The sequence below is a fragment of the Geotrypetes seraphini genome, chromosome 19 (assembly GCF_902459505.1).
Source record: "Geotrypetes seraphini chromosome 19, aGeoSer1.1, whole genome shotgun sequence".
In the NCBI taxonomy this organism is placed as follows: domain Eukaryota; kingdom Metazoa; phylum Chordata; class Amphibia; order Gymnophiona; family Dermophiidae; genus Geotrypetes; species Geotrypetes seraphini.
The window spans coordinates 26,223,816-26,512,173 of NC_047102.1; the positions used below are offsets into that span (position 1 = coordinate 26,223,816).

A 288,358-nucleotide genomic window follows, 5' to 3' on the forward strand; every position below is an offset into this window, starting at 1 on the left:
ATTTTTGTAAGTTTAATGCTTGTACTTCACTGTGTTTATTCAGTTTTTATCTTATCGTAAACTGCAAAGAAGTGAGAGGTATTGTGGTATGCAAATAAATTTTCATGTATAAACTACACTAACCCCCCTCCCCCCCTTTACAAAGCTTTTTTATCACTGGCCATGGTGGTTATAGCTCTGACTCTCATAGAATTCCTATGAGCATTGGAGCCAGAGATTTTAAAAAGGGGGCCTAAAAAAAAGTCACTGCCTACCTTGTATTTTTCAATAGAAGTGGTTGAATGTTCAGGTAATGACGAGGGCAAAAAAAAAATTGTCATTTTGCCTTAGGCCCTCTTTTACTAAGGTGCGCTAATCCTAATCGAATTAGCTTGCTAAACGTTAACGCGTGTATGTTAGTTTATGGACGCATTAGCATTTAGCATGTGCTAATTCGATTAGCGCACCTTAGTAAAAGAGAGGGTTAGTGTTTGAATATTCCAGCTCAAGCAACTGAATGCTCATCTCTGATCCCTTTCTAGTTTTCATTGCTTCTGTCTCTCTGCTATGCAGAGTCTGGTGTATGGGGGGGACAGTTCAATGTACATCTGCACATTTCTATATCTTAATCCCATATTTTGTATTTAATGACAGACTCTATGTGTTCTGCGTGCGTGACAGAAGGGAGGGATTCTGTTGGCATGTGATCTATAGCAGCCTGCCTTCATTTTCTTTGATCCATGGATGTTTCTGTGTAATATCTGCACCTATTGCAGAAGGACTGGTGAAGGAGAACCTGAATGATCACACTGACTTGTCTCCCTTTTATGAGGCTGGCCCAGCACCCAGGTACCGACACCCTAGTTTTTTTTTTTAGAAAAAGTACAGTTGGAACTCCGCCCAGAAGCCTTTAAAGTTCAGAAAGTATTCAATGCCAACATGTCTAGAAGTTCTAAGAGTCTTGACATTTTCTGTATAGCGTCTAGCTCTGTCCACCATGCTCATTATAGGGTTATGTGTCCCAGCATAGATACTGGTGCAGTAATTGAATCACTTTGTTGACCACAGGTTGTCACGTTGCCACTGGGATAAATATAGTGGGAGCTTGCACAGCAGTATGCCAGGCACGGAGGCAGGCTTCACCTTAAGAGTGAGTAAGAAATGAGTTTACAGTGAGTATGAAGTTTTCGTAGCGTCAACTTTTATTATGGTTATTAAAAAGAAAATTTGCCCTGGTGTACTTCTTGTCTCATTTTGTTGAGCAGGAAATAAGGATGCCACTTCTGGATCTGAGCTAAGTGCATTCCATTCTGTTACACCAATCTGAAATATCACAGACAGAGACTGAGGTTTTACAGTGGTTCAGTATAAGAAGCAAAATGTTTATCCTGGGTAGAAGCTAGTGGCTGCACAGGAGAAAGCATGTAAGTTCCCCGGAGGGATTCTGGGATCATTATTAAGCATATGATTAAAAGTCAGGCTGGAGTCAAAAACAGTGTATATAGTCTGATTTTTTTTAGAGATTTGGAGGTAAAGAATGGCACAGGGACTCATTTTCCTGTCCCTGCCCCATTCCTGCAAGTTCCATCCTCATCTTCACACGCCTCAAACACTTTAAAATCATAAGTGTTCGAAGCTTGTGCAGTTAAGGAAGAGCTTACAGGAATGGGACAGTAACAGTGACAAAACTCACAGGGATGGGGAAACTGAGTTCCTGCAAAGACGGACAAATTTGTCCCCATGTCATTCTCTATTTGGAGAGTCATCTTATATAATAAAAGGTTAGCGGCGCATGCGCTTTTAAAAAAGCGTGATTACTGCCGCTGTGGTGTGTGATCCGTGGCCGTGTTCCATTTTATAACCCGGCCAATGATCACTCTGGCCACTCCCCTCCTCCCACCCTCACTCACCCTGGAAGCCAGGCAAGCACTCTCCCTGCCCGCGTCTTCGGCAGGGAACACACCTCGGCACTCACTCACCGCTGCTGCGATCCCGTGCAACAGAGGGAACGTGCTACCAAGGCTGGAGAGTGGCCTGCGAGGTTCGCTAAAGCTGGCCACCATCGCAGGCTGCTCTTTACAGGAGGATCAGCAGCGTGAGAGGAGCCGCCGCCGGCACATTTAAAAACTTGAAACAAAAACCTTCGGCCGCAGCAGGCCAGCCCGCGGGAAGGGGGAGGGGGCCGAATGGAGCAGGCTAGATCGCATTAAGAGAAGGGAGGGGCCGAACGGAGCAGGACAGCTCACGGTAAGAGAAGGGAATTGCTTCACAGGGATCTGAAGGGGAAGGGAAATACCGCTGCTGCTTCTGCAAAGGAAAGTGGGGGAGGGAGGGGGGGAGGAGAGACAGAAAGAAATACAGACAGACAAAGGAGGCCAGGGAGAGAGACAGACAGAAATAAAGACAGACAGGGGACCAGAGAGACAGACAGACAAAGGGTGCCAGGGAGGCAAAGTGCGAGGTTATAAAATTTGCAGACGATACCAAACTGTGCGGCAGAGTTAGCTCCAGGGAGGAGTGTGAGGACCTGCAAAGGGACCTAGACAAGCTGGAAGACTGGGCAAACAAATGGCAAATGCGCTTTAACGTGGAAAAATGCAAGGTCATGCATATAGGGAAAAAGAACCCGTTGTTCAACTACAAATTGGGGGGGGCGGGCATTGTTGGGAGACAGCAGTCTTGAGAGAGACTTGGGTGTGCTGGTGGATGCATCACTGAAGCCATCTGCACAGTGCGCAGCAGCCTCGAAAAAAGCCAACAGGATGCTGGGCATCATAAAGAGGGGCATAACAACCAGGACGCGGGAAGTCATCATGCCATTGTATTGAGCGATGGTGCGTCCACATCTGGAATACTGCGTTCAATATTGGTCGCCGTATCTGAAGAAGGACATGGCAGTACTTGAGAGAGTCCAAAGGAGAGCAACGAAACTGGTAAGAGGGCTGGAACACTGTCCATACGCCGAGAGGTTGGATAGGCTGGGGCTCTTCTCTCTGGAAAAAAGGAGGCTCAGGGGAGATATGATAGAGACCTTCAAGATCATGAGGGGCATAGAGAGGGTGGATAGGGACAGATTCTTCAGGCTGAAGGGGACAACAGGTAAGAGGAGGCATTTGGAGAAACTGAAGGGAGATAGGTTCAAAACAAATGCAAGGAAGATTTTTTTCACCCAAAGGGTCGTGGACACTTGGAATGCGCTACCGGAAGAGGTGATCAGGCAGAGTACGGTACAAGGATTCAAACAGAAACTGGACGGATTCCTGAGGGATAAAGGGATCGTGGGATACTGAGAAAGCTAACCAGGTAATAAGTATAGAAACCCAACCAGGTCGTGCATGTGCAAGACCGGAGGGTTAGGACTTCGATGGGAAGATAGGACTCAATAGGAAACCAAGGTGGCAAGGGGGCCTCTTCTGGTGATTCAGACAGGTCGTGACCTGTTTGGGCCGCCGCGGGAGCGGACTGCTGGGCAGGATGGACCTATGGCACTGCTTATGTTCTTATGTTATGTTCTTAAGACAGACAGGGGACCAGAGAGACAGACAGACAGACAAAGGGTGCCAGGGAGAGAGAGAGAAAAATAGCAGGAGGGAGAGAGACAGAAAGAAAGGAAGACAGACAGGTATATATTCTAGCACCCGTTAATGTAACGGGCTTAAACACTAGTCTAATATAATAAAATGCTAAGCGCATATGCGCACTCCTACCTGCGTGTTGCCTGATCTGTATGTCCGTGGAGGAAGGAGTGCGCATGCGCGCCTACAACTGCCCCACACTGCTGGTGACTGTAATGCTTTCTCAATTTTACCGGACATCTCGGGGCCGAGCTGGAGGCTGCAGCAGCCCACCGCTCTGCAATTCCATGCGCCGCGAGGCCCAGCTCGCCGCCGCCCACCCAGGTCTCGCTCGCTGAGTGAGGGAGCCACGGCCCTGCCCGGAGCCTGGCCGCAGCCCGGGTCACAGTGCCACCCCGTGGCCGCCAGCGGGAGCACCACAGCTCCACACGCACACAGATCGACATGCTCCTAAACGCAACGGATGCACAGTGACATGCGCTCCCTAAGAGACACCAACATAGACCTCTCTATACAGTCAGTATGATTGCTACGTGGGGATCACATCCACCTTTCTAAAGCCCATTCATATAGGGAAGTAGGATGGGGGGAAATGCTGCTACACAGGGACATGGAGGGGGAGGGAATGCTGCTATGGCTGCTGCACAGAGAAGTGGGGGGGAAGAAAGACAGACAGCGGGAGGAAGGCAGACAGAAAGAAAAGAAGAAAGACACAGGGGCAGGGAGAGACACAGAAAGACAGACAGACAAAGGGGGCCAGGGAGAGAGACAGACAGAAACAAAGACAGCGGGAGGAAGAGAGAGACAGAAATAAAGAAAGACAGACATATATTCTAGCACACGTTAATGTAACGGGCTGAAATATTAGTTCTATATAACAAGGTAACTCCTAAAGACACTGGATATTGTATCTAATTTATATATTCAGTTTTCTATACCATTCTCCCAGGAGAGCTCCGAACAGTCTACATAAATTTGTTCAGGTACTCAAGTTTTTTTCCGTCTGTCCCAGTGAGCTCACAAAACAAGAAACCAGCAACCCAAAGCTTGCTAAATGGACTTGATGAACTTGAAATTTCCAGGTTTATTGATAGCACAAAATCAAAAGCATAAAACAATAAAAAGCAATAAAACACATACGGCTGGCAGCGATGTCAAATAGTCCCAGGTTTATTCCAGTCTGTAAGAGGAGTAATCATCTGTGTGCAGAGGATTTCACCTTGTTATATGTAATTGAAGCAGAAAGTCTATTCTGCAAACACATTATGGTAAATCAGCTGACAAAATGGTGTAGCAAATTGGTAACCTGGCAGGTATTTAGTTCAATTTTATTGATCTGGAAAAAACATAGAAACAGAAATATGATGGCAAATAAAGGCCAAATGGCCCATCTAAGTCTGCCAATCTGCAACATCCACTATCTCCTCCTCTCCCTATTAAGGCTAACATTTGCATCTCTTCTCCCTATTGGCTAAGGCTTTTACACCTGCATTGTGATGTCATAGAACGTTATGGTTATAGAAACATTGTAACATGATGGCAGATAAAGGCCAAATGGCCCATCTAGTCTGCCCATCTGCAGTAAACATTATCTCTTTCTCTCTCCGAGAGATCCCTCGTGCCTATCTCAGGCCCTCTTAAATTCAGACACAGTCTTGTCTCCACCACCTCTTCCATGCATCTACCACCCTTTCTGTAAAAAAAAGTATTTCCTCAGATTATGCCGGAGCCTACCACCTCTTAACTTCATCCTCTGCCCTCTTATTGCAGAGTTTCCTTTCAAATGTAGGTATTTAAACTTCTCTATCATATCTCCCCTCTCCCGCCTTTCCTCCAAAGTATACAGATTAAGATCTTTAAGTCTGTCCCCATACGCCTTATCACAAAGACCACACACCATTTTAGTAGCCTTCCTCTGGACCGACTCCATCCTTTTTATATCTTTCTGAAGGTGCGGCATCCAGAATTGTTCACAATATTCTAAATGAGATCTCACCAGAGTCTTATACAGAGGCATCAATACCTTTTTTCCTACTGGCCATAACTCTCCCTACGCAACCAAGAACCCTTCTAGCTTTTGCCGTCACCTTTTCAACCTGTTTGGCCACCTTTGTACAAATTAGAATCTTTTCTATTAAGGGGAAATTGGAAAGAATAAGTTGATCAATTGTAGTACTTTAATGATGTTTTGTTTGGGTTTATAATTTGTGTAAGTATGATATTTTGTACACCACTTAGATTAAAGCGGTTTATAATTTTTAAAAATAAATAATGTGCTGGAATGTTTGGAATCAAATACAATCTACCCTATTAGGGCAAACCATCTCAAAATTTTTGCCAAGAACGTAGTTTCAAACTTATGAGGCTGTTGAAACCTGCAGAGTTGGAGAGTTTCTAACACGAAATACGCCAAAGTCTAATCTCTCATTTGAGAACAAGTCAAGCTGTTCAGTTCAGTGATTTTGTTGCCGATGTCACGGGCCTCTGCTCACTGTCAGGCCAAATCTTGCAGACAACCAATTATGGCTGACTGCTTTATTTTGTTAAAAGAAAATAAGTCTTTTACTCCACTTAATTATGTTTTAATTGATCTCTCAGAAGTTCCACAGTTGGCTCCTTTCCAATCTAGCTTTGCTCTGCGCAGGAATCTCTCTTCCTGCAGCATTTTCACGGGTTTCTGCATTCGCAGCATATCGGTTGCATAACATTAATAATAAAAATCTTGACTCATCTACGCCACAAAAATATTAAGCAAGACACTAAGCTCTTGGAATTACTCCTTCCAATAAGGAGTAATTCCTGGTAGAGAATGACACGGGGACAGGTTTCTCCCTGTCACCGCTGGAACTCAATTTCCCCATCCCGTCCCCGTGAGTTTTGTCGCTTTCCCTGCCCCATTCCTGTAAGCTCTGCCTGAACTGCACAAAGCCTCGAACATTTATGATTTTAAAGTGTTTGAGGCTTGTGCAGATGAGGACGGAGCTTAGGCATTGGTGGAATGAGGCATTATGACATCACAATCTGAGCTCTAGAATGTTGCTACTTAGGATTCTAAAGGGTTTGAGGCTTGTGCAGATGAGGACGGAGCTCAGGCATTGGTGGAATGAGGCATTATGACATCACAATCTGAGCTCTAGAATGTTGCTACATATGATTATAAAGTGTTTAAGGCTTGTGCAGATGAGGACAGAGCTTGCAGGAATGGGACAGGGACAGAAAAAGAACTCATGGGGACAGGATGGGAAAATGAGTTCCCGTGGGGACGGGGAAAAATTTGTCCGCATGTCATTTCTCTAATTCCTGCCAAGATAAGTGAAACACTCAAACCATCTACACAACTAAGCTATACAACCCACTCAGTTCAGCACACTGCCAGCACATTTGACCCATCATGAAATGCCGTAGTGTGGAACACAATCACAACTTATTCACTACCCCCCCTTTTATAAAACTGTGAAAGTAGTTTTTAGCGCCAGTTGGTGTGCTAAATGCTGTGCACTGCTCCGACGCCCATAGAGTTCCTATGAGTGACGGAGAACGCACAGCATTCAGCATGCTGGCCAGCACTATAAACCGCTTTTGCGGTTTTGTAAAATGGGGGGTATATTAACTAAATAAGGACCCCTTTTATCAAGCTGCATTAGGGTTTGTTTTTTTGCAGGCTGCTGCAGTAAAAGCTCCGTTGCTAATAAGAATTCTATGAGCATTGGAGCTTTTACTGCAACGGCCAGCGACAAAAACCCCTACCATGGCTTAATAAAAGGGGGCCTAAAGAAACCTACTTACATCCCCAACAAGCCTATGTTGTTCGACTAGTACCTAAGTCACACATCACACTAGCATGTCCTAATTCAGACTGTAAACTCTTGGGACAGGAATATTATGGTTGAGTCTATCTGCAGCGATAGAATTAGTTTGTAGTTGGGTCTGTCTAGCAGGCTGCAAATAAGGTAATTATTAGCTGAAAATATTCCAAAGCATAATGGTGTCAACTCTATAAACAGGCACTTATATAAAGATGCAATAAAGAAGCATATCCAGTGCCATTTCTATAACTGCTTCAAGGCGTGTCTATCTCATTACAAAATAGTCATGCAAAGCCATTTTGTCGTGCCAAAACATAGGTACGACAGCTTATGCCAGGTGAATGGCAGGTATAAGCTGGCACATCTAAGTGTGCCCTGCAATGCGTGCATATGATACTAGTCTACTGGTGATTAGATTGCAACACTAATAATTGAGAAGCAACATCAGTGCCTGGTGGATGTCTACGGTCTGTGCCCTGAAAATGGCAAGGACAAATCGAGATCACGAGTGCCTATGTAGCATCACATCACACGTTTATCTTGTTGGGCAGACTGTGTGGACCATCCAGATCTTTAGCTGCCATCATCTAATGTTATGTTAATATGGTGTAGCAAACACCAGTGTGTATGCACGCAAAACCACAAAACCGTTATCCACACACTGGATATGAAACTCATCACAAGAGAAGAAATGGAGGGCTTCAGTCACAGCCTTAACTAACGTTGATATGGGTCAAATGTGGTGAAATCAGTTAGCTTAGCGGGGTTTAAAAACGGTTTGGATAATTTCCTAAAAGAGAAGTCTATAGGCCATTATTGAAATGACTTGGGGAAATCCACTGCTTATTCCTAGGATAAGCAGCATTAAATCTGTTTTGCTACTTGGGATCTAGCTAGGATCAGGGGTATCCAATGTCGGTCCTCGAGGGCCGCAATCCAGTCGGGTTTTCAGGATTTCCCCAATGAATATGCATTGAAAGCAGTGCATGCAAATAGATCTCATGCGGGAGCGGACCGCTGAGCAGGATGGACCTATGGTCTGCCTCAGCGGAGGCAACTTCTTATGTTCTTATATTCATTGGGGAAATCCTGAAAACCCGACTGGACTGCGGCCCTCGAGGACCGACATTGGACACCCCTGAGCTAGGTACTTGTGACCTGGCTTAGCCACTGTTGGAAACAGGATACTGGGCTTGATGGACCTTCAGTTTGTCCCAGTATGGCAATTCTTATGCTCTTATGTGAACCATGTATAGGAAAATCAAGCCATTGTGACATCACTGATGAGTTTGGCTCTTAGACACTGGTGAAATGAGGCATTATGACATCACAATATGAGCTCTGGAATGTTGCTGCTCTTTGGGTTTCTGCCAGGTACTTAGAACCTGGGTTGGCCACTGTTGGAAACAGGATACTGGCCTTGATGGACCTTCAGTCTGTTCCAGTATGGCAATTCTTAGGTTCCTTTATGGGGTCTAAGCCTAATTGTTAAGCCATCTCATTACTGAAACATCACCTCCTCAGTCCCCTTTCCTTCTATACAATATTTACTTACTATTTTGCCAACTTATAAAAAAGCACTTATCTGACTTAAGGCGCTTGCGCAGCTGAACTCTAGCTCAACGGGACTATCTGTTTCACATATGCTTCATCAGGAGCAGCTGTTATAATTGGCATAAATGAATCAATATTTTTATTATTAATGTTAATGCAACTGATACACTCTGAATGCAGAAACCTGTGGAGAGATTCCTGCGCAGAGCAAGGCTGGGTTGAAAAGGAGCTCGAGTGTGGCCTATCTAGAGTCAACTAGACATTCAGCATTTTTCTTCATGGCTCCATCATTCCAGAATTCACTGCCATCTTCTTTAAGAACAGAACTTGATTTCAAGAAATTTAAACCCAATTAAAAGCTTGGCTGTTCAAACAGGCCTTTTACCATGAGTAAGATTGAGGTCACTTTTGCGCATCTCTGAATTTATCCCTCTACCCTCCCCTGCCTTCCCTTTCTCCTCCCCCCCCCCATAAAAATTCTTAAGATTTATTTTATTTTGAGTGTGTTTCTTTCCTATTGAAATTATTGTAGCTCCTTTCTTAGTTTGTGCGTATGTTTTGCCCCTGTTTTACAAAGGTGTGTTAACCATTTTCGCACACACTAAATCTATGTATGCGATAACGCAACCATAGACTAACATGCATGCATTAGCGGTTAGCATGCGCTAAAATGCTTAGCACGCCTTTGTAAAAGGACCCCTTAGTGTTGAAAACCACTTTGACCTACCAGTTAGAAAAAGTGGTATAACAAGAATAATAATGTGTTATTTTTATAAGTTGAGAAAATAGTAAGCAAATATTTTATAGAAAGAAAGGGAACTGAAGATGTGAGGTTGCAACAGTGGGGTAGCTTAACAAACAAGCATAGCCTCCATTTGAGTCGTATCGACCTTAGTTAAAATTAACATCTGTATATGTTGTTGTTTGTTTGTTCTCTGTGTGCTATCCTATCTTTTATGGCGTTCCTTTTTATTTATTTTGTAATTTTATTGATGTAAACTGCTGAGAACTATGTTAAGATTTGACAGTATATCAAATTTTAATAAATATAGTTGAGAGTGTGACGTTGCTGAAGTCCTCTTTTTCCACCAATTAAATTGTAATGCGTTTTATACCCAGTGTGTGAATAATATTAATTATTCAAGAAATTGCTGAAGACAACTTTTTGGAGGCGTTCTCTTGCTTGAACTATGATTCTGATTGTAAAAGCTTCAGATGTGGTTTTGGATGCTGTTATGAGAGCATCTATAATATTAGTTGCAAATGCTTTACTGTAGAGTAAGTGGAGGCTGTTTTCTGATATTTGAGAACTTGGGAAACTGCCGAGGACAGCTACGTTAGTGGAGATATCCTCTTGATGGAATTGTAATTTTGACTGAAAATGTTTTAGATGTCATTTGCTTACTTATGTATGTGTTATTTCCATGCAGATATGTATGTTTTATGTAAACCGCTTAGAAATTTTTAAAATAAATAAATAATGTGTGTGTATATTGCTAAGCCAAATTCCCATGCTCCAGCCCATTTGCTGTTCCATGCCATGTGACTAACTCAGCAATTTTATAGAATAGCACCTAGCTCACAGTTGCGTAAAGATGTTGATGCCCCTATACAGGTCATTGATGAGGCCCCATCTGGAGTACTGTGTTCAGTTTCGGAGGCCATATCTGGCTAAGAATGTAAAAAGACTTGAAGCGGTCCAGAGAAATAGGACAAAAATGGCATGGGGCTTGTGCTAATAGACATACAAGAGAGTGGAAGACCTGAATATTGTGACAGGGAGTCCTGTCATGCTGGAGGAAACCCTGCAGTGCTCTAAAACTATCCCTAAACCTGCTCCTAGAAGCAGGCAGGTTGGGGAAACTACCCTGCAGAATTTATTCCCAGTGATAGGCAGCCCAAAAGTGACCTGATTATACTTGCCTAGTTCTAATGTAGGGAATGCTAAAGGCAAAGAACTACAAGTACCAGCATGCACCAGGCTGGTGATAGCAAACCCCACAAAGGGATTAGCTCCTACAATCAGCTCTGCTGGGGACAGGGCTAGTCAGCAGGGAAGCTATCCAGGCTCATTAGCAAAGCACCAAAGAACCACAGGTGTTTCTAGAGACAATCAGCCCAATGCTAGAGAAAAGGGTGTGGTCTCTCAGCCAGGGACGCAGCCACAAACTTACAGCATACGTGAATCCTTGAAGAGAAGCAGACCTGTGTAAGCCCGGATTCAGAGGGCAGAGACCGGCACTTCCTGAAGCAAGTAGGTAGAAAATTTCAGAACTGAAGCATCTAATCATTCTTCTAAAGGTACTGAATATGATGTGGAAATGGCAGAAGAAATGTTAGTAAATGATATTGAAATGGAGCCTGAGGAATTAGGCATGTTTGAAGGCATGGTCATAGAGAGAAGTTTGAGGGAAGTAAAAGCTGTTTCTGATAATGTGGTGTTGTCTCACAAATCAAAGGAACAGAAAAATTAAGAATTACTACTTCTGATTTAACTAAGAGTAACAAAAGTGTTAAGAATCCCATGCTCAGGGTGAGAAGGCTAATTACACCCTGAGAATTGCCCCAGTCAAACTGTTTGAAGTTGACAGATTTTTCTTGAACTGTAAAGTGAATAAGCATAGTGGGCTAATGGGCTGTTTAGCCACCAATGAGAGGTTTTGAATTGCACTATAGTACAAAGCCAGAAAATAAAGACATAACATTCACACTAAACACCTTTTTATTTGAAGCAGACGCCCCTCTACCCTCCATGCCTCATTCAACTGCTTGGCTGAGACTTGGATGACCCAGGTCAGGACTCTGGCTAATCCAGTGTAGGTCTAAGCCTAATTGTTAAGCCACCTCACTATTGAAACATCACATCCTCAGTCCCCTTTCCTTCTATACAATATTTATTTACTATTTTGCCAACTTATAAACGGGACTATCTGTTTCACATATGCTTCATCAGGAGCAGCTGTTATAATTGGCATAAATGAATCAATATTTTTATTATTAATGTTAATGCAACTGATACACTCTGAATGCAGAAACCTGTAAAGAGATTCCTGCGCAAATAAAGGCTAGGTTGAAAAGGAGCCCGAGTGTATACAATATGTATACTCTAGAGGAGGGACAAGGGAGATATGATACAGATGTTTACATACTTGAAAGATATTAATATAGAAACAAAATCTTTTCCAGAGAAAGGAACATGGTAAAAGTAGAGGGCATTAATTGAAGTTGTGGGGTGGCAGACTTAGGAATAATGTTAAGAAATTATTTTTCATGGAGGGTGGTAGATGCCTGGAATGCCCTCCAAAGGGAGGAGGTAGAGATGAAAACGGTGACGGAATTCAAAAAAAGTGTGAGACGAACACAGAGGATCTCTAATTAGAAAATGAATGGTATAAAACAAAGTAAGACTGGTGATTTGATTTAGGATGAGCTGGGGGAGGGCTTTGATAAAAGCATGGTTAGGATGGGCTGGATAGGCTGGAATGGGCTTCAATGGCAACTCCAGCAGTGGGAGAACGGTATAAGAAAACTGAATACATAAATAAAACATAGGTGTTAGTAAAGTGGGCCTTCAAAACCCTGGACAACATTACCAGTAGCTATGTTTCACAGTAACTACAATTCTATTAACAGTGCCTGTGTGTGACTGACACACGGCCAGTGCCGTATGTGTAGGCGTCGTTTCCAGAATCTGGCCCCTCACTGTAGTACAACCAATTCTTCAAAAGACAAAAGTTAGCTTTAAAGCTTGGCAAACACACTAGAAAAATTGCTAATCATCCTTCAAGAATCAACAACAGTGTAAGCATAAATGGAATTTGCTTATAGATTCTCGCTGCAAAATGGGGCTGGGCCGATAAATTTAGTTGAAACTAAACAATGGGGAGAAACAACTCGATTTCAAACCCACAGGAGTCCAAAGAGAATATCCAAACGTTGTGAGAATAATAGACTCCCCTGAACGGCAGTCTTTAAATGTGAATGACAATTACATCAAATGTTTAAACAAATATATATGCTCAGAAACCTGGAGACTGTACCCAGAGAATGCTTTCCATCCGAACATAGCATATTTAATAGTCGGAGAATAGCTAAGCTCTTGAACACGTTGCCAGAGGTTGTGGTAAAAGCAGATAGCGTAGCTTGTTTTAAGAAAGGTTTGGACAAATTCCTGGAGGAAAAGTCCATAGTCTGTTGTTAAGACAGGGGGGAAACAACTGCTTGCACTGGATTGGTAGCGTGGAATATTGCTAGTCTTTGGGTTTTGGCCAAGTACTAGTGACCTAGATTAGCCACTGTCAGAATGGGCTACTGAGCTTGGACTATTGGTCTGACACAGTAAGGCTATTTTTACGTACTTATTAAATATGCTATGATTGGATGGAGAGGCTGTATAGGGGGAGGATTCTCTAGGTAGTCTTCAGGTCTCTGAACATATATTTTTGTTTAAACATTTGATGTACCGTAATTGACATTCATGTTTAAAGACTGCTAGATATTTAGGGGAGTCTATTATTCTCACAATGTTTTGGATAAATTTAGTCGGACATAGCTATTTGATATTTTTCTGCAAAATGGAGATGTTCTTAAAATTATTCCTCACAATGGCTGACCCATGAACATTGTGATAAATTTTGGTTTTGGGGTAGTATGTGGTTTCCAGGTCCACTACAAATGCCAAGCTCAGAATGTACAAATGTTCTGGCATCTGCAGAGGAAAAAAATAAGATACAAGAGGAGGCAGAGATAAACCAGAAAGAGATTGTACCTGAATACAACTATCAAACTGGGAAGCTCATTCCCAAGGCTATAGGTCTATTCTCATGCTGTCTGCAGACTGAAAATATGTTTCACATTACTGGTTCTGTGACTCATTGCAGGCAACAAGAGTTATCTGATGAGCTGTTTGGTGAATTATGGTACGTGGGATATTTTTTATTTTTAAGGCATTGCTGTTTATTTAACAAATACTGGTATTCTTTTGCCACCTAGAGGATGCGATAGGCCATAGAAAATAATTTGGGAATTCTGCTCGGCATCAGATAAGATTCCAAGAAATGAAAATGATGGAACACGGAATATTAATTCAGAGGGACAGGGAATATTTAGATCATTGTTTGAAATGTCTGTCAATATCTTTAAAAATTACCATTCTTTTAAAGTCCTTATACCAAAGTAAGCTAACAAATTTAGCGCACAATAACAATTAGCATGCTCTAAGCCCAAAGTACCTACGGCCTGGCTGCCCAGAGCAGGCCTGCTCTTACTGTCAGAAGCTAAGCAGGGTCAGGCCTGGCTAGTACCTGGATGGGAGATAACCTGGGAATACCAGGTGTTGTAGGCTGGGCAGCAGCAACACAGTGGAGCCAGACACTGCATGGGAGAAGGCAATGGCAAACCACTCCTGTACTCTGCCCTGAAACAGCACAAGTTGGATTCCTCACTGTGCACGTTGCCATGAGTCAGCAGCATAATCCAGCCCATGTTTTACGGCATGCTAGGGTGACCAGATTTTACTTTAGTAAAACCCAGACCCTAGACCTGCCCAGTTTCACCCATTCCCGCCCCATTAGACCCTCCACTCCAGCCACACATGCACATATGCCTGAGGTGATTTCGAGGAAGCTTTTTGAAACCCGGACAAAGTGCAAGGTTTTAAAAAGCCATCTGGACCCCTGGCCATGTCCTCTAAAAGGTGAACGTGTCTAGGGAAATCCAGATGTCTGGACAATTACTGTGAACGGCAAACAAAACGTAATGCGAATGAGTGCAAAATGATACATAAAGGAAAAAATAACCCTACATCCACATTGCTGGGTTCCATAATAAGAGGTACCACCCAGGAAAAGGAAAACACTTCAAAATTATCAGCTCCCCATTAGGGGATGCTGGCTTCGAGTGGGGCTTTGAATTCTGGGACAGTTATGGATGGAATACAGTGTGGTCCCTTTTGACACTCCAGGAGGAATGTAGCCTCTCCACCTGGGACTCATTATACCTAGATTCATACCTTTTTGAATAAGGCAGTTTAAGGTTTGAGCCTTGGTGAGACAACCATAGAACTGGCAGTGCGGACTGCAGGGGGTAGGGGAGGTATATCTCATTTGTGTAAAGCTTTATTGCTCCATGAGGCCCTGCTGGACAATATGGACTGTTCCTCTCAAAAGGCATAGGTTCTCATTTATAAGCAGTTTTTCAAATTATCAATTCCCTCCTCCCTTGTGGAAAATAGTTATAAAATGTGTTACCTGTGGCACTATAACTCCCCTTAAAATTAAGAAGTTTTATGGCCTTGGCCTCTGCTGGTGCAGCCAAAGGGGAGACTTCTCATGTTTGGTGGTCGTATCTCGTCATTAAGCCCCATTAGCGGATGGTGGGCCAACTTGTGGTTCATATAATCTGCAAACATTACCCTTTCTTGATGGATTGTTGCCTGCTCAATGCCAGGATATACCAGTGCAGATGTTTGAAATGAAGTAGTATAGATGGATTCTTGGTCAAATCTAGAATAGGAGATATATTTTGTTAGGTAAGAATGTGCACAATTGCTCGTCATGCACAAAGGAAACAAACAAAAAAAAAAAACCCCAAACAAACCGGTTTTAGAACCCAGCCTTCTCCTTTTCTCCTCCTTCACCAATCCCCAAAAAAGACCATGGGGAAAGGAGAGATTCTGGTTTTGAAATTTGTTTCACAGCATTCTGGGAATTGGCTACTTTACCAAGAGCAAGGTTCTTCAGTGCGAGGAGCGATCCATGTGGCCTTATCTTCGGCTCGGTGCCCTCTTCCTCAGTTCCACAGTGCCCAAAGCCGCGGGCAGAGGCTCCTATGCGCGTCCCACGCCTGAACTGGAAGCAAACGTCGGAGGGAAGGCTTCCGGTCAAGGCACGGGATGTGCGAGGAGCCGCTGCCCGCAGCTTTGGGCACTGAGGAAGAGTGAGCCGGCCTGCCAGAAGTTAAGGCACAGCATGGAGGGAGGGAGACAACAAAGGTAGGGGGAATTATTTTAATTTTGAATTTAATGATTGATTTACATCTGCTGTCTGTTCAGGAAGAAATGCATTAGTTTCTTTTCCTCTGGGGTTGCATTGCATGCAGAGTCTTGAATCTTAGTGGTTCGTTTGTATATATTACTACTTTTAGTTTTTGGTCCTGTATTTGCCTAGAGGTTATCTGTGTTGTGGTAGGAATGAATGTTGAGAAGCATATTGTGTGCTCTGTGTAGTTTAATTTTGTGGTTAACCATTGTGTTGTTAATAAGATTTATATTGTATACATACTGTATACGAAAAATGGAAAAAATAGTGTTACAATTATAGGGCGGGGTCTGGTGCGGAGATTGGGTGGAGATGAGTAGGGTCTGGCCCACGACTTAGTCCAGTGTTCTTCAACTACTGGTCCACAAAATAATTTTTTTAATTTCCACTGGTCCATAGGTGTCAAAAGGTTGAAGAACACTACCTTAGACCAGGCATTCTCAGGACACGCCAGCCAGTCATTTTCAGGATATTTACAATGATTATGCATGAGACAAATATGCATGCACTGCCTCTATAATATGCAAATATTATCTCGTACATAGTCATTCTGAATATCCTGAAAGCCCGACTGGCTAGGTGTGCCCTGAGGATTTGGTTGTGAATCACTGCCTTAAACTGACACCTGTTACCAATTCAAGGATTTTATGCCGGACAGCTCAGCTGTAGATTCATTAACAGCATCCAAGGTGTTATGATACTGAATAAAAATGAGTTCCTAAAATAGCTGCAGTAAAAACATTTGAAAGTGTAATATCTGTGGCTCAGCTACCTTGTTGAAAGCACACACTCATCAATGCATGCTTTGTCTATTCACTACAGTGCTGTGCTCATGACATTAAGAGACTCAATAGATAAAACAAGGCAATTCAGAGTGAGACTGGACATCCTGTTCTCCTCTGCTTTGACAGCATTCAACTCCCAGCTGTTATGATTCTGAGAGCTTGAGTGTGGCATAGAGAATAACACAGAGACAAACTTTTTTCCGTCCCTCGGGAACACAGTTTCCCGTCATATCCCTGCGAGTTCTTTTCCTGTTCCTGCCCCATTCCTGCAAGCTCCGTCCTCATCTGCACAAGCCTGAAACCCTTTAAAATCCTAAGTAGCAACATTCTAGAGCTCAGACTGTGATGTCATAATGCCTCATTCCACCAATGCCTAAGCTGCGTCCTCATCTGCACAAGCCTCAAACTCTTTAAAATCCTAAGTAGCAACATTCTAGAGCTCAGACTGATGTCATAATGCCTCATTCCACCAATGCCTAAGCTGCGTCCTCATCTGCACAAGCCTCAAACTCTTTAAAATCCTAAGTAGCAACATTCTAGAGCTCAGACTGTGATGTCATAATGCCTCATTCCACCAATGCCTAAGCTGCGTCCTCATCTGCACAAGCCTCAAACTCTTTAAAATCCTAAGTAGCAACATTCTAGAGCTCAGACTGTGATGTCATAATGCCTCATTCCACCAATGCCTAAGCTCCGTCCTCATCTGCACAAGCCTCAAATTCTTTAAAATCCTAAGTAGCAACTTTCTAGAGCTCAGACTGTGATGTCATAATGCCTCATTCCACCAATGCCTAAGCTCCGTCCTCATCTGTACAAGCCTCAAACACTTTAAAATCATAAGTGTTCGAGGCTTGTGCAGTTCAGGCAGAGCTTACAGGAATGGGGCAGGGACAGCAACAAAACTCATGGGGACGACAGGGACAAATTTGTCCCCATGTCGTTCTCTAGTGTGGCATCAAAGTCACCCCAAACTTCCAAAAAGTCAGTATCTGTCAAAATAACTAATCCCATTATGAAACTGCACTCATGGTGTTTAGATTAATGAGGCGCTCTTCAAGCCACACCCAACCATGCAATACACGGACTGGCTTTCACAATTAAGTTCCCATCATTGCAAAGATAAAGCAAGCACAGTGGCCATGCTGGCCTTGACCTCTCAGACAATACGGTTAATGAGGGAAACTTACACAAAGTACCTGCCAGCTTGCAGGAGAAAGTGTCTATTGAAGCTTTCTCTGCAACTGTTAGCATTGAGAATACAAGTACAACTATCCTCTCTGTAATACATCCTTAATTAAGCATCAACAAAAAAAAAAGCTAATTGCATACTCAATTCAAATATTTCATCATTTATTATATTAATCATTAAATTATTTTATTAAATATTCCTTTTATATATATATATATATATATATATATATAGCTACATAAACTATACACATCACAAACACAGAGCCTCCCCAGTTCATTCACCCAATTAAAATGTTCTATTTAAAAATTTCATTAAATGTTCACCCATACAACCAGGTCTAGCAGCGGTCAGCAAAAATATGCTTAGACTTTAGTTCTTTGTTGTATATACTCAAAAAGCACTTAATTTTCATATATCCAGTTGATCTCACAATGGCAGTTAATGTCCAATTCATTCATATAGATCAAGCTCGACACGATTCCATGTTTTGCCTGTAGGTATCTTCAGGAGCTAGATCTGGTCACGGCTCTGCTTCATTCAACATACTTGTTTTTCTTTATATATAAAGCAGCTTACATGGTTGGAACATCCAAACCAGGATCAAGTAACCAGCTTCAAACTGAAGGTTAAGTTCCTCCAGTGAATTCTGTTGAATGTCTATCAGAAAAGAAAGCTGAAAGACTCTTCATGATTTAATAAACTAGTTCGGTGTGCTTTGTACCAGGCAGAAGTGTGAAGATAAGTGCACAGATTTATCCTTAGTGTAAAATCTAATATATGGTGGCACCTTTTGAAAGTACCACCTTAGTCACAGACCCCTTACGATAAGCTTATGGAAGATACCCTCTATCATTCTTTCCTTTGTTGGTGTCTGGTTAGGGTGAAGAGTAAGAAATTACAGCAGAAACAACAGGAGGAGAAAACTGTGCGGTGGGAGTGTGTTGTGCAGTGGTTAGAACTACAGCCCCAGCACCCTGGGGTTATGGGTTCAAATCCCGCACTACTCCTTGTGACCCTGGGCAAGTCACTTAATCCCCCAGTACCCCAGGTACATTAGATAATGTATTTACAGAAGAAGGAAGACTCATGAAATCACCAGACAAAAAGGTAGAATGATTTTATTTTCAATTTAGTGATCAAAATGTGTACGTTTCGAGAATTTATATCTGCTGTCTATATTTTGGACTATTTCCCCCCTTTTTACTAAACCGTGATAGTGGTTTTTAGCGCAGGGAGCCTATGAGCGTCGGGAGCTGCGAGGGGCATTCAATGCAGCTCCCTGTGCTAAAAACCACCATCGCAGTTTAGTAAAAGGGGAAGGGGGTATATTTGTTTATTTTTGTATAGTTGTTACTGTGACATTGCATATTATAAAGTCATCTTCCTTGACCTCTGGGGGGAAACCCCCCCCCCCCCCGAATACAAATGATAATTAACATTTTCTCTGCGTATAGTGTGTTTTTTAAAATTTTAGTGTTGGTAGATTATTTTGACTTGGTCATTTTAAAAGTAGCTTGCAAGCCAAAAAAGCATGGGCTTAAGTGTAAGCGTGCGCTTAAGTGTAAGTGGGCTAAAATAATTTTTAAATAAAATAAAACTAAAGCCCTGTGTGTCAGATGCCGCCCTTGGAGCAAGTTTTCCCAGTGCTCCATGTTTTTCTTGTGTTAAGATCAGATCCAGTCTGCAAAAGCAAATTTTTGCTTTTATGTATGTATTTGTCCATGTATTTCTTATTTATTTAGGCTTTCTCCTTTAGGTTCAGATTTCAGCCAACAGACTGTACGCAGTCCAGTCTCAAGCTCAATTCTCCTTCTCTTTCCATTGCTCCCTGCTGAGTTTTTCCACTACTTGCCTCCTCCTTATCCCCCCTATTCATTCCTGTCCTGGGAAAGTGGTAACAGTTCTAGAAATAAGGGCAGAGTGTGACAGGGTTGGGAATAGCTAGTGCCGCTGGAGCCTGGGAGTTCTGACCCTGCCAAAAGTGCATTGCACTTTGTTGCTTTTGAGTCCTACTAGCACAGCTCAGTCCATGCTTGCACCTGCCATGGAAGGAGATGCCCCCCGCTCTTGGGGAAGAAGAGCTGCGGGGATATGTTTTGCCTTGGTGCTGCACTGGAAGTGTGTGCCAATACTTTCTGCTCTAGGAGATGCAGAAGCAGGGTGTGTCTATGCAGGTGCACCCCACTCGAAAGCTGTAAAGGGGGGAGGAGGTTGGTTCTCTCTGTAGTCAGATGCAACACCAGGTGTCTCAGGACAAGGGGTTGGGGTGGAGGTGAGGAAGATAGGGTAGGCATGAGGAAGAAGAGTGTTAGAGGTCAAGGAGTTTATTGTGGGTGCTAAGTGAAAGGTGTGCTCTACTCCAATCTCATAGGGGAGAACGGACTAAAGCAGGGGGGATAAATTGCCTCACCCCTCCTTGCACAGCATGTGAAATCGTGGCAAAAGCCTCTCCTTGATCTGAAATCATCTCTGGCTCCTGTACCAGGGGCAACAGTGCAGATAGAAGCCCTACTAGGGGCAGCGGAGAGAAATCCTGGCGCAGGCACCGCAGCCAAACAAAAGCAATGGGCAATGCGTTTGAGCTGCCTTTCAGCACTTGTCATCCCCGAGCAGAGAATCAGATTTCGTGAGAGGTGGAGGATAGAAAACCATCAATCAGACCAATTATAACTGGGAGGGGGAGGGGATGAAATGCCCCTGAACAAATGCATCCACTGTTAAATGCAAAACAAACAAAAAAATCTTCTATTGTTTCAGGGGGTAAAATTGGTTTTTTTTTTTAACAAAAGAAAATAACAGCTTCTCTTAATTAGATTCATTTTTTTATGTCTAGCTGGGGGCCGTGAGAGTCTTTCTTCTCTGCAGCGCGTTCTCTCCACAGTCGCCGTCGTCTGCCGCTTAAGATAGATTCCCCGAGCCTGGCCCGCCCTCTGCTTGACGCAGCGCCCTCGGCAGCTGCCTGAGTCCTCAGCCCCGCCGCGGAGCACGGGATGGCCATGTTGTCCAGGAAAGGGGTCGTCCTCCCCGAGGACTACGTGCTGAGCCCGCGCCTGGCCGAGGACCCGTCGGAGCCCCGCTACCGCGCCCGCGCCCGGCGGGCGCGCTTCGTGGCCAAGAACGGCGCGTGCAACGTGGCCCACAAGAACATCCGCGAGCAGGGCCGCTTCCTGCTCGACGTCTTCACCACCCTGGTGGACCTCAAGTGGCCCTACGCGCTGCTCATCTTCACCATGTCCTTCCTCTGCACCTGGCTGCTCTTCGCCCTCGTCTGGTGGCTGCTGGCCTTCGCCCACGGCGACCTGCACGGGCCCGAGGAGGCGCCGGCGCCCTGCGTGACCAGCGTGCGCTCCTTCGCCTCGGCCTTCCTCTTCTCCATCGAGGTGCAGGTGACCATCGGCTTCGGGGGCCGCATGATCACCGACGAGTGCCCCGCCGCCATCCTGACGCTCATCGTGCAGAACATCGCCGGCCTCCTCATCAACGCCATCATGCTGGGCTGCATCTTCATGAAGACGGCGCAGGCGCACCACCGCGCCGAGACGCTCATCTTCAGCAAGCACGCGGTGGTGGCGCCGCGCGACGGCCGCCTCTGCTTCATGTTCCGCGTGGGCGACCTGCGCAAGAGCATGATCATCGGCGCCGCCGTCCACCTGCAGGTGGTGCGCAAGTCGTGCAGCCCCGAGGGCGAGGTCATCCCCCTGCACCAGATCGACCTCCGCGTGGACAACCCGCTGGGCCGCGACGGCATCTTCCTGGTCACCCCGCTCGTCATCTGCCACACCATCGACCGCAGCAGCCCCCTCTACGACCTGTCCCGGCACGACCTGACGCACCACCAAGACCTGGAGGTCATCGTCATCCTGGAAGGGGTGGTGGAGACCACCGGCATCACCACGCAGGCCAGGACGTCCTACCTGGCCGACGAGATCCTGTGGGGACACCGCTTCGTGCCCATCGTCGCCGAGGAGGACGGCAAGTACTCGGTGGACTACTCGAAATTCGGCAACACCGTCAGGGTCCCGACCCCCTCCCGCACGGCCAGGCAGCTGGAGGAAAGCCGGAGCTGCCTGAGCCCCGCCCCCTGCCCCTCCAGAAGCACCATCCGCAAAAGGGCCCCGTCGAAGAAGGCCAGGCCCAAATTCACCCTCTTTACAGAGCCCTCGTGACACGCAAGGTATGTCCTATACTGCACATGGGCATAAGAATAGCCTTACTGGGTCAGACCAATGGGCCAAAACCCAGGGAGTAGCAGGGCAAGCAATGGCTTTCTCAATAATGGACTTTTCCTCCAGGAACTTGTCCAAACCTTTAAGAAGAATTACTAGCTGAAGGCTGCTTCCCCTTTCTACCTGTGTCCAGGATCTCTCTGGCCTGGCCAGCATGATGCAGTCATTCATTAACTGGACTTTCTTTTCCACGGCAGGGGTATTGTTTGTCTTACTCGGCCGTGTCTGCCCAGCCTTTTTACTTGATAGTTCTCGAAATTAGTTTTTGAAGCCTGAAGGGAGGGAGGGATGTTTTCAATAACTAGCCCCAAGGCGAGTAAAGGATCATGAAGCCTCGGGGGCAAAATGTTTGCAGAAGGCAAAGCCATTTTCTATGGAATGGTTGGGGGGGGGGGGGGGGAAGTGTACTGGAAATGTATGTCTGAACTGTGAAGGTGTTTTTTTTTTAACAATTTGTTTTTGTGGGGTGGTTTTTTTTTTTTTGTGGGGTTTTTGTTGTTTTTTTGTTTTTTTTTTACAATTTTCAAATAAAATTGTTCAATGACAATCTTTCAGATTTTTCTTTCAAAAATATGAGATCCTTAAAAAGGGAAACTGCTACCGTAGTAGTGCTAGATTTCTGTATAACCACATAAATATATTATTACTAGTGTTTAAGCCTATTACATTAACGGGTGCTAGAATATATGCCTGTCTGTCTTTATTTATGTGTCTCTTCTTGCTCCTGTCTCATTCTTTCTTTCTGTCTCTCTCCCTCCTGCTATTTCTCTCTCTCTCTCTCCCTGGTACCCTTTGTCTGTGAGTCTTTCTTTCTGTCTGTCTCTCTCCCTGGCCTCCTTTGTCTATCTGTATTTCTTTCTGTCTCTCTCCCCCCCCCCCCAACTTTCCTTTGCAGAAGCAGCAGCGGTATTTCCCTTCCCCTCCAGGTCCCCTTGCTGCCACAAATGCAGGACTCTACTTTTTGGCGATCGTGGTGGCTAATCCTCCTCTTCAGAGCAGCCTGCGATGGTGGCCGGCTTTAGCGAATCTCGCAGGCTGCTCTCCAACTCGGTAACACGTTCCCTCTGACGCGATCCCGTACGTCAGAGGGAACGTGCTACCGAGGTTGGAGAGCGGCCTGCGAGGTTCGCTAAAGCCAGCCACCATCGCAGGCTGCTCTGAAGAGGAGGATCAGCAGCAGCAGCGGCGAGTGAGGGCAGGAGGTGTGTTCCCTGCCGAGGACGCTGGGCAGGGAGAGAGCTTGCCTGGCTTCCATGGTGAGTGAGGACGGGAGGAGGGGAGTGGCCAGAATGTTCCCTGCCGCCGGGTTGGCGGCCACAGATCACACACCACAGCGGCAGGGAACACGAAATCCTAAGTGCGCATGTGCGCTTAGGCTTTTATTTATATTATTATTTCAGATATAGATGAGCCCTATATCGGCATAATGCTCAGATATAATTACCATGTATGTTGTAGAGAGAAGTAAATTTAAAAAATATATATTCTTCCCATCGGTACTTACTACTTTAACATATGTTTCTCACCTAGTTATATGTTTAACAAAAGCTAACTAGTGCCATATCAAGTGAGATCAATGACCAGGCAGTCTAGTATCCTGTCTCCAACAAATAGCCAATCCAAGACCCTTGGAAATCGTACCAGATCCCGAATATGAAACAAAAGGCATCCCAATAAATCATGTTTAATTGACCTGTTCTCTAGAAACTCCTCCAAACTTTTTTTTTTTTTTTAAATTACAACTGTTATTGGCTAAGGGCAATCATGATTTCAACAGGAGTCTTTAAAGGAGGTAATAATCCACTAGTATACTAATCATTCTTAAACTGTTTAAAAGTGTTGATTTTGCTACTGATCACAAAGAATGTCCAATGTTGCTTTTACACATGCATATGAACCTTTCCTATCTTCCTTTCTAATGGAAATCATTGATGTGGCTAAGTTAAGTAGCAAGGTGGTAACACCGTTTTCAGCGATTTGTTTGGAAGGTAAATTAGTTGCAGTGATGTGCCTGCTGGGGCACTGCTCTTAGAAGTCTCATCTTGGTGGAATGAGGCATTATGACCTCACAATACAAGGGGGCTGCAGAAAAGTTCTCAGTCCAACCAAGAAGAGAATGATGCGGAGCCATGAAACCTACATGTTGTTCCACGGTTCATAGACAACAACGCGGAAGACAAAAGGTGCGCGCCGACAACTGAGCGCAAGATGGAGGTGTGCGCCGAAGAAAATTACTGTTTTTAGGGGCTCCGACGGGGGGTTTTGTTGGGGAGCACCCCCAGTTTACTTAATACAAATCACGCGGGGGTTTGGGGGGTTGTAACCCCCCACATTTTACTGTAAACTTAACTTTTTCCCTAAAAACAGGGAAAAAGTGAAGTTTTCAGTAAAATGTGGGGGGTTACAACCTCCCAAACCCCTCACAACGCGGCGCGATCTCTATTAAGTAAAGTGGGGGGGTTCCCCCCCACACTCCCCCATCGGAGCCCAAAAAACAGTAATTTTCTTCAGTGCGCGCCTCCGCGCTGCGCTCAATTGTCTGCTCGCGCCTTTGTCTGGGCGCGATTTTGACTTGACACCGGATACTCATGACTCACCTTCCTCTCCTGATGGGCTTCTTAGCTTGTCACCAAACTGAGGATTCTGTTAGCCGATAATGCATATGAACACGGTCCCAGAACTCTTAAAAGTGAAAGCCCACGTTTTGATCATCCATCCCAGGACTCTATGGATGACATCACCCACATATGAGAATTTTTGCCTTTCAAGGAACTATACTTTCCTGCTGTAACGATTAGCTATAATTCATAAAATACCAAGTCAGCTGACTTAAAATGCATTGGGGGGTGCTGAGAACTAAAGAGTTGCATGGGGACAGAAATTTCACCCATCTTCAATGGAATCTAACCCATACTTGATAAGAACATAAGCAATGCCTCTGCTGGGTCAGACCCGAGGTCCATCGTGCCCAGCAGTCCGCTCACGCGGCGGCCCAACAGGTCCAGGACGTGTGCAGTAGCCCTCTATCTATACCCCTCTATCCCGTTTTCCAGCAGGAAATTGTCCAATCCTTTCTTGAACTCCAGTACTGTACTCTGTCCTATTACGTCCTCTGGAAGCGCATTCCAGGTGTCCACCACATGCTGGGTAAAGAAAAACTTCCTAGCATTCGTTTTAAATCTGTCTCCTTCCAACTTATCCGAATGCCCTCTTGTTCTTTTATGGTTTGAAAGTTTGAAAAATCTGTCCCTCTCTACTCTCTCTATGCCCTTCATGATCTTGTAGGTCCTTCATATCTCCTCTGAGTCTCCGCTTTTCCAGGGAGAAGAGCCCCAATCTCTCCAATCTTTCAGTGTATGAAAGGTTTTCCATGCCCTTAATCATTCGTGTCGCTCTCCTCTGGACCCTCTCAAGTATTGCCATATCCTTCTTAAGGTACAGTGACCAATACTGAACACAGTACTCCAGGTGTGGGAGCACCATTGCCCGATATAACGGCAGAATGACTTCTCTCGTTCTGGTCGTAATACCCTTCTTAATAATACCCAACATTCTGTTTGCCTTCTTCGCGGCTGCTGCACATTGTGCTGTTGACTTCATTGTTGTGTCCACCAGTACACCCAAATCTCTTTCAAGGTTACTTCCCTCTAATACTAATCCCCCCATTTGGTAGCTGAACATTGGGTTCTTTCTCCCTATATGCATGACCTTGCATTTCCCTACATTGAAGTCCATCTGCTATTTATTCGGCCACTCCTCCAGTTTGTTTAGGTCCCTTTGTAGGTCCTCACACTCTTCCGCATTTCTAACCCTTCTACAGAGTTTAGTGTCATCCGCAAATTTGATAACTTCACACTTCGTCCCCGTTTCCAGGTCATTTATAAATACATTGAACAGCAGCGGTCCGAGTACAGACCCCTGCGGAACTCCGCTCGTGACTTTCCTCCAGCCCGAGTAGTGACCCTTCACTCCAACCCTCTGTCTTCTGCCTGCCAACCAGTGTTTGACCCATCTGTGCACGTCCCCTTCCACCCTGTGGTTCCACAGCTTCCTAAGTAGCCGCTCATGGGGTACCTTGTCAAAGGCCTTTTTGAAGTCGAGGTAAATGATGTCTACTGGTTCCCCTTTGTCCAACTGACTGTTTACCCCCTCAAAGAAGTGTAGTAAGTTTGTTTGGCACGATCTTCCCTTGCAGAAGCCTCGTTTTCATCAGCCCATTTTTTCCATTCCCACCAATCCCCACAATAAATTTCCTCTATCCCCATCCATACTCGCATAAGAATAGCCTTATTAGGTCATATAAAATGGTCCATCTAGTCCAGTAGCCTGTCCTCACAGTAGCCAATCCAGGTCACTAGCAAAACCCCCAAAAGTATCAACATTCTATGCTACCAACCCCAGTAGCCCATCCTCCCGTGGCCAATCCAGGTTACAAGTGCCTGGCAAAAACCTAAATAGTAGCAACATTCCATGCTACCGATAAAATGGCACAGGGACAAATTTGTCCCCGTTCCCGCAGGAACTCAATTTCCCTGTCCCGTCCCATTGATGTCCTTGCCCCATTCCTGTAAGCTTTGCCTTAACCACACAGGCCTTGAACACTTATGATTTTAAAATGTTTGAGGCTTGTGCAGATGAGGGCAAAGCTTGCAGGAATGGGGCAGGGACAGGAAAAAAACTTGCTGGGAAAGAACGGGAAAATGAGTTCCCAAGGGGACAGAGAAACATTTGTCCCCGTGTCATTCTCTACTACCAATCCAGGGCAAGCAGTGGCTTCCTCCATGTCTGTCTCAATAACCAACTATGGACTTTTCCTGTATGATTATTTACTTGCTCACAGCCCTTGGTTTGCTCCCAACCTCCTGTGGTTTTTGGGGGGATGATATTCACTATTCAACCAATGAGTATTCCAAGACTCAGTCTGGTGTTCCAGCTGCCTCTATGGACATTCCAGACCTCTTTCTGGTTCTTCAGCTGCTTCTCTCCATACATTCCAAACCTTATTCTGATGTTCCAATTGCCTCTCTTAGTGCATTCCAAGCCTCATTCTGGAGTCACCAGAGATTTTGGCTATATTCCCACAGAAATCCCATGGCAACTTCTTTCATTCCTGTGGAACATCTTCCAAACCTGTGGAATTCACACAACCCCCATTCCTGTGCAGCTCTCTACTGAGGCCAACACTGATGACAACCATTCCTTAAGTCAGAGGTGTCCAACCTTTTGGCTTCCCTGGGCTGCATTGGCCGAAAAAAAAATTCTGGGGCCACGCAAACTCTGCAGCAAGACAGAGGAGGGAGCCGGCAAGATGGTAAACACCCGGGGGCAGCAGAGGAAAACACTGCATCGCCCTCGACCGGGACCGCACAAAATACTTCAAGGGGCCACAGGTTGGACACCCCTGCCTTAAGTCATTTGGACAGGAATTAAAGCAGAAGATATTGTCTAAAGCAGTGGTTCTCAACCAAGTTCTCAGGGCACACCCATCCAGTCAGGTTTTCAGGATATCCACTATGGATATGCATGAGAGAGATCTGCATATTGAATGCAAATTTCTCATGTATATTCATTGTGCATATCTTGAAAACCCGATTGGCTGGATGTGTCTAGAGAACTGAGTTGATGACTACTGGACTAAAGCAATTTCAAAGCTTTTTCTAGGTTCTAGTGGACAGGATAACAAATGGTCACATGTGCAGTGCTGCAGTTGACTCAGCGACACTTGAGAAAGACAAGACACAAAATCTCAGCCCTAGGAGGAAGCGGTGCTATTAAAAGATATGAAGGCATTTCTGAGTGTTCAAAGGCAGCATCGTGTTTAATATGCCATTAGGAACACTGCAATAAATGCTGATCATTGCTTACTGAACCGCTTTTAAAATAGCACCTGAAATCACCCTAGGAAGGCTTCACAAAAACCAGACGTGGTAAGGAGAAAACCAAGAACATTTTAAATAAATGTTAAAAACAAATATGCCCGTGCACTTGGAAATGCGCCAAAATAGGCCCCAAAAGAAGGTTAACATGATTTTCTTGGAGGAGGGCCCTACTGCACGTTGTTCTTCGATGGTGCAATCTTGCAACGGAGCGTCCACGTGTCTGACCTAGTGGCCGCCACACAACTAAGGGCCTTGTGCTGCAGTGTGTGTGCACAAACTATCTCAACAGGCAACGCATGACTATATATGTTGCATTTCACTAGCGCTGTTCTGGTTATCGCGTAATTTAACAATTGCCTTTAATTTTTGATTCACCCTTGTATATAGCTTAAAATCTGGCAGGTAAAGACTACACTTCTCCCTCCGGATTCGTGGGGGATAGGGGCAGAGCCAGATCGCGAATATCTTCTGGTCCGGCTCTGACCCACCCCCGCCTCCCTCCCGCCCTCCCCCCCCCCCCCCCAGCATCCCGGCCTTACCTGGTGGTCAAACTGTGTGGCATCCCCTGTGTCTCAGCATCAGACTATGGACTTTTCCAACCCTTTTTTTAAACCCAGCTACACTAATCGCTGTTATGTCCTCTGGCAATGATTTCCAGAGCATTAATGAGTGAAAAAATATTTTCTCCTATTTGTTTTAAAAGTATATCTATGTAATTTCATTGAGTGTTCCCTGGTCTTTGTACTTTTTGAAAGGGTGAAAAATCAATTCATTTTTACCCATACCCCTCAGACGTCTCTATTCCAAAAGCAGAAAGATGTCTTTTATCTTTCTACCATATAAAGGTTCTGTTCAATTAGGGATTTGATGAAACATATAATTTGACCAGAAGTGTCTAAATGTTTGTACACAACTGTATCTGTTATGCACAATACTAAATATGGTGTGTAGTTTTATGGTCAAACAGAAAAGGCAAGGGAGGTGTCTTTTCAACCAATGATACCTTCCCCTGCCTTTTCTGTTTGACTGTCTGTAATCCAAGGCGATGTGTTCTTCTGTCTGCCTGTTGGTGTAGTTTTGTGGGCCTGCACTCTCTCCTCTACTCAATATCCAGCTGCAGAAACTTGACACATCCGATACAGTTCCATATTCCTCCAATTCCCCAAACTTTCATACTCCCAGCCTAAGCCATTTCTGAGTAATTAGAGGGAATAAGAATGGGAAAAAGAAGGGACATCACCATCCACAGACATCCACTCAATTTTGTAAGTCTCTGATAGAACTAAGGCTGCAAGTCCACCTGCTGTTCTCTTCACGGTATGATGCCATAAGGTTATGCTTTAGAAAGATATCCATCAAAATCTCATGGTCATAGATTATTTTGAATGGAAACAGCACCCAAAATGTACTTCTTGATACACAAGCATCTGATCACTCTCAACTGCCATTACACTGAGGAAATAGTCTGTTCCAAGTCGAATTCTGCAAATTTTCTCCCCAGGCTCCATTGTTAAATGTGGCACAACAAAAAATTCCTCTTGACAAGTCATGAACACGGTTCATAGACAACCCCGCGAAAGACAAAGGCGCGCGCTGACAACTGAGCGCAAGATGAAGGCGCGCGCCGAAGAAAATTACAGTTTTTAGGTGATCCGACGGGGGGTTTTGTTGGGGAGCCCCCCCCCCCAGTTTACTTAATAGAGATCGCGCCGGCGTTATGGGGGGTTTGGGGGGGTTGTAACCGTCCACATTTTACTGTAAACTTAACTTTTTCCCTAAAAACAGGGAAAAAGTGAAGTTTTCAGTAAAATGTGGGGAGTTACAACCCCCCAAACCCCCACCACGCCCCCACAATGCGGCGCGATCTCTTAAGTAAAGTGGGGGGGGTTCCCCCCACATGCCCCCCTGTCGGAGCCCTAAAAACAGTAATTTTCTGCAGCGCGCACTCCCGCGCTGCGCTCAATTGTCTGGGCGCGCCTTTGTCCCAGCGCGCTTTTGACCTGACACCCATGAATACGCCTGTTATATTTTCGGCTTGTGAGCTTCTCCGACTCAGCTGCATTTTACTGTGTATTTCCGTGCCTGTACAGTTTTGGTTCGGTGATGGTAAATCTCGCATGAATACTGAATGTCCTCTTTCACCGAAGGCTTAACGACAAGTTCAGTGGTCATACTGTACAAGCCATTTTCCTCAAGCACCAAATTCTTTGTGAAGTCACCGGATCTACTACAGTCGTACCATCCTCTGCTCCACAGCACTTTGATATTTCCAGGGGAAAATCCCCTCGCGGTACAGGACAGTGTGATCTCTCCAAGCCTTGGAACATCTTTGCTCACTGTTATCTTGGATATTTCTGGGCTCACGGCTACAAAAGAGTAGAAGTGAAAAAGAACATACTGTGAACCAGGTCATGTCACTTATCACATTTTTGAGCAAATAACCTAAAAATATATATCTTGGGGTATTTCACTAAATACAATAGCAGCTATTACAATAATTGTATCAGCTATTTGATAATCAATTGTTTCTTTTAATTATTCTAGTTATATAAATGCTGTAATCATTTTATATTCATGAAGATTATAAATAGAACACAATTTCATAAATATCAATTATAAATAGTATTTCATTGGTGAATCTAGCTTCCTTAACTATCATACGGTTTGCTAAAATGAATAAAGACAGAAGGACTGAGTACTGTATGCTGATATGACCACTTACCAAGAAGATCGTAAATACCTGATTACGAGTAAAACTCCCCTGATGGACTCAATCCAATTATTATAATTGAACTTTGAACTGGAAGTTATCATGAATAATTGTTTGATATGCCTACAGCCCTACTTCTTACAGATATATGCTGTTTTTATGGATGATGAATGATGTGTGAATGTGGTGAATGGTGCATATGATAGTTAAGGAAGCTAGGTTCACAATGAAGTACTATTTATAATTGATATTTATGAAAATGTGTGTTCTATTTATAATCCTTATGAATATAAAATGATTACAGTATTTATATAACTGGAATAATTAAAAGAAACGATTGATTTATTATCAAATAACTGATACAATTATTGTAGTATTATCACATTTTTGAAGATATGAAGACATTGTTTTTGAGCGTTTTCTTTAATTTATACTATATATATATATATATATATATATATATATATATATATATAACCTTGGTTTGTGAGTAACCCGGTTTTCGAGTGTTTTGCAAGACGAGCAAAACATTCTTGCAAAACTTGTCTCGCAAACTGAGTGTTGACTCGATTTGCGAGCACCCCCCCCCTCCCGAGAACCGGCATCGTTCTCCCCCCACTCGCAGAGCCCCCCTGCTCGAACCAGCACGGCCCCCCCTCACGCAAACGGGCATTCCCTGAACAACTTGAACTTACCCACCTCCACCCCGCCTGGCACCGGCACGCAGCCCACAGGACGTGCTGGTGCCGCTTGAAGATCTTCCTGCCTCTGCCGGGCCTTGAGCGTACATCTGCGCATGCTCAAGGCCTTCTAATTCTAGATATATATATATATATATATATATATATATATATATATAAAGAGAGAGACTGCGCCGGGAGCCAAACACACTCACTATGCCACTGATTGAACTACTATGAGGGAACGGATAGTTATTGTTTCCTGAGAAAATGGAAAATAAATGTTTTGATAATGATTGTATTTACACAGCTGAAAGAGATATGTTATATTAGTTCTGGCTCCATTAGTCTATAATATCCTCTAAAATAAAACCCCTTTGACACGGCGTGATCCCTGCCACCGTGATTTCCGCTCCCGTGCCGTGTTCCATATGCGGCATGCAGCGGCTTGCGGCGCATGCGGCGGTGAGAACAACAGCAGGAGTGTGTCTTTCCAGGTGCTGTGAGGTGTCCGGCTGCTACTGTTGTACAGGAAGTGGAGGGGGAGAGGGAAAAGGGGCTGCTTTGGGGGGGGGGGGGAGGGGTGTGCTGGGGGCAGGCAGCAATCTTGGTTTGCTCGGGAGGCCAGAGAGAGATAGGCAGGAGGCCAGGGAGAGAGACAGACAGACAGAGAGACAGAAAGAAAGACAGACACATCTATTCTAGCACCTGTTAATGTAATGGGCTTAAAGACTAGTTCATCGATTTAAAATATGTTTCAAAGTGAAGACACAGCTAGAGATAGAGAAGCGGTTCATTTTGAGGGCATAGCTAGGAGAGTATTCTTCTACTAGTGGGAGATGGGGATCATTGCACATAGGATAGAGAATCTCTTTACTGAGACTGGAGTCAGGCTGCAGGTTGGGAATTTTCCTATGCTATTCAATCTCTTCATTTTGTGGAAGCACCGTTATATTTGCTCTGTAAGCACCCCCAAGCCGGGGGCATGTATTTCTCCGTGGACAGCAGGATACAACAGCCACACACATGGGTGACGGCACCGAATCGGCCCTTGTCAAAGAACTCGGATTGACCTTAAAAGGTTTCTGAGCATGTGCACTAGTCTCCCGCTCTAACGTATCCATTCTAATCGGAGAATCCCTTCAGTTATTTTTCAAACGCCACAGCAATCGGAAGCTGAAACGCCCTTGTCTTATTATTTTTCTTTCATTATTTTGTTCAGAAACAGAGAGAGCTGCTGACTGCAGCTTGAGGAGCTCCGGCGTCTCTGGCGATAAGTTACAGGTGTGCAACATCATCTTTACCTACTACACGTTCATGATCCTTTATCTGAAATGCTCAAGACCAGAGACTTTGGGGTTTTTGGCATAAGGTGTTGTCAGTGACCACTGTGATGTAAGAAGAGCAATTGAACTAAAGAGGGCTTTGCGGCCAGGTTCGACTTTTAAGGGCTGCCGCGGGAGCCGACCGCTGGGCACAGTGGCCCACTGGTCTGACCCAGCAGCGGCAATTCTTATGTTCTTATGATGCTAAAAGTGAGCTTTTTTGTACATATTAGTTATACCTTCAAAAAACTTGTGGAGCACACAATCCGGAAGTGAGGCAAGACGCCCATAGGTTCTTGGTGATCAGCGTCTTGGGCTACCCCATACAGGGAGTGCCTTTTTGTGAAGCAGCGTTTAAGAAGTAAACAGTGCCGATAAACTGCACCGTTCCTGAAGAAGCTCTGTCATTTTTAATGAGAGCGAAACGGAGATCTTCCGTCGTCCAGTTGTCCAGTTCTCAGCAGGCCGGGTTAAGAATCAACACCCGAGCTAAGTATTTGAATAATTTTAAATGCAATAGCATAACAACTTAGATTTATTGATGAAATAAATTAAATTAAATCGCATAATAAGAGCTTAAAGGACTGATGATAGCTCACATGATAAGACTTGTTCAATCGGCATATAATTGTGAGCACTTGAGATCCGAATAATCTCTTAATTCAACTGTTTGGTTGGTATATAGTTTATGTCTGTACTCACGCTATAGCCTATATATACCTTGAGGATTTCAGCATATTAAGTTATACACCAACGTTGCCAAAAAATTGGAGTTTTGGAACTTTTCCATTTTTACAACCTGTATTTTTTATCATATCACAAGACTAAATGAGCCTGAAACTGTTTCTGAACTAGCATTGCATTTAAACAAATAAGATCAATCAAATTCTCCAAGTAGACCAGGGGTGTCAAAGTCCCTCCTCGAGGGCCACAATCCAGTCTGGTTTTCAGGATGTCTGCAATAAATATGCATGAGATCTATTAGCATAAAATGAAAGCAGTGCATGCAAATAGATCTCATACATATTCATTGGGGAAATCCTGAAAACCCGACTGAATTGTGGCCCTCAAGAAGGGATTTTGACACTTCTGAAGTAGACTAATCGTATATCGGAAATGTACAGTCAATTGAATCACAGAAAACAAATGGTAAGGCTCTCTTGTCATTTAAGGGTCTGATACTCTACAAGTGTGGCAGCTCTAGGCAATTCCGGTCCTCGAGAGTCACAGGCAGGTCAGGTTTTCAGGATATCCAGAAAACCTGAATATGTATGAAATGGATTTGCATGCACTGCCTCCTTGAGATGCAAATCTCCCCATGCATATTTATTGTGGATATCCTGAAAACCTGACCTGCCTATGGCTCTCGAGGACTGGAATTGCCTACCCCTACTCTAGAGAGATGCACTTGTATGATTCCTACTGAATATAGAAAAATGATGGGTACTGAAAGAAAACTATTACACAAGTAGAAGTACCTGGTAGAGGCAACATTATTCGATGCTGGAAGGTCTGTTTTGTACAATTATTATGCACTTTAAAAATGATTTCTTTCTCAAAGTTTCTTGCTGTCACCATGATATGTAAGACACTTTCTATTTTGTATCCAAATGATGTATGGAAGGGACCACTATTTCGGACTCCCTTGGTTAATTCTTCTCCATGTTGCACCCACGAAACTGCAAATTCCTTGCTGTCAAAGCCCTCAGCTGAGCATTTCAGAGCTAATGGCTGCCCATAAACTGGTTGTGGTGGATCCAGGCTAAAGGGTGAAAAACTGGGAAGTCCTGAAAGACAAAACAACCCCTCAAAAATCATTGATAAAGACTTTACACAGTAATCAATCTTACAGGCGAAAGCACAAATTTCAGCTCTACAAGGGGGTGCTGAAATGTTCTTGGCACAATCAAGAAGGGAATGACACGGAGCCATGAAACTTAAAAGTTATTCCACATATTCCCCCCCTAAGTTCAACACACTTGGCACATCGTGTCTGAAGTTTCTGTAACCCGTCCAAAAAATACTCTGATGGTGTCTCTCCTCCTCTCCATGCCTCTTCTTTTTTCAGCAACCCCAACTGACGGCTCGGGGCCCTTTCTGGAGGGCATTCGCGCATGTGTGGGCATCACACATGCATGTGTAACATCATTGCAGCAATGGCTGCACACTTCCAGGTGCCCTCAAGCCGCGGCCACCAGTTTAGTGTGCTGCGGCTCGTAAAGTTTGCGAGACACTGATCTAAACGGTATCCCATATTAATAATTTCACCCCTAATTGTTGCTTTTTTGTTAATGGTAATGTACCTAACCTATAGGTACTGTGATAGCTCAAAAAATATCAGAGGCCCCCCACAATTAGGCAGCACCAGGTGATTCAGGAATTTAAACTGAAAAATAAAGTGCTACATGATCATTTTTAGAGAATATATTACAAAATAAGAACATAAGACTGGCCTTACTGGGTCAGACCAATGGTCCATCAAACCCATTAGCCCGTTCTCATGGTGGCCAATCCAGGTCACTAGTACCTGGCCAAAACCCAAGGAGTAGCAACATTCCATGCTACCAATCCAGGGCAAGCAGTGACTTCCCCCATGTCTTTCTCAATAACAGTCTATGGACTTTTCCTCCAGGAACTTGTCCAAACCTTTCTTAAAACCAGCTATGCTATCCGCTCTAACCAAAACCTCTGGCAATGCATTCCAGAGCTTAACTATTCTCCGAGTGAAAAAAAATGTCTTCCTATTGGTTTTAAAAGTATTACCCTGCAACTTAATTGAGTGTCCCTTAGTCTTTGTAATTTTTGACAGAGTGAAAATCGATCCACTTATACTCGTTCTACTCCATATAGGGGTTCTTTTACTGAAGATTAACGCATGTTATCTCAAGCAAAACCCATAAGTTTTGCAGCCAAAACAGTGAAGTCATTTCAAGCTGGACTTCAGTCTTGACTGTTTTGTTTTTATTTTTCACTTTCTTTTTAGTTTATGATATTTTATTTTTAAATCTCATTCATTGTTTTGCCACTTGGTTTTTGTTTCCTATTTTATTATTTAAATTTCCCAAGAATTCTATAGTTTCAACGGTTCTCCCCTCTGCTTCTATTTCCTATCTCCCCTCTTTTTTTCAACCTTTCAAAGCCCTTTAGATCATTGTAGTCTTATTAGAATGTTTATTTTCTTATTTTTCTCATCTATCTCTATTTTATTTCTTCATTACTCTACTAATTATCATTTTTTCCAGGTACTTTAGTTAGATTGTGAGCCTTCGGGACAGTAAGGGAATTTCTAAGTACCTATTTTACTTATAATTTTAATAGAAACATAGAAAGATGACGGCAGAAAAGGGCCACAGCCCATCAAGTCTGCCCACTCTATTGACCCACCCCATTGAGTCTGAGTGCTAGTGACCTAGTTCCTTAACTTGACCCTCGTAGGGATCCCACGTGGATGTCCCATTTATTTTTCTGTAAACCGCTTAGAATCCTAACGGAGTAACGGTATATAAGAAATAAATTACATTACATTACATTACATAAGTATAAAATGGTCCTATGGCAGATAACATGCACTAATCTTTAATAAAAGACCCCATAGGCAGTTATAATTTTTAAGACAAATATTTATACATTAAAATAGAACTTACAGATAAAACAGAATGATGTGCACAAATTTTTTTACCTGGAAACTTCAGTATAAATGTCTTTGCAATAGGCTTTGTAGATATAGTTGAATGATAAACTTCTATTCTAAATTCAGTGTAGTGATCATCTCTAGTGGGTTTAATTGTCACACTGGAAGTCATAGAGAAAGCACGACGCTCGGACCTTTCTTCATCGCAAACGTGCTCTTTATCTATCCGGGTAAGGCCTCTGTACCACTCCACTTGGATCTGTCTTGGGAAATACTTTTCCACTGCACACGACAAGGTCAGATCCTTTCCAACTTCAGGTACCAGAGAGCTGCACCAAATAGCGCCAACCTCTGGTGCTATTGCTGTTGTGAGAAATTCAAAAGATTTGAATGTTAAATCTGTACAGTGAACAGTTACTCATTTCCTGGCACTAAATAGTACTGCAGTAGGTTCTCTGTTAACCAGAACGCTGAAGCAACCAGAAAACAAAATCTAAGAAATACCTTTAAATGAAAATGAAATCAATTTCTGGCGGAAATTTAAGTGTAAACTTGGCACGCCACGCCTGAGTATGCCCATGTCTATCACATATCTGGTAGTTTGTCTGGAATAGTTTATGGTATGGCATAGAATGGGGTATAGTATATAGCCTATTTTTAATAACTCTCAAGCAACCAGAAACTACATTTATCCGGCATTCATCAATCCACAAGGGTGTCGGTTAACTGAGAGTCTTCTGTATAGCCAAAAAGGGATTCAGCACTTAGGCCCTGATTCTATAAAGTATGCCTAAAGTTAGGTGCCAATATCGGCACTTGGTTAATAGGTTTAATCGGTGCTGATACTGGCACTCAACACCTCATAATCAGCTTTAATTGGTCTTAATTGAAAGGTATGCACCTAACTCAAAAAATGCAATTCTATGAAAAGTAGGGGGGAAATTCTAAAAACCGGGGCTTAAACTTAGGTACCGTCAGGCACCCTACCGATGCTTAAATTAATTTGAAAATGCCATTAGAAAAGGCAAAAAACGGCGAGGTTGAGGTGCCTACTGGTTCCTAAATAAATTGGGCCTAAATAGGTGCTTTAGACTTCTGAACGCCAAAGTAGACTTGGCCAACGCCAGAAGTTGCATTAGGTAGCCTAAAGCGCCTACGTAGGTGTAATTCACACTAAGATAGGCACCAGAAACATAGGCCCGGAAAACCCTAACCTACATTTCTGGTGCCTGTCTTTGCTGGGGGATTGCGACAATAGTCTGCAACCTGCCATCAGCTGATCACGGCAAAGGAATCCCTGATCAGCTGAGCCGGCAAGACTCCCCTGCCAGCTCAGCTGATCGGGGATTCCCTTGCCGCAATCAGCTGAACCAGCAAGAGAACCCCAATTCCTCTCTCTCTTCCTCCCTCCCACGAGGCGACCAGTCCCCCTGTATCCCTTCAAGGATAGACCTCTCCACTGATAGCCCCACATCCCCCTTGTACTTTTGCTGAAACATTAGCAGGAGTGATGCCCACTCCCTCCTGCCTGAGGACATCCCTGATACCTCCCCACACCTAAAATTGGCAGGAGGGATGCCTACTATAGAATCACACCTACCAAGTCCTCCAAATTGTCCTCCTAATGCTCATCTCTTACACCATGTTATGTGTTCAACGAACTGATACCCTCCATTCCTAATGTCATACTGGCTTCCTTTTTCCTATGTGTTGATTCCCTTCTTAGTGTCCTCCAAATTTCCTGTCTTTCACTCTCTATTTTAGATGCTGAGTGAATGATACTCTACTTTCCCATCTATAAATTGGCGTTCTCCTCCAACTTTATTGAAACAGTTTTTAGATTATAAACCACTTAGACCTGTCGAGTATAGAAACAGTGGCATTTTTTACCAGTTGTAATTAAAGGTCTGCACGGGAATGGGGATCGCGGGAATCCCCCCCTAACCCACGGGACCCCCTCTGACCCATGGGACTCCCACGGGCACCCCCCTCTAGCCAACGGGACTCCCTCGGGGATGGAAGGCTTTGGAAGCAGGGTTCATCCATATAATATAATGGTCACGTTAGCCTTAGTAAAAGAAGGGGTTTATAAGTTAATTACCTGAACAGAAAACAAAAAAAGGGTTCCACCAAAGGAAAACAGCAGCGCAAACACAAAAACTGTGGAATTGATGATCCTGTCGGAAGTAATTGCTGCTTTTTATGGGGACGGGCAGGGATGGAGGGAATTCTTTGTGGGGACGGAGAGGATCCTGGCGGGGACAGGTGGGGATAGGTGGGATTTCTGTCCCCACGCAACTCTAGTTGTAATGCCCGAATTACATACTTTGGTAAACCAAAGTAAAGAACATTGCAGTAATCAAGGCAGAATCTAAGATAAAACCCAGGTATTTACATTCGTTGGACACCAGGATCACAGTATTATCAAGAACTAGCATTGAAAGAAATAAATCAAGTTGTTTTTCACAGCCTATACATAATACCTCAGTTTTATTCATGTTCAATTTCAGGTGATTTGACTCCATTCATTCCTTGATTACATTAAAGCAATCCTCAACCCATTTAAGAGCGTCCGAAACTGAACCACTTAGCATGTACTAACGATTAGCATGCGCTAAAAACTAAGACGCCAATAGGAATATAGCGGGAGTCTTTAACATTTAGCACGCGCTAAATCGGTTAACGTCCCCTGATAAATTCCCCCTTAAGTCACCCGGTCGCCTATAAACTACAATTCTTAAACATACAGGAAATGAATATAAATTATATTAAAAAAAACCCATTACCCAGCGATGGTAAAGTGTACTCCATTTGCATTGGCTGAGAGAGACTTTCATGGTCAACACGACATACAAATTTCTTGTTTTCATCCTCCAAAGTTGGTGTTAGTGAATATCGACTGCAGACCTCATACCTCATCTTGTCTTCGTAGTCATATGTGTTCCAAATTTTAGATTCAGGTAAAAAGTTTGTGGCTTTTAACCACTTGACAGTTATAGGTTGAGGATAAAAGGAATGGATGTTGCACATCAGCTCCAAGGGTTTTCCAAGTTCTGGATTCACAGTGTTGCAGGTGATCTCACCAATTATTGGACGAACTATTAAAACAAAATAATAAACTTTTTGAAATTTGGCTTTCTGACATAAAACAGCTCTTCTAGATGTTCAATTACATTCTAAAGCAGGGGTACCCATACTTTTTGGGCTTGCAAGCTACTTTTAAAATGACCAAGTCAATAAAATTAAAAAAAAAACCCCACAAAGCACACTGAAAGGCAGAGAAAATGTTACTTTATCATTCATATTCCGGGTTTTTTTTTTTCAAAGAGGTCAAGGCAGATGACTCTATGTAATGTCACCTCAGTAACAACCATACAAAAATAGACAAATATAGCCCCTCCCTTTTTACTAAACCGCGATAGCAGTTTTTAGCTCAGGGAGCTGCACTGAATGCCCCGTGCTGCTCTCGACACTCATAAGCTCCCTGCGCTAAAAAACGCTATTGCGGTTTAATAAAAGGGAGCCTTATTGCAAAATATAGACAGCAGATATAAATTCTCAAAACGGACACATTTTGATCACTAAATTGAAAATTAAATCATTTTGCCTATCTTTGTTGTCTGGTGATTTCATGAGTCTCTGGTTGCACTTTTTCTTTCTTTCTCCCTTTTCCCTTATTTCTTTCTGTCTCCCTGTTCCCCCTGTCTTTCTGTTTTCCTTTCTTTGGTCTCCCTGCCTGCCCCCTTTCTTTCTTTCTCCCTGCCCCATCCCCCAAGCCACTAGGTTTGCCGCCGCCATTGGGGAACAGGCCCCCAAGCTGTCCCTGTAGAAGTGTCGGACCGACCAGCATTCCTCTCCCTGACATCAATTCTGACATCGGAGAGGAAGTTCCGGGCCAGCCAGGCAGCAATTGGCTGCCCCAGAACGTCCTCTCCGACGTCAAAATTGACGTCTGGGAGAGGAATACTGGTCGGTCTGATGCTTCTGCAGGAAGAGCTTGGGGCGGCGGTGGGGGACTTCGGGGAGAAGAAGGCTGATCGGCCCGGTAGATCGGGACGGCAACACGAGTCTGTCACGGAGCCCAGGATGGGCTCCGCAATTGACTCACATTGCCTTCATGATCTACCGGTCGATCGCGATTGATGTATTGGGCACCCCTGTTCTAAAGTATGCAACCCATTATAACGTATAGAGGCTGAGTGCGGTGCTATGAACTATGGTGGTTTCAGCTCAAAGAAAAGGTTTTGTAACTAAAAATGTTGGTGCTTGTAACTAAGGAAGCATAGCCCCTGATAAAACTAGAAGTGAAACGGTTTTGGCGCAAAGATAAGTGCCTTTCCTTTTCAGCACTGTATGCACTTTATAATTTATGCAGAGCCTGTTGAAAATTAACAAAAAGATTTATTGCACATTTCATTTGCTAAGACCAATGATGAAAACACTACCCCAGTAAGGACACAAATAGAATTAAAAGTAGTGCTTGGGTGTTTGAGGTCTAGCAAGAAATCCACTTATTGTAGATTTGTCCTCATTATCTGGTATTTATATCAATTGGACATTTCTTTAAGTTTCCTTATTTAGTTGATCAGTGTTAAAAAAACCAACATATTTGTTTCATGAAGTATTTTATTAAAAAATCTAATGAATCCATTTTTAGGTTACATTCTCACACTTTAGATTTGTTGTATGCTATGGTTTGGATTTATGAACATTTAGTTTGTAACCTGCTTAGATGAGTTAAACTTATTTGCAATGGTGCATTTCTTTGTTAAAACAGTATTTCAGCACCATCAGATATTAGATATGACTGCACTAACATACCTAAATATAGATACACGAACTTAAAAATAAAATAACATTTTTAAATTGAATTTTGTTCATGGACCACCGTAAAACCTATTAAGGGAAAGAGATTGGGACTTGTATACCACCTTTTTGTAGTTTTTACAACCACGCTCAATATTCAGTGACACCCAGATAATGCACTAAAGCCAAAACTAATGTGTGGGCGGTTTGGGGGTAGAATCAGGGCATTGCCCTTTAAATACTCAGACTTAAAATTTCATAAATTATTTCTTAATATTATTCTCATTCTAAACGAAAATAAAAGTTAGGTGCCATCGACTTGGGTTCGAGTCCTAGTGACGATATCAAGTTTTCGTGGCAGGGTACAGTAGATTGCCGGGCCTTTCTTCCGCGCAGAATACATTTGAGAGTGCTTTCAACTCCTCTCACCTTGGGTTCTGCATCCCCTACCCTCTATATCATGTCTGTCCAAGTTAGATTGTAAGCTCTTCTGAGCAGGGACCGTCTATAAATGCCAAAATGTGCAGTGCTGCGTACGCCTTTCAGCACCATATAAGTGATAAGTAGTAGTAGCCGTTGTCGCATCAAATGCGATGCTCCGCCTCCAGCACTGCCCATCTGCTGCTGCCCAGATGGGTGGTCTGACATCGTTAGTCTGACATCTCCGCTGAAACCTGTCTCCCTTGGGAGGCCCTGCTGGTAGTGAAACTACCGACAGCATAGCTTTCAGCTTCACAGATGCTCACAAGCCCCAGTGGCATGACAAGTACTGGACAAATAAGCTGACTTGCATGAAATAAGCTGACATGCATGACTGGAGAAATAAGCTGCTTCAAATGCATGCATTTTTTATTTTTTTTTACCTTTAATGTTTAGTTGCACCTTAATTTCTAAGGGTTTCCTCAGGGCCATATGCATTACTTTACAGCAATATTGACAATTATCATCATCTTCAATGGTTGGCTTGAAAAGCAATTTGCTGTTCATGCTGTATGTGTCATCGGGAAATTCAATTTTATCCACACTGTGCTCGTATTTCATTTGCGCATTTTCAGCCACCTCTTCAGACGACGCTGTGGGTCGATGCAGCGTCACTATCTCCGTTACTTTGCCTTCCCTGCTTTTCTTGCACCAGGATACTGTGATTCCATGCGGCTTGAAAAAGTTTATTGGGCAAATCAGGGTCATTGGGACATTATGAAGCACAATTGGCGGTTTTATGATTTCAGACAGCTTGGGTGGAACTGGAAGGAAATTGGGAAAACCACTTAGAAAATGAGGAATACAATCTGATAGCAAGAAGTTAAAAAGCAAACCAGTACAAAAAATACTTATTGTAATGCACTCCATAAATACACAGTAGAGAATGGCACGGGAACAAATTTTTCTCTGTCCCGGCGGGAACTCATTTTCCCATCCTGGTGGGTTCTTTTCCTGTCCCTGCCCCTTTCCTGCAAGCTTTGGCCTCATCTGCACAAGCCTGAAACACTTTAAAATCTTAAGTGTCCGAGGCTTGTGCAGTTAAGGCAGAGCTTACAGGAAAGGGACAGGGACAAAACTTGTGGGAACGTGACAGGGAAATTGAGTTCCTGTGGGGACGGGGAAAAATTTGTCCCCCTGTCATTCTTTAATTCTCTAATTCAGCATGAAATTTTTCTGGATGGAGCGATTTCTACTGTGTGCATGAATACAATTTGGGAGCCTCGACCCTGAGGAAAGCGTCTGAAACATGGACATGTTGGTGGAGGCGCTCCCTGCTAAAAACTGAATATAGCTAAGTACAAATCTTTTATGATTCGTTATAGGACAAAAGAAAAAGAAAAACGTATAAATATAGTAAACAAGATACATTTGGATCCCATGAAGATCGGGTTCTATGGGTTATCACCCATTTGAACCTTTGGGTAATTCGATAATCTCAATAAATAAATAATACAGATGCTCAAATAGTTGAAAGGTATTAATATACAAACATTTTTCAAAGAAGAGAAAGCAGTAGAATTAAAGGACATCAGGAAATACTTTTTAATGGATAAGGTGGTGGATGCGTGGAATACCCTCTTGGGGGAAGTGGTGGGGATGAAAATACTGATCAAATTCAAAATCACCTAGGATAAACACAGAGGATCCCTATGTAGAAAGAGGTTGGAATCAGAGCAAAACTGATTGAGTTGGTCAAAAATATGTTCCAGGGATTAAATGAACAAGAGGCAGGCCTCTTCCGATGAAAAGGGTATTCCAGAATGAGGGGGTCACAGAGAAAAAGTGGAAGTGGGAAGACTCTGGTAATCTAAGGAAATATGTTTTCACAGAAGGGGTGGTGAAAATTAAAACTGCCAGAGTAAGAATACATGGGAGGAGAGCCAAGGATCTCTCAGAGGGGGAGAGTAATGCTTAGCAAGAGGTGATGATTCAAGTTTAATTTAAAATTTGATCAAACGCTTTTAAAAATTTCTAAGCAATGTACATTAAAAAAATAATGGGGAAACAAAGTTAAAAGTATGAACAGAGACAAACTTAAAACACAGGCACATGGAAACAAAGGAAAAGGAGATAGAACTGGTTTAAGAAAAGAGATACAAAAAAAGGTGTAAAACGAAAGGAAGGGGGAAAGATAAGAGCTACAGATCCTATGTATATAGGAATTAATGGTTAAATATCACTGGTGGTTAGATAAGCTGAAATTAATAGTTCTAAGTTTCAAACGCATCCTTATAAAGAAAAGGTTTTGAGGAACTCTTGAATCTATCTAATACAGATAAGTAGGAAGCGAGTTCCGTGATTGAAAATATTTTGTTACGTCTTGTGCTGACGATTTTTAAAGAGGGTACTGAAAGGAGGTTTTGATTGGATGATCATAAAGCTCTACTGGAGGTGTAAGGAGTTAAGTGTCTGTCCAGATAAGTAGAAAGATTTGTCTGGTGGATCTTGAAAGATAAAATGGCGATTTTATAAGAGATACGGTGAGAAATTGGCAGCCAATGTGCATTTTTCAGGAGCAGCATTACATAGTCCTATTTCTTGGAGTTTGTAATGATTTTAATTACAATATGATAGGCCTTTTGCTCCTTATCTACCAGCATACTATGTTTCTAACAAGTGATTATACACCCAACAATCTAGTTTTTATTTTACAAACTGGTAATAAATCAATAAATTTTAAGATTCTAAAATAATCCATTAGGGGTGAGCCACATAGAAATGCTAGGTTGGAAACCTAGCTCCCTCCTTCCATCTACCACAGCTAACATAACTCACAATTGGGGGGGGGGGACACAGACCTTGGAGTCTTATGTTCTACTACACTTTTAATAAAATGTAAATGAATGTGAACTTACCCCCCTCTATGCTGATAGTAATTCTTCTAACTATTGGTTTTGCACCCTTTTTGTACACTGTTTCACACGTAATTTCTGTGCTAAGCCCTTCTTCGATGTTGGGCTCAAATTCAAGCTCACTGGAGAGGCAGTATGTCCCATCTCTTGTCTTGGTTGCATCAGAGAGCGTTGCCTGCCAGTTGTGCCTGCCGCTAGACTGATGGCCTTCTTGGCTGTGCTTGCTCTTCCAAGGAAAGGCCTTCTCAATTTTCCTCCATCTCTTAATCACCTTCTCATTGTCATTCCTGTACCATGAGATCTGAATGGTAGGAGAGGTAAAGCCAGACACATCTATTTTCAGTCTAGCCCTCTCTTTATGTATAAAGCGGGACAGCGCCTTTATTTCAGAAACTTTAGGAGAGGCTGGAATAGAACAAATAAAAAATAGGCATTTTTTCACATTGTTCATCTCAATCCCATATATTAAAGAGAGAAATGATTGCTTTTGCCAATATAAAAGTCATTTACCTTCATGGAAGCCTCTGTAGCAGTTACAGAATATAACACCTAGTATGAGAAATATAAGACAACCGGCAACAATTCCAATGACACTGTATGTTGATATATCATCTTTCTTTCCTATGATTAAAACAAAGAATAATGAAATATAAAATCAGAAAGGGGGGAAAAAAAATCACCCTGCCATAAATCTCACAATGTAATAAAGTAAAGACACTCCCTAACATATGCACAAGTTTTAAATATGCATATAAACTTTTCATAAATTCACTCTTAAGAAATACATATGCTCAGAGAGCTGGAGACTATACCCGGAGAATACTCCCCATATACAGCTTCTCCATCCAGTCATCGCATATTTGTTAATTAAATAACTTGGGTTCTCTTGACTATTGTACACGTTCAAAACATTTCTGTGAAATACAGTTCAATTTTAAGGTTCTGATGTGATTTTTCACATTTCGTGCCCCTACATCAGGGAACCTCAGTGCTAAAAGGTAAAAACATTTAAAAAAAAAAAGGGGACAGGACAGGTCTCCGATACTTTTGAATAAATCTCACAACTGCAATTCCTCTTCTGCGAGGACTAATCCTTTGCTAAAGAATACCGTGAAGATCTATTTAAGATGCGATTATTCATCTGTAACTCAAGATGTTTGTAAAAAGTCTTGTTTGTTATATCCTGTGCATGTTATTATTGTAATGCCGCCTAGATATAGGCGGTTGACAAATTTTTTTTAATAAATAAATAATATCTGGTTGTCGAGGTGGTCAGGAATGAGACAAGGAGGTGAAGTCCAAAGGTCTTGCTGTACACCCAGAACTTAAGATTATTTTAAACAAATATTAAAATGTGCACTCAGGTTTGGCAGTGATATTCCAATTCCTCCACAGCTTTGTAACCACTGTAAATCTGTTTCAGTCAACTGCTGAATACTAACAATCAGGTGATTTATATAACACAGCACCCTACCTGGCTGAGAAGTTGCAAGAAGGTTGCAGACAGAATAATGAGCCCAAGAGCTGGATGGCCTGAGTTGGTCACCCATGGAGAATTAGCTTCGTAAAGAATGTGGGATGGGCGGTTGGGATAAGGGTGGCAAGAGGGGAAGCTTGGCTTCCCCCCCCAGTCAGCGTGAGTTGATTGGAGGGTGAAGGAGAAGCAGGGCATGATGGGAAGGGGGTATAAAGATCACTCACCTCCGATGCACAGGGTTCTTCCCTGTTCCTTGGAAGCAGCTTTCCCGCCCATCCATCCTTCCCTTTGCATTTTGGGTTGGGTAGGGAGGTGGTGCTTGGGGGCTGTCGCAGCTGTGGTAATCCCGAGCTACAAGGTTTTGGCTCATCAGAAGATGAGCAGTTATTGGGAAGCGAGCTCAGGTGAGTGGTTATGCTTTGGGTCGGGTGACCCTCATGGGGGCATGGAAGTCCATGCCTACCCCCTAGGCTCTAGCTGGCTTGGTGGGGCCAGGGGACTACAAGTCAGTATTTATTAAATTGTAAGGTTTTGTAGCTCGGGAAGTGAAGCAATTGTTCATTGCTTATTTATTTGTTTTCCCATTAAACAAGCTGTGGCCTGGTTTTTATCACCAATAAGTGTCCATGTGCTGTTTTTCCGTAATCACTATTGCTAAAGTTATTCAAAGCTTTGTTCATTAAGGATAGGAAGGGGCTTGGTAGTTACAGGGTATGGGAGTAATGGGGGAGAGTGGGGGTTTGTAGGGGCGCAACTCGGCCGTTCCAGATCCATATATTAATGGCACTCTTTGTTACTTTGTAGCTTTGCAATATGACATCTGATGTTGCTTATTGAGAAGCAGGTTATTTCATGAAGGGCAGGCCAGATGTTCTGTGACAGTATCTCTAGATAATTAATATATTCTGTAGGAGTGGAGAGGAATAGTCTAACAGCTAGAACAGGCAGGCTGGGAATTGGAAGCTCCAGGTTCTTTCCGACGTCAATTCTGATGTCGGAGAGGACGTTCTGGGCCAGCCAATCACTGCCTGGCTGGCCCAGAACGTCCTCTCTGACGTCAGAAAGAAGACTTTGTGTCGGCTTTAGCAGCAGCAGGGCGGTAAGATAGCAGTGGACCGGGGAAAGGAGGGAGTTTTTTTTTGGGGGGGTGCGCGGCAGGGAGGGAAGAAGGTAGGCAAGCAGGCTGGCTTTGGCCAGGGAGGTAGACAGGCAGGCAGGCTAGCTTCAGGGGTGGGACAAAGTATGGAAGGCAGTGAGAGGGACATAGGAAGGAGGCACTGGGGGCACTAAAGACAGTTCACGGGTATAAAAAGGTTGAAAAACACTGTTCTAGAGCACATCTGGATCTGGAATAAATTCTGCAAGGTCTGGCTTCATATTTGAGCAGACATCATAAAAATAAAAACTAGGCCAATCCAGATCCCGCTTTATTCAAATATTCATTAACCCCACTCCTTCCAGTCCAGGTTCTTCTCATAATCATTTCCTTGTGTTTCTTGTCATCCCATTAATACCTCTTGACGTCATCATGCTATCTGTTTACAATGTCACAAGAAGGTATAAATGCAATATAACATAACAAAACATAACATTGTACTTATAAACCGCATAACCGTAAGTTCAATGCGGTTAACAAAAAATTAAAAATAGCATAACCTAGGGATCGTTTAACTTAATTCATTAAGTATTTTGAAAAAAGATAGGTTTTCATATACCCCGCAAATTTCAGCTTGGAATCATTGAGGTTTACAAAAGAATTACCAGAAAGTTCAGTAGAAGTTACAGTAAGGATTTTAGGGCCCTACATGGTTAGATCACAAATTAATTACAGAGAGAAGAGGTATGGCTTTAGCATTTTCCTGAATTTGTAATAGGTGGGGAGTTGATGTAAACTTAAAGGTAGGGCATTCCAAACTTTCAGCCCCTGAAATTCGAAGGTGGACTCGAACAGTTTTTTTTTTTTTTTTTTTTTGTTGAACTTGTTGGAGACAGGAAGGCCAGTTTGAGGTTTTGTGTTCTTGAGTTAAATCATATCGATGACAGTCTGCTCTATCTGTTCAGCAATATCAAAGAGTACGGTCTACTTTAGAGCATTCTCTCTGACAAATTCAAGTCAAAGTTTGCATTTCTAAAGCATATTTTTTGGTGTGTGTGGGGGGGAGGGAGAGTAATAATTAAAAAAAAAAAAAAAAAAAAAAAAATATTTTTTTCTTACCTTTTACTGTGAAATTGGCATTTTCTATGTGGTCTGGAGAGAAAGACCTGTGTTTCACAACACACGCGTACTGGCTTCCGATGTCATCCTGCACTGTTTCTACAACGGCCTCAACTGAAATGTTATATCTACCATCAAGGTTCACAACAGGTCCCTGTTGGCAAACGTTTTCTGAGATTAATTCACTCCTTCCGTTTTTAACTTTGATCCAATGAAGTTGGATATCGGAACCATAATAACCATTTGCTCTGCACCACAAGCTTGTTTCCCTGCCAACTTCAACACTTTCAGGTGAGGATACAGTCACAAATGGTCGAGCTGGAAAAACAAGAAAAGTCTTCAAAAGTTATTTGAAGTCCCCACCAACATACCAAGACCTGCAACAAAAGCAGACCAGTGGCAAGAGAGGACTGAATACATCATAACAGAAATATGGTCTTCAGAAGAAAGCAGCTTTAGCGCAGAGAACATTGTATAGAGGAATTAGGTACAAGAAAACTTGTCTAGGAGAGCAGAGCTCCTCTGTAGAGAATGAAATGACACGGGGACAAATTTTGCCCCATCCCCGCGGGAACTCATTTTCCCATCCCAGTGAGTTCTTTTCCTGCCCCTGCCCCATTCCTGCAAGTTCTGTCCTCATCTGCACAAGCCTCAAACACTTTATAATCATACGTAGCAACATTCTAGAGCTCAGACTGTGATGTCATAATGCCTCATTCCACCAATGCCTAAGCTTTGTCCTCATCTGCACAAGCCTCAAACACTTTAAAATCATACGTGGCAACATTCTAGAGCTCAGATTGTGATGTCATAATGCCTCATTCCACCAATGCCTGAGCTCCGTCCTCATCTGCACAAGCCTCAAACCCTTTAAAATCCTAAGTAGCAACATTCTAGAGCTCAGATTGTGATGTCATAATGCCTCATTCCACCAATGCCTAAGCTCTGTCCTCATCTGCACAAGCCTCAAACCCTTTAAAATCCTAAGTAGCAACATTCTAGAGCTCAGATTGTGATGTCATAATGCCTCATTCCACCAATGCCTGAGCTCCGTCCTCATCTGCACAAGCCTCAAACAATTTAAAATCCTAAGTAGCAACATTCTAGATCTCAGATTGTGATGTCATAATGCCTCATCCCACCAATGCCTAAGCTCCGTCCTCATCTGCACAAGCCTCAAACACTTTATAATCATACGTAGCAACATTCTAGAGCTCAGATTGTGATGTCATAATGCCTCATTCCACCAATGCCTAAGCTCCGTCTTCATCTGCACAAGCCTCAAACACTTTAAAGTCATAAGTGTTTTGAAGTTTATGCTGTTAAGGCAGAGCTTACAGGAATGGGACAGGGAAAGGGACAGCGACAAAACTCGCGGGGACAGGATGGGGAAGTTGAGTTCCTGCAGGGATGGGGAAAATTTGTCCATATCATTCTCTACTCCTCTGGTCAAATATTTTACTGTCCCTATCCCGTTTTGAGCTGGCAGAAAGCTGCTGCACATAGCGCCATACATGAGGACAAGTGTCACAGGATGCTTTAATTTGGCTTCTTCAGGGGCTTTGAGCATGCGAGCAGCTCATGTCATGCAACAAATTCATTCAGCTCCATTTTTAAATGAAATTTGTTGCATAACAAGAGCTGCTCACACGCTCAAAGACCCCTTGAAGAAGCCAAAGTTTGGGCAAAACGGGTCCCGTCGGGCTGAGCTGTGAGTCACTTAAAAGATAAGTGAGGGTGTTTAACAGCACCATTTGACGTATTACTTATTACCTTTTCACATATGATTTAAAATTTTGGCACTAGAGCACAAGAAAATTACAGTGAGAGGTTTTGATCGATAAAAAAAAGCTTGATCTGCTAAAAAAACGATTGTTGTCATTGACATTAATCAGTGCAGGCATACTGAGATCTTTTTCCTCTCTTTATCAAGTTTCAAGTTTATTAGGATTTTTATATACCGCCTATCAAGGTTATCTAAGCGGTTTTTACAATCAGGTACTCAAGCATTTTTCCCTCTCTGTCCCGGTGGGCTCACAATCTTTCTAACGTACCTGGGGCTATGGAGGATTAAGTGACTTGCCCAGGGTCACAAGGAGCAGCGCGGGGTTTGAACCCACAACCCCAGGGTGCTGAGGCTGTAGATCTAACCACTGTGCCACACACTCCTCCGCAATCGATAACAAAAGTTGTGATTTGAAACCTAGAGTGTTGTTTTCAGGCTAAAAATGTTATAACTAAACAAAAATCTTCCCAACATATTATTCAGTTATATTCTCACCTGAAACTATTAGCGTAACACTCCCTGACGCTTTGTGATTTGGAGCTATAAGTACTTCACAGGTATAGGTTCCCTCATGCCGAACTGACACATTTTGCAGCTGTAGGGTCATGTTTTTCCTTAGGAGGTCCTCTTCAGACATGTTTGCATTGTCCCAGTGTTTATCAAAAATTCCTGCTTTATAAGAAATAATGTCAATGTCGCCAAACTTCCAACGTACTCCCAATTTTGTAGAACTCAATTTCGGACTATCACTGTAATCCAACAGCAGACACTCCACGGCTATGTTTTCAGAAAAAGTAATTTGCAAAGGACTTCCACTCATCTTCAGTTTTATGTCAGCATCTGCAGTGAGGTACAATATGTACATTTTAAACTTCAAAGTGTTGCACAAAAACCTGATAAAGCCACTTTAGGGATGAACTAAGATTTCTATTTATTCTTTCATACAGCTATTCGTTATCTATTTACTTAACTTTGCTAAAAAAAACTAATTACGGCCTGCAGAGGATTGCTGGTGATGTAGCGATTCTAGCAGGCTGCATGTTCCCTCTGCTGTGGTCCTTTCCAGACCAAAACAGGACATGATGTCAGAGGAGAGGCGGGACCACAGCAGAGGGAACGTGCAGCTGCGGCTGACGGCAACCTGCTAGAATTGCTATATCACCAGGGATCCTTTGTGTGACCAAGGGCCCAAGCCGCAAGCCCTGGAGGAAAAACCATAATAGGGGAGGGAGTTGGGGAGGAAAGCCCCCATTACCACCTATGGGGAGCAAGCAGCTACTATAAGGTGAAAAAATTATCCAATGTGCCAGGGTTAGCCACAACCCTCTCAAGGATCGAATCGTCAGGCACAACTTTAGATGGCCTGGAAATTCCCTATTCTGAGCCTGCAAAACATACAAAAGATGAAGAGGGGCACTATATGCATACTCCGTAGACAAGGGAGAGAAAATCTCAGTCTCCCCAAGCCAGTCTCCCAATTGTCTCAGGCAGCTCATATTGAACACCTTGATATCCGGTAGCCCCAAGACCCCTCTCCTCCAGCCCCCCCACCAATCATGGAAAACCGCATCCTTGCCTGCCTACCCCCCCCCCCAAAAAAAAACAAAAAAACGCCAGACGAAAGCATACAACTTAGCCACATATTCAGACAATAAATACAACGGAAGAGTCTGCAAAAAGTATAACCAAATTGGAACGACATATCAAGTATTTAATAAACATGAAACTTGATAGGGAAGGGAAAGTTGAGGCTGTTTGCCTGCCATCTCCCAAATTATGCTGTGCTAGGTGGACACTAGGCCTGATCTTTTTCCTCTGTCCTTTAGTGTGCGGTGTTCTCGCTAGTTGTGCTCCTCTTACCCATCCCTATTTACAGCCCAACATGGAGTAGAGCTAGAAGGGCAGGATCAACACATGCCTAGAGCCCAAGAAAGGCATAATAAAAAAACAAACATCTAAGCCCCCTTTTGGCCTGAGGCCCTAAACAATGAAAGTAGCAGCAGGGAAAATGTCCATTCTCAAAAAAAAAACCGTCCAAAATGAGTTTTTTTTTTAGATAGGTCTACCTCTACGTTCAGCAGTTTAATTGCCCGACCACCACTACGTCTAACCTTAGAATACATTATCAACCAAAAATTTCCCAAGTCCCAAACTCCCAAAACAAGACCTTTTAGGTGAAGGAGGTGCCAGTCCGCCTAAAAGCTGGATTCTGTAACCGGTGTCTGTCAAAAACAACACCGGTTACAGAATTCCCCCCCCCCACTAATCTCTCTTGCTGCGATCGAGATCCCCTCCCAGAACTGCTGCCTAAGGCAACTGGGCTAATTCTGGTTGGCCCAGGCACCTAATGCCTTTCCTATGGGCGAGACCTTAGGCGCCTGGGCCAATCAGGCCCTAGGCCCACCATTCGGAGGAGGGCGGGGCGGACGGGCTTGGGACTCAGTAAGTTGAGGGGGTGGTGGGGGGTCATGGGACAATTGGGGGTTCAGGGGGAGGCGGTTGTGGGGGGTACAGTGGCAAGGAGGGGTTGGGCTCCCTCCTGCCGGTATTGTCTCAGTAGGGGGAGTCATGGGGGGGGGTGCCTTCTGCCAGTATTGGGATTTGGAGAGGGGGGGTATATCGCGATAGGAGAGATTGGGCATCTCTCCTGCCATGATTGTTGCGGTGAGGGGTGGGTAGGTTGCTGGGGCTGCTGAGCTGATCACGGCAGCCACGATCGGCTCAGCGGCCCCTATTTGGAACTTATACCTGTTTTGACTTGGTTTAAGTCAAAATGCATAAGTTCCAACTGGGCAACCTTGTAAAGTTTTGGTTATACTTGCTGTATGACTAAGTCTATGTCGGCCCACCTCCTGCCCCTTCCCCTCCTCTAAAAATACTTTTCGCCCTAGGCGTTTAGAGGCAGGGTAAAGGCTTAAACTGTGTTTAGATACATCTAAAACCAGCTTTGATTATCGGTTGGCTTTTTGATCATCCAAGTACCGATTTAGGCCACTTTATGAACGTGTTGGTTTTTTGTTTTTTTTTAATGAACCACTAAATGTTTAAGGCAGGCCCTCTCAGATTTGCTAATTCAATAGCTCCCAAGGCAGATTTTTTTGCCCTGAAAAGTCAGATGCTAACAGAAAGAATGAGGATGGACCAAAACTACCATCACCACTGAAGAGGTATGTCTATTCTCTTTACTCCCTGTGCATTATCCTACAGTCCACAAAGCACTTCCTTCTCTGGCAGTTTTCCTCTAAAGCCAAAACCACCGAGGTGCAAGTTGTAGTTGTTTTAGGACGGGTTTATATTGCAAATGTGGCCCACCAAAGCGTTAATTTTACCCTGGAAGCTAGTGAGGAGGGGGTCCTGGCTGACTATACAACTTTTGCCCTGGGTTGATGATAGGTGTGCGTAGCAATGATTTTTCATCTGCTCTGTACTAGTTCAGGGGTCATCGGCAGCCAACACACTGCTACCAATTCTACAAAGCAGAAAGTGCAGGGAAGCTAGAAACGTCTTGTCGTGTAGCGCCCTGGCCATTTAACTGGTGACAACTGGTGAGTGATGGTCTTTTGCATTGCTGACATACTCTTCACATATGCAGACTCTGAATAAAATTCTGTTGCCTGCACATACACATGACACTTGGGGCTCCTTTTACTAAGGTGCGCTAGCGTTTTTAGCGCACGCACGAAATTACTGCATGCCTTGCGGTACGCCTCTAGAATAACGTCAGCTCAATGCTGGCGTTAAGGTCTAGCGCGCGTGACAATGTAGCGTGCGCTATTCCGTGCGTTAAGGCCCTAATGCACCTTAATAAAAGGAGCCCTTGGTTAGATCTTGAGACTCCTATGGATGCTTAGTGACATCAAGCAACTTTTTCCAAGATCTCCTGAATGACTTCCTGTCTCGAGACGTTTGAAATCCTGAACGCGCCCCCCCAAGTCCTGCGAGAAGAGAGTGGCCGGCGCTACACCGTGTCAAGCCGTCTTACTGCGCAAAGTTGCTGCTTCTATTAGGGCGCTTTACCTGTCGAGAAGGCCAAGAGTAGCAGCGCCACGAGCCCGAGCCCAGGAGCCTCGGTTTGGCTCATTGTCCTCGCAGAGGAGGGACGCTCGCGCCTCGCATCTGCCCGCGAGCTGCTGTGGGGGGGGTGCGCGTGCCACTCCCGGAGATGGTGAGGATGCTGGCTCTGTCCGCGTGCTCCGGCGTTGGTCGCTTCCGTTCAGTCAGCCGGGCGGCGTCTCGGCTTCAAGTCGTAAGTCTTTTGCTTTCGCTTTCCCAGATCGTAGGCGGTGACGGGCTCTTCCCCTTCCACTTCGTCCTATTGCTGATGCGCACTGAAGACATTAAGACAAGTCATTTGACGGGGTTTGGATAGCGTATTTCTTTGCTCGTTTTATTTCTGTGGAGGCTGGACTGAGAACGTTTCTAGACTGTTTCTTGGTTTGTTTGGCGTTTCATGTACTGTTTTTGCTGATTCTGGATGTCTGCAAAAATTTTCAGCTTTGGAACAACCCCCCCCCCCCCCCCCGGTGTTGTAAAGCGGGCTTAAATAGAGTTTTCCCCAACCCAGCATCCTTCTCTGCAGGAGAGACAGGAGGTGCCCAGAGACTTCCTCAGCACTAAGTTTTGGCTCTCACAGATCCCAGGAAGCTATCTGCAATAATCCTAAACATTACTAAGGTGTGAATTTGCTCATCCCTTTTCATATAATGCCCCCCAAAATTGATGCTGACTAGAAAGGCACTTAATGCAATTCTATAAAAGGTGCACACACCTAATAAAATCACACTAAGAGCCAGTGTGTCACATAACTTTTAGGTACATCCATTTAGCCCAAGGAAAACCAGGCCTCAATACCTGCACCTAACTTGTGCACAGATTGGGCGTATGCTATAACAGTGCACCTAACGTTTAAGAGTGCCCACAATCCACCCATGCTTTTACCCTGGCCCCCCTTTTCAGTTTTTCACATGAACTGGCATGCGGCACTTTATAGAATATGCCGGCCAAGTTGTGCAGTGGCAATTATTGTCATTTATGAAGCGTTAATTGCCAATATCGGTACCAGTTAGGCTTGTTAATTGTGCACACTGATTTGTGCACACAAGTCACCATATACAGAATTTGGGGGGGTGAATGGCCCATAATCATAAGGAATGTAAGTGGGATTTAAACCCTGTTTTTTTTCAGGTTCCGTCTGCTCTAGCTACTAAGCTGCTTATCCACTCCTGTACTGCCATCATTAATGTTGGTGACACATATGGTTGCCAGTTTTCCAGGTCCTGCAATGGTACACCTATAATAAGACAATGTTCTCTTTATGAGTGCATATGTGTTTGTAGTCCCTGAGGTCAGATGCTCCTAGGTTGGTGTGACCATGGATGACTTCTTATCTGTAGTATTGTGAATATTGGGAGAGGTCAGCTTTGTTAGGTCAAAATTATGTTTATGGAGAAAATAAACAGTATACTGTATATTTGTACATTTCTACTTTATAGCTCAAGAAATAACATCTAATCTAATTGTATTGCACTTATCCAGTACAGGTTCTAGGTGATTTACAAGTGAAGAGGCCCATACAGAAATATGCAGAATTATAGTTACTTACACATGCTAGGCATAGCTTACAAGTTTACATAAAATATCTGTAACACTGGATGATGTAATGGGTCAAATTGACAAATTGAACAATAGCAAATCGCCTGGAACGGATGGTATACATCCCAGAGTGCTGATAGAATTGAAAAATTAACTTGAAGAACTAATGTTAGTAATTTTTCTTTAAAATCCAGCATAGTATTAAAAGACTGAGGGTAGTCGATGTGATGCCAATTTTTAAAAAGGGTTTCTAGAGGTGATCCAGGAAATTATACACCGGTGAATCTGATGTCGGTGCTAGGCAAAATGGTAGAGACTATTATAAACAACAAAATGAGAGAAAGCCAACATGGATTTAGTCAAGGGAAACCTTGCCTCACCAATCTACTGCATTTCTTTGAAGGGGTGAATGAACATGTGAATAAAGGTGAGCTTGTTGATATTGTATATTTGGATTTTCAAAAGGCATTTGACAAAGTACCTCATGACAGACTTCTGAGGAAATTAGAAAGTCATGGGATAGGAGGTAATGTCCTTTTATAGTTTATAAATCTTTCATTTTGGCTAGGTCTTAATAATAATATTGTCATTTATAGCTAAAGAGACATATGATCAAGAAACTGTTTTATTTTACTTTTGTGAATATGATAAATAAACCGAGGGCCTCAAAATAGGACCTGGCGGGCTGCTGGCGGGCTGCATGTGGTCCCCAGGCTGCAAGTTTGAGACCACTGGTTTAAATGGTTAATATCTCAATGGAGAAGGGAAAATAGTGGGGGTTCACTAGGGGTCTGTGGTGTGAGGAAGGGTATAGAAGTCCTGTATAGTTCCTGGGGGATCGGAGCGCGTTTCTTGCTTTGTTTGGTCCTCTTGGAACCATGGGGGGCTCGTCCGATCTTCGGGAAATGCAGTTTAAGATATTACATAGGGAATATATTTCACGGAAGCATGGGGCTCGTATGGGCCTTTGGGAGGGGGATGTCTGCATCAGGTGTTGCCGTGCTGCTGGGACTTTGACCCATCATTTTTTGGAATGCCCGTCCACTGATTTGTGGCTGCAGGTTATCCCTTTTCTGGAGCGCATAGTGCACCGTCCTGTCCCACGTGATTATGGCATGCTCTTGTTGGGCGACTTGAGAGTTTTGGAGGAAGCTGGTTTTTCGACTCCTCAGCAGAAATTTCTTTATTTAGCCTTCCTTTTGGTGAAAAAGCTTCTCTTGCAATATTGGGTGTCTGATCAGGTGGCCTCTTTTAATCATTGGCTCCATCGGATGGCCCAGGTAGCACAATTTGAAATTCACCTTTCTGCACGGGGGGGACGCATTGATCAGCGCTGCTATGTGGGGCTATGGAAGATGGCTCTGTCGCTGTGTCCCGGGGATATGGGGGCACAGCTGGATACCCGTTCTTGATTCTACAATTCTTTCTCTTTCTTACTCTCTGTATCTCGTTCCTCCGTCTGGGGGGCCTGCTGGTGGATGTGTGGGGGAGTGTGTGGTTGTGGGGGAGTGTGTGGTTGTGGAGTGATTGTTGCGTTTTGTATGGAGTGTTGGAGGGGGGTGTGCGTTTGGTATGGCTGTGGGGTTGCTTCTGTTCTCCTTTCTTTGAATAATTTAAAATTTGCAGATTGTGACTGACTGGCTCAGAGCTTGGCCGTTTTTACTTTCTTTTTCTGAGTTTACCAGAAAGTGTATTGTTGGAATTTGTATTCCCTCTATTTGGACCTGGTGATATTGCACTGCTGGGTATCTGTGTCATCTGTGTTGCAACTGCTTCTAATAAACATTATTTCAAAAAAAAAAAAAAAAAAAGAACTGTATAGAAGAGACCAGGTGAAGACCCCTGAAATTTCCCCCATTTAAGCAGAAACAGGCCAATACGGATGGAGCCTAAAATGAATGCTGAAAAAGTAAAAATGGACTCTGACTAACAAACTCTAACAAACTCTCAGCTCTGAAAGACACTTCTGCTTTCTTGAAGCAAAAGTCGACCACAAAACACAGCTGGAAAGGAAGACACAGAAATTGATGTAAGAAATTCATCAAGAAACTGTGCTGTGTAGCGTAAGAACAAGGGATGTAAGGAAGTAAAAACTAACCACAGAGCTAAAAACCATTAGGCCAGGTGCTCGGAGGCGGGGATGGTATATTAACAGGACATTTAGGGGAAATCAGGGTAGAATTAAGAAATCATAAGGGGTGTGGTAACACAGTATCACTCATGTTAACCAATCAATAGATTAATAAATGAGATAATAAATATGATTAATCAATGAAAATGTGAAATGTAACATGCATCAAGGTGGGCCAGAGCTGTCAGAGTCCTATAAAAGAGGGCTCCCGGGACCAGAGCTTCAGAACTCTTTGGAAGTTCTCCATCAGTCTGGCCAGCCTGATGTATGCTCTATCACTCTGTATGCTGTCTGATTTGTTCCTGTAAGCTACCATTTGATTATTAAACTCATAATGTTTGAACCAGCATAAAGGGAGTTGAGTGGTCTGTCTGTGAAGGCCTAGGGTCTTCAGATGGGACCGCTTCTTTTTAACATATTTATCAATTATCTAGAAACGGGAATAACTAGTGAAATAATTCAATTTGCTGATGATACAAAGTTGTTAAATCACAAGATTGTGAAAAATTGCAAGAGGACCTTGTGAGACAGACTGCGTTCCTCGAGTGAGTACAGCTGCAACTTATTCAGCCGTTCCTCGTACGGGAGATCCTTGAGTCCCGATACCATCCGGGTGGCCATTCTCTGGACTGACTCCAGTCTCAGCACATCCTTAGGGTAATGCGGCCTCCAGAATTGCACACAGTATTCCAGGTGGGGCCACCCCATGGATCTATACAACGGCATAACGACTTCAGGCTTACGGCTGACGAAACTCCTGCGTATGCAACCTATGATTTGCCTTGCCTTGGATGAAGCTTGCTCCACTTGATTGGCAATCTTCATGTTCTCACTGACGATCACCCCTAAGTCTCGTTCTGCTTCAGTTCTTGTTAGGATCTCGCCATTAAGGGTGCAAGTCTTGCATGGATTTTGGCTGCCCAGGTGCATGACTTTGCATTTTTTGGCATTGAAGCTGAGTTGCCAGGACCTAGACCAGCGCTCCAGTAGGAGTAGGTCGTGCATCATGTTGTCGGACATTGAATTTATGTCTGTTGTGCTTTTGCCCACTACATTGCTTAGTTTGGCGTCATCTGCGAATAATGTTATTCTACCTCGCAGCCCTTCTGCCAAGTCTCTTATAAAGATGTTGAATAGGATCGGGCCCTGCGGCACTCCACTTCAAAGCAGGCAGCCAAGACAATAAATTTGTCACTCGCGCCCTCCCCCCCAGGGCCCTGACTTGGTACCGCAAGGGGAGGGAAGCCGACAGCCGAATCGTCTGGATAAAAAAAAGACCAAGAAACGCAGACTTGGCTGGCAGTAAGTAAAAGTTCCCTTCTCTCCTCAGTGGCGATATTCACGGCTTTCAATCAGTTCCAGTTAAAAAAAAAAACCAAAACCTACCTTAGTGACAGGAATAAAATACCAGAAACTTTTCTTGTTTACCTTGCAAAAAAACAAACAAAAACGAATTCCAGAGCTTAATTACACATTGTGCAAAGAAATATTTTCTCCGGTTTGTTTTAAATTTACCACTTAGTAGCTTCATTTCATGCCCTCTAGTCCTAGTATTTTTGGAAAGAGTAAACAAGTGATTCACATTTACCCTTTCCACTCCACGCAGTATTTTATAGACCTCTATCATATCACCCCTGAGCTGTCTCTTTAAGCAGAAGAGCCCTAGCTGTTTTAGCCTCTCCCTGAAGAGGTAATTGCGGAATCCACGTTCTAGGGTTTAAGGGTAAGTTAGATGTACACCTCCTTATGAGTGGCTTAAGGTGACATAGATAAGGGTAAGCTAGATGCGCATCTCTTATGAGAAGCTTAGAGTGATGTGGGGACTAATACTATGCCAGGGTACACCTGGCGGGGCTTCTGCATGTGTGGATCGCCGGACTTGATGGACCTAGGGTCTGTTCCGGAGATGGCACTTCTTATGTTCTTAACATTAGAACCCAGCATCACATAGCTATAAGTTCGGGTTCCTCTTTCCCACATGCATCACTTTGCACTTGCTTTCACTAAACGTCATCTGCCATTTTGATGCTTCACGGTCCTAAAACCCGCCACTGATATTACCGCCAGAGAGAAAAAGTTACTTAACTTTTGTGTCCTTTCTCGCCGTTGTGCTGTTCCTTTTTGGAATGTTCCCTTCACGTTTTACGAGTCCCATTTGAACATTTACAGTCGGACTGGTTACCCCCTGAGGCAGCAGAAATGTGAAACACTGGCCATTGTTGGCGTACCGATGGGTGGTTTAAGATGTTTGTTTATGTTTTATTAACATTTGTTATACCGCTTAAGCATATCACAGATCTAAGTGGTTTACAATACAACACAGATAAATTAGGAAAGGAACTCCATTAATGATAGGAAAGCTAGAGATAAGATAAGTCCGAGTTATTCCACTTTAACCGCATTGAATTTTCATTACACCGCACAGAGCTTTTTATTTTTACAGGGGAGGTTTTTTTTATGTCTATGAGGTTTTTTACCTAAATACCCTAAGTCACTTTTGTGATAGTGGGAGGGCTCTCTTCTGAGGCTTTTTTCCTCCCGTTTGGGTTTATTTCTGGCTTGTGCTGTAGCTGTGTTCCTTCATATTGCTTTGTCTATGTGAAAGTGTTATTCTATTTGTTCTGAAATACAAACATACGAGTATATGTTGCCACGTTGACACAGATGGCACCATTGGCATTTTAGATGGGCATTGTCGGCCCACATAATTACACATACATTCCTGCATACAATTTAGAAGACTGTCAGCAGGTCCTTTTCTGAAATCGTAGCAGATATTAGCGTGCCCCAATCCAGACATTTTGGTTCCAATTTGTATGTTCTTTGTAAAATTTTCTATAACATGTCATTGCACTATAACAGTGGTCTCAAACTCAAACCCTTTGCAGGGCCACATTTTGGATTTGTAGGTACTTGGAGGGCCTCAGAAAAAAATAGTTAATATCTTATTAAGGAAATGACAATTTTGCATGAGGTAAAACTCTTTATAGTTTATAAATCTTTCCTTTTGGCTAACAATAATATTGTAATTTATATGATCAAGAAACTGTTTTATTTTACTTTTGTGATTATGATAAACATAATGAGGGCCTCAAAATAGGACCTGGCGGGCTGCATGTGGCCCCCGGGCCACAAGTTTGAGACCACTGCACTATAACATCCATGCATGTCTATTCCTTGTTAGAATTTTCTAACAGTCCTTGAGAACCAGTCGGATTGTTTCAGCTGTAGTTGTGGAAAATCTCAATTTCATGCAGTGCAGGTGTGCTGCAAACTTTTTTTTTTTTTTTTGCTCCGACACACTAACAGAGCAAATGTGGCACACCCACAAACAAGCTCCACTGCACCCATCTCTACACGATGCCATGACGTTGATGTCCGCGCATGCCCGGAGGCCCTCAAGACATGGCGCCCAAGCTCAGGAAAAATGAGATGTGGTTCGTGTGGAGATGGAGAGAAGGAAAGTCACCGATGCTGAAAGTGACTCGATCCCTAGAGGCACAACTGGAATCTCGCCACGACGCACAGTTGCGATTCACCGATGTGCTTGCAAAACATATTATTTTCTTTCACTTTCAGTATGCCGACAAGATGGGAAGATCCTACTTAAGTTTCAGAACATAGCAGACTTCCATCTCCTGGCCTCCCCCGTCGGTAGTGATCTCACAACGGATATTGCACTCTCTGTCCTCTCCGTCAGTCTGAAAAGTTACATATGATACAAATCCATCCTTACAAGTCTTCTTCTCAATTTTGGCATTGTGAAGGGGATAGATGCCCTTGTACCATTTTAACTCGGTCTTATTAGGATCATAGTCCCGAAAGTTACACTTGAGAGTCACTTTTTCCCCAGCCTCTGGATTGGTAGTGAGGCACTGAATCTGGAGGCCTCCCATTTCCTCTGAGGAAAAATACAAATCATAGAGATTAGCTTATAGACATACTGCAGGGTGTTCTTATCCTTTTTTGGTTCCCGCACCCCCTTTTCTAAACCACATGTCCAATAGTGACTACTATACTGACAGCTACATATGTCATTGTTAGCTGCTAACTGCTAATATTTTGCCGAAATTACACAGTTATACTACTAAAGAAGTCACACTTAAAACTACAATGCTATTTATATCGTACATTGTTACCTGGGTAAATTCCTTTGAAAACTGTCCTATGTAATAGCTGCTTTCAGTTTGTCTAGAAAGTTTCAATAAATTGCCTCAGATTTCAAGACTCCTCTCCACACCTCATTTGACCTCTTTCCGTAATCCTTGGGATGTGGGCACCACTGGCTAAGACCCCCTGACACAGAGGGTAATGTTAGACAATATCCACATGGAAATGCTGGCATTTACATATGAATAAATCTTCACAGAGTAACATTCAGTGTTTCCACCAAAAATAAGCCCTACCCCCGAAAATAAGCCCTAGTTGCCGGCAGCAGTGCTTCCCCCCCCGCCCCCTCCCCCCTGCTGACCCTTCCATCTCTTCCCTGCCAACCACGAGACCAAAATACCTTGTAACCAACGCAACGTTGGCAACAATCTAGACAGTCTGCTTCGCAGCCTTCTCTTGCCTTGGTGCAGGTGTTGAGGTGCAGGTGTTGGTGTGCTTGTTGCTGATGACATCATCAGTGATGTGGCAGAGGAACGACCATGCGAGAGAAGGCCACTAAGCAGCCTGTCTAGATTGCTGCTGATGTTGAGTTTGTTACAAGGTATTTCAGTATTGAGATTGGCAGGGCAGAGATAGAAGGGTCAGCGGGGGGAGGGGGGGTGCAGGGATGGGAGGGATAGAAGCTGCAAGAGTTCTGCACACAAGGGTTGGGAGGGAGGGATAGAAAGATGCTACACAAGGGGATGATGAGAGGGGAGGAAAGATGTTGCACATGTGGGGGAAAGAAAGAAAATAGAAAGAATTGGGGTGGAGAGGAAGGGAGAGATGATCATTGTATATGAAAAAAAATAAGACCTACCCGAAAATAAGACCCAGTGCCTTTTTTGGGCCCAAAATTAATATAAGACAGTTTCTTATTTTAGGGGGAAATACGGTATGGTCCATCCAGTCTGCCCAACAAGATAAACTCATAGTAGATTTAAAGCAAACCAGAGAAAATATTTCATCACACAATGTGCAATTTAAACTCTGGCATTCGTTGCCAGAGAACGTGGTGAAATCAACAGGGTTAAAAAAAGGCCTGGATAATTTCTTGAAATGGCTTGCTACACCTCCAACTGAACAGGAGAGAGGTTTGAGACTGGTAGGGTTATGCTTGGAAGACATCAGATTGGTGGCTTGATAGTGTGTACGTAGGAAAGGGTAAGTATCGGGGAGGGGGGAATAATTGAAGCCAATCGGAGGGAAAAGGAAGAAAGTTCACCCTTACTGCTACTAATCTGAGCTCCCTACCACTTGCCCCCTCAAAACTAAGCAAGTAAATTATACCTATGGGAGAAAGCAAGAGATTTTTTGTAGGGGAGGGGCAATGAATGGTTTTATGAAAACAAGGTACTTACTGTCTATTGGGTGAATTTGAACAGATCTAGAATCTGTCTGCAGGTATAACTGAAGTTCATCAGTTTCGGAGTTTTGCTCTGGCACTGTAGTAGAGACACCTGTAATATTCAAAATCAGCACAATTAAGTTAAATAGTTAAGTTCTGTGCTTCCTGTACAGTCTACTTGTGTGTGTTTGGGGGAGGAGGGTGGAACATAAGGATCTTACTGGCCAGACTTTATGGTCGATATCCTGCAAACAGGATGGTTGGATAGGCTGGAGTGAGCCTGGACGGCAACTTCAGCATTTGGAACCTAGGTCAATACCAGGTGGACTTTACAGTCTATGGCCCAGAAATATCAAAGAATAGAGATGAGTTAATTTAATCATGTATTTGGAATGGGTATAACTAATGGGCAGACTGGATGGACCATTCAGGTCTTTATCTGTCGTCATTTACTATGTTACCTGGCAGAAACCCAAAGAGTAGTAACATTCTAGAGCTTAGTTTGTGATGTCATAATGTCTCATTCCACCAATGCCTAAGAGCCAACCTCAGCAGTGATGTCACAATGGCTTGATTAGATGGCAACTTCAGCAATTGGAACTTAGGTCAATACCAGGTGGACTTTACAGTCTATGATCCAGAAATATCAATGAAGAGACAAGTTAATTTAATCATGTATTTGGAATGGGTATAACTAATGGGCAGACTGGATGGACCGTTCAGGTCCAAATTTGCCTGCCTTTGTTTCAAATCCATTCTTGGTTTGGCCCCCCTATACCTGGTGGTCTCCCATTTTAAACTGGTTTGTTCCATCAGACCTACATGCAGAATACATATGTTGAGCCACCCTATTATAAAAACCTGCCGATATAAAAGATTTCTTGACAGAACTCTTGCTTTCCAAGCAAGTCAACAGAACGGCTGGCTAGGTAACATCATCAAGCACTCCTCATCCTACCTCAACTTCAGAAAACCAGTTAAAACCAACCTGTTTAACAGATTTGTAATCAAGAACTCCCTGTATTCCACTTACATGTACTAGATGCCCCTATAATGTAACTTACTCTGTCCCCCTTCCTCCCTACAAATATTCATGTATTCAAAGACTTCATTGTTTATTTTTTTGCTGAATGTCCTGCTCTTCTTATTGTACTACTTTGGCGGTATATAAAAATAAAATTATTATTATTATTATTATTAATCTGCCATCAATTTATGAACATTTGCTAATGGCTGAAAATATTACTGGTTCTTCCACCTCTATTGACTTTCATTCACCACAGTTCTGGTCCTTCCTTTCCAGTCCTGCCCCCTCTTGGTTTCCCAGTTTCAAACCGTTTCACATCTTGCACACTTTTGCTGAACAAAGCTCATTCCAAAGTTCAGATGCTCCTAATGTACCTCTTGCAGCCCAGGTTAATATTTTACTGCCTAAGGCTTCTTACTCTCTCCTTTAACTTTTTAGCATTGCTCAGCCACTGCTTCCATGATCCAGGTTCACCTTTCCACTCCTCCCATAGCTTTTCTTTAATTGCATATCTTTGCACATGTGCAATTACTGTTGTGAACTGCCTTGGTAAAACACCATACAAAACCCAAACGTCAGGCAGGCAAAAGAGGTGCATGTTCCCAAAAGAATAATTTCATTCATAGTAAATAAAACATCGAATGGCTCTTTCAGAATCAGAGAGGGTCAGATACACAGAGCTCTGGCAACCTGGTGAAAAATACCTGGTTCGGAGTGAGTTTCATTTTCCAGGTGATGCTCAGCACAAATAGCATGCAAATTATATGCATGCTATTTGTGCCGAGTACCGCAGTGAAAAGGGACTGGAACCGTGCCTGATGCCTGCGCACAAGAGCTGAGTGGTAGGCGCAGCTCTTGTGCGCTGACCCAGTACAGTGCAGGGCTGTGATCACCGGACTTTTTCTTTTTTTTTTTTTGGGGGGGACACAGCTGTTGTAGTGCTTTGTGTGTCCTGCGTAGATGAGCAGGACTCGGCTGTTAGGCGCAGGGACAAGCATGCACATAAAATACACACAAACAGCTCCAGACCTGCATAGAGTGCTTATTTTAATACTCAGTGGCTGCTACCATGATCGATTAGAAGCCCTCGAGAACCCTTTTGTACGGTGTCAGGTCAAAGGCGCGCGCAGACAATTGAGTGCAGCGCGGAGGCGCGCATCGAAGAAAATTACTGTTTTTAGGGGCTCTGACGGGGGGGGCGTGAGGGGGATCCCCCCACTTTACTTAATACAGATCACGCCGCGTTGTGGGGGGTTGTAACCCCCCACATTTTACTGAAAGCTTCACTTTTTCCCTGTTTTTCGGGAAAAAGTTAAGTTTCCAGTAAAATGTGGGGGGTTACAAACCCCTCACAACGCGGCGTGATCTGTATTAAGTAAAGTGGGGGGGGGCTCCCCAACAAAACCCCCCGTCGGAGCCCCTATAAATAGTAATTTTCTTCGGCGCGCGCCTCCGTCTTGCGCTCAGTTGTCGGTGCGCGCCTTTGTCTTTCGCGATTATGTCTATGAACTCTTTTGTACTTTGGAGGCTGAGCTACAACCAGTCTTACTTACACCGCAAGCTAATCAGCTTCGGGGCCCAGAGTGAGCAATGTACAGGACTTACATTTTACAGAATCAGATGCTGGACTGCTTGTTGGCGAGGTCAGGTTGACTTATTTTTATGGTTCCTCGTTTCTTCTATTAGAAGTGAACTTCCTGCATGTTTGTTCCTACATGTCTCTCTTTTGTGAGCGCTGCACTGAAGCATGACGGGGGGATGTATTCATTTCGGGCCCGATATTCAGCCGGTGCCGATCAGCATTTTGCTGACCGCTGCCGGTATTAAACTTGGAAATTCAATGCTGGGCCAAGTCCAAGCACCGGCATTGATCCAGCTTTATAAAGCTAGCTAACACATAGCCAGTTAAGTGAAATATTCAGCACTTAACCCACTATGGGGCATAAAGAAACAAATGCAAACGTGCCGACTGGAAAGATCGTGTGAGCGTTGTCCAATTAAAAGGTGCGCCAACTACAGCAAATTAGTGCACTTTTTATTTCGAGAACGTCCACACGATCTTTCCAATTGGCACCTTTGCATTTGTTTTTTGCAGCAATTTCAAGGCTTTAATCTGCCATTTTGATTATTGTCCCCTGAGGAGGGCATTTTTTAGTGCCAAAACCAGGATTCTTGTTGGGACTTGTATGAATGCAAAAAATTGGGGGTGGGACTGGTTTGGACATTTCACGTGCCCTTTTCTTTGTTTTTCTGCAAATCTTTAGAAGTTCAATTTTGACATTCAGAACCTTGGTCTTCCCTCCCAGTCTTTGAGGGCCACCAACAGATCAGGTTTTCTGGATCTCTCTAATGAATATAAATGAAAGAGATCGGCATATAATGGAGGTAATAGGCATGCAAATCTCTCTCATGCATATTCATTATGAGTATTTTGGAAGCCTGATCTATTGACTGGGATTGAACACCATTGCTTTTCAAACAGAAAAACAGTAGTGCCGTGTAGCGTAATTAGCATAAAGTGTGTGCGTTGAAAATGCTCACGTATTCTGCAACTGCAAAATATCTCACGGCATGTAAAAATATCTAAAAAAAATATACAAGCTGAATATCGAAAATAAAAACAAAAAACTCAAGCAAATATAGAACTGCTAATAACGAAAGGCAGAAAGGCAAGTTATTAACAGGGAGAAAAAGACCTCAGTGTTTCAAGGAAGCATCCAAGAAAAGCATCCATGGAAAAACACATCCTTGGGAATACTGAGATGTATTTTGAAGCGCGACTTGAAAACTGAATTGGTTTCTTCTACGGAGCAGTGGAGATCTTACCCAACTGCTTGTCGGGAGACGTATGGAAGATAAGTGCAAGTTTCTTTAAGCATGTTGCTATTTGCAGTTTAAACTGTGTATTTTGAACTGTGTTACTACAACTTTCTAATATTTATTCATGGAGTTTTTTGACCAAGGATGTGTTTTTCTATGTCCTAGTAGTTTCTTGGATGCTTCCTTGAAACACTGAGGTCTTTTTCTCCGTGTTAATAACTTGCCTTTCTGCCTTTCGTTATTAGCAGTTCTATTCTGAATATCTGCTTGAGTTTTTTTGTTTTTCATGTAAAAATATCTGCCCTTTTTCTGCTCCTAAGGCAGCGTCTCGCAAACTTTCTGGCCGGTGGCACATTAAATCTCTTTACTTTACAATCGCTGAGCTTTGGAATAATTTTCCTGTCCAGCTACGTAACTTGGGCTCCTTCCAATTATTTTGAAAACATCTGAAAACGTGGCTATTTTCAAAAATGTAAATTCTGCTGCTCTTTATAATCACTAATTCTTATTGTATTTTCCTTTCTCTAAAACTCTTGTAAACCGTGCCGAGCTCTATTTCTATAGAGAAGATGCGGTATATAAGGTTAACGTTTAGTTTAAATCCAGTGCCCCAACCGGAAGGCACATAGAAGTGCGCGGATGTCATCGCATTGACATCCACGCATGTGTGGCGGCCCATCTGGCCCTGACCTGCTTCGGTGGAGGGATCCGGGAGGTGCGGGGAGAGGAGGAGAGATGCCGGCTGACTTCCTACAGGACGTGCCTCTCGCCGCGTGGATGACTCTCCTCCTCGCCAGTGTGTCGCGGCACACCTGAAATCTCAGGAGGGACACAGTTTGCAATACACTGTCCTAAGGAATACCTCCTCACAATAAGGAATACCTCCTCACAATCTAGATAGTCCAATATCACTAGGTAAAACACTATGAAAATCGCCTTTTAAATAATTTGTAAGAATTAAGATTATACTTAGGCCGCTGATGTTCACTAACCTTGGAGTGTGAGTCTGCAGCTCTTCTCTGTAACATGATTGGTTGCCAAATGTATAATTCTGCATGTTATTACAGCATCTTGGTCTTTCCACTTGGGTATGAACTTAATTACGCTTTCAGCAAAACAGAGGCCATTCTCTCCAATCCGTGGTTCTGCAGTCGTTATCTCCATATTAACCGGTTGCTGTGATTTAAACCATTCCACTTGAATGTCCCCGGGTGCAAAATCAGCCATTTGAACTCTCAGAGTTTGTAACTTATTGACTTCCATGCAGAGAGGAATCTTTTCAATTTCAAAAACAGTAGGATACATAGCTAAGGAAAGAAAAGCAAACAGAGAGCAGAGTTGTTAAATTCTATTAATCAACATCATCTGTTCCGTGGAAAATTTCCTAACTGTCCACTTTAGAACAAAGATTGTAGGTGCTTCTTCCTGATGACTCTGCCCACGTTCGCTTAATTTTTAATTTGCATGAAAATAAGTTAGATAACACGCTTTCATGAGATCTTTATTTATACGGAAAATAATAAATAAACCTTTTACTCTTCTAATTAAAGGGTTGTGCTCAGAGACATGGAGGAAAAAGGGGAACGTGTTCCCCCAAAAAACCTCACCACCAAAGAACATTGTTTAACAGATAAGTTTTTGTTTGATTTTTTTGATGCTTTGCACAACAGTTCCTTATTGCTGCTTAAGGGTAAAACAATGATTGGGTGGTGAGGTTTTTGGGGGACCTAAAACTAGATACCCCAGCAGCATATAACGTAATCAGAAAAATTGTATAGAATACTGCTCATACTGGACAATACATATCAGTATTGGAAGCCCAACAGACTTGAAGGGCTCTGGCCTCAGAATCGGAGCCTACGCACAGCAGTGAAATCACAAACTGAGATGATCCGCGTAGTTATACAGCTCCTGCTCCAATCATTGGCCAGTAATCAAATTTTTTTTGAAAAATTTTTTTAAAGCAATTTAATAAAGCTTAAAACCCTTCCAACTTTAAAGGGATACTATACATATGTAGTAGCCAGGATTTGAAAAAATGTGAGACCAAAAGGACTTATCTCAAAACTTGACTTGTCTTTATAACATGTTCAGTCACCAGTGTCTATTTGCCGACGCGGCCACGTTTCGCGGGAATTTTTAACATCCGCTGCGTCAGGGCCACCAGGACATTCAAAATCACAGGCTCACTAGAAATCAAAAATAGAGTTAGAACATTCACACTTCCAAAACCCACAAAAACAAATAACAATAAACCAACACTCACATCAATTCACTCGGTCACAGATTTTCAAACCGTGTCAAGATGGCAGCAACAACAGTTTTATAGTGTACTCGTGACGTCATAACGTAACGCCACGCACCCACGTCACAATTCATTCAACAAAATATAATCTAATAAAAATGTTGCCATTCAAACGATCTATTAAGGCCCATTGGCCACAATGTACCCAGCCTATTAATCCAACGCTGTTCTCTTTGAGCAAGAAATCTTTAGGACTTTAGGAGATATCTTGCTCAAAGAGAACAGCGTTGGATTAATAGGCTGGGTACATTGTGGCCAATGGGCCTTAATAGATCGTTTGAATGGCAACATTTTTATTAGATTATATTTTGTTGAATGAATTGTGACGTGGGTGCGTGGCGTTACGTTATGACGTCACGAGTACGCTATAAAACTGTTGTTGCTGCCATCTTGACACGGTTTGAAAATCTGTGACCGAGTGAATTGATGCGAGTGTTGGTTTATTGTTATTTGTTTTTGTGGGTTTTGGAAGTGTGAATGTTCTAACTCTATTTTTGATTTCTAGTGAGCCTGTGATTTTGAATGTCCTGGTGGCCCTGACGCAGCGGATGTTAAAAATTCCCGCGAAACGTGGCCGCGTCAGCAAATAGAGACTGGTGACTGAACATGTTATAAAGACAAGTCAAGTTTTGAGATAAGTCCTTTTGGTCTCACATTTTTTCAAATCCTGGCTACTACATATGTATAGTATCCCTTTAAAGTTGGAAGGGTTTTAAGCTTTATTAAATTGCTTTAAAAAAATTTTTCAAAAAAAATGTGATTACTGGCCAATGATTGGAGCAGGAGCTATATAACTACGCGGATCATCTCAGTTTGTGATTTCACTGCTGTGCGTAGGCTCCGATTCTGAGGCCAGAGCCCTTCAAGTCTGTGAGGTTTTTGGGGGAATACGTTCACCTTTTTCCTCCATATCTCTGAGCACAACCCTTTAATTAGAAGAGTAAAAGGTTTATTTATTATTTTTTGTATAAATAACAAAGATGTCATGAAAGCATGTCATGTAATTTATTTTCATGTGATTTTTTTTTTCACGTTTTTCCTTTTTGATTATTTTTCCTCCATATTTCGTTTTTAATTTGGGCGGAACTGAACATGCAATGCCTTACCTTCGCAAATTACACTGGCTCCCAGTGGAAGCATGGATTATTTTTAAATTTGGTTGCTTGTGCTACAAAGTGTTGTGCATTTTTTTTTTTTTTTTACTCCTATACATTCAAGGTGTAATTTGGTCTTTTTTACATTTCCTTTGTCCAAAGGTTGTGTTTAGAAGACACGTCATGGGAAACTACTTTCTTATCAGGCCGCTAACTGGGAATCTGAGTTTCGCCCATTAATACTTCTCTGTTTCGTATTTGCATTTTAAAAGTTACTGAAGACTTATTTGTTTCAAATATTTATTGGGAAGTAATAATGATGGCTGGTTGATATGTTTTGTTATATTAATTACGATTTTGTAGCTCACTATCCCCCCTTTTACTAAACTAGCACAGGGAGCTGCGCTGCTCCAGACGCTCAGAGTTCCTATGAGCGTCGGGAGCAGCGCGGGGCATTCAGCGTGACTCCCTGTGCTAAAAACCGCTATCATGGTTTAGTAAAATGGGGGGAGAGGGTGTTGTGTTTGTGCAGCGTTTTTTATTTTGTTATTCGCATAGAACTGGAAGATTTTGCGGAATAAAAATAAAGTGTTATGTTTCAAAGTAAAAACGTGCTGTGAAAATTGTCATGGGTGCAAAATACCCACAGTCCATTCCTCCTGTCTGTTTTGCAAGTATAATTTTGCTTGAAATATGCATTAAAAATTATAACTTCCTCTCTGTGCGGCTACAAGTAGGTGTGTTGATCCACAACCACAACCCCTTCTAATTCTATAATATGGTACCTAAATTTTATGCACCAGTTGCACACTTAAATTTATAAAATACCAGCACTTACACAGATAACGTACATATGCACTGCTAGTGCTAGGTGCATGCTCGGTGCTATTCTATAAATGGTGCACACAACTTACTTAGCACATAAATGCAAGGTGAATGCTCACAGGGGCGGAGCATATAAGATATGCACTAAATTGCTGCATTTAAGTGCTTCCATTTACAACTGGCGTAAATGGCCACATGCAAATGTAGGCACATTGATGCCAATTTATGCCAACATTCTATTATGACGTCCAGATTCCATTCCAGAATCAGTGCTCAGCGCACTGTATCTAGGCAGCTAAATAGTGGTGCATAGTTACGAATTGCCCACAATGTATGCATTTTTAACAGCACTGGAAGATGGCAATTGTCAGACAACTAGACCTTGAAAATTGCCGCCTTGTTCTATGGTGTTATTTTGTAACACTTTTTGCATGTAGAGCTCATTGTGCACATAGAAAATGACTTATAAAAATGCTTTCTAGTGTTTACTGTGGTAAAGAGCCACCCTAATAGAGAGACAGGCCCTGTCAACCAGATCTCTTTTAAGAAAAAGGAAACTGCATTAGAGGACTCTGAGCAAATATGGCCACGAGGAGGGACTGCATCTCCCATGAATCCACAGGGCAAGGCCAAGGAAATTAGGTTGCTAGATGGAGCCATTAAGAGCAAAGGCTCCAAAAAGAGAGGAAGGATTTTTTTTTCTTGAGGAAGAGAGAGCAATGTTTGCTCTGAAGGTTTATTTCCATGAGAGGCATTTTAAGAGTCTGCAGCCCAAAGAGGGAGAACTTTGGCTGGGGCCTGAGGAGAAAAGTATGAAGAGTGAACGGCCAAAGGAAGCAACTGTTCTTGGGGAGCTGGAATACACAGGTGTGTAAAGTTTGTTTGCTCTGTAAATTATGTAAGAAATATGGCTCACTTTTTTCAGCAGTTATCTAACTACTTGGAGTAAATCTCTGAATTGCATCCCTATCAAACTTGGTTTAGGTGCAGTCATAAGCACTGAAACCATTCTGACTTCATTATTCAGCAAAACCTATCCAAAATTAGAAAGAGGAAATAATGCCTTACTGATTTCCCTTGACACAATTAACTATATGTTTTATTGGGGTTTCAATTACAGTTTAAAATTGGTTTGCATCTTTTATTCAAGGCCATTTTGCTGTAAACATATTTTTTTCACTAAAGATTCTTCATTCACCCTATCTAGTGGTGTCCCAAAAGGTTCAATTTTGTCACCACTTCTTTTTAATAGTTTCACAAGTCCTCTTGCTTCACTGACTGATTCAAAGTTTCAATATCAGCACATATTATGCCAACAATTTTTTAGTAATACAATGTCTGACCTCCCTGATCTTTCACTAATACAAGTATGTCTTGATGCTGTTGCAAGATGGCTTTCAAGAAACCATTTGGGCACAGATTTTCATAATGGCGCCAGTAACGACATTATTAACTGAGTTTCAAGGCACCTACCAGCGCCAGAATCATGCCTCCCTAGGCTGCCTAACACCACTGTGGGCATGGCTAATATTGGAAGTGGCGTTAGGTGGCCTAAAATGCCTACAGATGCACAATTCGCATCATATGTAGGCGCCAGGAAAACCCTGGCCTACATTTCTGGTGCCTACCTTTGCTGGTAGCACGAATCTGTACCCGGCGCCATCATGGGATTGGCACACGATGACGGCCGCTGGCAATGGCACTGTTTACAGAATCCGGGCCTTGGTGCTCAAAACAGCAAAATCTTCAACCTGCTAGATTATTGGTCAAAACTTTATTCCCCTGCTACAGTCTTCAGTCTCTCTGGATGTACTGGTTTCACTGGATGTACTGGTTTCACTGGTTGTACCGGGCCATGGTGCGCCCTCACCTGGAGTACTGCGTCCAGCACTGGTCGCCATACATGAAGAAGGACATGGTACTACTCGAAAGGGTCCAGAGAAGAGCGACTAAGATGGTTAAGGGGTTGGAGGAGCTGCCATACAGCGAAAGATTAGAGAAACTGGGCCTCTTCTCCCTCAAACAGAGGAGATTGAGAGGGGACATGATCGAAACAGTCAAGGTACTGAAGGGGATAGACTTAGTAGATAAAGACAGGTTGTTCACCCTCTCCAAGTTAGGGAGAACGAGAGGGCACTCTCTAAAATTGAAAGGGGATAGATTTCGTACAAACGTAAGGAAGTTCTTCACCCAGAGAGTGGTAGAAAGCTGGAACGCTCTTCCGGAGGCTGTTATAAGGAAAAACACCCTCCAGGGATTCAAGACAAAGTTAGACAAGTTCCTGCTGAACAAGAACAGGCACTGGTAGGGTTAGTCTTGGTTAGGGTGCTGGTCTATGACCAGAGGGCCGCCGCGTGAGCGGATTGCTGGACTTGATGGACCACTGGTCTGACCCAGCAGCGGCAATTCTTATGTTCTTATTTCAGTACCTAAAAAAATATGATTACTCTACCAGTATGGTTAATCTAATAGCCATAAATAACTGTGATGCTCTTGCATTTAACCGATCTTTTATTCATATGTTTGTTTTTCTGACCAAATCAAAAGCATAAATGATTTTTTCATAAAACAGACTAAAAAATTACTGACTTATGTAGAAATCAAAGACACCATGATCAGTGTTGTAGTAAAGGGGGGGGGGGTCCACCCGGGGTGCTGTCTTGTTGGGGGCACCAGTATAAGAACATAAGAATTGCCGCTGCTGGGTCAGACCAGTGGTCCATCGTGCCCAGCAGTCTGTTCCCAAAGACCAGCGCCCTAACTGAGACTAGCCCTACCTTGCATATGTTCTGGTTCAGCAGTAACTTGTCTAACTTTGTCTTGAGTCCCTGGAGGGTGTTTTCCCCTATAACAGCCTCCGGAAGAGCGTTCCAATTTTCCACCACTCTCTGGGTGAAGAAGAACTTCCTTACGTTTGTACGGAATTTATCCCTTTTTAACTTTAGAGAGTGCCCTCTCGTTCTGCCGCCTCTCCGCCCCCCTGTTCCTTCCCTTCCCCTGTACCTCTTTAACATCATCACATCATCACTTCCTGGACCCATGTCTAGGAAGTGATGTCAGAGGAAGAGCCAATGCTGGCGCGAGCAGCAGGTTGGGGTCGCTCCTTGCGCCAGGAACATTAAAGAAGCACGGGGGTGGAGGAGGGGCGCCATTGCTCCAGGTGCCTCTCACCCTCACTACACCAATGACCATGATCCAGGGTTTCTCAAAGTTCTCCACCTGTCCTGTGACCTCTTAGAGATGTATTTTGGCAGATGGTCAATCAAAGTATAAAATTCAACCAAACCAGTTAGGTCTTCATGATACTTTTGCATATGCCAGAGATTCAATTTTTGCACATTTGCTGTGGATATCCTTAAAACGCAACTGACTTGGGGATTTCCAGGACATCTGGGGGGAAAACTGTGTCATGAACATTGTAACAAGGTTGAATCTCTGTCTTAAGAAGAAACAAATGCATTTATCAAGATGATTCTTACCCACGAGACCTAGCGTTGCTTGTTTTATGATAGGCTGCTGCAGACGGGGGTGATTCACGTGAAAGCAGATGGTTCTATTAAAATCCAAAGCAGTTGGGACCAGTGTCAGAGCTGAACACAGACTAAACAGCCCTCTACTGTCCTTCTCTACATCTGTGGTTGTGACGCCATCTGTCATCTTCATATTATCTCTGTACCAGTCCACAGTGATATTTTCAGGATGGAATCCAGAAACGGCGCATTTGAGCGTGGAAAGTTTCCCGTACCCAGCAACTTCTGGCTCGCACACAATGTCCAAAACTACCGGGACACCTGTTCAGGACATGATATTCATCATCAGGCTTAAATAATGTATTTTTAAAAAAATTATATTCCGCTCTATCAACATTTCTAGATGGATTCCAACAAACATACATGATTTATAACAGATAAATACATTAAAACTGTAATTACTTAATAAAGTTCAAAACAATAAAAAAAAAAGAAGAAGAAAAATCTGGAAAATCGGCAGCACCTCCCTAAACAAAAACATTTTCAACAAAACCTTGAAACATTCAACATCACCAATCCCTCAGGTAATCGGTTCCATAACTGTGATTCACGCACGTAGAATACAGATTTCCTATATTCTTCACGCTGAATTTCACAAACAGATGGGACCACCAGGGCATTACTGTTCAAAGAACATAAGTGCCATGTTGGTCGATAAATACAAAGAGAGTCTAACAAAACTGGAGGTTTCTTGCCAGCCAATGTTTTAAAAACAAGTAGCATCAGTTTATAACAAATACAATACTCAATTGGCAACCAGTGCAAATCTTTAAAAACAGGAGTGATGTGTTCAAATCTAGAAGTTCCAGTAATTAACCTTGCCACAGAGTTCTGAGTAGACTGTAAATATCTCAAATATTTCTTAGGAACACCCATTAGCAAGCAATTACAATAGTCAAAATGTGGTAAAATCAGACTTTGAATAACCAAATGAAAATTAGAACAGGTTAACATTGACTTCAAAGGGCACAAAGGCGTCGGCTTAAAAAAATAATTTTTTAACAATACTGAAGATTTCTGTCACATGTTGGTTTACCTTTATCATTTAGCTCCTGGATCTCACAGCAAAACCACGATGCCTACAACAATTCTTAACTCTTTAATTGCAGGACACCCACAGTCGTTCTAGACTTCTATTCATTGATCATATGGTCTCAAAATCCTTAAATTTAATTATCATCTTGTAATTAAGGGTATAGAAGCTTTTTAAATTTATAAATAAACCAGTTTCTTGCCTATTTTCTGTTTTCCCATCCAAAACACGGTTTCCTATTACCAGTGGAATTCTAAGGAAACAATTAGACCTGAAATTAATTCACTTTTGGCAATCTTGGAGATATTTTTCTCAACCAAAAAAGGGTGACATTAAAATACATGTAAATGTTACCTTTTAGAAGGATCTGGAAGTTCTTTTGTATGGGTTGGAACATTGTCGCATAATGAAGGACCTCCACAACAATTTCTCTTCCATGGTCATTCATTGTGGGTACGAAGGTCATTGTGGTCTGACTGCTATGAAGACCACTCTTAGGATTTAGTGTGGGATTTTCTGTTTTTATCACACCTCTTTCTTTATTCCATTGCACTATACAATCTTCTGGATAATAGTCCTCTATTTGACATGTTAAGGTCACTGTTTTTCCTAATTCCAATATAGGAGAATCACTTGTGATCTCTGAAATTCTTGGGGACACCACTGTGTAAGAAATACAAATAGATATTAAAAAGCACATTCATTGTTAATATTTCCCCTGAGCCGTTAATATTTCCTAGAGCAGTGGTGTAGTAAGGGACCCCCACCCCGAGTGCTGTCTTGGTAGGGGTGCTGATCTCTCTGTTCCCCCCCCCCACTCCTTCCTGAACCCCTCTGCTGTGCGCACATGCTCCTTCCCTTCGCCCATACCTCTTTAATTTTCCTGGTGCAAGCAGCCTCACAAACTTGCTGCCCGTGTCAGTGTCGGCTCTCTCTGATATCACTTCCAGGTCCCACGCCTAGGAAGTGACATCAGAGGGAGAACCAACACTGACACGAGTAACAAGTTCTTGGTGCTGCTCACGCTGGGAAAATTAAAGAGATGCAGGGAAGGGAAGGAGCGTGTATGCGCGGTGGGGGGGGAGAGGTGCCACCACCCCAGGCACCACTCACCCTTGCTACCTCACTGGTTTAGAGTGCTTTCAAATCAAATTATTTTGGAAATAACCAGGTACAAAATCTAATTACTAAGCTCCAGGTACAAAATCTAATTCCATAATGCTCAAAGAGTTAGCTTGGTGGACTATGACTGTGGTAGAATACTCAAGTGTGGCTTGTGAAACATAGTTGCTTGCATTCCAAAACATCCTGTTTGTCTGACTTGTCTGTTTAGATTGTAAGACCTTTTGAGCAGGGACAGTCTTCTTTGTGACTCTGTACAGTGCTGTGTACTTCTGGTAGCGCTATAGAAATAATGCATAGTAGTAATAGTACTAGAAGTAGAAATACTCTAAAGGTGGCCGGAACGAGTATATCCATGTCACAAAGGGTAGACCAAGTCAGTTCTAGTTTTGCTCAATCGCAGCTATGGACTGCAGATCTGCTTTCCTTAAGAGAACTTGAGGCTATAAGTTCAGGAATGTCATACATATAGCCAATGGGACTCCGCCTTTTTGATAGCTACCAGGATTTGATTGACCCAGGGTAAGCGGTCTACATGCTTCAGTTGATATGCCTTGCTCAGAGCACAAGGCCTGGGAGATTCCAAAGTGGAGGCAAAAGGTGGTAGCTGAAAGGACAGTCTAGGGAAGGGCTAAGAAACGGGCAAGGAGATCTAGTAATGAGCAGTCAATTACCTAGGCAAAGAGTCTATGAGCATAAAGTAAAAAGTATCATGGTATCAAAGTTCTTTGGTGACAGCTGGTTTACACACCACTTCTTATTGATGCTCCTCTCCTTCCTTGATCTAGCTTCTTTCCTCCAGATGGAGGATCTTCTTCTCCCTCTCCCACTCAACCTGACTTAATTCTACCTCTTCAATGAAACAGACTGCAATTACAATGAAAACCAACAAGAGAAAGTGAACGTCATCGGAGAGAACACACAACCAGAGCTCAAGGCCAAGGCAAAAGGTAGTTATTCAAAGGACAATCTAGAAAAGGGCATAAAGGTCTAGCAAAAGCAGATAGCTGACACCTCTGCATAAGTCCATAGATGCAACAGAAATAAATCCAGAACTGACTTAGCACTGACGAGTCTCCTTCATATACTATAATTGCTCCATTTAGTTCCTAGAGACAGAGCCCCTCTGAGTTTCTGAAGTAATGATGATTGAAAGACAGGAAAACAGTTCAGTGTGATCTTACTAAGTGTCGTCATGTGCCATTCAACACATATGGGATCCGCTGAGCTCTCATGCTTGATCTGGCAGCTGATCGTCTTTCCTCGATCCATCCTACTTGGCACAAATGTGATCTTATTGATGCAGTAATAAAGGCCAGTTTGATTGGCAAGGCTCTCGGCATTTTCAGGTTTTTCAGACATCGATGTGCCATCTTTACACCAAAATATTTCAATTTTTTGAGGGAAGAAAGAGTGGATACGGCAAGATAATGTCACACTTTCATCTGCTTTTGGTGTATTTGGAAAAGAATCTATAGGTTCCAATATAGGCATAGCTAAGAAAAAAAACAGAAAACAAATTCATCTGATGTCTACTGTTAAAAAAGAATGATTCCTTTTATTATACACATTTAAAGGCAGCACTTCACAGAACTGAGACAATATACCCATAATCTGTATCCCAGCCTGCACATTGTCTGAGATATTAAAGCTGCCTTACTCTGACATCTGTAACCTACACTTGAACCTTCCCTGAAGTATCACACCTGTAACCTGCAACCCAACCTGGCTGTTCTCTGAGGTCTCATACCTGTAAACTCAAGAGACTTCCCCACTCTATCACACCTGTCAACTTCCTCTGATATCACACCTGTAACCTGTATATATTACTCAAGTAACCTGAATTCAAGCTTCCTCGTTCTGAGACAGTATGAAAGAATATGAAGAGAAACTTGCAAAAGAGGCAAAAACTCATAACAGTTTTTTATGTACATCAGAAGCAGAAAACCTGTGAGGGAATCTGTGGGACTGTTGGATGATCAAGGAGCAAAAGGGGGGCTCAGGGAGGATAAGGCCATAGCGTAAAGACTAAATGAATTATTTGCTTTGGTCTTTACGGAAGATGTAAGGGATCTACCTGAACCAGAAATGGTTTTCAAGGGTGATGATGCAGATGAATTGAAAGAAATCTCGGTGAATCTGGAAGATGTACTAAGCTAAATCGACAAGTTAAAAAGTGATAAATCGCCAGGACCCGGATGATATACATCCCAGGGTACTAAAAGAACCCAAACATTAAATTGCTGACCTGCTGTTAGTGATCTGTAACCTGTCGCTAAAATCGTCTGTAGTACCTGAAGATTGAAGGGTGGCCAATATTATACCAATTTTTAAAAAAGGGCTCCAGGGGAGATCCGGGAAATTACAGACCGGTAAGCCTCACTTCAGTGCTGGCAAAATGGTAGAAACAATTATAAAAAATAAAATTGTGGAACACGTAGACAAACATGATTTAATGAGATGGGTTCAGCCAAGGGAGATCTTGCCTCACCAATTTGCTTGACTTCTTTGAAGGTGTGAATAAACATGTGGATAAAGGTGAGCCGGTTGATATAGTGTATCTAAATTTTCAGAAAGCTTTTAATAAAGTTCCTCATGAGAGGCTCCTGGAAAATTAAAGTGTCATGGGATAGGTAGCAAAGTTCAGTTGTGGATTAGCAACTGGTTATCGGATAGAAAACAGAGGTTAGGGTTAAATGGTTATTTTCCTCAATGGAGGAGAGTAAACAGTGGAGTACTAGGACCGGTGCTATTTAACTTATTTATAAATGATCTGGAAATTGGAACGACGAGTGAGGTGATTAAATTGCAGATGACACTAAACTGTTCAAAGTTGTTAAAACGCATGCAGATTGTGAACAATTGCAGGCGGACCTTAGAAAATTGGAAGACTGGGCGTCCAAATGGCAGATGAAATTTAAGGTGGACAAATGCAAAGTGATGCACATTGGGAAGAATAACCTGAATCGCAGTTACTGGCTGCTAGGGTCCACCTTGGGGATTAGTGCCCAAGAAAAGGATCTGGGTATCATCATAGATGATACGATAAAACCTTCCGCCCAATGTGTGGCGGTGGCCAAAAAAAGCAAACGGGATGCTAGGAATTATTAAAAAAAAGGGATGGTTAACAAGACTAAGAATGTTATAATGCCCCTATATCGCTCCATGGTGCAACCTCATCTAGAGTATTGCGTTCAATTGTGGTCTCCTTATCTCAAGAAAGATATAGCAGCACTGGAAAAGGTTCAAAGAAGAGTGACCAAGATGGTAAAGGGGATGGAGTTCCTCTCGTATGAAGAAAGACTAAAATGGTTAGGGCTTTTCAGCTTAGAAAAGAGACGGCTGAGGGGAGATCTGATTTTTTTTTCTTTAAGATGTGATATGTGATTTTTTTTTTTTTTAAATGTATGTTTTTATTGTAACCCACGCAGAACTGGTGGAATCAGCAGATAATACATTTTTTAAATAAATAATGCTCGTTATGTGCTTCTATGCCTGCTCCATCTGACACACTACTTTAATCTATCTCCATGCCCCTTTCCTCTGAAATACTTTACCTGACACTTGCAGCCAAGTCTGCATTCTCGCCTTTGTTTTTGTCGCCTCATGAAAAACTTCCGCAATGAAGAGACTGTTCTGATGTTCTAGGGCGGTTGGTATGAACAACAGCATCGCTGAAACACAGTAAGACTTATCTTCCAGTTGAACTGCATCACTGATGCTGGGAGTGTACCCATGTACTTTCTCCACTTCGTCATGAGTGAGTGCCTCGTTCATGGACACAACAGCCACAAGTTCTTCCTCCTCTCCTTCAGGTTGCTTCTTGAACCAACGGATGCTTAGTGGCCTTGGTTTGAAGCAACTGATTGGGCACGTCAACATGCAAAACTCCTGATGAACGACGTGATGGGGTATCAGAATTTTAGACAGTCTTGGAGGAACTGTGAAAAATACAAGCATATGTCCATATTTTTACTTTGCATGCGGTGGAACTGCCACTGTGCATTGAACCATGGAGAATGAAACAATTAGAATTTTTAGTTCAGTTTCCTTCCAGTATACAGGATGCCCACAAAAACACTCCTTGATTTTAAATGGTTACAAAATCAAAACTTATTGGAATATGTTTATAAATAAGATGGCAGCAAAAACAAGTCCCAAAAAGCACGGTTAGCAGGACCTTACATAATCGCTTGCGCTTTCACCCTTGTAAGCTGCAATTGGTGCAGAAGTTACAACCTTCAGACAATGCAACACAACAAATGACCAAGTGTTCCTCAAGTGGCCCCCGAGATCACCGGACATTACTGTTAGTGACTTTTTCCTTTGGGGGTAAGTGAAAGACAGAGTGTACGTACCTCCACCACCCGCAACTATGGATGATCTGCAGGAACGCATCACTGAAGCTATAAACGTGATCACGCCAAATATGCTTCGGAGAGTCTGGTCCAAGCTCGATTATTGCATCAATGTTTGCCGAGTAACAGTTGGGGCGCACATTGAGTGTATGTAATCAACAGATAGCATATGAAACTTTGAGTTGATGAAACTGTAGTCTCAAAGGTAACATAATGTTCCAATAAATTTTGGTTTTGTAACCATTTAAAATCAAGGAGTGTTTCTGTGGGCACCCTGTGTTTCAGTGAAGCACAGTTTCTGTTTGGGGGAGTAAGTTTCCGATTACTGTAACCTCCGAACAGTGGAGGTTGTGGATACATCATTCTGTTATAAGAAAGCTTTTTTGTGAATTTAGGAGTATGATTACAAAAGCAGAGACAGTCAAGGGCTGTTCTGTAATGTCAATAAACATCTTGTCATGATCTATCCTAGTACTGTTATTTTAATCTCATGACCTCGTTTGAGAACAGATTGACAAATGTTAAGAATATTTTCTAAAGGTTTATCCAAATGCTTAGATGCTTATTATGGACCAGTTTGAAACCCCAGAATAAAATCCTCATGTGAATCTCTTGCAACACATCTGAAACTGGCTTCCAACAAGCTTCAAACCTATTCATCCTCTTTTGGAGACAATTAATTTTGTAGCTTGAAACTTGTTCTTCTTTTTTAATAATTACAAAGTGGAATGAAGGCTGCCCTGTAACTCTGAGTGTGTGTTACAATCTAAATCTGCAGAGTAGATCTTATTCCAAACCCCTACTGAATTGTATTGTAAATTGGCCTTGGTGTGCTCTCCGGGTGTTTCCGTCCTATCATGTTTTTAGTCTACATCTACTCCTTTAATTTACTTAATTTTTAAGAATATACGAATTGCCATACTGGGACAGACCACAGGTCCATCAAAGCCCAGTATCCTGTTTCCAACAGTGGCCAACCCAGGTCCCAAGTACATGGCAGAAACCCAAAGAGTAACAACATTCCAGAGCTGAGATTGTGATGTCATAATGCCTCATTCCACCAGTGCCTAAGAGCCAAACTCATCAGTGATGTCACAATGGCATGATTATCCTATATTTGGCTCACATAACTGCCATACTGGGACAGACCAAAGGTCTATCAAGCCCAGCATCTTGTTTCCAACAGTGGCCAACCCAGTACCTAGCTAGATCCCAAGTAGTAAAACAGATTTTATGCCTCTTATCCTAAGAATAAGTACGGTAGTGAATTTCTCCAAGCCATCTCAACAATGGCCTATGGACTTCTCTTTTAGGAAATGATCCAAGCCTTTTTTAAACCCTACCAAGCTGATTTCACCACACATTCTGGCAACGAATTCTAAAGTCCAACTACATTTTGGTGAAGAAATACCCTCTTTTGGATTAATTTGTGGTATATCAAGTAATAAATGGAAATGTTGGTCTTACCTCCTGCAACACTTAAGATTACATATTCTGTCGCAGAACAAGGAAGAGCTGAATGGTGAACCTTAATGGATAACTTTGCATCATCATGCCGATACATGTCAAGAATTGCAACAATATTGCAAGTGACGCTAAAGGTCTTGTCACTGTGTGATTGAATCTTTGGTGGCTCCACTCGGAAGTAAGAGTCCAGTTCAGACATGTCTCCTTCCCTGAGGCAAAGACGGGCCTGTTCCTCACAGTCTACATCCCGTAGCTTCACTTGGCTATTTATTTCCCTACTGTTCCAGGTTGAAATATACTTATGTCTGTTATCCTTTGTTTCCAAACAAAATTCCACTCTAATATTCTTTGGCTTAAATCCAGTAATTTGACAAGAGAAAACGGCATTTTCCAGGTGAATGAGCTTCTCAGGCATGGTAACAATTGTCACTGTTGGCGGAACTGCAAAGGAAAGGAAATATTAACCAATCGCATATGATGCAATTCTAATGAAAACAAGACCTGATGGTCTGGAAGCACCTATTTAGCATTTTATGTCGGGGTTAGGCAATTCCAGTCCTTGAGAGCCACAGGCAGGTCAGGTTTTCAGAATATCCACAATAAATATGCATGAGCTAGATTTGCATCACAAGGAGGCAGTGCATGCAAATCCATCTCGTATATATTCATTGTGGATATCCTGAAAACCTGACCTGCCTATAGCTCTTGATGACCAGAATTGCCTAGCCCTGTTCTATGTCACTAAATGAGACCTGGATTTGTTTGTTAGAGGGTAGGGGGGTATCCTGCTCTTCATGTCAGTCAAGTTAACTGTGCTGCAGAAGCAGTATCTTGCAGGGTGCCTCAGAATTGTGTGATATGTAGATGCAAATATATGCAGCCCTAGCAAGGGTGATGTGCAGAGTGAAACCTGACCGCTGAAGTAAGTTGTCACTTCTCTGATGTACTGGTAAGACACAGAGGCCCAGAGTCTAAAAACAGCACCTTAAGTTAAAAACACCATTTAAAAAAAGAAGAAAAAAAAGAATTTAAAAGAGAAAATGTAGGTCTTTATACCAGTGTCTATAAAATGGCACCTGAAGCGACTATGGAACTGCTGTACGAGGGCATCATAAAGTGATTCACCAAAAATGTGGGCCTTGAAAACCCTAGCATGCATTTCCGGTGCCTGCCTTTTCCGAAGCCACGATTTTATAGAATGTGCCGTCGCACGATTGATATGCAGTTGGCAGAAAATAAACCCTGGGGAGAGAGCCAGTCCAAGAGTGCCAGGCAATCTAGGCAAATCACCTTTCTGTATCCCTCCACTCTATCCTGTCAACCCTAACTTACTTGTGACTCCTCCTCACTCTTCCACTTCCTCTTTAGAGCTGATATCGCATATTTGTTCAAAGCATGTAGTCGTGGTGACATTACGTCCCGATACTTACATTGGACAAGATCAGTGTCGGGAAGTACAACCATGCAGTTTGAACACGTTTGCGATGCCAGCCTTACAGAGAAAGAATAGTAGTGAGGAGTCAAGGCAGAGGTTCCTGCTACATCTCCCAGCCAATTCAGTTCTCTCTGTGTCTGGGATACCTGTCCAGCTGATCTACCTGACAAGCTCTACTTGCTCTTTTGCTACCTCTCAAATTCTGATGAACTAGGTGACTCCCTAGTTCAGCTACTGGTAGAGCTCATCTCCACTGAGAAGCCATTCTCTGCATTCACCACCCTTTCCACATAGAAATATGTCCTCATATTACTCCTCAGTCTATCCTCTTTTACCTTTATCCTATACCCCTTCTTTCCACAGCCTCCTTTGCATTTATGCCACAAAGTTATTTAAATTTCTCTATCATACGAGGGGGGTGTTGAAACGTTCTCAGCCCACCCAAGAAGGGAATGGCAAAGGAGCCATGAAACTTACAAGTTATTCCACCTATTCACCCCTAAGTTCAACACACTTGGCACCTCATGTCTGAAGTTTCTGTAACCCTTCCAAAAAAAATATTCTGATGTCTGGTCACTGAAATACTGCTCCGCTGCTGTAATCACCTCCAAATCACTCAAAAATTGTCACCTTTTCATACTGTTTTTAAGCTTTAAAAATAGAAAATAGTCGGATGGACCAAGATCTAGTGAGTAGAGTGGATGGTCTATGCTCTGAAACCCCCAACTGCGTCAAAACACCCATCATTTTGCCAGCCTTGTGAGCAGGTGTATTGTCTTGCAAAAAGAGAACTCCTTTCCACGACTTCCCTGTCCTTGGTTTTTCAGTGCTTCCTTTAATTGGCACAGCAAGTTACAGTAGTATTCTGCATTAACTGATTGGCCCCTTGGAAGATAGTCAGACATTACAACACCTTCCTGATCCCAAAACACTGTGGCCATGACCTTTCCTGCTTGAACTTCCTTGGCCTTGGAGAACCTGAGTGCCCCATTGCATGGACTGTTTTCTCTCAGGATCATAGTGGTGTAACCATGTTTCATCAACAGTAACTAGTCGTTCCAAAATGTTGGCACCAGCTTGCTGAAAATGCTGCACAATCAACTTGGAAGTCTTGACATCATTTCTCGGCAGCATTCAGACATTTGGGCACCCACTTGGCTGCATACCCAACTGCTCGTGGATTATATGCCCAATGCGTTCCCTGGATATCTGTAGTGTCTCAGCAATTTTTTATTTTTTTAGCTGAATCCCATTTGAGGTCTCCTAGACCATGCTGCGTCTTCAGTCTTGAAATCCCCATGCTAAAAATGTGCACACCACTTCTTCACTGTGGACTATTATGGGCATTTGTCACTCAATGTTTGCAACATACATTCGATGATTTCCTTTGGAGTTTTCTTAGAGCTGCAGGAACAGGAACTTCAAGATAGCTCGGAGTTCCACATTTTTCATTGACATGGTTCAATCAATGATCTGAAACAATGTCAATTACAATTCTGCAAATTGGCACTTTGCAAAAAATAAACTAACACTCTTTTCAGCTACAGTGGCCAAATAACACTCAGAATTTAGGAAGCTGACTGGGCTGAGAACTTTCCAGCACCCCCTCGTTTCTCCATATACTTTATGATGAAATTCATGGAAGCTGGAAGATGGTGAAGATAAGGATGAAGTCTACATTCCAGAAAGCATTGAACCTATACAGGGGATCTCTGAGGGATCTGCCTCCTGTGCTTTCTATCTAATGACCAACTGTCCCGGGTACAAAATCAGTTTCTGTATATAAAATGCAAACAACTTTGATGGCTGGGATGGTTTACATGGGTTGGAGTGAGATTTGACTGCATCTTCAGTAGATGGAACCTAAGCACAGTACCAGGCAGAGCTTTGGGTTCTGGCCCAGAAATAGCTAAGAAGGAGGAAAGGGGTAAGGTTGTGCAGACTGGATGGACCATTCGGGTCTTTATCTGTTGTCATCTACTATGTTACTATGTAACCATAGAAAGGCAGCATATCAAATCCCATCTCCTTTCCATTTACAATGTCTTCCAAATACGTTCAGCAATAACATTTAACAAAACACTGAGAATAAAAATGGTGCGTCCTCACCTTTCCTAAAATATTTCACATAGATCAAGGAAGCCATGCCAAATAGAAATAAAGTGACCAGCAAACTTCCAAGGGCAGTGAAAATAATTCCATTCGGGAGTTTATTTTCTGTAACAGAAAGCATAAAACATGTAAAGCAGAATTGCAGAAAGTGGTCGCATGAGATGTAACATAACAACATAACTATTTTTCTATTCCGCGACAATCAGACGATTTCTAGGCGGCTTACACCGAAGAAGACAGCTGGACAATCAGTGAAGTACAAAATACAAATAGCAAAAGTACAACATATTTCTTAAGAATAGCCTGAGTAGAATTCATGTTATTAATATAACTTCTATTTAGGAAATTAATTTATCAAACAATACAGTCTTAATTTCTTTCCTGGCTCCACTGATGTAATTACCCAACCAGGACTGCTGCTTACTTGCTTGAAACATAAAAGTCCTATCCAAAAAAGACCTGTATCTAAAGCCAGTAATTTTTGGATAGGCAAATAAATTTCAATTTCTGGTTATCCTCTTAGTGCATGAAATGAGACAAAAGATAGGTAGGGGCTAATCCCCAAACCAACTTAAAGCAAATGCAAGAGAACTTAAATATTACTTGTGCTTCCACCAGCAACCAGTGCAGCAGTCTATATAGTAGGGACTAACATGATCACTTTTCTTCAGCCCAAATATCAAAAGGACAGCTGTGTTCTGTACTATTCTCAATTTTCTCAAAATTTTTTTTGGTACACCCAAATAAACAATATTCCAATATTCCAATCTAGATAGAACCAATGCCTGCACCAATAATCTAAAAGATAGAGAATCAAAAGTATTTTTTGAAGATCTTTAGTTTCCTTAGTGCAAAAAAGCACTTCTTCACCACTAAATTCGTATGTTCACCCATGGATAAATGAGTGTCTAATGTGACTCCTAATATTTTTATAGATTTGGAAATCGGGTAATTGTGACCATTCAAGTGAAGCGATGTTCTAGTTATTTTATCCTTTGGGCTTGCTAAGAAAACTTTTGTCTTTTCTGTATTTAATTTCAATTTAAAATTGATTGTCCATTGTTCTATCACACTCCTCCCCCCATCCTTTCCAGTTAAATCTCATAAAGTGCACAGATTGGTTTTTGTCTTCTCTTATGTCATCTACATTAGATGTGTGCACAGGAATGGGGACAATGAGAACCCCAAGGGAATCTGTGGCCATTAATACCACAGGGACAGATCAAAGTGAACAGGGATGGGAGCAGGTGGATTGAAAGTGGATGGGATAGCAGGGAATAGGGACCAGATTATGTCCCCAAGCATACATTGACTTTAAAACTTGAATCACTAACACCTCAGCTAAAAAAAACCCCTAGATATTTAACTAAATTATGCCTATTGTTTTGTGCTAAATTTTAACAAGTTATAGGACATATTTTATGTTTTGTTGAATGTACAAGATCTTTTAAGTGTGGGTTGGTTATGCGGATGGGAAAGGAAACTGGGGGAATGATGAGGGGAGGGGCTAAAAACCTTTATTATGGCAGGTATTGTGTGGAATGCCTCAGGGGTCTCCCTCCCCTCCCCCCCGCAATTAATGTTTATCTTATGGCATTGGAAGAAGTGTTCTTCAAATCAGCTGTTTTACTATTCACTTACACAGATATATTTTAGCTGTGTCATAGAAACATAGAAGATGACGGCAGATAAGGGCCATAGCCCATCAGGTCTGCCCACTCTACTGACCCACCCCCAAGTCTACTATCCTAGGGATCCCACTCCTGGTGGCAGGTTCCCTTGGCTTAACCCTCTAAGGGATCCCACATGGGCATCCCATTTGCTCTTAAATTCTTGCAAGCTGTTTGCCTCGATCACCTGCACTGGGAGCTCGTTCCAAGGATCAACCACTCTCTCGGTGAAAAAATATTTCCTGGTGTCGCCATGAAATTTCCCACCCCTGAGTTTGAACGGATGCCCTCTTGTGGCTGAGGGTCCTTTGAGAAAGAGAATCTCTTCTTCCATCTCGATACGGCTGGTAATATACTTAAACGTCTCGATTATGTCTCCTCTCTCCCTATGTTCCTCGAGTGTGTACAGCCGCAAATTTTTCAGCCTTTCCTCGTACGATAGATCCTTGAGCCCCGAGACCATCCTGGTGGCCATCCGTTACACCGACTCTACTCTCAGCACATCTTTTCGGTAGTGTGGCCTCCAGAATTGCACACAGTATTCCAAATGAGGTCTCACCATGGTTCTGTATAATGGCATTATGACTTCAGGCTTCCGGCTGACAAAACTCCTGCGGATGCAACCTAACAACTGTCTTGCCTTAGATGAAGTCTTCTCCACATGATCAGCAGTTTTCATGTCTGCGCTGATGAAGAAGTCTCGTTCTGTTGAAGTTCTAGCTAAGGTCTCACCATACAAGGTGTAAGTTCTGCATGGATTTCTGCTGCAGAGGTGCATGATCTTGCATTTCTTAGCATTGAAGCCCAACTGCCAGGCCGAGGACCAAAGCTCCAACAAATGTAGGTCCTGTGTCATACTATCGGGTGAATTGCCGTCTCTCACTATATTGCATAGTTTGGCATCGTCAGCGAATAACATTATCTTACCTTGAAGCCCCTGAGTTAGGTCCCCTATGAATATGTTGAAAAGGAGCGGGCCCAAGACTGAGCCCTGCGGTATTCCACTGGTCATCTCCGATGTTTTAGAGAGGGTACCATTAACTACCACCTTCTGAAGTCTGCCACTCAGCCAGTCATTGACCAATGTAGTTAGTGTTTCTCCCAGCCCCTTTGATTTCATCTTGCTCAACAGCCTGCGATGCGGGACACTATCAAAAGCTTTGCTGAAGTCTAGGTATATGACGTCCATGGATTCTCCCAAGTCTAGCTGTTTTGTTACCCAGTCAAAGAAGCTGATGAGATTGGATTGGCAGGACCTACTCTTGGTGAATCCGTGTTGACTTGGATCCCATAGATTCTCCTCATCCAAGATTGTGTCTAATTTACGTTTGATTAGTGTTTCCATGAGTTTGCATACTATTGATGTGAGACTCACCGGTCTGTAGTTTGCAGCCTCTGCCCTGCAACCCTTTCTGTGCAGTGGAACGACGTTAGCTGTTTTCCAGTCTATGGGGACTCTCCCTGAACTTAGGGAGAGATTGAAGAGTCCTGATAGCGGTTCTGCCAGGACTACAGAAGCTACAATGAACATTTAGGCCCGGATTCAGCAAATGGCGTCCTGATTGTAGGCAGCGGTAGGTGTCCTACTACTCTCTAACCAGCCAATCGGGATGCATGTTTTTGGGTTTGTTTTTTTAACTCCCAAGGCAGGCTGCCTGTCTTTGCTGAGGGATTCCTTGTCATCAGCTGATCGCGGCAAAGGAATCCCCGATTACCTGAGCTGGCAGGACTTCTTGAAGCCGCACTTCAGAGAGTCTTGCCAGCTCAGCTGATTGGGGAAAAATACCCCTGCTACAATCGGCTGTGGCAGAGGACCCCTACCCACCCTTAAAATCGGCAGGACGGATGACCACTCCCTCCTGCCTAACACCACCCGACACCCCTTCACTCGAAGTGGATTGGCAGGAGGGATGACCTCTCTCTCCTGCCGCCGGCCCCTTAGGATATCTAGTGACGCCTAAGTGGAGACACCCATCCAATGCCTAGGGACACCTAACAATGCCTATATTAAAAAGTATGCAAAGTAATCAACAAGCCACTGTGGTTCAGTCTGAAATGGATTTACAAACTGAATTCCCTGGCTCCCATAGGTTTAAATGAGGAGACTGAAGGGTTGTCTATCCTTTGAGAGTTGAATGATGTCATTTCCGGTTCAGCCTGAGTTGTGCCCTGCACCGGGAGTAGGATGATGTCAGACTCCCGATCATGTGCGAGTGGCCAGCTGTATTTAATGAGCAAACTTGCAAATCGCAGCCATGTTACAAGGCAACTGCAGCTCCCTCAATCCGGTAAACGCAGGGTTCCTGTGGTTCTATTTTTACTATTTTTACTTTTATTCCTAAGCATGAGTGAGGAAAGGCATTATCTATTGTAGTTTGTCTTATATTTATGAGAAAGTAAGGCATGATTTTATGTGTTTACAGTTTCCCTCGACCCTGAAGAAAGGTTTCTTTTTTGAAACATACATTTCGGGAGAGGTGAAGACAGCACAGGCTCACTATAAGCTAAGTGATGGTCTGTTATTGAAAAAAATGATAGGTTTTATATATATAAAAAAATATATCACTAAAAAAAATGGCACTTAGATAAACAGGAGAGTGATTCATTGAATTAATAAAGGTTGGACCGACGAAGCATTAAGCAACTGGTTATATACCCGATTGCTGCCTGAAGGTCCATACATATGATAGATGCACCCCCAAGGGTAGATGCATTCAGTACTTGCTTGTCCTTTAAGTTAGTTGTATTAGACAAACCAGGATAAGACTATGTTAAAAAGTAGGCATGGTTATGGGCAGAGAATAGGCATGGCTGACTTAGGCATCCAATGTAGGTGCCGCCAAATTAGGTGAGTTAAAAGCTGGCTTAATGGAGCAGCACCTATATCTAGTAAGCCTAGCGATGCCTAAGTCCGCTTAGTGCCACTAAGTGTGATTATATAAACAAAATTGGTTTTTTGATTGACAACTGGTGCCATTTATAGAATCTGGCCCTTAGGGCTTCCTTTTGCTTATCTGGGAACTGTAGTATAGAATCAACTTCCAATTTTGGTTAGGTGACTTAGTCATTATCTAAGGTTTCAAAAATCCCTTGAAACGTATCTTTTTAGCTCAATTACCAATATAATGGGGATGGGGACCAGATTGTCTCTGTGCATACTTCTAGTCTACAGATACATAGAGGAAAGCCTAAGAACGCAGCCTGAAGCTCCAGCTAGTATTCACGGTTAGCTCACATTTAAGAAATATAAGCCCAGAGTAGCCTCTGTTATAGGTATCCCATCTCACAAAGCAATATAAAGAATCCGTTATATCCTGGGAGAGGAGAATGGAATAGATTTGCTGTGGCAGAGTCCCTCATTCACTTACAGAGAGTTTCAATGAAAGCATCTAATTCAGTTCTGTCATTCCAGAGACTAAATTCTAAGCCTGTTTATCAGGACCAATGGAGTTAGAGCTTACTAGGGGTGGACTGATGCACAGGAGCACCTGGGGTAGAGGTGGGGAAGCTAGGGAGTATTATTGTGTACTGCAGGGACCTTAGAACAGGCCAGTTAAGGTAGCCAAACAGATTGAAAAGTTGAGGGCAAAAGCTAGAAGGATGCTAGGGTGCAAAGGAAGAGGTATGGCCAGTAGGAAAAAGGAAGCATTAATACCCTTGTATAAGATTCTGGTGAGACCTCGTTTAGAGTATTGTGTACAATTCTGGAGACCCCACCTTCAAAAAAATATTAAAAGGATGGAGTCTGTCCAAAGGAAGACTAATAAAATGGTGCGTGATCTTTGTCATAAGGCGTATGGGAACAGACTTAAAGATCTCAATAGCAGGAGAGGGGAGATATGATAGAGACGTTTAAATACCTACATGGCGTAAATGCGCATGAGTCTAGTCTCTTTCATTTGAAAGGAAGCTCTGGAATGAGAGGGCATAGGATGAAGTTAAGAGGTGAAAGGCTCCGGAGTAATCTAAGGAAATACTTTTTTACAGAAAGGATTGTAGATGAGTAGAACTGGTAGATGTGGTAGAGACAGACTGTATCTGGATTCAAGAAAGTATGGGATAGGCATGTGGGATCAGAGAGAGAAAGAGATAATGGTTATTGCGGATGGGCAGATCAGATGGGCCATTTGGCCTTTATCTGCCATCATGTTTCTATGTTTCTGTTATTTTATTTATTTATTTAGCCCGTCCTCCCAAAGGAGCCCAGAACGGGTTACAGGAGTACATTCATAGTATGGTAGGACAAATTTTAGTGAGACATACAGACTTTACAGCATTTACAGCATGGACAAAGGGGTTTAGCTTACAGCAATTTCAGTATCGACATAACATGCAGAAAAATAAAAATAACACATCCTGGAAAAATAAAACCACACAAAGCTTAACGACAAACAGCTGGTTTACCTTTAACATGCAGGGTTGTAATCTTAGAAATGCTACGGTTTCTGTGCTCCACAATGCAAGCATACTTTTTCTCATGGTCTTTAAGGTAAGGTTTTAGACGCAAGCGACTGGTTACATTAAAAGTCCCGTCAACATTGTCTGCCAAAGTCCCTGTGCAAATGCCCGAGGTTACTTCATCCTCTCTGTTGCCTAAGATCTCAAACCACCTCACTTGAATGTCACTAGGGTAGAACTGTTTAACTGAGCAATTGATGAACTTCTCAGTGCCGTTTTCAACAGTTAACTCTGGTGGAGACAGGTCAACCTTTGGATTTGCTGCAAGAAAAGGAGAAGTTTGTATGTTTTACTAGGATCTGCTCATACTCGTTTCAATGAGTACACATCTTAATTGAAAACAATATTATACACTTCTCCCTCCATATTCGTGGGGGTTAGGGGACGAGCCAGCCTGCGAATATGGAAAAATTAAGAATAACTTTTAGGGCCATCTCTGACCCACCCCCTCCTGCCTCCTGGACCTTTCCACACCTTACCTGGTCTCACGAGACTACAACGGGAACTCACGGTAGCCATTTTTGTTGATGACTCTGCACGGGGCAGGACAAAGGAAGATTGCTCCTGCCCCGCTTCACCACGAATAACCAAAGTTGCGAGTTCTAAATCCACAAATTTGGAGGGAGAAGTGTATAGCTAAACAAGATTTGCCCAAGAGGAGTCCATGCATCTCCTCTCCACCACAGGAAAGAAGAAAGTTTCCATCTGAAGACTTCTCCCTCGCTGACCATTTCATTCAAATTGGAAAAGAATGAACCTAGGTCATATGTCTTGGATGTCACCCAGTTCATTAACTCCCCCTTAGGGTTACCAGACGCCAAATTTACCTGGACACGTTCTCTTTTTAGGACTGTCCAGGCGTCTGAACAGCTTTTCAAAACCCGGCACTTTGAAAAGCTTTGAGCTTGGTGCCACGTTTGGAGGGCATCTGCGCATGCAACATGGTGATGTCGAGTGCAAGCGTGCATGCATGTCATGTCATGGCGTTACACCAGCTCTTGCTCGGAGGCCCTCCAAACGTGGCTCCGAACTCGAGAAGAGGTTTGGGGTGTGGAGCTGGGGTGGACTGGGGCATGACTTGGGCAGAATGGGCTGTGACTTGGGCAGAACAGGGCTTGGGGTGGCCCATGTGCCTAGATTTTACTGTTGTAAAATCTGGTAATCCTACTCCCCCTAAATAAGAGCATATTCATGATGTCCTGAGAATGTAGGGTCAAAGAAAAGAAAAGGGCTAGTGATTAACTAGTGCTAAGTGCAAATACTATACTGTAAGGTCATTTTATAACCAGATACCTACGGGGAAAGTGAAAAAAGTGGGTATCGCATACCTATTTTGTAAAATAGCTTCTTAGATTCATCCCTAGTAGCTCTGAGGCTGGTGTAAACTTGTACATGAATGTGGCAGTAAGAACTGGTGACTATGCATTTCTTTTATAAAATGCATGCAAAAATACTGATCCCACCCTAGCTCTGCTTATTCTCTGCCCCAAGGAGACCTGCATTAGTATTACCCACAAGTCCCTTAAAAACTTATTTCCAATATAAGTAAGGTTTCACCCTTAGTGGGAAAGGAGTGGTTCACTGGTAGAGCTGCAGGTTGTAAGATCAAATCCCACTGCTGCTCCTTGTGACCTTGGCCAAGTCACTTAATCCTCCAGTGTCCACCAGTTTGAACTTCGGTTTTGAAACACCAAAGCCACAAAAAGGCAGTATACAAGTCCCCTTTCTTATATCACACAGATTTGGGGATAGTGAGGAATCTTTAGCTATGGACAGCTAACCACAGAACTCAGCACTTACCAGACACTGTTAAATATAGCATCTCTTCTGCTCTGTCTGGTGTCACGACAACAACACACTTGTAATACCCTTGCTCGGCAATCTTGACCTGTGGAATGAGGAGGGAGGCGTTTCCCTTCTGCAGCTCTTCTTCTGATACTCTGGACCAATTCCTCCAGGGCCTGGGCACCTGCCCATTAAATGAATACAGATCTTCCTTTGTGCCATTCAGGGTAATGAACAGCCAATCAACCCCCACCTTCTGGAGGTCTAGTTCAGATGCACCATAATCTGTGATGTGGCATGGCAGAAGGACATCTTTACCCACCTGCGCCTCCACAGACGACACAGCCACTTTAAGACTTTCTGCAATAAAACCTGATGATCAGCTTCTTACCTCAGATTATGCAAATATTACCTTTTCCCTACAACAACTGGGTTACGATACCATAAACATTAAGGAATTATTCCCAGATATTCAAAGCCAGCCCATGTCCAGAGTTGAATATTTGGGTTTATGCGTCCATCTATCTCTTTTATGTGGTTAAGTTGGATATTCGGCACTTAAGTGCATAAGCAACAACACACAATATAGTGTTGACTTTTACATAGTCTAATTTAAGTACTAAACTTAAGACAGTTAAGTGCAGAATATTGACACTTAGGGGAGAATTAATGAAGGGCTGCTAATCAATTTAGGTCACGCTAATGATTAATCAAAATAGTATAAACAGTAAAAATGGTTAACCACACTGACAAGATCCTCAAAAGGTTAACCAACCAGGAGAAAAATTTTTTTAATTAATTAATTACATGAAGGAAAGAATCTCAGAATTGCCACTCCATGGATCATAATAATATTATCCAATTTAGGAATTGTGGCAGAAGTATATTTCATAGATCCAAAACCTTCATACTACCATTAGAGCTATACCTTAGCCTGATATAATAAAATCCTGAAGAAGCCACTTGTCAGCGACGAAACGGGTCCCCGTTAAGGGGCTTTAACGAATGCTTAATTCATGTCGCTAGATATGGACACAAGCTTAAAAAGATAAGTGCTTTTGTTCTTATAAGGCTCTAAGAATGCTTTTTGTATAAAGTTCTTTGCACTGATAAAACGAGATAAGAAAGAGATCTGTTTACAGCTATTTGCACAACTGAGTTCTCATATTTATTGTTTTCTATAATTGTTTAAAAAGAAAAATTCAAAAACAAAAATTCTTAGTAGTAAATTATATAAATATTTTTTGACTAAGTGTTATAATCACACATATTGATAGTATGAAGGTTTTGGATCTATGACAGATACTCCTGCCACAATTCCTAAAATGAATAATATTATTATGATCCATGGAGTGGCAATTCTGAGATTCTTTCCTTCATGTAATTAATTAATTAAAAAAAATTTTCTCACACTAATGATTAGCAAGCTCTAAATGCTAATTGTCCGAGATATTCTTATGGGCGTCCTATGGGGCAATGTCTGGTAAAGCAGTATAGCAGGGATATCAAAGTCCCTTCTTGAGGGCCGCAATCCAGTCGGGTTTTCAGGATTTCCCCAATGAATATGCATGAGATTGATTTGCATGTACTGCTTCTATTGTACGCAAATAGGCCACTTGCATATTCATTGTGAAAATCTTGAAACCCCAACTGGGCTGTGGCCCCCAAGGACCATGTTTGCCTGGCCCTGCTCTAACCTAAACAAATTAAGACAAACTTTCAAATAAAAATAGATTGCGTTACATTAGTTTATTTTATTCCACTAATACCTTGCGGTTCTAGGTGGATTACAAAATGAAGAGATTCTGGTCATTTCCAGAAGATTACAGGGATTATTGGTTGTAACATTTGGAGTCTGGTGATGGAGTGAGGATAATGGTTGTATAAGAGTAGAAGGATTCAATTCTTTCGGGAAATCAGCAGACAAAGAAAATCAAATACTTAAAATAATTGTGTTTTGAATAACTTTCTAAATGCTCCCCTATCACTGCATTTTTGGATTTGCCCTACAAGGGAATTCCACAATTTGTAGTAAAGCTGAAGCTGTGTGGGACTCGGACCACCAGCTCAGATAATGTCCTCACACCAGTTGTAAAGAGGGAGAGCAGAAGCTGATATTGAAGCCAGAACTGGCCCCAGCTGTGACCAACATCCATTTGGGTGTCCAGGAGATTTTAGCTGTTGTGTCTGGCTTTCTCACAAATATATATACACTTCCCTCTCCAAATCCACGGTTTCAGCATCCGCGGATTCGGTTATTCGCAATTTTAAACCAAAACAACCATTTTAATTTTTCGGGCTATTTTAAGCCCTGTAAGTCCCCCCTTAAGCCTTACCAGGTGGTCTAGCGGGTTTTTGGAGCAGGAGCGATCTCCCCATGCTCCTGCCCCGTGCAGATCGCTCACAGAAAATGGCTGCCTTGAGCTCCTGTAGTCTCTCGAGACTATGAGGGGAGCTCAAGGCAGCCATTTTCTATAAGCGATCTGTATGGGGCAGGAGCGTGGGAAGATCGCTCCTGCTCCAAAAACCCACTAGACCACCTGGTAAGGCTTAAGGGGGGGCTTACAGGGCTTAAAAGAAGCGGAGGTTAGGGGCAGAACTGGCCCGAATATTATTTGCGGGCCGGCTCTGCCGCTAACCCCCATGGATATGGAGGGAGAAGTGTAGATATATATTTTTTGCTGTAAATTTGAAGTTATTGGCAGGTAGCTTTTGCCCAGTTGCAACTTTTTCTCCTACCAGAGCAGTAACCATAAGATACAGGGTTAATTATTTTTGTTTCTTCTTAGACAGAATGTCTGCAGCAGTATTATTATTACGAGTAACTGGAATAATTTGCACATTTACAGCCAGGAGAGAGTAACCCTGTGGTTGTACTAGATCTGCATGACTGGACAGCTGATAGCTGTAATTAAGATACCGTTACAGAATATGACTTTTCCAGCATCTCAGCTGCTAACGTGAGTTTATAAAGTACATCCGCGTCTATGATGTCACAGGCGTTTTAGCATGGCAGTCTGAGGATATGGGAATGACAAAGGTTTCATTCATAATTGAACAACACTCACTGGCTGGACTCCTTCTACCATTTTTAATGGGTTTTTAAATACATAATTAGACTTGCATGTGCTAAGACAGTACTTGAATAAGGACCATTTGTCAGGTCAGTCTTATCAGTCTATGTTTGGTATCTGCAGCTAAAGTTATTAATGGCACAAATTCATACAGGACTCTGTGTTGTTTTTAATCATAAAGATTATTGATTTGAGACATACTGGAGGAGGAGGAGGAGTGTGTGGCGCGGTGGTTGAAGCTACAGCCTCAGCACCCTGGGGTTGTGGGTTCAAATCCCACACTGCTCCTTGTGACCCTGGGCAAGTCACTTAATCTTCCAGAGCCCCAGGTACGTTAGATAGATTGTGAGCCCACCGGGACAGACAGGGAAAATGCTTGAGTACCTGATTGTAGAACCGCTTAGATAACCTTGATAGGCGGTATATAAAATCCTAATAATAATACTGACCTCACAATACAATTAGATACGTATGAGAGCATGACAACTGTTTGAATCTCAAGTTGCACCAAAATTCCTTGTAGAGCACTAAACCCTGTGCCCTCTTTGCGGGTCTCTCGCGCTCCTCAAGACGATGGAAAAAGCTCTATGTACAGACTCATTCGACTCTTGCTACCAGCCTCCCTCACTACTCTCGCCTTTTCGGGTCTCTGTATCTATATCTATACCGAGATTCAAAAATTGTTCATTTCTTGAGGTTTTCTTGTATTCCCTTACCACTATTGTATTCGACTCTGACCTTGCCACGATCCAAGTTTATTAGTTTTTAATATCCCGACCATCAAACAAATGTCTGGCCGGTTAACAATAAAATTTAAAAAAGTAGATTAAAAATAGTAGTAGGTGTATAGAAATAGCTAAGGTGAACATAAATGACAAAGACTGGACAAACTAGAAGGTGAGGGGGAAAGGGAAGGAGGGGGAAAAGTTACATAATTTAGATGAAAAGGAGAAAGTGGGGTGGGGATAGAACGTAAGGGTAAGGGCACGCAGTAATAGCAAATACTTGCTTAAAGAAAGAAGGAGGAGATAAAAGAGAAAGAGAGAAAGAAAAAAGATAGAAGAGAAAAAAAAATAAAAAACATAAAAAAAAATAAAAAAATAAAAAAAAATTGAGAAGGAAGAAAAATGAGGATCTAGGTATAGTCGAATGCGTCCCGGAATAAGAAAGTCTTTAGGCTAGTCTTGAATTTGACGATCCTTTGTGATTTGTACTTATATCCTCACCTCTCATGTACGATCTTCTGCTTAACTCCTGTTAACCGCATTGAACTTCACGGTGTGTTGTGGTATACAAATAAAATTTTATGCTATAAGATTCAATATTTATAGACATTTAGGAAGGCATTCAATAAATAACGCCTAAAGTTATGATCAAAGGCCCAAATTGTATATATATGTTGCCTAAAATCTGGTGCTGAAAAGGTCGGTATTTAGCGTAATTCTATAAACCAGCTCTGGAGTTAGGCGGTTTACAGAATCGCACATAGCGCCTGTTAACACAACTAACACTTAGGTCAATGTATCACAAACTGTGTACTGCAGCAAGATTCCAGGTGTGCCACGAAAGAGACAAACTGGTCGCTGTCGGCACCGGTGCCTCTCCTCTTCTCTGCCCCCTCAGCAATGGAGGGAGTTCCGAAACCTGGCAGTTTGTCTGGGTTTTGGAAGGCCCCTGAGCTCAGGGCCTCTGAGCTAGAGGTCTGCACGGGAACGGGGATTGCGAGAATCCCGCGGGGGTCCCATGGGAATCCCCTCTCACCCACGGGACTCCCACGGAGATCCCCCTTTGGCCCACGGGACTCCCACGGGGACCCCCTCTAGCCAACGGGACTCCCACGGGGATGGAAGGCTTTGGAAGCAGGGTTCGTCCATATAATATAATGGACACGTCAGCCTTAGTAAAAGAGGGGGTTTATAAGTTAATTACCTGAACAGAAAACAAAAAAAGGGGTTCCACCAAAGAGATTCCACAAGGAAAACAGCAGCGCAAACACAAAAGAAACTGTGGAATTGATGATCCTGTCAGAAGTAATTGCTGCTTTTAATGGAGACGGGCAGAGATGGAGGTATTTCCTTGCGGGGATGGATGGGGACAGAGAGGATCCTGATGGGGACGGATTAGATCCTGACGGGGACGGGTGGGGACGGAGAGGATCCTGGAGGGGATAGGTGGGATTTCTGTCCCTGCGCAACTCTCTACTCTGAGCATGGGCGGACATCTATACGATGATGTCATGCACATGTGCATCACTGGTCGATTTCCACCCATGCTCAGAGGCCCTGTAGACACAGCCCCGAGTTCAGTGTGCTGCAGCGGAAAAATTTTGTGTACGGTTCGGTTTGCGAGCCCTTTGTGATCAAATTTCCCTCCTGCACTATTCATTAAGGCCTGTAGCAATCCGATCCCAATCCTCCCATGCAAATTAGTGAAACCCCATGCAAAATAGCCAAGCGATTGATTCACTAACAATTGCTTGGCTATTTTGAGTCGGGTTTTACAACTGACAAACCCGACTGCTGCAGACCTGTCGGTAACTGAGTTACTGTCAGGTCTGCAGGCTTTTTGACAGGCCTGCCTGTCTGTTTTTTTAAATTTATTTATAACTTTTCATTATTACATACCAAGTAAGACACTTGTACAGAAAGTGAGTTGGTGAGAATACAGCTTCATAAAGTGTAAAACACATTACACCTTAATACAGTTACCAAAAGAAACAAGAAAACCATTTTTTAACTAACTCAACTCAAGTCCTCAACCTGTGACTCCAAGATTACACATAGGCAAAAAAATAAAGGGGAAAATACAAACAATATAGCAAGATGAGCTACAGATAATACTGAGGTAGGAGCGGCTTCATTAACTACTGAGCACTTGATTTTCCTTCATCTAGTCGGGACATTGCCAAAAAAGCACTTAATTAACTGAGCGGTGGCAAATAATACACTTGCAAGGATGTCTTAAATAAAATGTTGCCCCCAGTAAAGTGACCCCTGGTCTCGAGAAAAGAAATTCTCTACGACACCAATCAGTGCCTTAGGCCCCTCCCCATGCATCAGATGATACACCAGGGTGGGGCCCAAGGCCACTATTGCGCAGCGGCAGCCCTGGGGAGCAGGAAGACTTTACTCCTGCTCCCGAAGATGGATCTCCTTGGCGGCAGGAGCAGGAGGGACTGGGCACCCCTCCTGCTCCCAACTATTTCAAAGGTACCGGGGTGGGCTGGGCTCGACCACCTGCGCCGACCAGGGGTGGGCCAGGGGGTGGAAGGCCTAGGAGCAGGAGGGACTAAGAACCCCTCCTGCTCGCAACTTTTTGGTGTCGGGGGTGGGTGGGCCGTGCCAGGGACAGATCGGGGCAGAGCAGGGCTGCCCCGATCTCTCTTGCCTGCTTCTGGACCCTCCTGCTCTCTGCCACCGTTCTCCAAAGTGCAGGCCTGCTTTAAAACTATGAGCTTGCACTGCAGGAAACGGCGGCAGAGAGCAGGAGAGTCCGGGAGCAGGAAAGAGAGATCGGGGCAGAGCAGGGCAGACAGGAGAGATCGGGGCCTGCGGGGGTGTCAGGCCAGTGCCCGATCTCTCTTCCCTGCTCGCCGGACTCTCCTACTCTCTGCCACCGTTCCCCACAGTGCAGGCCTACTTTAAAACCATAGGCTTGCACTGCAGGGAACGGCAGCAGAGAGCATGAGAGATCTGGGCAGAGCTAGATCTAAAGAAGTAAAACAGATTTTATGCATCTTATTCTAGGAATAAGCAGTGGATTTCCCCAAGCCATCTCAATAATGGCTTATGGACTTCACTTTTAGGAAATTATCAAAACCTTTTTTAAACCCTGCTAAGCTGATTTTACCACATTCTCTGGCAACGAATTCCAGAGGTTAATTATACGTTGTGTGAAGAAATATTTTATCCAGTTTGTTTTAAATCTACTACTTAGTAGCTTCATCGCATGCCCCCTAGTCCTAGTATTTTTTTAAAAGCGAAGCAATTCACATCTACCCTTTCCACTCCACTCATTATTTTATAGAACTCTATCATATCACACTTCAGCTGTCTTTTCTCCAAGCTGAAGAGCCCTAGCTGGTTTAGCCTTTCCTCATAGAGAAGTTGTCCCATCCCCTTTTTCATTTTTGTTGCCATTCTCCGTACCTTTTCTAATTCCACTATATCTTTTTTGAGATACGGCGACCAGAACTGCACACAGTATTATTCGAGGTGTTGCTGAACCATAGAGCGATACAAGGGCATTATAACATTTTCATCTGTGTTTTCCATTCCTTTCTTGATACTTCCTAACATTCTAAGTCTCTGAGATAGTACTAGTTCTATCAATCAAAAATCATTTTTATTCTATTCCCCATATTTATCTGAATTCACACCTTCAAGCTGAAACAAAAATAGTTTTCAAACTTAACTCCCTCGTTAATTAGCAAATTCAGGGAGTAGAGAATTCCGTAATTTAGTAGCAGCTACTGAAAAAAAAAATCTGTTCCTGCATTTCTCATAACTGGATCTGGTGAAACGTTGGAACATCCAGTAAACAGTGATATTACATTCTAACATTCGGCACTATAAGGTTTATTAAACTTGACATACCACCTTTGTTGCAACACAATTCAAAATGGTTGGGCCTTAGTTGGATGATAAACCTGTGACTGCGTGACTATAACAATGGGAAATTCAGAGCTTTATGTACCAAAAGCAACATCTGGTACTAACGGCCTCTTTTAGAAAGCCACGCTAGCGGCTGCCCTGCACTAATGGCCCCAAAGACCATAGAGATTTAAAGGGCTTCGGGGCTGTTGCCTTGCGGCTTTGTAAAAGAGGCAGTAAGTCTAATAACTAAACGGTAACCACCTCCTATCAATACTCTGGCAACTGAATTCTGAGCCATCTGTAAAGGTCACTGATTTTGAAAGCCGTTGCATAAGTCAAAATGCGGAGCAACCAAAGCATGACAAACTTTACATGTTTTCAGAACTCAAATATGATTTTAGACCTTGTAACATCCTCAGTTTAACCCTTTCAGGACCAAGGGACATATTTGTCCCATAACTTTAAAATCCTATCAATTTTGATTGGGATAGTCTACAGTTCTAAATTTGATATGTACGGATTCCATAGGATACTGCCTTTATGTAAACAAACTGGTTCCGACATTCATTCATTAGCGTCGTTGCCAGATGGACGAGAAGATTCACTTGCCACACTGTCCATAAGCCAGAAGTGTGATTTAAAAAAAAAAAATAATGATATTTCACAAAAAAAATCAATTTTTTTGGCATCTGCAAGCCCTTTTTACCATAAAAATGTCATCAAAACCACAAAAATTGGCCTACGATCCTTATGGTCCTGAAAGGGTTAAAAAAGGACTGAACTATTTTAGCAACATGGGCTCTCGCAGTAGTGCTGCCCGTTTCAGAGAAAATTTTTCAATTCAATTTGGCACACTAAGGGCTCCTTTTACTAAGGTGCGTTAGCGTTTTTTAGCGCACGCAGGCAATTACCGCGCGCTACGCTTCCACCAGCTCAATGCTGGCGTTGAGGTCTAGCGCGCGGGGCAATGCAGCGTGCGCTATCCAACACGTTAAAGCCCTAACGCGGCTTAGTAAAAGGAGCCCTAAATTGATTTTTCGATTCGATTCACTTTTCCTGCCCAATCAGGCGTTTTGGAGTTTGTTTGTTTTTTTCAAATGTCCTGACATTATTTTGTAGCCTCTTTGCCCTCTCCAACCCCACACCAGCGCTGTGGTATAAACAAAATAAGCAAAAAAGACTTTTTCCTCTATCTTTTAGGTCCTAGTTCAAGCTTGCTGTCTGGCAGGATACACATTTCAAATCTGACATATTGTAATCATAAAATAGAACATAGAATTATTTTTTCTACCTTTTGTTGCCTGGTCATTTTATTATTCAAATCATGTTGGTCCATGGTTTCTGTTTATCTTCTGTTAACTTGCTCATCAGGGTCTCCTGCCCAATTGATGTTTTCTTCTTTCTCCGTGTTCACCATCTATCTTCCATCTCTTTACCTTCCCTTCCACTGCCACTGTCTGCCATCTCTCTTTTCTCTCCCTGCCTTGTGCCCTGGGTCAAACCTTTCTATTTCCCTCCATGCAGCATCTCTTTCTTCCTTCTCTCTATTATTATGTGCAACATTTCTTTCTCTTCCCATGCACCATCTCTCCCTGCCTCCACCCTATGTCCAACATTTCTTCCTCTCTCTTCTCTATGTATGTCTCTCTCCTCTCCACCATATGCAGGGTTTCTCACCCCTCTCTACCTTTTTGTTGCATCTCTCCCTTCCTCTCCTTCACCCCATGTCCAACAATTCTTCCTCTCTCCCACCATATGCAGCAGCTTTCCCTCCCTCCTATCCCTTTCTGCAGCACCTCCCAACCACTCCCCTCCACCATGTCACTTAGCAGATGGATGCTTCTTGGTCACCCTCCAATCACATACCTGTGAAGTATAGAGCAATTCACCCATAATTCCTTGCTACTCGAGAAATGAAAACTTCCATAATCGGGCCTGCTGTCCCTGGAAATTCATCAATAATATGTAATAACAACTCATTACCTGCCAAATAGGGAAGAACTGAAAGATAAAACAAAAGCCTTGCACAGATCCACCGCTGCTTTTTAAACCTTTTCATTTTTGATAGGTGACTTGTAAGGATCATCCTGCTCCAAACATCGTGACTGCAACACCAGGAAGAGCTGAACTTGCTTGAGGGTTTTCACTTTCGGTTTCATCCTTTAGGACTTAATTTCATACGACCAGCAGGTGGCGCTATTGACCTGTACATGCCCTGGTTAGCTCTGTGGTGACGGGTGTAATGCAATGTAATTAGGATTTTTAAAGACTTGCGCTCTTTTTGTTGTTCAAGAAAGAACCTGATTTGCTTCAATTTTTATTGTGTGCCAACAGCCACAGCGAGAATTTTGGAAGAGTAGCTTTTCAGTAGGATGCCCAGCTGCAAAAACAGGTCTTTTTTACATGCCACCTAAAAACTGGCCGATTTTCAAATACAATTATATTTGCAAATCGTCTTCTTAAGTGGTTAATAAACTTCAGGGGTGCTGAATAAATATATATTTATATACTTTTTGAAATGTACCCATGTGGTTTCAAGTCCATGCTTCTGAAATAAACCATCTCTCTTGTCCTTCCCCCTCACACCTCGTTTTGGAGGGGCAGCTTTACAAAGGACCTTTCACCCGGCTCAGTGGCATAGCAATGGTGAGTGGTGCATGAGTGCCCCCCTCTCATTCCCCTGTACCTCTTTAATTTTCCTGGCACAGCTACCCACGCGTGTCTGCTCTCCCTCCGTCACTCCTAGTTGCAGGGCCCAAAAGTGATGTCGGAGAGAGCCAACACCGATATGGGCAGCAAGTTCCTGATGCTGCTTGTATTACAGAGCTAGGAGGGGAGGGGCACACAGCAGGGGGGGGGGGTCAGAAAGGAGCAGGGGGCAGCGAGAAGGACGGGCGCCGCAACTGGGGTGGACCACCCTCCCTTACTGTGCCATGGACCCGGATTCCATAAATGATACTCCAAATTGCCACACTCAAATTTGGGTGCTCAATTTGAGTAATAAGCCAATTAGCATTAATATTGGGCAGTAATAACTGCTTTGGTACTATAGCATTTAGTGGTATATTAAATTAAATCACTCATAATTGGCAACAATTTACATTTGCATGTGCTTCTTGCTACACCCTATTCTCTAAAGAAACAGACACAGATTGTAGGTGCATAGCTGAAAAGGGGTGTGGCCATGGGAGGGGGCATGGGCAGGCCAGGTTCTTCTATTCACTAAAGATGCCTGCACTATTATAGAATTCAGGGGATCTGCACCTGATTTATGTGCCGAGATTTACTGTTGGCACATAAATTGTCTCCAAGTGCTATTCCATGTCACCCCCCTACTACAAATTACTGCACTGGCTGTCAGTAGAGGCACAAATAATTTTCAAGTTCTCCTGCATATGTTTCAAACTAATTTGGGGACTAACTCCCACGTATTTGCTACCTCACTTCGTATTCTACAGCCCTATCAGACAAACCAGAAACCGCTATCTTTTTGCACACCCAAGCATTACCAATTGAAAAATACAAAACTTTTCTAGATAGAACTTTCGCGTACCAAGCAAACAAACAACAACACTGGCTAGACTACATTAATAAAGCTAGACTGACCTACGCTTTTAGAAAACTCATAAAAAATGCCATATTTGACAAATATATCACCTAAATAATTTCCTCACCGAACACGTCTCTCTTTTCTCATTCCCATTTCACCCCCCTCCCCCCACCTCTGACATCCTAATCAAACCGTATTTTGCAATTCGGGACATATTCTCGTTCCCATTTCACACCCCCCCCCCCCACCTCTGACATCCTAATCAAACCGTATTTTGCAATTCGGGACATATCTTCTAATATGTCCCTCTGAAAACTCCTAAACTGTATATTGTAATTTTTCGATGTATGTTTGCAATTTGCGACCTTTTCCTAAAAGGTCCTCTCGAAAATATCTTAGCGTACGGTACACTTTATACTTTTGCATTCTTAAAGTTGATGTACTCTGTATTTCCTCTAACTTTCTGCATATTGTAACTCGCTGAATGTCCAGCTCTCTTGAATGTAAACCGCCTAGAAGTCGCAAGATTGTGGCGGTATAGAAAAATAAAGTTGTTATTATTATTGTATAAATGTTACCCAATTCAGAGTGCCATTTATAGAATAGCGCCCAAATTTGGGCATCATTGACTGAATCTACTCCTTTGTATGTAAATGAATTTCTATAAAATTATCCAGGATTTGCACAGGTAGGCACTGTGACAAGTAGGCGTATTTTGGGTAGAGTGTAGTTGTGATTTGTGCATGTTGATGAAATAGAAAAAAACCATCCAGCAATATCTTCAGCACGATGTACTATATGAAAATGGCAACCCAAAAAATGGAGAAAAGACCTGTCTAATAGGGGTTTAAATAAACCAATCTCCCCACATAGACTTTCCTGCTTCAATATCACACAGATTTTGAAGTAGGGAGACACATCCTTAGTCTGAGAAACTCCAAAGGGCAACTGTCTATTCAAAACATATAATCTTACAAAGTGCAATTCTCAATAATATGACAGATGCAAGAAATGACGCCAACTTATCTGTAGAAGTTTCCTAGTGCTGGATTTATGTCGAAGCAGAAAAAAAATCGCCAAAGTGAAGCAAATGCTTAATGTTGAAGAGCAGTTAAACCATAACATTACATTACATTACATTACGGATTTCTATTCCGCCTGTGCCTTGCGGTTCTAGGCGGATTACAATATAGAAAATATCTGGGACATTCCAGTAGAAATTACATTTCAGGATAGGAGTAAGTTACAGGAACAGTGAAGAGTTATGATATTACAATTTCACAGAAGATATTACTTATTACAGAAGATAATACATATAGCAGAAGTTAAGTCAGGTGTAGAGTAGAAGAGTTACAGTACATTCTTGATCACAGACAATGAGATAGTATGGATGAGTGATTCCGAAGTCGTTGATTGGGAACTCATTGGGTGGTGGTTAGAGTGATGGGAGATATTTTTTGAACAGTAGTGTTTTTATTTCTTTGCGGAACTCTTTTATGTCTGTTGTTTTGGTCAGTAATTTAGAGATGTCAGAGTCTATTTTGGCTGCCTGTGTCCCCAGGAGGTTGTCGTAGAGTTTCTTACGACAAGTACCGTTGAGTGGTGGATAGGTGAAGAGGTTCTGTGTTCTCCTTTTTCTTGGTGGGTGGTAGTAGTGAAAACGGTTATTTAGGTAACTGGGTGCCGTGCCATGGGTAACTTTGAAAATGAGACAGTAGAGTTTGAATTGTGTTCTTGCTTTTATTGGTAGCCAGTGAGATTCTAGGTATGCATTGGTAATGTGGTCGTATTTGCTGAGTGAATATATGAGTCTGAGGGCTGTGTTCTGTATGGTCTGTAGTTTTCTTCCAAGTCCATTTCCATTGGTTTATTTAAACCCCTATTAGACACTGAGGTCTTTTCTCCATTTTTTGGGTTGCCATTTTGATATAGTACTGAAGATATTGCTGAATGTTTTTTCTATTGAGTATATTTTTGTAAGCATCCTTACTTGGGTTTTTTGATGAAATAGAAAATAAGAATAACCTTACTGGGTCAGACAAATGGTCCATCTAGCCCAGTATCCCGTCTTCGCAGAGGCCAATCTAAGTCACAAGTACCTGACAAAAACCCAGACAGTAGCGGCATTCCATGCTACCGTCTCATGTCTGTCTCAATAGCAGACTATGGACTTTTCCTCCAGGAAGTTGTCCAAACCTTTTTTAAAACCAATAAGAACAATAGAATGGCCTTACATGTGTATGCAAAACCAGAAGTGGATCTTACTAAGAGCCAAAAATTGACCCAAAAACAAAAAATTGCAAGAAAATGAATTTTTACTATTAGTAATCAATCAACTTTACCAATAAATAAACCCCAAGAGTTGCGGGGAAAGGATCTCAGAAAGGTTGTTGATGCATACAAATCAGCTGGAATCGCTGTTTAGCTAAAGCTAATCATTGATCCTCCACCACCTCCATAAAGCTTAAAATGTGCAAACTGCAAAGCTGTATTTTAAGTGTGCAAAAATGCAAATCTTTAATTGTGCAAAAACTATTTTCTATAAATAGTATCTTTTTGTACATTTTCTTATATATGCACTTGATAAAAACTTCCTTCTATATTCAAAAGGGCATAATATTCATTAGCCACTTATCTTACAATGTTGATTCTTATGTTGTTGAACAACTCCTGGGGCTTATTTAGTAAAGTTGATTGATTACTAATAATAAAAATTCATTTTCTTGCAATTTATAGTTTTATGGTCAATTTTTGGCTATTAATAAGATTCACTTCTGGTTTTGCATTTTGATTTTTAGATTGTGGTATCTTTATTACTTTTATGGTTGTTTTGGTTGTTGTCTTACACACATATACATATATAACAAAAAAAGGACTGAATACTGATTTGGGGGTTGGTTTATTGCACCGAAACCAAATTTATATATATATATAAAATTTTATATATATATATAAAATTTATATATATATATAAAATTTAGGTATAAATTTGGTTTCGGTGCAATAAACCAACCCCCAAATCAGTATTCAGTCCTTTTTTTGTTTCATGTCAACCAAAAACACTTCCCCTTAAATATGATACACTCTCATTAGGATGAAGCTATTACATAGGGTAGGATTAGCTCAGAGACACAGAGGGGTCATAACAGGGGATGAATCCCCCCACCACCTCACTACCCAATCGTTGCTTAATCCACTCTTTTTAGCTTTTTTTTTACTTATATATTTTTGTGTCAGTTGAAAGTGAAAAATCTTCTAGAAAACTCCAAATGGCATTCAATAAATAAGTTTTGAAAAGTCACTTATCAATATACTGGTTCCGACGTGAGCACATTTCGTTTTCTGCATCAGGAAACCCAAAAATTGTATTTTGAACTACATTTGCAATCAGCAACAAGACAAGGTGAACATCTGTAAGGCATAACTTCTTTAATGCTCCAAGACACTCCCAAATCTAAAAAGCGTGGAGGGCTAAGCAATGATTGGGTGGTGAGGTGGTAGTGCGATATGTCCCCTGTTATGACCCCTCCATGACTCTGACTATTCCTACCATATGTGATAGCTTCATCCTAATGAGAGTGTATCTTATTTAAGGGGAAGTGTTTTTGGTTGACATATACACTGAATTTTCGCTTCCATATTGATAGACCTTAGGGGCATATTCCACATTCACTGCTTTTTTTTTTTTGTTTGTTTGTTTCAGCCACAATCGTACGCGTTTTCAGTTGAAATCAAAGCAATGTTGTCTCTCAAATAAAAGCTGCCTCTATGCCCCTCCTCCCCACCCCCTACCCAACAGAAGTAACTTTCCATCTGCATGTCCCTCTGAGCTAGAGAGTTGCGCGGGGACAGAAATCCCACCCGTCCCCACCCGTCCCCGCCAAAATCCCACCCATCCCCACCCGTCCCCGTGAGGAATCCCTCCGTCCCCACCCGTCCCCGTGAGGAATCCCTCCGTCCCCACCCGTCCCCGCGAGGAATCCCCTCCGTCCCCACCCGTCCCCGCGAGGAATCCCCTCCGTCCCCACCCGTCCCCGCGAGGAATCCCCTCCGTCACCATCCTTCCCTATAAACTTCAGAAATAGTTATTTTATTTAATTATGCTACTGAATTAAAGGCTCTGGTAGAGACCCATTTACAAATAAGCAAAGAGACTATTAATTTGGAAATATTAATTGGGAAGAATACATACTTTGTAAATGGGTTTCTACCAGAACCTCTAATGTAAATATAAAATATAAATACTCAGCTGATGAGAACCCACAAACTGTCAGCTGAGGACTTCCTTTGCAGTTGGCCTGGGGTCCCTTTTGCCAAGCTTGGCAGGCAGCAGTAGCGTCCCTGAGTCACAGATGCTGGCACCTCAGTGGCTCATGGATGCTGCCAGCGACTGCTGCGCTTGGTGGAGGGGAGTTCTGACCATCTCTAGAGGAGGTCCTCTGCTGGCGGTGCTTGGGGATCCCCACCAGTCACAGCAAGGGCCAACAAGTACTTCAACACTGTAGAAATAAAACCAGAAATGCATTTCCTTTTCTTTTGAACACAAAACAAAGATATCTGCCATATACATTTCCCAAGGCAGATGACTCTATGCAATGTCACCTCGGTAACAAAATACAAAAATAGACAAATACACCCCCTCCCTTTTTACTAAACCACAATAGTAGGTTTTAGCACAGGGAGTTACGCTGAATGCCTCGCGCTGCTCTCAATGCTCATAGGCTCCCTGCGCTAAAAAACAATATTGCGGTTTAGTAAAAGGGAGCCATAGTGCAAAATATAGACAACAGATATAAATTCTCAAAACAGACACATTTTGATCACTAAATTGAAAATAAAATCATTTTTCCTACCTTTGCTGTTTGGTGATTTCATGAGTCTCTGGTTGCACTTTCTTCTTCTGACTGTGCATCCAATCTTTCTTCCTTTCTTTCAGCCTCCTGTATGTTTCCTCTCCTCCAGACCTCATTCTCTCCCCCAACTTTTTCTTTCTGTCTCCCTGTTCCCCCTTCTTTCTGTCTCTCTGTCTGCCCCCTTTCTTTCTTTCTCCGTGCCCTCCCCCAAAGCCACTCGGTTTGCTGCCACCGCCATCGGGGAATAGTCCCCAAGCCACCGCTGTCCCAAGCTTTCCCTGCAGAAGCGTCGCGCTGACCAGCATTCCGCTCCCTGACGTCAATTCTGACGTAGGAGAGGAAGTTCCGGGCCAACAAGGCATTTCTCCTCATTCCATCCAGCCTGAGCCCCATCTCTCCTTGATCCAGCATTTCCCTTCTGTGTCTGTCAGAATTACCATTCCACCTATTTTCCAGCATCACCCTTCTTTGTGTCCATCTCACCTATATCCCTATCTCACCACTTTTTCAGAATCTTCATTTGTCTCTGTCCTTGTCTTTACCCCATATTCACCATTTGCCCTTTCAATGTCTTTATCTCCCCCCCCCACACACACTTTTTCAGCATTACTTCTATGTCTCTATTTCACCTCCTCTTCATGTCCCCTCTGTATCTCTATCCTTATTCAGAAGGTCCTGCTTACCCTTTCTCTTCTTTGTGTCACTATCTCCATTTTCAGCTTTCCCCCTTTTTCCTTTGTTAATGCACCCTGTAGCCAGAATCTTTCCACCCTCTCTCCACTCCGGCCCAGCCCAGTATGAAATATTTCCTTTTGTTTCTCTCCCCTCTCTCTTCTCCTCCCTCACCCACGAGTCCTGCATCTGGCCCTCTCCCTTCTACCTGCACCTGGCAACACCCCCCTGCTCTCTTAAGCAACTCGTCAGCAGCGGTGATCAAGACAAGCTGCCGACATCGAGGCCTTCCCTCTACGAGTCCCACCTTTGTGGAAAAAGGAAGTTGAAACAAGCGGGACTCGCAGAGGGTAGGCCCCGACGCCAGAAGCTTGTGTCGATCGTTGCTGCTAAGTTGCCGAAGAGAGCCGCAGGTAGAAGGGAGAGGGAGATAGGAAGGCTGTAGAAGCTCCGGAGCATGACACCGAACCCGGCCAGGATGATTTCTTTTTCAGGCTGCTGCTGCCGCTACCATCCCCCACCCGAAATGACAAAAAACAGCCTAATGCCCGCGTCGGGAAATAGCCATGCTGAGCAGTGAGCTCAGCACGTACACAGATGAAAGCCTTGCTTGCTGATTGGTCCGGCGGCACGGTGGGGCGGGGCCGCCGGACCAATCAGCAAGCAAGGCTTTCATCTGTGTACGTGCTGAGCTCACTGCTCAACATGGCTATTTCCCGACGCGACGCCAGACTTGCATCGCCAGAATTTAGGTAGGTTGTTTTCATCCCCGTGGGAGTCCCGTGGGCAAGGGGGCGTCCCCGTGGGAGTCCCGTGGGTCAGGGGGGCATCCCCGTGGGAGTCCCGTGGGCCAGGGGGCGTCCCCGTGGGAGTCCCGTGGGCCAGGGGGGGAACCCGCGGGATCCCCGCGGGACCCGCGGGATCCCCGCGATCCCCGTTCCCGTGCAGACCTCTACTCTGAGCCTCTCTTATGATTGTTGGTGGGCAAGTGGTGTAGTTGAGGCTTGAGCAATCCTCACTCGCTCCTGCCTATGCTGGCTCATCAAAATGGCTGCCACAACCTGCAGCAGTGAAGGAGTAGCCTAATGGTTAGCAGAGTGGGCTCAGAACTAGGGGGACTGTGTTCAGTTCCCATTGTTTGCTTTTAATCCTGACGAGTCCCTTAACCCTCCATTGGCCTGGGTAGAAAGCTTAGATTATTTTAGTTTATTACAATTTACAGCAGTGTCAAACTGTGTGCCCCAGAGATTCCAGCTGTGCCATGAAATTTTAGTTTAATTTTAAAAATCCCATTCATAAGTATACTGTACACTAGAATAGATGAAACGTATGTCACATACACAAGAGTCTATGTTCATAAGGCTACAACTGCCCAGACAAGCATCATTCTTTGATGTGATTGGTCCTTGAAAACTAATGGCAAGTAATTTAAATTATATTTTAAATTTTTATGCAGTCGTTATCCTAATTTGTGCAACAAAACAATCAAGGCTTTGTTACTGTTTAGATTTTCTTATCATTGCAAACTTGGATTTTTAGCTCTGACAGAAATTGCATTAAAAAAAGAGAGAATGATTGCAGATGGTGGATGATGAAATGCGTGTTTGCTTGTCGACTATTGAGCCACATTTTGAGTTAATTTGCATTCAAAAACAAGCATATCCAGCTAATTGATTAGCAATTCTACTCTGCTTTAGTTTCACTGTTGTTACAATTACTCATATATATTTAGCTCAAAGAACTTGAAATAACTCTCAAATTTAATTTTTGGGAGGTTTTGCAATTTCATAGTTTCAATTATAATGTACCGTGAAAAATATTTGCTCCATTTATTGTGCCAGAACTAAAAACGTTTGAGAGACAGCCTGCTGTATCCAATGATCACAGTGATTACCGTATTTTCATGCATATAACGCGCGTATTATACACAATTTTACAAACCGTGCATAACCATGTGCGTTATACATGTGAGCGCGTTGTACAAATTTTTTTTTCATTCTGATCCGGCATTCCCCCTGTGAACCGGCATCCTCCCCCCCCCCCCGCTCGTGTCACCCCCCCTCCCCCACAATCCTACATCCCCCCCAGCACCGCAAAGATAACTCTTACCCGATTGGGCACCGGCACCAGCACCAATGCACAGCATGTGCCAGTGCCAGTGCCCGAAGATCCTCCCTCGTTGGGTTGGGCTGGGCTGGGCAGTGCGAGAGAGATCCTCCTTCTTCCTGCGCCGGACTGGACTAGGCTTTGAGCATTTGCGCATGCTCAAAGCCTTCTGGTCTCGCTCTCTCCGAGATAATCCCGCGTTTTACACGGGTGCGCGGTATATGAGTGAAAATACGGTACTTTAGTTGTATGGTGTATGCTTGAATCTCAAACTAGAGAAGCAAACCCGTATTGTTACAGATTCAGCCCACTAGGGAAGAAGAAAATGCAGTACCTGTATGTAATATGTTAACTGCTTTGGCTGTTCCACAGAAAGATGTTATATCAATAATTAGCAAAAGTAAAGACCATGGTATTACCCTAAATGGCTATTTTAGTGTAGATCATATACAAAATAGTATGGTTGGGAAGCATTTTTCCCCCAAATATTGCATGGAGAGGCTGACACTTGTACATTATCCTCCAAAACGTCACTTACTGTAGATCAAAGATTAGAAAACAGTAAATCAAAGTGCTGCTGGTTTTATTAAATGGGTACCAGAAATGATTATGTTCATAGACACATTTTTGTCAAAATAAACAAGAATAAATAAGAAAAAGTCAGCAGAGTGCGAATATTTATATAATCCGGGGATGGGCAATTCAGGTCCTCGAGAGCCGGAGCCAGGTCAGGTTTTCAGGATATCCACAATAAATATTCATGAGATAGATTTGCATCTCAAGGAGGCAGTGCATGCAAATCCATCATGTACATATTCATGGTGGAGATCCTGAAAACCTGACCTGGCTCCGGCTCTCAAGGACCGGATTTGCCTACCCCTGCTCTAGAACAATAGTTTTTTTTCTTATTTTAATACCTGAAAATGGTTCGCTTGTTGTATACCTTCAGCATCTCAATGCTACATTGCACATTTTTCCATAATTAACACAAGTAGTTTCGCCTGGAATTGTTTCTTCTTTTGTTTAATAATCTGGTAAAACTCTGGGCCTGGAGTTGCACAGTTCACTCTTGTGTACCAAAGTGACACTGTGTAAAGACTTTGATATGAATCTGTTATAACTGACCAGCTCCGTATGTCTGTCATAATTAGATTGTAAGCTCTTTGAAGCAGGGACTGTCTCTTGTGTGATTATATATACAGAGCTGCGTGCATCTGGTAGTGCTACAGGAATAATAGATAGTAGTAGGATGGATTCTTTTGTAGACTCCCCTCCATCCCACACATACATCTTGTGGAGTTGGTATTTATGGGTATAGTGTTTTGGTTGTTTTTTTTTAATTGCTGTACTCGTTTCCACTGTCTTACAGCACAAACCTGCCCCCAAATTTCTCCCTGTGGTCTTTTTCCTGGGCAGCAAGAAACCCTATAATGTCTGATATATGGACAAATTGTGTGAGAAACATCTGCTGTTCAGCACCAGCCTCAAAAGCCAGCAAACCAGTTGTGGGCTATTATTTATTTTTTTAGGGTATGCATATGAACTGGCAACCCAATCAAAGTGCCATTTTTAAATTGTAGGGTTCTTTGGAGAAATTCTTGACACAGATTGAAAAATGTAACCTAGTAACATAGTAGATGACGGGAGATAAAGACCCGAATGGTCCATTCAGTCTGCCCAACCTGATTCAATTTACATTTTTTCTTCTTAGCTATTTCTGGGCGAGAATCCAAAGCTTTACCCTGTACTGTGCTTGGGTTCCAACTGCCAAAATCTCTGTTAAGACTTACACCAGCCCATCTACACCCTCCCAGCCATTGAAGTCCTCCCCAGCCCATCCTCCACCAAACGGCCATATACAGACACAGACCTGCAAGTCTGCCCAGTACTGGCCTTAGTTCAATATTTAATCTTATTTTCTGATTCTAGATCCTCTGTGTTCATCCCACGCTTCTTTGAACTCAGTCACAGTTTTACTCTCCACCACATCTCTCGGGAGCGAATTCCAGGCATCCACCACCCTCTCCGTAAAGTAGAATTTCCTAACATTGCCCCTGAATCTACCACCCCTCAACCTCAAATTATGTCCTCTGGTTTTACCATTTTCCTTTCTCTGGAAAAGATTTTGTTCTATGTTAATACCCTTTAAGTATTTGAACGTCTGAATCATATCTCCCCTGTCTCTCCTTTCCTCTAGGGTATACATATTCAGGGCTTCCAGTCTCTCCTCATACGTCTTCTGGTGCAAGCCTCCTATCATTTTCGTTACCCTCCTCTGGACCGCTTCAAGTCTTCTTAAGTCCTTCACCAGATAACGGTCTCTAAAACTGAACACAATACTCCAAGTGGGGCCTCACCAATGACCTGTACAGGGGCTTCAACACCTTCTTTCACCTTCCAGCATCCTTCTGGCAGCAGCCACCGCCTTGTCACACTGTTTTTTCGCCTTTAGATCTTTGGACACTATCACCCCAAGGTCCCTCTCCCCATCCGTGCATATCAGCTAATCACCTCCCAGTATATATGGTATCTTCCGATTATTAATCCCCAAATGCATTTCTTTGCATTGAATTTTAGTTGCCAAGCATTAGACCGTTCCTCTAACTTTTGCAGATCCTTTTTCATATTTTTCACTCCCTCTTCGGTGTCTACTCTGTTACAAATCTTGGTATCATCTGCAAAAAGGCACACTTTTCCTTCTAACCCTTCAGCAATGTCACTCACAAACATATTGAACAGGATCGGCCCCAACACCGAACCCTGAGGGACTCCACTACTCACCTTTCCTTCCTTCGAGCGACTTCCATTAACCACCACCCTCTGGCATCTGTCCGACAGCCAGTTTCTAACCCAGTTCACCACTTTGGGTCCTAACTTCAGCCCTTCAAGTTTGTTCAACAGGAGTGCGCATGCGCGAGTCCCCAGCCTTACTGCTTCCCAGCCGCCAGCGTTTGACTCCCTGCTCTCCAGATCGCGGTGTCGGCTCCTCTCATGAGCCGCACCAGCGTCAGAGAAGGCTTCTGACGCTGGCAGGGATCGAGAGGAGCCCTGCGACACTCGCCCAGAGTAGGCCAGACCGGGCAGGGAAGCGCCGAAAGAGACTCCAGCTGCGAGCCGCTCAATGGGACCAGGCAGGCAGCCACGCGAGGGAGGGAAACAGAAAAAAATCGGTATGTGCAGGGAGAAGCTGGGCCTGCCTGCGGGAAACACGATAAGGGAAGGGGGGGACCTTGGAACAGGCTACACCGTGGGAGGGAAGGGGGAGGGGCCAAAAGGAGCAGGCCACATCGTGCTAAGAGTAGGGAAAGGGGGTGGGGGAAAATGCTGATACTGCTGCACAGGGACTTGGAGGGGAAGGGAAATACCTGGAGGAAAGACACAGGGAGAGGGACAGAAAGATAGAGAAAGGGGGCCAGGGAGAGAGACAGTGGGAGGGATAGAGACAGAAAGACAGACATATATTCTAGCACCCGTTTATGTAACGGGCTTAATGACTAGTCACATATAAAACTGATCTCCTGTCATTTAAAATTCTTTCAACTAAAATATCAATTTTCCTTACATAAATTAGACTTCTCATGCCCCTATTCATCCACTGAGATCTGCTGATCAATCCTTACTTTCTATCTATCCCATCTCTTAAGATAAATGGTACTAGATGCTTAGACATCTGTTCCATTACAGCACCCAGATAAGAAATGCACTTCCTGCCTATATCAGAGAAGAAAAAATGGAAGACATTTCAAAAGTAAATTAAAATGATTTTTATTCAAAGAAGCTTTCAATCTTCCTTAGTCATGCCTGATAATTATTTTTTTTAGACTATTCCCGAACCCTATTGTGTTTCCCCCATAAGTTTCTCCTGTCCTATAATCAATTGTCTTTCTTCTTTCTTACCTCTCGGATCATGTTAGTTGTGTCTTGAGTTAATGTTCGATTTTTTAAAAAAATTTATTTAAATTCCATTAAAAAAAAAATATAATAAATTCTATGTACATCGCTTAGGATTTGAATAGGTGATTGATCAAATGTTAATAAAAAAAAAAACTTGAGAGCACTAACTGGCAATCAGTGGTGATACAGATGCTCTAGGCAGGGTTTCCAAGGTGGCACTGCGGTATCCTGTGCAGAGTGGCTGTGGCTGAAACCTAAGCATAAATGAACCTGGAGAAGTCGGGTCTTTTGGTAACAGTCTGTTTCGTGATTCTGTGGATTTTTACAAAACTTAATCAAAGAAGGGGGCCTGGGTTAAGGCCTGGTCTTGCAAAAGGGCAAGACCACAAGGCCTGGCCTGGCCACCACTGAAGGTAATGGAAGCCATCACTAGGACAAATTCTGCACATATTTGGGCAATATGGGGAGGGTACTGATAGGGGAAAGGTGCAGCTGCTATTACAGGATACTAGCTTAAGTCTTAATTTTTACGCTTAACTTTAGGTGTGAGCGTTTACGCCAGCCACCTGTACCTAACTACCAGCATTTAGGCACAGTTTTATAAAATACTTGCCGTTTCCGATAGGGAGGGCAGAAGCCGGGAGAGCGGAAAGTGCGGGGCTGGTCCTGGCAGAGCCGAGCGATACATTAAAAAGGTAGGATGCGGGAAGGGGGAGGGGAGTCGGGGTCCCCACAGTTCCCTCCCCCTTAAGAATCACCAGATCTGGGCTGGGAGTGAAACTAACGACAGCATAGCTTTCAGCTTCTCAGACGCGTACAAGCCCCGGTGGCACAACAAGCCCATGTATCATTGGGATAGGGGGATTTATAAAACATCTACACAATTACAAACTTAACTAAAATTCAACGCATTAAATATAACACAATGGAACGAGGAGGACACAAAAGGAGAGGAATTAGAGGGAACAAGGTGAAAGATAAAACTATAAGGAAACCGGGATACCGGAATCAATCACTAAGACCAACACCAGGTGCTACTATTAAGAGAGCTGTAGAATGTGTAAATAGCCGGAACACATGAGTTTTAATTTTATTAATTTTATTCAATTTTCTATTCTGTTCTCTCAGGGGAGCTCAGAATGGTTTACATTAATTTATTCAGGTACTTAAGCATTTTCCCCTGTCTGTCCTGGTGGGCTCACAATCCATCTAATGTACCTGGGGCAATGGGGGGGATTAAGTGAATTTTCCCAGGGTCACAAGGAGCATGTTGATGAGGCTGTAGCTTTAACCACTGTGCCACACTCTCCCGTTGAGTTTTTAGCAATGATTTTAACTTCTCAAAAACTGGTTCTGTTTTAATATGAGGGAATCACTATTACAAACCTATCAGAGTGTGCATAGACAAAAGATGATATAAATAGGAATAGGGAATAAGAAGATTGCTCAAAAACAATAGGGAAGAAGAGAACAGAACCTGATGAGCGGTAACTAGAACCTTAAAGGGTGTTCTGTATGTAACAATGTTCAGCAAAAAGAAAAAAGGATATGTGATCAAATTTTTTAAGACCAAATAAGAATCTAATGGCCATGTTCTGGATCATATTGGCAAGGAAGAGGGTAAAAAACTGGAACGTTCTTCCGGAGGCTGTTATAGGGGAAAACACCCTTCAAGGATTCAAGACAAAGTTAGACAAGTTCCTGCTGAACCAGAACGTACGCAGGTAGGGCTAGTCTCAGTTAGGGCGCTGGTCTTTGACCTAAGGGCCGCCGCGTGAGCGGACTGCTGGCAACGATGACCACTGGTCTGACCCAACAGCAGCAATTCTTATGTTCTCATGTCAGGAAGAAACTTCAAAAGATAAAGAAATGCAGGCAGCTTTGATGTCAGCTGCAGCATCAATAAAGTACAAAGAGCTTAGGCACTTTTATTCACTGAACACCTCAGTACCCTGTTTGTATGGGACACGTCAGGCTCTGTCTGATAAGGAGGCACCGTTTGATAAAACAGTGTATTTATAGGCCGACATCCTGGAAGGTTTTAATGGCTGCAGCCCGCTGCAGGTCATCTCTTCATTTATCCTCGCTAAGAGCGGGGATGTCTCATTTCTAAATTTTTTAAAGATGACTTTTTGGCCAGATCCAGATTTTTAACAGTCCTTTTCTATGGCGCTTTAGAACTTAGTAGTACTGTTGAAGTGGCCTAGTGGTCAAAGCAATGGGCTGAGAACTGGGGTTCAAATCCCATTTCCTCCAATAACAATGTCTTAGCACGAACAGGTCACTCAAGTACCCACCGAATCTGAAAGCTCTTTGGGATGGGAACTAATTGCACTTGAATTCTAAAACTTGCTGTAGCTGCCTTGAGTCTCATTCAGAAAGGTAGGTTCAAAATTAAATTAAATAAAAAAAAAAACAAACAAACAAATATGAAAGTATTTCGAGTGGTGCTTCCCTTAAAGAATTCTTAATCCCCAGTTCACTACAATGCAAATAATGCTAAAGCCTTGCAAAAGAGCTGTAGTACAGCAGTTAAAAACTACAACCCTAAATTCTAACACTTGAAGAAGGGAAGCCCCCGGGAACATAGTCAGCTAAAGAATCCACCTCGTTTCATGCTAACCTGCTTTCTTTGGTGGGGAGGGGAGGGAATACAAAGCATATGAAGCCAGACGTTTGTGGATCTCATGACGATAAGCTATTGTGCAAACATGGGGCTTCCTGGTTATTTGAACATCACTGCTCCGAGTCCTTTAGCTTATACCTGTCATTTTAATAATTAAGTCCCCCTCCTCCCCCCTTCTCCATTATATTCAGTCACTGTGCTTTGGAAACAAAGCATTCATTTTTTAAAATATTGGAACACCTAAATGACGACATATATGACTTGTATCAGACATTAAAATGAAAAAGAAAGACAAACTTCCTGGATACTTGTTTGTTTCTGAACAAGCAGGTGATTTAACTACTAAAAGGAGCCTGCAGGAGTTTTAAGACAGAACAGCGAGAGTGGTAAAGCATTTGCACCAGGAAAAATACACTGAGTGATCAGAGTAGCTATTCCCAACGTTCTATCTGAATCGGGCCCTTTATTATCTGAATTAATAAAATTGCAGATCACAATCCATAGGAATATAAGAATAGCCACACTGGGTCAGACCAGTTTCCTGTTTCCAACAGTGGCAAATCTAGGTGACATGTACCTGGCAGAAACCCAAATAGAAATCCAGGGCAAGCAATGGTTTTCCAAAGGACTGCCATTACTTTGGGTGGTCGTTGGGGATTCTGACCCCAAAATCTCTACCCATCTCTTTAAAAAATGTCTGTTTTACTTTATAAAAATCAAGTTTCAAGTTTATTTTTGACTTATTGAATCGCTTAATTTAATTTGCTAAGCGATTTACAGATCATTTGAAGATCTGTGTAGCAAAATGTTTGCTCAATCTTGTGGTAAGAGAGAACAGGCTTAGCATAGAGTCTTTAATATCCATTACTTTTTAGTACAGTAAAAGGCCCTGTGCAGAGTTTCATCCTGGGATTCACTTCCCTGAAACACATGGCTAAAGTTTGCAAACAGACCAACTGTATGAAAGTGAGATGTCTCTGTTTAGCAAATGGTCAGACAGTTGCAATTATTGACCTTAGCTGATATGTTCTCTTTTTTTGTGGAGAAATATATAATTTCAGCACACCTCCATATGTCACAGACAAGAGGCCTATAAGTTTTGCTGCAATAGGACTAAAGTTACTCTCTCTGACTTCATGTTATAAGCAGCAGTGTAATGCACACCTGGCTTTACCTCACTGCATGCATAGATCTCTGGTTCTGTTTTCTATTGAGTTTCCTAGAAAACTGAACAGTCCATGCAAGCAAGTGAAAGAAGACCAGACCTACAATGGACAGTAGCCTATTCCCTATAGTATAAGAAACCCCTAAATGGCGTAGTATGGACACACTACCATACTAAACAACACACTGGAGCCCATCTAATTCTCCTGAATTTTTAATGCACTTTTAGCCAATGTTTGATTTGTTTATCCATTCATCTTTTAAAACGCCACAAATGAGAATTAATGGATAGGCTTACAAACCAAACTTATATTGGTGTCCCTTTTTATCATTCTAGGGCAGTATTCCACAACTTGGTCCTGGAGTACCCCCTTGCCAGTCAGGTTTTCAGAATATCCGCAATGAATATGCATATGCTTTATTTACATACACTACCTCCGTTATATGTAAATTTCTTTCATGCATATTCATTGTGGATATCCTGAAAACCTGACTGGCAAGGGGGTACTCCAGGACCAAGTTGTGAAACACTGTGCTAGGGGAAGGCCCTGGGATGACAAAAGCATAACACCATATGGCGAGAAGCCTTTTGACAATCAGCAATATAATATGGTGCTGGTTACAGCAGCTGGGAAAAGGCCACAGAACCCCAGAAACAAGTCACATTAGCCGCAGCTGTGTTATTGGGATGGCATAGGCCAGGGATCTCAAAGTCCCTCCTTGAGGGCCGCAATCCAGTCGGGTTTTCAGGATTTCCCCAATGAATATGCATTAAAAGCAGTGCATGCACATAGATCTCATGCTGGATTGCGGCCCTCAAGGAGGGACTTTGAGACCCCTGGCATAGGCTGAGCAGCAAGGATTGCTCCAACAGCAGCATTCAATGTTTTCCACTGATGTAGAGCAGGCCACATAAGTCACTTGCGGAAGTAATACTGGGGAGGAAATCATTATGGCCTATAGCACCAGCAAGTGCTGAAAGCAGAGAAGTGAAGCAGAATAGCCTAAGGGAGCAAGATGGGTCATTAATGTTAGTAGAAGGAAGAAATTGGGAAATAAAGACCATTCAGGTAAGGAGAAAGTGAAGGGTTCTGGGAGTGTAGGCGGGGGATTGGCTGCTGGATGGCTGATGAGGGAGGAGTTGTGGGACTGACTAGGTGGAAAGAGCAAATGCAAAGGTGTACAGCAACAAATTACAGTGCAAGTCCAAAAATCCAGACTGCTCGGACTAAAGACTAAAGAAGAGATGAACAAGCCAATTTTGTTGATGTATTCACTAACATACAGAAGGCTTCATTTATCAAAATAGTATGTTTACAGGAAAACATACAGAGAAATGTAAATATGAGGTCTCACTGAATTAAACCCTAATTAGGACAGTCATGGAAAACATAGGTATTTTACTGTACAATTTGTTTTTGAATGTCCATTTTTTTCTGTTTGTAACATTTACACCCTCTTCTACAAAGCCACACTAGCGGCTGCCGCGTGGTAACAGCCCCAAAGCCCAGAGGGGGTTAGTGTAAAAGCTCCAGCATCACCAATCTCTCTCATTCCCCAAGAGTCCAGATTCTCGTTGCAGATCATTCGGAACACGGCTGTTTGGTTGATTTTCATCTTGAAAAATTTGAACATGTAACTTAAATTCTACTGGAAGCTACATTGGCTCCCAGTTGAGACAAGAATATTATTCGTTAGGCTGTACCTGTTACAAGACACTGAATGTCTTTATACCTGAATATATTACTGATCACTTTAAATTTACCAACAGAAAACATTTTTCTCGGCATTTTAGATTATTTACATTTCCTACTGTAGCTGGTTTTAAGAAAGGTTTGGAGAAGTTCCTGGAGGAAAAATCCATAGTCTGTAATTGACAAAACGGGGGGAAGCCACTGCTTGCCCTGGATCAGTAGCATGGAATATTGCTACTCCTTGGGTTTTGACCTGGATTGGCCACCGTGAGAACTGGACCATTGGTCTGACCCAGTAAGGCTATTCTGATGTTCTTATGTACAAAAGATTTTTTCCATAGAATTTTATCTTTTCAAGCTGGATCATAGGATAAACTATTTTCTGTCCTGCTAACAAACTCCAACTCCTATCTTTCCTTTAGAAAAATGCTATATTTGACAAATTCTTCTGAATGGGATTATAATACACTGTGCTTGTATCGTTTCTTGATTGTTAACCACATTGACCTGAGAGGTTACTGCGGTATATAAGTGAATTTATGTCCCGATTTCTGGCATCTGGACTTTTGAACTTGTATTGCAGCTACAACCCGCAAAAAGCAAGGTCTAGAATTGTACAGTCATGAGCCAAGGTCTCTTTGCCTGCAGAACCCATAGAATGTGCTCTTTAAGCTGCCAGATGTGTGTGTTATTCTTTTGCAAACAGATTTTATAATTACCAGATATAAAGGTAAGATATGTGTAAGATTTGTCTAGGAAGAGCTAGGAAATACAAAGGCAAATCAAAATATAACATGACACAGAAACTTCAGCAGTCCTGTCACCAACACCAGTCGGAGCACAATTAAGAGCTACATTTCGGTGTTCTTCAGGCAGGATTTTATGATCAGCAATAGACTTCATGTGTCTTCTTCCCTTGCAGCAATTTTCCCACCATATAACTAGGTCTCATTTGACAGTAGTGACTGATTTGGCCAGAGGTGAACAGACACAAAAAACAGGAGTGGCATTCTTATTCCAGGCTTCTAGTGATTTTAGATACCTGTACATATCTCCTAAATGACATGATAAATTTGAGCCCTCATTATGCTGCAAATAATGCTATGGGCCTAAAATTCATCAAAGGTTTTTATTTGATGTCAAAATCTACAATTCTCATATCTCTTTTCCTATGGTCTCTTCACATGGTGAGCGACCTGCAGCATGATCCTGGTGACATGCTGACATGCTGTGCGGTCACTACCTCACCCTCTGTGATGCTTCTTTCAGAAGACAGGCCAGCTTTTAGTGCCTGGAGGAAGAGGAAGTACTGCCGACCACTACCAGATCATCTGTGCCTGAAGCCTTCCTTTTTCTGGCTCCTAAAACACATCTCACGCAGTTTTGCCAGAATTTAAAGTTATCAGGTCATCCTCAAGGGATACACAGACTAGAGAGTTTCAAAATCAAACCACTGAGTGAATTTAGTGTTTGATACAGTCACATACTGTATGACATTACAGGTTGTAGAAGAAACAGAACAGTAATTGAAAATTTTCAGTGTTCAACCTGTTTTGGTTCTCCCCACTTCCCCCCCTTCCCTCCCCCCAAATAAAATAAGAAAGATCCGAAAATGGCAGCATAGGGGTGGGAGGTTAGGCAAGGGACGGGAGGTGCTCAAATGTGCCTTCATGTAATACCGATACGTGATCTTTGGCCAAAGGTTGGCTTTTTATGGTCTCCACATTTCCTTCTGCATGCTCCCCATCTGAAAAACAAAAATTAGCAATCTCAAATTCTGAAATAAGATTACGCTCTCGCCAAATTCTTCTCATGCTTTTACTTTACACTTCTCCCTCCGGATTCGCGGGGGATAGGGGCAGAGCCGGACCGCGAATGGTGAAATACCGTGAATATGTTCTGGTCCGGCTCTGACCCACCCCCGCCTTCCTCCTGCCTTCCCCCCAGCATCCCGGCCTTATCTGGTGGTCTAGCGGGCTTTCGGGGCAGGAGCGATCTTCCTACGCTCCTGCCCCGTGTAGATCGCCAATAGGAAATAGCTGCCGTGAGTTCCCGTAGTCTCGAGACTACGACGGGAACTTCCCACAGCCATTTCCTATTGGCGATCTACATGGGGCAGGAGTGTAGGAAGATCGCTCCTGCCCTGAAAACCCGCTAGACCACCAGGTAAGGTCAGGACGCCGGAGGGAAGGCTAAATTGTTTTTTTTTTCTTTTTTTCCCCCTCCCCAAAAAATCGCGAATATGTGAAATCGCGATTGCCAAAACCACGAATGGGGAGGGGGAAGTGTATTAACATTGAGCATTTTGTGGTGATTATGGTAAACTCTATACAGCCCACACTAATATTTGCAGTTACGGTAACTGCTACTGATCCCTTTCACTCTCTCTGTTTACACATACATGGGAAATTCTATAACCAGCGCTTAAACTTAATAGTTGGTAGCAGGGCAGAATTAATTCTTTGAGGGCCCCTAGGCACACAAGTACACTGGGTCCCCTTCCCCGTTCTGATGCGCCCCGGCGGAAACAGGAAGCTGCATCAGAGGGAAGCTTTGGGCAAGCAGCACCGCTTGGAAAATTACATTTGGTGTTGCCTTTATTACCCGCGTACCTTGCTCATCTTACTTTCCATCGATGGGGGAGAGGGGGACCGTTGCCAATTAGTCCGTTGATGGGGGGGCCCATGTTGCCAATTGGGGGGGAGCATTGCCAATCGATGCTGGGGGGGCCCATCGCCATTTGAAAAAAAGAATACCCTCCTTCATTGGGCCCCCCTGACCATTTCGGGCCCTAGGCACGTGCCTACTGGGCCTATTCGTTAATCCTGCCCTGGTTGGTAGGCACCCTGCCGAAGCCCAAGTTAATTGAAAAACACCATCAGAAATGGCAAAAAAATAGCAGCATTAAACACCTACTGAAGCCTAAATAAAGGCAGCTAGCATCATGGCTAGGTAGCCACGACAGGTCTATATTTTAGCCGCCTAGCTATGCCTCCGCGGGATCCTAAAGTCAGGCCGCAGCAGCCATAAGCTGATCGTGGCAGTAGACGTTATTCCCGATCAGCTGAGTTGGCAGTGCTCTCCAAAGCTACGGCTCTCAGGAAGCACTGCCGGCTCAGCTGATCAAGGATAACTTCCCCTGCCGCGATCAGCTTCCTGAACTTAGGATCCCGCAATGGCATAGATAGGTGGCTAAAAAGTAGGCCAGGATTTTCCAGGCCTACCTTTCAGCTGCCTGTCTTGGATAAATTTAGGTGCGATTCTGTAATGGTGCTGTCGAGTGATTTACACACGATCAGCAGCCGCTTTTAAGGAAGCCACCGACATAGGCACCAGTTACAGAATCTGGCCCATAGTCTAGATCAGACATGTCAAACTCTGGCCGTGGTGTAGTAAAATTTGGCTGCCATACAATTTCAAATTTCCACTTAAGCTGGCCCGCCGGTACAAGCGCTGTATCAGCAGCCTGCAGAAGATTGCTGGTCGGCCATTGCGATCCTTGCAGGCTGCCCTAGCCTCAGCAGCACGTTCAATCTGCCATGGTCCCATACGTCAAGGGAGGGGCGGGACCATGGCAGAGGCCAACTCTAGAGCCTTTTCTGGGCACTCTCTCCACCAGCACCGCGATCATCTCATGCCGGCCCAGCCTGAGCTTAAAGACACGTACACATAAGAGAGGAAGGGCAGGGGGTTGAAACGAGAGAAACTTACTGAGCTATCAGTCCTGGGGAGGGGTGGGATTCGGCTCAATGCCGAGGGTTTCGTCTTGTCAGTTTCTTGAAGAAGGCTCGATCCCAAACCCTGTGTTTTCCCCCCTGGCGTTTGTCTAGCACTGCTGCTGCTCCTAGCTGACACAATATTGACGTGCGTCAGGTTTGGGTTTCAGTGTTTCTCATAGTTACGTTTGCCGCAAATCTTTCTGTTTTGTTTGGTCCTTTTTTTTTTTTTTTTCCTGAGTTCTTGCTCCCCTTTTTGTACTTCTTCATGGCAGTTCTTCCTTTTTTTGAGTCCCTTATGATAGCTGGTTCATGTTGTCGAGGGCTTTTCTTTTTTTGTACCTCTCTGGTTTTGTCTTCACGAGCATGGTGGCATCTTACTTTTCTTCTAGGTTTTGCTTTGTTTTTAGTATGGTGGTCTCCTTTTTCTTCATTTTTTTTTTTCCATTTCCTCAATATTCTATATTTATTACTTCTGTCTCCATATGGCTCTTTAGTCTATTTGTTTTCTTACTGCATGTAGCTATACCAGTGGGATCTGGTTATATCACTATCATGTTATGTTCTATTATGAAGAATATGTGTACTTGATGAATTATAGGGTTAGATGATGTTCTTTATGTTTGTATTATATAGTCTTGCTTTATCAAAGGACCTGTTATCCGTGAACCACAACTATACAGGTTTGTTTTTATGTCATTTATTTGGGTCTTTATATATTGTATAGAACTTTGTTTTTAATATATATTTATACATACATATTGATATAAGGGTCTGTTTTCTGTCAGTCATATATATGTGTGTGTGTGTGTATATATATATATATATATATATATATATATATATATATGTATACATATATATGTGTGTGTGTATATATATATATATATATATATATGTATATGTATACATATATGTATGTGTGTGTATATATCTATATAATAATAATAATATGCTAAGCACGCATGTGCACTCTCGCCGCGTGTTCCCTGAGATCTGATCTGTCGGGATGTGCCAAGGCGAGAGTGTGCATGTGCGCTCCGCGAGGGGAGGAGGGAGAGGGCTGGGGCTGTCCCGCTGGCAGCATGGTCCCGATCCCCCTGCGCCCGCTCACCGCCCCACTGCCGAACTCCGGAGTGAGGAAGCCGCAGTCCGGCCCAGCCCGCTGAGAGGGAGAGCGGTGCTGGCACCGGGGAGGAGGGGGGACAAACATGAAGGCTCTGCCTCCAGCTCAGCTCGGCTGCTCTGACTCTGCCGCAGCAGCAGCCCCCGAAGCTCCTCACCAGCCTGTCCCGCCCTCTCGAGAAGGGCTGAAAAGCTGGCCTTGCACGCTCTGCAATCAACTGCCGCTTGCCTACCCGTGCCAGGGTGATGTGCAGGCGCGGGGGCTCCCGCAGTGCCTGGAAGCGGCAATGGAGGCGCTGCTGTGCGCGAGCGATGCGCCGGAGCTGGACCCCGCCTGTCAGCAGCGGCTCGACGAGATGGCGAACGGCAGTGGTTGACAGGAAGAGACAGAGGGGAGATGCTGGATTGATGGGAGATAGAGAGAAGGGAGATGCTGGACTGCTGGGGGGATAGAGAAAGATGCTGGACTGATGGGGGGATAGACAGAGGGGAGTTTCTGGTCTGGGGGGGGGAAAGGAAGGGAGGCCTACTGTTGGACAGGGGGAGCAGGAAGAGGTGCTGATGGACAGAGGGGGAAAAAAGGAAGGGAGGCCTACTGCTGGACAGGGGGAGCAGGAAGAGGTGCTGATGGACAGGGCGGGGGAAGAAGGGAGGCCTACTACTGGACAGGGGAAGCAGGAAGAGGTGCTGATGGACAGAGGGGGGAAAAAGGAAGGGAGGCCTACTGCTGGACAGGGGGAGCAGGAAGAGGTGCTGATGGACAGGGGGGGGAATGGAAGGGAGGCCTAGTGCTGGACAGGGGGAGCAGGAAGAGGTGCTGATGGACAGGGGGGGGGAAAGGGAGGCCTACTGCTGGACAGGGGGAGCAGGAAGAGGTGCTGATGGACAGAGGGGGAAAAAAGGAAGGGAGGCCTACTGCTGGATATTGGGAGCAGGAAGAGGTGCTGATGGACAGGGGGGGGGAAAGGAGGGGAGGCCTACTGCTGGACAGGGGGAGCAGGAAGAGGTGCTGATAGACGGGGGTTGGGGGGGGGAAAGGAAGGGAGGCCTACTGCTGGACAGGGGGAGCAGGAAGAGGTGTTGATGGACAGGGGGGTGGGGGAAAGAAAGGGAGGCCTACTGCTGGACAGGGGAATCAGGAAGAGGTGCTGACGGGGGGAGGTAAAACAGAGGGAGGAGGGCTGCTGCTGGATAAGGGGAGCAGTGAAGAGGTGGTGGTGGACACAGGGGAGGCAAAAGGAAGGGAGAATGGACAGGGGGAGCACGAAAGGGGTGTGGTGGACAGCCAAAAGAAAGAAAGACAGAAATACAGAAAGCGGCTAAGGAGACAGAGAGAGAAAGAAATAAAGAAAGACACACACACACATATATTCTAGCACCCGTTAATGTAACGGGCTTAAAGACTAGTTTCTTAAGACATTAACTCTTTTTTTTCTGAGGCCCTCCAAGTACCTACAAATCCAAAATGTGGCCCTGCAAAGGGTTTGAGTTTGAGACCACTGAATTATACTATTTTAACAACTGGATAAAATGCTGGAAATCTTCAGCAATATTGAAAATTAGATCTTTTACATACGTGGCTGGAATTTCAGTTCCTCATTTGGTGCCGATGGTGGGACGTTTTGCTGTAATTTCTTCTGTTCCAAATTTTGTACGGCCTGAGAATTAGGAAAATATGGATTGGCAATTAAGAATTCTTCTAAGTCTCCTCTTATCACACAAAGGGGCTCATTTTCAACAAAGAAAAACACCCAAAACATGGCATAAACTAGCACCTGGACATTTTAATTGCCAAAAAGGCCAAGTGCCTATTTTCAAACTGACTTTTCCCTCCAGTACATCTAAATCCTAAGGGGGTAAGATAGAGGCATGGTTTGGGTGGGATTAGGATGGCCTTAGAACTTGGACATTTTGCAGGGATAATCAACCCTTCTTGAAGACATCCAGGGCGAAATTTAGATGTTTGGAGTTAGTCCCGTTTTAAAAGCGCATAAGGGCCAAAAGGTATCCAAACTGGGCAGATGACCACTGGATGCATGAAGGCATTATTCCCCCCAACATTTTCCCAGTGGTCACTGCCCCACTCCCACCCTTCAAAGATATGAATGAAACAGTGCGTATCAGCCTGTATGACAGCTGCAGATATTATAGGAAATCCTAGCAGAGTAGCAAGTAGGGCAGTGTAGTGAATCAGAGAGAGGGGGATTCAGGCCCATATCCCGCACTACCCACTGCACTTATGGTAGAAAGCGTGAGCCCACCAAAACCTACTGTTCTGCCATATACGTGACATCTGCAGCCATAAGAGCTATTGGAGTGGTAAACAGGTGAGTATAGTACAGGGGTGTCCAACCTTTTGGTTTCCCTGGGCCGCATTGACCAAAAAAAAGTTTCTGGGGTCGCACAAATGTGCAAATGCTGCAACAAGACAGGGGAGGGAACAGGTAAGATGGTAAACACTCGGGGGCAACAGAGGAAAACACTGCATCACCCTCGACCGGGGCCGCACAAAATACTTCACGGGGCCGCATGCGGCCCTCGGGCCACAGGTTGGACACCCTTGGTATAGTAGGTTTTGAGGGAGTTTTGGAGAGCACACCATACACTATTAGGGGGTTATGGTGACATGTATACCTAACTAGACGCAAAACTAAACATAAAAATTGCTAAAAATACACTAAAAAATCCCAAAAGATTGGTAAAAAGCTATAAAGAGGGAAGTTTTTTCTTGCCACCCAGCAACGACTATTCTTTGGACTAATTTTTGCATATTGATCTTTTTTGCATTTAAATTTTGATAGTTTTGTCATTTCTGGGTGGCAAGAAAAAAAACAACTAAGGACAGCAGCTGAATTAGGGTTATAATTCCTCTAAATGAAGAGAGCACTTTTAATGGCTTTTCTAAAATATTTGTTTCACATTATTGAACATTAAAATACTTTATACTGGAAGAGACATAGTGATGTATGGGGCAAACTCATTTAGGCTACATTTGGGAGATTGTGATTTATGAGTTGTCAAGCCAGACTGCTAGTTAACTGATTGCAGTCTCCCAGTACTGAGGTCTCTTTCATTCACTAACGCTATTGGGTGCTCTCTTTATTTAAGTAGGTATGTAGAGGGTCTCCCCCTCTTTATAGCTTTTTGCCAATCTTTTGAGATTTTGACATGTACACCTGACACCCTTTATGTGAAGTTCACAGCAATGCCCCCTCCCCAAAGTGCCCCATTGCTCTTTTTTTTTTTTAATCAATCTTCTTCACGCTGTTTGCCTTATTGACTACCCTTCTTTGCCAGGGTATTCTGTTGTACTGGTGCACCACTGCTCTGTTGGCATGTCTTTGTGGCCAGTCCATTAAATTGCTGGCCCATCCCTTGTCCAAATGGCGTTGTCTTGGATGTTTTGATTTTCAAAAATTACCCAAAAAAGACACCCTAAGGGTCAGAACGTCTAGATGAGTCATTTAAAAAAAAAAAAAAAAATAGACATCTAACAGTTTCAAAAATGGTCATTTTCCTATCCCAACTTTTGGACATCCTTGCACCAACATACAAAGTTGGACTTAGATGTCCTATCGAAAATTCTCTAATCTCTGGTCTCTTCACATGGTGAGTGACCTGTAGCATGATCCTGGTGACATTTATTTTTTATGCAGTACTTATCTTCACTTGAGCAACAAGGCTTTTTTTTATTGTTTGAATCTTCTTATCTTTGTGAACTTGGGTTTTCAGCGCTGACAAATTAAATCGAAAAAAAAAAAAGAGAACGACTGCAGTTGATGGATGATGAAATGCTTGCCTGCTTGTTGACTATCGAGCCACATTTTGAGTTAATTTGCACTCAAAAACAAGCACATCTATCACACTAATTAGCAATTCTATTCTATCTACTTTAGTTTCACTGTTGTTACTATTACCCATACATAGCTTAAAGAACTAAATAACTCAGAAATTTAATTTTTTGTTGGTATTGCAATTTTATAATTTCAATTATAACGTGCTGTGAAAAACACTTGCTCCATTTAGTGTGCCGGAGCAAAAAAATTTTGACACTGATCTATCTTAACCAGGCAGTCACTAAATACTGGCAGTGACTGTCCAATCCGGCGAGTGGGATATTCAGTGGGAGAAAAACAGCTATCTCCCGCTGAATATGGTTATCTGGCAAAACAGCACTTAGCTGGTTGGGAGCTGTTCCCAGCCGGCTAAGCTCCACTGAATATCGGGAGAGATTAAATTCTCCCTATTTTTTTTTTTTTGGGGGGGGTTGATTTTATTTCATTCCTGTAGAGATATTCAGACTTAAAAAAGTTTGGCTGCTCTCCCTATTTGACAATGCCCACATAATAAATTTAAATAAACCTGCAAGATGCTATTTTGATTCTAATCAGAGCCACATTGACTCCATGCAAGGTATAATCAAAGCATTAACAACTGAAAAGCACATTTGGGGGAAGGAGATTGTCTAAAAACTAAACTAAACCTTAAGCTTAAATACCACATCTTCTCTATAAATATAGAGCTCGACACAGTTTACAAAAATTAAAAGGGAAGCACAGTGGGAGTTGGTGATAGGGGGAAGTGGAAATTTACATTTTTGACAATAGCCAAATAGCCAAGATGCACACTTTTTTTTATTTAAAAAAAAAAAGTAGAGACAAAAAGTCACTGCATGTTAAGAAGGAGACCTATTGCTATCATCCAAAGAGGAAGCTAACTAAACCAAGGTCTCTCTATCTCTCATCTGAAAGGCAAAAGCAAAGATTTCATATCATACCTGCTGGAGTTCTTGTTTCTGAGCCTGAAGTTGGTCATGTTGTTTCTCTAATTCTTCCTTCTGCTTTTGAAGTTTTAATGCTTTGTTCTGCAGTTCACTTTCCTTAAGAGCTATATGATTTTCATATTCCTTCAAATCCTCCTCGGTGTAAAGCAGCTGTTGATCCAAGGTCTGCAAAATAATTTAAAAAGAAAGTAAGCATCCTACAGGTAGAAGGTGTTATCAAAGTGTGAAGCATTCCTTATGCTATGTTGACTATGCATCTTATAACCTATAAATGAACCTCTCTTTGGAACTAAGGCATTCATGGGCAGTAAATTTGAGCAAGATTAAATCCAGTTTTCTCTACTTAGGAGTAAGTCTCCTGTCAAAACTAACTCAGTTGGAGATACACCTCCAGGAGCTCAATCTCTGGAAATGACCCTTTAAACAGAATGATTAAGTTTTTTCAATCCGGCTGAACATTCCTCAAATCAGTTTCCTACTATGCAATATGTTGAATACTTAATGAATTTGACTGTAAACCAGTTTGTAAGATTAAGCCTAACTGAATAATCAATCTAGGCACCTAACTTCAGGCATTGTTTATAGAATCTGGGTCAGGGGGTCAGATTCAGTAAAATGGCACCCAAAAATTAGGCACTGGGAAAAAATATCCATGCTCAGCACTCCTCTATAAAGGCTACTCTGTGATGCGTTGACTTCACAGAATAGTGCATATCACAAATACCCATGTTGAACTCTAGGTGAAAATACTTATGCTAGTTGAAACCTGGTGTAAATCCTGGCATTGAAGCTAAGCCTACAGTCTTGGAATTACATAATACTGCATGCAACTTTTTGGGATGCCCCTGACCTGCCTAGACTCCTCTCTGACTTCTCTAAAATTGAAGTCATGGTTTTCTCGAAAATTTCCATCTCCTATGAGTCACTTCTTGCCCACCAAGCAGAGAAAACCCTTCATGCAATTGCTCCAACTTCAAGCCCTGAGCAGGAAACACTGTATATCTAGTTATTCCTTCTACAAAAAGTCCAGAAAATATGCACAGTAAGAATGTGAGGACATCACCTCCCAGCTCTCTGGTTCCAAAAATTCTCTCTTTTCTGTAGCTTTCACAAACTCTTCCATGGTAATCAATCTGTCTTTGTTAATGTCCACCTAATGTTAAGACAAAATAAAAACAAACAAAAAAACACTGGGGTTTTTTTTTTTTTCTTTTACATGTTTTAAAATTGTAAAGGTGAAACAGAGATTATAGATGTTCTTGGCAAAGCTTGAGTTATGCGCTTGAATATTATTGCGATGGCCTTCAATACCAGGCAGGTTCATTTTGAGCTGGGATAAATAGAGAGCTGGAAATTAACCCCCCCCCCCCTTTTACTAAGCCGCGGTAGAGGTTTCTACCATGGCACAGAGCACTAAATGCTCTGACACTCATAGAATTCCTGCTGAACCAGAACGTATGCAGGTAAGGCTAGACTCAAATAGGGCACTGGTCTTTGACCTACAGGCCGCTGCGTGAGCGGACTGCTGGGCACGATGGACCACTGGTCTGACCCAGCAGCGGCAATTCTTATGTTCTTATGTTTGGAGCCGGGATCTATGCCAAATTTTAAGCATGAAGATTTAAACCTGGTGCAAATTCTCACACCTAAACATTCTTGTTTTATAAAAAAACTGTAAATAATTTACAGGAATGCCCGATCCGACCATACCCTTCTCTAGGCCACACCCCCTTTCTGATCTGCACATAGATCCTGGTGCCTAAAAATGTACGTGTAAATTTTAATCGATGCCAGTTACCAATGATAGTTGATTAATTATTCAATTAAACTGTGTGCATGCCCAAATTTCTACGGGCAGATTTTAGTGCAGCACGGTGAATGAAGCAATGCATATTATATCAAACATAGAGTGACAAAATAATGGCTATACACACAACTGGAATCATCAACAATATCATATAAAGGAAAAATTGTTCCAGTTAATATTAATCTCCAAAAATCATAAGGAGAAAGTTAGATACTCGATCCTCAGAGGGTGAAATTACCCACAGGTTCAAGTGAGCAACTCTCACCGAACCCCGATCTTCACTGGATCACAGGCGTATCTTCTTTTGTCTTTTTGTCTTTTTTTTTTTTTTAACTATATATACTTATTAATCAAGTTACTTTTTATCCATAATTTAAATGGTTTAAACGGTTTACTTAGCTTGCTAATTTGTAAAGGGGAGCGCCTCCACCAACATGTCCATGTTTCACACGCTTTCCTCAGGGTTGAGGCTCCCTATTATATCTTTTTTTTTTTTTTTTTGTTCAATGATTTTTATTGAATATTTCAAGAAATATACAGACAGCAGTGTAAACACACAAAATCTGACTGATAACCAGTGACATAAAATAAGACCATGTCTATAGTCAGTAACATATAACCGGATCAATAAAAAAGAATTCAAGATATGTGCAACTGCTAGCAGAAGATATATGAAAAGCAGAAAAGCGAGGAGAGTGAAAAAGAGAAAGGGAGATAGAGGGAGGGACAAAGAAAGAGCAAGAGATAGATGAGTAGAAAAAGAGGCAGAAGTGTCTATGGAGTAGAATGAACATATGAATCTAAAAATGACCAAGGTGATTTTTTCCCCACCATGTTCGTGGAGAGTTGAGAGATCATATTTTTCTCATATGCATAAGATTCAAATTTGTGATACATGCTCAGAGAATTCCACCAAAAGGTGTAGTCGAGTAGTGAGGGTGATTTCCAGTTTTTAAGAATATGCATAAGGGCTGTTACAAACATGGCATCAATGAGTTTAGGCGGACAGTTTGTGTGTGCAAAACAAGGATGTTGAGAACGAAGAATTACAATGTCCAAGGAAATCTCTCCTGAGCATTTAGTTATAGATTTTATAGTGTCCCAAATATGAATCCAGAAGGAGTGAACCATAGAACATTGAAAGAGCATATGGTCAAGAGTCCCAGACTTTACTAAACAGTTCCAGCAAGTAGAATCTTGTTTTAACTTCGCTTTCCACATGCGAAATGGAGTCCATACTGCATTCCACATAACGAAGAACATTGATTGCGAGACTCTTGAAGATAGAAGAGGGCGATTCGTGGAAGACCAGAAAAGTTCCCAATCTATGTCAGTTAACGCAGTCTGTAGACACGAGTCCCAATGGTTCATTAACTGAGGTGAAAAGGTGAAAAAATGGTCCCTTAGAATACCATAGAAAAGAGATATCGCTCTACCCTTTGTTAAGGCCAGAGTAGACCAGTGACGAACAGTGTGAATAGAAGTCATAAAGTCATGACGCATATGTAGTTTAGACAGTATTGCGGTAAGCATAAGCCATTGGGGATATATAGAGGGTGGAAGTGAATATGCAGAACAAAAAATGTCAAAAGGAATAAATGAAGTAGAAGAGCCCAATTGATGAGCAAACTCGACCCCCGCCCGCTGCCACCTCTTCCATGAGAGGGATCTGCCTTTATTTTGAATTTTAGAGTTATTCCAAAGAGACATGAATGGACTTTCACTAATAGAAATCTTAGCCGTTGCATCCAGAAGATGAAAGGCGTGCTGCGTTGCACTCAGCAGAGAATACTTTCTCAAGTGTCTAGGTACTGACACCGTGAGGAAGCAGGAGGTGTGCAATGGTGCACATAAAAAGCGTTCCATTTCGAACCATGTTGGTTGATCCTGAGGAATAGGATCAGCTATCCAATGAGCTCCATATTTAGCTAGAGATGCTATATAGTAGTGATAAAAATCTGGTAAATTTAATCCACCATTGATTTTAGAAGCTTTCAGTTTGGCGAGAGCGATACGGGGTTTTTTCTTGTTCCAGATAAATTCAGAGAGTTTCATATTGAGCCAGCGAAAGAATGTTTTCTGGCATAAGAGAGGAAGCATGGAGAGGGTATAATTAATTTGCGGGGCTAGAGTCATTTTAATGGAAGCTATTCTACCCCACCATGACAAATAGAGTGGTGACCAACGAGTTGTAGTGTTTGAAACTAATGCTTTGATTTTGGAAATGTTAAGGTCTTGAGCATGTGATGGATCTTTATGAATTAGGACCCCCAAATATTTCACAGCATTCTGTGACCATGAAAAAGGAAATGAAGCTAGATCCGAGGAGGAAATATGGTCATTAAGAGGAAAGATCTCCGATTTCTCCCAATTAACTGAATATCCAGATATCTGAGAGTATTGAGAGATAATGTTAATAAGATGGGGCAAAGAAACAAGAGGATCTCTAAGAAATAGAAGAACATCATCAGCATAGGCTGCTAATTTAATGTCTCGATTGGACGTGGGGATACCTTTAATTAGGGGACATTGTCGGATAGCTGATAGGAGAGGTTCCAACGCTAAGTTGAATAATAATGGTGATAGGGGACAGCCCTGACGAGTGCCTCTATGAAGGGGGAATTTGTTGGAAAGAGAATTATTAATCAAAATACGGGCTGTAGGTTGTCTATACAGTGTTTCTATCCAATCTGTGAAGAAGGGACCAAAATTGTACCATTTCAGTACTTGGAATAGGAATGGCCATTCCACACGGTCGAAGGCTTTTTCAGCATCTATGGCCAGACCAATCACAGGATCTGACAGTGTTTTGGCGTGGGCATTGATGTGGTGAAATAAGCGTAAATTATCTCCAATGTATCTTTGTTTGATGAAACCTGTTTGATCTTTATGTATAAGGGATGGGATCACTGTGGTGAGTCTCAATGCTAGTAATTTAGCCATAATTTTATAGTCCAGATTAAGGAGAGAGATAGGGCGAAAATTTTTAACCAAGGTAGCATCTCGGTCTGGTTTAGGAATAACTACAATAGTGGCCTCAGCAAAATTGAATTGTTTATCCGGAGTGGAGTGAAGAAAATCATAATACGTGAGGAGTTGAGGTGCCAAGAGAGTTCGGAAATTTTTGAAAAACTCATTAGTGAAGCCATCTGGACCCGGGGCTTTCCCAGTGGGTAAAGAAGATATAGCAGTTTCAATTTCAGACGTGGTGATGGGAGCGTCTAGTTTTGCTTTAATGGTTTCTGATATAGTTGGGTGGGTTAAGGAGGTAAGAAAAGAATCCATGTCTGATTCAGGGGTAGAAAGTTCAGATTGGTATAAAGCAGTATAAAATTTTTCAAATTGGGAGGAAATCAGAGATCTGGTTGTTGCTAATCGTCCTGATGAGTCTTGAATAGCTGAGATGTGCAAACGTTTTGATTTAGTTTTAAGATATCTAGCTAAAGGGCGACCCATAAGGTTGTCTCCCATATAATGACCAGAAGAGGAAATAAAAATGTCGCGTCGGGCTGTATGTGAGACCATAGTATTATATTCATATTTAAGATTTTGAATGCGTTGGAATATGGAGGGGTCATGCAAATGAGTTGACATATGTTGTAATTCTAAGTTTTTAATAGAAGTTTCTAATTCTTTTTCTTTTTGTATGGATTGTTTCTTTTTCCAGGAGGCTAGTTTAATCAGTTCACCTCTAAGAGAAACTTTATAGGCTTCCCAAACAATAGCGGGGCAGATTTCTGAATCCTTAGTGTTAATTTCAAAAAATTCCGTGGTGAAGGATTTGATTTTGTCCACTATTGCATCATCTAAAAGCAAGGCATTATTAAGTCGCCAAGAGGGAGATTCTTTGCGTGGGGCGGAGATGGTTAAGTGTAAGGAAATGGCAGCATGGTCTGTAAGAGATATTGGATGTATGATAGTGTTTGCTACTTCTTGAATAAGCGATGGGGAGAGAAGAAAGAAATCGATTCTTGAATAAGTGTTATGTGGTGGTGAAAAGTGAGAGTACTCTCTACCTTTCGGGTGTAATAAGCGCCACGGATCTACTAGGGAGAAGGCTTCCATTAAAGCATGTAAAGCTGAAAAAGATCTGGACTTTGAAGGTTTACAGGAGGATGACCGATCTATATAGATATCTTGAATTTGGTTGAAGTCACCTCCTAATATCAGAGAGCAAGACCCATATTCAACTAACGCCAGCTGAAGATCCTTAAAAAAATCTGGGTGGTCTAAAACAGGAGCGTAAATATTAAGGAGTACAAAATCTACTGAGTGCAACGCAGCGTGTACCAGACACCATCTACCATCAGAGTCTGTTTTAACAGAGTGAATAACTGGAGATAATTTGTCACTGAGAAGTATTGATGTCCCATTTTTCTTCCTCTGAGTTGCGGAGGAATACAAATGAGTGGAATATCCCTTCAATTTAAATTTTGAGGCGGCAGCAGGTGGGAGGTGGGTCTCCTGTAAATAAATCACATCAGGATGTTTATTGAATACATAATTAGCTATCTTTTTCCTCTTAATGGGGTGATTCAAACCGTTCACATTAAAAGAAAAAACATGTAAGTCAGCCATATTTTGTTACAAGCAGTATCAAGACATAGTAAATATCACCTTTTTGGGGAAAGAGTAAATAATATAACCATAATATCAGGTAGACACTCCTGCCAGAGAGAATAAGTAAAGAGAGAATAAGAGAGAGAGTAAGAACAAGTAAACTAGCAATGAAAGCATGAAGCAAGGTCAGAAAAGAGAAAGACCTTACTATCATGTATGAGATGAAACATTTTAAGGGTGCTCCTGTGAGCACGAGGAGGAAACACATACGGAACAACTTGCAAAGCTCCACACCCACTCAATTTTGAAAAACCTGAGAGTAGTGTGCTTATCCACATGAACAATAATTAACAGTGAATTGCACAATTAAACATATGCGATTTATAATATCAGAGACAGAAGTAAACAAATAAATCCGCAGCCCATCATGTTAGTTCATTTTCAAGGATTCCAGAAATGTTGCCAGGTCCTCAGGATCAGTATAGGAGGTAGTGCGGTTATTGTAGGTCACTTTCATCCTAGCAGGATACATCAGACCATATTTAGCTCCAATGTCTTTAAGCTCCTGCCGGTGGGAAAGAAATGCTTTTCTCTTCAAAGCTGTGGTTTTTGCAAGATCAGGCACAATGAAAAACTTCCTACCTTGATGCAAGAGCTGAGATTTAGATTTTGCTGCTGTGAGAATTTGCAGAGCATGCTGAAATCTGAGCAACTTAGCCACTATGGGTCTGGGAGAAGTGGCATGTGGGGAGAGGTGAGATGGCACGCGGTGAGCACGCTCTATTTCTAGAGGAGGTGAAAAAGCAAGTCCCAAGGCAGCAGGCAGGAAGGTAGAGAGAAAGGAAGCCATATCAGAGCCCTCCGAAGATTCAGGTAGCCCAATAATTCTGATATTAGATCTTCTACTGCGATTAGAGAGATCTTCATAGTCTCTCTGCAGGGTAGTAATCAGTTTATCATGGCTGGCTACAGCTTCTTGCAGGGATGAAATGGCAGTCGATTTTTCTTCCAGTGCATCCAATCTGTGACGGGCATCCACAAATTGTGAATTAAGTGCCTCTATTTCTCCCCTCAGCAGCTTAGTTTCTTCAACCTGCTCCTGTATTATGCCCCTGATCGATCTCACTTCCTTCAGGAGCAGGTCTAGTGAGGCTTCGTCGGTTTTCGGCGCCATTTTCTCCGGCGTGCTTGGATCGGGTTTTAGCCTTTTCCCTCCAAGGGGCGCGGGTGAAGCAGCGTCGGTTTTTGCCGGTTTCGGAGGCGACATAGGGTATCCAGGCAACAAGATCGCGGCGAAAATCGCGAAAATTTGCGAAAAGAAAGCACTTTTTATTAGCGTTTTGAGTGTGGGTGAAGAGGAGCAGCTATGCCATACGTGTTGGCTCCGCGGTAGTCAGGCCACGCCCCCCTCCCTATTATATCTGAAAAACATTTGAATATCAAACATTACTCCTAAGTTTATGGTGTCATGTTCTTAAAACGACTCTTATAAATAATATAATATAACTTTCTTACAATGTCCAATCAAGACCCATACATATTTAATTCAACTTACTCATGCACAAAGTAGAAATCGCTCCATTCGAATAGATTTCATGTTGAACGAGAGCGTCTGTCGTCAGATCCGGTTTTTAACCCCAAGGGAGTGATCTCAATCAGAGATACGTCATATGCTTTTTATTTCACCGGAATAGATTCAAAGCATTAAAGGAGTCAGACTACCGACATCCAGTCGATTTCTTCATTCAATCCATGAGGAGATAAAGCATTTAAAATGAAGATCCATTTTTGTTCTTTAATATTAAGAGCTGATTTATAATTAAATGGCGTATCATAGACTCTGTAAAAATAGGGAAGGAGGGTGGGAATTATAAATCAGCTCTTAATATTAAAGAACAAAAATGGATCTTCATTTTAAATGCTTTATCTCCTCATGGATTGAATGAAGAAATCGACTGGATGTCGGTAGTCTGACTCCTTTAATGCTTTGAATCTATTCCGGTGAAATAAAAAGCATATGACGTATCTCTGATTGAGATCACTCCCTTGGGGTTAAAAACCGGATCTGACGACAGACGCTCTCGTTCAACATGAAATCTATTCGAATGGAGCGATTTCTACTTTGTGCATGAGTAAGTTGAATTAAATATGTATGGGTCTTGATTGGACATTGTAAGAAAGTTATATTATATTATTTATAAGAGTCGTTTTAAGAACATGACACCATAAACTTAGGAGTAATGTTTGATATTCAAATGTTTTTTAGATATAATAGGGAGCCTCAACCCTGAGGAAAGCGTGTGAAACATGGACATGTTGGTGGAGGCGCTCCCCTTTACAAATTAGCAAGCTAAGTAAACCGTTTAAACCATTTAAATTATGGATAAAAAGTAACTTGATAAATAAGTATATATAGTTAAAAAAAAGACAAAAAGACAAAAGAAGATACGCCTGTGATCCAGTGAAGATCGGGGTTCGGTGAGAGTTGCTCACTTGAACCTGTGGGTAATTTCACCCTCTGAGGATCGAGTATCTAACTTTCTCCTTATGATTTTTGGAGATTAATATTAACTGGAACAATTTTTCCTTTATATGATATTATATCAAACAAGCATGATTCAATCATTATAAAGCACTCTCCTGATGAAGCCTTGATGTGAAATAGTACAGGCCACCATTGGGATAAAAATAAGTATGTGGGGGTGGGGGGAGGTTCATCTATAAAAACTTCACCGTTTTACTGTTCATGAAAGACTTAAATTTTTGTATTTTGCAAACAATTTGAAGAAAATAAAACAGAAAAACATATCAGATCTACAATAAACACACATGAGGTTTTTCTGACCCATGATAAGAAGTTATTCTCTAATGTGTTGTGCTGAAACTAAGGCATAGTATAACAAAAAAATCTTGGTCTTTTTCTCATTTTCTTAACATCATTAGATGGTGTTCATCAGTTTTCATTCATATGATAAGGTATTTTGAACACTAGTTTTTTCCTCATAATAATTTTGAAACATGATTAACTTATAGCAAATACTTTATAAAATTACTTGCAAAATGGGAAAAAGGCCTTAATACTTCTGGCCCTATATAAGTTGCAGCTCATCTGCTAATATTTGAAGGATACTTACCGTATTTTCGCGGATATAACGCGCGCGTTATACGTGATTTTACGTACCGCGCATACCCCTCGCGCGGTATATGCCTGAGCGCGGTATACAAAAGTTTTTAAACATAGTTCCCACCCCGCCCGACGCCCGATTCACCCCCCCAGCAGGACCGCTCGCACCCCCACCCCGAACGACCGCTCGCACGCGCTCCCACCCGCACCCGCATCCACGATCGGAGCAAGAGGGAGCCCAAGCCCTCTTGCCCGGCCGACTCCCCGACGTCCGATACATCCCCCCCCCGGCAAAACCACTCGCACCCTCACCCCGAAGGACCGCCGACTCCCCAACAATATCGGGCCAGGAGGGAGCCCAAACCCTCCTGGCCACGGCGACCCCCTAACCCCACCCCGCACTACATTACGGGCAGGAGGGATCCCAGGCCCTCCTGCCCTCGACGCAAACCCCCTCCCCCCAACGACCGCCCCCCCCCCCAAGAACCTCCGCCCGTCCCCCAGCCGACCCGCGACCCCCCTGGCCGACCCCCACGACACCCCCACCCACCTTCCCCGTACTTTGTGTAGTTGGGCCAGAAGGGAGCCCAAACCCTCCTGGCCACGGCGACCCCCTAACCCCACCCCGCACTACATTACGGGCAGGAGGGATCCCAGGCCCTCCTGCCCTCGACGCAAACCCCCCTCCCTCCAACGACCGCCCCCCCCCAAGAACCTCCGACCGACCCGCGACCCCCCTGGCCGACCCCCCCACCCCCCTTCCCCGTACCTTTGGAAGTTGGCCGGACAGACGGGAGCCAAACCCGCCTGTCCGGCAGGCAGCCAACGAAGGAATGAGGCCGGATTGGCCCATCCGTCCTAAAGCTCCGCCTACTGGTGGGGCCTAAGGCGCGTGGGCCAATCAGAATAGGCCCTGGAGCCTTAGGTCCCACCTGGGGGCGCGGCCTGAGGCACATGGGCCAAACCCGACCATGTGTCTCAGGCCGCGCCCCCAGGTGGGACCTAAGGCTCCAGGGCCTATTCTGATTGGCCCACGCGCCTTAGGCCCCACCAGTAGGCGGAGCTTTAGGACGGATGGGCCAATCCGGCCTCATTCCTTCGTTGGCTGCCTGCCGGACAGGCGGGTTTGGCTCCCGTCTGTCCGGCCAACTTCCAAAGGTACGGGGAAGGGGGGTGGGGGGGGGTCGGCCAGGGGGGTCGCGGGTCGGTCGGAGGTTCTTGGGGGGGGGCGGTCGTTGGAGGGAGGGGGGTTTGCGTCGAGGGCAGGAGGGCCTGGGATCCCTCCTGCCCGTAATGTAGTGCGGGGTGGGGTTAGGGGGTCGCCGTGGCCAGGAGGGTTTGGGCTCCCTTCTGGCCCAACTACACAAAGTACGGGGAAGGCGGGTGGGGGTGTCGTGGGGGTCGGCCAGGGGGGTCGCGGGTCGGCTGGGGGACGGGCGGAGGTTCTTGGGGGGGGCGGTCGTTGGGGGGGGGGGGGTTGCGGCGAGGGCAGGAGGGCCTGGGATCCCTCCTGCCCGTAATGTAGTGCGGGGTGGGGTTAGGGGGTCGCCGTGGCCAGGAGGGTTTGGGCTCCCTCCTGGCCCAATATTGTCGGGGAGTCGGCGGTCCTTCGGGGTGGGGGTGCGAGTGGTCCTGCCGAGGGGGGAGAAGAATCGGACGTCGAGGGGGGGCATCAGGCTTTCAGGATGGGGACAGGACTTCAAGGGGGGACAGGCAGGACTTCAAGGGGGGACAGGCAGACCTTCAAGGGGGGACAGGACTTCAAGGGGGACAGGCACGGAGAGGCGGGGCAGTGCACCGAAAGTCAGGGCGGGTGAACGGTGAGTCGGGGCAACCAGAGGAGAGTCGGGGCAGTGCACCGAAAGTCAGGGTGAGTCGGGGCAACCAGATGAGAGTCGGGGAGGGCGAAAGGAGAGTCGGGGTGGCCAGAGGAGAGTCGGGGAGAGCGAAAGGAGAGTCGGGGTGGCCAGAGGAGAGTCGGGGAGAGCGAAAGGAGAGTCGGGGTGGCCAGAGGAGAGTCGGGGAGAGCGAAAGGAGAGTCGGGGTGGCCAGAGGAGAGTCGGGGAGAGCGAAAGGAGAGTCGGGGTGGCCAGAGGAGAGTCGGGCAGCATGCGCGTTATATGCCTGAGCGCGGTATAGAAAAGTTTTTGTACATATCATCGTGATTTCTGCGCGCTATACCCCTGTGCGCGTTTTACAATGGTGCGCGTTATATCCGCGAAAATACGGTAATTAAAAAAAAAGAAATCTGTTAAATCTTTCATTTAGGTGTCTTGTATGCTGTAAGGATCAGATTCTGCCCAGAGACATCTACCTCGTTCATGACATGTTCTCTCATCCTGAGCCGCTCTTCTTCCATTTCTACCATGTCGTCCTCCTCATTTTTAGGGTCGTAGATTTTTTCAAGCTGAAGGATCAATGAAAAACGAAATGCTAAACCTCTCAAAAATGAACACACATATATAGTTTAGATGCAACAGTTGAAGGAAAAAGAGAAGGCATATTTCCTTCATGAACCTTGGCTAGACTAGAGCAATTTAGAGGCCTTTTTATAAAGCCATGCTAAAAAGTGGCCTGCACTATTTTTACCCTCTCTTCTATGAAACTGCGATAGCAGTTTCTAGCACAGAGAGCCACACTGAATGGCCCGCGCTGCTCCCAATTCTCATTGAGTTCCCCCCCACCGGCACTAAAAAATAAAATCTATTTTTTTTAACATGTGGGAAGCACACGCCAATCCCAAAACTACTGTTGGATGCCCGTGTATGTCCCGCAGTAGTGCCTGTGGTAATCGCGTGCTTAAGCTTACCACAGCTTAGTAAAAGGATTCCTTAATTCTTTAGTAGTAAAAAGTTGATCTTGCCACTTTACATGCAAAATCCTGTGTTATTTGCTCTTTGTGCACAACACATGTTACATAATAATGAGATGCAAAGCATGTAAAGCACCTCATTATTCTGCAAATTAAGTAACATAGCATACACTGAGCTTTGCAAGCAGCATTATTTATGAATAAATAATACCAGCTTTGAGCTGGCATTATTTTTCTTTCCTGGGAGTATCAAGAGACCTACATATGGTTCAGTGTTCCTTGGGGCTGGAAGTATAAGTACTTCTACTGCAAAGACCAGCTCCCCACCCCTTCCCCTGAAGATCTCCTGAGACCTACCAGGGGTTGCTCTGGTGTCTAGCTAGTGGGCAGAAGCAATCCCCGAGTGCTCTTGCCCCACTGGACACTGGATTCAAAATAGTGCACAGCCTTTGTTTGACAGACTGACCGCTAACAGTAATATCATGAGACTATCACTAGAGACGTTAAATACACGGACGTTAAATACACCGGGAAATCCCTCTGGGTAAACCTGGCCAGAGGGAGAGAGAAATGCCTGTATCTTGGTGTAGTATATAGACCTCCAAGACAACCGGAAGACAAAGACACGGAACTAATCGAAGACATAGAAAATATCGCTCTACGGGGGGACGTTGTACTAATGGGAGACTTCAATATGCCGGATGTAGACTGGAGCACACCTTCAGCAACAACCAGCGGCAGCAAGAGGCTATTAGCCTCCATAAGGGGAGCACGCCTCAATCAAATGGTAATGGAGCCCACCAGGGCCCAAACGATCCTTGACCTAGTACTCACCAATGGGGAAAGTGTCTCAGAAGTCTTCGTGGGAGATAAGCTAGCCTCCAGCGATCATAACATGGTATGGTTCCACCTGAGGAAAGGTTTCCATAGATCAAACACTAAAACAAAGGTACTCAACTTCCGAGGAACAGACTTTGCACGCATGGGAGTTTTCGTCCATCAGGCACTCCAGGACCAAACTAAGACAGGGAATGTGGAGGATATGTGGTCATCCCTGAAATCTGTCATACATGAGGCAACCGGCCGTTACATAAAATCATCACATAAACGGCGAAGAAAAGACAAACTCCAGTGGTTCACCACAGAGATCTCACGTCTCGTTAAGGAGAAGAAAAACGCATTTGCTTCCTTCAAACGCACGGGGAAAAGCGAAGATCAACTGCTACACAGGATCAAGTCCACAGAGGTCAAAACGGCAGTCAGGGAGGCCAAACTTCGAGTGGAAGAAACTCTAGCAAACAACATTAAGAAAGGGGACAAATCCTTCTTCCGGTATATCAGTGACAGGAAAAAAAACACAGACGGGATAGTACGCCTGAGAAAAACGGACGGGAATTACGCGGAATCGGATCCCGAAAAGGCTGAACTACTGAATGAATACTTCTGCTCGGTCTTCACCTGCGAGGCGCCAGGGTCCGGCCCTCAATTGAAGCCACAGTCAAACACAAAAGACCCGTTTCGGAATTTTAAATTCACACCTAGCGAGGTTTACTTTGAACTAACAAAACTCAAGGTGGACAAAGCCATGGGACCGGACAATCTGCACCCCAGAGTGCTCATGGAGATAGGTGATGTCCTTGCAGAACCGTTGGCCGAGCTATTCAATCTCTCACTGAGTACAGGGACAGTCCCCTTAGACTGGAAAACAGCTAACGTCGTTCCTCTGCACAAAAAGGGTTGCAGGACAGAGGCTGCAAATTACAGACCGGTGAGTCTGACATCGATAGTATGCAAACTTATGGAAACACTGATCAAACGCCAATTGGACACGGTCTTGGACAAAGGGAATCTACGGGACCCCAATCAACATGGATTCACCAAGGGTAGGTCCTGCCAATCAAACCTCATCAGCTTCTTTGACTGGGTAACAAAAAGACTGGACGAAGGAGATTCACTGGACATAGTGTACCTAGACTTCAGTAAAGCTTTTGACAGCGTCCCACATCGCAGACTGTTAAACAAGATGAAATCGATGGGGTTAGGAGAGACTCTAACGGCATGGGTCAATGATTGGCTGAGTGGCAGACTTCAGAGGGTGATGGTTAACGGTACTTTCTCTGAGACATCGGAGGTGACCAGCGGGGTGCCACAGGGCTCGGTCTTGGGTCCGCTCCTCTTCAACATATTCATAGGAGATCTGACTCAAGGGCTTCAAGGTAAAGTAACATTATTCGCCGACGCCGCCAAACTATGTAATATGGTAAGCGAGAGCAATTTACAAGATAGTATGGCGCAGGACCTGCGTACATTGGAAAGCTGGTCCTCAACCTGGCAGCTGGGCTTCAATGCTGGGAAGTGTAAGGTCATGCACCTAGGTAGCAGAAACCCGTGCAGAACTTATACCTTAAACGGGGAGACCTTGACCAGGACTTCAGCGGAACGAGATTTAGGAGTAATCATTAGTGCAGACATGAAATCTGCCAATCAGGTGGAGAAGGCTTCCTCAAGGGCAAGGCAGATGCTGGGTTGCATCCGTAGAAGTTTCGTCAGCAGAAAGCCTGCTGTCATAATGCCACTGTACAGGACCATGGTGAGACCTCATCTAGAATACTGCGTGCAATTCTGGAAGCCACATTACCGCAAAGATGTGCAGAGGGTTGAGTCGGTCCAAAGGATGGCCACCAGAATGGTCTCAGGGCTTAAGGGTCTCTCGTACGAAGCAAGACTAAACAATTTGCAGCTCTACACTCTCGAGGAACACAGGGAGAGGGGAGACATGATTGAGACGTTTAAATACGTCACTGGACGTATAGAAGTGGAAGATAACATTTTCCTTCTCAGAGGCCCCTCAACCACAAGGGGGCACCCGCTCAAACTCAAGGGCGGGAAATTTCACGGCGATACCAGGAAGTATTTCTTCACGGAGCGAGTGATTGATCAATGGAACAAGCTTCCGGTACAGGTAATCGAGGCCAGCAGCGTGCCAGATTTTAAGAATAAATGGGAGGCCCATGTGGGATCACTACGTGGGTCAGGGCAAAACATTGGCTAATCTTAAGGGGAGGGTCTATAGAGTGGGCAGACTTGATGGGCCTTGGCCCTTTTCTGCCGTCATCTTTCTATGTTTCTAGAGGTCAATTGGCAATGGAGTGGAGGAGTAGCATAGTGATTAGAAAGCTGCCTCAGCACCCTGAGGTTTTGAGTTTGATTCACACTGCTGCTCCTTGTGACTCTGGGCAAGTCACTTAACACTTCATTGTCCCAGGTACAAAATAAGTACCTGTCTAAAATATGTTAACTGCTGTGATTGTAACCACACAGAAAAAGCAGTATATCAAATTTCATCCCCTTTGGCCCAGATTTTAGATTCAAACAATTTTTATTGATGTATACAATATCAAAAACAACAAAAGAGTATCACATTATGTATAATACAACAACAATGCTTCAAATAATATAAAATAAGAAGCATAAATACCCTCCACCTCCCCCCCCAAAACCCTCCCTCCCCCCCCCCATGGTACAGCGATTGATTCACTATCTTTCTTGCATGCAAATGATTTACACGGAGGTGCAAATCATTTGCATTCAAACTCCCAACTCAATCGCTCAGTGACTGGAGATCCTAATAGATACCAGGAAAATCCCCAACAGCTGCCGGGGAAATCTTTAGGATGAAGGGGGGCAGGACTGTGGATAGCACCTTTAAAATGGTATCCAGTATCAGCAGACTGTATGTTAGTAGTCTGATGTACTCAGGGAAGTAAAAAAACAGCTTAAGAATTTGATCATATTCTGGTACTCATTTAGCATAGAGGTTGCTAACTTGTGGTAGTAAGGTACTGCAGCTCAGTGATTCTCCCTTCACCCCCCCCCCCCATAAATAATGACAGTAGAATTCAACTTTATTTACAATATGCTAGAATACAAATGAAAATTCTTTTTTAAAAAAATTTAAGCACATTTTACCTCGTTAGTAAATAAAGCTTCCATTTCTTGTTCATCCAGAAAACCATCATTATTAGAATCTACAAGAATGAAATTCCACAGAAGCAATTAGAAACCCCATGTTAAGAGAGAAAAAAGACCAACAAGCATCTTCCCAATAGCTGAAACTTGTGAACTACTTTACAAAGGTTTCACTAAAAGATGGCATTATTCCCCATCTTTAAAATACGTATTGCAAGGTCCCCCCCTTCTCCCTAATAGTTTTCATTTCTCCTACCATGCAACTTGAAAAATGTCCTAGGATTAAAATCATTGGGGTCCAGACCATCTGTCTCTTCCCAAACTTCTTTCAGTTGATCTTGGCTTCCCTGTTGGTCAATTAAAAACAAGTTATCAACTTGCAAACCCTGCATTGGACAGGTGGAAGCTTTTGGCTACATATTACTTGAGATGATTAAAAAAAGCCTGCGTGGATCGTGTTTGATATGGCAATTCTGCTACAAAAAGTTCAAGCTTCACTCACTACATGACATCAGTCCTTGTCTACAAAATAGCATCTGTCTCCTTGGTTTTCATAACACACCAGTGCTCAAAGCCATTTATTTTCTGTCCAACGTTTGTCTTATGCTCAGAGAGCCAAGGTCCTTGGTCTGCTTCCACTTACCGGATGATTAACCTTTGGATGTTCACTGTGTTTCTTTTTCATCTCCTTATATTTGGCTTCCTCTTCTTTTCTCTTCTCCTCATCCAGTGTTTTCAAATATTCTCTCCTTTCATGTTCCTTCATCATTTCATATTTTTTGAATTCCTCATGTTTCTCCTTGTCATAGTTTTCCAAATCTCTTGTAGCCTACAAAACAAGAAACCTTTGTTAGGGAGGACACAAGTCCAGCTCAGCCCCTAAACATTGTACAAAAGCCACATTCTTTCTCTCACTAGCCGGCATGACTAGAACACTTTGCAGAGGTTAGGGCAGCCATGCCACGCATCTCCTCTCAAATTAAAGTTTGAAGAGGCAAGAATTTCAACTTGGCACACCCAACATCTACTACAATTAAATTTATTCCTCAACTAGCATTGATAGATAATAGCAAACAAAATAGGGACCACAACTCTTAAAACACAAGATCACTTTCTGGCAAAACCGGTTCAAGGTGCTGTGGCACCCTGAGCCAAGTTTTTGGGTGCCAAGATTCCATTATAGAATACTAACATTTAGGTGGCTACAGTTACATCAGCTATACAGCTGGCATAAGTGTGGGCATCTAAATACAGCAGGGACGTGTGTACTTTCCACACAACATAAGTTAAGTGGGTAGCTACAGAATAGTGCTTCAGCACCCTGCTGGCATACTCACAGGTATGTGTACATATAAGGGCACAAGTTTGAGTATTTATGCATTTTCAGCAAACTAATATATATCTATAATAATAAAACCCTAAGCGCGCATGCGCACTCCTATCTGTGTTCCGTATGTCCGTAGCAGATAGGAGTGTGCATGCACGCTTCGACTCCCCCCTCACTCCACGGTAAGGGAGTTTGTCGTCGTCGCCCCCCCTCCCCCTCCCCGGCGCACCCGAACCCCCGTTGACCCTCCCCTCCAACCCTCCCATCGCGAGACGACCACAAACCTCCCGGCTCCTACAGCGTCCGCAGCACTCTAAACATAGAAACATAGAAAGATGACGGCAGATAAGGGCTACAGCCCATCAAGTCTGCCCACACCATTGACCCACCCTTATAATTCTACTGGCCCCTTTAACTCTACTGACTTGCTCTATTAAGTCAATATCCTAGTGACCCTATTCATTGGTATGACACACTCAGTGATCCCACATAGGTATCCCATTTATTCTTGAAGTCTGGGATACTGCGGGCCTCGATCACCTGTACTGGAAGCTTGTTCCAATGTTCTATCACTCGTTCCGTGAAGAAGTACTTCCTGACGTCTCCACGAAACTTCTCTCGCGGCCTTCTACTGCCCTGATTTCCTCTGCTGCGTCTCTTTCTCTGATGATGTCATCAGGGATGCGGCAGAGGAAATCAGGGCAGTAGAAGGCTGCGAAGCAGCGTGTTTAGAGTGCTGCGGACGCTGCTGGAGCCGGGAGGTTTGTAGGTCGTCTTGTGGTCAGATGGGAGGGTCAGTGGGGTCAGCTGCACAGCTGTGGTAGTGGCAGGGGGGGGAGATGGAAACATGCTGCTCAACGGAAGAAGTGCTCCTGGACAAGGGGGGGAGGTAAAAGGAAGGGAAGGCCTACTGCTGTACAGGGGGAGCAGGGAAGAGGTGCTGGGGGGAGGTTAAACGAAGGGAGAAGGGCTGCTGCTGGACAGGGGGAGCAGTGAAGGAGTGCTGCTGGACACGGAGGAGGTAAAAGGAAGGGAGAAGGCCTACTGCTAGACAGGGGGAGCAGGGAAGAAGTGCTGCTGGACAGGGGGGAGGTAAAATGAAGGGAGAAGGCTGGACAGGGGGAGCAGGCAAGGGGTGTTGGTGGGGATCAGGCAAGGGGTGTTGGTGGACAGCCGAGGAAAGAGAGAGAGAAAGAAAGTCAGACAAACAGAAATCGGCCAAGGAGAGAGAGAGAGAGAGAGAGAGAAAGACAGACACACACATCTATTCTAGCACCCGTTAATGTAACGGACTTAAAGACTAGTTTTATTATAAAGGTTATTATGTTGGAAATTCTTGGATCATCAATTTTATATTTGGTTGTTACCAACATTAAGACATGTTCTTTTTCCAGTAATGTGCTATTTTAATACTTACCCCATTTTATGCAACAAAGCCTAGTTCCTAATAGCTGGGGTTAAGAATAAAATAACACATCTTAACAGTAGCTTATATTGACGACTTCCCCTCTCAATTAAAGAAAAAAGAAATGTCTCTAGAAATTGAAATTACAATACTGCTCTATGGAATCAAAACGAGACAAGTATAAGGCAAAGCCATTGTGACAACACTGATGAGTTTGGCTTTTAGGCACTGGTGGAATGAGACATTATATCATCACAATATCCGCTCTGGATACCAGAGATTGAAACTCTTCACACTATGGGGGGAAGTTATCAATAGGAACTACCATTATGACGTTATTTTACCACTAACTTGTGCTATCTGAAAAAAGCCAAAATGCATTTCATTGCTATTAAATCAACTAATAAGCTGATTTTTCTACAGTGATAGAAAATCATAGACAACATCTACTTGAAATATTTAATATATTAGTATCTAACACTCACTGCTTTGATCAACAAATCTAAATCTTTTGGTTCAAATGTGTCAGGATTCTGGTGGTTGAGATGCTCAAACTGTTTAATCAGAGTCCGATAGTCAATGCCCATGCCTAAAAGAACAAGCCAAAAATATTTTTTAATGCTAAACTTGAGGTAGAAAAACATACGTTCAATTGCAATCAATCTGAAAAGTTTAAACCTCAGCTTATTATTTTGAGAAGCCAATGTGTATTAAGGCACTGAACGTGAACAGATTTCTTGCTTTCAAAATGTGCCTATATCCAACTCAGCAGTGAACTGGGGATGTCCCTGGATAACAACTATTACGGTAAGTAACTGTGCTGTATGCTTAACCCTTTTACCCTTAAAGGATTTTTTTTCTTCATAAACTCTTTATAATCCTACCTTATGGGCAATCCATTCAAGCAGTATAAAAACCTTTAATTAAGTCATGCAATGTCATGGCTTACTGTTGCAGTATCTAGTAGAATAAAGCAGAAGGTAAACTTTCAAAAGCACAGCCAAGTTAAAAGTGAAAGATGAGACCTTTCATAAATAAGTAGGCTGCATATGGATCCTCACCCACTAAACAAATGAAATTTAGGTCACATCAAGGAAAAAAATGGTTTATAAACAATATGGATTTACACATGTAACCTGATTTTTTTTTTTTAATTTACATACAGACAACATACCATTTAGGCCCCCTTTTATCAAGCCACAGTAACATAGTAACATAGTAGATGACGGCAGATAAAGACCCGAATGGTCCATCCAGTCTGCCCAACCTGATTCAATTTAAAATTTTTTTTTTTTTTTTTTTTCTTCTTAGCTATTTCTGGGCGAGAATCCAAAGCTTTACCCGGTACTGTGCTTGGGTTCCAACTGCCGAAATCTCTGTTAAGACTTACTCCAGCCCATCTACACCCTCCCAGCCATTGAAGCCCTCCCCTGCCCATCCTCCTCCAAACGGCCATACACAGACACAGACCGTACAAGTCTGCCCAGTAACTGGCCTAGTTCAATCTTTAATATTATTTTCTGATTCTTTTAGTTTTAGCGCTAGCCAGCAAAGTAAATGCTCTGACGCCGGCCAGCGCTAAAATGCTTTATTGTGGCTTCATAAAAAGGAGCCTTAGTTGCATAATGTTATGCCCCACTTTGCCCTACTTCAAATTATGTGCATATATATATTCAATCAGATAATAACCCAAATATTCAAACACAGATGATATGCTGCTTTGTTTTTTCTGAACGTGCAAATATGAAGGAATCGGGAGCCTAAGCTATAAATCATGGCATTTGTTATATGAAAAGCACATACTGTATATGTCTATGCTCAATTACCTTCAACTGTGATGGAGTACCAGGACAGAACTGCTATTGCTGGTAAGGAATCTGCACTTATGAGTTTTGGCCTGCTACGAAACCATCATAAAATTTGGGGAACAGAGATTGTGGGTTAAGCTAAAAAAAAAATAATAATAATAATCTGTATTTGTTTAACCAGAGGGCATAATCTGAGGTTGAGGAGTGGTAGACTCAAGAGTAATGTTAGGAAATTCTTCTTCACAGAGAGATTGATGCCTGGAATGCACTCCCGAGGGAGGTGGTGGAAAACAGTGAGAGTTCAAAAAAGCATGGGATGAACACAGAGGATATCTAATCAGAAAATAATGGTACATATTGAAGAACCAAGGCTAGTACTGAGCAGACTTGCACAGTCTGTGTCCCATATATGGCCATTCAGTTGATGATGGGCTGGGATGGTTTAGAAGGGCTGGAGTGAGCTCTGACGGAGTCTCCAGTAGATGGAACCTATGCACAGTACCAAGTAGAGCGCTGGGTTTCTGACCCAGAAATATCTAAGAAAAAGAACAATTTAAATTAAATCATTAAATTCTAAAGTGTATGTTTGGGCAGACTGGATGGACCATTTGGGCCTTTATCTGCCATTATTTACTATGTTAGAAATCAGAGCAGTTTGAAAATCCTGTGTTTGAATCCACTCCAACTCTCATCTCTCCTGGGACATTTTTTTATATATTTAGATCAGTGGTCTCAAACTCAAACCCTTTGCAGGGCCACATTTTGGATCTGTAGGTACTTGGAAGGCTGCAGAAAAAATAATTAATGGTCACTGTTTAACTTTTATGTGATACAGTGGTGCCTCGCATAACGGCCGCCTCGCACAGCGAACGCTGCGCACAACGAACTTCTTGTCTTGATTCGTACAACGGACTTTGTTTCACACAACGAAGTCGCCCGAGCTGCATCGCTTAACTGGCGCTACATATTTTAAACCTCCCCCCGCCGCCACCGCATATTTTTAAACCTCCCCCCGCCGCCACCGCATATTTTTAAACCTCCCCCCGCCGCCTGGGCCTGCGCTGATCTCTGAATGGCTGCAGTCAGCTCTCGCGGGACTCACAAGAACTAACTGCAGCCATTCGGAGATCGGCATGGGCCCACACAGGCGTGCAGAGGAATTGCTCCTGATCTCTGCGCTTCTGGCCTGTACGCCACTGGCTGGGAAAGATGGGAGGAATTAAAAAAGGTACTGGGGAGTATGTGGGGGGTGATTATAATACACAGCAAGGATCAACAAAACCCCTGTCTCCCCTCCCCTTCACATATATCCCCTCTATATCATACTAACAGCTCTAACAAGATAAATTTATCTTTTTTTATGTCATCTTAGCATATTTTATGCTACAGAACGAATTATTTTTTTTTACATGTATTGTTATGGGAAAACGCGTTTCACATAACGAACTTTTCGCATAACAAACTTGCTCCTGGAACGAATTAAGTTCGTTGTGTGAGGCACCACTGTATATTCTTTTTACTGATTATTTTATGTATTTTATATTTATCGACTGTATGTATTTTTCCTTTGTTGTGAACCGCTTTGAACTTTTTGGTATAGCGGTATACAAATTATTATTATAGTTTATAAATCTTTCCTTTAAAGGAAAGATTTATAAACTATAGAGTTTTACCTCATGCAAAATTGTCATTTTTTTTAAATACATTATTTTTTTCTGTGGCCCTCACAGTTAAAGTTTAACATCTTTCCTTTCTCAGAACTGACACATTTCAATCACTATATTGAAAATAAAATCATTTTCCCTACTTTTGTTCTCTGGTGACTATTTTTCTGTGCTTTTAACTATGTTTCCAGGGCCTTCTTGTCCTTTGACTGTTTTTATCTCCGTCTTCACTTTCTGCCTTGCATCCATCTTTGGCATTAACTTAACATTCAATTTTTCAATTTTTCTGCTTTCTTCTCAAAATCTATGTTTCCATGTCTTCCCTTCCCTTCATATCTCTCTCTCTTTCCCTCCGTATTTCCATGGTCTGACATCTCTCTCCTTCCCCCCCCCCCAGTGTAACAGTGCTCTTTCCCTTCCTCCTTTCTGACCCCCCTCCCAGTCCAACATTTCTCCCTCCTTTCCATCAGTCCAACAGTTTTTTCTCTCTTCCTCCTGCATTCTTCTCCTCTGGTCCTCCTTCCCTCAACCAAACAACCTCTCTCTCTCTCCCTCCATGAGTCCAACTTTTCACTCTCTGTCCTCTCCCCCTTCCCCAGTGTAACCTTTCTCCTTCCCTCCTTTCTGACCTCCCCATCCATCTTGCTCTCTCCATGAATCCAACACTTTCTGCCTCCTGAACGTTTTCTTGCTCTGTCCTTACCTCTTCTTTCAGTGGCATCCCTCCTTTCCACCCCCAACCCAACATGCTCTCTTCCCATGCACCATCTCACCTTCCCCTCCAGTGTGTAGCACCTTTCCTTTCCCTCCCTTTCTGCCAGGTCCAGCAGCACCTCTTCTCCCTTCCTTTTACCTCCCCCTTGTCCAGCAGAAACCCTTCTCCCTTCCGTGCTCCCCTTGTCCAGCAGAACCCCTTCTCCCTTCCGTGCTCCCCTTGTCCAGCAGAACCCCTTCTCCTTTCCGTGCTCCCCTTGTCCAGCAGAACCCCTTCTCCCTTCTATGCTCCCCTTGTCCAGCAGTACCATTTCTCTTCCTTCCTCCCCTCCTCCCCTGTCCAGCAATACCTGTATTTTGCAGCCACGGTTTATACATGATCTCGCACACTGGGCAGGAAGAGAGGCTCCGGCATCATCTGACTTGCAACTTCCTGCAGCTGTCGCATATGCCAGGACTCCTGCCTTCGCCTACCTGGCAGATATGTGAAGGAAGGAGTCCTGGCCATATGCGACAGCTGCAGAAAGTTGCAAGTCAGATGACGCCGGCGCCTCTCTTCCTGCCCAGAGTGCGAGATAGGGTATAAGACCGCAGGCCACAAAATAGCACCTGGGGGAGCCGTGAGTTTGAGACCGCTGATATAGATGGTTAGGCTAATTAGGAAGACAGAAGATATTTGTTCACAACAAGAGCTAATTATGGATTTAAAAAAAAAAAGACATTGAGAACTGTTCCATTCTATCAAGCCTGCATGTTAAAGCGCTTATTTCATCTTACATTAAGCATTCTACTCTACTGCTACTATTACTATTTATTATTTCTATAGAAACATAGAAACATAGAAAAAAGCGGCAGAAAAGGGCTATAGCCCACCAAGTCTGCCCATTCCAAGTATCCCTTCCCCCTGAGTTTACTCCCTTAACGATCCCACGTGAGTATCCCATTTTCTCGTAAAATCCATCACGCTGCTGGCCTCTATCACCTGGAGTGGGAGTCTGTTCCAATGATCCACCACTCTTTCGGTGAAGAAGTACTTCCTGGAGTCGCCATGAAACTTCCCTCCCCTGACTTTCAGCGGATGCCCTCTGGTGGTCGAGGGTCCCATGAGCCAGAAGATATCCTCTTCTGACTCGATGCGTCCCGTGATGTACTTATACGTTTCAATCATATCTCCCCGTTCTCTTCTTTCTTCAAGTGAGTACAGCCGCAATTTCTTTAGTCTTTCTTCATACGTGAGATCCCTGAGCCCCAAGACCATCCTGGTGACCGTTCGCTGCACCGACTCGATCCTCAGCACGTCCTTTCGGTAGTGTGGTCTCCAAAACTGAACACAGTACTCCAAGTGAGGCCTCACCATGGCTCTGTACAACGGCATCATAACTTCAGGTCTCCTGCTGACAAAACCTCTGCGGATACATCCCATCATTTGTCTTGCCCTAGAGGTAGCCTTCTCCACTTGATTGGCAACCTTCATGTCCTCACTAATGATCACTCCTAGATCGCGTTCCGCCGTGGTCCTAACCAAGGTCTCACCATTTAGTACATAAGTTCTGCGTGGGTTTCTCTTACCCAGGTGCATTATCTTGCATTTTTTAGCATTGAAGCCTAGCTGCCAAGTAGTCGACCATTGTTCCAGAAGCAGTAGGTCGTGTGTCATATCATCAGGTAATAAGCTTCTGCCTACTATGTTGCAAAGTTTGGCGTCGTCGGCGAACAGTGATACCCTTCCTCTAAGTCCCTGCGTCATATCTCTTATGAATAAGTTGAATAGAATCGGGCCCAGGACCGAGCCCTGCGGCACTCCACTGATCACGTCCGATGCTTCGGATGGGGTACCGTTCACCACCACCTTCTGAAGTCTACCGCTCAGCCAATCCCCAACCCATGTAGTTAGAGTGTCTCCTAATCCTATCGATTTCAGCTTGTTCAGTAATCTTCGATGAGGGACGCTATCAAATGCTTTACTGAAGTCCAAATATACCACGTCCAGTGACTCTCCGGCGTCCAGTTGTCTAGTAACCCAGTCAAAAAAGCTAATCAGATTAGACTGGCAAGATCTTCCCTGGGTGAACCCGTGTTGGTGTGGATCACGCAGTTTTTTTTCGTCTAGGATTGTGTCAATATTCTGTTTGATCAGTGTTTCCATGAGTTTACACACTATAGACGTGAGACTCACTGGTCTGTAGTTTGCTGTCTCTGTCCTGCAGTCCTTCTTGTGGAGTGGGATTACGTTAGCGGTTTTCCAGTCCAAGGGGACTCTTCCTGTGCTTAGGGAAAGATTGAAAAGAACAGATAATGGTTCAGCCAGGACTTCCCTTAACTCCCTGAGCATTCTGGGATGTAGGTTATCCGGTCCCATGGCTTTGTTTACTTTGAGTCTTGATAGTTCGTCGTAGACGCTACTGGGCGTAAATTCGAAATCTTGAAACGGGTCTTTCTGGTTATCTCCCGTCTGCAGCTGTGGACCAGCTCCCGGCATTTCGCGGGTGAACACTTAACAGAAGTATTGGTTTAGTAGTTCTGCCTTCTCAGAATCTGATTCCGCAAAGTTACCGTCCGATTTCTTCAGGCGTACTATCCCATCTTTATTTCTTTTCCTATCGCTAATATAGCTGAAGAAAGATTTATCCCCTTTCTTAATTTTCCGTGCTAGCTCTTCCTCCATTCGGAGTTTGGCCTCTCTGACTGCTGTTTTGACAGCTTTAGATCTGTCTAGATAGTCCTCTTTTGCCCCCTCTCTGCCTAAATGTTTGTAGGTGATAAATGCGTCTTTTTTCTGTTTAACTAGGTCTGAAATTTCTTTACTGAACCATTGGGGTCTTTTGTTTCTCCTGCGTTTACTTACTGTCTTTATGTATCGGTCTGTTGCTTCGAGTAGTATGGACTTCAGAGACGTCCACATGTCCTCCACATTGTCAGATTTTGCTTGTTTATGTAGCTCCTGATGGACAAAATCTCCCATGCGGTTGAAGTCTGTGCCTCTAAAGTTGAGAACCCTTGTTGCTGTGTTTGTCTTAGGGAAACCTTTCTTGAGGTTGAGCCATACCATATTATGGTCGCTGGAGGCTAGTGTGTCTCCTACTGAGACTTCCGTGACGCTATCTCCATTGGTGAGAACTAGGTCTAGTAACGCCTGGTCCCTGGTGGGCTCCAATACCAATTGCTTGAGATGTGCACCCTTTATGGAGTTTAATATTCTTTTGCTGCTACCCGTAGTTGCGGAGAGTGTGTTCCAATCTGCATCTGGCATGTTGAAGTCTCCTAGCATTACTGAGTCCCCGCGCAGTGTGATGTTCTTTATGTCCTCGATTAATTCTATGTCTTTGTCCTCCTGTTGCCTGGGAGGTCTATATATCACACCAAGGTATAGGCATTTTTCATTTCCTCTGGCCAGGTTCACCCAGATGGATTCCCCGGTGTATCTAACATCTGTGATTCTGGTGGTTTTGATGCTTTCCTTAGTGTATAGTGCCACTCCTCCCCCCAATTTACCCACTCGGTCGCAACAAAGTAGGTTGTACCCTGGTATAACCATATCCCACCCATGCGATTCTGTGAACCAGGTTTCGGATATCGCTATCACGTCAAGATCGGCGTTTGTTATCTCAGTCTCTAATTCTAGAATTTTATTGCCCAAGCTGTGTGCATTAACATACATAGCCCTCCATATCTGTGAAGAGATTCCTTTATGAGTTAGTGTGGCTCCTAAATTATCAGTGATTTTTCTCCCTGAATAATTGTGGATATCATTGGTACTTACCTTAGATTTGGTAGTGTGAGTGCGACTCGCCTCCTCAGGGTGGTTTCTTACTGCTCTGGGATATAAGTATGTACCCTCCCCCAACTTACCTAGTTTAAAGCCCTGTTGAGTAGGCGGGCCAATCGATGTCCAAATACGTTTCTACCTCTTCTGGTCAGGTGGAGTCCGTCTGGTCCCTGCAGTCCCTGGAGCGTATCGCCGTGGTTCAGGAATCCGAAGTTCATTTCTATGCACCATTCTCGGAGCCATTCGTTAGTCCGTTGAATACGCTCTTCTCTAGCTCTGCCTCTGTTTCTCACTGGAAGAATTGACGAAAAGACCACCTGTGCTCCTGTCTGCTTCAGCTTCTTTCCCAGCGCTCCAAAATCTCTGGGGATGTTCTCTGTGTCGCTCCTAGCAGTGTCATTTGTGCCTACATATAGTGCTACCAAATGCGCGCAGCACTGTACATTAAACACACAAAAGATAGTCCCTGCTTGAAAGAGCTTACAATCTAATTATGACAGACACAAAGGACACAGGACAAAGGGTGAATCAATATATGCTATTCATGAAGAGATATGCAAAAGAATGGAAAGGTAGAGAGGGTAGGGGGCTAAAGATGGAATAAGAAACAGATATAGTGTTCTGTATTACAAGTTTAAACGCAGCTTTGAAAAAATAGGCTTTGAGCCTGGATTTGAATGCCCTTGGTGACTTTAAATAACTTAACAATACTAAGAATCAGACAGCAGCTCAGCAGCAAGATGGGAGCTATCCAGTCTTTTGCATTAAATATCACTCATATGGGCTACAAATCTTTTAAAATACACAATCCCAGCTTGTGAACGATTACATGTGTACACAGTGTAAAGATCTCCTGGCTCTCACAGAATGAGTCTGATTTCTAGAGGCTAAAGTGGCAAATATAGAGAAGCTGATACAGAGGTATATAACAGGAGACCTTCAGAGATACAGAAGAGTAGTTCAACTTTCAGTTTGGCAATCTCTATGATGCCTTGGAGAAGAAAGGCCACTGCAAGACGAGCAGTACCTTGGTATGGCAGGAACTGATGCTATAAACCTAAAAATGTGCTTCCAGGGGCTTATGCCCAGGAGGAAGAATTAGGAAAGCCACTGTAGGAAGCTGTTCACAGCTAGAGTTGCTAATGTGTGCTACCACATTAGCACATGTTATTAGTAACTACTGTTTAAGTCCCACTGCCTAAAATGGGATAATGAATGTTAACTATGAGAACATACACATAGTAACATAGTAGATGACGGCAGATAAAGACCCGAATGGTCCATCCAGTCTGCCCAACCTGATTCAATTTAAATTTTTTTTTAATTTTTTCTTCTTAGCTATTTCTGGGCAAGAATCCAAAGCTCTACCCGGTACTGTGCTTGGGTTCCAACTGCCGAAATCTCCGTCAAAACCTCCTCCAGCCCATCTACACCCTCCTAGCCATTGAAGCCCTCTCCAGCCCATCCTCCACCAAATGGCCATATACAGACACTGACCGTGCAAGTTTGCCCAGTACTGGCCTTAGTTCAATATTTAATATTATTTTCTGATTCTAGATTCTCTGTGTTCATCCCAAGCTTCTTTGAACTCAGTCACCGTTTTCCTCTCCACCACCTCTCCGGGAGCGCATTCCAGGCATCCACTATCCTCTCCGTAAAGTAGAATTTCCTAACATTGCCCCAGAATCTACACTAAAGTGATAGCACGTGTTAGTAATTTCTGTAAGTATCAATCATTACAAATGTTGATAGCTGGGTGGCTGGAGAGAGTGAAGAATGCTTGCTAAACTGCATGTCTGATACAAAGCTAGATAGGATTCAGACAGCTGGAGAAACAGCCAGCTGATCCGATGCAAACAGGTACCCCAGAAACAGGCAGAGCTCTAGAGTAGAGAATGACATAGGGACAAATTTGTCCCTGTTGGAACTCAATTTCCCCATCCCTGTGCGTTTTGTCACTGTCCCTGCTCCATTCCTCTAAGCTCTGCCTTAACTGCACAAGCCTTGAACACTTGATTAGAAAGTGTTTGAGGCTTGTGCAGATGAGGTCAGAGCTTAGGCATTGGTGGAATGAGGCATTATGACATCACAATCTGAGCTCTAGAATGTTGCTACTTATGATTTTAAAGGGTTTGAGGCTTGTGAAGATGAGGTCAGAGCTTGCAAGAATGGGACAGGGACAGGAAAAGAACTCAGGGAGATGGGACGGGAAAATGAGTGCCTATGGGTAAGGGGAAAAATTTTTCCCCGTGTCATTCTCTACTCTAGAGTTACAATGTGTGCAAGAGACAATGGTGCAGGAATTTAGATTTGTTATGAAGTGGACAACATTCTGGGAAAAATGGAGTCAATTCTGTTGTGTTGCTACAGTCACTTCCTGAGACGTTGGGTCTTTGATGAGCCAGTCGTCCAGATAGGGAAAAACCTGAAGTCTGTGACTTCGTAAAGCTGCTGCTACCACTACCAGACACTTGGTGAAAACTCTGGGAGATGATGGCAGGTCAAAAGGTACTGATAATGATGATTTCCCACCTGAAATCTGAGGAACTTGCGAGAGGCAGCCTCAATGGATTCCCTGAACAATTCATCTCCGAGGGATGTTTGCCAATCTGTTTTAGAGATTAGGATTCATATTAGAGAATGACACGGTGACAAAATTCATCACCGTCCCCGACCCCGCGGATAACCGCGGGAAATAATCCCATGTCATTTTCTAGTGTCTATTTCAATCTCAATCCTTCTACACCAGCATTCTTCAAAGCAAAGCTTGCGGGTCAGTGGTTGTGGCCATTCATACTCTGATTCTTCCCTCTATCCTTAAAGAATGACATGAAGAAGGTTTCCCGCGGTTATCTGCGGGGACGGGAACGGTGATGACTTTTGTCACCGTGTCATTCTCTAATTCATATCCACAATTCGTAACCATGCCAGCCATCGCATGCCCACAGAAAATGCTGTGACACATGAAGTCATTTCAAATGCATCATATGCTGCTTGTACCATATGAACTGTAAGTTGTGTGAGAGTACGATGCATATGTTTAAATTGTGACAGCTTATGGGAAGGTAAATATTTGAAAAATGTAAGCATGGACTTGACTAAATATTTTAAAGTTATAATTCAAAATCCGATTTGACATCATAGAATTTTGATATAGTCTGCGACCATGGTCCTACCTTCACACCCAGGGAGAACTGTAGCATAAACCTTCAGAGAAGATTCCACCACTAAAGATTGGTGGGAGAGTTGAGGTTTTTCAAACCCTTTACATTGAACTATATCGAGATTCCATCTTGCCAGGAACTGCTGGAACTGAATATGGAGTATCTAAATTTCTCTTGAAAGTATGTTTAAGAATGCCATTCATGGGCAATTTAAGTGACTCCTTTGGAGGATGCTTTAATTCCAATTCCTCCAGGTACTCCTTAGTGTACTTGGAATTGTACTCCAGAGAAATGTTGATCTTTACTCATTTGGTGAAGGAACCGAGTAAATGAAACTGGTTCAGAAGGTGAAGATGCCCTCTGCGAGGTGGAACAAGGGGAACCCTCCACTGGAGAACCCTCCGTCACTGATTAAGAAGGTGAAGCCGCTTGAGCATACTGACTGATGAAGAGGAATAGCGCCCCTCTGAGCTTCGAGGCAAGGAAGGAGCAGGTGATGCTGAACGCTTCCTCTTAGCAGAATGCATTGGTAAAAGATGCCTAGACTTGGACATCTGCTTCCCTGATTTAGAAGATGGAGATTTGGAGAGACTGGATCCCTGTCCGAATGCCGACGGTCTGAGGAATGATGTTTCGATGAGGAAGACCCATGCCTCGATAATGTGGATGAGAGGGTGACCGCTTCCTCGAAGATCGATGTCGATGTTTAGGGGAGACTGACTTTCTTCTCGATGTGGAGCAATGCCTCGACGCTGATTGAGACTCCGAAGTCCGACTCTGCTTTGATGTAGGTAAAGCAAGATGCTTCGATGGAGTCGAAGATCGATGTCTTAATGGGGATCAATGCGTCGATGACCGATGCCATGAAGCATGGCTTGATATCGAGGCAGCATCGTTGACTCAACCCCAGTCAATGGCTCGGAAGCACGCTCATGTTACCAAACTCCCGTCAAAAGATCGAGCATCTCTTTCAGACCATGCATTGATACCTAGGGTGGAGCTGTCGGTATTACTAGTGCTGCGTTGTGCTACGGGAAGGATGACATCGATGATGATGCTCCTCTGGACTTGGAGGCAAGCCGCATGGGGAGGGGGGTCTCTGAGTGGCCAGCACAATTGGCTCAATGCCTGAATGGCCAGAGACTCAGCCTGGGAAACTGGGGGCTTCTTGGCTAGCTTACCTGACTGACTTGGAGACATCGACCTAGACCTCGATGGCTTGGTCATCGAAGCAGTCTCAGTTGATGTTGAGGCCTAAGCCAATGTCTATGACTTCGCCGAAGTAGACTCCATACTGCCAAAGATCTTTCTCTGTTGGATACACCGGTTCTTATAGTGCATTTTTGTAGCGTGGCACAGCGAGAACATGACTCCGCACAGTGGTCTGGACCCAAATACTGGATGCACCACTTGTGTGGGTCTGTGATCAATATTGTACGCTGGCACCTGCTATGCTTTTTAAACCCTGTAATCAGACAGGACATGGAGGGAAAAACTGCCTCAGCCAAATCAAAGTGCAAGGGCTGAGACAGTGGAACAGGCCCCGCCGTTGAAAACGGTCAAAGAGAAAAAAACAGGTTTAGTTTTTTTTTTTGTTTTTTTTTTACTATAATGAAGGGAAAAGACAAACAGACAAAAATAACCAAATTGAATTGAATCCCGCAGCTCGAAGACACTTAGTTGTTCGCGCAGAACCTTGAAGAAGGGACTTATCAGCTCTGCAGAAAAACTGGAACTGAGGAGATGCGTGCCCTACATCGGGCGGGAAGGTACTCGAGCATGTGTGGTGCGGCAGTTGCGAACTTTCTAGAGTTCTTCAAGCAAGATTGCTTGTCAGGCTGTCCGCATCGGGGCTCCATGGATGACATCACCCCCACATGCCTGCCTAACGTCACCCCCACATGCCTGCCTGACGTCACCCATATGCTGCCTGCTTGTCCTGGGATAAAACTTCATCTTGTATCTTGCTTCCCCTCACCAGTTTTTCTTTATGCTCTTTCATAATAGCCAGCTGAAAAAAAAAAGTTTGTTCCGAGTCTGGGGCAAAGCTAGCTTCAATTTGTCTCATTCTGACAATCTAGACTTCGTTTTCACATTTGCACTTTGTGCTTTCATTATCACATACCAAAGCAATCGCATGCGAGTTGGCTTGTGTACAGCTCTTTAACCATTCTGACGGCATGAGATCATCGTATTCTATGCCTAAGTAGATATGCCATTTTAACTTTCAGCTAACTGGATCAGACATTAGCTACATGTTATTTGAGGAAGACAGTTTTTTGCATAAGCACTTAAATAATCAAAGAAGCTTTGAAATTTGTACAGTTAAAGTTCCATTATTTGAAAGGGATTCTAAGGGGAATTCTTCAAATGGCGCTCAAAAATGGGTGCCAAAAAATGTTATGCGCCATTCTATAATCACGCATAGCGCCAATTCCCATGCCTAACTTTGTGCACCAGACTTCATGCCTGCTGCAACCTAGTGTAGATGCTGGCACCCAAGTTAGGTGCATTGAGGCAATATCCTATAACTTTACGAATAACTTTTTAAACACTCCTGTCATGCCCCCTTTTGGGATATGCGCTATGGGAATTAGGTGACTTGCTTTCCAGAACTGCATGTAGCCAGATGCACGCACAAATATTAATGAGTGCCAATTAACAAAAATAATTGGTTAATACTCAATTATTGACATTAATTTGCTTGTTAACCAATTAATTTGCACACACATCTTGACAACTCACCCAAATCTCCTCCATTCCATATAAAGCTATAAATGGAAGAAGCAAACCCCTAGAACAGGCTTGTCCAACCTTTTTTTTTAAATCAGGGTCACATTTTATATTATGTAACATTTGGAGGGCAAACACGAACCCTTTTATTTTGCCATATGCTTTGTCAAATAGTGGAAAAATAAAACAGTGTGCCATTCCCTCCCAGCTAGACTCTTTCTTTTTCTCTGTCTCTCATCTGCCAGCAGGCTTCATCCAGTCTACTTGCTCTCTCACGTACTCCACCCCCCCACAAGGCGCTCTCTCATGTACTTCAACCCTCCCCCACCCCAGGCTTTACCCAGTCTCTTTCCCCTCATCTGGCTTCAGTTGCAGAACAAACAATGGGCTTCCTGCTTTCCTACCTTGATTCAGCTTTCTACAAGTCTGAACTGCATGCTGCCAGAAGTTCAGGTTGGTCTCATGGTTTCAAGTTTCACGAGACTTGAAACCATGAGACCAATCCAATCTTCTGGTGATGTTCGGCTTAAACACACACGCGGCTCGAGTGGAGGAGCAGGAGCAGAAGCAGCGAGGAGTAGGGGAGAGGGAAAGAGACCAAGGACAGGCAAAGAGGAGGAGGCAGAGAGGCGGTGATCAGGAGGCAGAGAGGGAAGGAAGCTCGGGGCAGTGGCGAGAGTTAGCTCCGCCCACCCCTACCGCATCGGCAAGGCAGCGCTTAACTCCCCCTTAAAAGCGGCGGAGCCAACGGCGTGCCACCGTTCAGCGTGCGACGAAGGCGAGCGACTAGGGTGCTCGCCTTTGCAAAGGAGCCATAGAAGGAGCCAGGAAACTCGGACATCAGCAGAGTAACACCAACAAACTCACACCAAGCGGGAAGGTAAGTACAAATCCTAGACTTTAGCTAGCTACACAACAGGGCACACTCCCTCACATACCACACACCTAGAGGGAAAACGACTACTCACTCACTGACTCCATCACTGACTACAACACTGTAACACAAGCAGACTCCAACACTGTAACATAAGCAGACTCACAACAAGCAGGAAGGCAGCCACAAGACCCAGTCTTTAGCCAGTTACACAGCAGGGCACACACTCCCTCGCATACCACACACCTAGAGGGGAAACAAGCACTCTCAGACACCAACACAGTAACACTAGCGGATGCAGATCAAACAGCAACACTAGCAGACTCACAACATAAAGGAAGGCAGAAACCAGGAAGCCAGAAAACATCCAGACGACAGAGACAGAAGGTCGACAACCGATTCGCCCAAACAACTCAGAAGGGGGACAAGAAACGGATGCCCAAGGAAGCCAGAAGGTGAGCTTTCCAGTCTTCTGCACCGGCTGCAATATGTATGACTACCTCCCTTCGGGGACTAGGGCATATATTTGCAGTCGTTGCATGGAGCTGGATAGCTTGAAATGGCAGGTCCGGCTGCTAGAGGAGACCGTGCTGAATCTAAAGGAACTCCTCACTTTTGAAGAGGAAATCCGCGAACAGGAGAGGCTTCTAGTGCAGTTCAGTCCAAACGAAGAGGTCAAGGAACTAGAAAAATACATCAAGGAAGCACACCAGCAGCATGTGGATAACTGTTCCCGAACAACTCAGGAAGAAGGACTGGACGAGAGGAGAGAAGACACCCCTGCAAATTCTGGAGAGAAGACCCCCCCCACCCGAAGAGCAGAAAACAACTTCAGGAGTATCACAGGAGGGAGAAGATTGGTCCCATACCATGGATGTGGACTTACGACCCCCCAGGAACCACCAAATACAGAAAATGGGGATCATTGTGGGAGACTCCATCGTACGGCATGTGGACAGGAGGGAGAGAGAGGATAGAATTGTCACCTGCCTGCCGGGAGTGAGAGTGAAGGATGTGGCCAACAGAATTTCCAGGATCATAGACAGCGCAGGGGGAGAGGACACTGCTGTACTTATCCACGTGGGAACCAACAATGTGACCGTCGGAAGTATGACAAGGAAGAAATGAAGGGCCAGCTCCGCTCACTCAGAAGAATACTGAAGATCAGGGAGGTGAAGGTGGCCTTCTCCGAGATCCTCCTGGTACCTAGAGCGGATGGAAGGAGACAAGGGGAACTTCAAGCGATCAACGTCTGGATGAGACGATGGTGCAAAGAGGAAGGCTTTGACTTTGTGCGCAATTGGGCAACGTTCTGGGGAAGAAGCAAGTTCTGGGGAAGGATGGACTGTATCTCAACGAGGAAGGAGCAAGAGTATTGGCAGGCAGCATGAAGAAGGCCATCGAGAAGGCTTTAAACTAAAGGACAGGGGAAAGACGACAGTCGACCACCAGTCGATGGCCAGGGTGACAGGATGTCCCAAAGAAGGAACTATGGACAACTACTCAGACGCAGGAGGGGACGTGCACAAAGCATATAAGAGAGACGACACAGGAACAGAAAAGTATACCGTGAAAGAACCAAGGGAGACTGCTAAGCTTAAAGAGTCCAAGAAGGTAACACACAGGGAACTCAAATGCATGTATACGAACGCTAGAAGTTTGAGAAACAAAATGGGAGAAATAGAAGTAATAGCGAAAAACGACGAACTGGAAATCATTGGCATAACAGAAACCTGGTGGAATGACAAAAACAAATGGGATACAGCACTACTGGAATACAAACTGTACAGAAGAGATAGAGTGGGGCAGAAAGGTGGAGGTATTGCCTTATATGTTCGTGAAGAAATAGAATCTGTGAGAGTGACTATGACGAAAGAGAAAGAGAAGCTGGAAAACCTCTGGATAAAGATTCCCAGATGCAATGGTGCTGACACAAAGATTGGCCTTTATTACCGACTGCCAGGACAGGGGGAGGAAACAGACTCGGAAATGATAGAGGAAATTAAACACTAATGCAAGACAGGTAATGTTGTAATCTTGGGGGATTTTAACTTTCCGGGGATAGACTGGGACCTGGGAACCTCAAATTGTGGCAAGGAAGCAATGTTCCTGGAAGTGCTAGGGGACTGCTTCCTGGAACAATTGGTGGGGGAGCCGACAAGAGAACACGTCACCTTGGACTTGGTCCTAAACAGCATTACGGGGCCGGCTAAAGATGTAGAAGTCACAGTCCCGCTGGGGACGAGCGATCACAACAGGATCAACTTCAAACTCGATGTCGGGAAGGGGAGAGGCACTAAAACCTCAACCACGACTTTAAACTTTAAAAGGGGAAGATACGATAGCATGAGAACCATGGTGAAACAACGGATCAAGAAAAAAATGGGCAAAGTCAAAACGGTAGAACAGGCATGGTCCCTTCTGAAAAATACTATCATGGAAGCACAAAGCCTCTACATTCCGCGGATGTGCAAAGCAAAGAAAACAAATGGCAAAAGAGAGCCGGCGTGGCTTACTAAAGAGGTTAAGGAAGCCATAAAAGAAAAGAAGGACTCCTTCAAAGCATGGAAACGCATGAAAACAACCGAAACTTGGAACAAACACAAGGATGATCAGAAGAAGTGTCACAGGGCGGTGAGGGATGCCAAAAAGGACCATGAGGAGAAAATAGCGCAGGAGGCCAAAAACTTCAGGTACGTGAAAGGGAGAAAACCTGCAAAAGACAAACAAATCGCAGACTAAATTCCTTCTTTGCATCTGTCTTTACAAAGGAAGACACTGCAACAATTCCAGAAGCAGTGAAAGTGTTCAAAGGAGCAACAGAGGACAGCCTTACCACAGTAGAAGTGGACTTGGACCAGATTTACCGCCAGATCGACAAACTCAAAAGTGACAAATCTCCTGGACTGGATGGAATTCATCCAAGAGTCTTGAAAGAGCTAAAAGTGGAAATCGGTGAACTATTGCAAAAACTTGCCAACCTATCAATCAAAACAGGATAGAAACTGGATGACTGGAAGATAGTGAATGTCACGCCGATATTTAAAAAAGGATCAAGAGGGGTACCGGGCAACTATAGACCTGTGAGTCTCACATCGGTCCCTGGGAAGATGGTTGAAGCGCTGATCCAAGGATAGCATAACCCGGCACTTAGACACACACGACCTGATGAGAGCCAGCCAGCATGGATTCAGGAAGGGGAAGTCATGTTTGACGAATCTACTTCAATTCTTTGAGATAGTGAACAGACAAATTGATAGCGGAGAACTGGTGGATATTGTATACTTGGATTTTCAGAAAGCGTTCGACAAGGTTCCACATGTAAGACTCCTCAGGAAACTGCAAGGCCATGGAATAGAAGGAGACATACTAAGATGGATAGGTAAATGGCTGGAGGACAGAAGGCAGAGAGTGGGCATAAATGGGAAATTCTCAGACTGGGAGACTGTGACTAGTGGTGTGCCCCAGGGCTCGGTACTTGGGCCCATTTTATTTAATATCTTCATAAATGACCTGGAGGATGGAACATCTAATGAGATCATCAAGTTCGCAGATGACACAAAGCTATGCCGGGCAATCAAATCGCAGAAGGACAGCGAGGAACTCCAGAGCGACTTGAGCCGATTGGAAAATTGGGCAGATAAATAGCAGATGAAGTTTAATGTGGAAAAATGCAAAGTCATGCACTTAGGCAGAAAAAATAAGGAACACAAGTATAGTATGTCAGGTGCAACTCTGGGAAAAACCGAACAGGAAAGGGACCTGGGCGTATTAATCAATAGAACCCTGAAGCCGTTGGCGCAATGTGTGGCGGCAGCGAAGAAAGTGAATAGAATGCTAGGCATGATAAAGAAGGGAATCACGAGTAGATCGGAGAAAGTAATACTACTGCTTAATAGAGCGATGATCAGACCACACTTGGAATACTGCATCCAACATTGGTCTCCATACCTAAAGAAAGATTTAAAAGTACTCGAGAGGGTGCAGAGACGAGCAATGAAGCTAATAAAGGGCATGGAGAACTTGGAATATGAGGAACGACTTAAGAGACTGGGATTGTTCTCCCTTGAGAAGAGGAGACTGCGAAGGGATATGATCGAGACTTTCAAAATACTGAAAAGAATCGACCAAACAGAGCAGGATAAAAAACTATTTACAATGTTCAATGTGCCAAGGACAAGAGGACATGGACTAAAGCTAAGGGGGGGACAGGTTCAGGACAAATATCAGGAAGTTCTGCTTCACGCAACAAGTGGTGGAAACCTGGAATGCTCTCCCAGAAGAGGTAATTGCGGAATCCACTGTTCTAGGGTTTAAGGGTAAGTTAGATGTACACCTCCTTATGAGTGGCTTAAGATGACATAGGTAAGGGTAAGCTAGATGCACATCTCTTATGAGAAGCTTAGAGTGATATGGGGACTAATACTATGTCAGGGTACACCTGGCGGGGCCTCTGCATGTGCGGATCGCCGGACTTGATGGACCTAGGGTCTGTTCCGGAGATAGCACTTCTTATGTTCTTATACAGAGATTTGAGTCATGGCGGAGAAGCAGGAATCTTACGCTAAGCACCACATAAATTAGAGAATGATACAGGGACAAACTTTTCCCTGTTCCCGCAAGAACTCAATTTTTCCATCCCATCCCCACAAGCTTTGTTGCTGTCCCTGCCACATTCCTGTAAGCTCAGCCTTAACTTCACAAACTTTGAACACTTATGATTTTAAAGTGTTTGAGGCTTGTGTAGATAATAACAAACTTTATTCTTGTATACCACCATTCCGTTCTAGGTGGTTCACATTCAAGAGAGAATGAACATGAGAGCAGAGCTTGCAGGAATAGGGCAGGGACAGAAAAAGAACTTGCCAGGACAGGAAAATGAGTTCCTACAGGGATGGGGAAAAATTTGTCCTGTGTCATTCTCTATTATCAAGCTTCCAAGGGCCAGAAGAAAGCACATGGAGGGCTGGGTTCTGGTCCCAGGGCCATAGGTTGGACAAGCCTGCCCTAGAGGTTGGCGAGTAGGTTTTGTGAGGATTTATATCCAGCTGACCTTGGAGAATATGTTACAGGTTTCTATTTCTCTGAAGACAAGCAGGACATGCAACTCTCATAAGAATGAATTCCTAGCTGCAGGTTGCTTTTGAACAAAAAAGGGAAAAATGAAAACCAGAATATAAAAAAGCAATGAAACATATTTTTGTTGGAAATGAGCCTTTTCTATATATTTTTCAGTGTATTTTTTTATGAAGGCAATCTTGGATGGAACTGGATTTATAAACCTCAAAGAAATTTCACAAAATAGATTAAACAAACCTGCTGTCATGCTGAGAATCTCTAACAGTAACAGGATATAAATATGAGGACCAAAGTCCATACTGCAATCAGTAGATCTCTTCCATGAAGGTTGCCCTCAGGTGAGTACTGTAACTTATGTATCTCCATCATTTATGCAAGAACAGCTAAAACAGCTCTATGGCTGGAATAATCGCTCACACTTAAGTGCATATACACATATATACATAGCTAGGCTAGAATTCTTTAAAAAAAAGGTAGGTGCTTAGGTTCCTTTACAGAACCGGCACCAACCAGACACCCTGTTCTAGAATTTCCCTTTATACCTTTCAGTGTGCACCAAGAAAACCAAGGGATTTTTTGTTTGTAGGGAGGCTAGTTTCAATCCAAGGTCCGTAGTAACATAGTAAATGATGGCAGATAAAGACCTGCATGGTCCATCCAATCTGTTCAACAGTCACACTCGTCATCAAGGCAATGCTGAACCAACAATCTAGTATTCATTTTACTTGCTAAGTTCCTCTATAAGATGTCCTCCTCTCCCCCCCACCCCCACGATAAACAACATCTATACTTGGATGATATGAATGTGGTATAAAATACATACTAGCTCTTGATCCATCTTGCCATATATGGGACATAGACCATAGAAGTCCATCCACCATTGGTCACATTGCCACAGTGCCAAAGTCACCATCAACTTCACTTCCTCTCCCATCTTGTTTATTTCTTAACTTAAGTGGCTTTGGTTGTCACTAACTGACTATGATTCTATTAATGCTAGAATGAGGAAATGCCACTGAAGAAATCATGTTCAGCTCAAAATAAGGTAAACAAAAGAAAAAGATACAGAGGCTGGTGGCACCTGATACGATAAAAGATTTGTCCTCCTTTTACAAAATTATAGCGCGGTTTTTAGCACCAGCCGCAGCGGTAACAGCTCCAACACTCATAGAATTCCTGTGAGCGTCAGAGCTGTAACCGCCATGGCCAGCACTAAAAAACACACTATGGTTTTGTAAAAGGGGGGGGGGGGGTTACTTAGTATAAGCTTTCATAGTCAAAAATATCCACTGTCTGTTGATCTAAAATGCCATTAAACTGTCATTTTAGTTACTACAAACCAAGATATAAAAAGAGAAGGGAAAAAAAAAAAAAGCACTATCATGAAACAGATTAATGAACACGTCTCTGTTCCACCTAGTTCCCCTCTGTACATGATAACATATTAACCTCTCCTTGCACTTGGATCCTTGCCTACGGTATCTGTACACTGTTCCTTGACTATAATTTGTCTAAATTATTGTACCTAGGTTCCCTCTGTTTTTATCACCCTCCCAGATTCTCTTTTACCCCTTTCTCAGAAACTGTGTTTGCTCTACTGTTACCCGCCCTGAGCTTTCTGGGAGGGCGGGAAATAAATTGAAACAAATAAATATAATCAATCTCTGTTTAGTATATTAGATTTGATTTAAAAATAAGAGAGAAACGTCACACGCTGTGAACAAAAAGTTCCAGTTTGTCTTGGTAAACCTTGATCATTTCAACATCCTTGGGAGCATAGGTTATAATGCCATTCATTCTGAAGCAATCTTGCCACTCTCTATGATCCGATAGGAGTGTCAATGAAAAGCTACAAGTCTGCCTGCTTACCTGGAGTGGAATCCAGTTTGGCTTTAATAAGCATCCTTAGCCGAGCCACTTCCTGTCTCTTAAGTTCATCCAATTTGGTTCTAACATGATGGCTCACTAAGTCTAGTTCCTGACTTAGCTTCCCACTCTGTTAAAAGAAAGCGAACAATAAACTATATGCACACTGTCTGACTTTAAATACAAACTAAAGAAAACACCCACCATGGAATTATGCACTACTGAGATATATCTTTATTGTTCTTTACCCATATTACTTCCATCAGTCTTTTTATTAATGCGTACAAATATTTTAAAAGTCTAAACGGTATTATTTAAACAGTTATTTTCTTTTAACGATATTATTATTATTATTATTGTTACAGCGTGGCAGCATATTACAGCACCGCAGCTTATTTCTCCAAAGACAGCTGATTAAAAAGCAAACAGCAGATAAGTAACCTGGTTGTTATGAATGTTTGAGATGATGTAACTGAGTTGCTGGTTTGTGATTTTGTGACCTGCTGAGGCTACCATAAGTATTTTTTTTGAACCGATTGTATGAAAGGGAAAATTCCCATAAACTCACAAATATGAATTCATAAGAAGTCTAAGCATAACACAATTAAGAATATTGTTAACCTATTAATGGTTCTCACATTACCTTTCTTTATGGCCCTCCCCCCACAGGCATTATAGTGGTCTGAGGAAGTGTATTTTTCTTTCTTCTAAAAATAATTGTTTTATCATTTTCTTTTGCACTGTAATTTCATTAACAAATGGTGTAACTTATACAATTGTTTATAATAATAATAATTTAAAAAAAAGAATATTGAGAAAAAAGCTAAAAAATAAAAAAATTAAATAATTGAATTGATGAATAGGAAAAGGCGGGGGGGGGGGGTTGCCTATGATTTGATCAGGAGTGAGTGAATTGATCATGCTTGAAACCTAGTTGGGTTAATTGCTCCACACTCTGAGGCTTTTTTTTACTATCTTACAACAACAATAATAATATCGTTAAATGAAAATAACACCATTTAAACTTTTAAAATATTTGAACACATTAATATAGGTAAAGAACAATGAAGATATAGCTCAGTAGTGCATAATTCCATGGTGGGTGTTTTCTTTAGTTTATATTACTTTTGGACCATGTGGTCAGACAATCATTTCGGTTTATTGACTTTAGATTCAATCATATACAAGAAAGAGCGCTATAGTAGAAACCTACCAACGCTTTCCACACTTGATTTTCTTTGCTGGAAGAGTGGCAACCCTCATATCCTACAGCTGAAAACTGGTATCCTTCAGAGGGAGAGCTATGTAATTATTTGAATTTGATTCATTAGGTGTTGGTTTAAAGGAGGATCTGTGGCTGTATGTGGAAAGCAAGTCTTTGGAATATGAAATTTATGGACATCTTAGCATGACCACCAAATTTTCAGATAAGTGACAATGTTACTATAATACGATATGATTGGTGGTGGGGAACAAATTTGAAGTGTTCCTATTTAGCTTTCCTTCACTAAAAGTAAAGCTTTATGATTCTTGGCATTTCTTTCACAAGATATATATTTATAGATATAAAGCATGGACATCTGGATGTTATTTACAGACTGAGCAACTGAAGTCCTGATAAGTGATTATCATTCAAAGTCTACATTACATTTTATAACTATTCTAATGTACCGTAATCATTTCTGTCATCAGAGAGATCAACCTTTGTAGATTTGAGTTCAAAAAGAAGCAATTTCTCTGCTGGCTGGTACCAGTAGAGATAATTGTTTAATTAGTGAACGTGTGGGCAGACTGAAATTTAGCTTTGTGCTTTTCATTACCTAAAGAAGAGCAGCGTTAATACCTTCTGTAGAATGCCTTTATCTTCCTAGTCCTTTCAAATGCACAATATAGCAACTTTGCTGTTATTATACTCTGTGTGCATGCAGGGCCAGATTAAAGGATAGGCCCAGTAGGCACATGCCTAGGGCCCGAAATGGTCAGGGGGGCCCGCCGGTGCAGTGCTTTAGGGTCGTTTGGGTCCTCACATTTTTCCCCACCCTTGCTGGATTTGCCGGCAGCAGCATCACGTTCGTTGCCTTCCCCCTCCCCCCGTCACAGCCGAACCCCCACTGACCTTCCCACTGCGAGACAACCGACAAACCTCCCGGCTCCAGGAGCGTCAGCAGCTGCAGCACTCTAAATATGCTGCTTCATGGCCTTCTACTGCCCGTGATTTCCTCTGCCCAGTGTACTTGTGTGCCTAGGGGCCCTCAAAGAATTAATTCTGCCCTGTGTACGTGATAAAAGGAAATCTGCCAATGATAAGGCTACCCTTATACTCATGGAAGGTACCACCTGATTATCAGCCAATCAGAGGATTCCATCTACTTCCTGACTCCAGCACCTGGTTTACACTTCCTGCTAAGAGTGAAGGCTCAGGTTTTGCTTAGACAGGCTTAATGCCCTTTTCTCACACACCTTGATATCCTCAATGTCAGCAGTTTGGAGCTTTTCTCTAAAATGATGGTCTCTTTCTAGCACCTCGATTATTTCCTTCAGGTAATTATTGTAGTAGAGTCCAGTATCCTGTTGGTGAAAGAAAAAGATTAAGTCAAATATCCTTAGACTTTATTTTAACTATTCTTTTCAAGGGGTCTTATTACATAAGCATAAGAATAGCCATAATAGGTCAGACCAATGGTCCATCTAGCCTAGTATCCTGCCAATCCAGGTTACAAGTACCTGGCAGAATCCCAAATAGCAGCAACATTCCATGCTCCCAATCCCAGGGACAGTAGATTTCCCATGTCTAATCTCAATAGCAGACTTGAATACATCTTTTCTTCCTGCCACCCCATATCCCAAGATAAATATATTTCACTTTGTAACCTAGGCCTCCTCAAATGAAATTTTCTCCTGTTATTTTTCCCTGGATGATTTAGTGTGTAGAACGCTTAGATTGTTATTCTAGATTTGTGGTACATCAAATAAAAGTAAAATTTGAAATGTAAATTTCAGCATCACAGTTGCTTCTTTTTTTGGTCTACTGCTCTGACATGGTATTTACGGTACTCTATCTTGAGCTAAGACATTCTTTTTAGCTCACCTGACACTTAAGCTTATCAGTGTCTGCATGGCAGCAAGCACGCTTTATTTACTTAAATACAGAAAAATAATGTAGCCACAAAAGAAGTGCCTTCAAAACTTTAACCAGGAACAACTACTCAGGAGTGAACACTGACCTATGGTTAAGTGAAGAAGTAGGAGGAGGAGGAGAAGTAAGAGCCCGTGCAATAGCATGCTGGAACCATAAATAGAGGCAAGCAACCAATCAGAGCCAGACAATTAAAAAGAAGACAAAGGCTCAAAGAGAGGAATATTGTCCAATCAATAAGGGCAAGGGATACAACTTTCTCTACAAAAGTAAGTGAAAGGGGAGGGGCTTAAGAGGAAGACAGAAGAAAGTGTCAGAGGTCTTAAAAAATACTTCTGCTGTAGGAAAGTGTGATGGAACAAAGACTAAAGCAAGAACACAAAGGTTATGGGATTAAAACACCAAATATTACCTTCTCTGTAAATGCTGAAGTGCAGTCATAGCAGTAACCAAGATCATGGGACCTAAGGGGGTGTATGTCAAAATACTTTTAAAAAATATATATATAAACAATACTCACTGAACTTCAATTTATTCCTTAAAAAACTAGAGACTGCAAGAGATGAGATAACAGCACATATAGTACTATACCACAAATGTAGGAACAAGAACACGTACATCTGATAAGGTGATGTAGTGGAAGCATTACCCAAAGACACGTGCTGTACCTTGAAACCAGTGACTCATGGGATTATAGGTCACATGGTGAGGAAAATCTTGCCAAACATATATGATTGATTTCTTTACAGTGACTAGAATATTAGACTGGAGACACAATAGATGTGGCCATTCTGGATGTCAGTAAAGCCTTTCTTATTTAGCCACACAGCAGACTGGTAAGCAAGTTAGTCAGTTTGGGAAATGAAAATAATAAACCGCAAGAGAAATTAATAGAACTCAGAGCGGACGTCAATGGGGTACAATCGGGGGGACAAGGAAAGGTGACAAGTGATAAGTGTGGGGGTCCAGTCCTCTTCAAGGACTCTTTAAAGTGCATTCAAAGATAAGTCAGAAGGAAAGGTTCACCTTTTGCAGGGGAAATATGAACAGAAGAGACTGGTTTTATATTTTATTATGTATGCAATGTTGGGATGCACCTTGTATAAAGGTAGAATATAAATAAACTATACAATGAAAGATGATTATAACAAACGATCAAATGTTATGGTAGCTATATTTTGCTCCAAAAGCCTCCCCAAATCATGCATTTGGAATGCAGAGTCAAGGGCCAAATATAGGTCACCCTCTTCGCCTGGTTCTTTCGATCTTCCCAAACATGATGTCCTTCTCCACTGATCTCTCTCTTCTGATGGTGTGACCAAAATAAGACAGTCGTAGCTTCATCATTTGGGCTTTGAGTGACATAGCCAGTTTGATCTCTTTCTCTATAATATTATCAAAATCCAACCTTTCCTTTCTGAGCACACTACCCCCATTTCCACACTCTCACTACCTCTTGCCTAGATTACTGCAACTTGCTTCTCTCAGATCTTCCACTCAACTATCTTTCTCCCCTTAAATCTGTTCAAAATTCTGCTCCATGACTTATATTCCACCAGAGCCACCATACTCGCATTACCCCTCTCCTCAAGTCACTTCATTGGCTCCCCATCCATTTCTGAATACAGTGCAGACTTCTCTTATTGATTTACAAGTGCATTCACCCTGCAGACCCTCAATATCTCTCCTCACTTATCAGGTAGGGAAGGAAAGGGCCTGAAATAAAGATGGGCCTGTTTTATCGCCCACCGGGGCAAACCAGAGATATCGATGAGGAAATGGAAGCCGAGATGAAGCGTGAATGCAAAAGCGGCAACACGGTTATTATGGGAGACTTCAACTACCCTGGGATAGACTGGAGGCTTGGAAGCTCGAAATGCGCTAGGGAAACAAAATTCCTGGAAGCTACACAGGATTGTTTCATGGAACAGCTTGTTAGAGAACCGACGAGAGGAAATGCCACTCTGGATCTAATCCTAAATGGGTTAAGGGGACCTGCAAAGGAAGTAGAAGTAGTGGGACCGTTGGGAAACAGCGATCATAATATGATCAAGTTCAAGGTTGAGGTAGGAGTGTCAAAAGGCAAGAGATCCATTGCGACAACTTTTAACTTCAGGAAAGGAAACTACGAAGCAATGAGGGAATTGGTAAGGAAGAAACTTAGGAACACTTCCAAAACATGGCTAACGGTAAATCATGCCTGGTCCTTCTTCAGGGACATGGTGAGCGAGGCGCAAAATCTGTATATCCCCAGATTCAGGAAGGGGTGTAAAAAGAATCGAACAAAAGACCCGGCGTGGATAACCAAAACAGTGAAGGAAGCGATAGGCAATAAGAAAAAATCATTCAAGAAATGGAAAAAGGACAAAACTGAGGGGAGCTGGAAAGAGCACAAGAAGCATCAAAAAGAATGTCACCGTGAGGTTCGGAAAGCCAAAAGAGAGTATGAAGAGAGGCTAGCTAGGGAAGCAAGAAATTTCAAACCATTCTTCAGATATGTTAAAGGGAAGCAGCCGGCTAGAGAGGAAGTGGGACCGCTGGACGACGGAGACAGGAAGGGAGTGGTGAAGGAGGAGAAGGTAGTGGCAGAAAGACTTAACATGTTCTTCTCGTCTGTATTTACAAACGAAAACACGTCCAACATACCGGAACCTGAGCAATTCTTCAACGGAAGTCAGGCAGAAAAATTAACATCCATAGAAGTGAGCCTTGAGGACGTTCGTAGGCAGATAGAAAAACTAAAAACTGACAAATCCCCGGGTCTGGATGGCATACATCCAAGGGTTCTGAAGGAATTAAAGGAGGAGATAGCGGAACTACTGCAGCAAATTTGCAACTTATCCCTGAAAACAGGCGAGATCCCGGAAGATTGGAAGATAGCCAACGTTACGCCCATCTTTAAAAAGGGATCAAGAGGTGAACCGGGAAACTACAGGCCGGTGAGCCTGACTTCGGTTCCAGGGAAAATGGCAGAAGCACTGATAAAAGAAAACATCGATCAACATTTTGAAAAAAATGAACTTCTGATAACCAGCCAGCATGGTTTCTGCAAGGGAAGATCGTGCCTAACGAATTTATTGCACTTCTTCGAAGGGATCAACAAACGGATGGACAAAGGAGACCCCATAGACATCATATATCTAGATTTCCAAAAAGCCTTTGACAAGGTGCCCCATGAACGTCTACTCCGGAAACTGAAGAACCATGGGGTGGAAGGAGACGTACATAGATGGATCAGAAACTGGTTGGAGGGTAGAAAACAAAGGGTAGGAGTGAAGGGTCACTACTCCGACTGGAGGAGGGTCACGAGTGGTGTCCCGCAGGGCTCGGTGCTCGGGCCGCTGCTATTTAATATCTTCATAAATGATCTAGAAACAGGAACGAAGTGCGAGATAATAAAATTTGCGGACGACACCAAACTATTTAATGGAGCTCGGACTACAGAGGACTGCGAAAAGTTGCAAAGGGACTTGAACAAATTAGAAGAATGGGCGGCGAAATGGCAGATGAAGTTCAACATTGAAAAATGTAAAGTATTACATGTGGGGAGCAGAAACTCGAGGTACAACTATACAATGGGAGGGATGTTATTGAATAAGAGTACCCAGGAAAGGGACTTGGGGGTAATGGTGGACATGACAATGAAGCCGTCGGTACAGTGTGCAGCGGCTGCTAAGAGAGCGAATAGAATGCTTGGTATAATCAAAAAGGGTATTACAGCCAGAACGAAAGAAGTTATCCTGCCGTTGTATCGGGCGATGGTGCGCCCGCATTTGGAGTACTGCGTCCAATATTGGTCGCCGTATCTTAAGAAGGATATGGCATTAGTCGAGAGGGTTCAAAGGAGAGCAACACGTCTGATAATAGGTATGGAAAACCTGTCATATTCTGAGAGATTGGAGAAGCTGGGTCTCTTTTCCCTGGAGAAGAGGAGACTTAGAGGGGATATGATAGAGACTTACAAGATCATGAAGGGCATAGAGAGAGTAGAGAGGGACAGATTCTTCGAACTTTCGAAAAATAAGAGAACAAGAGGGCATTCGGAAAAGTTGAAAGGGGACAGATTCAAAACAAATGCTAGGAAGTTCTTCTTTACCCAACGTGTGGTGGACACCTGGAATGCGCTTCCAGAGGACGTTATAAGGCAGAGTACGGTACTGGGGTTCAAGAAAGGATTGGACAAATTTCTACTGGAAATGGGGATAGAGGGGTATAGATAGAAGATTACTGCACAGGTCCTGGACCTGTTGGGCCGCCGCGTGAGCGGACTGCTGGGCACGATGGACCTCAGGTCTGACCCAGCAGAGGCATTTCTTATGTTCTTATGTTCCCCCTCTGCTCCTCTCTTTGAACTCCATTCATTAGGTCAGTCCCTCTTATCCATACCCTTCTCCTCCATGCCAGTTTCAGACTTTGTCCCTTCTGTCTTGCTGCACTGTATGCTTGGAACAGATGCCTGAGTCAATACGTCAAGCTTCATCTCTAGCAATATTCAAATCCAAGCTAAAAGTCCAATTTTTTTAGGCTGCCTTCAACTCCTAACTCCCACTCATCATTATCTCTTCAAGAAACTCCCCAACCCCTACCTGTCCCATTTGTTTTGTCTGTCTGTCCTAATTAGATTGTAAGCTCTTCCGAGCAGGGACCATCTATTACATATTGAATGTACAGTGCTTTATACTCCTTTCAGCTCTATAGAAATGATGATTATTAGTAGTAATCACAACCACCACTCCCACAGATTGACAGAAGAGCCCGCAGTGGGCATCTGCCTCCACTAATTCTTTCCAACCCCAGCTGTACACAATCAGTTTTTACAATTCTTTTTTGATTCTGATACAAAATAAAAAAGGTCTATAGACCAGAACATGTGTTAGGTATCATGCCACCTCAAGGACAGAGAGGCAAAAATGGTAAAATCATCCCAAACCTAAACTACTTGTGCTAAGTTTCTGATTAACCATTTACTTAATCAAAAAATTTCTATTTAGGCTGGCTATCTTTTGTTTCAACCTTCTTTATATGGAAGTTAACCCCACAGAAGTATAATAATGCATTAGTGACATTACATTTTTTTAACATTGTATTTTTCACTGCAAAATAGCGACTGATGCAATAAGCTTAGGTCAGACTGAGTGGCATGTGCTAGGGCTATCATGCTTGCTGGGAATAGATTTGCTCTGTGTACCGCAGGAAGGCTTATTTAGGCAACCTGCTGCCGGCTCTGTAAACTTTCCTCTACCACAGTCCCACCTGAAGAAAGAGGAGCTGATCTGATCGGGACACAGAGCAGGAGAGTACTGAAATTCTGCATCCCTGTGCAATTCTGCTATGCACAGTTGCGCAGAATTCCACCAGGAGTAAGGAAATAAATTGAAAAAACATGGAATTATTTCTAAATCCTCTGTGAGTGTGGAGATTAGATTTTAGAGGCGAGGCAGCTTGAAAGGGGTGTAGGGTAGGTTTCTAGGAGTGAGGCAGTTTGTGATGTGGTAGGGCAGATGCGGGGCAGTTTTGGGGTTGAGAAATTATGTGAGGCCTGGAGCAGTTCCAGGAGGGTATGTCTTGGTGTAGGGGAAGTTTGCAAAGTGGTAGGAAACCTCCTTATAAAATCAACCCCCCTCTCTATATGCACAGGGGCTACAATGAATTCCAAGAGCCATATTCTGCATTATTCCAACCCCTTACCCATAGCTGGTTTTTAATTTCATGTAAATTATACTGTGCAAACGCCAATACTTTCACTAGGCATCAGCAATATTGACTAATTATAATTCTTTGCTTAAAGGTTTTTGGCTCATTGATATGCGGCATCTTCAGATAATCCAACATAATGCAGTCAGATTCATGAAAGAAGTGAAATTTAAAAAAAAAATGAAATTAAGTATATCCGTTATTGAAAAGTGAACCTTGGCTAGCCAGGATTACATTCAAAATTCTAGGCCTAATTTAGAAGGTCCATTGCCCAGGACTATCACTCTTATCTCATTTGTTTATGTGCTATTCGACATAGCAAACCTTTCTTATAGCACTTTCTTTAATAGTCACCTAGACATAATTTGTCATTCTGTTTTTAGTGTGGTTTCCACCCCACCCCACCCCCATGCCATGCACTTTGGCACATTTACCTCAGTGCCCTTTTACCAAGTTGCTCTAATAAATGGGTTTCATGTATGTCTTTTGCTCCATGAGCAGCCTTAAAATTGCCTTTTTTCTATTAATTTCATTTCTGGCTGTGCACTAATTAGCAAGCAGGCATAAAAAAAATTTAAGGCGGGAGCACCTACTGCATTCAATTTAGAAACGGTAAGGGCTCCTGCATTAACTCTGTGGGAATCAGTTAGCATTCGCCTAATGTGCACGTGCTAATTGATTACCATTTCCAAGCTCACTCTTCATGATTCCATGCTCATTACCACAACTTGCAAAATTTTTTTTTTTTTAATTAAATACCATACGCTTAGTGGGTGCAGACTACAAAATACAGGACATTTTAGCCTAAATTAGGCTGTTTTTGCTGCATTAGGCAAACATTAGTCCAAAGGAGATTTAAATAACAGGAGACAGCAGGAATGGGCGTGTCCAATTATCTGACATGAAGCCAGTGGGCGGAGCTTCTCCATACTGATTCACCCAAAAAAGTCTTTTAGAAATCAAGGAGGTTTAATTGACAGGAGCCTGCACCAGAGACTGTTTTAAGTGTGTCAAGATGGTGACAGCGGCATTGTCATCTGACGCCGTCTCCTGTTACTTAAATCTCACTTGTTCTGTAAGATGAAATATGGACATTTATTAACCTTTATGGGACAAGATGATGGTTTTGCTGTATTTAGTACGTTTTCTGTTTTGTATTGTGTATTTTATTATGTATGATTTATTGTAATCTGCCTTGATAAAAGCGGAATACAGTATAAATAATAAGCCACAAACCTCCTCGAATTAGCTTAGCACACCTTGGTAAAAGGTGTGCTAATTTCTTACGATTGGAACCTTCAAATCAGGTATTCAAGAAAGGCCTTAAGCTATACTCTTTACAGATGCTCTGGGGTCCTTTTACTAAGCTGCAATAAAAAGTAACCTTAGCATGTCCTTCCACAGGATTTTTTTCATGTGTCAAGATCATTTTTATCACACCAGTAAAATGGCCTACACTTCCCCCTCCCCATTCGCGGTTTCGGCAATCGCGATTTCACATATTCGTGATTTTTGGAGGAGGGAGAAAAAAACCCATAGTTTAGCCTTCCCCTCGGCATCCCGTGCTCATCTGGTGGTCTAGCGGGCTTTCTGGGCAGGAGCGATCTTCCTACGCTCCTGTCTCGTGTAGATCGCCAATAGGAAATGGCTGCCTTGAGCTCCCGCCATAGTCTCGAGAGACTATGGGAACTCAGGGCAGCCATTTCCTATAGGCGATCTGCACGGGGCCTGGAGCGTAGGAAGATCGCTCCTGCCCCGAAAGCCTGCTAGACTACCAGGTAAGGCCGGGATGCCGGGGGGAAGGCAAGAGGGAGGCGGGGGTGGGTGAGAGCCGGATCAGAAGATATTCGTGGTATTTCACCATTCGCGGTCCAGCTCTGCCCCTATCCCCCGCGAATCCGGAGGAAGAAGTGTATTTTGAATTTTTTTAATTAATGGCCATGCACTGTCATTAGCTTGCAGCCATTAAAAAAAAAAAAAAAATTGTATGAGAGAACTTAACAATACCTATTTTGTAGTTAATAAGGGCCAGATTCTGTAATGGGCGCCTAAATAAGACAGGCAACTAGGTGCCCATTACAGAATTGTTCTGAGCAGCGCGCAAAAACTTAGGTGCCTGAAACGTAGGCCAGGGATTTAAAGGCCTGCATTATAGGCGCCAAAGTCTTTTAGAGAATCGCGCCTAGTGACACCTGTGTCTTTCTCTGCTCCTAAACCCACCTACTTTGAAGTTAGGCGCCACTCGATGCCATGTGTTAAGCGCCTAAGATAGGCGGCTATCTCCCAATTACATTTTATTTTTTTCAATTATGAGCGTGTTAAAAGCTATTATTGAAGCCAATTTACTAATTTAAGTTAGACGTCTAACTTTAGGTGCCTCTTGTAGAATTTCCCCCTAAAGCAGGGGTGTTAAAGTCAGTCCTCGAGGACCACAATCCAGTCGGGTTTTCAGGATTTCCCCAATGAATATGCATGAGATTTATTTGCATGCACTGCTTTCATTGTATGCTAATAGATCTCACACATATTCATTGGGGAAATCCTGAAAACCCGACTGGATTGTGGCCCTCGAGGAACGACTTTGACACCTGTGCCCTAAGGGCTTGCGTGGTAATCCTGTACTAATCAGTTAGAATGTGTGAATGTAGATAAACTCAATAGCAAAGGAATACCCACTCTCTGCCCCCTCCAAGAAAAATAAATATTTTTTAGCACATGGTTAGCGAACACCAATTACCATCAAGACTCTCGAGTGCATCCCACATTACACCATTTTAAGATGCGGAAAGCACACAGTATAACTTACCGCAGCTTAGAATAAAGGGCCCCTAAATTAATGATCATCCCTTGACTTCAATAATGACTCATTGAGAGCAGGACAGCCGGGCCCTGATGGATCAGAAACACAGAGCAATTATTCTATCCTTTCTTTTATGTAGGATTGTATTTCTATCCTTGTCTTATTTTTGTAAATCTCTACGATGGGACTCAAAATGTAAACTGTAATACGGTAGATGGTAAAATGGAAACAGTACAAGAATAACCCAGTCCACTTACATCAACTGCTTGTCTTTGTTCTTCTTCTACAGGTGGATCTTTCACTCTAGTTTTGTCTATATCTATAGGCACCGCTTCCAATGAGATTAGCAGAGAAGTTGCCACAACAAAATAATAGTGTAATGGGACAGTTCGCCAGCACATCTGTAATAAAATCCAAAATAAGGAAGTCTTTCACATGAGGTCTCAGATTTGATTCCTGTGCATCCTAAATATGAATGTTCTAATAGGTTTTATTTGTATTGTGCTGACATTGCATATTTATTTTATATTAATGTTCTTCATGCTACTTATTATGGTATCAATTTCTGCTGACATTTATTAGTTTAATAAACTAAAAGAAATAAATTAAAAATAATAAATATTTTTTCCAAACAGAATCTGTGGTCAAATGTCCCTGCTGCTCCCATCCCACCACCTCAATTGGCTCTGCCTCCTACAATCCTGTGCAAACCTCAGCGTAATCTTTGACTCATCTCTCTCCTTCTCTTCACATATGCAACAGACTGCCAAAACCTGTCGTTTCTTTCTCTACAAATCACTTAAATCAGACCCTTCCTTTCTGAGCACTAGTGCTGACCGATTCAGGAAAAAAAAATTCGATTCAATTCAGCCTATTGAATTGGTTTTTCGACTCGATTTGATTTTTCTGCCCAATTGGGTGTTTTTTTCAAACATCCTGGTGGGTTTATTTTATAGCCTCTTCACCCCCTTTGCCTTCTCCTAACCACACTGGCACTGTGGTATAAACAAACAAAAAAGACTTCCTCTCTCTGTTAAATCCTAGCTCACGTTTGCGGTCTAACACCAGATCTGGCAGGATACACATTTCAAATCTGACATATTGTAATCACAAAACAGAAAATAAAATTATATTTTCTACCTTTTGTTGTCCGGTCATTATTCAAATCTTGTTGGTCCCAGGCTCTGGTTGTCTTCTGATAACTTGCTTGCCAGGGTCTCTTCTTTCTCCATTCATCTGCCATCTCTGTCCTCCCCTTCCATTTCCCTTCCCTCCCCAGGAGGTCTCGCATCTTTCCTTTTTTTCATCTCCATCCACAGATGTACCTTTTTTTAACTACCCTTTCATCCAGCATCCTCCTTTCCCACCACCCCAGGGTCCACCATCCCTTTCTTTTCCTAACTACCCCCTATCCAGTATCTCTATCCCCCCGCCACACCATCCCTTGTGTCCAACTTCTCTCCCTTTCTATTCCTTCCCTCCCTAAATCCCATTGTCCATCATCTCTCGCCATCTCCTTTATTTTCAGACCCATTATTTCTTCCCCCCAAAATCTAGCATATGCACGTCTCTTTGAACCCCCCTTCCCTCCCTCCGTGTACTTCTCCCTGAAGGTTTGTCCCCCCCCCGAGGGCCTGCACCTCCCCTGAAGGCCTGCACCCCACCCCTAAAGGCCTGACTGTCCCCCCTGAGGGCCTGTGCCACCATCCCTGAAGGCCTGTTTCCCCCTTGAAGGCCTGTCCCCCCCTTAAAGGCCTGTCCCCAATCCCTTAAAGTCTGCATCCCACCCCTGAAGGCCTGTGCCACCACCCTTGAAGGCCTGCGCCACCACCCTTGAAGACCTGCCTGCCTGTCCCCCCTGAAGGTCTGACCCCCCCGAATGACTGCTTCCCCCCTGGTCTCTCTACACCATTTACCTTATAGGAGCAACCTGCAGAGAAGATCGCGGTGCTAGTGATCTTTGCAAACTGCTTCGGAGCTGTTTCCTCTGCCGCGGCCCCACCCCTCCTCTGACGTCAGAGGCAGGATCATGGCGAAGGAACAGCTCTGAAGCAGTTTGTAAAGATCGCTAGCACCGCAATCTTCTCTGCAGGCTGCTCCTATAAGGTAAATGGTGCGAGGAGGCCAGGGAGGAAAGCCGGATACCAGCACTTCCCGACTGACCTTCCCCCCTCGCCCTCTAAAGCAGGTGCGGCAGCGGCGGCCAGCAAGAGCAGCGCTACCGCTCCTGCTTTAGGGGGTGAGGGTCAGCCAAATCGGGAAGTCGATTTTTTTGTTTGTTTTGAATCGATTCACCCGAAGTGAATCGGTGAGCTGATTCAAATTATGAATCGGGCAGCACTACTGAGCACACTGCCAAAACCCTCATCCATATCTTATCACCTCTCACTTAGACTACTGCAACCTGATTCTCACTGGCCTTCCACTTAAACCACCTCTCTCCCCTTCAATCTGTTCAGAACTCTGCTGCATGCCTCATATTCCGCCAATGTTGCTATGCCCATGTTACCCCTCTCCTCAAGTCACTTCGTTGGCCCCCTATCCATTTCCGCATACAGTTTAAACTCCTCTTAATGACCTACAAGTATATTTGCTCTGCAGCTCCTTAGTATCTCTCCTTTCTCATCTCTCCCCACACTGCCCCCCCACCCCAGGCACTCCGCTCATTGGGTAAGTCTCTCTTATGTGTACCCTTCTCTTCTACAGCCAGCTCCAGACTCCATCTCTTCTACTTTGCTGCACTGTATGCCTGGAACAAACTGCCTGACTCAGTACATCAAGCTCCGTCTCTAGCAGTATTCAAATTCAGACTCAAAGCCCTCTTCTCTGAAGCTGCTTTCATGTCCAAACTCCAACCCAACTACTGAGCACCAATATGTCTTATCATTCCCTCTGTAATTCCACCACCTGAGCACTGTAAATAGATGCACCTTCTTGTCCAGTTTGTCTATCTTGACTACATTGTAAGCTCTTGAGCAGGGACTGGTCTCTTCTATGTTTTGATGTACAATGCTGTGTATGTCTAATAGAGCTCTAGAAATGATAAGTAGTAGTAGCAATAGTAGTAAATGAGACCAGGGTATGATATATCATGGAAACAACTTGGTGCCACTTAGCTCCAGCAAATTGTTCAGAGTTTGTATCTTGGGGGTGGGTGAGAGGGAACTATAGTTAACACCATGTCAGTTTCACTCACTGCTGATGTTCGGTATATGAGTATTAAGGGTTGTGGTCAATGTCTTTATTTGTATAGCATAATGTATTGCAAACTGTGTGCTGCAGCAGATTCCAGGTATGCCCTGAGGCACTGGCTGACTGTTTATAGGATGTGCCTCTCGCAGCAAGAGGCATGTCCTGTAGGCAGTCAGCCGGCACCAACTCTCTTTCTCATTGGCGTCTCTCCTCTCCCAGCACCTCCCCTCCTCCAGGATCCTGGCGAAGTGACAGGTTCAGGGTCGTTGCCGGAGGGCCTCCGCGCGGACGCTGACGTGATGTCAAGTATGCACATGATGTCATCGCATCGACGTCCATGCACTCCCACCGCGCCAAAAGGTTTGCGGGACAATGTCTTCAAGTTTTATTATTATGACTTTAGCGGCTTACAATCTAAAAACAGGGAGTGGCGTGTCATACTGTCTCTGGACATGAGAGTTAGGACAGAGGGTGGAACAACAATGTGTTGGCTTCTCTGAAGATATCCATCTGTTTCATATGCTATCAGAACTCAAATTAGCCTTAAATACAGCAAGACAACTATTCTAATGGCATAAAATTAAAGAGAATTTGATTTGTGACAGTATTCAGATCCAAGCTAAAAGTCCACTTTTTTCAAGGCTGCTTTCAACAATGTGATATCTATCATTCTCTCAGCAAGAAACTCCCCAACCCCTACCTGTCCCATTTGTTCTGTCTGTCCTAATTAGACTATAAGCTCCTCTGAGCAGGGAAAGCACAGTTACTTACCATAACAGGTAGATATTTTCACATAACCTCCCAGCTCCCCTGGTTAGCTATGTAGCTTTCTTCCAGAACTGAGGTACCGCAAGCCGAAGTCAGGCGGGAAGGCACTCGCACATGCAGTGAGGACACTCACAAAGCTTCTTTGAAGCTTAAAGTGACGCTACACTTTTCACTGTCCGTACCGAGCTCCATGGATGATGTCACCCACATGTGAGAATATGCTGCCTATTTGTTCTATGATAATGTCTATTACATGTTGAATGTACAGTGCAGAGTACGCCTTTCAGCGCTAGAGAAATGATAATTATTAGTAGTAGCAGCTCATGGACCAAGAGTGTTGGAAGAACCACATCAAGCAATTATGATTGCTGAAATATAGTCCAGCACAGAGTGTGCAGTAAGAATACTAAATCCAGGGTTTACAAAGTGCATGCCAAGAATACAGAGTCTGTGCTACTTCTCTCCAAGTATCTGTCAGATACAAAATTTATTATTTTCATAAGGAAGTATTACCTTCTCGGCTGTCTTGGCTCCAAGTGGCATGAATCAGCTGTGGTGTTTCCAACAGTACTTCATAAAAAGGATAAGAATAATCTTCCAAGAATCAAACAGAATTTTGAAAAATTTAGGGCCCATTCTTTCCAGAAAACCTTTAAACCACAGTACAGTTCATTCAAATGTGGAGCTCTTTTTCTCCCATTCCCATGTTACCACCTTTGTAATCAGATTTTTACTATTTTATCTACCCATTTTTGAGTGCATAGTTTCCGTCCTATGATATATAAAAACACATTTGCTTATACAATATGAGAAAACAATGACAAAATCCACATGGATCATTCGGATAGTGTTTATAAATATTATATGATGGAAATTCAGCCCTTCAGTTTACACAAAGAATATCATCAGTACCCGGAGAGAAGCCTAACATTTGAACAAACTACTACTGCTGACATTAAGGGTGGAGATATATTTCTAAAAACAATTTAAAATTTCAGAAGCCAGAGCCCTTTTGATGGGAAAAAAAGCCATCCTCACCAACTGGCTCTCCTGTGATCCCCCGTCATACGCACAATGGAGATCCCTAATGATAGTGCACGCAACACTGGAGAGATGCATGGTGGGAGACTTGACTCTTGGCCCAGGTCGCAAATTTTGTCAGGTGTGGGAGCACTTCTGGCAGGACCTCACACCGCCGTGCTCGCAGTAGACTTTTGAATCTTTAAGATTTTATTCCCACTCTCAGCTGTTGGACTGGCCATGGATTCTTGGGGAGGGGAGGGGAACTGATTATATTGTTGAAAATGTTATTTCCTGAATGGTACTACTGCTGGAATAATAAAAATCATTTAAACATAAAAATTTCAGAAGCCAAGAAACAATTTTTTCTTTTTGCTTTGATCTTTCCCTTGGCTTTTTGTTATGTTTTTTCTTTGAGTTATGTGTCTTTTCTAATGACAATGGTCCAAAAAGAGACTTACAACACATGATGCAATAAATTAACACAATAAAAAGTCAACACCAGAAGAAGGAGGAAGTAAGAAAGTTCAAATAAAAACAAATAACTACATAAAAAAGTTTTCACAAGCTTAAGAAACCTGTAGAAGTAATCAATTAATTGCACTTCTAGTCTTCAAGATCCGCTAACTGGTCAGGTTCTCAGGCTGTCTAATTAATATGCATACAGGAGATCTACAGGCCTACTCTCTTCATTGTATGCAAATCTCACTCAGGAAGACCAAGGAACTAGTTGGATTGCCCTCTAGGGCAGTGATTCACACTAGGGCGGAACCCCTAAAATATTTTTCATAAACACCAAAAAACCCTCAATTTACGTAAACATATATGTTCATACATACAGATTCTATAATCTAACTTTTTGAAGAACTTCATTTAGGAATGACTTCCCTAGGGAGATCATTTCAGAAAGCAGAAAGCCTTCTGCTCTGTACTTTGTAACTTGCCTACAAATAATGAAAGAGGACTGACAAGTGCAACTTGACTTGACCTAAAAAGTTTCGAAGGTTTAGTTTATTTACATTTTTTGTTGTTGCTGATGGTCTTTTATTTATCTGTTTGTTTGTCTAAATTTTAAGTGCCAGAAGGCAAATATTAGAGGACCTGAATCCTGGCAATTTACTACTCCTGACTGACCAGTAGCTCTGTGAACAGTTATAATACATGCAAACGTCACCTCTCCTTATCACCATTCTGTACCCATGAAAGCTGATTTATTTTTAACCTAAGCAAAAAGCAGCAACATTCCATGCTACTGATCCAGGGCAAGCTGTGGCTTCGCCTCATATCTGTCTCAATAGCAGACTTGAGACTTTCCTCCAGGAACCATAGCAGAGTCTATAATGACACCTAGATCTTTTTCATGGCTGCTGACATCCAACGGGGACCCTAGCATCAGGTAACTAAGGGCTCCTTTTATCAAGGTGCGCTACGGGGGTTAGCGCGTTGGACATTTCATCACGCGCTAACCCCCGCGGCAAGCCAAAAAACTAACACCTTGTCAATGGAGGCGTTAGTGACTAGCGCGGCAGGAGGTTTAACGCGTGGTATTCCGCGCGTTAAACCCCTACCGTGCCTTGATAAAAGGGCCCCTAAGATTTGGACTATTCTTTCCCAATATGCATCACTTTGCATTTGTCCACATTAAGGCCCTCTTTCACTAAGCCTCGATAGAGGTTTCTACTGCGGCCAAGAGCTCTAAATGCTCTGACACTCATAGAATTCCTTTGAGCATCAGAGCATTTAGTGCTCCAGGCCGCGGTAGACACTTCTATCGCGGCTTAGTAAAAGAGGGTCTAAATGTCATCTGCCATTTCAATGCCCAGTCTTCCCATTTCCTAAGGTCTTCCTGGCCTGGGCTTCCAAGGTGGTATTTTTAAATAAGGTCCATGCTTAAAAACTATTAAAAAGCCATCTACTCCATCCAACCTGTAGCATTTCAATAGACAAAAAGGACAGAGGGAATTTACAAATATTCTACACAAAATGCTATTAAATCCAGACTCTCTCTCTTTAAACAATAATAAATAATTTTCTCACGATAAATACACATGGTCTTACCACTAACATTTTAAAATAATTGCACACAACAGCTTTTGCAACACTGCTAAAATCTTACAATATTTCCAGGAATCCTCTGCTTGCTTGCTGTGAATGATTCAGCAATTGTTGCCAAATGGTGCTAGGAAATTCCTGCCTTTTTAGCATTTAAACTAAAATCCTGATAAGAAAACCACTTATGAAGCAATGTACTGCAATACAGGCAGCTGTGCTGATATTTTGCAATTCTGTTGAACCCTTTTTTAAAAATATAAAACAGAAGAAAAACATTGCAAAAATGTCATAGTATCATCAATAAAATGTGGAGGGTTACAACCCCCAAACCCCCCACAACGCCGGCGCAATCTCTATTAAGTAAACTGGGGGGGCTCCCCAATAAAAACCTCCGTCGGAGCCCCTAAAAACTGTAATTTTCTTTGGCGCGCGGCCTCCGTCTTGCGCTCAGTTGTCGGCGCGCGCCTTTGTCTTTTGCCGACTTGTCTATGAACCATATTGTATATAGTTAAACTGGTCTCAAAAACTGTCAATAAAGCAATCGAGCATTCTCCAGTATAACAATTTTGGTGCCTCTGCTGACAACCACTCACTAAACATTTTAATTCACTCATTAATCATTTCAAAACTGGATTACTGTAATTCACTTTATAAAGGAATCACACAAAAAGAAAGAAGAAGACTACAACTTATACAAAATACTGCGATAAAAATCATCACAGGAAAAAGAAAATTTGACCATGTCACACTATTGCTAAAGAATGCGCATTGGTTTCCTATCAACCGCAGAATAACTTATAAACAGGCGCTAATTACATTCAAAGTTTTACAATTTAATGTGCCGCTATTCTTAGACCGAGTTATCATTCCATATTCTCCTTTCCATTCCTTACAATCCGAGGATAAAAATTTACTCACAGTTCCATCTCTACGAATCATAAATACTAGACGTACTACACTCTTCTCTGTTACCGTGCCTCAAACGTGAAACCTACTACCTGCTCAGGTAACAGAAGAAAAGAACCTCAAAAAATGTAAATCAAAACTAAAAAGTTTTTTGTATAGAGATGCTTTTAATTAATTAATTAGTCTTTTAAACCAAGTTACTATTCCTAACTGAAGTAGGCAAGTTTTTATCTTTATTTGTTCTCTTTCCTATATCAAATTGTAGTTCTTCCCTGATTTCCCTTTTAACACACCTTGATAACCACCCTTAATTCTCATGAAATTACACTGGAAATAGGCAAAGTTATACAAGCTACTGAAGATTTACAGTTGAGTACATATTCATCAGTTTGCTTGTTAGTTATGTCTGATGTTGAAAGCGTGGTATCGTTTAGAAATCGGATGGTGCCAACCCTTTTTAATAGCCGGATATATACCTTTCAGAGCAGATATTCAGTGGGAGATAACCAGACAGAAGAGGGTCCCACTCGGTTATCTCCTGCTGATCAGGTGAACCCTGGAATTTCAGTGTCACAAAAACCACTGAAAATCTGGTAAGACCCCTGCAGCACTCGCCAGTTAGTGCTGTGGTAGTCTAGGGGCAGAGGCAAGAGATACCCATGCTCTGCCAATATTAGCAGTGATATTTGGATATCTATCCAGTTAATTTACAACGGTTCATAGACAGTAACGCGGAAGACAAAGGCGCACGCCGACAACTGAGCGCAAGACGGAGGCGCGTGCCGAAGAAAAAGACTTTTTAGGGGCTGCGATGGGGGTTTTTGTTGGGGAGCCCCCCCCACTTTACTTAATACAGATCGCGCCGCACTGTGGGGGGTTTGGGGGGTTGTAACCCCCCACATTTTAGTGAAAACGTAACTTTTTCCCTAAAAACAGGGAAAAAGTTAAATTTTCAGTAAAATGTGGGGGGTTACAACCCCCCAAACCCCCCACAATGCGGCGCGATCTGTATAAAGTAAACACCCCCCCCGTCGTAGCCCCTAAAAACAGTCTTTTTCTTCGGTGCGCGCCTCCACGCTGCGCTCAGTTGTCTGCTCGTGCCTTTGTCCCGGTGCGCTTTTGACCTGACACCATTTACAACAGCAAAAAGGCTGTGCTAAGTTAACCAAATATTCAATGGCAGTACCCAGGTCGCTATGAGTGGTCCCTGGGGAGCCTCCAGAAGGCCACTGATTGCCCAGATATCCAGATGGGTATTGACACTGCAAGTCCAGGCATAATGCAACCAGCAGCAGCCAGCTTTAAAAACAAACCAGTCATCAGCTGAAGTTAAGCAATTAACTAGAAGGGAGGAGCAAGTTTCAAGTTTAAGTTTCAAGTTTGTTAAGTATTTGATTAATCGCTTACTCAAATATCTAAGCGATGAACAAATCATTCAATTTACAGATAATACAGGGGTGATAAAAGACAGATGGACACTAAACAAAACATATTAAATTAACGACTAACAGAATAAACAAAAAAGGAAAACAAAGGGAAAGGCAGGGTAATGAAATACAATAATAATGATAGAAAGAAGGACAATTATGGTAAAAAAAACAATAGGAGGGAAATAAAAGAAGTAGCCTTAGGAAAATAAGCAAAAATAGGCTGGGACTCCTAAATATCTGTAAGTCAAAATTTCAGGCAAATCCAGAGGAGAGAGAAGATTAAGATGAAACCAAACGTTTGTATGTTTCCTCACATAACCAATTTGAAAGTGAGGAGCCATGGCTATCTTATTTATTTTTGTCTGTCCCTCCCATGCGTTAAGCACAGGTACTCTACCACTGCATGTAACACAGTGTCCATGCAATGTGTGCCCTGTGCAGTCTTTGCACTTACCATGCTCTAAATTTTGCACCTAATGCATGGTTAAGTGCAAAAAAAAAAAAAAAAAAAGTTACGGTACTTTAGTTTATCAGTGTTAACCAAATAAGGTTTTTCCAAACCTGCCCTAATGACTCCATAGCCAGTCAGGATTTCTGGACATCCATAATAAGTATGCACAAGTTCATTTGTGTCTGGCACTGTTTGCATTCTACTTGCTCAATATGATGTCCATTACCTTATTTACACAGGTGGCATTCAATCTTTCTTTCCTGTAATGTCTTCCGTCACCAATGCTTTTTCTGCTAGGTGTTAATGCTTTCAGTGCTTGAAATAGGTGTGTGGGTTGCAGGTTACTTCTTGTACGAGAGAGAGACTTATTTGTTTTATGTGTTATATGATGCTAGTTTTGTTGTTGTTGCTATATATACTGTAAATTTTGTTTTATTATTTTGAACTTTTAAATTTAATTGAACTCTGCTTTGGAGAGGTTTTTTGCTAGACAGAAAATATTTTTTGTAACCAACTAAGCCCTTCTTTTACTGAAGCCAGCAGCATGGATTGGTGTGATAAATGCTCAGACTCCCATAGGAATTGAATGGGTGTCAGAGCATTTGCTATGCGGCACTCAGCAGTGCAGGTTTGTAAAAGGGGGCCTAAATAATAAATAAAGGCTCCATTGAGGAATGACTGTTGTGGAAGGGATTAGAGAAATGCTCATGTCAATCATTGGGCAGAAGAAACTTCATTATATGTTATGGGTGCCATAAAGTGTCAAAAATAAGGATGCAGGAAAGAAAAGGATAAAAACCCATAGAGAAGTGAAAGGGTGGAAATTAGGTGGCATCTGCTTCATCAATTGCTCTATATACTAAATTTGCAAAAATGATAATGTAATTCCACTTATCTACAAAAGAAACCTATAATTCTTCTTGACAACTGTAGCTGAAACCTTGAGATTCTGCAAGTTTCCAACGTAGGTCCCCTAAAGGAAGATTATGTTCTTACCGCGATAACCTTCTTTCTAGTAAAAAAAAAAAAAAAGTCATATGAGTCTTAAACGAGTGGGTTATTTACCTTTGCTCGCAAGTTTGGGTAAAAGGCGTCCTCTACATTTTTTTGGCTCTGCCTCCCACATCACTGGGCTGTGCTGTTTCTCCTCAGTTTGTACCAAAGCAGTTGATAACCACTAAAAGAAGAGAAATAAAGAGGTGGGATACAAGGAACTCCCTAACAAAGCCAAGACTGTTCTACTCCTAAAAAGAATACAATCACTAAAAGGCAGTGAACAAGCCATCTGCCGAGTACAAGTGGCACTAACACTTATGTAGTTCTCACGGTCTCTCACCTGCCTTTTTGCAACAGCGAGCAATTTCATCCCTTATCAGACCTCTCTTGACAGAAAAGTCAAGCATCTGGAAGTACATACATGTCTGAGAATAAGCAGGTTAATTGACAACTGACCAATTGACAGGGCGGGCCTTCAAGGTTCAAATGCCTTTCAAGTTTCTACTAGAAAGAAGATTTGAGGTAAGAACCTAATCTTCCCTTATAGTGCATAAGGCATAGTGGAACACACCAAAGCAGTCCCCTGAGTCTAGGGCGGGGACATATGAGCCTGCTGCTAGCACTAAGGACCCAAAAGTGGTGTCTAGTCATGCTACTACATACATCCCATAAATTTTCAGGGAAAGTATGGGGGCTGGACCTTGTAGCTGCCCTACAAATCTCCTTGGGTGTAACTACCTGGGACTCCACCCATGAAGGAGCCACATTCCTAGCAGAGTATGCTCCAAAAGAAAACAGTGTTTTCAGCTGATATATGCAGAAGACATAGCCATGTGAATCCAACTCGAAATAGAAACCCTTGAAGGCGGTGTCCCTAGGTGGCTAGAACTCATTAAAACAAAGAGATGATCTGAGAAAATGAAAATTCATTTATCACCTTGAGTTAATGAAGAAGAGCTTTCCTAACAACCAGCAGCACCAAAACTGTATCCTGTCTCTTAGAACCCGTGGAATGTACTACAGGTAGTCAGACCTCCTGATTTATGTGGAAGGCCGAAGGTACCGTGCACAGAGAGACCCCAGCCTCAGTACATCTGAGGAAAAGCTCTCTGCATGACGGAGCCTGCAGCTCCGAGATCCTTCTTGTTGAGGTGACAGCTAGCAGAAAAAAAAAATGTCTTAACTATAAGATCAAGTTTCAAGTTTTATTTAAAATTTGATTCAAACGCTTATCAGTATTTCTAAGCGATGTACAAATAAAAAAGGGACATAATAACATATGTATTCAATTTCACCTAAACCATAAACAAAACAATTGATTGGCCAAAAACTTGAGGAAAAGGGGAGAAACTACAAAGCTTAATAGAACAGAGTACATTTAAGGTATGAATATAAGGGAGAGAATAAGATGAGAATAAAGCTTAAACATCACAAAAGACTTGGATGGATAAAAATAAGAAAGAGTCCATCAATGACACCTCCTGTAAAAGCTCATATGGGGTCTTACTGAGGACATGTAAATCAATTTAAGAGTCCGCTCCGGGAATGGCTGACACACAGGAGGATGGAATTGCAGCTCTCCCTTCAAAAATCTGGCTACATCAGGATGATAGGGCCAAAGAAACTTCTCTTTTTTTCCCCACTCGAGCCTGAAAGCACAAGAGACTTGGCACCTGTACTTTGAGGGAACCAACCACTAGTCCCTTCTCAAGTCAGTCCTGAAGAAACATCAGGACTACTGACCTCAAACCCTTCAAGGGCTCCATATTCGGCTTAGCACACCAGTGTTGAAACATTTTCCAAGCCTTAGCAGAGGCTGCAACAGGCACTGGTTTCTTAGACCTTAGGAGGGTAGCTATGACCTCCTCCGAGTAGTTCTTCTGGGCTAAGACCATGTGCTCAAGAGGTCTAGCCTATTCCAAAAGCATTCTGAATCCTCCAGGACAATGAGACTGCGAGAGATGAGTTGCAAGAAGAGATAATTTGAGACTCATGTGCCTCTGTATCTAAACCAGAACTGCATACTATGGCCGACATGGACAATCTGGAGCAACCAGGATTACCAACCCCTTGTGAATCGCATTTCTGCAAATGACCCAGCCTATCACTGCCACGGGGGAAACACGTACAACAGTCTCTGGCCAAGGTTGTACTAGACCAGGGATCTCAAAGTCCCTCCTTGAGGGCCGCAATCCAGTCAGGTTTTCAGGATTTCCCCAATGAATATGCATTGAAAGCAGTGCATGCACATAGATCTCATGCATATTCATTGGGGAAATCCTGAAAACCCAATTAGATTGCGGCCCTCAAGGAGGGACTTTGAGATCCCTGTACTAGACAGAGCATTCACGCCGGTGCTTCCAGATCAAATCTTTGGCTAAAGACCAAGAGACTCTTTTTTTTTTTTTTTTTTCCAAGGTCTTCCAAGACAAAGACCAATCTCCTGGGTCCAGTGTCTTCCAGCTGAGATAGTCAGACTGCCCAATGTCCATGCCCACTACACATGCTGCTGATAGAGCTTGCATGGTAGGCTTCTGCCCACTGAAACAACCACTAGGCCTTTGTTCGCAACAGGGCACTCTTGGTGCCTCCCGCCTATTGACATCAACCACAGCTGTGCTATTAACTATTCTACATTAACATTTAACAGAAGTGTAGCTCCTGCCAATTCTCCACCCCATTCTGCATTAAGATTGACGTTATCCTGTATTAGTTGCCAAGATGACAATACTATGAATCTGGCACCTACGTTAACTGTGTTAATTGCTGTGTTAATAACTAATGCAGCTGTGGAAAAGAGCCCTTCAGTAAGAAATTTGGGTGTTCTACAATATTTATGCATAAATGGATTTTACATTTCAGAATGCATAAAATGAATTACTCCTCATTTTCTGTGCTCCGCTTTCTTTTACATTATCCATACAATTTCTGCCTAACCTTTATCGCTTTCTTTGCATAAGCGAAGAAAGGCATCTCTGTTTTTATCACTCAGTAACAGGTTGACGACCTACACTGGCTCAAGCTTTCTTGTCTCTTAGTTTAATAAAACCACAGTACTCAGAAGAGCCAACTTTTCAAATGGATTAGGGGTGCTAAACCCAACAGAAATGAGTCCTTCCTGGCCAGTCAAGGAGTTTGACAAGATTGGGGGTGCTCAACCATCCCCCAGAGCTGGCTCCTCTTGACAGTATTTTCACAAAACAGCTCTGGCCTTGCACGTCCTGTTCTATTACTTTTTCAACGCTCTGTAAATAAGATCTGATAACATAACAGACTGAAAGACCCACGAACCGTTTTATTATAGAACCAACGGTGCAGGGTAGCTTATACTATCTCCCGGTGCTGACAGCCCCTTAAACAAAGGCTCTACTTACCTTGATTGCTTTTTCCTCCAGAGCCCAAGTTCTAAGCACCTGCACTGCCCGTGCCAATCAGCAGCAAGACTCGTGCACTTCCAAGCCTGCTTTCTCCAGGTGCCCTGGCCCACATGCTGGTGACGGCCTTTCCATCCCAGCTGCCAATCAGCCCAGGCCTTGCCTACCCACTGGACTACCTGTCCCCGTTACCCCTAGCGACGCGTCCCGCCTCGGGCCGCTCGATTGGCCCGCTGCTACGCCGTTGTTGTGTTGCCCGGAGCTGTGATTGGTCGCCTCCTGCTCAAGTTCGGTTTCGCAGACGGGCTCAAGTTCAGTTGCTCCTGGTGGAGGGACGTGGCGCTAGGAAGAGAGCAGGGAGTGCCGTATTGCCGGTGGCAGTGTTCAGTGCGTTAGCGTCTCCCACTGACGTACTGCGTGGCGTAAAGTATGCGCATGGCTGGTCGAGGTAATTGCCTGGTAGTAAAAGCAGTATTTGGTCTGGCTTTTTTCTCTTCTGCTGATGGTGAAAAGAAGGTTTTAGAAAAAGTTGTGGCTAATTTCCTAAAAGAAAAGTCCATGCGTTATTGTTAAAATGGACTTGGGGGACTCCACTGCTTATTCCTAGGATAAACAGCATATAATATTTGGGCTCTTGCCAGGTACTTGTGACCTGGGTTGGCCACTGTTGAAAAACAGGGTACTGGGCTTGAAGGATCTTCGGTCTGTTCTAGTATGGTAACCCTTATGTTCTTATTTCTTCCTGCTAGTTTAATATTTGCACAAGTTCAATGGCTGTTGGAGATACTTTAGAAGGAGACTTACCATGCCAAAGAGTGAGATTGAAGACCAAAGAGTGAGGTTTTTCAGACGGTGCATCTAAGGTAGAGAATGACACAGGGAAAAGCTTGTCCTTGCCTTGACCCATCTCTTCGGGTTCTGTCCCTGCCCTGTTTTCATGGACTCTATTCTCATTTGCATAAACCTCGAACACTTATGATTTTCTATTTACATCCTTTTTACTAAAATATAAAAAGGGACAATGTTATGTACAACTGTTTATAAATCACAAATAGAGCCTTTCGTTTCAATCTGGTTTTGGTACAACCTTCCCAAAGATTCAGCTGCCTGTATTTTTACATCATCTGGGAAGGTAATTGGATTCTTTCAAACATGGGTGTCCAAGAGAACCTTAACTGTGTAGTTGATGAATAGGAAATTAACCTCCTCTTTTTTACTAAGGCACACTAGCCGATTTAGCATGTGCTAAACGCTAACGTGTCCATAGAATATAATGGATGCATTAGCATTTAGCACGCCTTAGTAAATGGACCCCTAAGTGTCTATTATATGTTGGAATTGGTCCTTGTTGCCAGCAACAATGGATGAATGTGTTGCATTAACAGTAAAGCTTAAGCAGCTGGGCACATGATTTAAGGATGATGCAGATGGAAGATCCAAGATCTGCGCTAAATTAGTGTCCTTTATAGAATACTAACTTAGCACAGATTTTGCATTTAACTTTGTATACTAGCATTTATGCTTGCTGAAACCTGATATAAATACTGTTACCTCGTTTTTGGCAGATGGGCGTGCAAATAGTATTTTATAACATTGTGCTTAACATCTAGGAATGCCTCTGATTTGCCTATACCCCTCCCCTTTTACTAGAAAAGTTAGGTGTGGATGTTATAGTGGTTAGGGCAGGTTCACATGCAAATTCAGATTGTTGCAAATTAATTCCAGTAACTGATTGTTAATGCCTTATTAACAAATTAATTTGCATGTGCATTTGCACTGTAATCCCCAAACTGGAATGCCTAACTTTTAGCAACCTATATAGAATCTAGGAAATTTTATATTTGCAAGTACTGTGGGCGCACTTACTGTACTGCCTAAATCGGAGGCAGTAAGGCCTGGATTCTGTAAGCAGCATCTAAATCAGCCAGCGCCTAGAAAAACGACACTGGCCATGTGTGAAGATATGAAGACTGCCAATCAAGTAGAGAAAGCTTCATCCAAGGCTAGGCAAGTGCTGGGTTGCATCCAAAGATGTTTTGTTAGCCGGAAGCCCGAAGTTGTAATGCCGTTGTACAGGTCCATGGTGAGACCTCATCTGGAATATTGTGTTCAATTTTGGAGGCCACATTATCAAAAGGATGTGCTGAGAGTGGAGTCGGTTCAGCGAATGGCCACCAGGACTCAAGGATCTCCCATATGAGGAACGTCTAGGTAAGTTGCAGCTATATTCTCTCAAGGAACGCAGAGAGAAGGGAGATATGATAGAGACGTTCAAATATGTAACTGGCCGTATTGAGGTAGAAGATATCTTTTTCCTTACAGGACCTACGGCAACAAGAGGGCATCCGTTGAAACTCTTGGATGGGAGATTTCATAGTAACACTAGGAAGTATTTCTTCACTGAAAGGGTGGTTGATCGTTGGAATGATCTTCCACTTCAGGTAATTAAGGCAAGCAACGTGCCTTAATGGGATAAGCATGTGGGTTCACTTCGTGGAAGTGCTTAGGGGGGGAAAGTCCTTGGAGTGGCAAACTTGTTGGGCCAGTGGCCCTTTTCTGCCATCATATTCTATGTTTCTAGGCGCCATTAACAGAATCGCAGGTACTGGTGCCTAAGAAAAAAAACTTAGGTGCCAGTAACGTAGGCCAGGGTTTTAAAAGCCCACATTACCGGCGCCTAAATTTTTGGGAGAATTGTGCCTAGCGATGCCTAAGGACATCTCTACCCCTAACCATGTCTATGTGCCACTAACCATCTTGCTGAAGGCGTGATTCTGGTGCCGCTTTTTAAATGAGTTTTCAAAAAATTTGTTTTAAATGTCATGGTCCATTTACTGCACTGATTAAAGCAATTAAGTTAGGTACTGGTAGATGCGATCAAGGTGCATACCGATGCCTAACTTACGGCGCTGTTTACAGAACATGGCAAGTGCATCTACACTAACTGCACAAGGGACAGCACACCTTCCATAAGATCACGGAGAATACCATAAAGCTGAATGGCATTAAATACTCTATTGTGCTAGTTATAAAAATCTTAGGGGGTATACTTTAGATCGAAATTTATCATTCAATTCTCAAGTTAATGCATTAGTTAGGAAAACTTGCTTTATGCTATGGAAATTGTGATTGATCAGGGCATATTTTGATTTTTCCTCATTTAGATTACTGGTACAATCATTGATTTTGAGTACTCTGGATTACTGTAACATCGTTTATCTAGCCTCCAGTAAAAAGAGTATCAAAAGGTTGCAGATCATTCAGACCATGGCTGTTTGGTTGATTTTCAGTTTGAAAAAATATGATCATGTAATAAAAATATATCGGAAGCTACATTGGCTCCCAGTGGAGTCAAGAATATTATTCAAGTTAGGCTGCACCTACTACAAGATATTATTTGGTCTTATACCAAATATCATTGATCACTTCAAATTCACCGATACAAAAACATTTTTTTCTCTGCATTTAAGATTTATTTACATTTCCTACAGTAAAAGGTTGCTTGTATAAAAAGATACTTCAATAGAATTCTATCAGTTTCAAGCTGGATCATGGGACAAGTTCTTTTCTGTCTTGATAACAAACTCTGACTATTTTCTTTCCTTTAGAAAATTGTTAAAGACCTACTTATTTGACAAATTCTTCAGAATGGGATTATAATACACTGTGCTTGTATAGTCTCTTAATTGTTAACTGCGTTGCACTAAGAGGTTACAGCGGTATATAAGTGAACTTGTTATGTTAACTTGTCATGTGCAGCCAAACGTTTATCAAGCCCAGTATCCTGTTTCTAAAAGTAGCCAAAGCAGGTTACAAGTACCTGGCAAAATCCCCAAAAGTCTATCTTATTAATGGTTTATGGCTTTTTTTTTTTTTTTATGAACTTGTCCAAACCTTTTTATGTTTAAATGTGTTCATTCAGTTTCAAGAATACCCAGATAATCAACAAAAATACAACCTTAACCAATACACAGTGCTATAAATTTCCCCCACCCACCCCCAACTCAGAAAAGAAAGATATGTCTCGTGCTACCATCCAAAAACAAAATAGTTCTGCGGTTAACTATTCAACAGTCTGCTGCGAGCATGAGGAGTTAGGGTTTGCCAAAAAGGCTCCCACACAACCTGATAATGTCGTCCCTGAGGCGAGTCTATGTCTGTAAAATCACGGCGCTCCAAAGCAGCTTGTCCAATCTTGAGGGATCGCCAAAGAGAATAAGAAGGTGTGTCCACTGTTAGCCATGCAGTCAATCGTTTTCAGTCCCAAAAGGACAGCACGTGACAAAAAAGCTGTCATCCCCCCCCCCCCCCCATATTTGGGAAGAGAAAGTATAAATTCCAAAAAGAGCTTGTGGAGTAGGCGTCCCAACGCAGTCACCAAAAAGTCAAAATACAATGTCCCAGAAGCTGCCAAAATGTGGAAACTTTGGGGCAAGTCCAAAACTGATGGCCTAATGAAGCATAAGATGGCCACATTTCAAACAAGAAGAAGAACCCGTAATGGACATACGATAGGCTCTAGTAGGGGATATATATATATATATATATATATATATATATAAGCGAAACAAAAATTTGTGTTGGAGTTCCCACAGTAATACTAGGGGTCAATCGTAAAGCTCTCTTCAAAAAGCGTTGTAAGTGGAGAGCAGAAATTGGACTCTGTAAATCATCTGTCCAAGTTCTGGCTAGAATGTCCAGGTTAATGCCTGGTTGACAGTCCAAAATGCCCATCACATGAAAACGAAGTGGTATATAGGTCTACGCCGATAAGCTAAACACTTCTGATATTTGCTCTCTACAGGACTCCAACACATTACAGATAGACAAAGATTGTACATAATGCTTCAGTTGAAGATAGTAAAAAACATCAGTATGCATGAATATATAGTACCCTCCTCATTGACCACCTGAAAAAGTATTGCCATCCCTCTCCTTCCAGAGTTGAAAGGAGTGACAGTGAATCCCTGGTAAAAAAAATAACCATTACCCTGTATACATAAATACGGTGTTACCCCTGAGGACAATTTAAGACTTTTGCAGAGCATGCTGGTGAAAAAACCAAATATGCAGAAACCTGCAGTGTTAAGGATGGAGAAGGGACGTGGAGCATATAATTAAAATGAAAAGGGTGTAGGAGAGAAAGTTCAATAGACGTGGCACAAAAGGTGGATGTCCCTTGAAACCAGTCGTTGATGTCTCATTTGACATGCTACACCATACCATCTAATATTTAACAACCCATAGCCCCCTCGTGCCCTTGGTAAACAGGCCCTTGGATATGCAAGTCTCGCTCTCTTCCCACGCCACAGGTAAATTTGTAAAGCTTTAATAAGGAGTCGTTCCTGGGAGCGGGAAATCAACAAAGGCAGCATTTGCAAGCGATAGAGCCATTTGGGGAATATTACCATGTTATATAAAGCCACTCTCCCAACTACCTATAAGGGAAAATCAGCCCAAAGTTTCAGGAGCCGCAACGTATCGGTAAGTAAGGTAGTAAAATTCTGTGCATATAACTGGGACAAGTCCCGGGGTAGCAGGACTCCCAAGTACTTCAAGGAGTTGCGGGCCCAAGAAAAAGGAAAGTCCCCCTCCCAGGAGTCTTGTAAGAGCTACTGGTAAAGCCAGCACTAAAGACTTCTGATAATTTAGAGTAAAGCCAGAGTAGAATTTAAATTCATCCAAGGCCTGCAAGAGACATCCTATGGAAGCCTTCATCCAAACCTTTTTAAAACCCCTGCTAAACTAACTGCCTTTACCACATTTCCTGGCAACAAATTCCAGAGCTTAATAATATTTGAGTAATGAAAAATGACTTAGAGGTTAGATAGTATGATAGACAAACTGATTCTGGTTTGGCTGTAAAAGCTTCACATGATTAGAAATGTATTGTTCACACTATCACACCTAAGGGCAATGTGCATCTCTTATTTTTAAAGTAGTCCAAGAGACATTTATTTTTCAAAGCCATCTCTTAGAACAGAACTCTGGCTTATTTAATTTATTGTCTTTTACTTATCTGGCACAAATTCAAAAAAGGAAAGATCTTGAAATGAACTGTAAAGAGAGACAGGATCAGAAAACCTTAACACAGACAGAATGTGATTAAATGGATTATTTACAGCAACTGTTCTCTGATTTTTTTTTTTTTTTTCCAAAAACTAAGCCACAGTACATTGAAATGACCTTGAAAATGAAAAACATAGATATATGATGCTTTCTACTGCTGATAACAGAGTGAAGAGGAGGGAGGCAGGGACATAAAACATTTCCTTCTGCTATCCTTTCCACTACTATGAAAGCAAATGATTTTGGTCAGTCTTGGCAGTGGAAGCAAAAATCAGAATTTAAGAAGAACTGGTGGCCAACCACCACAACTGGGAGTCACAAAAAGGGTTGTTACCACTGGTGTAGTATGAGGTGGTCCGCTGGCACCCCTTCTCCTCTCTGGCCACCCTTCCCACTCCTTCCCCTGCCGCTTGCCCCTTCCGTCTCCTGTCCCTTTTTAACTTCGGCACAAGCAGCCCGACGTGCTGCCTGCGTCTGCTTCGGTGCTCTCTCCGACATCACTTTCGGAGACCCACGTCTAGGAAGTGATGTCGGAGAGAGCGCCGAAGCTGATGCAGGCAGTAAGTTGGTGGTTGCTCGCACCAAAGTTAAAAAGGTATGGGGGAAGGGGCACACGCACAGCAAGGGGGGGGCGTGGAGAAGAGGAGGGGCACCAGCGCCCTGAGCCTGCCATAACACGATTTGGTAGCTCGCAGTGTTTTTTGGACCCGGGCCAACATGCAAGCTTTTGATATTGGATTGAGATCATTCCTTTTTGGGTTTTTACAAGCACACCGGTGCCGTCTACTGGATTTTATGTACATATCCCAGAGGAAGGCTTTTTAAGAACAGAAGAAATTCGCTGCTGGGTTAGACCAGTGGTCCATTGTGCCCAGCAGTCTGCTCCCACGGCGGCCCTTAGGTCAAAGACCAGTGCCCTAACTGAGACCATCCCTACCTGTGTACGTTCCGGTTCAGCAGGAACTTGTCTAACTTTGTCTTGAATCCCTGGAGGGTGTTTTCTCCTATGACAGCCTCCAGGAGAGCGTTCCAGTTTTCCACCACTCTCTGCGTGAAGAAGAACTTTCTTATGTTTGTACAGAATCAATCCCCTTTTAACTTTAGAGAGTGCCCTCTCGTTCTCTCTACCTTGGAGAGGGTGAACAACCTGTCTTTATCTACTGTCTATTCCCTTCAGTATCTTGAATGTTTCTATCATGTCCCCTCTGTCTCCTCTTTTCAAGGGAGAAGAGGCCCAGTTTCTCTAACCTCTCACTGTACGGCAACTCCTCCAGCCCCTTAACCATTTTAGTCGCACTTCTCTGGACCCTTTTGAGTAGTACTGTGTCCTTCTTCATGTGCAGTGACTGTGTTGGGGTCCTGTAAAGAAAGGAAGTTCTTTACCCAGAGAATGGTAGAAAATTGGAATGCTCTTCCAGAGGCTGTTATAAACACCCTCCAAGGATTCAAGGCAGTTAGACAAGTTTCTGGTGAACAAGAGCGTACGATGGTAGGGCTAGTCTTAGTTAGGGTACTGGTATTTGACCAGAGGGCCGCTGCGTGAGCGGACTGCTGGGCATGATGTACCACTGGTCTGACCCAGCAGCGGCAATTTGTATGTTCTTATGACTCTGTGAAGCTTGCCTTATGTTTTAATTATATGTATATGCTTTTATTATTTGTTTGCTATAAATTGATTGTTTTTGCGGCTGATGTGTGGTGTCTTTTCCCCACTTTTTTTTCAGTGTGGTCTCTCCCATGGGTTTGTTGCCTCTGACTCTGCTATGCAAATTTAGTATATCAAGGTCATTAGTATTGAAATGAGCACTGACCAAGTCCCTAACTTGCTTTCCAGTACAATACGTGAGACATTCTAGATAAGTGGGTAGTGTCCCAGTGGCCACGTGCCATCTGCAGAAGGAATCCAGTTCAGATTTTTCTCTGTGCCTCCTCTGTACTTCACTGAGCTCCTTAGTTCCACCTACAGTTTTTCCCTTATGCAGGGAGTATGTTCATTCTGCTTTCCACATTTTTATTATTTTATTCAGTGTTTTTAGTCCTCTTTTCTTTGGTATTCTTGTGCTCAGAGCATTTCTTTTGCTTTGCCTGCATTTAGAACACAGACTTATTTATGTTGCTTAAAGGCCATTCCAGTGGGTACCTGTTAGCCAGCCTGCTTAGTTTTCTTTGGAACTCAGGGCCATCCCTGAAGTTGTCTCGCCTACTGTTAAGCATGGGTTGAGCGCAGACCTTTAGGCGCCCTTAGGAGGTTCGGAAGTGTCTTGCTGGCTTTGTCCTCTGCCTGTCCCAGTCCGTGTCAGTCGGTCTACAGGGGTGGAGGTGCAGTCAGGCATGGGGTCTGACTGGCAGCTCAAAGATTAGCTTTGCAGAGTCATTCCCAGCATGAGGCAGTGATTCTTTAATCCAGCTACTGTAAGAGCTGAGGCAGGCTGCAGCACAGATATACAAACAGGTCACAGTGAGTAAAGGCCTACGAGATGGATCGGGGAAGGTCTGAAAAGGGTATTTTTTTTTTTTTTCAAGGGGTCTGCTTGTCCCCCTATGTTCCCCCACCTGAAAAATCTTGATCACAGGGTTGGGTTTTTTTTTTTTTTTCAGTGTTAAGTGTGGAAACTATTGTGATTTTGGCATGAATTTCACAATGCTGGCCACCTTGGATTTTTAGCAATCTTTTTTTTTTCAAAAACTTCCTGCTTCTCTGAAACTGCCATTTTTGCCTCAAATCTTGTTGGGATGGAGTCCTTAGGCTCTCTTAATGTGAATTTTTACCAGGATTGTGCAAATTAGGCACTTCAGGAACGTTCTTGTGCTGCATGGTGCAGCCAGGAAGAGGCAGCAGTGCTTAGCTTAGCCTCTCCCCTGGTCAAGCAGGTGACAAAATGCTCAGCTAGCCTGGTGGGGCAGCCTTCTTTATTTTTGGGGTTCAGCACGGCTGATAGTCATCAGAGGGTGACTGTGCTCCTGGAGCCAGAGACTTTCTCAGCATTTCTTAACCAGTTGTAGAAAAAAAAATTCAAAGCAGACATTCTTCCCTTGCAGTTCCGCTTCACACCTGCTGCGTCTCCCAGTGGAGTTACTTCTCTGGGCACATCCTTGTCTCAGTCAGCCACTATTCCTGATTTTTCTGATCCTGATCTTTATGCTGATGACTGGCTTGCTGACGCCTTATTTCAACGTGCATTACTTCCAAGGACAGGGGACCAGGGACTGTATACTGGATCTTTGGATCCTATAGGGACTCACGGATCTGGGGACAATCCCACAGTTCTGTGCTTTGCCGGATCTTATTTCTGAGTCTTTACAGGAATTGCATTTGGTCCCTCAACTGACTCCATCCTCTCTTCCTTCTGGCTTTGTGGTATGCATTGTCCACCTTTCCCTTGCACCCTGATATGAACATTTTATTATCAGAGCAAGGTGACTATCTGGACTGTGCTCTTATGTTAGTGAGGGCCCTGTCTCACTTGTACCCTGTGGCACTGGAATATCCACAGGTTCTGGATCAGCCTAGAGTGGATTATTTTGGTTATGCAGGTGCCTAACTGCGCCTCTCTTCCCAGAGAAAGTGATGCGGTGCTTACAGATAAGCAGGACTGCTGTGTGGACCTAGTCCTCCAGAGGCTTTTTAATACAACTGCTTTGGGCTTTCAGGCTACGTTGGCAGCATCTGTCACACGTGCCTGTTGTCTCACCTGCACACCCTGGAGAGTGAGGCTGTAGATTTTCCTCCTCAACTTCTTTTGGCTGGGTCGGCTTATGTGCCTGACGCTTTATATGCCTTATATGGGTTTTGGTGTTCTCCATTTCTGCCCACAGAATGCTCTGGATTAGACAATGGGCTGGTGATTCCACTTCCCAGGCTACTTTGGCGAGACTTCACTTTCAGGGCAGTTGTTTTATGGCAAGGGCCTGGTCGACCTTATGGATTCTGTGGTGGTTAGTCGCCCTGTGACCCTGCCTGACAGGAGACCCAGACTCTCTAGGGGTTGTGGTTGCTCTATTTTTGTGGCCCCCAGGCTTTACCAGTCCTGTGCCTCCTATCAAGAAGGCACAAGGATGCCAAGCTGGGGGACCCCCCCCCTCTACAGATAGGGAGGCAGGCTGTTTGCGTTTCTGCCAGAATGAGTTTGCATTTTGTCCGACCAGTGTCTGGCTTTGGACGGAGCTTGTGCTAGGCTTCCAACATTGCTCCCTGCAGTAGCTTAGTGAGGGTGAGAAGCGCCCAGGGTGGTGGTTGTGCCCCTCCCCCACTGCCGCATGCACCGCTTCTCTTCCTCCCCCCCCTCATACCTCTGTAACATTCCTGGCGTGAGTAGCAACTCCCAACCTGCTGTCACGCCTACGTGGGCTCTCCCTTTGACGTCACTTCCTAGGTATGGGTCCAGGGAGTGATGTCAGAAGAAGGGCCAATGTAGGCGTGACAGCAGGTTCGGGGTTGCTGCTCGCACCACGAACAATACAGATGTATGGGGGAAGGGAAATGGCATGTGTACACAGCAGCAGGGGGCGGAGAGGAGGATGAGGGTGCTATGCCCCTCATCCCCCCTTAGTATGCCGCTGGTTCCCCGGACAAAAGTCTGCAACACTGATGTAATTAACAGCAGGCTGGTATCCTGGTTTTGTTTTATTTTTTCCCCAACCAATGGACCTTTTACAGTGCCAACAGTTTTTGATTGATTGTGTGAAAGCGGGAAGGTTTTTTTTTTTTTTTTTAATTTGATATATTGCTTGTTGAACACGCTTTCAGGATGGTTAGCAATATACAAATACAGTGTTTCCCCCGTGAAATCGTAGTTCGCAAATTGCGGACTCGCTCATTCGCGGTCTGCTCCGACCGCCTCGTCCTGCAGTGAAGTCGGGCTACACCAATCGGGAGCTGCATGTCGAAGCAGCTCCTGATCGGTGTAGCCCAACTTTACTGCAGGAAGAAGCGGTCGGAGCTTTCATCACCTGTCGGCGCTCCAGCTGCCCTCTCCTGCCTTTTGACGGGCAAAAAAACCGCATTTGCGGGGTTTTTTTGAAATTCGCAGGGAGTCCTGGAACGGAACCCCTGCGAATTTCAGGGAGTACTGTACAATAACGTAGAAAGGAACTGTAGTGGTCGATAGGATAGAGGCAAAAAAGGCAAGCGCTATGAGCAGGCTCGGAGAATAGATAGGCAAGAGAAAGCAGCAGTTACATGACAGATAAGATAGCAAACCCACAACTGCAGAGCTGAGCAGCATCTTGAAACACTATGCAGAATTACATAAAAAGGTGGCAATATAATAACCCTTTAACTCCCCCTTTTTTTTTTTTTTTTCCATTCAGTATATTTAGAGGTCCACTTGGCACATAATTTTCACATTGAAATTACAAACAGCAAAAGACTCTAGTCTAGGGGGTTACTGTTGGGGTTTGTTGTTTTGTTTTTTTTTTGGGGGGGGGGGGTTTGCCTCGCCCTGTATATATGATCAGTATTTTGCAGATCATTTGGGCTTTTCTTTTATCATTATTACTGCTTCACAAGTTGCCAGCTGCATTAAACTGCTACATTCAGAAATGGCCTTTTTTTTTTTTTTAACCGACTGTTCTAGACGTGGTGCTCATTTCCCAAAGCACTAGTTCCTTTCAAGACAGTTTGTATCCAGCAGTTAACAGCATGCTAGGAATAAGGACAATGAGCTCAGGGAATGGCCTTGCAAACAGGATACAAAACACAAAAGGGGATTTCAAAAGCAGTCTCTGCATGAAACTTTCTAGCAGTAGCTTTGGAAACACAGTAACTTTCTGTCTGTACAGCTTCAGGCAGAAACTTTTTTTCCTGCTAACAATTTTACTCGCCTCATGCAAATTAAATGTTCCTTGGCACACTGATTTCTAACAGAGAGACTGGAGACTTTAATACAACCCCAGCACTAACACACAAACCTGGAAAGAGGACACGTTACAGCTTCCTCATAGAAGCTGTGAATATATGAAAGGGATCTGTAGTGTGTTTGTTTGATTTTTTTTGAGGGGGTGGAGGGGGAGACTAGGACAAGTGCAGAGGATGGGGGAAGTGAGGGTAAAGCCCAGAATTCTATCAGATCTGCAATAGAGAAGATATGACTGCTACATGATATCTAGCATAACAATAGCCTTACTGGGCCAATGGTCTATCAAGCCCAGTAGCCTGTTCTCACCGTGGTCAATCAAGGACACTAGTACCTGGCCAAAACCCAAGGTGTAGTAATATTCTATGCTACCGATCCAGGGCAAGCAGTGGCTTACCCCGTGTCTTTCTCAATAACAAGACTATGGACTTTTCCTCCAGGAACTTGTCCAAACCGTTCTTAAAACCAGCTAAGATATCCGCTCTTACCACATCCTCTAGCAACGCGTTCCAGAGCTTAACTATTCTCTGAGTGAAAAAAAAAAATTTTCTCCAATTGGTTTTAAAAGTATTTCCCTGTAATTTCAAGTGTCCCCTAGTTTTTGTTATTTTTGATGGAGTGAAAAATCGATCCTCTTGTACCCGTTCTACTCCACTCAGGATTTTGTAGACTTCAATCATATCTCCTCTCAGTTGTCCCTTTTTTTTTTTTTTTCTAAGCTGAAGAACCCTACCCGTTTTAGTCTTTCCTCGTACGAGAGGAATTCCATCCCCTTTACCATCTTAGTTGCTCTTCTTTGAGCAGAAAATTAGATACTGTTTGATATGAGGGGTTTGAATTTCAGTGTCCCCTTAGTATACAAATCTATCTCATTCATATTCATTGTGGATATCCTGAAAATACAACTGGCTGGGTGTGCCCTGAGGACCAGGTTGAGAAGCATTTCATTAGGCCACCATGTGTCGAGAGATAGGGAACATTTCTGGGGCCAGCAGGGGGGGATCTGGGGGGGGGGGGCTTCAAAGCAACTGGAAGTTGCATCAGAGATGACCTTTATGGTAGCCATACAGCAGCCGGATGCTGTACGAAAGCAGTTTAGACGTCGCCAGCCACAGGGCAGGGACGTTTGTCGGACTGGGCCTGATGTCCGGGGGGGGGGAAGAAAGCACCATGAAAGTAAGGGGAAGGGAGGAAAGGTGGGGTGGAGAGGAAAAGACGCTGAAGGGAAATGGGTAAGTTGGGAGGGGAGAAGGACGCTGAAAGCATATGGGGAAGACAGGGGGTGGGGGAGAAGGACACTGAAAGGACATGGGGAAGAGAGAGTGGGGAGATGACGCTGGCAGGGAAGAAGATAGATGCCAGACTATAGGGGGAGCAGAGGGAAGAAGATGGGTGCCAAACCAATTTGGAAGGGGGAAGAAAGGGAGAGGCACAGTAACGGAGCAAATGGAAGATGCAGAGAGAAGAGATACAGTGGATGGAAGGAATTGAATGAGAAGATGAGGAAAGCAGAAACCAGAAAAGACAAAGGTAGAACAAAAATTTTCTATTTATTTATTGCTTTAGGAGACATGTGTCACTGTTTCTGTGGTGGTGCATTGTATGCAGAGTCCAGCTTCTTGCTGGTTCAATTTAACCTTTGTCTATGTATTTCTATTTTATCCTCCCTTTTAAAAAACTGTGGAGTGTTTTTTAGTACCAGACGTGGTGGTAGCAGCTCTGATACACTACAGTTTTGTAAAAGGGGGAGGGGTTAGTTTATGATGACACATTTCATATTAGGCAAAGGTGTTTTCTGTGTTCTGTGTGTTCAAAAGACATGGTTTTCTGTTAGGATTGACAGTGTAGGATTGATCTATACTAGTCTGGCTTGTTTTGTTTTACAATGGGTGTACTGATGTACAGCTCACTGCAGTATGTAAGATGCTGCCTTTTCTTAGGTACTCATGTGACGTGTGGCTTGTTACTAAAAATCATGTTTTTCATACAGATGCGGGGGGGGGGGGGGCAAAAAATGATGGGCCACGGGTGTCGCATATGCTGTGCTAATGCAGTCTAACCCTATGAAAAGCTTGAGCATATTTTATTGTATCGCAGTGATCTCAGTCTGTTTGATTGACTGATCTTTTTATCTGGTGCTTAGGGTGTTTCGCTGCAATAAGCATAATACAGTAATCGGGGCTGCATTTTAACCAAAAATGTAATTGCATAATTAAAATTATGATGATTTTTTTCTCCCACTGCAGCTTCTTGTGATTCTGGTTAAGTCACTTATAGCAGGATGCACAAACCTCCATCAACCTGGTAAAAAAAAAAAACAAAACGCTGGGTAGGGAGTGATTAGATCGAGCAGGGATTCTCTCTTACATGTTTAAGTTTCAAGTTTATTAAAATTTTTGATTAATCGCTTAATCTTGCTTCAAAGCAATGTACATACATAAAAGAAAATATTTAAATTACAACTTTAAGATAAAATTGCATTTTTTTAAAATTAACAATAAAACATTAATTAATATATAACCATTAAATAAAAGGAACTGTATACAAATTAACAAACATGAATGAAGGGGAAATGAAATACAATTTATAATAGAAAAGAAGGTAGGGAAAAACATAAGGATGGGAGTTCAAAGAAATGTCGAAAGCAGCATTATTGAATTCAATGGAAGAACTTGTTAATCAAATGCATCTTTAAAAAGGAATGTTTTTAAGTTAATCTTAAATTTCTCAATATCATGTTCTTTCCTTAAATATATTGGCAGAGAATTCCAAATTTGTGGAGCAGTAACAGAGAAGATAAATTGTCTTCTAGTATTAATGATTTTGAGAGATGGAATTGTTAATAAATGCTGTTCGTTGGATCGTAATGTTCTATTTGTAGAGTAAGGAATTAGTGTTTTAAAAATAAATGCAGGTGTTTTAAAAAACATCGCTTTAAAAATGAGTAAACTTATTTTATATGTTATTCTATGGGATACTGGAAGCCAATGAGCTTTCTTGAGAAGTGGTGTTACATGATCAAATTTTTTTGTCCTTGTTAGTAATTTAATTGAAGTATTTTGTATTATTTGAAGCCGTCTTATTTCATTCTGTGCAATTCCTTTATAAAGGGCATTGCCGTAATCGATTTTAGAGATTACTAAAGAGTGGATCAGGATATTTAAAGATTTAGAACAAAGATATTGTGAAAGAGAGCGAATTTGCCGGAGTCTATAGAATGATGATTTTACGATACTACCTATATGTTCATGAAAAGTTTAATGTACAACGATGCATATGTGTTGCAGCGCTATAGAAATTTATTAGGAGTAGTAATTAAGAGATCCTTTTACTAAGCTGTAGTTGAGCAGGAGTGGCAGTGTCGGCAGCTGAAAGCTTGCTGCCCATTTCTGTCCTACTTGGGCAGTTGACCTTCAGCCAAGATAGAACAACACTGCCAAGGGGCACAGCAGAGAGGAAATAAATGCCCCTCTCCAAAAATAGACTTTTTTTCCTATGCCCCTGATTAGTAGTAGAAGCTTATAAGAGAGTAGACAAGCTAAGAGGATGGCAGTACAATGAATGCTTTCTTGCCATATTTGTTTCCACAAACAGGATTTTACAGAAATTAGAATGTGAGAAATGTTGCTTTTCCCCATCCTGCTACTGTTCCAACAATAGGAGTGCCTGTGACTCACTGTCCCTGTTGACTTACAATTTGGTACCTACTTATGTTCAGTGACTCCTATTCCTGTATAGACTGTATTTACTGTTTTATTAAGGCTTTTCCAGGAGTCTTATCCAACATATCATTTCTGTCTTTCCAGTTCAGCCTGTGCATTCCTGAGATTTTTTATTTTTCAGATTCTCTTCTTTAACCCTTTCATGACCAAGGGACATATTTGTCCCATAACTTTAAAATCCTATAAATTTTGATTGGGATAGTCTACAGTTCTAAATTTGATATGTACGGATTCCATAGGATACTGCCTTTATGTAAACAAACTGGTTCCGACATTCATTCATTAGCGTCGTTGCCAGATTGACGAGAAGATTCACTTGCCACACTGTCCATAAGCCAGAAGTGTGATTTTTTTTTTAAAAAAATAATATTTCACAAAAAAAATCAATTTTTTTGGCATCTGCAAGCCCTTTTTACCATAAAAATGTCGTCAAAACCACAAAAATTGGCCTACGATCCTTATGGTCCTGAAAGGGTTAAGAAAGCCTGATATTCTGGGCTGAGAAACCTACCGCTCTAGGTTCCTACACAGCCCTTAAATGAACAGGTAAGATATGAACAATTTAGCCCTTCCAAAGTTAAAGTTCCAGCTGCAATATGCAGACCCTCACAGATTTCTCTTCCTTTTAAAATCATATGGGAGAAAGCAACATTTTCATCATAGCCACTGTCTGCAACATGGGAGACCACTTTCTTTCTCACCTCGAGCCTGAGGTTTTGCTACAGCTCCAGGGCAGTAGTATTGCAAACGGTTTGCTTCTTTTTGAAAGCGTAGTTATTCGAGAAGCTCTCTTCGTGACTTGTTCATATACCATAAATACCAGCATTTACATGTGCAAAACTATGATTTTAGAAAGCTGGGATTTACACATCCAAAGGGGGTGTGACTTGGACACGGTTAGGACAAGGCCAGAATCTACACCTGTATTTTCGGTGATGGGTCAAAAGCGCGCGAGGACAGAGGCGCACAGACAACTGAGCGCAGGGCTTAATCGTGCCGAAGAAAAACCATATTTTAAAGGGCTCTGATGGGGGATGGGGGGAGCCCCCCCCCCCACTCTACTTAATAGGGATTGCGCTGCCTCACGCTGCCATGGTGTGGGGGGGTGTAACCCCCCACATTATACTGGAAACTTAACTTTTTCCCTAAAACACAGGGAAAAAGTTAAGTTTCCAGTATAATGAGGGGGGTTACAACCCCCCAAACTCCCCCAAAACGCCAGCGCAATCTCTAAAGTGTGGGGGGGAGGTTCCCCACCAACACCCTCCGTCGGAGCCCTTTAAAATATGTTTTTTCTTCGGCGCGATTAAGTCCTGCACTCAGTTGTCCGCGCTCGATTGTCGGCGCGCCTTTGTCCTTGCGCGTTTTAGACTATGAACTGTATTTTCAATTTCAGAAGGGGAATGCACTTCTATGATCATGGTTCTGAACCTTGGGAGTTACAGCTGCTCTCAGGGATGTCTTAGGTTTTTTAAAGCCATTCTCCTTCCTTTTGATCAGCTAACGCCCATCATGACAGGCACACTACACAGAACTGTAGAAACAGTGGCAACATGGATGAAAGACCACAAACTAAAACTGAAACTGAACCCAGACAAAACAAAATTCATACTTTTTGAAAAAAATAAAACCCCAATCATAATAAACCTAGTAATAAACTCAATCACATACCCCATTCAACCCACTCTAAAACTTCTGGGAATGACGATAGACAGATGCTGCACCTTGCAACCACAAATCAACAAAATAATAGAGAAATCATTCGCAGTCATGAGAAACCTAAGGCAAGTTCGAAAATTCTTCGACAGAAAACAATTCCAGCTCATGGTCCAGTCCCTAGTCCTAGGTCTCCTTGACTACTACAACATCCTTTTATCTCCCCTGCCCTGCAACAATGATAAAACTACAAACAGTACAAAACACAGCCCTGAGACTAATCTATTCACTAAGAAAACACAACCACATCACCGAGGCATACCTTGACTCACATTGGCTCCAAATTCAAGCAAGAATACTATTTAAATTTTACTGTCTACTGTTTAAATCCATAAATGGTGACAGCTCAGCTTACTTGAACAACCACCTAATCCAAACTGCCACAACCAGACACAGGAGAACCCAGACATCATTCACATACCCTCCAATCAGAGACATCAGTCAGAAAAAACTGTACGATGGCCTTTAGCCACACAGGCAGCAAAACTAGTCCACCAACTCTCCAATCTACTAATCACGACCCCAGACTAAAAAACTTTCTGAAAAGAAATAAAAACCCTGCTATTAAAGAAATCTATGAAACATTTCAATCCTCTGACGCAACCCGCTCTACTCTGTAACACCTCTGGACATGTCTAGAAATCCTCTTCTGTAATCCGCCTTGAACCGCAAGATAATGGCAGAATAAAAATCACTAATGTAATGTAGGTTTTTAAAAATGCCCCATTTCATTGTTTGGTTTTTTTTTAAGCAAAATCAGTTAGGCAATAGTGTAGCCTTTAGAGTGTCTTAGGATTTCAAACAAAAAAGAGTTTTAGTCTAGATCAGTATTTTAGGTTGCATAAAATCAGATTAGGGCTCAAATAGCTGTTGAGGAAAGTCTCTGGTGTTAATTCCGTCCTACACATCCCAAAGCAGAGCTTTTTGATTTATAGGCTCTTCAGCCAACCTGGAACAAGGCATTGCTTTGGTAGGATTTTTCTGCTCTTTCTTTTTTCTTCCAGGTTTAAGTACTTCTGCAACCACAGTATGGCTGGGAAACATCTTGTCACCAAAGCTGCTGCTCAGGTTACAGCGTCTGTCTCTGTGTAGACAGAAAATGCTACCCAGGCAGAGGGAGTGGTTCCATGTGCAAGCAGTCTTCAGCTTGAATCCCTCATGAAGGAAGTAAAGGAAATGAGAGAGGAGATAGCAAGACTGAGAAGCATCTGTGAGAATGAGAGGTACATCGATTTTAAATGGTTCATGAGGTATCAAAGATTTCCAGCAGTGGGGAAGACAGCTGGATTCAGATTACAGAACCCTGCAAGATTGGTACTGTGACTCCACCTGCCCTTGAACTGAAGAACACATATGCTGCCCTGGAAGTGGAGGAGATGAGTATCCCAGGGAAAAGAAGGACCAAAGCTTGAAATCCCCAAAATTGCCGGATCCACGACCACTAGGAGGCATAAGGTGGTTGGCAAGTCCCTTCTGAGGGGTACAGAAGTGTCCATCTGCAGACCAGACATGATGTCCTGGGAGGTATGCTGTCTGCCTGGTGCCAAAATCCAAGATGTTACAGAGAGATTGCCAAGATTCATCTAGCCTGATGACTATTATCCGATGCTGCTCATGCATGTTGGCACTAATGATACGCTCTGTGTTTGAGGAGCCGCCATGTTGTAACGTGGAATTCTAGTAGAAGTATGTCTGAGTTTTTTCCAGAAAAGAAAAAAAGGGAAACGTTTTAATATAGCATAAATATAGATATCTTTGCACCATGTTTTTTAGGATTTATGTGAAAGATTCATCATTTCTACATCCTGAGGCAGCTATTGATTAGCGAAACGCTGGCCACCGTCAATGTGTGATGTGCTTTCAACCTTGGTCTCCAGATGAGTATCTCTTTATTTAGTTAATAATACTATAAACCAGTACTCTTATGTTTGGTGGTTTCCTCCAGATACCTTTTAAGGTTTGCATTGCACAAGGCTTTTTTTCCCTAATGAAATATTAAACGAGGAGGTTTTTTAATGCCAATGATTTAACTTTACCCCGTGATAGCCTCCACTTTTTCATGACTTTTGTTGTTTGGTTGGTGGAGGAGGAGCTCTGAGGCTTTTTCCTACCTCAAGGTGATTTTCTTAGGTAAAACGATTAACGTGCTGCACCTGGGCTGTTTAAAGGAAACCTCTTTAACACATAATTGTGCTTCCGAGGGGCATGGTTTATATCGTGCTTCCGAGGGGCATGGTTTATATGTTTGCTGTGCTGAAATAATTTTGAGAGTGTAGTTTGGTACTAATGATACTGCCAGGTATCCTATGAGCGTTGGAGCTGTTACCACTGCGGCCGGCACTAAAAATCATGCTAGTTTTGTAAAAAAAAAAAAAAAAGTGGGGGAGGAAGGTTTAAATTATAGTAATATAGTAATAGGAAAAAAATCTTAAAAGCAAACGTCTCAAGCGTGTGTATTAAAGGCATGTCTTATACATGCTTGTTGAAAGCTAATTGCACCTCTCCTCCATCCAATAGCGCTGGAACGCCTATGATTGACACAATGACATAGTATTTGCTGGTAGTTCTCTGCTCCTCCTATCTACCTATGCCTTTCTGTGGACTATTCTGCACATGTGCCAATCGCTATCACAAGCGGCTGATCTCATGTACATCTGGCGACCCTCCATGAACCTCATTTGCATGCACAGTTCTTTGAGAATGGCTCATCTTTTTTGAATCAATAGATTTAAGTCCGCTATAGCAATCCGTCGGATTTTACTGGCAATATTAGAGAATATGGCCCTAAAGCTGCTATTCCTTTCCTATAAGCATAAAGAAACTAGAACTGGCCTTTCTTCCTTTTTAAATAGAACTTATGCTTGACCCTTAACTATTCAGATTATTTGCATGAGATGGTGTTTTTAGAGGCAGGGCTCAAATGTCACCTTCTTCCACAGGAAAGTCAGTTTTGCTACAGAGTTTTGAACACAAACATAATTCTGCTTACAGATCCTGGGTTAACAATAAAACAGTTCAGGCTGAATTTTTCTTTGTGTGCAAGGCCTTTGAATCAATAGCCCAGGGTGTAAGTTCCTCACACAGAGCCTAGTAGTGTATTGTTGGTGCTGTGTAAATAGTAAATATTATTATTATGAGCCTCATACATAAAAGTGTGCTGTTAATTTAAATATTACAAAATATAGGAGGGGCTGTTTTTTTTTTGGTTAAGATTCTGGTAAAAAGCAGGCTTTTCTTTGGATAAAAAAACTACATAACATACCCCCCCTCTTTTCCGCACACAGAGTGCGGGTTTTAGCCCGATGCTCATAGGAATTCTATGAGTGTCAGAGCAGTTACCGCTGCTGCCGGCGCTAAAACCCACGCTATGCCTTCGTAATAGAAGGGGATAGTGAATAATAGTGAATGCCCCTGTTTACTTTTAGATTTTCTTTATATGTGAATGACTTTAATTGTACAGTCACTGGCATTATTTTCACAGTTTCACGATTGTAAATTTCATATACAATGCTAGAGATTTGAAAACTTTTTATGGTAAAATGAGCTAAAATTGCAATTATTAAACAGATTAAGAGTGTGCAAGTGAGATGTTTTATTACATTATGATCATGGGATTGCAAACAGAGGTTATTAGTTGTTCAAGATATGTGTGTTTATTTTATTGTGGAAGATGCAATAGGGCAGGGGTGTCCAATGTCGGTCCTCGAGGGCCACAATCCAGTCGGGTTTTCAGGATTTCCCCAATGAATATGCATGAGATCTATTTGCATGCACTGCTTTCAATGCATATTCATTGGGGAAATCCTGAAAACCCGACTGGATTGCGGCCCTCGAGGACCGACATTGGACACCCCTGCAATAGGAGAACACAGATTGTTGATTTGTATTAAGACTATATCGGGGGTTCTCATCCCAGTCCTCATGGCACATTGAGCCAGTCAGATTTGCATACCAATGAGGCCGTGTATGCAAATTGGTCTCATGCATATTCATTGTGACTATCCTGAAAACCTGACTGGCAGGGTTTTTCCCTGGATCGGTTTGGGGATTACTGCCTTGGACGTACCATTTGTAAATTTTCATTCTTTCTGGTGGTCTGCTCTTACTTGTAATATCCCTGATTTGTAGCAGAGAGAATAGAAGGTGCAAATAATTTGCCCAGTTTCCCTGGTAAGCGGCGCTCTGCTCTGAGATTATATGTGGAAGTATAAACTTGCGGTGTCCCCATATTTAACTCATAATCTGCTGTTGCTGCCACTCCAGGATGTGTAGGCCCTTCATATTTTCCTAGAATATTGCTGGAGAAGTTAAGGCCCTCTTTTACAAAGGGCACTAAGTGTTTTAGCGTGGATTTAGCACGCGCTAAATCAATACGTGTCCATAGGATAACGTGCACGCATTAGCGTTGAGCGCAGATTTATAATGCGCTAAAAAGCTTAGCGCACCTTTGTAAAAGGGGGGTAAATGTAAAGGGACGGCAATGAGTAAAGATCGAAGAGGGGGAGTTGTGAAAGAGTGCATTTAAATTATTGTGGGGAATTGGGAAAAGAAGTAAATGGGAGTTCATAGGTAGAGACCCACAAATGTATGCTTGCTTAGGGTTTACTATAGTAGTAACCTGAGCTCAAGGTGAGTAAAACTCAGGATTCTTAGAATAAACATTTGCCCAAAATGATTACAATAAACTTAGTATCTTCAGCAAGACCTCTGTATAGTCAAGCAATCTGAACTACCCTTTCTCCAGTGTCTAGAACTTCTGAATGTCCAAAACATTTTCTGTTTCTGTTTGGCCTTAAAGGCTTAATCCAATGGAGCAGCATCTTACACCACAGGAAAAGACAGCCCTAACAGAGTAATGTTTCTGGTAGTTACGAAATGCATTGAGACATTCTGCCTGAACCCAAGTAAAACAGGGTCTGTAGGTTCCTAACAAGTGGACAAGTATCTGATTTGAAAAATACCATTTGGGATGAACTCTCCCTAAAATTACAGGTTTGAAATATTGGAGTCCTGCTAGATTTCATTATTTATTTTGATCCTGCAAGTTCTGGTCCTAGAAGCCCCTCCCAGTGCATCCTAAGTTAGGCACTGCTAGGCACAATTATATAGAAGGTGCCTAAGTTTATAGAATCAGACCCCAAATGTTCTATTTATGGATTTAGTCTCTTTCTTTGTTAGATGTAAAGCATATAGCCTTAGCTTTTATAAAAAATAAAAGTCAAGAAGGTTGAACAGTTTATTCATTTTTATTTAACTAAAAATACACTTGACTAGACCCATTTTTATTTGCAGTCAGTGAGAAGTCAGCAGCATTCTAATTTCCATATTCATTTTGCCTTCACAGTTACGTGAAGGTAAAATTAGAACAGCAAAATTAAGATGAAATTTTGTTCACAGTTGCTAATTTCTTTTTCTAGACTAGTCCAGACCTTTGGGTTATGTCCCCTTACCAGCAGATGGAGGCAAAGGACTTAAAGATTCCCAATTACATCACCACCATAAGGAGTGGTGCAGCCAGAAACATTCTAGTATTTCTCAGCCTCCAGCAGATGGTGCAGGTGGACTGGTGTTTTGCTTTGGTTTTTTTTCATGTAGATTACTCAACTCGCATGAGAAGGAATTTTACATTAAACAGACAGTATACATAAGGTGAGAAAAATACCTCCATGTCATCAAGGGAAAGCTGAGTCACTTCTAATTTTACATGCTTGTACTTATTAACTTGTAATCCTGCCCTTCAAAGAAAATACAAGCAGAACACAAACCAGTGTGGAGAAAGGCATTAACACTGATAAGAGGACAGAATGGGTCAGTTTGAAGAAAGGTTAAAGAGATTAGGGTACTTTAGCTTGGGAACATAATACATGTGTATAAAATTATGACTAGTATGCAAGAAATGGAAAAATTTACTCTATGAAACAATATTAGAACTAGGACGGTGGTTCCCAACCCTGTCCTGGAGGACCACCAGGCCAATCGGGTTTTCAGGCTAGCCCTAATGGATATGCATGAGAGAGATTTGCTTATAATGGAAGTGGGAGGTATGCAAATCTGCTCCATGCATATATTCATTAGGGCTAGCCTGAAAACCTGATTGTCCTCCAGGGTTGGGAACCACTGAACCAGGAGACCCTCTACTAGGACTAGCCCTAGGGTCTCAAAGTCCCTCCTTGCGGGCCGCAATCCAGTCAAGTTTTCAGGATTTCCCCAATGAATATGCATGAGATCTATGTGCATACACTGCTTTCAATGCATATTCATTGGGGAAATCCTGAAAACCTGACTGGATTGCGGCCCTCAAGGAGGGACTTTGAGATCCCTGGATTAGCCTGTAGCAGATTTAAAACTAATTAAAGAAAGGAATTTTTTCAGCACCCAATTAATTTATGGAATTTGTTGTGAGAGAATATGATTAAGGCTAGTAAGCTAACTGGGTTTTAAAGAGGTTAGGACATAAGTTTTGGAGGTTGAGAGCGTGAATAATTATTAGCCAGGGAATTATTTAAAGAATTTCACTATTGGGATCTACTGGCTACTTCCAAACAGATTAGACTGGTTATGCTGGACACAAATAATCACTAGTTGACTAGACATAGCAAATCCAGAAAGGAAGGAGGGCAAAATCGGGAGCAGCCTGACTTGTCCCTTATCTGGTCACCTTGGCTAAACAGGTCTACCTCCTCTACAAAGTCGCACTGGCTGTGTTGGTAAGAACTCTGACGTTCATAGAATTCCTCTGAGCATCGGAGTTCTTACAGCCATGGCTGGCGCTAAAAATGCTAGTGTAGCATTGTAAAGGAGTTGGGTTTGTTAACTAAAAGAAAATCATAACGGAAGAATCTGAAGAAGGATTACCTTTGAAAGCTAATCTAACCAGACTTTAGTTGGTTCAATAAAAAAGGTATCACTTGGATTCTTTTTATTTCTACATATCCTTAAGAGTGAACCAATACAGCTGCCACCCCGTTTCTCTCAATAAAATGCTGATATCAATTATACAGTAAAGAGTTGGCAACAGGTATCAAGTTTCCTTAGTATGTAAAGCTAAAGTATGACACTGATTAGCTATTGGGGTATAATTGACTAGATTATATTGGTTTCGGTTTGACTTGAAACAGCACATCACAGAATACTTTTGTTGTCGGTGACCTTGTGAGGATATACTGTAGCACATGTGTATCTCAGACATCTGACCACACTAGAACAAGCAACTCAGTAAACTGAAAGGCATGCCTGAATTCCAGAAGAATGTTTTATATCCCTTGTGATATGTTAAACATGCCTCTACTGCTACCATTCCCGGTTCCTTCCATGTGTGAACTGAAGCATTGTATGCCAACATCTCTCATCAACCATTGTAAGGGCATGTACCAGCACGCTCAAGGTATGAACCAGCCAGGAATAAAAAGAGAATATATTAAAACCAAGCAGAACTGTTTTTTTCGACACAGGACAATGTAAAAAGACATGCTAAATTTTTAACATTTCCTCCAGCTCGACTGGAACTGGCCTCAGCTGGGTAATGGTGACATGAGCCTTTGTTAACAACCACTGCAGTACTCCCGAGTCTTGGCTGATGCAGGGACCAGAGTTCTGTAGCCATGTTTATGAAACATGAGCATGTGCTAACTGCTGTCATGCTCACAGGAATAATATGGGCGTAGCAGCAGTTAAACTATGCTGATTTTATCGTATGCCAATGTTTTGTAAACATAGTGCTTGATGTGGGACTACAGCCTGGCCTTCTACACTGAGGCTAAGGGCTAACTCTAGAGTTTAAATCATAAATTAGTGCTTGATCTTTTACAAGGTGCACAATTTACTAGACAGGATAGAATAGTTAACATGGATTTAGAAAGTATATTGAATAAAAACATAACAGTTGCCATACTGAGACAGAACAGTTTCCAACAATGGCCAGTTGTTAAATCAACTAAATATAACGGAGGTACAATCGTATCCAATGAAAAAAAAATATAGTTGTAAATGTATTGTAAATAATAGTAGCAGCAGGGATTCATTCACACCACAATGACAAAAAGAACAATTGACAAAATCATAGAAAAAACAGAGAAAAAATAAACCTCAATTGTGGGCTGCCGGGACTACACAAGTGCCCCCCACATCATCACTGGTTTATAAAAAAAACTCCGTACAGATAGGAATCACTTTCATACATTGAAATATAATCTCAAAAAGATTTTCAAAAGATAAGTATTTTCAAAATATTTTAGTGATTTAAATGACAATGTCCAAAAATGTCTTATAAACAAGTGATTAGATCCCAAACTCACTATACTATGGCAATCAGCTCAGCTGTAAGTAATTCAAAACGGTTAAGTAGCGTAGCTGTAAGACCCGAGTATCAAAATCTCTAAGAAAATCTATCACTCATCTGAAGGTGAAACCATTCTTCGTCCCGACAGAAAAGGCTTTCTGTTTCGCTTGAAAACAGGCTACTTCAGGGGATCCATGTTATACTTCCACGCTTCTTAGCAACACAACGCATAGCTAGCTTCTCTCAAAATGGACCTGGGACTGCGAGACGCACCCGACTCGTTCAAAAAAGAGGAAGGAGCCGGGCGTCATGACATCACCACAAAAACATGATGTGTAATAGGCTAAGCACCAGTATATACAACATTGCATAAAATAACGAAAACCCGGATGAAAAGTAAACTGCATTCTCACAAAAAAGGTTGCCATTCATACACCGTGTTTAGACCCTGCGGTTCTATGGTGTGTAAGCGATTTATCCACTGTTGTTCTTTCTGCCATAACAACTTCCTTCTATCTCCTCTTCTTAAAGATGGAATCCCTGCTGCTACTATTATTTACAATACGTTTACAACTATATTTTTTTCCAACAATGGCCAGTCCAGGTCCCAAAAGAGTAAAACAGATTTCACGTTGCTTATCCTAGAAATAAACTGTGGAATTTCCCAAGTCCACCTTAATAATGTTTTATGGACTTTACTTTTAGGCAATGATCCAAACTTTTTAAAAACCTGTTAAACTAATTACTTTCACCATGTTCTTTGGCAACAAATTCCAGAGTTTAATTAGATGTTGAATGAAAATAATATTTAGCTAAATTTCATATCCCTAGTCCAAGTATTTTTGGAAACAGTAAACAAGCAATTCCCATCTACATACTCCACTCTAGAGAATGACACGGGGACAAATTTGTCCCCACAGGAGCTCAATTTCTCTGTCCCATTCCTGTAAGTTCTGCCTTAACCACACAAGCCTTGAACACTTATGATTTTAAAGTGTTTGAGGCTTGTACAGCTAAGGATGGAACTTGTAGGAATGGGGCAGAGATGGGAAAAAATTTGTCCCTGTGTCATTCTCTATTCCACTCTGTGTTATATAGACCTCTATCTTATCTCCCCCAAGTTGTTCAGTCTCCAAGCTAAAGAACCCATGCTGCTTTAGCTTTTCAAGTTTATTAGGTTTTTATATACCGCCAATCAAGGTTATCCAAGTGGTTCTACAATCAGATACTCAAGCATTTTCCCTCTCTGTCCCGGTGGGCTCACAGTCTATCTAACATACCTTTTGTTGCTCTTCTCTAATTCTGCTATATCTTTTTTTGAGAATTTATAGAACACTCATATGTGCAATGTACATTCAGAAAACAAGACCAGTGTCATATAATGTAAACATAAGAGATTGAGATCATACTTCACATACACTGGCTTGACTGTGATGGTGTTAAGAACAACAGAATAGCCTGGGTCCATCAAGCCCAGTAGCCCGTTCTCATGGTAGCCAATCCAGGTCACTAGTACCTGGCCAAAACCCAAGGTGTATAACAGACTATGGCCCTTTCCTCCAGGAACTTGTCCAAACCTTTCTTAAAACCAGCTATGCTATCCGCTCTTACTACATCCTCTGGCAACACGTTCCAAGAGAGCTCAGAACGGTTTACATGAATTTATTCAGATATTCAAAGCATTTTTCCCCGTTCTGTCTCGGCATTCGCACAATCTATCTAATGTAGCTAGGGCAAGGGGGAGATTAAGTGACTTGCCCAGGGTCACAAGGAGCAGCGTGGGTTTCAACCTTAGGGTGCTGAGGCTGTAGCTTTAACCACTGTGCCACACTCTCCCCCCTCACCAGTCTTATTGGCATCAAAGGTTGTTACAGTAAGAGTTAATCAAATGGTAAGAAATACTTTTTTTCTTTTACGTTGAACTAAGCATAACTCCTGAAGCTTAGTCACAAATGTATTGTCTTCATGTTGTTGGATCTAGGTCACACTTTGTTTCAGTAGCTACTTAAGACATGTTTATATTTGTGAATAGTGTGTATTTTACTGTCACTGCATGGCTTACAATCTAAATATGGTAAAGTGACTTGTCCAAGGGAGCTTCATTGGCATTTGAACCTTGGGTTATAGCATTGCTGCTCTAACCACAAGGCTACTTCTACACACCCTTCAATGATGTGCTGACAAAGTAATACATAAAACAGCTAAGAGAACAGGAATGAACGAAAATAATGCATACTCATGCTAATTAGCAGTAAAATAACATTACGCAATACAGAAAAGACAATGGTGATGATTAGTCCCAAATTCTGATGCTCAGCCACATTGGTGAGATTACTTTTCTGGTTTAACAGCACGACACAATGAACTTACTCTGTTTTTGGCTCATTTGTGAGTCAGCAAGTAATGCACCAATGGTCCACGCTGCAAAAATTAAAAAACAGAGAATTCTCCATTGTAAAAATGTTGCAGTTCCAGCAGTGGAAATAACTGTTGCATCCAAAACACAGGGCTCATGCATGGTTTACTAATTTAAAAAAAGTGGTGAAAAAAGCTCTGACACCCTAGTCATGTCTATAATGTTCCTTATCGCAACCATACAGGACTGCTTAAATAAGGGTTGCAATACAGAACAATTATGGACATTGCTAGGGTGTCAGAGCTTTTTCCACCACTTTTTTGGGAAAAAAAAGTGAATAATGAATCCATGATTGTCTGTGGTGTAGATGTGATGAATTATTTCCACTCTTGGACTTGTAGGTTATGCCACGCTGCAAAAACACATTCTTGCTTTTCAGTCAAGTGGCTATTCAGCCAAATAAAATACTAGCCTATGCCTGGGTCACCGTTTATAGTCTCTTCACAAAGAAGGGTGAGCAAAGTTCCTAAAACAAATCTGTTCAGCTGTGACTGCTACTGTAAAATAAATGCTCCCCTATTCTGCATTCAGGGGGCACACAAAGACTATCCTGCATTTACCTCAAGGTGAGTCCCATAAGGGTCTCCTGGTGATTATTTTAACTGTTCCTGTTGCTACTCACCTATTACCATAGCCTTGGAGAAAAAAAATCAGGCAAGTGGGTGAATAAAATAGATGTGCTGACACCAAGGAAGGTTTGCACATGAGCAGATTATGGTACTCTTGGCCGAGCTGGCATTACATAGCAAGTTTGCAGGTGAAGTATTATATTGGGTTCAACAACCTGTTCACACAGATGGGAAATTCTAATTTACCTTGAAATCTCCCATAGCCTTTGTTAAAGTTCAGTCAAGTTTACTAGATGACACTCAGAATCATGAAAGTCACTATCCTTATCTTGGGTTTCAACTGTTCCAATGGGATAAGCTCCTTCATTCTTGTAGTAGAATTTTCCAGTGAAGAATGGTGAGGCAAAAAGCAAACATTGTTTCCTCAATCTGGCAACCTTCCACTGACAGCTTCAGAACTTTAATTGTTTTTAATAAGATCCATCAGCATAAATAACTGCCAATTAACAAGCAATCATGGGCACTAACTGACAGTAATTGGAATTTAAGTATATTCTACATAAGTGGTTTCCAACCCTGTCCTCTAGGACCACCAGGCCAATCGGGTTTTCAGGTTAGCCCTAATGAATATGCATGAGCAGATTTGCATGCCTCTCACTTCCATTATATGCAAATCTCTCTACTGCATATTCATTAGGGCTAATCTGAAAACCCGATTGGCCTGGTGGTCCTCCAGGACAGGGTTGGAAACTACTGTTCTATATAGTGGTACACATAAATTCAAGTGTACGAATCTCAACAGAGGGACATTTAAGCATGGGCAGGTTGTGGACATTCCTAAAAGTTATAGAATATGCCTGATCGGTGCACAACTGGCCTGACCCTAAATGTTAGTCGGGGAAGGGCTGGACACATAATTCTATAAATTGCGCTTTATTGAAACACGCTAAGCAACATTTGCAGGTGACATTTTGACCGTAGAATTCACCCCTCAGTGCACAATAACATGCACCCAAACCCAGCATGTTCAATTTTAGGGTTACTATATGCAGGGGTGTCCAATGTCGGTCCTCGAGGGCCGCAATCCAGTCGGGTTTTCAGGATTTCCCCAATGAATATGTATGAGATCTATTAGCATACAATGAAAGCAGTGCATGCAAATAGATCTCATGCATATTCATTGGGGAAATCCTGAAACCCCGACTGGATTGCGGCCCTCGAGGACCGACATTGGACACCTCTGACTATATGGCTCCAGAGAAAGGAGGACAGATGAAACATCCGGGTTTTACTTCCATTGAAAGCAAAAGCCGGAAGTCTCAATCCATACGCTAACCCCCCCCCAGTAGTTTTAAGCATCGGAGAGTAAAGCGTGCACGCACAAAACCCAATTTCACGCACTGCTCTGGGCGGCGCGAGCCGGGTCAGCTCCCGGACAACCCCCAAGAGCGACCCAGCCGCCCCCGGTTCTACCTTCAAACTGTCTTTGAGGTCCCAGGAGTCAAGTCACAGAAGCTGTCCGCGTGCGACCCCCGCGCAACCGTCCCGCCCCCTTCGACGCCACTTTATTCCCCTCAGCCGCCCTCCCCTGACGTAGTTTCCTGTTTCCGGCGGGGGGGCGGGGGGGAGGGAGGGGAAGGCTCCAGGGCTGCTGCAGACAACCCGTGCGAGCCGCTGCCGCTACCCAGGATCAAACAAACTGGCGAGTTTGCAGGTAAGACGGAGGAGCTGAGAATATGCGGGAGGGGGGACGAGGGGACGCCGGACTAGCGCTCGCTCGTGTGACTTGCTGGTGTCTCGGAGAGCGGCCGTTGGGGGGGGGGGGTCTGTGTATTTCCTTTTCGTCTGTATGTCTGCTCCCTGCCCGCCCTTCGGTGCATGAGAGTCCGAGGAAGGCAACCGCTTTAGGTTTGCACTTTGGACTGAGGCAGCTTCTCCGTGAAATGCGCTCTTTGGTTTTAACGTGAACACCACCTTTTCGTTTCAAATGCGGTGCTTTATGGTTGTTGTTTTGGTGGAGTTAACACGGGTTTACGGCCAAAACAAAAACCTGCTTGTGAGGCTTGTAGTACATCGTCATAAAATGCTAACACACTGCACAAACATGAAACCGGGTTTTGTTTACTCTCCCGCGGATGGCTACATAATCAGCCTCTATGTAATATGTCTTTGAAGTTTTGGAAGCGGTTTCCGTTTTCCCATTACTACTCCACCAGTTGATAATTGCACACTATTAGTAAAACAATTAAAAGAGATATGTATAAAGTGCAACAAATGCTAATAAAGTGCTCAGTCGCCAACCGATAAGTGCAAAAAGTACCAATAACAGTACAAGCGCTGGTTGTGTATGGGGACCATCATAGCACTTTCTGAAGTCCCTCATCCAGCCTTCACAAACAGTATATACATAGCTTTAAGTGCTCACAAGAATGTAATCAATGAACCACTTATCTTCAGGATGGAATAAGGCGGTGGTATAATGTAATGTAATTTATTTCTTATATACCGCTACATCCGTTAGGTTCTAAGCGGTTTGAAGAAAATATACATTAAGATTATAAATGAGAAGTAAGAAGGTACTTAAAAAATTCCCTTACTGTCCCAAAGGCTCACAATCTAACTAAAGTACCTGGAAATTAATAAAGAAGAGAAAATAAAGATGGTTGAAAAAAGAAAAATTCTATGTGAACTTATAGGATGGAAATTAAATGTAATATAATATAATATAAATAATATAATATAATAATATAAATATAATGTAGTGTCCTGCGCTTGTATCAGTTTCTACTGTCACCCTTAATAGCCCAGTGTTCATGAAATCAAAAAGCCTCCCTTCAACTCGAGTTTCACGTTAGCGTCATCAGGAAGGGGACACTGTGAAAGAATAAAAATGCAGATATAATTTACTACTAACCCTATGACACTTCAGTTAGAAACATAAATCTAATACACTTTCAAACCTCTCAAATATGTAGACATTTCAATCTTAATCTAAGCTTACCTAAATGCCTGGTAAAAACTTACTTGGTTAGAGGAACAAAGATGGCTCCGTCAAGACAGGGGAAAATTCAGGTCGAGCAGCCACTAAACCAATCTTATGAGTCCTGGGAATGCTGACATTAAACTAACATTACCAATCAGAAGAGCGCTCGGATAACAAGTCCTTTGTTAGTACAAGGCTGAGTCGTCAAAGCACAAGAAAGTCAGACGCTGAAAAACTGTCAACGTAGTTTGAACTGCTTGACGGTTTTTCAGCGCTTGACCTTGTTGTGCTTTGACAACTCAGCCTTGTAAACTAAACTAAACCTTAAGCTTATATACTGCATCTTCTCTATAAATATAGAGCTTGATACGGTTTACAAAAATTAAAAGGGAAGTACAGTGGGAGTTGGTGGTAGGGGAAAGCGGAAATTTATGTTTTTGAAAATAGCCAAGTTTTCAGGTGAGCCTACCAGGACAGACTTGTTATCTGTGGATTACAGCACTATAGTGACCCCTGATGCAGGTGTTTTTACTTGCCGAAACACAGTACTGTGTCAGGTCCACAGTTTGTCAATGTCCTACATTGGAATAAACAAGACTTTTTTTTACATCACTGACTTCTTGTGGAGTGCTCATTGCCCGTTCCCACTGTCTTATTTTACATCTTTATAACACCCTTAATAATTATTGTAAGAACGGCTCTATTCAAGATTCTTACGGAATGAGTTCAGGGTGAGTTGCTTTCAAGTAAAGTAGGAATTTTCCTATCCCATAGTTATACGGTTACATATGACATTTAGCTCATGCTATTTGCTTATTAATGTGCCTTAGTAAAAGGACCCCTAAGTGACTTGCCCAATATCATAAGGAGCAGCAGGAGGATTTGAACCAAGCTTCCCTGGTTTTTATCCCACTGTACTCATCACTGGGCTACTCTTCCACTCAAACCATAAAACTGTGTATGGTAATCAAAAGAGCCTGCCTATGAGGTTTATTTAAGAATCACTGTTAATAACTGAAGACTAACAAAAATCACCATGTTAGTGTATAAGTTGGATGGAGACAATGCTGGAAAGAGTGGTGACCCTTGTGCTCCTTGTGACCCTGGGCAAGTCACTCAAACCTCCTTTGCCCTAGGTACATGAGCCCACTGGGACAGATAGGGAAAAATGCTTGAGTACTTGATTAGATAACTTTGATAGGTAGTATATCAATACCTAAAATAAGTAATATGTAAAAAGAATGGGGATGGCATTTGGTATAATCACCTTTTTATGATTACAGTCAATGATGTTTACATATTACATACAGGTATCTGTTTGCATCTGGGGCAATGGAGGATTTAAGTGGCTTGCCAAGAGTCATAAGGAGCTGCAGTGGGCATTGACTCAGGTTACCCTGGTTCTCTGTCCACTGCACTAACCATTAGGTTACTCCTACACTTTTTTTTGGCATTGGGTCAGAAAAAGCCAAAAAGTGAGACCTGTTGCTCCATTTTGCAAGGTGGAAGACAGTTCAGCTTAGACAAGTAGCATAAGCACCGTACACAGTGAGAACCCAAATGAATAACAATAATCATAACTTATAGTTGAAAGTATAATGCAAAATATACTATTCATATGTAAACAAACCAAAAAGAACTGCAGACAAAATGTACAAGATGCAGGCAAATGTAGATGCGGTTAATATTACCACCCTTCAAACAAACCTAAGGACCCGACACGGTCCGTGTTTCGGTAAACAAGCCTTCTTCACGGGTCCAGGGTTGATAAGGTTTGAATTAAACCGCAAAAAACAAAAGCCTGTGAGAAGTCTTGAAAAATGGGCACCAACACACTTGGCGAAAAAAACTTCATATGTAAAACCATAACACAAAAATATACAGGAAAATCTAAAATGGGAATTCAAAGCCATAAAAATCTAAGGTCTCCTTTTACACCGATTAGCAGTGCACTGAATGCAAAGAAACCCTTGCAAATTGAATGGGCTTCTTCACATTTAGCACGCTGCTAATGAGTAACACTTGAACTTGGTGATAGACAGTGTATCCTTTCAAGTTAATAAACATATACCTAAATATTCAGCGTTTTCCATTGCCTCACCTTCCCCTTTTTGTGTACTGTTTTTCTTTTCTGTCTTGATTTTGTAGTTCCTTTTGCTTCTATGGCGCTTTTGTAAAAGGAGGGGGGAGGGGTTAAATTAGAATTCTGTAAATGGCACTGCAAGTTGCTCAGAATGCCACCACTAGAATCGTCACCAGTGCTGCGCAAAACACTCCTATAACCCCACCTCTAATTTTGCTCCACTGGCTTCCAATAGAACAGAGAATAATCTTGACTTACAAAGCTCTTCACAGCTTGGCCTCCCTGCTTATTTCTTCACTGTTGCAGAGATACCAGCCTCTGATGATCTTCTGGTTGTCCCTTCCTCTCAATTAATACGATTAGAAACTTACAGAAGCTCTCTCTTCAGCATCATATGAATGAAACTGTGGAATGCTTTGCCTTTTACTCTTCATAGTGTCCAACTTTTAAAAAGAAGCTTAAAACCATTCTTTTCTTAGGTGCCTATGGGGGTCTTCTTGAATGTATCTTCCTTCTAATCATTTGTGACCTATTTTCATTGTACTTTGTCCTTGACTGTTCATTGTCTATTCTCTCATTTTAATACTTTGCGTGTGTTGTAATCTGCCTAGAACTTTGGATAGTGCAGATTATAAATAAATAAACAAATTAGTTTACTCATGGACCTAGAATCTGTGCCCAAATTTGGGCGACCTACGTACAGGGGGCTATATATATGCAATTTTGAGAATTATGTCCACGTGCACAAGCATTCCACTCTGGAAGAATACTATTGCTGTTTTGAAACTGAATATTTAGAGACATATATTAATTTATATTTGTGCTTGCAAAATTCAAACACAAACATTTTCAGGCATAGCATTGAACTTTATTGTATATGAGTGCAAGACCTCATGGGACCCTTTTACTAAAGCTTAGCGTGTGCTAAATGCTAAGAAGCTTCTAGTATTTAGCACATGCTGAGTTTTAGTAAAAGGGCCCTGATGATCAGACTTCATCTTGAGCAACACTTTCTTGCAACACTTTCTTACAGGTTTTAGCCAAAATATCAACTATAATTCATTTTCTCAATCCAAAAGTTGTCCTCATACTAGTGTGTCTCCATCTTTCCTTACCCAAAAGCCCTTTAAGTGCTTTTGTGTATTCATACATATATTTCTGTAATATACTTTCTAATAATTTTTGTCACCTGCTCAGACAAGAGATTCCTTTTTTTAGTCAACATATATGATGGTTGTTTTAGAGCAGGGAGTGTCGAAGTCCCTCCTGATTATATTGTATGCTAATAGATCCCGTGCATATTCATTGGGGAAATCCTGAAAACCCGACTGGATTGTGGCGACTGTTTTAGAGTAACTGAAATACCAATTCATGATATGGTTTAAAAAAATTACTTTCCCGTGCTTGTCTACATCATTGATCTAAGGTACTGAAAAAGAGCTTTACATCATAATTCTATTCCCTTACTATATTCCATTTTAATTTAAAATGGGACATATTTGCTAACTATAAATGCAAGATTTCTGATAGGTTATAGCAATTAAGATATCCTTCAAAACAGCTTTGAAAAACTGACCATTTTTGGTTTTCATACTCCTTAAAGTACAAGGTGCCCACAAAAACATTCCTTGATTTTTAAATGGTTACAAAACCAAAGTTTATTGGAATATTCTTTCACCTTTGAGGCTACAGTTTCATCAGCTCATAAAGTTTCATATGGTATCTGTTGATTACATACACTCGATGTACGCCCCACCTTTTACTTGGCAAATATCGATGCAATAATCGAGCTCGGACCAGACTCTCTGAAGCATATCCAGCGTGATCGCGTTTATGGCTTTAGTGATGCGTTCCTGCAGATCATCCATAGTTGCAGGTAGTGGAGGTACATACACTCTTGTCTTTCACGTACCCCCAAAGGAAAAAGTAACAAACAGTAATGTCCGGTGATCTCTGGGGCCACTTGTGGAACACTTGGTCATTTTGTCGCGTTGCATTGTCTGAAGATTGTAATTTCTGCACCAACTGCAGTATATAAAGGTGAAAGTGCAAGGGATTGTGTAAAATCTTGCTAACCGTTCTTTTTGGGACTCGTATTTGCAGTCATCTTATTTATAAACATATTCCAATAAGTTTTGATTTTGTAACCATTTAAAATCAAGGTGTGTTTTTGTAGGCACCATGTAAGTTCCTCTTCCTTAAAGCATTTAGATGAAGTTAACCTTGCCCTCTTCCTCATATCTTGTTCTGTGAGCAGCATTGTGGAGAACAAATATAGGAAGGTGGCTTATAGTGAAAACAAGTGACATTCCTCTTTTAATGTTTTCAAAGCTCTTTTCACTTTGCCAGATTCTACTTTATAAATCAAAGAAAATCTAGCTTAAACCCCATTCAGACATTACATTAATAGCTTTAAAACATGATTAAATTCATAAACGAGAGAATTCCAAGAAGATTTTAGAAACAAGGTATAAAGAAGTACATATATTCTCCTTAAAAAAGTGTAAAAATATAAGAAACATGACCAAGGAGAATCAACACTGAGCTCAACAGCCTGCACTAACCCCCTCCCCCCCTTTACAAAACTGCACAAGAAGCTTTTAGCGCCAGCCGGCTTGCTGCTCCAGTGGTCAGAGTTCCTTTGAGCATCAGAGCAATGCAGAACATTCAGCGTGCCAGCAAGCAGTAAAAATCTCTTGCACGGTTTTGTAAAAGGGGGAGGGCGGTAAGTATCATGAAATCACCAAGTCACTCACAAACATAAATTGAACAGGATTGGCCCCAGCACCGAACCCTGAGGGACTCCACTACTCACCTTTCCTTCCTCTGAGCGACTTCCATTAACCATCACCCTCTGGCGTCTGTCCGACAGCCAGTTTCTAACCCAGTTCACCACTTTGGGTCCTAACTTCAGCCCTTCAAGTTTGTTCAACAGCCTCCTATGAGGAACTGTATCAAAGGCTTTGCTGAAATGTAAGTAAATTACTTCTAGCATATGTCCTCGATCCAGTTCTCTGGTCACCCAATCAAAAAATTCAATCAGGTTCATTTGGCACGATTTACCTTTTGCAAAACCATGTTGCTTCAGATCCTATAACCCATTAGATTCAAGGAAGTACACTATCCTTTCTTTCAGCAACACTTCCATTATTTTTCCAACAACCAAAGTGAGGCTTACCAGCCTGTAGTTTCCCGCTTCATCTCTGTGACCACTTTTGTGAATAGGGATCACATCCGCTCTCCAAACCCCAGTAACCACTCCCGTCTCCAGAAATTTGTTGAATAAGTGTTTAATAGGACCCGCCAGAACCTCTCTGAGCTCTCTCAGTATCCTGGGATGGATCCTGTCCAGTCCCATCACTTTGTTCATCTTCAGTTTTTCAAGTTGTTCATAAACACTTTCCTCCGTGAACAGCGCAGAATCTACTCCATTTTCTTGTGTTACTTTGCCAGGCAATCGCGATCCTTCTCCAGGATTTTCTTGAGTGACATTGCTGAAGGGTTAGAAGGAAAAGTTTGCCTTTTTGCAGACGATACCAAAATTTGTAACAGAGTAGACATTGTAGAGGGAGTGGAAAATATGAAAAGGATCTGCAAAAGTTAGAGGAATGGTCTAATATCTGGCAACTAAAATTCTATGCAAAGAAATGCAGAGTAAGTAATGTATTTGGGGATTAATAATTGGAAGGAACCGTATATGCTGGGAGGTGAGAGGCTGATATGCACGGACGGGGAGAGGGACCTTGGGGTGATAGTGTCTGAAGATTATAGGTGAAAAAACAGTGTGACAAGGCGGTGGCTGCCGCCAGAAGGATGCTGGGCTGTATAAAGAGAGGCAAAGCCAGTAGAAGGAAGAAGGTGTTGATGCTCCTGTACAGGTTGTTGGTGAGGCCCCACTTGGAGTATTGTGTTCAGTTTTGGAGACCATATCTGGCGAAGGACATAAGAAGACTTGAGGAGGGCGACAAAAATGATAGGATATTTGAGCCAGAAGACATATGAGGAGAGACTGGAAGCCCTGAATATGTATACTCTAGAAGAAAGGAGGGACAGGGAAGATATGATTCAACCGTTCAAATACTTGAAAGGTATTAACGTAGAACAAAATCTTTTCCAGAAAAAGGAAATTGGTAAAACCAGAGGACATAATTTGAGGTTGAGGGGTGGTAGATTCAAGAGGAATTTTAGGAAATTCTACTTTATGGAGAGGGTGGTGGATGCCTGGAATGCGCTCCCGAGAGAAGTGGTGGAGAGGAAAACAATGATGGAATTCAAGGAAGCATGGGAAGAGCACATAGGATCTAGAATCAGAAAATAATAGTAAATATTGAAGAACTAAGGCCAGTACTGGGCAGATTTGCACAGTCTGTGCCTGTATATGGCCTTTTGGTCGAGGATGGGCTAGGGAGGGCTTCAGTGGCTGGGAGGCTGTGGATGGGCTGGAGTGAGCTTTGACGGAGACTTCAGCAATTGGAGCACAAGCACAGTACCGGGTAGAGCTTTGGATTCTTGCCCAGAAATAGCTAAGAAGAAGAAAATTTTTTTAAAAAAATTTAAATTGAATCTGGTTAGGCAGACTAGATATGTAGTAAGATAATCATTTGCGAAGGTGGCATGTCAAAGCTTAGGTGCTAATCAGGGTAAAACTTCAGATATAGTCATGCTTGCAGCAAAAAGGAGAACTGAGCATTGACTTCTCGGACCATACTGAGAAAAAGTGAGCCAACTCTTCTATTCTTTATGATTGTTGCAGTTGTCCAGGTCTCGCTACATCTAGGTAGGTAGAACTGACATGGATGAAATATCAATTCTATCTACCCAGATGCAGCAAGACCTGGACAACTGCAACGATCATAACGCCAGCTATAGAAACCTAAGAGAACTCTTCTGTTCTGCCTCAAATATGGTGGTAAAGCTTCTGCATTATGCATAGCCTTAAAATCTTCCATGAGCTGTTCATTCTAATGTGCTGACATCCAGTGTATGGATTCTGTTATCTTCTGCACAAAACACCTTTCTGTATCGTGCACACATATGTTGCACTAACCCTGTGCAAGCTTTCTGCATCAGCCCCTACAAGTCTGTAGATTGTAAGCAATACCAGTTTAAAAGTGCCTGGGGAAATGTTGCCAGGTCAGAGTCTTGAAATCTAGCAAAGATCCCTTACTTGCCTTGGCTATTGCTGATCCCAGTGGTAGTCCAAGTTTATAATGGAGGCAGTTTGAGATTTGGACAAGATCTAGGGAGACTATTTTCACAGTTCAATGGTGTTCTTAAGAAAAGACTGGGCTAGAAGGCAGGCAGCTTAGATGCATTTTTATACTTTTTGTCTACCTCGGCTATCAACAGAATGGACAGTATAAGTCTCTCTTGAGTAGACTGGACTAGCATGCAGCTAGCTTGGACTATTCAGTTTCTTACCTACCTTTGTGGACAGTAGTACTCCTAGAACAGACTGGACCAAGAAAAGCAAGGAGTGCTCTTGAATGAGAACGGCAGGCAGCTGCTCTTGTGCACTGTGTAAGTCACTTTGAGGCCTTCTGCCACAGCTGTGAACAATCCCTTTTCCCACTGGGCTGGTCCTGTTTTCTACAGTCAGCCACAGTGTGTAGTAGCATTCAAGGACAAGCAGAACAGTGATATCCTTAAATATTGGACCCCAGCATTTTGTGAATACTTTTAAGGAATTTAATTTATTATGTAATTCATTTTTTATTTTTGCTTGATAATGTGTTTATGTATCAATCTATGTGGACATGTTGTACTATGAATATATTATAAGATTCTGTGTTTTAATAATTTGTAAACAAATTAGTGATGAACCATTTATATTAGCTTTAGCATTTTGAAGATTGGGCTACTTTTGGGATCCTCCCCCCCCCCCTCCTTTTCCTCCCAGATTGCTTGGACTACTTTGGGCAACACTGCCAGCTGTCAGAATGTGCTGCTTTCCTAGGCTGTGTTGTAGGTGGTGGCGCCATTTTCAAAGAGGAGTCAGGGCGGCGGTTCATTGGACCTTGGCTGTTTGCACATAACAGGGGAATGTAAAGCTCATGGATCAGGATCATTGGTTAGCCTATCCCTCCTCGCTAGATCTGTAGCAGCCAGAAGGAAAAGTGTTAGTGGCTGTGGAAGGCCAGCATATGGGTGGTTGTTGCACCAGCCCTGGAGCAAAAGCCTTGCTAGGAGAGGGATTGCCACTGCATGGCTGTGGTGGAGATGCTGGACTAAAGGGGTGAAGAGCAACCACAGCACAGAAAGGAGACCTGTGATCCATGAAAATACTGGAGAATCTGAACAAAAGTAGAACAAGAGACCCTGGATGCAAGTCCCTGTTACAGGACTCTAGACTACTTTTGTTGGGAAAATCAGTTTCCTGGGGTGAAGAATAGGATCTTTTAAACTAGTTCTAGAAAAAAAACTATATATATATATATATCGCAGAAAATTCAAACACAGCAAAATATATAGTAAGAAAATTGCCTTGACGCATCAGCAATATAAAACTATCAAAAAATAATACAAAGACTCAAATATAACAGAAGTAACACTCCTTACTTAGGATTTCAGTAGTCCATATATAGTAACAAGGGCAGTAATTGCAGCTATAAATTCTCCAAATCGTTCATATCAAAAACGGACTTGCTCAAAAAGTTTGGAAATCTGTATCAGAAAAGGAGTCGTTCCAGTTGAAGGTCATTTCTGAGCCTCTGGAACGACTCCTTTTCTGATACGTTCCAGTTGAAGGTCATTTCTGAGCCTCTGGAACAACTCCTTTTCTGATACTGATTTCCAAACTTTTTGAGCAAGTCCAATTTGGAGAATTTATAGCTGCAACCACTATCCTTGAAACAGCATTCTGTGAAACGGGGCTGCTGTTTGACTGCTTTTGAAATTGTGATATAATGGAAGCAACTAGACTCTTGATGTTAAGCTAAGTATCATTGATTTTGGAAAACTTTTCCATCATTTTTGGGACTCTGTGTTCTTAAGAATTTTGCGTGTGATTCACTTTGCATTTTCACTTTCATATGTTTTTTTGTGGACTTAACAAAAAGTAGATTTTTTTCTGACCAGTGAACTATAGAAGCTTCTTTTTTAAAACTATTTATGGACTATTGAAGTCCTAAGTGAGGAGCGTTGCCTCTGAGGTCTTTTTTCTCCCGTTATATTTGAGTCTTTGTATTATTTTTTGATAGTTTTATGTTACTGGTGCTTCAAGGCAATTTCCTTGTTTCAATTTTCTGTGAAGGAAAGTTGACACTTGCCTCTCTGTAGCAGCGCATATGGATAGATGTCTTCTTTACATTTTCTACCTTTTTTTTTTCAACAGATGGATCACAGGGAACCTTTGTTCTTAACATTGTTTCTTTCTCTGCCTTTATAATAATATATTAATATACTGCAATACCTCACGGTTCAGTACGGTTTACAATAAAAGGTAAGAACTGTAAAAACACAGCAAATTTACACCACAAAACACAGTGCATTATATATAAAATATAACTAAACCTCCATAAAGATAGAGCTCGGCACGGTTTACAGGTAATTCAATAAATGAGGGAAGGACATAATAAGAAATTAGAGGCTATGAAGAGGATAGCTAGCTTTACATTTTAAATAGATAGCTTTATGTTTTGGAGAAAAGCCAGGTTTACATATGCTTTCAGAATAATTGGAATGAGTCTAGGTTCCGCAGCGGGGCAGGGAGGTTATTCCAAAGCTCAATGAATTTGAAGAAAAGGGATTTCCCTAATTTACCTGCATACATGATGCTTTTTAACGAGGGGAAAGATAGTTTGAGTATGTGGGTGGATCTGGTAGTGTCAGGTCTCGAAGAATTCCAAGATAGTGAGATTAGGGGAGGAAGAATGCCATTTAGGATCTTGAAAATTAGGCAAGTACATTTAAAGTGAATCCTAGAAATTACCGGAAGCCAGTGAAGTTTTGACAGAATCGGGGAAACATGATCGAATTTGCTTTTTGCGAAGATCAACCTAGCCATAGTGTTCTGGATCCGCTGAAGTCTTTGAAGATTTTTCTTGGTTAGACTTAGATAGATGGAATTACAATAGTTCAGTCTGGAAAGAATGATTGATTGTACAAGGACAGTAAAATGTTATTGGCGGAAGCAGGATTTCACTTTCCTCAACATGTGAAGACTAAAAAAACATTCTTTTACCAGAGAGTTGAAATGATCATTAAAGGAAAGTGTAGAGTCAATAATGATGCCCAAAACTTTGCTTGAGAATTCAATCTGCAGTGTGGGACCAGAAGGTAGTGGAATGAGCGTGGGTAACTGATCTAATTTTGGGCCAAGCCAGAGTAGTTTTGTTTTGGACTCATTCAGCTTCATTTGTACAGAGAGGGCTCAGGATTGGAGTTTCGTTATGCAAGCTGTTATATTTTCGGTGAGGTTAGTGAGGTTCGAATCTATTTCGAGAAGGACAAGGATGTCATCTGCATATGTAAATAGAGTTTCATAGGGAGATAGATGGAAGAATTTCAAAGAAAACATAAATGTTGAAAAGAATAGGGGACAGGGGTGATCCCGCGGTCTCCATGGAAAACACGTGGTTCCATTCATGTTAACAGTGTAAGAGCGAGATTGTAAACATTTTGAGAACCAGTCTAAGACTATGGAATCAATTCCTATCTCAGAAAGTTGGTAAATTAGGATATCATGGTAGACAACATCAAAGGCCACAGATAGATTGAATTGTAGTAGGATAGCAAACTTATTACGAGATTGAAGGTGTTGAATCTTTTGAGATTAGAGGCCAGCAGGGATTCAGTGCTGAAATTGGGTCTGAAGCCATATTGGCAAGGTAATAGAATGGAGAATCTCTCTTAAGTAAGATGAGAGCTGAGTGGATATTTTTCTTTCCAGCTTATGATTTATCTTTAATCTTATCTATTGTTTTGCCTTTTGTCTTTGTTTTGTTCTATTTCTATCATTTAAATTTCTCCAGAATTATACTGTTCAACGGTTCCCCTTCTGCTTCTATTCCTTTCTCTCCTCTCTTCTACCTTCCAATATATTTAGATCAATGCTGTCTTGTTAAAATGTTTATTTTATTTTTATTTTTCCTCTAACTCTACTTTTCACTTCTCTATTACCCTCCAGGTACTTTAGTTAGATTGTGAGCCTTCGGGACAGTAAGGGAATTTTTCAAGTACCTTTCTTATTTCTAATCTTAATGTATATTTTCTGTAAACCGCTTAGAACCTAACGGATGTAGCGGTATATAAGAAATAAATTACATTACATTACATTACATATAATCGCCTCGAGCATTTTGGTCAGGAGAGGAATATTTGCTATAGGACGATAGCTGGAAGGGGAGGATGTGTCTAGATCAGCTTTTTTCAGTAGTGGGGTCAGGGCAATGACGAAGGGACTAGCAGAGACAGCAGGAAAGATTGAGTAACAACGACTTTCACTGCCTATTTTCAACAAACCCTGCCTGGGATCTAAAAGTTTAAGTCCCTGTTTTAAGAACTATAAGTGTTTTTGATTAACAACAGGGCATGAGCCAGTGAGGTTAATTCCCTTTCTAGTGTGATTGTAAAACACATACAACACACGGGGATCTGAGGCTCAGCCCCTTTGATAGTAACTAAAAAGGATTTAAGTTCAGGAGCTATTCATAGTGGATTTACACCTCTGGATAACTTGGACTGAGAAAATTGAAATGACATTTGAGAAAGGTATTTTTTGAAATGAAAAAAAAAAGTCAGGGCAATGTGTCCCATTTGTACGGAAAATAGGCCAGATAGTAAGGCTGAGTTGATAAGTCTGGTGAGAGATGAAATAGCCTGCGCGGGAATTTTCTCGTAAAGGTAGGAAGAGAACGGGTCCAGGGCACATCTGCAGGATCTTAATTTGTGGCACAGTTTAGAGACCTGGGCTTCGGATACATGCTCAAAGACTGTCCAGGATCTGCTTACTGGGATAGGGTTAGTGTCGCTGGGCACTAGAGAATTGTAAGTGACTGCTGATGGAAAAGAGCTTCTCATAGTAGCAACCTTTTTATTGAAGAATTTTGCTAGGTCGTCTGCTGCTGGAAAGGAGGGGAAAATAGAGGAGTCATTTTTAGAGGTTAAGGAGCTCCAGATGTTAAACAATGTGCTGCTCTGGTTATTGGATCTGGTGATTTTGTCACCGTAGAAATTCTTCCTTGCTTTTTTTAGTACTGTATTGTAGAACTTGATACTGTCCCTCCAGGACTGTCTGTCTGCGGGGGATTTAGATTTTTTTCCATTTACGCTCCAGTACTCGGCATTTCTGCTTCAGTTCTCTGTGGTATGGAAGATAAATAACATTAAGGAAATTATTAACTTATTTAGATTATACATATTTATCAAACAGATAAGTTTTTAATGATCTTCTTCTAAAGGCCTGATAAGAAGAAGAATTTAAGATTAAATCACTAAAACTTTTTTTCCAAAGTCCTGAAAAGATAGAGTTCTATTTAAGAAATCTTTTGTATACACAACCTTTTATTGAGGGGGAAAAATAAGGTGGTGGTTTGTAAAGAACATCTGTTTTCTACTAGTTCAAAATGATCTAAAAGGTAACTTGGTATAATACCAAATAAGTTGTGGGTTAACTCATTTTAAAGAGAGCTGCTACATCTGGGAACTTCCTTTGTGCAGTGGCAGCAAAACAGTCTGTACACTTAAAGATGTGTGTGGGAGCTTGCCAACCTTATTAGCTAATTTGCTGCGAAGACAAGATGGAGTCTACCAGCAATAAGGCACTTTGTAGTAAGCTAACTGAAAATCTTCCAGGGTCTGACACTTAAGTCATACATATACTGTACTTACTTCCACTTAACTGAGCAGTAAACCACCTTGGCCTTCCTTTTTCTGTTTATAGTGACCTGTTAGGTCATAAAATGAACACCAGAACCAGTTAATGTCAATGCAAATGTTGTGAAATTCAGATATGCCAAAATAGCTAAAGGATGATCTCGTCACTTGGGTCAGTTACCACTGGTCTTTAAAAAGAGTTAATGTTTCACATTAATCTCCACTCTTGTTAGAAAAAAAAATCTATAAAATCTACTTGTTTTTTTTCTCTTTTCAGATCTTTTGAATATATGCCCTGAATGTCCAGTAATGAACATTGCACAAGGAAATAAGATCTTTTAAATGTACCTTGGCTTCGCAGCATGGCCCAGATATCCAATAGCAATGGGTTTAAACAAAGCACCTCCCCTTCTTTGGGGGCATCGGTGTCAAAGGATGTTGACAAAGAGGAAGCGCTGCAGATGGAGGCTGATGCTTTGGCCAAGCTGCAAAAGGAAAGAAAGCTAGTTGGTAATCAGGACAGTCTTGACTTTTTGAATAATGCGAGACAGAGAGCTCCAGCCTATGGCAAGCAGGACCATGATCTTATGGTATTTCCGGAGTCTGATGCCCAAAAGAGGGCAGAGGACAAATTACGTAGCATTGATGTTGAAAAGCTTACCCAGGCAGAGCTAGAGAAACTGCTATTAGAGGACAGCTTTGAAACCAAAGCAGTATCCAAGCTGCCTTCATTACCAGCAAACCCCTCTGTTTCTACACAGTATTATCTCCCTCCTCCTCTTTCTGGAGGGCAATGGACATCAGGATTTTGTGGACCACTGCCTTCAACTTTACCTCCTGTTTGTTCCACATCTTACAACAAACAATCGGATCCTTTTCACAATGGTTTTGACTTGGGTAGATCCCCCTATCAAGCTAGAGAACCCATTTACCTGAGCCTTCCAGGGCAGTCGCCTTACATTTCCTATCCTCTCACCCCTTTCCAGCTACGAGGAAGCTTACCTTTGTATGCGCCAGCTGTCACCCCAGGTATGGCAAAATTATTTGACAAAATAGCCAGCACGTCTGAATTCTTGAAAAATGGGAAACCAAGCACTCAGATGGAGTTACCCACTAGCAAAACTGTTGTCTCTGCCACACACATGTCCCAGAACGCTAGTGACATCAGTAAGTTTGACTGGTTGGATCTTGATCCTCTGAGTAAGCCAAAGGTGGACACTGTTGAGACCCCCTGTGCAGAGGACAGCAGAAAGATCACCCCTGATGTTGTAGCTGAGGATCCTTGGGATGCAGTATTGCTGGAGGAGACACCAAGAGAAGCCTGCCTTGAAAGAAAAACCAACAAATCGCCCAGTGGTGCAACAGTTACGAGAAGCCAGTCCTTAAATATTCACTCATCGCATTCGCCTCTTGCAAAATCACATGGGCAAAGTTCTCAGGTAGGTCATCTGGTTTAAAATTTACAAATGTTTCTACATGAGCAGTATTTGCTTAATTTACATAAATATAGTATTTTTTAAACTAAATCTCTTACAGTTTTGAATGAATACATTTAATTAAATGTCAAATTCAGTTTCCGATCCTGTGGATCGGCAAACATTTTGGCCAGTGGCACACTAAATCTGGGGCTCCAGCTGGAAGACACCTGGAAGTGTGCAGATGTTGATGCAATGTCGTTGCGCGCATGCACGGAGGCCCTCTGGCCGCGACCCTGAAGCTGTCACTTCAGTGGAGGTTCCTGGAGGAGACTCGTCAGCGCCAGCTGACTGCCTACAGGACGTGCCTCTTGCCACAAAAGGCACGTCCAGTAAGCAGTCAGTCGGCACGTCTCGTCGGGGCACACTGGAATCTCTGTTGTGGTACTCTAGTTGGCTGTGATATACTGCTGTAAGTTAATGGACCATACAAGGAAAATCCCATCTTCAAAAGATTTTGGAATGCATTGGCAGTTGGTGAATAAGTTCTAATAACCTGAACATGGATTGTGATATACTGAGGATTTCCTACTAAAGCTATTTCTTATATGATTACTTTAACATCGGCTCCTCTCCTCTGTATTCTAGATCCTGCTGTTGCTTCTCCAGGCAGTCTTCATTCTTCAGTTCCTCATGGTTATGTAGACATTTCTGAGAATCTTGTCTGCATACTAGTGCTGCCCAATTCATGATTCAAATCAATTTACCCTGCCAAAAAATCGGCCTCTCGATTCATTGACTGACTCTCCCCACTCGCCCTCTAAAGCAGGAGCGGCAGAACTGCCTTTTGCTGGCCTGCCGCTCCTGCTTTAGAGGGCGAGTGGGGAGGGTCAGTCGGGAAGTGACTTACCCGCTGACCTCCTGTTGCTGTGCTCTCCGTCTTCCCCACTGGCCTCCCGAATCAATCTTCTTAACTTCAGCAGCCTGCAATAAGATCGCTGGCGCTAGCGATCTTTGCAAGCTGCTGAACGGCTTCGGAGCGTCTTCTCTCTGCCACGGTCCTGCCCCTTCTCTGATGTCAGAGAAGGGGCAGGACTGCTTCGGGGGTGGTGCAGCGGGCATTCAGACAGGCAGGGAGGAATCCCCGGCAGCAGCTTCGGCAGCGGACGGGCAGGAAAGGATCCTTTGCAGTGGCGGCCAGGCCGCATACCCCCAACACAAGGCCCACGTACCCCCAAGGTTATGCGTACTGCGTGTTGAGAAAAACTAAGCTTCTCTATACCATAAACTTGCTGCTCGTTCATCAGCTGTTAGTATTGGGAAATAATTGGGATGTGCACTCCTATATTTTATTTTAGATCTGTCCTACATGAAAATTTGAGGCAGGGACATAACATAACAGTTTATTTGCATACTGCAGGGCCATGAAGTTCTATGCGGTTTACAATGATTAAAAAATGCTACAAATTGAGTAGAACTAGCAAAGTTAGAGATTGGTGAATAACATAAGAACTGCCATCTCCGGATCAGACCCATGGTCCATCGAGTCCGGCGATCCGCACACGTAGAGGCCCAGTCAGGTATACACCTGATGTAGTTTTAGTCACCCATATCCCTCTATGCCTTTCGTAAGGAGATGTGCATCTAATTTGCCTTTGAATCCTAGCACAGTGGATTCCTTAATAACCTCCTTTGGGAGAGCATTCCAGGCGTCTACCACTCGCTGCGTAAAACAGAACTTCCTGACATTTGTCCTGGACTTGTTCCCCCTTAGCTTCAAACCATGTCCTCTTGTCCGTGTCACGTTGGACAATGTAAATAATTTATTTTCCTGCTCTGTTTTATCGATGCCTTTCAGTATTTTGAACGTCTCGATCATGTCCCCTCGCAGCCTCCTCTTCTCAAGGGAGAACAGTCCCAGTTTCTTGAGTCGTTCCTCATATTCCAAGTTCTCCATACCTCTTATTAGCTTTGTTACTCGTCTCTGCACCCTCTCCAGCAGTTTTATATCCTTCTTTAGGTTGGGAGACCAATGTTGGACACAGTATTCCAAGTGTGGTCTGACCATTGCTCTATAAAGCAGCATTATGACTTTCTTCGATCTACTCGTGATTCCTTTCTTTATCATGCCTAACATTCTGTTTGCTTTCTTTGCCGCTGCCGCGCATTGTGCCGATGGCTTCAGGGTCCTATCTATCAGTACACCCAGGTCCTTTTCTTGTTCGCTCTTACCCAGAGTTGCGCCTGACATTCTATACTCGTGTTCCTTATTCTTACTACCTAAATGCATTTATCCCAGGACAAGCAGGCAGCATATTCTTAACGTATGGGTGACGTTACCGACGGAGCCCCGGTACGGATCTTTTTAACTAGAAAGTTCTAGTTGGCCGCACCGCGCGTGCGCGAGTGCCTTCCCGCCCGACGGAGGAGTGCGTGGTCCCCAGTTTCTTCGTTTCCGCGGAGCGAAGAAGACACGTGTGCTTTCAACGGCTGTTGAAATCTCTCTTTTTGCCTTCCCGCTCGCGCTTTTTTAAAAATCTTTTTTCTCATTTTCCCTTTCGGATTCCTTTTTTCTACTTTAAAAAAAAAAAAAAAAAAATTTCTAATTTTTTCTTTGTTTCTTCAACCGGCCCCGGCGGGGCCTGTTGTAATCATACAGACCTCCGGGTTTGATTTTGCGGAGGCCGTGTTTCCCTTCATCTTTCTTCGATCTACTCGTGATTCCTTTCTTTATCATGCCTAACATTCTGTTTGCTTTCTTTGCCGCTGCCGCGCATTGTGCCGATGGCTTCAGGGTCCTATCTATCAGTACACCCAGGTCCTTTTCTTGTTCGCTCTTACCCAGAGTTGCGCCTGACATTCTATACTCGTGTTCCTTATTCTTACTACCTAAATGCATTACTTTGCATTTCTCCACGTTGAACTTCATCTGCCATTGCTCTGCCCATTTCTCTAACTGATACAAGTCGCTCTGGAGTTCCTCGCTATCCTCCTGCGATCTGATTGCCTGGCAGAGCTTTGTGTCGTCTGCAAACTTAATGATCTCACAGTTCTAGAGATCAATTGTTGTGGGAGATTGTGCAGTTCAGCTATCAAAGAATTTCTGGAACAGATAAGTTTTTAGGTGTTTCCTAAATCCTCCATAGTTATTAGCATGCATAAGTCATTGTTCCAGATCTTTTCCCCATAATGCAGCTTGATAATGCAGGCTCTTTGGTGAACAAGTTTGTGTTTGAAATGCATGAAATCTTTGTTTGCCTTATTTTGAAAAAAAAAAAGGTTTGATGGCAATGTTATGGTCTTACAGTCTGTCTTTTTCTGACTTTAACATTACCATTCTGAAAACTGACAAATCCAAAAGCCAAAATATGCTTTGTCCCAAGTATTTTGAATGAAGGATCTTGCACCTCTGTATGTTCATCCAGTGCAGGTCATAAGGCGCCATTAGCCTTGTGGCAGTAGAATGGCTGCATGATGTTTGTTAGCTTAGAAACAGAAACTGGGGAATTTAACATGATAATTGGTAAGACATTCCGATGATTCATGGTTAAGGAGGTAGAATCTAGAGCTGTTATTGAGTGGAGGATAATAGTCTTAATTCTCAGGTCAGAGTGGTTCTGTGGAATGCTTAGTTTACGTTGAAACAGGTTGATCCCAAAAATCCTGTTTAATCTGCTGTTCATCTTGTGAGGTATTCATTAATCTTTAGACAGATTGACTTTTGTAGTGGAGGAATGGCCTAATGCAATGTTTCTCAACTCGGTCCTGGAGTCCCCCCTTGCCAGTCGGGTTTTCAACATATCCACCATGAATATGCATCAACTTGATTTGTATACACTACCTCCGTTATATGCAAATTTCTTTCATGCATATTCATTGTGGATACCCTAAAATCTTGACTGGCAAGGGGGGGACTCCAGGACGGAGTTGAGAAACACTGGCCTAATGCTTAGCTCAGTGGGCTGAGATCCTGGCAAACTGGGATTGATTCCCACTGCAGTGTCCTGTGATCCTGAGCAAGTCACCTCCATTGCCCCCAAAAGCCTACCTTCGATTGTGAGCCCACTAGGGACAGAAAAAGTACTTGCATATGTCTAGAAGCGCTGTAGAAATGATTAGTAATAGTACTGTTGTAATGTCCTTGACTTAAGCCTTCTGTGGGCAGTCTTGAAGGTTTTTAAATTATTCAGAGCCTTCCAGCTAGAGTCATCACAAGGAGTGGCTTACCTGAGTAGTGCAGTTGCTTGTCAAATTGCATTTGATTGCACATGTGAATGCAAATCCAATAGCTGCTAGTCTTTATTGGTAAGCTGAAATGGCATTTGCCAGGTAGAGATTTATGCTTCGGCCAAGGGGCCTTTGTCAGTACTCCCTATATTGGTGCATGTTTTCTGTAGCTGTGACACAGTTGTGAAATAATAACCTTTAACAATTCACTAGGAAAGAGTCTGTTGGCCATTAAGAAGGTTTAAAACCGTTTTCTTCCCTAACTTTTAAGGGATTAGATGGTAGGCAAACCAGTTCTCTCTTGGCCTTGGTTTGGTTTGTCTCAGATTGGTATTGGAATTATGCTGATGACATTTGTTTCATCTATTTGTAATGTTTTAATGTTGTACATTGCTTTAGATTTGGCATTCTCTGGGGAAGTTGTAAGCATTTTGTAAAACTTTTAAAATGGCACAGAAAACTTGCACAAAAACCACATTCTTTGATCCTAACCCCTTTTTTTCAAACCTGCTACACTTTTGCTGTATTTTGAATGCTGCTTTTTCTTGCCTGTAGGCTATAGTGGACAAATCAAACGGAAGAGAACTCTTGATGCCTTTTACCTGCTTGCTACAAAGATTTTTAGCAGTTTTATTGATTTGTGGAGAAAACGTTTGTTATCCTTTTGATGTACAGAAGGACAAAACTTGAGCATTCTTACTGTTACAAACTAGTAGAGAAAGCAGTCCAAAAATGACAGGGTGGTTTTCCTCCCTCAGTTCTTTACAATGTTCCCCCCCCCCCTCCCTCCACTCCTGGCAGCTGTCTTATTTCAGCTACCAATACACAAATTGGCTAAACACGGTCTTTTCCGTGCTTTGTAGTGATGGCCATTAAGGAGGAAGGTGGGCAGGAGACCTGCCCAGTGCCACATACCCCCAACAAGTGGCTTGTGTACCACTAAGGGTACGTGTATCGCATATTGAGAAACTCTACTGTAGAATATAGGTCCTCTTCTGCTAAGCCACAGTAGCGGTTTCTACTGCTAAATGCTCGAACGCTGCTCCGACACTCATAGGGAATTCTGTGAGCGTCAGAGCAGATTTGGAGCATTTAACGTTCCGGGTTGCGGTAGAAACCTTTTAGTAAAAGGGGGGTAGGGGATAGTTAGGTGTCTAAAGAGGTTTCAGGCCTTTCATTGAAAACTGTGTAACCAAGGTGGATTTGATTTAAATCACTAGTCAGAAAGACTTGATTTATATCATAGTTTGCTACAGAAAGATTTCTGCTGGGAAGAAGCATGTTGTTATCTCTGCAGATACAAATTCACAGTTTTGAGAAATGCAAAACCAAGCATCTGTGATATCTTCTAGAACAGTGTTCTTCAACCACCGGTCCATGGACCAGTGCCAGTCCACAGAAATTTCCTGCCGGTCCACAGGGCCAGCACGTGCATCAGGCCCAAAACAGTGTTCTTCAACCGCCGGTCCACGATGCGATCAATGCGGCGTTATCTTCGAGCCAGCTTCCTCTTCCTAACTGATTCAGTGCACAAAGCCACAGGCAGTGGCTCCTACGGGCGTCCTGCGCCTGAACCGGAAGCCTTCTGTCTGACGTTGCAACGTCAGAGGGAAGGCTTCCAGATGAGGCACGGGACATGCAAGGTGCAATTAGTACTATTATGGGGGCGGGGTCTGGGGTAGAGATGGGCGGGGTCTGGCCCACGACTTAGCCCAGTGTTCTTCAACCGCCGGTCCACGGACCGATGCCGGTCCATAGAATAATTCTTTTAGGTCCGTAGGTGTAAAAAGGTTGAAAAACACTGTTCTAGAAGAAAAATTGTCTGTGACATTATAAATGGATTAATGGAATTCATTTACCCAAAAAATTAAACATTGCATGAATATACATACAACTTTTTGCTACATAATTTAAAAATGAACCTTATTATGCATGATCCTTATTATGAATAATTTTTGGCCTATTTTGTATCTTAAATAGCAAACTATCTTTATATACCTCTCCCCCCTTTTATGAAGCTGCGTTAGGTTTTTTTTTATCACCAGCCTCAGCGGTAAAAGCTCCAATGCTTATAGAATTCTTATGAGCATCAGAGTTTTTACCGTAACAGCCTGCGATAAAAAAGCTTAACATGGCTTCATAAAAGGGGGCCATAGATTTTTCTTCCAAAAAAAAAAAAAAAAAAAGCATTTTATTTAAAACAATCCAATTTAAAGAAAAATCTGATTTAAATAAAAAAGATAGCCCGTTTAAAAAAAAATCATTGATTTTACTCTATCCTGTGTGTAACCATAAGTGAAAGTAGTAGGACCATTAGGAAACAGTGATCACAACATGATCCGATTCAAAGTGGAAATAGAAATGCCAAAGAGGAAGAGAACCATTGCAACAGCGTTTAACTTCAAGAAAGGGAACTATGACGCTATGAGGCAAATGGTAAGGAGAAAACTCAAGAACAGCTCCAGGAAAACACAGATGGTGGAGCAAGCCTGGACCTTATTCAAGGACACGGTAAACGAGGCGCAAAGCCTGTATATACCCAGATTTAGAAAAGGGAGCAAAAAGAATCAAACAAAAGACCCAGCATGGATAACCAATGAAGTTAAGAAGGTGATAGGGAACAAGAAAAAATCATTCAAGAAGTGGAAAAAGGCTAAAACTGAGGAAAACTGGAAAGAGCACAGGAAACATCAAAAAGAATGTCAAAGAGTACGATGAGAGACTTGACAAGGAGGCACAAAATTTTAAACCATTCTTTCGATATGTGAAAGGAAAACAACCGGCAAGGGAGGAAGTGGGACCCCTGGATGAGGGAGGCAGAAAAGGAGTAGTAAAGGAGGAAAAGGAGGTAGCAGACAGACTAAACACGTTCTTCTCATCAGTCTTCACAAAAGAGGACAGAACCAACGTGCCAGAACCGGAAAAAACCTTCAAGGGGGATCAAGAGGAAAAATTATTATCAATAGAGGTGAGCCTCAAGGACGTACTCAAACAGATAGATAGACTAAAAACTGACAAATCGCCAGGACCTGATGGAATCCACCCAAGAATATTGAAGGAGCTCAGAGACGAAATAGCGGAGTTACTACAGAAGATCTGCAACCTATCCTTGAAAACAGGGGTAGTCCCGGAGTACTGGAGGAAAGCGAATGTTACACCTATCTTCAAAAAGGGATCCAGAGGTGACCCGGGGAACTACAGACCGGTGAGCTTGACCTCAGTCCCGGGAAAGATGGCCGAATCATTAATCAAAGACAGCATAAATGAACATATAGAAAGAAATAATCAGATGAGAACCAGCCAGCATGGTTTCTGTAAAGGGAGATTCTGCCAAATGAACCTACTGCACTTCTTCGAGGGGATTAACGAACAATTGGACAAAGGTGACCCCATAGACATCATATATCTGGACTTTCAAAAAGCCTTCGACAAGATACCCCATGAACGCCTGCTAAGGAAACTGTGGAACCATGGGGTGGAGGGGGAAGTGCACAGATGGATCTGTAATTGGTTGGCGGACAGGAAGCAGAGGGTAGGAGTAAAAGGACACTACTCTGACTGGGAAGCAGTCACGAGCGGTGTCCCGCAGGGGTCAGTGCTGGGACCACTGCTGTTCAATATATTCATTAATGAACTGAAAGTGGGGACGAAGTGCGAAATCATAAAATTTGCGGAGAACACAAAACTCTCCAGTAGAGTTAGAACTGTTGAAGAATGTGAAGAACTACAAAGGGACTTGAACAAACTGAGTGAATGGGCAAATAAATGGCAAATGTGTTTCAATGTAGAGAAATGCAAAGTCTTGCACATAGGGAAAGGAAACCCGATGTTCAGCTACAAGATGGGGGGGATGGTATTGGGGAAGAGCAACCTAGAAAGGGACTTGGGGGTCTTAGTGGACCAATCAATGAAGTCGGGAGCACAATGCGCAGCGGCCTCCAAGAAGGTGAACAGAATGTTGAGAATTATTAAAAAAGGAATCACTACCAGAACCAAAGAAGTTATCCTGCCGCTATATCGGGCGATGGTACGCCCACATCTGGAATACTGCGTTCAATACTGGTTGCCGTACCTTAAGAAGGATATGGCGACACTCTTGAGGGTCCAGAGAAGAGCAACAAAAATGATAAGGGGCATGGAAGGCCTCTCATATGTTGAGAGGCTGGAGAAACTGGGGCTCTTTTCTCTGGAAAAACGGAGACTTAGAGGGGACATGATAGAAACTTACAAGATCATAAAGGGTATAGAGAAGGTGGAGAGGGGCAGATTCTTCAGACTGGCGGGGGAAACAAAAACAAGAGGGCACGCAAGAAAACTGAAGGGAGACAGATTCAGAACAATTGCTAGGAAGTTCTTCTTCAGCCAGCAGGTGGTGGATACCTGGAATGTGCTTCCGGGGGAGGTGGTAGAGCAGAGTACGATTTTGGGTTTCAAAAAGGGGTTGGACATGTTCCTAAAGGAAAAGGGGATTGAGGGGTATAGCTAAAGGGGTACTATAAAGGATAAAATGTCTTAAGTGAAAACACTACAGGTCATGGACCTGGGGGGCCACCGCGGGTGCGGACTGCTGGGCACGATGGACCTATGGTCTGACTCGGCAGAGGCGATGCTTATGTTCTTATGTTAAGTAAACAGAGCTTTATCCTCTGCAGATCATATTTATCCCATATAGTAAGCCCACTATTACTATAATAAGGGAGTAATGAAGATTTAAAACCTGTGCTCTCTGCTGAGCCACACAGGTATCGCCAAGATTTGCTGATCAGTACAATTTGCTAATATCCATCTTGTTATTGCACAGCTATATAACAGGAGATAAGTCATCAGGGGTGTAGGGGATATTTTTTCTGAAACTTGCTCTTTACTCATCTTTCTATACCACCATTCTGTGTTCAGTATCAAAGTAGTGTACAATACGAAAACTGTGCAAGAAAGGAACTTTAGCTTAAATACTGGATAGGAGACAGAGGAGTGGGGGAGAAGAGGAGGGGAAGAATCATAGATAAAGCACACGGTATTAGGGAAAAGTCAGTGGACACTGTCTTCCAGAGGAGTATTAGTTGGTCAGCCTGGGTCAGTCTGTTTGGAAGAAAAATGCATTTCCAGCTGAATGAACTAGAAATCAGTCATCCTGTAGCGGGGTGCAGACAAAAACATTCGTTTCCTGTGGTGTTTCCAGGTTTTGTTTAGTATTGTTTAAAAAAAGGTTTAAGTTTGTGTTCTCGCTCATGCTATGAAAAGACATTGGATGTGCTGCTGACTTAATGCTGTTCCAACCAATGCATGTCCCTCTTGGCAAGTTTTGCATCTTTGCTTTCTACTTTCATACCCCTAGTCTATAGCTTTCTGTCCATTGCTCGGCATTGCACATTCTCTTGCATTTGTTTGTTGTATTGCATTTAAATTAATCTAATCTAATCCTTAGGTTTGTATACCGCATCATCTCCACGTTCGTAGAGCTTGACGCGGTTTACAGTAGGAGAAATAGGAAGGAACTGCAATGTCATATATGTGGGATTGTCCCAAACAGAATTAAAACATCTACCAACTGCACAATATTGCTGCACAGTTCCTCTGTAGTGTGTGTCATTTTGACCACTGTTCTCTCCTTCAGAAGTCACTCTGCTGGCTTCCAGTTAGTTACTGATCTCAATTTGGAACTCCATTGGTTGCTGATAGAGTCGAGGATTCTGTTCAAATTTTCTTGTATTTGTTATAAATCAGTTTCAAGTTTGTTGCCAGGGTATCTTGTGTCTCATTTTTCTTTGAGTCACGCCAAAAAGCCCCATGTAAAGTGCACTTGTTTTCATATCCCTCCATAAAATCCTGTCGTTATAAGAAGTTCCTTGAGAGAACCCTCTCATTTCAAGCTGTTAAATTGAATGTATGGCTTGGAAAATTGATGTTCGAGGTCTCTTCCTATCTTGATTTTAGAAAATTGTTAAAGACTCAACTCTTTGATAGGCTGGTATCTTTATGCATTCTGCTTCATTTTTTCAATCAAGTTCCTTATATTCAACTTGATGTATTTAATCGGTTTTATGTATTACTTCTTTCCCTGCCATTATATTGTAAATGCTTTCTATCTTTATATGTTTTTAAGTCCATTATTCTAATTTGTATTTTATCTGTATCCAATGTATTAGCTCACCTTGTTGTGAACTGCCTAGAACTTTTTCGGTATGGCGGTATATAAGAATAAAATTATTATTATTACTATGTCTTATCCATATATCTCTTCACCACAGTTCTCCCTCATATCTTTTCAATTTGATTTCTGCCTACATCCCAACCAGATCTCTTCTTTTTAGGCCCTAAATTGTGGAACAACTTACTCCATTCAATCAGAGGCCTTGTGTTTCCAGCTTTTAAAAAGACGCTTTAAAACACATTACTTCAAACTGACTTTTGCATGATTCCCTTGGAGGCTTCCTGGATCTCTGCATAGTGAGAATTTTTTTTATTGTTATATGTGACTACTAGATGGTGTTTTCGTATCTGTCCTTTTATTTAAAATTTGGAGTTCCTTTCTGTCTTTTTAATATTAGATTGTATATCGTGTTGACCTTTCTGGAAGTGTGGTATAGCAAATTTATTTATTTTTTAATGGAAAGTCCGAGAGCTCATCTCGACAGGCGACTTGTAACGCGGAGCTAGGAGGCCCGCGAGGTCACTCGTCGGTTAAGTGGGAAGGGGGGGGTCAGTTGGGTGAGAGCGGTAAGGTCTGCAGCAGGGGAGGTCTTTCCCGCCTTGGGATTGACCTCCGATTGGTTAGGGCCGTAGCTGAAGGGAATCGTGGGAGGGAGTATTTAAAGGGAGGTTCTTGGAGGACCCTAGCGGTTTCCGGTCCTCCAAGGCAACTTTCCCGCCCTCCTGCCCGCTATGTCAGTGGGTGGGTGCTAGGGTGGCAGTATCCCGAGCTACTGGCTGCTGGGCTCGTCAAGGAATGAGCGGTGGGCCGGCTGGGAGCCGTGCCTGGTGGGTCGGATGACCCTGGACAATGGGGCATGTGGGGACATGCCACCCCTCGGACCCTTGCTTAGACGGCAGGGTTGGCGGCCATTTAAATCTGTTACGGTAGCTTGGGATCATGGTCACAATGGTGATACCATTGTGTTTGTGTAATCTGCTTGTGTTATTTAAGATGTTAAATGTTATTTAAATATGTTACTTTTACAATAAACAGGGCTGTGGCCAGGTTTCACCAAGAGGTTTGAGTGTCTCTTTGGGAATGGCTAGAGGTAAGTAGGGTGAGGGGAAGTGTTCTGCTGTTATAAAAAATAAAAGAAAGTATCCAGCTAGTAATAAAGAATGTAGTTAATGCATGAAGAGAAGGGAGACTGCTTGCTCACCGCTTATCCAGTTATTATTTTAAACATTGTAATTGAAGGGATATTTCACATCACACTTGGACTATTGCAACTCGCTACTCTCATGCCTTCTGCTTAGACATCTCGCTCACGTTGCCCCTCTCCTAAAGTCACTTCACTGGCTTCCATCCATTTTCGAATACAATTCAAACTCCTTTTACTGACCTACAAATGTACTCACTCTACTGCCCCTCACTATCTCTCTTCACTTATCTCCCCCATGTTCCCCCCTACCCCCCATGAGCTCCATTCAGTTAAGTCCCTCCTATCTGTTCCCTTCTCTTGCTTCGCCAACTCCAGCCTCCGTCCCTTCTACCTTGCTGCGTCGTATGCTTGGAACAAGCTGCCCGCATCCCTATGGCGGGATCCATATCTGGCAGTGTTCAAGGCCCAGTTAAAAGCCACCTCTTCGGAACTGCCTTCAACTCCTAACGCCTTTCACCTTGGGTTCTGTATCTTTAACCCTATATGTCGTCTGTCTGTCCAAGTTAGATTGTAATTTCTTATGAATAGGGAATGTCTATTAAATGTACGCCTTTCAGCACTATATAAATGATAAACAGTAGTAGTAAGATTGCTTTCACCATGCACAAAATGCCTACGGTGGATGACCACTAGCTGGCCTGACAAACTGCTCTGCTCGGTGCTGCTTGGCCACAGAGTAGAATGGTTCTGTTGTGTTGCCTGGCAAAAATGTAAGGAGAAAAGTTTGCACAAATTTGAATTTAAGATGATCTGGTATACTTATCTTAACTGGTGGCAGCTGTCAAAATGTTTATATGAATTTTTTGAACCAGAATTGTTCCAGTGTATATGTTTAAATAAGGATTTTTTTTTTGCTTATGTTTTGTTTAAAACAATACCACAGAAATGTGGGTGATTTTCAGAACTTAAGATAACGTCTGAAGTTTCAATGTTATAATAAACAAGGTTTCTAAAGGAAAAGTCGTAAAGTGACTGTAATTTGTAGCCCTTTGCAGAGGATCTACTTTTTGGGTCTGCCAGTACTTCTAACCCAGACTTTCCATTGTTGGACACTGATCTGACTCGGTGCTTTTTTAAATCTTTATGACCTGGGTTTAGGATGGGAAGTTGCTGATCATCACAGTGGTTTGTCTTAGTATGGCAACTCTTATGTGAACTAAAATTTTAGCAGCTTGAATTGTCATGCCCGGGTTTTTCAACACCTACATGAGGAGCCTTATAGCTCAGAAGTTCAAAGTGGAAGGGGCATAGATCTCACTTACACACACAGAACTTGATGTATATTCAAAAAAAAGCTTCTCGTCTTGCTAATGAAATTCATGTTTTTCAGTTACAGCTAAATATCTTTGTACCGAACTCGGGCACCAATGCTCAAAAGCTTTCCATGCCAGTAAGACACCTTAAGTCAGTCTTATTGGCATGGAAGCTCAGCCTCCAGCGCTTAAAAGGGTTCTCAGGAGCTCTTATTGATCCCGGTAGCAACCATTGAGATCCCTATGCAAATGCATTCTAAGGAGCTTGTTAGTATTTAAATGAGCTCTGTTTGTGATACACAAAAAGAACACCCCCGCTTGTATGCAGCAAATTTTTCTGGCAGGTCTGGAGCTACCAATAACTGTTATGCATGTGTTATGTGAGTGTATGTCCCCGCCTATGTGCGGGACACATATGTACACAACACACAAACAATTGTTACACCCATTTTTTGAGCTTTTTTTTTTTTTTTTAAATCCTAATCTGCTTCTCCCCTGCTGGCTCAGCTGTTCAAAGGCAGGGTAGAAGAGAAGAGTTTACAGCAAGCAAGAGACAGATAAGAGCTGTGCCTACCGATTTTGTTCTGAGCAGGCGGGGCGGAGGTGGGGGATTTATCCAATTTGTATTGAAGTACAGGGAGGGGGGTCCTGCAGGGGGGACAGTTAGTGGCAGCAGGAGGGAGTGAGCAATCCTCCTGCCTCTATTTTGATTCTGGAGGTTGTCGGGGGGGAGGGGGGAAGGAACCATCATCAGGGGGGGGGGGCTGTTCGCAGTTTTCTTTTTAAATGGGGACAGATATTGTCCGTGTGTGACACACACACATAGCATCTGTGCTATTAAAAAAAAAATGGAAAAAAGCCCCAATAGCTGAGTGGCAGGAGGCTGCTTTGGGGCTTCACTTGCCACTTAGGTGTTTGGGCTTCTCCAAACTGGCTCTCTGCATGTGTCCAAATCACTTTTGCAACAACCGATTGGACAGGATTACAGCATACCTCTGCAAAAATCATTTGCATGCAAACTTGTTGGAACATTGGTTGCTGTTTCAGAATTGGTCAAAGTTATTCAGAGTAGTGAAGATCTACAACGTGACATAATCAGGCTCGAGGAATGGGCTGCGACATGGCAGATGAGGTTCAACGTGGACAAGTGATGCATGTTGGTAACAAAAATCCCATGCACAAATACAGGATGTCTGGGGCGGTACTTGGAGAGACCTCCCAGGAAAGGGACTTGGGAGTTCTGATCGACAAGTCGATGAAGCCGTCCAATCAATATGTGGCGGCGGCGGCGAAAAGGGCAAACAGAATGCTAGGAATAATAAAGAAGGGGATCACAAACAGATCGGAGAAGGCTATCATGCCATTGTACTGGGCCATGGTACACCCTCACCTGGAGTACTACATCCAGCACTGGTCGCTGTACATGAAGAAGGACACGGTACTACTCGAAAGAGTCCAGAGAAGAGCAACTAAGATGGTTAAGGGGTTGGAGGAGCTGCCATACAGCGAAAGATTAGAGAAACTAGGCCTCTTCTCCCTCGAACAGAGGAGATTGAGAGGAGACATGATTGAAACATTCAGGGTACTGAAGGGGATAGACTTAGTAGATAAGGACAGGTTGTTCACCCTCTCCAACGTAGAAAGATAGGGCACTCTCTAAAATTGAAAGGAGATAGATTTTGCACAAACGTAAGGAAGTTCTTCTTTACCCAGAGGGTGGTAGAAAACTGGAACACTCTTCCGGAGTCTGTCATAGGGGAACACACCCTCCAGGGATTCAAGACTAAGTTAGACAAGTTCTTGCTGAACAAGGACGTACGTTGGTAGGGCTAGTGTCAGTTAGGGCGCTGGTCTTTGACCAGAGGGCCGCTGCGTGAGCAGACTGCTGGACATGATGGATCACTGGTCTGACCCAGCAGTGGCAATTCTTATGTTCTTATGTTATGTTCTTAAAAAATCGGCCCATAGCGACCCACATGGTCTTAGCGACCATATTTGTTCATCTAGCCCTGAGATAGACTTTTGGAGCATCAGAGTGAGGTTTGGAATGCTCTGAGAAAGGCTATTGGAGCACCAGAATGAGGCTTAGAACACACTGAGATTTTAACACTCAACCTGAGGAAAAAGACAGGAGAGAACTTTGGCTGATAAAACCATGAGGTTGTGAATTGTGTATTTTGTGTAACGTACCCAAACGCACAGAAGGGAAGTTACTGTATATACTTGAATATAAGCTGACCCAAATATAAACCAAGGTAACCGCACCCCCCCCCCACCGAAAGGATGAAAAAGGTTGACGCAAATATAAACTGGTGGGTTAATATTCAAGTACTCTGCCCTGCTAGATTATACCCAGCCCCACTCCCTCCCCTGCCCTGCTCTGATTCCAGTCACCCTCCCTCCCTGCCAGTCTCTGCACCCTGTCCCCTCCCCTCTCCTTCCCTCCTGATGCCTTGCAGTCTCTGCCGGGCTTCCTAAGACCTGGTGGGCCAGGATAGGAGGGATCTCTCCCACCTCCTCTCCTGGCTGACTCAAAAAAAACTGATAAAACCATTATTTCAGCACAACCTGAGGAAAATTAAAAGATTGGCATACATAAAGCAGGGGAGTTATGCTGATAAAAGCCTGATTTTTCAACACACAACCTGTACAGTTCACAAATGCACAGGAGGGCAGTTATGATTTCAAGACATAATTAATGCTTCCCCGAGCAAAGCTTGATCTTCCAAGTACTCATAAGAACATAAGCAATGCCTCCGCTGGGACAGACCTGAGGTCCATCGTGCCCGGCAGTCCGCTCCTGCGGCGGCCCAACAGTTCCAGGATCTGTGCAGTAATCCTCTATCTATACCCCTCTATCCCCTTTTCCAGCAGGAAATTGTCCAATCCTTTCTTGAACTGCCTTATTACGCCCTCTGGAAGCGCATTCCAGGTGTCCACCACACGTTGAGTGAAGAAAAAATTCCTAGCATTCGTTTTGAATCTGTCCCCTTTCAACTTTTCCGAATGCCCTCTTGTTCTTTTATTTTTTGAAAGTTTGAAGAATTGGTCCCTCTCTACTCTCTCTATGCCCTTCATGATCTTGTAAGTCTCTATCATATCCCCTCCTAAGTCTCCTCTTCTCCAGGGAAAAGAGTCCCAGTTTCTCCAATCTTTCTCAGCGTATGAAAGGTTTTCCGTCCCTTTTATCAGACGTGTCGCTCTCCTCTGAACCCTCTCAAGTAACACCATATCCTTCTTAAGGTATGGCAACCAATATTGGATGCAATACTCCAGATGCGGACGCACCATTGCCCGATACAACGGCAGGATAATTTGTTTCGTTCTGGTACTCATTCTCTGATTCTGTATTTATGGTATTGGAGTTCTGGTTTCTGTATGAGGGGGAAAACCCCCCCAAAGAGAAATGTCAACACTTCACATCACATCAATTTCCTGACTCACTATGTTATTCATATCAGTGATGTGATTTTGTCCATCTCAAATATGGTCATAAGAAGAATTTATCTGAACAAAGGTCAAATGAAACTTCAGGTCTCTGTAGTCACTTGCATAATAGTTTGTGCATTATGTATTCAAACCATTGATAATAGTATTAATTCATTCCTTTTTAGCTGGTGGAGTTAAACAATAAAAAGAAATGCTAGTCATATTTCATTAATGAAAAATCTTCATTTTGTAAAGGTTTGAAAGCTAATTTTTTTTAGGTGGCTATTTGTTTAAAACAGGCATTTAAAGAATTGGATGGAGACTCTGGCTCTAATAATTTAATATAAAAATACAGATTAAAGTATTGGAACAAAAACAGATTTCAAATAAGACTAAGAAGAAGAAATGAAGCCAAGGTTCAGGCAAATTCCTGTGTTAGAGCCAGGAATAAAGACACGACGCAGCTTTCGAGCAGCATTTTGGTTTAACACCCTTCAAAGGGAGAATAAAATGTTCCCAAAATTTTATAGCAGGTGTTAACACAGGATCCTAATAAATACAGCTTTTTATCTTGCCTTGAGATCTATTGATGACTCTCTGGGTTTTCGTAAGCCTGTAAGAACTTATAGCTTTTAGACTAGCACAGATAAGTGGAAGAGAACTTAGCAGGCTGAAACTTCTGGTGTATTTTGATATCTGATCAATTTGTTTTATGTCTTATTTTAATGAAAGTTATTTTGTAACCCATTCTGAGCACTGAGTGTGGATTTTTATTTTTGCTTAGTTTAATTTTGGGGACTTGGAAACATAGAAAATGACGGCAGAAAAGGGCCTCGGCCCATCAAGTCTTCCCACTCTAAAGACCCACCCTAATGACCCACCCCCCTAACTTCACCCCCCAAGAGATCCCACATGCCTATCCCATTTTTTTTTTTTAAATCTGGCACGCCGCTGGCCTCAATCACCTGCAGTGGAAGTTCATTCCAATGATCAACCACCCTTTCGGTGAAGAAATACTTCCTGGTTTCACCATGAAATTTCCCACCCCTGAGTTTCAGCGGATGCCCTCTTATGGCCGTGGGCCCTTTAAGAAAGAAAATATCATCTTCCATCTCGATACGGCCTGTGAAATATTTAAACGTCTCAATCATGTCTCCTCTCTCTCTACGTTCTGGTGAAAGAAACTGGAATCACATTTTTTTTGAGTGTGTGTGTTATATGACTTCTTTATTCTGTGCCACAAAAAAATCAAATTGGAAGTGTATTGTATTTTTAAGACCACTGTTGAATAGAAGCCATAACAGCTCAATATTTCAATCCCAAATGCTTCTGTGTATATTTCCATTTACTGCTGATATACTCTACCTACCACTGTATAAAGTGGGCTGTACTTGATAACACTGTAGGAAGTATTTTGCAGCAACCTTCTCTGTTGATTCTACCAAGTGGCCAAAAATGATCCTCACTTTGTCTTATCCAAAGAACTGTCAAATTGAAACCAGAAATCTTTCTGGTTCTAGCCTTAGCCGAGAGATTTTTACCTGAATGTCGCCTGATTGTGACAATGATTGCTTTCACCATGGAGTATTCTCTCGTGCTTAGCAGTGATACAGCCATGGGGGGAGGCTCACCTTTTAGCTCGGGATCCCTCTGCCTTCATGGCTGGTGGGGATGCCTAGCCCTGCCAGCTGAAGATGTCAACTACCTGAGTTGTACTTGCAGCAGCACTTAATTCACTCATGCGCACTTTGGCCGCTAATGCTGACTTGCTCACACACGGTAAATTTATCCTGGAGTCCACTCTTTTTTCTTTCCTCCACCGTGAAAGTCCTGCATCTTCCACCTGCTCTCTCTCGTCCCTGGGGTCCTCCATTGTTGTCCAGTGCTGGCAATTGGGGTGGTTGGCCTTCTGGATTTTTTTTTGCGTAGATGGTATATGCCTGAGAGGGGGCCTCGAAGTGGTGGAGGGCTGGTGCTGGAGAGCGGTCATAAACCCTGGGGTTGGAAAGGAGCAGCGAAGGGGAGATTCTGGACTTGGGGGAGCAGGGTTTGATTCGAGAGAGAGAGACTGGACTTGAGGAATGAAATAGAAAGGGAAAGATGCCAGACTATAGAAGCCAAAACATAATGCTCATTAGATGTCTGCCCAATTTTCCTACAAAAGAATTAATCAAAAATATGCTACAATAAAAAAAATACTACAATTATCTATTAGACGTTCTGTGACTCGCTAGAAAAAGGAATATTCCCTAAACACCTAGGAAAAATCATTCCAACATCCATCCCAAAAATCAAAATGGAGACATGAATGATATCAAGAATTACAGAGCAATAGATTCAATCCCACTTCATGTCAAGCTATTAGAAAGCATGATAACAAATCAAATCATAAAGTACCCGGAACATCATAAACTATTACATACCCCACAGTCAGAACGCACTATAGCACTGAAACACTACTTGGTGCCCTGATATCCGAGATTAGAGCATGCATGAACACTGAACAACAAGTCCTTGTACTACAGTTTAATTTAGTATATTTGATGTGGTAGACCATCAACTCCTATTACTGATCCTAAACTTTCTAGGGATAAACGGTAAAGTGCACACTTGGCTGGAAGGATTTCTAGCAAACAGAACATACAGCATAAAAAGGAATGGAGAATGATTGGAAGAATGGTCAGCATCAAGTGAAGTATCCCAAGGCTCACCACTCTACCCAATACTTTTCAAGATACTATTGTCAACACTAGGACACTTCTTAGACAAGAAAGACCTCACTTTCTTCTCCTACACAGATAATTTTCAAATATGCATTCCTTTCTACAAGAAAGAGAAAACATCTAGTTGCTGACTGGACTGGCAGCTTGAAACAAACTAAAAATTAAGTAAAACCCACATTTTTACCGATTAAGCTCACCCAGAATCACCAATGATGATATAACATTGCGTAATGCCCCACTGAAACTGGAATCAAAACTGAGAATCCTAGGGATTATATTCGACAAGAACCTATCCTGGGATGCACAAATGCAAACGTTAACCAAGAAAATATTCACAACACTGAGAAAACTGAGATGAATTCAGCATTGCTTCACCAAAGAAAACTTTCAGATCTTTGTTCAGTCACTGGTACTATCCCAACTAGATTATTGCAATGTCCTTTATGTAGGATGCAAAGAAAATATATGTGAAAAACTACAAACCATTCAAATTGTAGACTTATTTCTCAGGAACTGACACCCTATACTTCAAACTACACTGGCTCCCCTTCAAAGCAAGCTGTATTCTTAAACTATGTACACTGATCTTTTTAATTTTCCATGGCAAAACACCAGACTAAGTGTTGAAGTTAATCAAAATACCACCCAAAGACAAATGCAACCTGATCAGCCACCATATGAGAATAAGATTCCAAAATCCTAGAGGGATCAAATATAAAACTCTTCACTCTACAACCTTCCTATACTTGGCCGCAAAATGATGGAATCCTTTACCAGCACAATTAAAGGACACCCTCTCCTTCTAAAACTTTCATAAAGGCCTAAAAACCTATCTATTTGGAAAATACCTTGCTGCCCTCCCCCTCCAGAAACAACAGACTATATAACCACTTGAAACCAAACCAGACATAAATCACCTCTCCTATCTCAGTAGATAACTGGAAAAGTGACACTCATACCAGAACCTGTAATATCAAGACTGCAACAGCGGATATAGGCAATCTTCTCTCCAAACCATAATCATATGTCTACATGAACAGAAACCCACCCCCATCCCCTTTAATGAAGCCACATTTTTTTATTGCTGGCCGTGGTGGTAAGAGCTCTGACACTCATAGAATTCCTATGAGCGTCAGAGCTAATATTGCCACGGCCAATGATAAAAAAGCCTAGCATGGTTTCATAAAATGGGGCCCAAGTTTATCTGTGTTATGAACCCTAATGAAATAATGTAATCTTTGGCTATGGGCAAGCTCTTCTAAACTGTAAATCGCATTGAACTTCTTCTAGGGCATATTAGCGATCCATAACTACTAATGTTATTGACGACCCTCTGGGTTTTCATAAGGCTGTAAAAACGTAATTATATTAGACTATCCCCCTCTTCTACTAAACCGCACTAGCGGTTTTAGCGCAGAGAGCCGCGTTGAATGGCCCGCGCTGCTCCCGACGCTCATTGAGTTCCTATGAGCGTTGGGAGCAGTGCGGGCCATTCAGCGTGGCTCTCTGCGCTAAAACCACTAGTGCGGTTTAGTAGAAGACTATTAGACTATGTGGAAAAGAATTTAGCAGGCTGAAACTTCTGGTATATTTTTATCAATTTCTAGTATGTCTTATTTTTATGAATATTATTTTGTAACCCATTCTGAGCATTGTCAGAAGGATGGACTAAATTGAATGACTAAATTAAAACCAATTTTTCAACTTTAAATTCAGAAGTTTAGCAAAGGTGGCAAATCAGTTTTAAAAATATGGCTGGGAGTCTGTGATACCTTCCAGCATCTTCCCTCCCTGAAAAGTGACAGTGATTCATGCTCAGGACCTGGACCTTGATCCCACATGCAGCACAGAAAAAGAAAAGTATGAGAGCAGTGCACACATGCAGACAACAACGCTAACAGCATGCCCAAACTGCAGGAAGGAGGAAGAAATTGCTGGTGGGAGAGGTTTTATTGAACCAGTCTTCTGCCTTTACAGCAGGGATAGGGAACTCCGGTCCTCGAGAGCCATATTCCAGTCGGGTTTTCAGGATTTCCCCAATGAATATGCATTGAAAGCAGTGCATGCAAATAGATCTCATGCATATTCATTGGGGAAATCCTGAAAACCCGACTGGAATACGGCTCTCGAGGACTGGAGTTCCCTACCCCTGCTTTACAGCATCACCAATAAAACTGGAATGCAAAACGCTTGGAGCTCCTTTAACAAAGGTGCACTAGGGCCTTAACGCACGGAATAGTGCGTGCGCTAGCCGCTACCGCCTCCTTTTAAGCAGGCGGTAATAATTTTGCTAGTGCGCGGTAATTTTGGGCGTGCGCTAAAAGGAGCCCTTGGTCTGGTAATTGATGTAGGAATGCCACAAAGGAAACACAAACACTCAGGCTTAGGGTCGAGAGGAGGCGCTCCAAATGAATGGTCTCTCCCTCTTTTTATTGAGAATCATATCTCCATTAATTACTTAGTTAATGCTCTACAAGGTTATAATTTCATAATGCATTTACAGTGAGGATTAAACCAAGGTAATACATTGTTTATCTATATCAAAGCTACCATCTCATGTGACATATGAATACTTAATAACAGTTATAATAAAGTGATTCCCAATGTGTACATTTCTGATATGTCTCAAATCTTACTATGGCATGTGACAGTCCATGCTTCTTAAGCTCTCTTGATTAGCCTTGCTCAGGCAAAGTATGATTGTTGCCCATATAAGGGATGCTTAAACAAGATAAGAGAAAAAGGGTAAATGTATGTCAGGTTAATATGTGGCAAGGGAGGGGGGAATGCCTCAGCCTTCTGCTCAAGGTGCAACCCTTGTCCTTGCTTAGAATGTATACGTGGCAGTCCGGGAGAGGAAATGAGAAACAGGGCCTCAGAACCAAACCCAGGCCTGGATCCACACACAGGCCCAGATCCGCACACAGGGCCTAGGTCGGTGTGCCGACCTGGCCTGCACTCAGAACCGCCTGCGTGCGGACCCCGCCAGTGTTCTGATGCCCTGGATCAGAACTTATGAGATCTCCATCCCTACAAATTGAAGCAAACACATTCGGTACAACGCTACTACTAAGACACCAGATCAATCTGGAAAACCATTTTCTAAAGCCGTATAACACTTCATTTTAGCATTGTACCTAAAAGCGGCATTTGCACACTAGATGTGTCTCTTTAGAAACTTGTGGGACATGTTTTAGGGACCCTTTTACTAAAGCGTGGCTCACACTAAATGCTACATGTCTTATTTTATACCTGTGGGCTGCGTCTAAAAATATTGGTGCTGACTAGAACGACCATTTATAGAATCACGCTAAGTGCCGCTGTGCGATGCGTAACAAGCACAGCTATTTAGGTCAGATAAAACAAAGCTTAAATGCCTGTGATAGGTTGTGCACAATTGATGCATATTCTATAAACTTGCACTTAAACTACACCTGAGATCCCCTGAGAACCAAATGCACTAGAACTAATGCATAATTTTTATAGAATCGCGCCTACCGAGTTACACATATGACGTCCAATTAATTTTGGTTAACATCAGTTATGAAGTGTTTGCCAATTATTGGCACTATTTAGGCATATTATTCTTAGAAACATGAAGGCAGATAAATAATAATTTTATTTTATATACCGCCAAAGCCATAGTAGTTCGAGGCGGTTTACAACAAGAAGAGCTGGATAGTCAGCGAATGTAAATAACAATGGAGATTTTGAATACAGCGAGAAAAAAAAAAAAACAGTGAGGAATTTTGTTACATAAATACACAATGTGGGGAAACAAGAAGATGTGAAAAGGGGTACAGTAGAGGGTTTAAGGGTTCTTGGTTACAAATCAGTTGAACAGGTTTGGTTTAATTAGTTTTCTGAAGTTAAGGTAGGATGAGGAGAGTTTGATGAAGTTGCCTAGCCAGTTGTTATGTTGACTATAAAGGCCAAATGGCCCATCCAGTCTGCCCATCCACAGCATCCACCATCTTCTCCTCTCCCTAAGAGATCCCATGTGCCTGTCCCACACTTTCTGGAACTCAGACACAGTCTTTGTCCCCACCACCAGTATCGGGAGACTATTGCAAGCGTCCACTACCCTTTTTGTAAAAAGAAAAATAGTACAGTGGAACGCCGATTATCCAGACTAACCTTGGCAGAGGGTAGTCCGGATAATCAAAAATCCAGATGATTGGACAATAATTTTTGTACTTTGGTTTTAATAATTGTTAATAAAAAAAATACCTTTGGCGCACCCCCCCCCAAACAAGAAAAGTCAGCATTCCCCCCCAAACAAGAAAAGTCAGCATTCCCCCTCTCTGAACAGGCATCACCAACTCTCTCCTGGACCCAGAAGAAAGACCCCAGGCCTGCCTTATTTCCCTGGTGTTCTAGCGGCAGCGCTGGGGTAGGAGCACTCCTGCTCCTCCCCGTGCTCTGTCAGTGACGAAAATAGCTGCCAAGACTTCCACAGGCAGTTTCACGAGGCTATGAGTAGCCCCTGAGACTGCTGCTGGAAGTCTTGGTAGCTATTTAAGGGCACATGCCTTAAATTTACTCTTATAACATTTACACTTCAACTACTGATTTTCAGTTTTGATTTAATTTAATTTTTTTTTTTTTTTAAGGAAGATAATGGGACCAGTTCATTGCCTGCTGGAGGAACAATTCTGCAAGAAATTGAAGGACAGGATGAAGAGGTAGCAGCTTTTTGTCAACAAGTTACAAAGTAAGATGATACTTAACGTGAGTTAATTAGTTGAATATGATTTAGTAAAATGAACAGAACATGTAAGATACGTTCTTTTGTAGGAAAAGAATGCCTCAACGTAGAAACAGAAAATGAGAACATATAAAGGACATACTAGTTGGTCTAGATCAGTGGTCTCAAACCCATGGCCCAAGGGCCACATGTGGCCCCCCAGGTACTATTTTGAGGCCCTCGGTATGTTTATCATAAACACAAAAGTAAAATAAAACAGTTTCTTGATTATATGTCTTTAGCTATAAATGACAATATTATTATTAAGACTTGGCCAAAAGGAAAGATTTATAAACTATAAAGAGTTTTACCTCATGCAAAATTATCATTTCTTTAATAAGAACATAAGAACATAAGTAATGCCTCTGCTGGGTCAGACCTGAGGTCCATCATGCCCAGCAGTCCACTCACGCGGCGGCCCAGCAGGTCCAGGACCTGTGCAGTAATCCTCTATCTATACCCCTCTATCCCCTTTTCCAGCAGGAAATTGTCCAGTCCTTTCTTGAACCCCAGTACTATACTCTGCCCTATTATGCCCTCTGGAAGCGCATTCCATTCCAGACATTAACTATTTTTTTCTGAGGCCCTCCAAGTACCTACAAATCCAAAATGTGGCCCTGCAAAGGGTTTGAGTTTGAGACCACTGGTCTAGATGGATCCATAAGTTCTATAATCGTTTCCTCTCCCTTAAGAGATCCTCTGTGCACGCCTCATTGCCTTCTCGAGTTTAGATGTAGTCCTTATCTTAACTACCATCTGCTGGTTGGCCATACCACACATCATCTACCCCTTCTCTAAAGGATATTTCTTTAATTAATGTTCGAGTGTCCCCTTTCAATTTTATCCTATGTCTCCATGTTACAGAGCTTCCTTTTCAATTTTACCTAACAGTAAGGTAGTTTTCACTTTTTTTTTTTTCTAATAATAGAAAGGAATTTTCATTTATAAAGGTTCTCAGCCAGTTGACTGTTTGTATTATCTGTTCAGAATGTGTAGTATACTTAAAAAGAATTCAAGGAAAGATTTATTCACAGGAGCTTCCCAGTGGAGGCAAAAATGTATTAGAATTCAGTAAATCATTGGATGAACACAGAGAAAAAAAAAAGCAAAGCCAGCGATTAAGAAAAAAATTAGTTTTGCAATGGCAAAGGAAAATGTGGTGAGAGAGAGAGAGGCTTTGTGATTTGTCTTCATATTCATGTTCTTGTGCTTCAAGAGAATTCTCCATAGATGTCTGCAGTTGAAGAGAATGCTAGGCTTTCCTTTTAACCCTCGGGTTTATATAGCTGCCAGCCCTTTTACTGAGACGCAAACATATCTTGATTCCTTCCTCCCACCCCACCCAAACAGACTTGGCACTGCTGAATGGTAGTTGAAACTCTGAGACTTCTGGATTTCATAAATTGTTGTACTGACCTATTACTGGCATTTCTCTGCCTAATATGGTGCCTCCCCTTTTGCTATTTGCTTTGGAAGAAAAATAGCCAGAATAGTAGTAAACTTCTCTTTATAGGCAATACTAGGTCTGCTCTTGTTTGTGACTTATTCACTGCTGGCTGGAATCTCTGTTGATAGTTTATTTGACCACCACTTTTTTTTTTTTTTTTGGTGATATGCCCATTCATGAAGTGTTCTGATTCTCTCCACTGCCTTTTCTTTCTAAGGCAAAAGGGAGAGAGGCTTTGGGTCTGGATAAGGGTCACAAGTACTTTATTTGACCATAATGGTCTTTGCAGTTAGTAAGGTTCAATATCTATACGTATTTTTAAATTCCCAGTATAGAAAAATAAGATTTACCACTGCATCTTTTTCCCTTGGAAAGTAAGAATTTTCTCCTGAGGTATGAAATAAATTTTTATTTATATTGACTGGAGTAGCAGTACAGCAAATTACACATAATTGTAAAAATTATGACAGATTAAACTATAATTTTTGGTGGAACTCAGTTTGCCATATATATAAGATGGAGCGTAATTTGCAACACAAAAAGGATATATGGATAAGTTCAAGAAAATTTGGGGACCATTGACAGATTTTTGCAATGACTGATTTTAATTTTTTCCCATAATAAGATAATGGTTAAAGAAGGGAGGGAGGGAAGGGGTAAATAATTTATTCTCTTTATTATACATTATAAAAAATATATCATAATGAATGAATGATAGTCCTATGAGAAATTAATGTGATAAAGGGAGAGAAAAGGGTTCATAATTAAATAATAATTGATAAAATCATTACAATATATATGTTATATAAATTCATAAGAAAAATAATATAAAATATGGTTTATATAAAATACATTATAGAGATATCAAGTGTATTGTTAACATGAATGTATGGAAAATTTATAACACTTGTTGATATGTGAAAAAATCAATAAAAAAACTTAAAAAAAGAAAAAGAAAATCTCAAGCCAATAATATGGATATATACATCTAGCTGGGTTCTTGTACATTTCAGTTGGTGACAGGAATTGTATTCTTTTCCATGTTCTGTTCTGCAGTGTGTTTTTTGGGAAGTTAATTGAAGAGCAGTCCCTAAACAGTTATAAATGTTTCATTCTGTATACTGAACTGAACCTCTTCGATTTCCAGCTTCAGGGGAAATTTTTTGTCAGTATAATATTTCATTCTTAATTTCATCACTTGGCATATTGTATTAGAACCATTGTATTCTGACTAACTTGCATCGTCTTTAATTCTTGAGCTATGTTCTGTTCCTGGTATGTAGTGGCATGAAGCCCACAAGGAGGTATACTCCAAGAACAGACTGGAAGGATCCTAGAGTAGAGAATGACAAGGGAACAGGAACTCAATTTTCCCGCCCCCTTCCCCGTGAGTTTTGTCGCTGTCCCTGTCGCTCAAGCCTCAAACACTTACGATTTTAAAGTGTTTGAGGCTCGTGCAGATGAGGACAGAGCTTGCAGGAATGGAGCAGGAGTAGGGATAGGAAAAGAACTCATGGGGACGGGGGAAATGAGTTCCTGCGAGGATTGGGGGGGAAAATTTGTCCCCGTGTCATTCTCTATCCTAGAACGTCTTGCATTTTACGTCTTATCTGTTGTCCTCGCAACTGCGTTTCGCCAAAGTATTTGAAAGGTAGGTAAACTGCAGTTTTCTGAAACATAATCAAGCTTGAAGTTTAGTATTTGAAGGCATCTCTGAAATCAATTTGGTTGGCAGCTTACTCTAGAAAGAAGAATGCCAGCTGAGTGTCAAATGGTGTTTATGAACTATATATATGTACTTCATGAATACGTAGCCAGAAAATGTAAAAACACTGCATTTAATTGTATCTCTTTTCTGTGACCTTACAGACTGAGAAATAAGTTCCCCGCCAGCCATTGTGCCACGAACCCAGGCTTTGTACTGAGTCCTGTCATGCTGCAGAGAAATATAAGTGGAGAGAATGCCAGTGTCAAAGTTTCCATAGAAATTGAGGGATTTCAGCAGCCAGTAACATTTACTTGTGATGGTATGTCTGCATATATTACACCTTAATGCTGACTTTAGATTTAAAAGACTACATTTTAGTTTGGGGGTACTTGTGGTGGTCTAGTTTCTGAAGTATCAGCACACAGAGAAAACAAAGGAAAAGTGGAGATTGTTTGGAAGGTTTTTCTATTATTTTGAGTATTGCAATATTTTTATTTAAGTTATTTATATACCATGTATCAATAGAGGGTTGTCGAAGTGGTTTACATTCAGGTAGTCTTCCACGTCAGGTAGTCGAGGCTAGTAGCATGCTCGACTTCAAGAGATGATGGGACAAATATGTGGGGTCGCTACAGAGGTATGATAGGGGATAGTTTCTCGAGAGTGGAAGGGATCATGATTGGGCAGACTTGTTGGATCGCCGGCCCTTTTCTGCCGTCGTATTCTATGTTTCTATGTACTCAAGCATGTTTCCCTATCTGTCTTGGCTTGCTCACAATCTAACATACCTGGGCAACGGAGGATTCAGGGAAAGATTCTCAAAACTAAAATGTGCCTTTAACGTGCTCGCTAAACCGGTTCCAGCATGTGTATTAGCGCGGATTATCAAAACAGCTTACCGTGGTCTTTTCCGAGTTTCCTAGCAGTCTCTGATACTGCCATGCAAATGGTAGTACAACGAGGTCATTAATATTAAAATGAGCTCAGGCACTGACAGGAAAGTAAGGTTTGACAGCTCAGACCCCCCCCCCCAAAAAAAAAGCAAATTAAAAAAACAAACAAACCCCAAATCGAAAATCAGTTGGAGAGATGCCCACTCTCTCCCGCTGCATCGCACAATCCCCCAACACTACTGTCCACCCACCTTCACCCTGCAGTGGAAAAGATGCCTACTCCCTCCCTACCTTATTCACAAAGTCCGGCTGGAAGGAAGCCTACCTGTTCCATCTGGCAGGCCTGCCTCTTATAAAATGGCGGGCCTACCCCTTCCCAGTGCATCCTGGGATGTGCTGGGGAGGGGCCTAAGGCTCTGCTTGGTCCAGTCATTTAAGGCCCTTCCTAGGAGAGGCCTTAAGCGCCTAGGCCAATCAGAGCCTTAGGCCCCTTCCCAATGCATCCCAGGATGCACCGGGAAGGAGAAAGAATGCCATTTTGTAAGAGGTGGGCCTGCTAGCTGGAACGGATAGGCGTTCTTCTGGCTGGACTTTGTGAATAAGGTAGGGAGGGGATCGTCAGGGCATGGGGGAGTTGTCTTAGGAGGTTGGGCTATGGCGGGAGGGAGTGGGGGGTATTAATGTTGGGGGATTGTGCAACGGGAGGGAGTGGGCATCTCTCTCACTTCGAGGTGGGTGGGTAGTAGTGTCAGAGGATTGTGCGACGCGGTGAAAGAGTGGTCATCTCTCCTGGTGGGGGGTGGGTAGTAGTATTGGGGGGGATTGTGTAACGCAGCCAGAGAGAGTAGACATCTCTCCCGCTGCCAGGGGAGGGTGTCTGGAGAGAGTGGGCATCTCTCCTGCTGATCTTTGGTTTGGTTTGATGTTTTTTTAATTTGCAGGTGTATTCTGCACATGTGCTGATCACTACCACCAGCGACTCATTTCAAGTAAATTTAGCGAGCCTACGTGAACATCCGTGAACCTCATTTGCATGCGGGGTCTTTTGAGAATGACTTGCCTTTTGGAAATCGTTACACTAGCGACCTCTGTAGCAGCCCTTCAGATTTTATCGTGAAGTTTTGAGAATCTAGACCTAAGTGGCTTGCCCAGAGTCACAAGGAGCAGCATTGGGTTTTAACCCACAACCTTAGGATGCTGAGGCTGTAGCTCTAACCACTAGGCCACTCCTCCCACCAGTAAGACTCAGATTGTTATGTGGAATGAGGACAAGAAGGCTGCTTTGTTTTTAGTCAACAACAAATAATTTCCTTTCAATCTGTTTTTCTGATTTTTGTTTTCCTTGTGGTTTTGAGTAATGTGGTGTTCTAGTAACTCTATTTGATCCTGGCAAAACTTCTTGTGTTTTTTCTCCTTGATGCAAGATGAAAATTAATCCAAACAAGTAATAGTACATGCTTTTAAGACCATATGGGTTTCTCCTTGAAATGCATAAAGTAGTGTTGCATGAACTTCTTGCAAATGAAACTGCTAGACCTGAGTGAGCTGTCAGCAGTTTCCTTTTTCTATGTGTTCACCTGTGGTTTTCTTGTGTACACAAATAAGCAGACATTTCACAATTTAAATATAAATATAGTACGTTCTTGCCCTGTCCCTTATAGGATTGTAAATAAACCAGAACAACACTGGCTAAGCATTCCAAAAATACTAGTGATCAAGAAATAGGAGCCGTAATAAACCTTCTGTTCTTTAAATGGTATGGCTCCAGGAACTGGAATGTTAACTGATTTTATTGGAACATTGCAGAGCCATTGGTACGGTATATACGGTGATCAATGCCTGGCCGTCTTGCTTCTGAGTAGTAAAAATCTGGCTCACAGTAGTGCTTTAAATATGTAGCATCTTGGCGGCTTGTAAGTACTTGGCCTACTGACTGAACAGAAGACCTAATAAAAGTTGTCAAATAAGAGTTAAGGAGTTGGGGATCTCTGCTCTTGGACGTTTTCCTTTTGCTTTGACTCAGCCCATTGTCCTCTAAATGGCATGACAGCTTCTCAAATTTCTGCTTTGTAACTTCTGCTCCTGCTTCTTCCTCTCCTTTTTCCCCCCCCCCCCTATTTAGTAATAGGCCACAAAAGTACAAACTGTGCTGTGGTTGTGTATGAGTGTACGGTGAGGACTACCATCTGTTGTACATTGACAGAATTTATCCAAAGGTGCTTCAGAGTCGTATCTACTGTAGTGAGGCTATATTCAAAATCTTTATTGGTGGATGATGTGTACACAATATATCTTAACATATTTCTCTGAACTTATGCTGCTTCCTTCTTGCTGTAATTGTTAAGGGAATGAATGTAAAGCACTTGGCCACAGTTGGCAGGATGCCATGTTTTTGCTCTAAGTATGAAAGAACACATGTGTTTCTCAATTCCCCTATTCACTGCGGGCACCACACTGATAAAATTGTAATGCTTTTATTGTTAGATTGCCTTTGGGGTTTCCGATGTAATTTAGCCGTGGCCATTATCTGTCTAGCTCTTTGTTAGTTTTCAGAGATGCCGAATATAACTGTGCTGTTTTATATGGCTTCATTGAGATTTCAGTGGTCTATTGGAGAAGGTGAAAAGGAGGGAGAGGCTCTATCTAGTGGCTCCTGACCTAGTTCATAGGGTCTACTCTCACCAGTCTGGTTTATAAGAGACCCATTGTAAATACACACTGCCTAACCTCTGTAACTGTCAAGTATTTTGTGGATATCTTGAAAACCAAAATGGGTGTGAAGACTTGCATTGAGCAAAGTACTCAAGCATTTCTGTCGTCCATGAACTTGCATGTATGCAGCATAGTAAATAAAACCATTTAACCACAGGGTGTAGGGTCATTAATAAGCTGATTCCATATGCAACAATTCTTCTGAGGCTCGGGCAGTTCTGTAGCAGGTTTTGAATGAAAACTGCTCTGTTCAGTGGTTCTAAACTGACACTTTGCCCTGGATCGGTAGCATGGAATATTGCTACTCCTTGGGTTTTGGCCAAGTACTAGGGACCTGGATTGGCCACCGTGAGAACGGGCTACTGGGCTTGATGGACCATTGGTCTGACCCAGTAAGGCTATTCTTATGTTCTTATGAGGTTCTGTAGCAGATGAGGCTTCAAGTAGGGGATGAAGAACAAAAAAATGACAAAAAGTAAAGTTGACACAAGTTTTGTCCCGGATGTAATATACTGTGATTTAATATATGTACTATATTTTCAGCACACATTTTGCTTTCCTCATATGATAAGAAAAAAAAATTGCTTTTAGTTCCTGATGCAGTTAAGGAATGATAATTCCGGTATATCAAGCATTAAAAATCCATGCTAAATCTTGAATAAAAATGTGTAACATAGTAACATAGTAGATGACGGCAGATAAAGACCCGAATGGTCCATCCAGTCTGCCCAACCTGATTCAATTTAAATTTTTATTTTATTTTATTTTTTTTAATTTTTCTTCTTAGCTATTTCTGGGCAAGAATCCAAAGCTTTGCCCGGTACTGTGCTTGGGTTCCAATTGCCGAAATCTCTGTTAAGACTTACTCCAGCCCATCTATACCCTCCCAGCCACTGAAGCCCTCCCCAGCCCATCCTCCACCAAACAGCCATATACAGACACAGACCATGCAAGTCTGCCCAGTACTGGCCTTAGTTCAATATTTAATCTTATTTTCTGATTCTTAATCCTCTGTGTTCATCCCACGCTTCTTTGAACTCAGTCACAGTTTTACTCTCCACCACCTCTCTCGGGAGCGCATTCCAGGCATCCACTACCCTCTCCGTAAAGTAGAATTTCCTAACATTGCCCCTGAATCTACCACCCCTCAACCTCAAATTATGTCCTCTGGTTTTACCATTTTCATTTCTCTGGAAAAGATTTTGTTCTACGTTAATACCCTTCAAGTATTTGAACGTCTGAATCATATCTCCCCTGTCTCTCCTTTCCTCTAGGGTATACATATTCAGGGCTTCCAGTCTCTCCTCATACGTCTTCTAGCGCAAGCCTCCTATCATTTTCGTCGCTCTCCTCTGGACCGCCTCAAGTCTTCTTACGTCTTTCGCCAGATGCGGTCTCCAAAACTGAACACAATACTCCAAGTGGGGCCTCACCAATGACCTGTACAGGGGCATCAACACCTTCTTCCTTCTACTGACTACGCCTCTCTTTATACAGCCCAGCATCCTTCTGGCAGCAGCCACTGCCTTGTCACACTGTTTTTTCGCCTTTAGATCTTCGGACACTATCACCCCAAGGTCCCTCTCCCCGTCCATGCATATCAGCTTCTCTCCTCCCAGCATATACGGTTCCTTCCTATTATTAATCCCCAAATGCATTCTACTCTGCATTTCTTTGCATTGAATTTTAGTTGCCAGGCATTAGACCATTCCTCTAACTTTTGCAGATCCTTTTTCATATTTTCCACTCTCTCTTCGGTGTCTACTCTGTTACAAATCTTGGTATCATCGGCAAAAAGGCACACTTTTCCTTCTAACCCTTCAGCAATGTCACTCACATACAAATTGAACAGGATTGGCCCCAGCACCGAACCCTGAGGGACTCCACTAGTCACCTTTCCTTCCTTCCATGCACTTTTTTACATGGAGTAGGTACATTAAAGGGGGAAATTCATCATCATAGAAACATGATGGCAGATAAAGGCCAAATGGCCCATCCAGTCTGCCCATCTGCAGTAACCATTATCTCTTTCTCTCCCTAAGAGATCCCATGTTCCTATCCCAGGTTTCTTGAAATCAGACACAGTCTCTGTCTCCACCACCTCTTCTGGGAGACTGTTCCATGCATCTACAACCCTTTCTGTAAAAAAGTATTTCCTTGGATTACTCCTGAGCCTATCGCCTCTTAACTTCATCCTGTGCCATCTCAATCCATAGCTTCCTTTCAAATGAAAGAAACTTGATTCATGCGCATTTATGCCACGTAGGTATTTAAACGGCTCTATCATATCTCCCCTCTCCCGCCTTTCCTCCAAAGTATACATATTGAGATCTTTAAGTCTGTCCCCATAGATCTTATGACAAAAACCACACACCATTTTAGTAGCCTTCCTCTGGACCGATTCCATCCTTTTTATATCTTTTTGAAGGTGTGGTCTCCAGAATTGTACACAATATTCTAAATGAGGTCTCACCAGAGTCACATGCGCTAATGATTACTGCGTGCTAAATGCTAAGACACCCATGGGAATATAATGGACATCTTAGCATTTAGCGCAGCTAAATCAGTTAGCATCTCTTGATGAATACCCTCAGTATGATAGTTAAGTGAAAAACTGTTCTAATTACTACTGTGTTTAAAGGATTGGAGGCTCTATGGTCCCAGTGTGGGAAACTCTATCTTGGGACCTGATACTGATTCAGCTGAAGTCAGTACTGGATGGACCCATGCCATTTTACACTTCTCTCTCCATATTCGCGGGAGTTAGGTGCAGAGCCGGCCCGCAAATAGGGAAAAATCGAGAATAATTTTTTGGGCTGGCTCTGACCCATCCCTGCCTCCCTCCTGCGTCCCCAACCTTACCTGGTGGTTTAGCGGTGACGCGGGGCAGGAGCGATCTTCCTATGCTCTCCTTCCCTATGCAGAGCCGTCATCAAAATGGCTGCCATGAGTTCCCGTTGTAGTCTCGAGAGGAATAACTTTCCCACCTCATTGATTTGATTTTGGAAGCTGTGTGTCTCTCCTCAGTATCTGCCTCAGAACCCACTGAGGGGCACCCTATCGTATAAGCCCTCTTAGGGGCTTCCCTATGCACTTCCCCCCTCTGCAAAGTGCTCTCCTGCATGATAATGGGAAGCTCTGATTTAGGTCCTCCATGGCCCAAAGTGCTAGATAAGTAATACCCCCTTTTTCTCTGAAGGAGATGAAGAGAGGTATTGACAGCTCCGCTAAGTGGGGACACTGGTCACAGCTATGACCAAGAAGACCATCATACTAATGGAAAGATGTTTGGTTCTCAAGGAGATGCATGAAAAGAAGGTAGATCAGTAGCATTGTTAGGTTTCTCCTCCACTGTTGCAGGCATTCATACAACTATGTATGTGTGCTGGGAGGGGGGAATTAATGGCATGACAGCCTTGGATGCCATTTGAGGGGGAGGGGATCCTGCTGGATCCACCAGACTGGATGGTGGTGACTACTTCTGCAAGCCATGATTGGTGGAAAGACACTTATTGCTTCATCAGCTACCTGGAGACTCGGGCAGTCTGGTTAGCTCTGGTGGAGCTTCAGATGATAACGGGCAATGCTACAGCAGTGGTTTGCATCAATAAGACATTGGCCCTGGAAGCTGAAGAAGGACTGGTGCAGCTGGATACTAAGGAAGATGAGATGTAGTCATACCTGTTACTTTTCTTTCTTTTAATCCTACGGCACTAATCTGTGACACGCCTTGGAATACTTTGGTTTTAGGGATTCTGAGTTCTCTGCTTCTCTCTCAAGTGGTGGTAATTTAGTTTTGTGTTGACACCCCCCCCCCACCAAAAAAAAAAAAAATATTCCAAAGAGAATTTAGTGCTGCAGTAGTCAGTTGGGATCTTCTGTCACGTTGGCAGAAACATGCTGGAGAAATCAGTGGTGCGGAAGGATTAAGGAAAAGAAATTAACAGATATGACTACATTTTACCTCTTTTCAGGCTCTTGACCAGGATTTCTTAAACCTAATTGACCATGAAAGCACCAGGACAGGATTTCATGATAGCCACCATGAATATACATGAGACTTTCACATACATTTGGAGTCCTGATATTTGCATATTCATTACAGATAACTGGCTGAGGTATCACCAGGAAAGGTTTGGGAAGCCTTGCTCAAGGCTGCATTCATGTTTTTTATTCCTTGACCAATCATTCTTGACCGTTATTTTGCTTCTGGTCTTTTACAGTGAGTTCACCCGTGGAACTGATGATAATGCAGGCACTCTGCTGGGTTCATGATGACTTGAATCAAGTTGACATTGAAAGTTATATCCTGAAAGTCTGTGGTCAGGAGGAAGTTTTACAGAAGTAAGCAGTTGGGTCTTATTAACTTTTATTTTTCTTGTAGTTGCTGGTAAATCCATTAAAATATTAAATGTAGGCGATATCAGTTTTTAACAGGTAAAGGGTTACTATTGTGCCAAAGGTGATTCCAGTCTCATCCTGGATCCTAGATTGAGAACACCTAGCCGAGTTCCACATGGAACTCAAAATTGCTTAATTGGCAAAGTAACTGACCAGCCATTGAAGTCTAATAAAAGAAATTTTAGAAACCCAATCAGGTGTTCTGCATGGAACTGGGAGTGGCACCTACCTGTGCCTAACGATGCCTGTTTGAAAATTAGGCGTAGTTAGGGGGCGGAGAGTAGGCACGGTAAGATTTAGGTCAGTGGTTATCAACCCTATCCTAGGAGACCCCCAGCCGGTTCATAGACAACCCCGCGAAAGACAAAGGCGCGTGCCGAAGAAAATTACAGTTTTTAGGGGATCCGACGGGGGTTTTTCTTGGGGAGCCCCCCAGTTTACTTAATAGAGATTGCGCTGCTTTGTGGGGGCGTTGTGGGGGGTTTGAGGGGGTTGTAACCGTCCACATTTTACTGTAAACTTAACTTTTTCCCTAAAAACAGGGAAAAAGTGAAGTTTTCAGTAAAATGTGGGGGGTTACAACCCCCTCAAACCCCCCACAACTCCCCCACAAAGCAGCGCAATCTCTATTAAGTAAAGTGGGGGGGATCCCCCCCACACCCCCCCCGTCGGAGCCCTAAAAACAGTAATTTTGTGCGGCGTGCGCCCCCGCGCTGCATTCAATTGTCTGGGTGCGCCTTTGTCCCGGCGCACTTTTGACTTGACACCCCCCCAGCCAGTTGGGTTTTCAGAATATCCCTAATGAATATACATGAGAGAGATTTGCATATAATGAAGGAGACAGGAATGCAAATATGTCTTATGCATATTCATTAGGGATATCTTGAAAACCCAACTGGCTGGGGGACCCCAGGACAGGGTTGAGAACCACCGATTTAGGTGCTGGTAAATTAGGCCAGGAGATCCCTGGTCTAATATACTGGCACCTATCACTAGGTTGCCTACTAGCTTAATGGCACCATTTATAGAATCAGGCCCTTTATTTTCTTTCTATTCCTAAAACAGCATGCTGTAAACCTTTTTCTGTGATGTGCTTGCCACCTGAGCTATAACGGGGATTCTTAGTGATAAATACAGTTATGCCAATCTTTGTCATCGGTTTATATAAAAACAGAACTGGACCAGAATTAAAAGAGCCCATTAAAACAATTTGTTCGTACACCAGATTTAACTGTAACAACTTTTTCGGGAAACGTTTCTTCTCGGTCTTCTGCTTCAAGTCTGGGTAAGAGGAGTTAATAACTTTCAGGGTTGAACATAGTGCTTTGAGAGAATTTTGGACTTTGAGGCCAATCAACCTTTCGGATGGGTTTGATTGCTGGCTTGAGTAGTCAGTGATTTTCAGAATGCACACATTCTTCCCTCTTTTTGGCATTACTTTGACTCTACAGGAGCAAACAGCTAATCCAGACCTTTCCAGCTGCATCCATGCTTTTTTTTGCCAGTCTCTGCATTGCTTGTTTATGGTTCTTTACTGCAAGCAGTTACTGCAGAAATTAGAATGTATTGGATTTAAATTTATCTGTTGCTTCTCTTTACAGTTGCTGTTATTCATTTGTCATGTCTCTTATCTCCTGTCCCATTCCCTCATTACATTATTTCTGACACATTTAGTTCTTTCTTTTTTCTGCCTTTGTCCATTCAAATTTTACCCTTTCTAATCCTGCAGACCTTCATCTCCTTCTTGTTACCTTTCACCTATGAACTCTTCATCTCCCTCTTTCATCCCTGGCTTCTCCCATTTCCCATCTCATTCCCTATTCCCTTCTATCCTTTATCTACTTCCCATTACCACATTTCTCACTATCCTTACCTTGTTCATCTCCTTGACAAACCACCTTGGCCTCTCCTTTATGGTTTCACCATTCTCTTCATCTCTCTTCCTGCCTGCCTGTCTATCCTCCCCATGGTCCAGCATCTCTTTTCTCTTCCCCTATTGCAGTGGTCTCGAACTCAAACCCTTTGCAGGGCCACATTTTGGATTTGTAGGTACTTGGAGGGCCTAAAAAAAAAAACTAGTTAATGTCTTATTAAAGAAATGACAACTTTGCTTGAGGTAAAACTCTTTATAGTTTATAAATCTTTTCTTTTGGCTAAGTCTTAATAATAATATTATCATTTATAGCTAGAGAGACATATGATCAAGAAACTGTTTTATTTTACTTCTGTGATTATGCTAAAACATACCGAGGGCCTCAAAATAGTACCTGGCCACATGTGGCCCCTGAGCCGCGAGTTTGAGGCCACTGCCCTATGGTGTACTTTAATACTTTTTTCCTAGATATCACTGACAGCTGCAACAATTCACATATATATCTTCCAGCCTTTATTTTGTCATGTGCCATGTAGAAAAGGGAAATAGCAGCAGAGTGAAGGCTTCAGGGCCAGCTACAAGCAGTATATGTGATTCAGTGCTGGTGATCTCTAGAAGACAAGTTTTAAGGTAGACCCAAGGGGAGGTGGTGGGAGAGGGAGAAATACTGTACATATTGCAGATAGAGGGGCAGGAAGAGAGGGAGAAAGATGCTTGAATGCGGAGGCACACACCTGAATGCATGTGAAAAGGGTTATTTGATGTGTGAGGGCAATCATAGGAGCATGTCTAATGCGTGCAACGTGGTATTTCTCTTCTCTGGCGGCACTGCATATCGGCAAACAATTGCTTCACCAGCCTAGCAAAATCCATAGTGTGTCGTGCCAAGGTAGCCAAAATCCCCTCTTCCCCCAAAAGATGCTCTCTCTAACTGTGCTGCATACAGCTGGAAAGGAGTGTCATGTCTTACCTGTGTTTTATTTTTAACTTTGCAATCTTCATTTTGAAGTCTGGGCATACAGTGCTGATAGGTCCCTTGAGAGACTCTGGGGTCCTGCGCAGTTCAAACACAGATATTAGCTATTCTCCTGCTGTCAGCAGAGTGGGGTCAGTTGGCCTACAGTTTCTAGCAACAGTCTGATAACAATATATTATGGCCTTTTATGTTTCAACAATTTTTATTGATGACGTCGCAGCATAACAAAGATAAGAAACTTCATGGTACATCACCGGTCATCCAAAGTCTTAATAACAAAAATAAAGTACGTCCCTCCATAGAATGGATAGTTGCAGTCTCACAGAAGTAACAATACAGGTGATTGCCCACCACCAAACCATTCGAACTTTCTACCCCCCAACTACTGCCAACAAACTCCCGAAAGAGTATCCCAAACTCCCACAAAGTATCCTTTTAATAAGACCAATGCAGCCAGTATTATCATCACCTGTGGAAGGAAACTTTTGACTTTCATAAGCTAGTGAAAAATGTATGAAATTGGTCCAATATTTATTTCCATATTTCCTAAATGGTTTGCATTCAGGTACTAAAGCATTTTTTCCTATCTATCCTGGTGGGCTCACACTCTGATGTATAATTTTCCCATGAGTTTTATTTTTATTTATTAACCTTGTGTAAACTGACATGGCTATGCACTACTTTTAACCAGACTCTTTCAAACATTCTAGTCCTCTTCTACTATCATTAGTTAGTCCCTGGGAAATGCTGTTGTCATGTATTATTGTTTAATGTGTGTGTACATGTTCGGAAGTACTGTTAACGGTAAGCACAAAAGCAGTACATATTGATTTAATTTTCGTTATTTTGCCAAACTTTAGCATTGAAATTGGAATACGACTTACTGTCCCTACATTTTTATGGGAAAAGTACTGATGGAACTTTGAACATATAAATAAGACTAGGAAAAACATTTGATACATATCTTAAATGGCAAGTAACCTTTTTGGGTTTTTTTTTTGTTTTTTTTAATACAGTAAGCACTGTCTGGGAAGTCATGAATATATTCAGGTTTGCAGAAAATGGGACACAGAAATTAAATTACAGCTTTTATCCCATAGCACAATATGTAGAGATCTGGCTCGAACGGTAAGTAGGATTTAAGCTCTCAGTGAAATGCTTAGTCTTTCTGCTGGTGGTTTTTATTTAAATTAGGGCTACATTTGATTTAAAATTTTTATATACGCGATCTAAGGCAGGTGTACAGTCATGAGTCTCATTGGGGGAGGGGGCAGCAAGAGGGAAGGGGCCATACACTCCCCCACCCCCTACATTAGATACCTTACCTTTGCTGGTAGTTATGCCAAAGCCTCCCCAGTCAAAGAAAAAAATCTGCTGCCAAAGCTGCCCCCTTTCTCCACATATTTCCCCAGGGCAAGAAAATTGGTGGCCCGCCTTCAGTCACTGATGCCAGCACTACTGATGCCAGCACTCCTGAAACATGCTCAGTTCATGCACGAACTGAGTTTGAGAATTGCCAGCATCAGTAACTGGAGGCACACCGCCGACTTCTTGCTCCTGAGGCAGTACTTTGGAGGAAGGGAGTAACTTGAGGCAGCAGACTTTTTCTGTTGGCAGGGCTTCAACTACCCCACCAGCTGTTGAACAGGTACTGCAGCGTTGGGAGAGAGCTCAGATCCCCAAGGCCATTCCCCCCTCCCATGGCTACACCACTGATTAAATCTCCCTCTTTTCCCTCCCTCCTTCTTTCATCTGTTCTGCATTTTTCCCTAGCCCAACCACCCATTTAAAGTCCAGCATATCTCTCTGCCCTTCCTGGCCCTGCAAAGCTCTCTCAATTCCCTTTCTGCTCCTACTCCTTCCTGTACCCTAAAATCACCTCCGATCTTCACCTGGGTGGTGCTCATAGGCTGCTTATGGCCTGCACTGGAGCTTTTTCTCTGAACTGTCCTGCCTTTCAGAAAACAGGAAGTTGCTTCAGAAGGGGTGGGATGGTTCAGAAAGAGAGCCCCAGTGGGGACGGTTCAGAAGGAGGCCACCATCAACCTGTGAGCACCACTGTTACTGGTGTTGCCCAAGCAAAAACTGGAGATGATTTTAAGGTAAGGGGTAGAGAGGGAATTGCAAGAGCTTGCATGGAAGGAAAGTGAGAGGTGTTGACTCTTTGCGGAGAGCAAGAGGGAGAAAGGAAGGGGAATTCAGTATGGCATCACTAATTGTTAATCGTAACTAATACTACATTAATCACAATTAGCATGCAGCTTTAATTTAAACTTATGCCAGGGTCCACCTTAGGGATCAGCACCCAAGAAAAATATCTAGGTGTCATCATAGACAGTATGCTGAAACCTTCCGTCGAATATGCAGCGGCAGCCAAAAAAGCAAACGGGATGCTAAGAATTATTAGAAAAGACAAGGCAAATAAGACCAAGAATGTTATAATGCCTCTGTATCATTCCATGGTGTGACCTCACCTTGAGTATTACATTCAATTTTGGTCACCATATCTCAAAAAAGATAATAGCAGAATTAGAAAAGGTTCAAAGAAGAACGACCAAGATGATAAAGGGGACAGAACTTTTTTCATATGAAGAAAGACTAAAGAGATTAGTGCTCTTTAACTTGGAAAAGAGATGGCTGAGGAGAGAGATGATTGAAGTCTACAAAATCCTGAGTAATTTTAGAAGGGATTCAAGTGAATCAATTTTTTCACTACATCAAAAATTTGAAAGACTAGGGGATACTCAATGAAGTCACAGGGAGATACTTTGAAAACCAATAGGAAGAAATATTTTTTCACTCAACAAATAGTTTAAGCTTTGGAGCTTGTTGCCAAAGCTCGATGTGGTTAATGGTAGTTAGTGTAGATGTGTTTAAAAAGGTTTGGACAAGTTTCTGAAGAAAAAGTCCATAGTCTATTGAGACAGACATGGGGGAAGCCACTGCTTGCCCTGGGATCAGTAACGTAGAATGTTGCTACTATTTGGGTTTCTGCCAGTTACTTGTGACTTGAATTGGCCTCTCTGGAAACAGGTTAGATGGACCATTGGTCTTACCCAGTATGGCTATCCTTATGTTGTTATGCTATCCAGGTGTTGCCCTTTCAAACTTGTGCTACATTTGTCGGTATAATTTTTTTTTCACTCTTTTCAAAGAGTAGCTCAAGGTGTGTTTATAGTGATCAAATAATACTTTCCATGCATACAGTGTATATGCACACCTTTTCTTGTATACAGTTTGTCTGCGGAGCAGGCTGTAGATCTACTTTGTAAAATGCCTCAAGCATTTCAGTTGAGCTGATAGTCTGAACCAGTTTAGATTTAAATTCATCTAGACCAGTCCCGACCAATGGAGGTCCGTGAATATGTGAACACATGGTGCGAATAGCGGTCGCAATGCATGCAACTGCAGATAGGCAAATTTCCCTTCAAAATAAAGCGTAAGTCTTGTCGCCCCTTCTCTGGATTACAGATTCCATTGACTCGGCCGTGGCCTAGCCATTTGTTAGATGCTGAAGGGAAGACAGACAGAGAAAATATGCGCTGTCATATATTCTGACTACATTCTGTCTAAAGGAGCTACATTGTGCATGCAGCTCATCTAAAAATTGCTCTGTCTGCATCCCTTACTCATTAAATATCCCTCTACACAAGGGATCTGAGGGCCGCCATCCAGTCGGATTTTCAGGATTTCCCCAATGAATATGCATGAGATCTATTTGCATGCATTGCTTTCAATGCAGATTCATTGGGGAAATCCTGAAAATCCGACTGGATGGCGGCCCTCAAGGAGGGACTTTGAGACCCTTGCTCTACACCAACTGAGAGACTGTAAATGTCTTGGAGAATAGGATCTCTGTGTCCGTCTGTGGTCAACATTTGTTGACTGAATTGTAAGCTGCATGGAATAGGGACTCTCATGTACTTGGCACCTCTTTTACCTAGTAGCACAATATAAATGTTTAGTAACATTAGCAGGCAGCTAGGCAGACCAACAGGGGTTCATTCTTTCTTGGTTTGGAGGTATAGATGACAGAATGAACCGTAGTGCACCCTTTTTGGGAACTCCTATATGGGAAGAGAATTGAATCAAAACAACTTAGCCTTGCTTGAGCATCAAATCCAGTAGTTGGCAAGTAAGGCAGACTTCTACAGTCTGTGTCCTGAACTCCTAACTCTTCTCACTAGTTCAGTACCAATATATGTTTTAATCATGCCCACCATAAGCAATTCCCTAGTCTCTTATTTGTCCTGTTTTGATTATAAGCTCAGTTGAGCAGGGACCATCTCTTACGTGTTTTAATATACAACCCTGCGTGCTCCTAGTAGTGCTATAGAAGTGATTAGTAGTAGTATAGCTAGTGGGCTTCAACGTCAGCTCCGGTAGTTGATAATTAAGCCAGTGCCGGGCAGACCTCCATAGTCTGTGCCTTAAAAATGTTAAGGGCAGCTCAAGTTCAAATATGCATATGTTCGCTTGTTGGACAGACTGGATGGACCATGCAGGTTTTATCTGCTTCATATACTATGACTGAAACCATTATTTAAACAAGTTAAGAACATAAGCCTAGCCTTACTGGGTCAGACCAATGGTCCATCAAGCCCAGTAGCCCATTCTTATGGTGGCCAATCCAGGTCACTAGTACCTGGACAAAACCCAAGGATATTCCATGCAATATTCCATACTCCCGATCCAGATCAAGCAGTGGCTACCCCGTGTCTTTTTCAATAACAGACTATGGACTTTTCCTCCAGGAACTTGTCCAAACCTTTCTTAAAACCATCTACGCTATCCGCTCTTACCACATCCTCTGGCAATGCGTTCCAGAGCTTAACCATTCTTAGAGTGAAAAAAAATTTCCTCCTATTGGTTTTAAAAGTATTTCCCTGTAACTTCATCAAGTGTCCCCTAGTCTTTGTAATTTTTGACAGAGTGAAAAATCGATCAACTTGTACCTGTTCTATTCCACTCAGGATTTTGTAGACTTCAATCATATCTTCCCTTAGCCGTCTCGTTTCCAAGCTGAAGAGCCCTAACCGTTTTAGTCTTTCCTCATACGAGAGGAGCTCCATCCCCTTTATCATCTTGGTCGCTCTTCTTTGAACCTTTTCTAGCGCCACTATATCTTTCTTGAGATAAGGAGACCAGAATTGAACGCAATACTCCAAATGAGGTCGCACCATGGAGCGATACAGGGGCATGATAACATTCTTAGTCTTGTTAACCATACCTTTTTAAATAATTCCCAGTACCCTGTTTGCTTTTTTGGCCGCCGCCACACATTGGGTGGAAGGTTTCATCGTATTGTCTACAATGACACCCAGATCCTTTTCTTGGGCGCTAACCCCCAAGATGGACCCTAGCATCCGGTAACTGTGATTCAGGTTATTCTTTCCAATGTGCATCAGTTTACATAAAAAAAGACCTGTAACAATGATTTAGAATGTAAAAAAGGCCAGCCAGAGAGACTTAAGTTCTATTGTGTTTAAGACATTGCAACATCTAATAGGTACACTTTATTTAATGTTCCAAATGGTATGGAAGACTCAGGTTTCTGGTTAACAGACATAAGCATGGCAGACGATGAGAAGTTCAAAATCTTCAGGTATTTTGTCCCTTTTAGTGAAATGAAAAGAAAATCTTTACTCTTCCAAAACTCCATGGAGCTTTCACAAATACTTATATAGGACTTCCCGGGCTTGTTCTTCAGAGCCATTCAGGTTTTTCAGGATATCCACAATGAATAGGCATGAGAAATTTTGCATATGCTGTGTTTCCAGGCCAAGCAAATCTATCTTCTGCATATTCTTTAGGGATATCTTGATGAGTATTCAATGATTTACATTTCATTGAATATTATGATTGGCAGTATAAATCGGAACAAATTCATAAATAAAACTTGACTTTGGGATCATAAGATTTTTGATATGGTTAATGCACATTTTTACTGCCAAACTAAATTAAACATTTTTTAACAGCAGTGACCTTTTCAGTCTTCAACTATAACATTTCTGATTTTTGTTCACTAGGCAACTGATGACGAAACTCCTACTGACTTAAAAAAGTATTTATACCACATAGAGAAGCCTTT

The 288,358-nt window shown here is 42.7% G+C and overlaps 5 protein-coding genes and 3 long non-coding RNA genes across 14 annotated transcripts in view; 4 read left to right on the forward strand and 4 right to left on the reverse strand.

Moving 5' to 3' along the window:
* Positions 1-1,170: 1,170 nt before the first annotated feature.
* LOC117352193 lies at positions 1,171-18,977 on the reverse strand. 2 transcript variants are annotated; one of them, XR_004537604.1, is made up of 3 exons: positions 18,359-18,977; positions 15,163-15,417; positions 1,171-1,302 (listed from the first exon to the last, which is right to left on the reverse strand). It is a non-coding gene; the product is annotated as an uncharacterized LOC117352193 (long non-coding RNA). The 2 variants fall into 2 exon arrangements; XR_004537605.1 differs by lacking the exon at positions 1,171-1,302 and adding an exon at positions 4,686-4,890.
* LOC117352195 lies at positions 11,080-173,218 on the forward strand. Its single transcript, XR_004537606.1, has 3 exons — positions 11,080-11,168; positions 171,074-171,255; positions 173,149-173,218. It is a non-coding gene; the product is annotated as an uncharacterized LOC117352195 (long non-coding RNA).
* Positions 20,835-32,727, forward strand: KCNJ11 (potassium inwardly rectifying channel subfamily J member 11). 2 transcript variants are annotated; one of them, XM_033928459.1, is made up of 2 exons: positions 20,835-22,102; positions 32,646-32,727. In XM_033928459.1, exon 1 carries the CDS (start codon positions 20,919-20,921, stop codon positions 22,092-22,094), a length of 1,176 nt encoding a protein of 391 aa, XP_033784350.1. In that variant the 5' UTR covers positions 20,835-20,918; the 3' UTR covers positions 22,095-22,102; positions 32,646-32,727. The 2 variants fall into 2 exon arrangements, with proteins under 2 accessions (XP_033784350.1, XP_033784351.1); XM_033928460.1 differs by lacking the exon at positions 32,646-32,727 and adding an exon at positions 23,050-23,125.
* On the reverse strand, positions 29,933-54,422 carry LOC117352187. The gene is made up of 10 exons (XM_033928456.1): positions 54,016-54,422; positions 50,494-50,838; positions 48,213-48,530; positions 45,031-45,141; positions 44,524-44,925; positions 42,049-42,429; positions 39,166-39,477; positions 36,428-36,742; positions 34,227-34,535; positions 29,933-30,399 (listed from the first exon to the last, which is right to left on the reverse strand). The coding sequence occupies exons 1-10, from the start codon at positions 54,077-54,079 to the stop codon at positions 30,086-30,088; spliced, it is 2,871 nt and encodes a 956-aa protein (XP_033784347.1). The 5' UTR covers positions 54,080-54,422; the 3' UTR covers positions 29,933-30,085.
* LOC117352186 lies at positions 60,976-110,379 on the reverse strand. 4 transcript variants are annotated; one of them, XM_033928453.1, is made up of 12 exons: positions 110,332-110,379; positions 94,275-94,619; positions 92,421-92,735; positions 86,344-86,451; positions 82,800-83,240; positions 80,532-80,915; positions 78,159-78,470; positions 76,207-76,515; positions 74,769-75,080; positions 68,058-68,372; positions 63,232-63,330; positions 60,976-61,622 (listed from the first exon to the last, which is right to left on the reverse strand). In XM_033928453.1, the coding sequence occupies exons 1-12, from the start codon at positions 110,351-110,353 to the stop codon at positions 61,324-61,326; spliced, it is 3,261 nt and encodes a 1,086-aa protein (XP_033784344.1). In that variant the 5' UTR covers positions 110,354-110,379; the 3' UTR covers positions 60,976-61,323. The 4 variants fall into 4 exon arrangements, with proteins under 4 accessions (XP_033784344.1, XP_033784343.1, XP_033784346.1 ...); XM_033928452.1 differs by lacking the exon at positions 110,332-110,379 and adding an exon at positions 103,912-104,065; XM_033928454.1 differs by lacking the exons at positions 60,976-61,622; positions 110,332-110,379 and adding exons at positions 61,880-62,017; positions 103,912-104,065.
* On the reverse strand, positions 123,598-198,790 carry NUCB2 (nucleobindin 2). 2 transcript variants are annotated; one of them, XM_033928457.1, is made up of 13 exons: positions 198,603-198,790; positions 184,671-184,814; positions 175,244-175,351; positions 172,787-172,913; positions 151,601-151,704; positions 149,027-149,212; positions 148,640-148,730; positions 148,384-148,442; positions 143,917-144,009; positions 133,175-133,264; positions 132,106-132,276; positions 128,905-128,986; positions 123,598-124,234 (listed from the first exon to the last, which is right to left on the reverse strand). In XM_033928457.1, exons 2-13 carry the CDS (start codon positions 184,812-184,814, stop codon positions 124,122-124,124), a joined length of 1,368 nt encoding a protein of 455 aa, XP_033784348.1. In that variant the 5' UTR covers positions 198,603-198,790; the 3' UTR covers positions 123,598-124,121. The 2 variants fall into 2 exon arrangements, with proteins under 2 accessions (XP_033784348.1, XP_033784349.1); XM_033928458.1 differs by lacking the exons at positions 123,598-124,234; positions 198,603-198,790 and having other exon boundaries at positions 128,897-128,986.
* A 128-nt stretch (positions 198,791-198,918) lies between these two features.
* Positions 198,919-199,669, forward strand: LOC117352192. Its single transcript, XR_004537603.1, has 2 exons — positions 198,919-199,050; positions 199,352-199,669. It is a non-coding gene; the product is annotated as an uncharacterized LOC117352192 (long non-coding RNA).
* Positions 199,670-228,788: 29,119 nt separating this feature from the next.
* Positions 228,789-288,358, forward strand: part of PIK3C2A (phosphatidylinositol-4-phosphate 3-kinase catalytic subunit type 2 alpha) — a 178,718-nt gene continuing 119,148 nt past the window's right edge. The window contains exons 1-7 of the mRNA XM_033928461.1: positions 228,789-228,941; positions 243,386-244,547; positions 268,124-268,224; positions 271,574-271,731; positions 279,241-279,361; positions 283,284-283,395; positions 288,297-288,358. The exon at positions 288,297-288,358 is cut by the window's right edge and continues 18 nt beyond it. Of these exons, the coding sequence (XP_033784352.1) occupies positions 243,471-244,547; positions 268,124-268,224; positions 271,574-271,731; positions 279,241-279,361; positions 283,284-283,395; positions 288,297-288,358 (1,631 nt within the window). The 5' untranslated portion in view covers positions 228,789-228,941; positions 243,386-243,470. The remainder of the gene's footprint in view (positions 228,942-243,385; positions 244,548-268,123; positions 268,225-271,573; positions 271,732-279,240; positions 279,362-283,283; positions 283,396-288,296) is intronic.

Bases quoted from the DNA above. Each gene is read 5' to 3' on its own strand.
- KCNJ11 (XM_033928459.1), top strand. From the start codon at position 20,919: ATGGCCATGTTGTCCAGGAAAGGGGTCGTCCTCCCCGAGGACTACGTG.
- LOC117352186 (XM_033928452.1), bottom strand. From the start codon at position 104,014: ATGATCCTTACAAGTCACCTATCAAAAATGAAAAGGTTTAAAAAGCAG. The intron at 86,452-92,420 runs GTAAACCAGCTG...TTTCTGTTACAG, and splicing joins TACAACCCTGCATGTTAAAG to AAAATAAACTCCCGAATGGA. The intron at 75,081-76,206 runs GTAACATTTACA...TGTCCTGAACAG, and splicing joins CTTCCAGATCCTTCTAAAAG to GTGTCCCGGTAGTTTTGGAC.
- NUCB2 (XM_033928457.1), bottom strand. From the start codon at position 184,814: ATGTGCTGGCGAACTGTCCCATTACACTATTATTTTGTTGTGGCAACT. The intron at 175,352-184,670 runs GTAAGTGGACTG...TTTCACCAACAG, and splicing joins AACAAAGACAAGCAGTTGAT to GATACTGGACTCTACTACAA. The intron at 124,235-128,904 runs GTATGTAAAAGA...TTTGTTTTTCAG, and splicing joins GGAACTGAAATTCCAGCCAC to ATGGGGAGCATGCAGAAGGA.
- LOC117352187 (XM_033928456.1), bottom strand. From the start codon at position 54,079: ATGAGCCAAACCGAGGCTCCTGGGCTCGGGCTCGTGGCGCTGCTACTC. The intron at 50,839-54,015 runs GTAAAGCGCCCT...ACCTCACTGCAG, and splicing joins ACTCTTGGCCTTCTCGACAG to ATGCTGACATAAAACTGAAG. The intron at 42,430-44,523 runs GTAAGTTCACAT...ATTTCCTTCCAG, and splicing joins TACTATCAGCATAGAGGGGG to TTCCACCCAAGCTGTCTGAA.